This window comes from Saccopteryx leptura, chromosome 1 (assembly GCF_036850995.1).
Source record: "Saccopteryx leptura isolate mSacLep1 chromosome 1, mSacLep1_pri_phased_curated, whole genome shotgun sequence".
Taxonomy (NCBI): Eukaryota; Metazoa; Chordata; class Mammalia; order Chiroptera; family Emballonuridae; genus Saccopteryx; species Saccopteryx leptura.
This window is the reverse complement of record NC_089503.1, coordinates 386965863-387172281: the sequence shown is the minus strand read 5'-3', so window position 1 is coordinate 387172281 and position 206419 is coordinate 386965863. Positions and strand designations below refer to the sequence as shown.

General features: G+C 51.2%; 9 protein-coding genes, 2 long non-coding RNA genes, 2 other non-coding genes and 1 pseudogene across 21 annotated transcripts; 8 read left to right on the top strand and 6 right to left on the bottom strand.

Annotated features, from left to right (window-relative positions):
- Positions 1–8174: 8174 nt before the first annotated feature.
- TNF (tumor necrosis factor) lies at positions 8175–10377 on the bottom strand. Of its 2 annotated transcripts, none has more exons than XM_066361449.1 (4): positions 10050–10377; positions 9450–9486; positions 9197–9244; positions 8175–8862 (listed from the first exon to the last, which is right to left on the bottom strand). In XM_066361449.1, exons 1-4 carry the CDS (start codon positions 10233–10235, stop codon positions 8441–8443), a joined length of 693 nt encoding a protein of 230 aa, XP_066217546.1. In that variant the 5' UTR covers positions 10236–10377; the 3' UTR covers positions 8175–8440. The 2 variants fall into 2 exon arrangements, with proteins under 2 accessions (XP_066217546.1, XP_066217547.1); XM_066361450.1 differs by having other exon boundaries at positions 9450–9483.
- A 1708-nt stretch (positions 10378–12085) lies between these two features.
- LTA (lymphotoxin alpha) lies at positions 12086–14070 on the bottom strand. 2 transcript variants are annotated; one of them, XM_066361452.1, is made up of 4 exons: positions 14045–14070; positions 13135–13211; positions 12945–13044; positions 12086–12702 (listed from the first exon to the last, which is right to left on the bottom strand). In XM_066361452.1, the coding sequence occupies exons 2-4, from the start codon at positions 13201–13203 to the stop codon at positions 12290–12292; spliced, it is 582 nt and encodes a 193-aa protein (XP_066217549.1). In that variant the 5' UTR covers positions 13204–13211; positions 14045–14070; the 3' UTR covers positions 12086–12289. The 2 variants fall into 2 exon arrangements, with proteins under 2 accessions (XP_066217549.1, XP_066217548.1); XM_066361451.1 differs by lacking the exon at positions 14045–14070 and adding an exon at positions 13512–13637.
- On the top strand, positions 13319–19186 carry LOC136389614 (uncharacterized). Its single transcript, XR_010748327.1, has 3 exons — positions 13319–13355; positions 17267–17365; positions 19079–19186. It is a non-coding gene; the product is annotated as an uncharacterized lncRNA (long non-coding RNA).
- Positions 19187–24712: 5526 nt separating this feature from the next.
- NFKBIL1 (NFKB inhibitor like 1) lies at positions 24713–36789 on the bottom strand. 5 transcript variants are annotated; one of them, XM_066359704.1, is made up of 5 exons: positions 36676–36789; positions 35573–36103; positions 35186–35461; positions 25632–25853; positions 24713–25486 (listed from the first exon to the last, which is right to left on the bottom strand). In XM_066359704.1, exons 3-5 carry the CDS (start codon positions 35448–35450, stop codon positions 24921–24923), a joined length of 1053 nt encoding a protein of 350 aa, XP_066215801.1. In that variant the 5' UTR covers positions 35451–35461; positions 35573–36103; positions 36676–36789; the 3' UTR covers positions 24713–24920. The 5 variants fall into 5 exon arrangements, with proteins under 5 accessions (XP_066215801.1, XP_066215797.1, XP_066215799.1 ...); XM_066359700.1 differs by having other exon boundaries at positions 36014–36103; XM_066359702.1 differs by having other exon boundaries at positions 36582–36679.
- Positions 36790–36921: 132 nt separating this feature from the next.
- On the top strand, positions 36922–39006 carry ATP6V1G2 (ATPase H+ transporting V1 subunit G2). The gene is made up of 3 exons (XM_066359705.1): positions 36922–37054; positions 37323–37423; positions 37923–39006. Exons 1-3 carry the CDS (start codon positions 36973–36975, stop codon positions 38094–38096), a joined length of 357 nt encoding a protein of 118 aa, XP_066215802.1. The 5' UTR covers positions 36922–36972; the 3' UTR covers positions 38097–39006.
- A 255-nt stretch (positions 39007–39261) lies between these two features.
- On the bottom strand, positions 39262–41464 carry LOC136387733 (uncharacterized). The gene is made up of 4 exons (XR_010748151.1): positions 41352–41464; positions 41107–41226; positions 39830–39981; positions 39262–39331 (listed from the first exon to the last, which is right to left on the bottom strand). It is a non-coding gene; the product is annotated as an uncharacterized lncRNA (long non-coding RNA).
- A 228-nt stretch (positions 41465–41692) lies between these two features.
- On the top strand, positions 41693–55416 carry DDX39B (DExD-box helicase 39B). The gene is made up of 11 exons (XM_066359698.1): positions 41693–41826; positions 43085–43421; positions 44880–45007; positions 45299–45391; positions 48057–48240; positions 49731–49849; positions 51745–51876; positions 54263–54372; positions 54468–54612; positions 54747–54894; positions 55184–55416. Exons 2-11 carry the CDS (start codon positions 43211–43213, stop codon positions 55198–55200), a joined length of 1287 nt encoding a protein of 428 aa, XP_066215795.1. The 5' UTR covers positions 41693–41826; positions 43085–43210; the 3' UTR covers positions 55201–55416.
- LOC136389781 (small nucleolar RNA SNORD83) lies at positions 42544–42622 on the top strand. The gene has a single exon (XR_010748354.1). It is a non-coding gene; the product is annotated as a small nucleolar RNA SNORD83 (small nucleolar RNA).
- On the top strand, positions 48288–48363 carry LOC136389782 (small nucleolar RNA SNORD83). The gene has a single exon (XR_010748355.1). It is a non-coding gene; the product is annotated as a small nucleolar RNA SNORD83 (small nucleolar RNA).
- Positions 55417–55422: 6 nt separating the features above from the next.
- Positions 55423–56613, bottom strand: MCCD1 (mitochondrial coiled-coil domain 1). The gene is made up of 2 exons (XM_066359706.1): positions 56327–56613; positions 55423–55834 (listed from the first exon to the last, which is right to left on the bottom strand). The coding sequence occupies exons 1-2, from the start codon at positions 56486–56488 to the stop codon at positions 55655–55657; spliced, it is 342 nt and encodes a 113-aa protein (XP_066215803.1). The 5' UTR covers positions 56489–56613; the 3' UTR covers positions 55423–55654.
- A 21157-nt stretch (positions 56614–77770) lies between these two features.
- On the top strand, positions 77771–184306 carry LOC136387724 (saoe class I histocompatibility antigen, A alpha chain-like). Of its 2 annotated transcripts, XR_010748149.1 has the most exons (8): positions 77771–77893; positions 78123–78407; positions 78633–78908; positions 79502–79777; positions 79896–80012; positions 80816–80873; positions 155434–155525; positions 184201–184306. XR_010748149.1 is itself a non-coding variant. In XM_066359694.1 (7 exons), exons 1-7 carry the CDS (start codon positions 77830–77832, stop codon positions 80818–80820), a joined length of 1056 nt encoding a protein of 351 aa, XP_066215791.1. In that variant the 5' UTR covers positions 77771–77829; the 3' UTR covers positions 80821–81644. The 2 variants fall into 2 exon arrangements, 1 of the variants encoding a protein (XP_066215791.1); XM_066359694.1 differs by lacking the exons at positions 155434–155525; positions 184201–184306 and adding an exon at positions 80447–80479 and having other exon boundaries at positions 80816–81644.
- On the top strand, positions 103979–155381 carry LOC136387722 (saoe class I histocompatibility antigen, A alpha chain-like). 2 transcript variants are annotated; one of them, XM_066359691.1, is made up of 8 exons: positions 103979–104105; positions 104300–104584; positions 104785–105060; positions 105668–105943; positions 106063–106176; positions 106610–106642; positions 106780–106827; positions 106981–107340. In XM_066359691.1, the coding sequence occupies exons 1-8, from the start codon at positions 104042–104044 to the stop codon at positions 106983–106985; spliced, it is 1101 nt and encodes a 366-aa protein (XP_066215788.1). In that variant the 5' UTR covers positions 103979–104041; the 3' UTR covers positions 106986–107340. The 2 variants fall into 2 exon arrangements, with proteins under 2 accessions (XP_066215788.1, XP_066215789.1); XM_066359692.1 differs by lacking the exons at positions 103979–104105; positions 104300–104584; positions 104785–105060; ... (3 more) ...; positions 106780–106827; positions 106981–107340 and adding exons at positions 152329–152449; positions 152679–152963; positions 153214–153489; ... (1 more) ...; positions 154464–154580; positions 155371–155381.
- Positions 118472–132146, top strand: LOC136388982 (patr class I histocompatibility antigen, B-2 alpha chain-like). Its single transcript, XM_066360792.1, has 8 exons — positions 118472–118483; positions 119011–119120; positions 129552–129644; positions 129827–130128; positions 130402–130677; positions 131272–131547; positions 131667–131780; positions 132082–132146. Exons 1-8 carry the CDS (start codon positions 118472–118474, stop codon positions 132144–132146), a joined length of 1248 nt encoding a protein of 415 aa, XP_066216889.1.
- Positions 184307–196588: 12282 nt separating the features above from the next.
- LOC136388890 (Y-box-binding protein 1 pseudogene) lies at positions 196589–197888 on the bottom strand (annotated as a pseudogene).
- Positions 197889–206419: the final 8531 nt, after the last annotated feature.

Genomic DNA, 206419 nt, shown 5'->3' with positions numbered 1-206419 from the left:
TGGGCAAGCCTGGGGCTTCGACCCAGCGACCTCGGCATTCCAAGTCGATGCCTGAACCTCTGCGCCACCGCTACACGCCAGGCCTGTAAGCCCAACTAAGTCAGCATTATCCTTAAGAGTTTCCTGGAAACTATTCCAGAAACAGGAAGGCATTCAGTAAGCAAAATGCCATCATGGGTGTCTTCATGCTGCAGAAGAAGATGGCAGATTTGCTGGGTTAAGACATCTAATTAAAGCACAGTAATGCCTCGGTTTTTGTTGACTTCGGTTATCGTTGGTTTTGGTTTCTGTCGATTTTTTCCGCGAAAAAATTTGTCTCAGATTTTGTCGGGGCGCCCACGTGACCTCGCTGCTGATTTTGCGTAAACAAAGGGCGATCGACGTGCCTTCCCCTGCACAGTGTGGCATTGCTTCTCGTGTGAGCATCGCCCCGCGCATCTAGTCAGACGATTCCATTGCTCTGCGGTGTTTTTGTGCTTGCTTTATTGATTGCGAGTGCTAATGCTACAATTACATGTAAATGATTACTGCGGACAGTAATTGGATTTACATTGATTCATATGGAAATAATTGCCTCGGTTTTTGTCGGTTTGGATTTCCCCGATTGTTTTCGGAGGGATTATTGATGAAAACCAAGGTATCCTTGTAATATAGGTGTAAAAGGCAGGAGCCAGTTGCCTGACAGAAGTATTGAGTGCGATGAGGACTCAGTGAGGGTTCAACAGAATGAGGACCAGGAAGAAAGGAGCGCTCATAACTAGCTCTTCTGTTTGTTTGCATAGCGGATCTACAGCAGAGATGGCTATCATGCCCGGAGGAAGCCCTTTGGCTACTGAGGCTAATTGCTGACTATAATAGCCTGTAGGTCTATAATCTCGATATTCTTGAGTTAAGGACCTGGCTGGTTTGCTCAGTGGAAAGAGCATCAACCCGGAGTGTGGAAGTCCCAGGTTTGATCCCTGGTCAGGGTGCACATGAGAAAAATTATTTTCTTCTCTTCCCCTCCTCCTCCTCCTTCTCTCTCTCTTCCCCTCCTGCAGCCAGGGGCTCGATTGGTTGGAGCATCAGCCCTGGGCACTGAGAATAGCTGGGTTGGTCCGAGTGTTGGCCTTAGGTGTTGAGGATGGCTCAGTTGTTTCGAGCAGCTGATTCAAGCATGGGCCCCAGATGGGTTTTGCTGGGTGGATACCAGTTGGGGTGCATGCAGGAGTCTGTCTCGCTATCTCCGCTCCTCTCACTTAAAAAAAAAAAAAAAAAAAAAAAGGGAAAAAAACCCCTCTATTAAGTATTTCCTTTATTTTCATGTATAAAAAGTTAGAAGGCTTATAACTAATGTGTCCTAGAGTGAGAGCGTTAGATAATTCCTTAGAGATTGTATAGGTTGTTTCCTTTCTGGGTTCCTCTGAATTGGATCAGGTAAATTTGATTTTAATAAGACATCTAGAGGCTGGGTCATTAATAATAACTGTGGGACCTGGCCTTGGTCAGAGGGCTCGGGTGGTTAGAGCATCGTCCCGAAGCACAGAGGTTGCCGGTTCGATTCCTGGTCAGGGCACATGCAGGAGCAGTTCCTGTCTCTCTCTCTCTTTCTCTACTGCTCACTAAAATCAACAAAATCAAATCAAATCATCGGAACCTAGTTGTGACAATACCTAGTCAAACTCAGGAATCATCTAAGCTGCTTTGTTTTTGGAAGAAGAAAACATAAGATTCCTCTGAGTCTGTCAGGGTTCATTAGTAGCTCATTTTTATTTTATTTTATTTATTTTAAAATTTTTTATATATTGAATTTTAGAGAGAGGAGAGAAACAGAAGTGTGTGGGGGGGAGCAGGAAGCATCAACTCATAGTTGCTTCTCGTATGTGCCTTGACCGGGTAAGCCCAGGGTTTTGAACCAGCAACCTCAGCATTCCAGGTCGATGCTTCATCCACTGCGCCACCACAGATCGGGCATGTAGCTCATTTTAAAATGTGAGATAACCAAACTAAGTATTTTACTTGGGGTAAACAGAATCAGAGCCTGTCCTTTTGGGAGCCTACTAATGTCCTCTAGAGCAGCTGTTCTCAACCTGTGGGTCGCGACCCCAGCGGGGTCGCCTAAAGCCATCGGAAAATACATAATGCATACCAGGTATTTACATTCCGAATCATAACTGTAGCAAAATTACAGTTATGAAGTAGCCACCAAAGTTATTTTTTGGCTTGTGGTCACCGCAACATGAGGAACTGTATTGCGGGGTCACGGCATTAGAAAGGTTGAGAACCACTGCCCTAGAGCATCAAGTGTATTATCTACACTGGATCAGAGTGAAATGTCTGGGAAACTCAACACCATTCCAATCAGCTTTTAGAATCTAAGACAATAGGAGGGACTTTCCATTATATGCCCCGGGCATCACAATCCAGGTGAACTTGTGATCTTCCCCGGGGGAAAGCGGAGGTAGTTCTGTTTCTCTCTGACAGATAGGCTCAAACAAACACTTATTAGTAAATATATCACTAAGGAACGTTGGCAGTCCATAGGAATAGCTGGTAATAGAATGTGTGGATTTGGAACAGTAGCATGTTTGGTAAGAACGATTTTGCTTGCAGCTGTGAGATTCTGTATAAATAAATATCCTTTCCCACTGAGTTTCTTTCCTGGAAGGACAGGAGAACCGCAGGGGCTTGTGCACAAAATTATAAGTTCTCCTTTTAAATAATCTTGTATCACGGGCTTAATTCCAGCTAGTGTGTCAGGTCTTAAAGGATACTGGCAAAATATTAGGCAGAGGTCAGATTTTCCTGGGAATGGCGGACTTGGTTTTGCCAATCAATACCTGTATTGAAAAAGGCCCAAGGTTGTATTGGAATGCCCTGCAACACACCTTCAATCTCCAGACCTTTTTCCTCTTGTGGAAATTCCTCTAACATCATTGTTTTCCCAATCAGTTCAGTATCTGATTTACTTACTTCTACATACATTTTACCCTTCTGGTCAAAGGGCATGTGGGGGTCATAGGTTTCAAGAAAATCTTGCCCTCTCAAGTCTAACTGGGATGGATTTGATTAGCAAATTACCCCGCTCACAAAAATGAGCGGACCAGGGAACGTGCAGACACTCCAGCACCTTCAGCCTTTTGTCTGGTGCGTTCTCACCAGTGAGATAAAAGGTGGTTTTGCATCTCATTTGCATAATCGAACAACTGTCTTTGACTTGTTTGCTTTTCTGATGTTCTTGTTTAACAACAACAACAACAAAAAAATCAAATGCTTCTTTTTTTTTTTTATTCGCTTCGTATTCATTTAGAAATCTCCCCTGACTTTTGTGAGCAGTATATATACTGCCCCTAAACATTCCCTAGTTAGAAAGGGACACGTGGATTACATATGTATATCTGTACCATTTGCTCAGAAACTTTACTGCATATAGTTAAGAGCAATTAAAGAAGCCTCCAGTATCTATAAGGGCCTTGGTAATTTCCACCCTCGAACCTCAAACCTCCATGCTTGAGGACAATGCTCTAACCAGCCGAGCTATCTGGCCAGGGCTTAATGGTAAGGAAGGAAAAGTCAGGCCCCCTCCCCCTCCTTACTGAGGAGGAAGAAACCAGAAGAATGCAGAGGAGAGGGGGGCCTGCAATGCCTAGGGTCTCACGCTCCAGCCCGTGACCTCAGCCAGAGTTCAGGACTGAGGAGCAAGGGCAGACAGAAAAGTTTAAAAAGTAACAAACCACCACTGTGCACCTTGCTTGTTATCAGATCCTTGAAATGAACTCGCAGCTCCAGAGAGAAGAGTAAGTAATAAGTCAAGCACAGACCTCCGGCCCCCTCCCCTCCCGGAGACACGCAAGTCACGTAGGCCTGCAGACAGAGACGTCACAGAAACCAGGCACTTGTCACGTGAAAGCTGAAGCTGTAGAAGTATACACGATGGAAGAAATCTAGCTCCAGGGAGCACGGGTCTTTGGAGCTACTAGTTCCGCCTGCTCCGCGGGCTTTTAGTACATTTTCTCTTCCTCTAATAAAGTTATCTGAGTGTCTATCCTCCCTCGGGTCGCTTCCTGCTACAATAGTAATTTTAATTTCTCATAAGTGATTGGTAAAGAGGAGGGAAAATGACTTCACACAGTCCTTGGAGCAACCATATGTGTGTTTCTGTTTCTTTTCTCTTTCTAAATCCCATTTCAGTTTTCTATAATAATTCTTAAGATGACCTGGCTTTCTACAGTAAAAAGAGACTCCTCTAGCCTGGCCTGTGATGGTGCAGTGGATGAAGCGTTTATCTGGAACGCTGAGGTCACCGGTTCAAAACCCCGGGCTTGTCCGGTCAAGGCACATGAGACAAACAACCAGGGAACAGCTAGAGTGAAGCTATTGCTTCTTGTTCCCCTCTCCCCATCTGTGAAATCAATAAATAAAACCTAAAAAAATAATAAAGTGAAGCAATCATGAGTTGGTGCTTTTCACTCCCCCCTCCTCTCCCTATAAAATCAATAAGTAAAATCTTTTTAAAAATTAAAAAAAAAGAGACTCCTCTTCAAGAGTTTTTCAGCAAACACTGTATGGTAATATCGTTGCTTTTACTCCCAGAAACCAGTAAATATGTTAACAGGAATAGGTCAAAATGATCAGGATCTCATGTTCTAACAGTTCAATTCTTTTGCAAACCCATCAGGGTCCTGGATAAAATGAGGGAAATCTTGTAGGTAGATTTATTTATTTATTTTTTTAACAGAGACAGAGAGAGAATCAGAGAGAGGGATAGACAGACAGGAACGGAGAGATGAGAAGCATCAATCATTAGTTTTTCGTTGCGCATTGCGACACCTTAGTTGTTCATTGACTGCTTTCTCATATGTGCCTTGACTGTGGGCCTTCAGCAGACTAAGTAACCCCTTGCTCGAGCCAGCGACCTTGGGTCCAAGCTGGTGAGCTTTTGCTCAAACCAGATGAGCCCACGCTCAAGCTGGCAACCTCGGGATCTCGAACCTGGGTCCTTCCGCATCCCAGTCCGACGCTCTAACCACTGCACCACTGCCTGGTCAGGTGCAGGTAGATTTCTTAATGTTGTTCTTGTCCAAGGACCATATACAGTGTGTCCGTAAAGTCATGGTGCACTTTTGACCGGTCACAGGAAAGCAACAAAAGATGACAGAAATGTGAAATCTGCACCAAATAAAAGGAAAACCCTCCCAGTTTCTGTAGGATGATGTGGCAGCATGTGCGCATGCACAGATGATGACGTAACACCATGTATACAGCGGAGCAGCCCACGGCCATGCCAGTAGAGATGTGGACGGTACAGAGGAAAGTTCAGTGTATTCTGTGGCTCACTAAATTCAAATCTGTGACCAAAGTACAACGTGAATATCGGCACATTTATAACGAAGCGCCACCACATAGGATAACATTACTCGGTGGGATAAGCAGTTGAAGGAAACCGGCAGTTTGGTGGAGAAACCCTGTTCTGGTAGGCCATCAGTCAGTGACGAGTCTGTAGAGGCTATACGGGATAGCTACCTAAGGAGCCTAAAAAATCTGTGAGCCCACATCGAACTGCACTGAATAGGTGTGAAACTGGGAGACTTTTCCTTTTATTTGGTGCAGATTTCACATTTCTATCGTCTTTTGTTTTTCTGTGACCGGTCAAAAGTGCACCATGACTTTACGGACACACTGTATAGTCGCTGGTTTCCCTCTGGTAGAGAGAGAGACAGACAGGAAGAGAGAGAGATGAGAAGCGTCAACTCATAGTTGTAACACCTTCGTTGTTCATTGATCGGCTCTCATATATGTGCCTTGACGGGGGGCTCCCGCAGAGCCAGTGGCCCCTTGCTCAAGCCAGTGACTATGGGGTCATGTATATGATCCTACGCCCAGGTTGGCGACCCTGCACTCAAGCTGTTGACCTTGGGGTTTAGAACCGAGGTCCTCAGTGAAATGTCTTTAAAAGAATCTATCTGCCTGACCAGGTGGTGACCCAATGGGTAGAACATTGGCCTGCGACTGACTGGTGCTGAGGACCCAGCTCCACGGGGGCTCTGGCCCCTTTAAAACTCATATTCCCCTCACCCAACTTCCACCAGGGCTCAAAACAGAACATTCTTACCCCCCAGTGTGAGCTTGCAGTTAATTTGCTTGCTCTTCTCTCTCTTAATGGCTTCCTGGCCTTCATTTTGAAATGTAACAAAAGGTTTATCTCCCGCAGGCATGTCAGGGAAAGCTCACTTTGGGAAGGGACCTGATAATTAGGGGAGTTTAAACCACAATAGTTGTCTGTAAAAGCCGAGCCACAGGCCCAGAGGTGCCGTCTTCTGATAGATTAGATCCACCCTCATCTTACCGGCAGTGCAAACCCTTGGTAGGAGGGGGACTGGCCTGCTTGAAGCCCCTGCCTGGATCTTTGAACCAGCCCAGGCTTTCTTGTAGACAGTTGAGCCGGGAGAGAAACAATTTGGAGGAGCTGTGATGCTTCTCCAATCCACACACGAAAACACATCACCTTGTACCTACAGAGGCCACGACTCAGCTGCTTTTCCCCAAGACCCCCGACTCTGTCCCTACTCTCGGCCAACATGGCTTCGTCCGTCTCACCCGCCTGCACCCGGGCGTTTTAAAATTTTCCTTTTGGAACCCGTCGGCCTATTGTTTCTGGTTCTGCTCTTCCCGGTGGCCATGCGGAGACCTGGGAAGGGGTTTCTAGCCTGTCAGCTGTCTCTCACAGGATAAGGCAGTCGGTCTGCTGGAGTTCTCTCCCGGTCTGACCGAGTCGGGGTTTATGACTGACCTGCAGTTGCCAAGGGTGACCGACAATAGGCTCCTCCCTTCCCCAGTGGACCGGGACCCCGGCTTCGACCCTTCACCTACCATGCCAGGCGCCGCGCTAGGAGCCCTGAGGTAGCTAGCGTGTGTGTTCTGTTGTCTCGTGGCCCCATAGGTGGTGGGGTTCCTGTCTCCATCCGACCCATCAGGTTCAGTGCCTGGTTCAGATTACCCAGTTAGGCCAAGGCTGGCTAGAGGGCCCCCAGCGGGTGGGTGATTTGGAGTCCAGATCCCTGCATGTCTGGACGTCCCTGGGCTGTGATTCAGGTGCCAGAGAATGTGACTTCTCTGGGTTCTGCTGGCTCGAGGCCACAACAGCCGGAAATCTTCACCTGCACACCTGAGCTGCAGGACTTCCCCGCTGGGATCGGAATTCCCGGGTTTGGAAATTCCCGTGCCCTGAGGGAGAGGTAATGGGGGTCAGGCTTTCATCTCCCGGGGGAGGGGCACATCTGGCGGAGCTCTGCTTTACCTCGGGTCTCCGGAGCCCCCCCCCCCCATGGCAGCGCACGGTGTGAGGACAGGGTCCAGGCATCAGCGTGAGGACAGGGTCCAGGCATCATCAGCCCCCTGGAGCAGGGACTGCAGGGAGCCGCCTCCCACCCCCCCCCCATGGCAGCGCACGGTGTGAGGACAGGGTCCAGGCATCAGCGTGAGGACAGGGTCCAGGCATCAGCGTGAGGACAGGGTCCAGGCATCGTCAGCCCCCTGGAGCAGGGACTGTAGGGAGCCGCCCCCCACCCCCTGACCCCTGACGCAGAGTGAATTCCCAGAAAGAGACGATGTTTCTTTTCTAAGCACACTTTATTTCTCGCCAGTAGGGCGGTTACAGACACAGCTCCCCTGGGGAGCAGAGGTTCAGCGATGTAGCGACAGTCAAGTCACCAAATCAAATATGTAAGACAACTTGATCAAATAAATATTTTTTTAAAAAAACAAAAACATAAGCAAAAGGAGGCACAGAGGCCCGGAGGCCAGGTGGGAACAGCTTGGCCTTCAGCTCTGTTTTCACAGAAAACATGTCTGAGCCCCAAGGCAGCCCCAGGCCAGGGGTCTCCCAGGACATCCGACCTCCTGACTAATAAATACTTTCATCGGTAAATAAATAAATAATAAATAAATAATAAATAATCGCAAGTGCAAACATAAATAGCGAGGAGCTGGCCCCCTGGGGGGGGGGGGAGAAGCTGGGCTTCCATCTCAGGGAAGGGTCTGGAAACATCGGCAGAAAGAGAGAGAGGCCTGCGGTCCAGTCGTGCCAATGTGTCCAGTCATGCCAATGTGTAGGCATGTCCTGAAGTGTTCTGGCCGGAACTCAAGGTTCCCCAGCCCCCCTCCCCCACTCTCGAGGTGTCCCAGGCCGCATTGAGGGGCCCAAACCTTCGGCCCTCCCCCCACCCAGGGCATGCCGGAAGCCCTCGGTTTGGAATGTCGGTAGTGGCCAGCGCCCCCCCCTTCCGGCCACTCAGCGGGGCATCCTCGGTCTCTGTAAGTGTTGTTTGAAGTTCTGAGCTTGCGGCCCGGCCCCGACTGAGCCCCGCGCCCCCTGTCTGGTGAAGCAGAAGGGGACGGAGAGGTCCGGAGAAGCGGAGGGGAAGGGCGTCGAGGCGGACGGAGCTGGACGCCCTGCTGTCCCTCACAGGGCGATGATCCCGAAGTAGACCTGCCCGGACTCGGCGAAGTCGAGGTAGCTGGGCAGGTTGATCTCGGCGCTGAGGCGGTCGCCCTTCTCCAGCTGGAAGACCCCTCCCAGGTAGATGGGCTCGTACCAGGGCTTGGCCTCCGAGCCCTCCGGGGTCTCCCTCTGGCAGGGGCTCTTGATGGCCGAGAGCAGGTTGACCTTGTTCTGGTAGGAGACGGCAAAGCGGCTGATGGTGTGGGTCAGGAGCAGGTGGGTGGCAGGGCAGCCCTGGCCCTTGAAGAGGACCTGGGAGTAGATGAGGTACAGCCCGTCCACGGGCACCACCAGCTGGTTGTCCGACAGCTCCACGCCGTTGGCCAGGAGAGCGTTGGCAACCCGGTTCAGCCACTGCAGCTTCCCCACTGTGTGCTGGTTTGCTGGAGGGACACGGAGAGGGGGAGGGAGGGGGGGTGAGTCAGTGGGACCCCACCACTTCCACACGGCACATCCTGGCCCTCAAGTTCTGCCCACTCCACCCCCGCCCCCCACATCCTCTTCCTGTCCCCTCTGTCTGTCTTCCCCTGTCCCTTCTGGCCATGAGGTTCTAAGTGTACCCCACGGGGCCCATGGTGTTTCTCCTCCCAGCCCCTTGAGTTCAGGGAGTCCTTCTCACACTGTCTACCTTCCATCTGGGGGTCCAGCCCCCAAATTCTATCCCTCATCAGCCCGCCTGCCTCTTCCTCCCCCCAGACCCATCTCCGGAACGCTTACCCACAACATGGGCGACGGGTTTGTCACTTGGGGTTCGAGAAGATAACCCTGAGGAAAGAAAGAGGAGAGAAAAAAAAGTGAGACCCTTAAGCTTCCCCCCAAAATATCCTGCTCCTTTGACCTCCGCTCCTCATCCCCCCGACTTTCAAGTCTAAATAAATCCCCCCCCCCCCACGGCTACCATCCCAGGACTAAGCCCAGTTAACTCCACCCAAAGCCAGCGGTAGAAGAGGGGGGCTCTGTGGACACTTACGGAGGGTCTGGGGCAGCGGGAGGCTCAGGGAGAACTGCTGGGGAGAAGGAGGAGGATTAGCATCAAAGTGAGTCACCCCGAGGAGAAACAGCCGGCGGCTGGTCCGGCTCGTGTGCACCCTCTTCCCGTTGTGCCTCCTGCTCTCTCTCCATCCATCCATCCATCCATCCATCCATCCATCCAATAAGCTTCTGCCGGGTGCCTTCCCCGACAGCCCCTCTTTATCTTCCCATGTCTCTCCTCCCTCTTCCATAACTCCCATATCTCTTTATTCCACAATCTCTACTCATTCCCTCGCTTTCTCCCCACCTCTCCAGCCGCCCCTCACCCCTCTCTACACCTCTCTCTCTCTCTCTCTGTCTCTCTCTCTCTCTGTGCATCCGCCTGCTCATTCATTCGTGCATCCCCTCCTCCGTGAGCACCTTCCAGGGCACACGTCCTCTCTCTCTCCACCCTTCTCTCTTCCTTGACCTCTCTCCCCTTCTTCCTTCTGCTTCCCTGTCTTTCCCCACTTGTCCCCCCCCCCCCATTGCGCTCGCCCTCTTTCTCCCCCATTCCTCTCTGGGCGAGAGAAGGAGCCGAGGCTGGCCCAGCACTCACCTCTTCCTTCTGGGGGCCGATCACCCCAAAGTGCAGCAGGCAGAAGACGGCCGTGGCTCCCGCCACCAGGAGGAAGGAGAAGAGGCTGAGACACAGGCACCGTTGGGGGCCCTGAGGGCCCCCCGCCTGCTTGGGGAGCCCCTCCTCCGCCAGCTCCACGTCCCGGATCATGCTTTCAGTGCTCATGGTGTCTTTTCCAGAGGGGCTCGGGTCCAGCGGGGAGACGGTGCAGCCCTGGGCCAGGTGTGTCAGAGGGAGAGCGTTGGCTGGAGGCTCCTCTGGGGGCTGTGCCACCTGAGAGATTCTTTCCACAGGCGTCTGGAGTCGCTGCTCTCTCTCTCTCTCTCTCTCTCTCCTGGCCTGTCCCCTGGTGTCCTCGCTGAGAGAACTTCTGCTGGCTGGCTCGCAGACAGCTGCCTTTATACCCGGGGGAGAAGAGGGCGGGGAGAGGCTCTCGCTCAACCAGCACCCAGCGGAAAACTTCCTTGGTGGAGAAACCCATGAGCTCATCTGGAGGAAGCGGTCGTGGGCCTCCACCTTCTGTCTCGGTTTCTTCTCCATTGCGGGGGCGGGGGTTTGGAAAGTTGGGGACACCCAAGGAAGGCATCAGGGATACTTGCCACCAGCCCCTGCTTGGATTCTGAGGGTGGGCACGGGTTTGGGGGGGGACTTGCTGGGCCAGGTACTGTTGTGAGTGCAGGACCTTGAAGGCTGAACCACACAGTTCCCTTCTGCTCCCCCAATTTCCAGGATCTCCGTTCCTTTTGGAGACCAGGGCCATGGCCTGGTTCCCTCTGATGTCCAGAAAGGACTCACACGGGGGGTGGGGGGCAGAACTGGCCATGGGAGGGGTCTTCAGAAAGCTGAGACCTTGATGGAGAGAAAATGGGGCAGGGGGAAGTTGTGCCAGGTCCTGAGATATGTGTTTGAGTCCCTGGGGGGGGGGAGTTTGATGTTGGGGAGGGGGTGGGGGGGCGGGCAGCAGGGACAAGCCTGGGACAGCCCCAGAGAGAGGAAGGCAACCCTGGAAATTCACACACTCCACCAAGCCAGGCCTTCTCCTTTCATTCTGACCGGGGACAGAGTGCTGGTTTCACTCTTGGCTTCCAAAGGAGCCCCAACGCCCTGATTTCTGCATGAAGTCCTCACCCCTCAGGACCTCTGTGTGTGGCCGTGTATCCCCCCAAAGAATTCCTCCTGCTCCCCGCAGATTCCTGGAGACAGCCCCAGTCCTCTGAGCCCCTGGGCGTCACCATCTCCCCTCCAATGTCCCCCGTGTTTCCAAGCCCCCTCGCCTTGGGGGGGTTCCTTACTCCTCGAGGCCTTCAGGTGTAAGGGAGCCCCACGCTCCGTCCCCACAGTCCTGAAGACCCGTTAGTGTGGCCCCTTCTCTCCGGAGGCTTCCGGTTACTCCCGTCCCTCACAGCCTCTCTCTAGCTGGCCGGGTGTGCTGGGGCCCCCTGACCGCCACCCCTCCAGACCTTGAACCTGCGTGGTCCTGTCTCCTCGGCCTGTCCTTTGGTTCCCCTGCGGAGCCCCTCGGGCCCCTGGTTCTCTGTGTGCCCCCAGCTCCTATCCCATCTGGGGCCTCTGTCTTCCCTCCACTCCTTAGGGAGACCTGAGAAACTCTCCCTGTTCTCCAGACAGACAGACACGGGCGGACAGCATTCCAGAGAAAAAAAAAAGGTTTATTGGACTCCGGCGAGGGTACAGATAGCCCCTCGCGAGGTGTCCAGTCAAGTGGCGGCCCTCAGCCCACTGGTTCTCTCCCGGTCACCCTCCGGCCGTGCCTCTCAGCTTCCTCTCCTGGGCCCAGCCGTCTCTGTCTCTCCTGATGTCCCTCTATGATGCCCTCCTCTCCGTCCTCTATAAATAAATAACTTAATTTTTTCCTCTTCATAAATACCCCCCGTCCCTGCCTCCAGACAGCTCCCCCAGCTCCCGTCCACGTCCAGGCCCCCCAGGCCGGCAGCACAGGGCAGACAAACTCTCGGGGCCGCAGGAAAGCCTCAGGCGAGCGTCCGTCCGTCCGTCTGGGTGGTTCAGGGAGGTGCGGACCCTGGGGTGCGAGAGCTCCTTGTTTGGAGGCTGCAGGTGACGTGTGAGCAGACCCGAGATGGGGAGATGGCCGAACGGTCCACGGAGAGGCGTCCGTCCCGCCCCTTGAAACGGTCAGGGTGGAGGCAAGGCGGGGAGGAGGCCTCGAGACCAATTTTTTTTTTCTTTCTTTCTGGATTTTGCTACAGAGCGAAGGCTCCAAAGAAGACACTACTGGGGCTGAGGAGCAGGTGGTCGACGCCGTCCGTGTGCGTGGACAGCTGGTCTCCCCGGGTGAGCAGGAACACGGCTCCCTGGTACACGGAGCGCACCCACGCTCCCTGTGGCCCCGCGCACACGGACTTCTGCGCGCTGAGCAGGGACACGTGGACGCGGTACTGGGGGGAGAAGAGCTGGACCTCGTGGGCCAGGTAGAGAGGGGCGGGGGCCGCCCGGGGGAAACAGCCCTGCCCGGAGAACACCACCTGGGAGTAGACGAAGTAGAGGCCGCTGGTGGGGACCAGGAGCGAATTGTTGCTCAGCGAGAAGCCGTGGCGGAGGAAGGCGCGGTCCGCGTTCGCTCTCCAGCGCAGCGCCTTCTGGCTGCTGGGGTCTCCTGGGGAGAGCCGCAGGGGTGGGGGTGGCGGTCAAGGGCCTGGGGGGTCAGAGTTCTCAGCCCTAGAGGAAGCAGGTGCTGGACTGAGCTCCTGGGTGGGGGGCTGGGAGGACGGAAGGGAGTGGGAGCCTCTGTTTTTTGGGGGTGGGGTGGATGGGGAAAGTTGGGGAGAAGTGGGGCCCAGAGCTGCTTGGGGCCCTGAAGGGGGCGGGGCAGAGCCCGGGAGGCAGGAGGGTGTTTACCAACAAGGTGAGCGGCCGGTTTGAGGGTGCCTTGTGCCCAGTGCTTCTGGGGGTGCTGTGGGGCAGTCGGTGCAGCTGAGTGGCTGACATCCGGGAGCCCCTACGGGAGAACAGAGATGGGGAAGCTCAGGGCGCGAGGTGCTGCAGGGCCCCCACCCCTACGCCCCAGCCCCTCCTCCTGCGGCCTCACCTGGGCCCAAGGCAGCCGGGCCAGCAGCAGCCCTACAAGGAGGAGGCGCAGGTGTTCAGGGGGTGTCATGGGAGAACCTGCAGGGAGAGAGACAGTGATGGGGCGGGGCGGGGCGCCCGGCGGAAGATGGGTCTCCTCCGCGGGCGGGAGGGCGACAGCCACCACCAGAGGCGCGGTGACACACAGACAAGGGGCCGACGTGCAGGCAGGGAAACTCCAAGGTGAGCAGCGGGGACAGAAAGACAGACAGAAACGGGAAGGGAACGGCAGAAACAGAGAACCGTGACAGAGAACCGTGACAGAGAGAGAGAGAGACCACAGGTGGGGAGTCAGAGAGAGAGAGAGAGAGAGAGAGAACAAGCCAGAAGCTAACCCACCGAGGCCCGGAGCTGCAGGAGGGGCCTGGCCCGGGCAGCAGGTGCAGGAGGGGCCCGCCAGAGTCGGCCACGGGGCAGCCCAAGGAGCCGGGGTGGGAGAGTGTCACCTGCTGTGCGGGGGGCCCCTCGGTCCCTTTATAGAGGAAGCGGCAGTGGCAGGCGGGTTCTAGGCCAGGGCTGGGGCCGGGGAAGCCCCCAGGGCTTAGAAGATGCTGCCTTTTCAGCTGAAGGCAGGAAAGGCTGAGGCCTGTGAGGGAACCGCAGGCCCGGGGCTCAGAGACTGAGTTCTGGGAAAGGCGGTGGGGTCAGGGAGTAGTAGGGTCAGGCCTAGGAGTTCCAGGGAAGGACAGGAAATTCGGGGGAGCCAGAGGGCGAGCAGCTGGGGTGCGGGCTGGAGGCCGGGTTCCCCGAAAAGCTGTCACATCTAACACCTCGGCCTTCTTGGCTGATGGCAGGCTTCTCTCTGTGCCCATTTCCTGCTCCAGTACCCCCTTGTCCTCGTCCCAAATGGCCCAAGTCACACTTGTACCAACCAGTATGTGTACATCCTGGGTGGTCTGTCTGTCAGGGTTCACACGCAGAGCCACCGTGTGCCCCTTGCCTGGGACATCCTGGTTATACGCCCGTTGTCCCGGTGAAAATACTCGTGGAGCCCTCTGCACAGGCGCCTCGGGAGAGAGACAGCTGCACGGTCCCCCCACCCAGAGAAGATGGCGCAGTCACGTGACGGGCTGCGTCTCAGTCCTGAAGGGTGCCCTCCACCTCACCCCCCCCCAACACAGCAGGTGTGCACAGCCCCAGACAAACACCTTCCAGGAGCGGGGAGGGTGGCCGCTGGGCCACTGGCCTGAAGCTGCGTCTGTAGAGCCCGTTCAGTGTTTTGAAACTGTTAAGGATTCCCCCCCCCCATTTTCCTGACGTGACTGAGGTGTGGCGAGGAGCTCCCCTTCCCAGAGGACAGCCTGGTGGACTTCTCCCTCCGTCCTCCGTGTAGAGCCGTGAAGCCACCACCCAGTTCCACATATTTTCGGGTGCCCAGAAGTTTCTTTCACGCTCCCTCCCAGTGAATACCCCTCCAGAGATAACCGCTTTCTGACCTCGATCACCATAGATTCGCTCTTCCTGCTGTTGAACCTCAGATAAACGAAACCACACAGCACACGCTCCTCTGCGTTTGGCCTCTTCCCCGTGGGCGGGCGGGCGCTGTGCGTGCGGGCGCCGCCGGGAGGTAGCGGCTTTCTCGTCGCCCCGTGACCTCTGCGGGGCCACGGCGCTCTCCCTCATGCAGCCGGCCCTCCGTTGAGGGGGCCTTCGGCTTGCTTCTAGGTTTTGGCCAGTGTGACGCACATCGGGGTGAATCTTCTTGGACGGGAGCCAGTTGCGCCCCTGAGTTCTCAAGTTTCAGGGGTTTTAAAAAGAAAGCAGGGTTTGTTTGTTTTTCTATTGGTGTTTCACGAGACTGACGGAACAAGGATCACCCTGACTCCGGGGGTCCTGCTTTCATCTGGGAGAGTGTTGGAGGGGCTGATGCTGAGGGCGCGGTGACGGAGGCTGAATCCGTCCCCAACAGCGACAGCGCCCCCCTGTCCTAGGCACGAGGCCACTGAGGGGCTCCTGCTGTCCTGTGGCTCACGAGTCACATGCAGGCAGCATGCGGGCTGGTTGGCTTTCCTCCCCGGCCTGAAGCCCTGCGGCTTCGCCTGGTGCGTGTTACTAGACTTGCGGTGATTTCTTTTCGTTCCCATTCCATCTCCTTAAGCTCTCTCTCGGCTCCGCTAACGCTTATCGAGCGCCTTGGACCTGACCTTGAGAACACCGACAGGAAAGGCAGCCAGTCTCCTGACCTCTGGGACCTCAAAGACCGGTGTGGGCGACGGAAGTTATCAGAAAATTCCAATAAGGTCTGATAAGTTTCGTGCCCGTTGGGCTCACGGCAGCCCACAGACAAGCCGTCGAACTCGGGCAGAGGCGGTTCAGGCACCAGGTGTTGAGCCAAAGAGGATGGTGGGGAGTATGCCAGACAGAGGGAACAGCATGGAACAGCATGGGAGGGACCGGAACTACAGGGACGGAGCGCGCTGAGCCATACAGCCGGGTGCAGACAGACGGAAGGGGCGGCGGCCAGCTTGGGAGGCTGCCGTGAGAGCGCATCCTGACCGCTTGAAACCATGAAAAGAAGTTTACATTTCGTTCTAAAGGTGTTGGGGAGTCACCAAGAATTTTAAGTGAGAGAGGGCCCTACCAGACTGCTGTATGAGAAAGAGCAGTCTGGCCTGACTTGTGGTGGCGCAGTGGATAAAGCCTCAACCTGGAACACTGAGGTCACCGGTTCAAAACCCCCGGCTTGCCTGGTCAAGGCACAGGAGTTGATGCTTCCTGCTCCTTCTCTCTCTCTCTCTCTCTCTCTCTCTCTCTCTCTCTCTCTCAACATGAATAAATAGAAAGAAAGAAAGAGCCTGACCTGTGGTGGTGCAGTGGATAAAGCGTCCACTTGGAAATGCTGAGGTTGCCGGTTCGAAACACTGGGCTTGCCTGGTCAAGGCACATATGGGAGTTGATGCTTACAGCTCCACCCCTCATCTCTCTCTGTCTCTCTTCTCTCTCTCTCTGTCTCTCCCTCTCTTCTCTAAAATGAATAAATAAAAAATTAAAAAAAAAAAAAAAAAAAAAAGAAAGAAAGAAAGAAAAGAAAAGAAAGAGAAAGAGAAAGAAGAGTCTGGCAGCTATGTGGACAGTGGGTTGGGGTATGGGAGTTGGGGGAGGGGGCTGGGGGAGGGGTCACAGATGAATCCTTTAGAGTTAGACACCTTGGTCTGCATCTCGGCTTCTCATTGTTAACCTCACTGTTTCTTGTGTCTCTTCTGTGGGTCTCTCTCTTGGTCCCTGACCCTTTCCTTTCTCCATATCCCTCCCTCTCTGGGGGGGGGGGTTCTCTCCCTGTTGTGGGTTTCTGCCTATCAGTGGTAGGGCTGGTGCTCAGAACCCTCTCAGCTCTCTAACAACGTCGAAGGGCGTGGCAGGTGAACAGTGAGAACCAGAAAGGGAGGAACGAGGTCAGAGAGAAAGACGGAGGCTCCAACGGACAGAAAGGGGAAGGTGGGCAGCGGTGGGCAGACCTGAGAGACAGAGAGGAGGAAGGGCGAGAGCCCGGGCCGGCGCTGAGGGTCACGGAAGTTGGCGCTGTGCTGCAGGGCGCTCCTTGAGACGGGCCAATCTTGGTTTCAATCTCAGTTTCAGAGGTTGTGTGAAATTCGGTTTCTTTCTTGGGGTGGCCAGCAGTTGGTTTGGGGCTTTCCCTGAGTGGGAGCGCTAGTGGCTGGAGTCTTGTGCCCCAAAACTGAGGGAGATGCAGTCTCCACAGTGGTCTCTGTGGGGAGACCAGCGAAATCTCTGACGCTCTCAGTGTGGCTGGAGTGACACGAGCTCCACCCCACACGGAGCCTCAAGATCAAAACTGGGATCTCATACCGACCTTGACCCGAACCCCCAATTTAACCTCAACCCAAATCACAGCTCAAACTCAACCTTCCCGTCAAATCTAGACACGTCCCAATGAATGAGGTCCTAAACAAGCTTATCGTCTAAAACTAACCCAAACTTGTCTCTAGAGCTAATCTTGAAACCAACTGTTTGCTATGCCCTAACCCTACAGTGCACCCTGACTCTAAAGATAAGCCCAGACTGAGCCACAGACCAGACGCTGAGCTTTCCCCCATTCTTCATCCCTCCCTGCCCACACTGTCTTTCCTGGGCAGGCATTGTGTGCTGGGGTGCGGTGGCAAGCCAGTCCGCGGGGACCCCAGCCCTCCCGGAGGCAAGATGGAAGAGAAATCCACCAGAGAAGAGAGCCACCGGTGAGAGGCGCTGGGAGGAAGTAAGACGGGGTGTGGCAAGGGTGGCAGGGACTGCTCAGACCCCGAGGCCAGGAAAGGCCTCTCTGAATGAGTGGCGTTTACGCTGAGACCCAGAAGGCCAGAGTGACCGGCCGGAGATTTGCAGGGAAAGCAATCCAGGCACAGGGGGCTAGCTTCTGTGAAGGCCAGAGGGTGGGCACCAGCTCGGGGTGTGGAGGGGCAGAAAGGAGCCAGTATGGCATGGCAGAGGGTGGCAGAGGCGGTCAGAGGGGAGAGCAGGGCCCGGGTCACACAAGGCCAGGCGGGGGGGGCGGCAGGTTTTATTCAACCATGGGAAGCTCTGGAGGATGTCCGTGTGTGGGCATGTGTGTGTGTGAGAGAGAGATGGAGAGGCACAGAGGGATGGAGAGACAGAAAGAGAGATGGAGGGACAGAGAGAGAGAGAGAGAGAGAGAGAGAGAGAAGGAGGGGTGTGAGGCAGAGGTGACGGGGTGCACGGGTGTAAAGAGCACTGTGGTCCCCTGTTCAGACGGGCTTGTAGGAGGCCACCCTGAGAGCCCAGACAGTAGGGAGGAGACCATTGCCCTGATCTGGGAGAGAAGAAGGTGGCGGCCACGAAGACGGATGGTGACAACTAGATAATCTGGGATATCGTTCAGGGGTTAGAACTGACGGGACTGGAGGGTGGACCGGAGAGATGGCCGGGGTGGGGGCGAAGGTGCGGAGACCGGCCGAGAGGCAGGTTCCGATGGGGCGGGAGAACCAAAATGCTCAGCTTTGGACCTGGTAAGCCTCCACCTCTTGGGGGCTGTCAGCACGAAGTACGTAGGGGTTTAGGGCCACGGAACCGGAAGAGACACTCGATCTCGTGCGTCCCCCCCAGCCCCCCATGCCAAGACCCCTTCAAGGTATTTGTTTCCCCTCATCTTCCATTTTTAGCCAGAACCAGCAACCTCCCGACTCCAGAGGCAAAACCATCTAGACTTTGTCTTCTGAGCTCTCCCTGGGGTTGAACCTTCCCTGGTGAGACGGCCCACCCACTCCACAATCTTCTGTGGAGCTCTCTTTCTAGTTGAAGCCTCTATTTCAATTTTGAAAGTACACTTGGAAACCTGGATTCGTCCTGACGACGCTCCTTCTGTCTTTGATGGAGCCTGCTCTTCCTTCCACTTGCATCGCTAAGGGCAGGGGGCCGGGAGAGGCCCCTGCTCTCCCTCTCCCCCCGCACCGCTGCTGACATCCTCTTCCTCTCGAAGCCCAGCCCTTTTGCACTGGCCATGCTCTTCCTGTCGGTACACTAGTCTTCACCAACATATCTGTCACGCTTTTTTTTTTTTTTTTTCTGAGAGAGAAAGAGAGAGAGAGGAAGGGAGACAGATGAGAAGCATCAATTCATAGTTGCGTCACTTTAGTTGTTCATGGATTACTTCTCATATGTGCCTTGATGGGGGGAGGGGGGAGTGTGACTCATGCTGAGCCAGTGACCCCTAGTTCAAGCTGGCAACCTCGTGCTCAGGCCGGATGAGCCCGCACTCAAGCCGGATAAGCCCGCACTCAAGCCGGCAACCTCAGGGTTTTGAGCCTGGGCCCTCAGCATCCCAGGTCAGTGCTCTATCCACTGTGCCACCACCTGGTCAGGCTGTCATGCTCTTGACAACTAGCACATCTAGCTCCGTTTCTGTCCGTATCTCATCCCGACCACCATCTTTCCAGATTCCAAAACCGCAAAGATGAGTCTTACACGCCGGCCTCTCGGTGCTGCAGCTTTGCAATCACCTCCCCGATGTTCTACCAGGACGACCTTGGAGAACTTGATTCGGGTAAACCTAATGATCTCGTTCTTGAGTCTTTCTCCTCGGCTGCCAAACACTGCAGGGGTCAGCGCACTACCTGCGGTCTGTGACTGGTCCTGACCGCCTGGTGTCAGAGAGCCTCCCCCCCCCCCGCCCCCCCGTGTTTCTTAGCCTTCTTTGCAGACTCCACGCCTCTCACGCACCCCGCCCCGCCTCTTCACTCTCGGTTGGTGTCATCTATTTTCCTGAGCCGAGGGCCATCCAGGGTAGAGCTCCTGACCTCTTTCTTTTCCCTTTTATTTTGCTTGGTCTTTGCTTTCTTCTTGACTGAGAGAAGTTGCTTTCTCCTGTCCTAGGCTGATCCTTTGTACTCTGTCTCCCACCTCCTCTGTCTTTACTGTATTCTTTCTCCCCTTTCTTATGTTTTCAGCATCTTTCTCTCTTCATGCCCCTTCCCTTCATTTTACGTATTCAAGTATTTTTTTTTCTTGAAAATAAAAACCCAGCCTGGCCCTGGCCGGTTGCTCAGTGGATAGAGCATGGGCCTGGCATGTGGAAGTTGTGGGTTGGAGCCCCGGTAAGGGCACACAGAAGCGCCCGTCTGCTCCTCTCCCCCTCCCTCTCCCCCTTCTCTCCCTCTTCCTCTCCTGCAGCCAGTGGCTCAATTGCTTTGGGTGTCGACCCCAGGTGCTGAAGATAGCTCGGTAGATTTGAGCATCGGCCCCAGACGAGGGTGGCCGGGTGGATCCCGGTTGGGGTATATGCGGGAGTCTGTGTTTCTATCTCCCCTTCTCTCATTTAAAAAAAGAAAAAAAGAAAAGAACCCTTCCCTGACTCTCTTTCTCCCTCAAATGTCCGCTCTATCTCTCACCTTCCTTTTCTGTGTGATATGTCAAGAGGCTAATCACCCCCTCACCTAACAACTTTTTCGGGAACCAGTAACATTTTCCTCGGCTGTGTGATTCGTGGGTTGAACTGGAGATGCCTCTTCGTTTCCTCCTCACTCACCATTCTGTGACTTCGTACCCACCGCCTTCCTTTCCTCACCCCTCCCACTCACTCCTCAGCCTCTGACAAGAGGTGCTGGGCCCCTCTGCTAAGTGGAAATCATTTTCTTGAAATTCGTAATCATTCTAGTTCCTGAACCTCAAGGATCATTTCAACCCTCACCTCCTTGACCTCTCGGAAGCGCCAGAGGCGGCCTCTGCCTGGCACGCCCCGCCCCCGCCCTACTTCTCCGGCTCCCCCAGCCTCTTCCCTCCCTGGGTCCTCCTCGGGGCTCCTCTCCTCGCCTCTTTGGAAATCCTGTCCCTTCAGAACTTCAACCTCCACTGGGAGAGGAGGGGTGCCCAAATCCATCCATGCCCCCACCCCGGACTGCCCTCCAGAGCGCCCACCCGCTGGCAGGAAACCGCCACCCAGGTGGTCCGCCAGCACCTGCGACTTGGGGCCTGCTGCCAGCACCTGACTGCTCCCGGACCTCGCACCTCCCGGTGTTAGGTGTGCTTGTTATGTGTATCCTTGTCCAGTGTTTCTTTCATTAGACCGCAAATGCGGGGGGCAGTGACTTGATTTCACTTGTACCCACGGTCTAGCAGAGCACCTTGCTCTGATCAGCTGCCGAATAAACATTTATTGGTTGAATGTCTGAAATGAACATCTCGCCTTCCCCCACCGCCACTCAGCTCGTCGGTGTGGGGTGTCATCACCTTTCTAGTCCGCCTGGCTCAGAACTGGGGAGTCACCTAAGACCCCTGTCCCCTCTGGGAGTCACCTCAGACCCCTGTCCCCTCACGCCCACCATCCAATCAGTTGTCTGCTTCTTTATTTTATTTTATTTTTTAGATTTTATCGCTTTTAGAGAGAGGGGAGAAATAGAGAGAGAGATGGGGGAGAAGTGGGAAGCATCAACTCATAGTAGTTGCTTCTAGTATGTGCCTTGACCCGGCAAACACTGGGGTTTCGAACCGGCGACCTCAGCGTTCCAGGTGGACGCTTTATCCACTGCGCCACCACAGGTCAGGCCCAGCTGTCTTCTCTTGAGTTATCTATCCTCTTGCAGCTTCTATAATCTGTTCCCTCTTTAAACGCCCTTTGGAGTTTATGGGGACCGCGGTAGTAGGTACACGACTCTTAGAGGAAGAGGCGCGTAGTGATCCCGTTGCTGTTCGGCTGTGTGGCCTCCCGCACGTTCCGGGGTGTGTATCAGCCTCCGGTTCCTCCTCTGCGCCGTGGGGATCCGCGCCCACCTTCTGGAGCAGTTGCTGACGGGATCACTACTGTTAGGAAGGGGCCCGGCATAGGCACACGCAGCTGGTGTTCAAAACACCGCGTTCTTCTTCCCCTCCGTGCGGGCCCTGCAGCGCTGTCCCGCATGGGGGTCCCAGTGCGCCTGCGCCGCACCGCACGGAAGGGAGTCCAGATCCAGCAGGTGGGATGCGGGGCTCTCTCCTTCAGCACGTGCTCACTCACACCTGTGCTTGTCCATCTCGGGACACTTTTCCCCAACGTACTGTTTTCTGACTCGCAGCCTCTGCTCGGGCCATTCCATTTACCTGCGAAGCCCTTTCGTCCACCCGGCCCGCAGAGACCCTGCCCTCGGGTCAGCGCAAGCCCGCATGCCCCCTCCTTCCCCTGAGGCCCCTCTCCGTGTCCAGCGCCCCCCCCCCCCAGCGCGGGCCGGGGCACAGCCCGTGGGTGTGGGCCTGGCTCCCCTAAGGGCTGCGCACCTGAAGCAGAGGGTATCTTTGGGACACCTGCTGCTTGGTCCATCTGAACTAAATGGAGTTCCCCTGCGGGTCCCTTTCCTGACTTAACCCAGACCTGCCCCGACCCCAGGCCCCAAAGGGACCCTCTTCAGTGTCACCAGGCTCATTCCCAATCCTGTTTCTCCCGCTGACACCCAAAGCCCCCTCCACCGAGAACCCACTCCTCGTTACCACGCACGAAGGAGGCCCTCCCCCGCGTTTCACGGCGGGCCCTGAGTCACCCCTTGGGGATGCCTGGGCCCGCTCCCCGCCCCCACCTCGGGGGACAGGATGCCTGCTGCCTGGCCCCAGGGGGTCAGAGGAAGCCAGGGCCTCTAGGGCTCAGTATTTTTATCAGCCTAGGAAAAAGAGGCACAGAAACGGAAACGGTGTGGTCAGAGAAAGTGAAGAGCCCTGATCTCAGGGGAACCCCCCAGGGCTGGGGGCCAGACACCGTGGAGGGACACTGAGAAGAGGGAGTGGGGGGCGGCCTGCAGGCCTTATTTTGCTGCGGTTTTATCTAACTCTTACAGAGGGTAAGCGATGTGCTTAAACTCCAGAGATAGATCTGGACGGATGGAGGAGCAAATCCGGGCAGATTTGTTGACAGGTTATCTGCCGCTTACCTGTCAACCCCCAGCTTGGCGTCCGGACCCCCCTCCCCCTGAACCCGAGCTCTTTGCATGCCACTTCCGAAACCTCGGGCCTGCCAGCGGAACCGGAAGCCTGGGTTGCTCACAGCTCAGTCTCTTCTCTGAATCACAGCGGCTTCCTCTCCGGGCTCTTCTCACCAGCCCTTCCTCCTCCTGCCCCAGCACCTGCCCAGGCCCGAGGCCTGGTTCTTCGACTTCTCCCAGGGTCTCATGCTCACCCCGCATTTCCATCCCTCATTCCCGGGGGGGCTGCCCCTCCCAGTCCTCCAACACCCTCCCCTTTGACCCCTGGGCTTCTCCTGTGCAGACCGGGCTCCCAATATGAAAAACAAGTCTCTGATTCATAAGCTCCTCTGATGCAGACAAGTGCAGACTGCACATGCCAGCTCAAGCCTGTACTAATGTACTTCCATTCCTGCCCTTTCTTTAAAAAAAATTGGGGGGGGGAGGGGTACAGACAGCAACGGAGAGAGATGAGAGGCATCACCTCATAGTTGCAGCACTGTAGTTAGTTGTTCATGGATTGCTTTCTCATCTGTGCCTTGACTGGGCGGTTCCAGCTAAACCAGCGACCCCTTGCTCAAGCCAGCCACCATGGGGTCATGTTGATGGTCCTGCACTCAACCTGATGAGCCCGCGCTCAAGCTGGCAACCTTGGGGTTTCGAACCTGGGTCCTCAGTGTCCCAGGCCGACGCTCTATCTGCTGCACCACCTGCCCTTTCTTTCCACCAAGTCCCCGGCTGTGCTCTGGGGTGATGGCTGTGGGCGCTGGTACTGTCCACAACCTCCCACCCCAGTCTGGGGCCCTGGAGTGAGAACTGAGCATGAGCAGTGGGAGGGATGGCACCCTCAGCCCCACTTGGGAACCCCAGGCCTGCTCCCTGTAGCCCTCAGGACCTCTCCCTCCACTGCAGGAGGAGATGTTTACCGGCTGCCCAGAGATGAAATCCAGATTTGGGATGGGGACAGAAATCGGATGGGAGAGCTGAGAATTGAGGCTGTCTGTCAAACAAACTCAAAAAGTGTTTGGAGGTTTTGGATAGAAATAAATGATAAAAGATTTATTCAAGGGTTTACAAACTGAAAACACAGCCAGGCAAATCCCCAGAAGTGTTTCCAAAGAAGAAAGTGTTATTATTAGAGTGAAAAGGGCCTTCTCGAGAATGGATCAGTCCTGCCTTCTTCCACCCAGGACTGGCCCAGGGTGGTTATTCATCAGATGTCAGGCGGTTTGCAGGTGCCAGGTCTGGTCACACCCGGTGGCCTGGATAAGAGGTGTCACGTTAATGTACCCGTGAGCCCTTCGGGGGTCATTGGAGGGTTGTCTGGAGGTCTGATATGTACCTAGACATTGACACAGGATTGGGACACTTCTAGGTTCTCAAACTACTTAAAAAGAGAGCAGAATTGTTCCCTCAGGGCTCTAGTAATTTCGCAGCCTGACCACAGTATGGCCATTTCCCTTCTTCACACGTTCTGGTCCTTGGGGCCCTGGAGGGCAAGGCTGAGAAGCCCAGGAATGAGATGGCCTCGGGTGTGGCTCCCGCGTTGCCCAAGAACAGACAACCCAGCTTATTACATAATTTGGCTCTTCCCACCTACTTCCCCTGCTCCTAATTTTAGCAACTGAAATACTCTCCCCTACAGGGCTCTTCCTCCATCCACTCTGCTCCTACCCCTGACCTCCCACAACCTCCTTATGTCCCCCCAGCTCCTGGCTGCCCCCAACTTGGACCGTTCAGTGACTCAGCAAAGGGAAAGCCCTGTCTGTGCTGGGGGTGGGGGTGGGGGGATAGTGGGGAGGAGGATGTGGTTCTGGCTGGGAAGCTGGGGAGGGGAGAGAAACTGGTTTTGTTCCCCTTTCTGTGTGCCTCTCTGATCACGTTCATGGCTCTAACTGCAGATGGCAGAGGGGAGCCTGGCACAGGGGCAGGGGGAGACCAGGGTAGGCTGGGCCTTCTCGGGACCGCCTCGCGGGTGGGCAGGTCGGGGGCTTCTCGCCCCTGGCTGAGGGCACTCCAGGGTGTGTGTGCCCGTCGCAGGTACGTGGGAGCTGTGGGTTCCGGCAGGCAGGCAGGCAGGCGGGGCGGGAAAGGAGATGTCATGGGTGATGAAACCACCGCGATGGAAAAAGGCAGAGGAGACCCAGGGAGTGAGACGTGGAACCAGGTCTTATTAGGAAATGGCAGAGCGGGAGCAGCCGCGCGGCCCCTCTGCCGCCCCCGCGCATTCCGGTGTCGCTCGCAACCCCACGTCCTCCGCTGCGCAGCCAGGTCCGGTCCCTCCGCGCTCCATCTCCGTCTCCATCCCGACCTGCGTTCCTAGAGCTGCATCTCCTGCAGTTCCTCCCTTTGCCTCAGGTCATTTGAGGGCCTCCGCGTGGCGATTCAGGGCCTGGGAAAGGGCGGTCACAGCTCCCATCACACGGCCCAGCTCGCAGGTCTCAATCTGGTTCCGGAACCGCTGCAGGAAGCGGTCAGGGTGCCAGTGCACCTGCTGGGCCCTCAAGTACCTCCTCCGAGCACCCTGCTGCTCCAAGGGGGGGGCCCTGGCCACCAGGGCGGCAGCCATGGCCTCTGGGTCCCCTCCGCCAGGGCAGGGCCAGGGCACGTCGCAGAAGCGCCAGAGGCCGCCCTTGGCCGCTCCACTGGGGCGCGGGACCCTGGGCCCCGGGTTGCCAGGCACCGGATGCGCCCGCCCAGCGCGGCTCTCACGCAGCTCCTCTTCCTTGGCCCTGGCCCGCTCTCGGAAGAGCCGCTGCTCCTCCTCCTGCCGCCGCCAGCTGAGGCTGGGGGCCTCCGCCCGGCGGGGTCCGCGGGCTCTCACCGGCTCCCGCTGCCGCTGGTGCTTCTGGGCGTGCTCCCGGGCCAGGCGGTCTGCCCAGGCCGAGAAGGACTCGGGTTCCTGGGCCCCGTAGGAAGCGTCGTCTGTGTGGGAGGGCGGGATGGGTCAGGGAGAAGCTTATAGGGTCACAGGGCACCCGGGAACACAGGGGACGGGGTGCAGGAAGAGCGGCCTGCGGGAAGGGCAGCTGGGGACAGACAGACAGACGGACGGGGCTGGGCTCCTCACCTTCCAGCGGCCCCAGGACCTCCTGCCACTCGGCCTCCAGCTCTCCCTGCAGCTTCTGCCTCCATTCCTGTTCTTCCCGCGCCTCTTCCTCCTCTTCCTCTTCCACAGAATCCCAGGGGGGTCCCCAGCCCAGGATCTGCCTGGGGGTCTCGCCATCCTCGTTCTTTATGCCCATGGCCGACGGACAGCGGCTCAGCAGCGGCAGGAAGAAGTCTCTGTAGGCTGTTGGGCGCAGAGCAGTGAGGGGTCAGTGAGGCTCGCCCCCCATCCCCGCAAGGCACCACCGGGGAGCCTGCTGGTTGCTGAGCCCCGTGCAACCACACTGACCTGACTTCACCACATGTGTGATAGGTGTGGCACTTTAAAACAGTCTGACCTCTGTTCACACAAACTATTTCATTGTCCTGAGAGTTCTCAGTCAAGTGACACTTGCCGGACATGACCAGGTAGTGGTGCAATGAACAGAGTGTTGACCTGGGATGCTGAGGACCCAGGTTCAAAACCCTGAGATCGCGGGCTTGAGCATGGGCTCACTAGCTTGAGCGCAGGGTCACCGGCTTGAGCGTGGGACCATAGACTCGACCCCATGGTCACTGGCTTGAGCCCAAGGTCACTGGCTTGAACCCAAAGTCGCTGGCTAGAGCAAGGGGTCACCAGCTGGGCTGAAGCCCCCCCCCCACTCAAGGCACTATGAGAAAACAATCGGTGAACTAAAGTGCTGCAACTGTGAGTTGATGCTTCTTATCTCTTGCCCTTCCTGTCTGTCGCTCTTGTTCTCTCATTAAAAAAAAAAAGAAAAAAAAAAAAAAAAAGACATTTGCAAGACTGCCTCCAGCCACCCAATCAATGTCAGACTATGTATTCCATTCCTGGATAGAAAATACTGTGACTTTATACTGCTTATTGTATTTCTCACCCACACTATACTTCAGACCGGTAAAACATCTGAACAGTCTACTCCGTACCATTATAAATATACCAATATAAAACAGTTATCTTTTTATATGACTTTTCAACAAAGTGTCCCCCAGGGCATGCTGGGAGGGGTGCAGAGGTCGAGGGTCCAGGCCACAGTGATCTGGAGCCACAGAAGCGTCCCCAGCAGCCAAGCAAGCCCGTCCCCGGTGGCTGCTGGCCAGAGAGGGAAGGGCTGGCTGGCAAGAGGCTGGGGGGACACAGAAGGGGGGCTGCCCTTCCTGAGCCGCCCGCCCTGTGCCCCGCCCTCGCCGCAAGGGCTCCAGCGCGGGCTTTGCTGCTAGCTCAGGCCCCCGACTCCTGGCCAGGCGCACCTGCTACACCCACCAAGGCCGCCAGGCACCTGTCTCACCCTCGGACCTACCTACTGAGGAAGGTGCCTGAGGCAGCCTCTCTTCCTGTAGACCTACTTTCTCCCCCTAGGGCAGGCGGAAACGGGCCGGCAGCCCTTATGAGGCCGTACGGGGAGGCACCGGCCACCTGGGAAAAGGATGCCACTGCCGAGGAAGGCAGGAAGACAGAGGGGGCCCAGCCATGGCTGGTTCAAGGCCTGCTGTTCCCCCGATCTCCTGGCACACCTGAGTGCCACCAACCCAAACCACATCAGGACGAGATGGGGGGCATTTCTCTTTAGCCCTCAGGTGACCCGGCCACAAACCCTCCCAACTTGTCTCTCCCGGCAGGTGGCTGGTGCTGCCTCACAACTGCCCTCCCTAGCAGGGCTCACGGCAGGGGTGAGCGTGGGTGGCTGGTGCTGCCTCCCAACCACCCCTCCCTAGCAGGGCTCACGGCAGGGGTGAGCATGGGTGGGTGGGCGCCACTCACACCTGCCGTGAGAGGTTTTTAAATTTTTTTTGTGACAGAGACAGAGAGAGGGAAAGAGAAGGACAGACAGGAAAGGAGATGAGAAGCGTCAATTGTTTGTTGTGGCACCTTAGTTGTTTATTGATTGCTTTCTCATATGTGCCTTGACCAGGGGGCTGCAGCAGACTGAGTGACCCCCTGCTCAAGCCAGATGAGCCTGTGCTCAAGCCGGCAACCTTGGGGTTTCAAACCTGGGTCCTCTGCGTCCTAGTCTGACGCTCTACCCACTAAGCCACTGCTTGGTCAGGTTAAGTTCTTCGGTTTTAAGGAGTAAAGCTTCTGACTGGAAAACGGAAGTAAAGTATGATACAGGATATTAAATAGGCACAAAAAAGGATGTCTGTGGAAAAAGCTACAAGACTGTACACAGGGTCTGGCTGCAGCCATGTAAGATAAGAGACCAGATGCTATGGCTGAACCGGCTGCAGGAGACATGCAGGTTCTAGCTTCCAGCCGCCAGGACGGGGCGGCTTTCCCCACTCGTACTCATCAGCTGATGGATAAGGTCTACCGGAAAGTTCTGTCCGTTTTTGGAATAAAACAAAATACAAGTTTTTCTTACTGTCAATAAACTTTATTAAATAATATCATTGCCATTATTAATGATTTTTTTCCAGCATGAGGGCAATTTGTATATCCCATTTTTGAAAAATGTTTTATCTTTTGATGCAAAAAATGGAACCAGTGCTTATTTGATATCTTCTTCATTTTTGAATTTTTGCCCTTCAAAAAATTTTGTAAGGGCAAAAACAAGTGATCGTCGGAGGGTGCTAAGTCCGGGGAATATGGTGGATGCGACAGACATGCTTCTGTAGCATTTCTTCCTTGTTGAAATTCGTAAAAATTACAGTGGCGTAAATGAACTTTATCAGTAGCCATGGGTACACTATCGCTTCACACATAAGACTAACGTGAATCAACTTTGTTCTAGTTAATTTGCTACGTCAGTATGTATACATTAAGTGATAAAAATAGAGAGGCACACATGCGCCAAATAAACATGTGCTTACGTGTCGAAACTTGTTGTGATAGAAACAAACAGAACTTTCCGGTAGACCATTATATATATATATATATATATATATATATATATATATATATAAATATACACACACACACACATATACATATGTAATTTCACATTATTCATTTTACAGACGGAGGTGATAGTAAGGAGTATCAACTCCTAGTTGCTTCACTTCAGTTGTTCACTAATTGCTTGTCACATGTGCCTTGACCAGGCACGCCCAGGGTTTCGAACCGGCGACCTCAGCGTTCCAGGTCGATGATCTATCCACTGCACCACCACAGGTCGGGCACTTAATTGATATTTTCACACAAACAGCAACTAACCAGTGTGAAAATTTTCTTTCTTTTTAAAGCATGGAAAATAAATGTATCACTGTTAACACTGTGGACCCTCCCCATCCTGTCTCGGTGCGCATCAACGCAAACGCATGCCTCTTTCAGAGACGCGTGACTGCACCTTCTCACTGGGCAGCCTGCCCTTCTCCCCGACATCCCACTTACGTTTTTCCACAGGAGTAAACACATCCTGCCTCTTTCTTTTTTATGACTGGGTAGCGTTCCGTTGTGCACCCTCCACCCTCCACCCTCCACCCCCACCCCCCTCAGCAGACTCTCGTTTCCAGCACCGCGGGGCCTCGAGCGCGTCTGTGCACTCCTCACGGTGTTTCTGTGCGGCAGAGTCTCACAGCTGGAATTTCTGAGTCAAAGGACGTGTGAGTTTGCCACACTGCTCTCATTTGTGCCAACGCGCAGCCCGGGCGAGGGAACGCGGGCGCCCGCGCCTCCCAGCACCCCTCTGACTGTCCGCAACCTTCTCCTCTGGGCCACCCGGCAGATTAAGAACATGATTTTAATTAGGACATTTTCTTCTGTTTCATAGGCTTTTTGGCTCTTTGTGTTTCTTTTGTGAATGACTTGTTCATATTCATCTACTTTTCCCTCGAAAATTATGTATGTAGATGAGTGCTCTTTATAGGACATAGATATCAACCCTGAGTATCCGCTACACACATATATGTAACTTTTTTTTTTTTAGTGAGAGAGACAGACAGGAAGGGAGAGAGATGGGAAACATCAACTCATAGTTGCAGCATCTTAGTTTTTCATTGATTGCTTCTTATGTGTTCTTTGATTGGGGGTGGGGGCTCTAGCTGAGCCAGCGACCCTGGGGTCATGTCTATGGTCCTACGCTCAAGCTGGTGACCTCGGGGTTTCGAACCTGGGTCCCCAGCATCACAGACCAAAGCTCTATCCACCTCCTGGTCAGGCAGTGTTACATATTGTAAACATTTTCTCCCATTAAAAAAAACAAACAACCTTAAGTAGTTAAATCTGTATTGATAGCTTTTATAGCTTTTGACTTTATTTATTTATTTATTTTTTTACAGAGACAGAGTCAGAGAATGGGATAGATAGGGACAGACAGAGAGACAGACAGGAACAGAGAAGATGAGAAGCATCAATCATCAGTTTTTCGTTGCGACACCTTAGTTGTTCATTGATTGCTTTCTCATATATGCCTTGACCGGGGGGCTTCAGCAGACTGAGTAACCCCTTGCTCAAGCCAGCGACCTTGGGTCCAAGCTGTTGAGCTTTGCTCAAACCAGATGAGCCTGCGCTCAAGCTGGTGACCTTGGGGTCTCGAATCTGGGTCCTCTGCATCCTAGTCCGACGCTCTATCCACTGCGCTACCACCTGGTCAGGCGCTTTTGACTTTATTTCATTCTTAGGAAGGTTTTCTCACCCCAAGATTATAAAACTATTCTGTGTGGTTTTTTTCCTACTATATTTACTTTTACTTCTGGAAATCCAAAATAATTCAAAAAAGTACATAGTACAGTAATAAGCACCTCTCTTCCTACCACAGAGTATGTTAACCTAGTGTCATTTTTGCAACACTATTCAATATTTTAAAGACTGAAAACCTTCACAGGTAAACCTCAAGTTTTCTTTGATGCTGCCTTCTGGGTTTTATTCCCCAGGGGCCCCTCCCATGGATTGGGTCTGTGCCCTTCCTGCCATCCTTAGGCATTGACTCTGCTGCCATCTGCTTTCACGCCGGGTGTGAGGAAGGGCTCCGTTTCTCCCTGGGCAAACCGCGCGTTCCGCTCCCGTGTAGTAAACAGCTCGCCTCCCCCCAGGGGTCTGAGATGCCCACTTAGCATCAACGCAGCAGCGCAGATCAGTGTTCCCCAGGGCACTTCCGTACGGGGAAAAATAAACAGGAAAAGCCTTGTGGGGTAAAAACGGACTTGGTCTTCCGTGAAAGCCCTGATCTTCCCCTCCCCAGAACGAGGTGATGTCTACTTTAAAGTGAAGTTCACACTAACTGCTACAACTCACTCCAGAAACACCAGTATCAGACGCTTCTATCGAGGACAAACTGACTGAGGCAGAGCAGAGGAAGAAAAGGTAACAGAGGGCAGAGCGGTCAGAGAGGGCTTCCAGGAGGAGGTGTGGCTTATGTTGGGCTGGGAAGGGCGACTAACTTAGCGAAGTGGAAACTGGGCAGACGGGAAGGCTACAGGCAAGCAACATACAGGCCAGTGGAAAACGTTTTGGGGTCACTGAGACAGAGCCTCGTAGCTGGAGCTGTGGGTGTGTGGTGAGCTGTGGGAGGTGAGGCTGGAAAGGCAAGTGGAACACAGGCCGGGTGGCTCGGCCACCTGTAAAGCCGGGCCGCGCCTACTTCTCTGCAGATCAAAGTGGGTTACGGACGGTGACCGGCAGCTACTGCGCTGGCACAGGGCAGAAGTGCCGTGAACGTCACACAAAAATAATACCAGGTTGGCTGGCTTTGGGTTTTATTCTTCTTCTTTTTTTTTTTTTTACAGAGACAGAGAGTCAGAGAGAGGGACAGAGACAGACAGTAATAGCTGAGAAGCATCAATTATTAGTTTCTCGTTGCACATTGCGACACCTTAGTTGTTCATTGATTGCTTTCTCATATGTGCCTTGACCGCAGGCCTTCAGCAGACCGAGTGACCCCTTGCTTAAGCCAGTGACCTTGGGTCCAAACTGGTGAGCTTTGCTCAAACCAAATGAGTCCGCGCTCAAGCTGGCGACCTCAGGGTCTCGAACCTGGGTCCTCGGCATCCCAGTCCGACGCTCTATCCTCTGCGCCACCGCCTGATCAGGCTGGCTTTGGGTTTTATTCTTGTTTGCAAAGACTGTGAGAAAATGACCCTGTTTCTCAGCATTTGCCAATTCTTGCTGTAGGCAGAGAATGGTTACTATCTGTCTGAGGTGTGTTTATACAGGGTCTCTGATCGCTGAGACAACTGCCTCATGAGGTGATGGGCCCAAAGAGAAGTTACCGCAAGCCCAAAGGCAGGGGCCATTCACCGGCATCTCACTGGTGTGACAGCCCAGCCCAACCAACCCAGCAAGAAGAGGCAACCCCCTCGGGCCCAGCCCAGGGGGCTGAGAGGAACCCCTTCTCCTCAGGGGACCCTAGCTCACTGCAACCGTTCAAAGAAAATACTTGGGTCTTAAGGCACACAGGTTTCTAACGCAGCCCAGAAGAACCAAAGGAGATGGACCTTTCTGCCTGGGAGTTAGAAGGCCACCTGGTGGCAGGGCTGGCAAGGGACCAGGAGGTGGTAACGCCTACCGGGACCACAGAGCTGGGGAGTGATCTGAGTGCAGACCCCAATGTGGAAGAAGTCCCTGGACCTTGGAGACCCCGCTCTCCGCCCCCATTCAAGCCCCCGTTCAAGCCCCGGACAAAAATATCACCCTTGCCTGACCTGTGCTGGCGCAGTGGATAAAGCGTCGACCTGGAAATGCTGGGGTCTCCGGTTCGAAACCCTGGGCTTGCCTGGTCAAGGCACATATGGGAGTTGATGCTTCCAGCTCCTCTCCCCTTCTCTCTCTCCTCTCTCTCTCCCTCCCTCTCTTCTCTCTAAAATGAATAAATAAAATAAATAAAAAATAAATTTAAAAAAAAATATCACCCTTGCAGGCTTCTGAGGGTTCTTTCCATACTATGAGGGATGTTTTTGTTATTCAAGTAGCTTTAGTTGAATAGTATCAGGATAAAAACAACAGTACCGGCCCTGGCCGGTTGGCTCAGTGGTAGAGCGTCGGCCTGGCGTGCAGAAGTCCCGGGTTTGATTCCCGGCCAGGGCACACAGGAGAAGCGCCCATCTGCTTCTCCACCCCTCCCCCTCTCCTTCCTCTCTGTCTCTCTCTTCCCCTCCCACAGCCGAGGCTCCATTGGAGCTAAGATGGCCCGGGCGCTGGGGATGGCTCCTCGGCCTCTGCCCCAGGCGCTGGAGTGGCTCTGGTCGCAACAGAGCGACGCCCCGGAGGGGCAGAGCGTCGCCCCTGGTGGGCGTGCCAGGTGGATCCCGGTGGGGCGCATGCGGGAGTCTGACTGTCTCTCCCTGTTTCCGGCTTCAGAAAAATACAGAAAAAAAAACAAAACAAAACAACAGTACCTATCAGCTAGTGGGGGCCAAACTGCACCAAGGGCCTGCCGCTTTTTCTTTCACAACCAGCATTTTAAAAGGCAAGTTCGGTTTACAGAAAGTAAGCAGCTTGCCCAGCACACAGGCTGGAGCGGTCGAGGGGAGCGTGGGCGTGGTCTGAGGCGAGGGGGGCGTGGACGGGGTCTGAGGCCGCCTCCGGGACCTGGGACCTGGGCTCCTGCCGCTCGCACTGTCGGTTGTTGGGTTAGGTGGCTGCACTTGGTAAACCTCCTTTCTTTGTTTTTAAGTTAAAAAAAATCCCAGTGTGCCAACTTATCTCATTTATGTTAAGGAGATCTGAAGGAGAGTTTTTCTGTTTTAACGAGAGCGAGAGAGAGAGAGAGAGAGAGAGAGATGGATAGAGAGGGACAGACAGACAGGAAGGGAGAGAGATGAGGAACATCAATTCTTTATTGCGGCACCTTAGTTGTTCATTGATTTCTTTCTCATATGTGCCTTGACTGGGGGGCTACAGCAGACCGAGTGACCTCTTGCTCAAGCCAACGACCTTTGGGTTCCAGCCAGCGACCCTGAGGTCATGTCTACGATCCCATGCTCAAGCTGGTGAGCCTGCACTCAAGCCCGTGACCTTGGGTTTTGAGCCAGGGTCCTCAGTGTCCCGGATGGATGCTCTATCCACTACGCCACTGCCTGGTCCGGGGAGTTTTTTTTACTCTAAGGGGAAAGTTTGGGGTTGGGGGTGGGTTCCTACTCTCCTTGGGGAGCTGCGGGATGGTAGCAGCAACAATCAAATTGAAGGGTGTTCATCTCAACCTGGAGGTGCTCCTCAAATGCTCTTAGTCTGGAAAGAAAACCCCCTGAAGGGGAAAGAGGGTTCCACCTTTCACTTCTCTACAGAGCTGCCTCTGCTGCCACTACAGGGTCAACAGGTCCCTGTGGGACGCTGCAGCGGCAAAGGCTCCTCAGACCCGTCACGTTGTGAGACTGGACAGAGCCAGTGTGAAAATGCACACACTGTGTACTAGGGAGCCCAGGAGGGCCTGGGCAGCCCCAGGAACAACAGACACACGGATGTTTCTGCAGTGAGAGGTCTGAATGCTGATGTCAGTACAATAAAAGCAAATCACAGATAGCCTCACTTTGGTTCAAGTTAAGCTTAGACTAATAAAAAATATTTGGCTCTCAGGGTGTTTTGGAGTTTTATAAGTGTGGTAAGGGAGTATGGATCTGTTGATAACAGCAAGAACAATAATGGCCATGGGTCGATGATCAAGTACCAAGCTATTTATAGTGCCTGAGGCTGACACGCTCAGACCAACAGAGCTGGAGCACCTGGGGCCACCACTCAAACCAACTGAGCCATTGGCTGTGGGAGGGAGAGGAAGAGAGCGAGAAGGGGGTGAGAGAGGAGGAGAGAAGCAGATGGTTTCTTCTCCTGTGTGCCTTGACCAGAAATTGAACCCAGGACGTCCACACACCGGGCTGTCACTATCTATCCACTAGCCAATGGCCAGGGTCCTCAGTTGATTCTTAAAACACTTAATACCAGCATGGAGGCTTTGAGCACAGGCACCATCACAGCATAATTCACAGGATCACAGCGTAATTCACAGGATCACGCTCCAGGTGGACTGCCTGGGTTACAATCCTTGTTCTACCACTTTGGAAAATTACTTAACTTCTCAGTCCTGTATCCTCACCTGGGAAATGGGGGATAATATATATTATTACTATTTATAATTTCATAGGGTTGTTGTGAGAACTAAATGAGCTACTTTGATGGAATGAGTTATTTTGTGAGAAGAGCCAGGCACACAGCAAAGGCTGTTATTATTTAATCATGCACGTGGGCAAACTAAGCCTCAGGGAAGGTTGGTAACTTGCCCAAGAATTCCCAGCTCTGAAGTGTGTGCAGCTGTGATTTGAACCCAGGCACTCGAACTCCAGAGCCTACCTTCTATGGTGCTTTTTTTTTTTTTTTTGCTATAGGCAAAACCACTGAAAAGACAAAGTTACCAATCTAGAAAGATGTGACATTGGAAGCCCAGTGGCTGTTTGGGGAATGCTGGGCCCTTCAGACAATGGCAGCTCAGGCTTGTAATGAATGACATATGCGACAGCCACAGCCGACCTGGTCAAGTCCCTCCCTAAGTCTTAACCACCAAATCAAGAGCTTCCTTTTCAACTGCTTGCCCCGGTCAAGGTGGTCCTGACCTGGCTTCCCACCGGCCGGCGGGCGGACGGGCGACTCACCCTCAGCGCCCTGGCGGGCGGCGGCGTGCAGCGCCGTGTCCCCGCGGCGGTCCCGCTGGGCAGGGTCGGCCCCGAGCCGGAGCAGCAGCCCCAGGGCAGCGGCGTCGCGGCGGGCACAGGCCCGGTGCAGGGCGGGGGGCTGCCCGGCGTCTACATCGAGGCCTGGGTGTCGCCGGAGGAGGGCCCGGGCCCGGGCCAGCCGACCCGCGGACAGGTACCGACGGAAGCGGCGCTCGCGGCGCCGGCGGCGGGAGGCGGAGGCCATGGCGCGCCCGGCTGGAGAAGGAAGGAAGCGGGTGTCAGCTCAGCGGGGGACGCGCTCGGCCCTGGCCGGCCCCCTCCCCCGACATCCCCGCGCCCCTCCCCCCGTACCCCCAGTTCTCGCACCTGCAGCACCTCGAGGCCTGTCCTCTACTCCCTCACCAGGTTCTAGGTTCCCACAAGACTTAAGGGGGGGGGGCTGGGGTCATAGATTTCATGTTGTTCATGTAAAATTGAGACAAGGACACCCTAATACTTTGCGGCTCAGCCCAGGTCAACTTTAAATAAAGGACTTTGCAAAAGACGAATAGAGACTGATGGGGGCAGTTTTTATCAACAGATCATTTCAAATTACGGTCTAGGAACTTAATCTAACGTAAGCAGCCGACTGGTGTGCAGGAGTCTCCCTCAGGGGCCTGGGCAAGGGTTGCTTATCACACCCGCCCCCCAAGTGCCCCCAGAGTCACAGGCTGGAGGACTGTTGAAGACGCTCGGAGGAAGGCGGGGACACTCTAGGCTGGCGGAAATGGAGCCGCTGAGACGCAGTCGAGGATAGAAATGACCTACGCCGCATCACCGGATATCGTCCCTCCCGGAAGAGGCGAAGTGGAGAGAGCGGGGAAGTGTGTGTTCAGCGGTCCGGCCTCCGGGGGGAAACTAAGGGAGATGAAGAGAAAAGGGTCCGCCTGAAACCGGGAAGCCTGAGAATAGGCCAGGAAACCGGGCGGAAACAAGGGCGAGGGAAGGACAGCTCTTTGGAGGTTTACTCCCGCCTCCCCTAACTGGGAAGAGAGAGTGGTTTAGTGGTAGACGGAAAGACGGGAAGAGAAAGAAGAGAGAGGGGAGATAAGGACCGAATAAACACCAACCGTGAACATGAGAAACAAAAACCACCCTGAGGCCAGAAACAGGGTCAGATCTAAAAAAAGAGAAAAACGTCGGCCTGCAAATACATAAGGAAGCGATCGTAGGACAAGGCCAGAGAGACGGATGCAGAAATGTGGACTTGGAAAGATGTAGAAGAGGTGGAAACGGGAGGGAGGGAGAATAAAGAGAGGAGGAGACGCTGGAAAATAAACTCAGAGCGGCCCAGCGTCCTCTTTTCCCAACGCACCAGGCATGGTGACTTCCTTACCCCGTCCTCAGCCCCTCCATGCCTCCTTCTCTCTCGCATACTGCCCTCTCCGCCCCGGCCCCCATTCCACCCTCCCACGGGGCAAGGCTCGCACCTGCTGTGAGGTTCGCGGTCAGCTTTGGGCCTGGTCTCTGCTGCCCCCGAGCGGCCCATCTGGGTACTGCCGGCGTGAGAGGCGGGAGAGCTGGACCAGCGGCCAGGGGAGGCTCAGTTTGGGGGAGACACTCGGTGCAGGAGGAGAGTGAGAGAGAAAAGGGGAGCACTAAGACCCAGGGGTGAGTGGAGGGGACAGCAGCAACGAGCCAGAAGAGAAGTCGGCGGCGGGGCCTGGGGTGAGAGTCATTGGGGACCTCGGCAGCATCAGCGAACAGAACCTGCCGTCACGCCGAAGATGGCCAGCCAGTCCCAGGGCATCCAGCAGCTCCTGCAAGCCGAGAAGCGAGCCGCCGAGAAGGTGGCGGAGGCCAGAAAGAGTGAGTCTCGTCCTTCCTCCCGTACGCGTCTGGAAAGAAGAGCGGGGGCGGGCGGACAGCCAGCACTGGGCCCTTAGGAAAAGCCAGGGTTCCTGCGGAGAGAGCTGGGGGCTGGGGGGGCTGAGTAGGAGGGATGGAACGGGTGTTAGGACCTCTAGCACCTGGATGGCTGAGAGGAGGCCGAATGACTTTCTGGGAAGGACTGACCCCCACTGTCACATTCTGTGCGGGGCTCACCCTCACCCCCGGTCCTTTCTTTTGCTTCCAGGGAAGGCTCGGCGCCTGAAGCAGGCAAAGGAGGAGGCGCAGATGGAAGTGGAGCAGTACCGCCGAGAGCGAGAGCAGGAATTCCAGAGCAAGCAGCAGGCCGTGAGTCGGGGCGGGGGGTTGGGACGGCAGCCCCCTCCACCACCAGGGTGCAAATTGGTGGGTGTGTCTGATGAGGGGTGATTCTACAAGGAAGTGCGGTGGTACGGGACAGAAGGGTACCCCGGTGGGGACCGTGACATTGGTCAAGCTTTGTGATATGTCAGGGTCTGGGTGTTTTGAGGGGCTTGTACCGCTTGTGGGGGAGCTGCCACAGTCCTCCTGGAGTGCGATGACATGTCGGGTGGAGGGAGGGCAGAGTTCGCGGTCATCGGTGGTGAGGGTGGGGGCTGCTCAGTCTATTTTAGGGTGAGCTTGCATGCCAGGTCTTGGAGGAGAGGGGACTGTATTTCTCTGTTTGGCATCTGGAGGTTTTTGTGGGCTGGGGTGCCTTGGAGAGGGCCTTTCTTCCTGGCCTTGCTCCGGGACCTTTGCCTCCACAGGCCTGGACGCTCTTTCCTGTTCCTGTTTCCTTTCTCTCCTCTGCCCCTCTCCCCCCCAGGCCATGGGCTCCCAGGGGAACCTGTCCGCAGAAGTGGAGCAGGCTACAAGGCGCCAGGTGCAGGGCATGCAGAGCTGCCAGCAGAAGAACCGCGAGCGCGTGCTGGCCCAGCTCCTCGGCATGGTCTGCGACGTCAGGCCCCAGGTCCACCCCAACTACCACATCGCTGCCTAGGGCGGACCCTAGGGCCTGACTCCGCCTGCCAGTTCCCTCCCTCCGAGGAATCCCCACATCAGAATCACCTCCCACCATAAGCCCACTCTCCTTTCCGCTCCCTAGAAATTCTAGGAGGCAGGACCCAATAATTCTCCTGTGGAAATACGTCCCCTGCTCGGCCCTGAATCTCTGATTGCTCCTTAATCTTCACTGAGACCTTGTAAACTCCCAAGTCACCCTCACTCCATCCCTCTGTGACCATGCAACATGGAGAAGTGGGATGTAGAAAACATCCCGACTCCAGGGCCTGGCAGGCTTGGATCCCCCTGCTCCCCCTGCTCCCTGTTGGCTGTGCACCCAGGACAAGCTCCTTAACCTGTAGCCTCCTTGTTCTCCTCTACGAGACTGGCACTATCATGCCTACCTTTCAGGACTGCTGCAACGATTAGGAGTCCTTCTGTAAAGAGCGTGGTTTCTGGCACGTAGTAGGCGTAGGCGTGATTCAATTAATGGCAATCCTGTGATATTACCAGCCCCCGCCCACCTGCCGAAACCTAAACACAGCCGTCTCCTGGCTTCTGTCTGTGGTGCTGATTCTGCTCATTCTGTGACCCTAGTGATTCTCTGAGCTGCTTCTTCCCGCCTCTCTTTTCCCAGAGACCTTATGATCCCTAAAAAGATGAAATGGCGATTTTATTTAGCCCTTCCACTGTAGTTCCAGAAAGGTGAGGCATTTCTTAGCCTCTATTTTGTCTCTGTTAAGTTGGTCTTTCTATTAGATTTCTCCTTTTTCTTATTCCCCCAAAGACCCGTCAGAGGGTGGCTGCTTCCTGAGATCTGAAGTGATGCTGTGTCCCCATGTCTGCATGGACTTCCTTTGTAACAATAAAAACTCAATAAAGTGACTGGGCAATTCCTTTCTGCTTCATCATGACTCATTTTCAGTCACTGTCTTGTGTCTTGTCTCTGTATTCCCCAAACACCCAAAGGACTGTCCGTTGAAACTTGTTGGAGAAACATAGCAAAAACTGTTATTATTTCTCTGAAGTGAGAAACTTGTGATTCCTGGTTTGGGAGCTTGAGGACTGTAGATGGCAACTGTGGCGAGAGGCTGGGGTATAGGAACAAGCACTCTACCCCTTTGTTAACCAAAACGGCTCAGGCTGTAATAAAAGCAAAAGGCATTTATTTGAGCAAGAGGGCTGCACATCCAGTCCCATAATGCAGGTTCAGGTAACTGCTCAAACTGCTCTCTGAGAAAACAAAGAAAGGCAGGGTTTATAAAGGCAAAACCACAGGCCTGACCTGTGTGGCGTGGTGGATAAAGTGTCAATCTGGAACGCTGAAGTCCGGGTTCGAAACCCCAGGCTTGCCTGGTCAAGGCACATTTGGGAGTTGATGCTGCCTGCTCCTCCCCCTCCTCCTCTCTCTCACATCTCTAAAATGAATAAATAATTTTTAAAACATCCACAAAGTGCAATTCTTTCATGCAAATAAAGGGTTGCTAGCTGGGAACCAATGAGTCCTGATATGCAAATGACAGAGGCGAAAATTACAAGGAGCAGGTCAAGTCCCTGTGTCCACGCAGCAGTTGTTCCCAGACGTTTGTTTACGACTCAGACTTGAATTTAGCAACAGGTTAGCAGATTAATAGTAGCTCTGAGAACTGAGGCACAAGATGGGCACAGGCCCCACCTTCTCAATGGCCTCTGACTCTACTTTAAATGGCTCTCCTCGCAATGCTTACTTACTCCGTTATTTTCTCCATTATCACATGGCTTTGACTTTCTTCGTAGCACTTACTACTTCTTGCCATATTTACGTTTGTATGTTGTCTCCCCTGTTAGGTGAACTCTGATGTCAAGGCTGTTCACTGTTGTGTACCCTGGTCCTAGAATAGCACCTGGGCCAGGGCAGGCAGAATAAATACTGTTGAATAAATTGATACTTAGGGTTGGGAAAACCCACCTTCTGAGACAGCGTCTTCGGATCACTTAATGTATTTCTCTTGGCCACAGAAAATAAGGCTGCTTCCCGAAGGAACCAATAAGGTAACCCGTAGGGCACTTATTAACCAAACCAAGGTGCATTTATTAACCAAACTCTTTTTTTTTTTTTGGTATTTTTTCTGAAGCTGGAAACGGGGAGGCAGTCAGACAGACTCCCGCATGCACCCGACCGGGATCCACCTGGCATGCCCACCAGGGGGCGATGCTCTGCCCATCCAGGGCGTCGCTCTGTTGTGACCAGAGTCATTCCAGCACCTGGGGCAGAGGCCATGGAGCCATCACCAGCGCCCGGGCCATCTCTTGCTCCAATGGAGCCTCAGCTGCGGGAGGGGAAGAGAGAGACAGAGAGGAGGGAGAGGGGGAGGGGTGGAGAAGCAGATGGGCGCCTCTCCTGTATGCCCTGGCCAGGAATCGAACCCGGGACCTCCGCACACCAGGCCGACGCTCTACCACTGAGCCAACCGGCCAGGGCCTATTAACCAAACTCTTGAAGCAGGGAGGCAGGCGACAATAGAGAATAAGAAATGTTCACATCCTGGTTCTGTCACCTTACTGTGTTCCTTTCCATTTGTCGCTTTATTCTCTTAAGCCTGGGCTTGTCAATAAAATGGGAATGATGGTCCCCACTCAGTGTTAAATGGTTGTGCGGTAACAATCCAAGGGTCAGACGTTTGTTGTCATTCTCAGCAACAAGCAGCAGACTTGAAACCTAATTTATGTAGCATACCAGACAGGGTACGAAATGCTGAATTTGGCCTGACCTGTGGTGGCGCAGTGGATAAAGCGTCGACCTGGAAATGCTGAGGTCGCCGGTTCGAAAACCCTGGGCTTGCCTGGTCAAGGCACATATGGGAGTTGATGCTTCCTGCTCCTCCCCCCTTCTCTCTCTCTCTCTCTCCTTTCTAAAATGAATAAAAAATAAAAAAGAAATGCTGAATTTCAGGGGGAAAAAAATCCAGGCGGAACCCTGGGGCTGCTGGGGGCGGGGCTCAGGACATTATGGTCATATGAAGACTTACAAGATGTCGTGAAACTCTCAAACCCTGTCCTTGACCTGTCACACTTGGGGCCGAATCTAGACGCCTTCTCCCATTCTGGGTTCGGAGCTCCTGCCTGCCAGACGAGGTCCTCTGGAGCACCTGCAACGGCGGCCCACACTACTAGTTTTGGGCAAATGCCAGTCCACGGTCCCCACGGCCGCGAAACGGGTAAAGGGCAGGACTCCCCCCCCCCCCCGCCCCCCAAGCATCGATCGCTCCCTCACTTAGCTCCAGCGCGGACGCCCCCGGGTCACCTTGACGACCGGACCGAGGACCCCGCCGTGGGAACCCACCGCCCCGCCAACCTTGTCCCTCGCCGGAGGGCTGCCCAGAGAGAAGTCCTGCGTGGCAAGAACCTAAACGAAGAGCCATGGGGCGCGGAGAAGAGGAGCATAAGAGAAAAAAGATGTCCGTGGGAGGGGAAGGTTAATTTCCTTTATATCGTTCGTTACTGGCAGAGGAGGATGAGTTAGAAGCGGCTTTTTAAAATAAAAAAAATTCCAGACAGGCAGTTTCTAAAGGCAACCCCAGAGCGCGCGGAACCACAGAACAGCGGCGGGTCCTCCCCGTTCCATGCGCCGGAACGCCGACACCCGAGAAGGCGGGGAGGCCGGGGTGAGCGACAGCGGGAACCGGAAGTGAAGGCAGATCGTCTCCTGCGTCGCTGTTGCTGCCGCCATACGCGTTCGCCTTGCTCAGGTGAGGTTTGGCCTTCGCCACCATCTATTTCCATCGGCGTTTCTCTGCGGCCATCCTGTGGCGTGGGCTGTTGATACCCCTTCCAGAGGCCATGGCCTGCTCACCGGGGCCTCGTTGGGCCGTTCTTTTCTCATCCTCTGCGTTCTTTTTGGGAGAGGAAAGAGCTTCGGGGTGGGGTGGGGAAGGTAGGGAAGCTAGAAAGGCTCAATCCAAGATGGTGGCCCGGGCGCCATTGTGCGCCTTGAGCCGTCGGCTCTTAGCTCCGGAGGGGCCCCCATCGGTGCCTGGAGGCCCCGGGCGACCTGGAGAGGCGGCGCTTCGGCGTCTTCTGGGCCCGGGCGTTGGGCGGAGGGCGGGGCTCTCGGCCGCTGTCACTCCGGGGCCCTCGCGCGGCCCGCGGCGGGAGCGGGAGCGGGAGGAGGAGCCGCCGCCGGGCCTCCGCGGACTTTTCCTTCTCCTCCCTCGACCTGGCCCCACGCTCCACGTGTTCTCCCGAGACGTCCCTGAGTGGTTCTCGGGAGCGAGCCGGGCCCGCAGGAGAACGCGGCGGGGCTGCGCCGTCGTCTCCCGTTACCTCCTTTTACTGTTACTATCATTAATATTACTATTATTATGTGATGATGATGTGAATATGCGCCCCCCCCCCCCGTGGAGCCATTTCTCCGCCGCGCCCCCCGCCACGAGCTAATTGTACAGGGATGTCCTCACCCCCGGGCGGCCACATGATGTCCTCCGTTTAGAGAAGTGAGCGGTCCGCGCGGTGATGACCTGAATCTATCACCCTTGACTGATGGCCGCCGCTTCGGGGGTGGGCGGCGGGAGAGCGCAGGGTCAGCGCAGGGCCGCCTTGGAGGGTGTCCCCAGCCCCCGCCCCCCTGGGACTTGCCTGCGACATCGTCCCTGCACCCTCCTCTCCCGCCGTCGCGGGGCTGATGCTCCTTACCTGGTACGGACAGGTGTGCAGTTCCATCAGCCCGTCTTCCCCTTCCAGCCTCCCGGGGTCTCAGAACTACCCTGACCCCCGAACTTGCTGGCTGGCCACCTGTGACCTGACCCGCCTACCTCCCCTGGGGGACCTGCTTTTCCCGTGACTTTTTTGCTTTTATGTTTCGTGTTGCCTTTTTTTTTTTTTGTCTCCAGCTGAGGGTTTCCTAGTGGAGGGAAAGCGGGAAGGGGGTGGGGACGGAAAAGGAGGCGGGGAAGGTTCTGCTCAGGACTGATAAGTCTTTTTTCTGTGTGTGTGTTTCTTTTCCCCTAGCTCTTCTCTCAGAAGCTAGTGTCGCTTTCCCCGTTCCCTAAGCCCCTGCCCTCCTCCCTTGTTGTTACTTAATTCCGCGTGAGCCCACCCAGAGATCCCTCCCCGCCACCCCCAGCCAGCCCAGCTATGGCAGAGAACGATGTGGACAACGAGCTCTTGGACTATGAAGATGATGAGGTGGAGACAGCAGCCGGGGGAGACGGGGCCGAGGCCCCCACCAAGAAGGACGTGAAGGGCTCCTACGTCTCCATCCACAGCTCTGGCTTCCGGGACTTCCTACTCAAGCCTGAGCTGCTCCGGGCCATTGTTGACTGTGGCTTTGAGCATCCCTCAGAAGGTAAACGTCCTGCTGGGTGCAGAGGATGCCTTAGGAGCTTTAAAGGTCCCGGGAACAGATATGGTCCTGGTTCGCCGGGAATCCAGCCTGGAAATAAGGTCGGATGGGAAGTACCAGAGATCACTCTAGCAGAAGAGGTTTCTGAGGGTTGGCCGTGCCAGTGATCCAGAAGCAACTGAGAGGCCTGCCCTTGGGTCTTGTGACTGGCTTTTCTCCCTGTCTGCTGGTTTTTAGTGTTGTCACTTTCACTGGTAATTTTAAATTTCCAGAGAGGAGCTGATTGCACTTAATTTTTTGTATTTTTCCGATGTGAGAAGCGGGGAGGCAGAGAGACAGACTCCTGCATGCTACCGACCAGGATCCACCCAGCATGCCCACCAGGGGGTGATCCTCTGCCCATCTGGGACGTTGCTGTGTTGCAACTGGAGCCATTATAGCACCTGAGGCAGAGGCCATGGAGCCATCCTCAGTGCCTGGGCCAACTTTGTTCCAGTGGAGCCTTGGCTGCGGGAGGGGAACAGAGAGACGGAGAGAAAGGAGAGGGAGAGGGGTGGAGAAGCAGGTGGGCGCTTCTCCTGTGTGCCCTGGCCGGAAATCAAACCCGGGACTTCCACACGCCGAGCTGACACTCTTCTGCAGGGCTGATACTACTGCTGGGCCAACCGGCCAGGGTCAGTTCTCTTCTTTTGGGCCCTGCTGACTCTGGTCTTTGGAAACCTTTGTGGCTGGTCTCTAGGTGGTGCCTTCTAGGTCAGGTACCAAGTCCTCTATTTAGTCCAAGGTTGTAGGGTACATGACCCAAAGCATGACAGCCTAAGTAGGAGAAAGGGCCTGTGGCAGGCACTCAGATACCATGGGTTGTTTAAGGTTAAGGAGAGTTAGGACAGCGCATCAGAGGCGAGCTGTTTGTGGGTTGATAGGACAGGGGGAGGGGCTGGAGCTGCAGGAGCTGAAGGGAGAAGGAACCAGGAGGGTCTGACTTGGAACTGAATCTGATTGGTTAAGGGAACTGAGGGAGAAAGGTCTGAAGACCGACAAGAACATGGGAGGGCCTGACCAGGCGGTGGCACAGTGGATAGAGCTTAGGACTGGGATGCTGAAGAGGCAGGTTCGAGACCCCGAGGTCGCCAGCTTGAGCGCGGGCTCATCTGGTTTGAGCAAAGCTCACCAGCTTGGACCCAAGGTCGCTGGCTTGAGCAAGGGGTTACTCAGTCTGCTGAAAGCCCATGGTCAAGGCGCATATGAGAAAGCAATCAATGAACAACTAAGGTGTTGCAACGAAAAACTAATAATTGATGCTTCTCATCTCTCCCTTCCTGTCTGTCTGTCCCTCTCTCTGACTCTCTTGCTGTCTGGAAAAAAAAAAATGAACACGGGAGGGCTGAGTGGGGGAAGGGTGTGGCGTGCTGGGCAAAGACACTGCACACTGGAGCCCAGTTTCCTTTTTTCTCCTGTTAGTTCAGCATGAGTGCATCCCTCAGGCCATCCTGGGGATGGACGTCCTGTGCCAGGCCAAGTCAGGCATGGGGAAGACGGCGGTGTTCGTGCTGGCCACGCTGCAGCAGCTGGAGCCCGTCACGGGGCAGGTGCGCTGGGGAGAGCCCGGGAGGGCTGTCAGCTTAGGGGTGGTTGGGCGGGTGCTTCTGTCTCAGTGACACCGTGCGTTCAGAACCGGGAGCTCTTATTGCTCTGATGACCTTTGTCACCCTTGAGGCCCTGGGGAATATTTTGAAATAATCATGATAATCATGGGGTTAATAATTTAGATCTCAGTATTCAAATTATTGATGATTTGCCAGGTGTGCTTTTGTGACAGTGCCTTCCCCAGAGGGACAGGGGAGGGGTGTGCTCATCTCTCACTCTGCTCCCCCCCCCAGGTATCTGTGTTGGTGATGTGTCACACTCGGGAGCTGGCTTTTCAGATCAGCAAGGAGTATGAGCGCTTCTCTAAGTACATGCCCAATGTCAAGGTGAGCCCGGGAGAGACCTGGGGGAGGGCGGGTGGGGCCCAGGCCCTGGAGACTCACAGGCCAGCCGTCCTGGTCCTGCAGATGTTAATACCTCCTGTGAACCAGGTCCTCACGGTCAGTGAGTTACGCAGACTTCGGTTATGAGGGGTTTGCGTTCCAGGGCTCGTTTAGATTTGTGTTGTAAGGTCAGGGTCTTTGCTGTGTTCTCGTTTTGGAGAGGCTTTAGTTTCCCTTGGTGTCCGGCACGGTGTGAGGACGCGTCCCCGGCACCACCCTTCTGCCTACTGCCCCTCTGCATTGACACGTTGAATCATTTTGATGTGCTTTGGTTGACAGCCTGAGGATTTGGGGCTGTTATAGTAAGGGAAGTCCAACAGCTCCAGAATGGCCTTAGTGTGATGTGAACTTTGAGAATTCTTTAAAGTGGCAGAAAATCGAAAGGCGTCTGGGCCACACCAGAGCTAGCCTGAGTTCTCTGTTATATAACCTGGTGTACATAACTTCTTCCTTCCTGGCTAGGATGGTGTGGAGAACGCTACTTTTTGTTCAGATTGTTTCAGTTTTTAAAGTTCTAATTAATGGTTGTGTGAAACCGAGTGTTAGGCACTGTTTCCTCAGTTTATCAACCTGTAGATCTGTCTAGCTCATTTGCATTGTTCTTTCTGAAACTTCGCTGGAACCGTGGATTGGTGCGCAGCTCTGCGGAAAGCAGCCGCTGCGCTTCCTCCACCGTCGGCCCAGCTCGCCTCTGTGCACGTTCTTGGTGTCAAGACCCAATGCAAGTTGTCAGGCCATTCTTGCTCAGAATTGTGTTACAGGGACTTGAAGAGGCTGGGCCAGTTCTGCAGAATGGCATATCTCTGGATTCACCTGCTCACTCCTCTATGGTGGTGTTTAGCCTGTATTTTCCACCCAGTATTTTCTGTAAACTGAAATTCATATTTGAAAGCTAAACCAATTCAAGTTAAACATTTTTGGCCAGAATTCTTCATAGGTGATGCTGTGTGTACCTCCTCTGTTTTGTTGTAAGCCTGGGTGTCCCACAGTTAGTAATTGTGGATTGACTAGAGAATGAGGGTCATGATGTCTGACCCCTTGATTGCCCTCCTGCCCGTAAAACTAGAAAGCAGTGTTTGGTGTTACATTGTGCTAAGACCCAGCTCCTCCACAGCCGTTCCTCTAATGGTTTTAACACGGACTAAAGCGTTTAGCCTGAATCGGTGATTTCATAGGATCTGTGCAGAGGGGTTTAAAGTGTTGAGTTGAGTTAGGAAAACGTGATGGTCCATGACTGTGTGGTGGTATTTGGCACTTGGGTGATTTCTTGCTGTTTTCATTCTTACAATGAAGCCTAGTCTTAGTGTCATGGGAAGGAAGATTGTTAGATTGAGTCTGTGCCTGACCAGTGGTGGTGCAGTGGATAGAGCATCGACCTGGGATGCTGAAGTCCCAGGTTCAAAACCCTGAGGTTGCTGGCTTGAGCATGGGATCATCGACATGATCCTTTGCTCACTGGCTTGGCTGGAACCCCTGGTCAAGGCATGTATGAGAAGCAATCAGTGAACAACTAAAGTTGTTGCTTCTCATCTCTTCCCCTTCCTGTCTGTCTGTCTGTCTCTCACCAAAGAAAAAAACTGAGTGCTGGTCCTGACTGCTCAGCTTAGCCATGCAACCTTGGGCAGGTGACTGCGTCAGTGTTTGGGGAGATAGTAATTTTGGTTTAGATCAAACCGAAAGGATGGGGCCCTAGCTGGGTATCTCAGCTGGTTAGAGTTGCTGTCCCTATATGCCAGAGATTGCAAGTTCGATCCCTGGTCAGGGCACATATAAGGTCTACTGGAAAGTTCTGTCCGTTTCTGTCACAACAAGTTTCGACTCGTAAGCACGTTTATTTGGCGCATGTGTGCCTCCCTATTTTTATCACTTAATGTATACATACTGACGTAGCAAATTAACTAGAACAAAGTTGATTCATGTTAGTCTTATGTGTGAAGCGATAGTGTACCCATGGCTACTGATAAAGTTCATTTACGCCACTGTAATTTTTACGAATTTCAACAAGGAAGAAATGCTACAGAAGCATATCTGTCACATCCATCATATTCCCTGGACTTAGCACCTTAACAACCTTATCACTTGTTTTTGTCCTTACAAAATTTTTTGAAGGGCAAAAATGAAGAAGACATCAAACAAGTACTGGTTCAATTTTTCGCATCAAAAGATAAAACATTTTTCAGAAATGGGATATACAAATTGCCCTTACACTGGCAAGAAATCATTAATAATAATGGCAATTATATTATTTAATAAAGTTTATTAATGGTGAGAAAAATTTGTATTTTGTTTTCCAAAAGCGGACAGAACTTTCCGGTAGACCTTATACAAGAGTTAACCAATGAACGCATAAATAAGCGCAACAACAAATTGATGTTTCTTTCTCTATCTCTATCTCCCCATTCTCCCCATCCCCTCTCCCACTTTGTCCCTCTCCTTCCTCCTTCCTTGCTCTCTCACTCTCCTCCTTTCTCCTTCCCCTTCCCCTTCCCCTTCCTCTTTCTCTTTCTCTTCCTCTCAAAAACAAACAAATCCAAAATAACTGAAAGGGGAACTACGGAATAGGGAATCATTGCTTCATTGTGAGATGCTCTTTCCTCCCGGGTGACAGGTCGCAGTGTTTTTTGGTGGTCTATCCATCAAGAAGGATGAAGAGGTGCTGAAGAAGAACTGCCCGCATATCGTCGTGGGGACCCCTGGCCGCATCCTGGCCCTGGCTCGAAATAAGAGCCTCAACCTGAAGCACATTAAACACTTTATCTTGGACGAGTGTGACAAGATGCTTGAACAGCTCGGTGAGTGGCAGGGCGGGGCCCGCGGTGATCGGGAGCGGCCCTGTGGAGCCACATGATGTGCATTGACACAGGAGCACTGCGGTGCCAGGACGACTCCTCACCTATCACCCATGACTGATGGCTCGGGCTCCCTTGGTCTCTGTTGGGCTTTTTCAGCAGCCCTGGTGCCCAGGGAGAAGGGTGTGTGTTCCTCCATTCTGTGGGAGACCTTTGTCTTTTGAGAGGAGGGACTTTGCTGATCATAGACGTCAGTTAAACCATCCTCCTCTGCCTGACCAGTGATGGTGCAGTGGATAGAACGACAGCCTGGGACCCTGAGGACCCAGCTTTGAAACCCTGGGGTCGTCAGGACCATAGACCCCATAGTTGCTGGCTGGAGCCCCCTCCCTGGCCAAGGCACAGATGAGAAGCAGTCAACATCTAAAGTGACACAACTACAAGTTAAAGTTTCTCGTCTCCCTTCTTTCCTGTCTCTGTCTTTGCCTGTCTGTCTCTTTCTCTCCCTCTTGCTAAAAGAAAAAGCCAAAACGCCACTGTCCTTTCCCTTTATAGATGGCTGATTGCTGTGCTGAGTGTCACAGGAGGTTCTGAACTGAGGGAGGAGGCGGTCTGACCTGACGTGGGCAGCACAGCACGTGTCAGAGTCTCTAGCTGACCTCGTCTGTACACTTAAGTTGTAGGGTTGATGTGGAGAGACTCGTGGAGAGTCTGTGTGGCTGCGTCTATTCCTAGTGTGCTTAAAGGAAATATTTTTTAAAAACTTGTACTGATGAATTAATTTTAGAGAGAGGAGGGGAAGACAGAGACAGACAGAGACATCAATCTGCTCCTGTATGTGCCCTGACCCAGGATTCTAACCTGCATCCTTTGTGCTCGGGCCAACACGCTCATCAACTGAGCAGAAGATTTTCTGTAAGAACTCAAATTTGGTGAATGAGAGAGTGCAGATAAACATAGCCCCAGGGACAAGTCATTCCAAATGATCTCTGGCTGTTCTAGATGGTTCTAGAAGGTGGGCTCCAGGTAGAGACGTCTATTGCCTGACGGGATAGGAAAGTGGTCCAAGGAGGCAGGGAGTGGACTGACCTCTGGGATATGTCCTGTGTGCGGTACCTGCAGGCAGTCAGGGTTTGGGGGGAGAGCAGTGGGGAGAGGGGACTTGTGAAGGGTTTATCCAGGGTCTCATCCTTGGCACCTCTGTGGTGGCTCCTTCTCTGTGTCATAGTTGTGGACTTGGGTTCATCATGTTTCGCACCTGGTTAAAACAGAGCTGGAATCTGATCTCAAATCTTAGTTCCAAACTGGTTGCTCTTTCTATTGTTGCTGCTGTGGGGGTGATCATGTGAGGGTTGGAGAAAATGGTAGAGAGAGGCCTGGGGCAAGTCTTTCCCTGAATGGACTCCTTAATCGTGTCCAGCAGTCTGTATGGGGGGGGGACGTTTATGACACGGTTGGCTGCTGTTCTCTATAATTTTTTCTTTTTCTTGTAGACATGCGTCGGGATGTCCAGGAAATTTTTCGCATGACCCCCCACGAGAAGCAGGTCATGATGTTCAGTGCTACCTTGAGCAAAGAGATCCGGCCCGTCTGCCGCAAGTTCATGCAAGACGTAAATACCTTCTACCTTCTCTTCCTCCACTCCCCGCCCGCTGCCTCCTCCCCTCCAAGCCCCCTCCTCCACACCCCCTGGTCCTTCAGCACCAAGAAGGGGGCACGAGCCCGTCTGGGAGCCGTGACTCCTCGAAGAGACACACAGAGCAGAGACAGCTAGCGTTAGGGTCCGCGGCGCTAGGGAAACTCCGGAAGACTTGGTCGGGCTAACGTGAGAGCGGGTAGTGTTCGACTTTTTGTTGTCGTTTTTTAACGTCACAGCATTTTTGAACCTCTTCTCCCTTTTTCGGGGGAGGGCAGAGTCTTCTGCCTTACCACCCACCTGTGCCTCCTACATACCCCCTACAGCCACGCACCCTCAAGGTGGCATCGGGCATACAGCTGGAGCCTCTGCCCCCAAAACTCGTACCTCCCGGTGGCAGGAGAGCAGGAAAGGGACAGACAGATGGCAGGGCATGTCCAAAAGAAGAGCCAACAGCACAAACGAACCCGGCCCCCCACTTCCAGGGGCGGGGGCCTCTGGCACCTCGGTCCCCGACCCCTGCTCCTTCCCACCCGCACCTCCTCGCACCCACGCGGAACCTCGGTTGATGTGAGTCGGCAGCGGCAAGAAGCACCGTGCACAGCGGGGACTCGACGACGTCCGGCGCGGATGGCGGCAGCGGAGGCCGCGGGAAGCCCGACCAGGACGCTGAGGACCCAGCAGCCTCTTTACCCGTTCCCGGTTTTTGTCCTGAACCCAAGGCGTGCCGTGCTCCTCGATTCCCTGCATACGTGTTGGGCGGGGCGGGTGTCCTGAACGGGTGGGGCTTTTTCTTAATTGACTGCTCCGAGGAGAGGGGGGTCTAGGAGAGGTCACGTGAGGCGGCTCTCGATAGGCCTGGGAGGGGGAGACGGGCTGGGCCGCCCTGTGTACGCAGCGGAGCGTGTCCTTGACCTCCCTGCGCTGCGCCCGTCCGTCAGGTGGTGGCTCCTCCTCAGTAGCTGCACCGGGGCCACCGTGAGATTGAGGGAGGCCATGGGACTTCTTTTTGGAAAGCCTGCCTTCTGCGAGTGGCTTCTGCTTGTGTCCCGTGACGCACAGGCCCTTGTCCGCATCACGGTCCCTGGGTCCCGAGGTCGAGGAGCGCTGGGAGGCCTGTGCTCTGCAGCGGCCTGGGTCCGCTTCCGGCTGCCACAGCTGCCTCCTCCCTTCAAGGGTGGTGTGCTCTCTTACTGGTTAAGACGAGTGCGGGTCTGCAGCCCCACATCTTTAGCACCGTGTGCCGCTGCCCCCCGCGGAGCGCTGTAGGCGGCTCAAGGCTTAGTTCAGAGGCCAGCCTCATCTGAGCCTGCTCCCTGTGGTCGAGGGCAAGTTGTTACTCCTCGGCTTAAGTCATTTCTGCTTCTCCTTCGTAGCATTTTGAGTGCCTCCACTGTAGCGTCCCCTGTTCCTAACGTGGGTAAGGACTAGTGGAGAGAATCCTGAAACGGAACATCCTTGTTTCTGCTCCCATGTTCCGCTGGCCCTGCCGGAGTTCTGACCTCGAGGCAGCAGGTCCCTCATTGCCCAGGTGTTTGGATCCTGGCTCCCTTTGAGACTTCTACAGTGTCCCTTTGCCACCTCCCTTCGAGGTGGGGGCGCCCTGCTGTCGGGGGGCCCCTGCGCTCCCCTCCCTGCGGAGTTGCTCTCCCTGAGTTCCCAGTGGGGCAGTTGTAGAACTCCCCGGAGAGGAAGGAGCTTAGAAGAGATCCTGTTCCTGGGGTGTTTTTGGGGGTGGGGTGAGGTTTTCAGTCTTCTCTCTTCTCCCCATCCCCACCATGGGGTGTATTGGAGATCAGCTTCCTCCACCCCCCCAGGTTTAACCCCCCCGCTCTGCCCTCCTCCCGCCCCCCCTCCTCCCTCCCCCTCAGCCAATGGAGATCTTCGTGGATGATGAGACGAAGCTGACGCTGCACGGGTTGCAGCAGTACTACGTGAAACTGAAGGACAACGAGAAGAACCGGAAGCTCTTTGACCTTCTGGATGTCCTTGAGTTCAACCAGGTCAGTTGTTGAAGGTCCAGCAGGAGGACAAGCGCCTCCTGAGCTGTGGCAGAGTCTGTGGTGCCCTGTGGCTGAGGACATCGCCACTCGGTGACATGCGTGGTGGGGCGCTGGGCCCTGTGGCTGAGGACACCGCCACTCGGTGACATGCGTGGTGGGGCGCTGGGCCCTGTGGCTGAGGACACCGCCACTCGGTGACATGCGTGGTGGGGCGCTGGGCCCTGTGGCTGAGGACACCGCCACTCGGTGACATGCGTGGTGGGGCGCTGGGCCCTGTGGCTGAGGACACCGCCACTCGGTGACATGCGTGGTGGGGCGCTGGGCCCTGTGGCTGAGGACACCGCCACTCGGTGACATGCGTGGTGGGGCGCTGGGCCCTGTGGCTGAGGACACCGCCACTTGGGTGACATGCATGGTGGAGCGCTGGCAGAGTTCTTTCACATGAGAGCTCAGTGTTGTGGAGCTGAGCGTGGGGGGCTCTTTTCTCTTCAGTAGCTGGCACAGACAGACACTTAAATACCGCATTTCCCCATGTGTAAGACACACCTTAACTCTGGGGCCTGAAGTTTGGAAAAAAAGTGTATTACATAAAACTATTGAACTCAAGTTTTATTCATCATAAAGTTCATTCAACTGCTCATCACTGTCAAAACTGCCATCCATTAGCTTGTCCTCATCGGTGTCTGATGAGGAAGCACTGTCTTCAGCAAAGTGCAAAAGATAAGCGTGAAAAAGTGGGAAATGCAAGTTAAAAAAATCTACAACCACTGTATAAGACGCACCCACTTTATAAACCCCAAGTTTTCAGAGAAAATTGCATCTTATACATGGGGAAATATGGTAACCTCAGAAAGTATAAGAAGCCTCCAAAAAAGCACAGTTCTTAAAGGGTTTTAATAAGGTTGTAGTAGTTGCAGAATACCTTTTTTTTTCTTTTTTCTTAGAGGAGGGGAGGCAGAAAGACAGACTCCTACATATGTCCCCACCGGATCCACCCGGCAAGGCCTCTACAGGGCAATGGTTTGCCCATCTGGGGCTGCTGTTCTGTTGCTCAGCAACCAAGCTGTTTCAGTGTCTGAGACGAGGCCATGGAGCTGTCCTCAGCGCCCAGGGCCAGCTTGCTCGAATGGAGCCTTGGCTGTGGGATGGGAAGAGAGAGGAGAGGGGGAAGGGTAGAGAAGCAAATGGGCACCTTTCCTGTGTGCCCTGGCCAGGAATCGAACCCAGGACTTCCACATGCCAGGCTAACAGTCTACCGCTGAGCCAACTGGCCAGGTCTTACAAAATATCTTGATCCTGTTGAATTTTGTGGGGTTTTTAATTTGTTTTCTTAGTGGGAGAGAGTGAGGGACAGACAGGAAGAGAGATGAGAAGCATCAATTCTTTATGATCGCACCTTAGTTGTTCATTGATTGCTTTCTCTGTTTTTAAGTGAGAGGCGGGGAGGCAGAGACAGGCTTCTGCCTGCACCCCCACAGGGATCCACGGGCAAGCCCCTGCCAGGTGATAACTGCCCGGCTGGGCTGAAGCTCCATTGTTTGGCATTTTAGCTCCTGAGGCCTAGGCCATAGGGCCATCCTCAGTGCCTGGGGCCAGCTTTGCTCGAACCATTCCCAGTCATGGCTGCTGGAGGGGAGAGAGAGATGGGGGAGGTGGAGAAGCAAATGGTCGCTTCTCCTGTGTGCCCTGACCAGGAATCGAAGCTGGGACTACTACATGCTGGTCTGATGCTCTACCACTGAGCCAACTGGCCAGGGTCCATTGATTACTTTCTCATATGTGCCTTAACCACGGGTCTTCAGCTGAGCCAGTGACCCCTTTCCCAAGCCAGCAACCTTTGAGCTCATGTCTGTGATCCCACGCTCAAGCTGGATGAGCTCATGGTCAAGCCAGCAGCCTCGGGGTTTCACACCTGGATTCTGGGCCTCCTAAGCCGATGCTCTATCCACTGCGCCTGTTAGGCTCTAAAATTGGTTTTTCTTGGTCCTGGCCGGGTAGTTTAGTTGGTTAGCGTGTCCTGAAACACCGTGTTGTGGGTTCCATCCCTGACCAGGGCACACATGGGAAGTGACCAGTGAACACGTAACTAACTGGGACAACGAATGCTTCTCTCCCTTCCTTCCTCTGTCTAAAATTACTGTTTACTGAGAAGTGATGTCGCTTTGCTGTTACGTGGTTTATTTGCAATAAAAACTATCTAGAATTAGGGTAAAATTATATTTTGAGCAGAAAGGGAATTATGATAAGGACTAAGAAAATCCTTTAGTCGAGTAATTATTAAAAACTCCTTTTCCATACAACCTCACACACGTGTGGCTCCCACCCTGCGTGCGCCCGTGTGCACGTGCGCGCGCACACACACACACACACACACACACACACACAGGTGGTGATCTTTGTGAAGTCCGTGCAGCGCTGCATCGCCCTGGCCCAGCTCCTGGTGGAGCAGAACTTCCCCGCCATCGCCATCCACCGGGGGATGCCCCAGGAGGAGAGGTGAGCGGGCACCCGCCGGGGTCGTGTGTCCTGGGAGGCAGAGAGACTACTGAGAGAAAGGACTCAACATTTTTCTAATTTCCTTTCTCACAAAGGCTTTCTCGGTATCAGCAGTTTAAAGATTTTCAGCGACGAATTCTTGTGGCTACCAACCTGTTTGGCCGAGGCATGGACATCGAGCGGGTGAACATTGCCTTTAACTACGACATGCCTGAGGACTCGGACACCTACCTGCACCGGGTAAGCCGTGCCCGCGAGGACACCAGTGGCCTCTGCCACCCCGGTTCCGGACCGTCACAGCGTGCATCTTCACCCCTCCCCTCGGGTGTTCCCTTCTGTGGGGTCTCCCAGTTCTGCCTTCTGTCCCCTTCCAGGTGGCCAGAGCAGGGCGGTTTGGCACCAAGGGTCTGGCTATCACGTTTGTGTCAGACGAGAACGACGCCAAGATCCTCAATGACGTGCAGGACCGCTTTGAGGTCAACATCAGCGAGCTGCCCGACGAGATTGACATCTCCTCCTACAGTGAGTCTGGTCACGGCGGCCGGTCCCAGCCCCTGTGATCTGTGCCTTCGTCCGTCTGTCCCTCTGCCCCGGTTCAGAGTGGGCACCTGACAGGCTCACGCCCCTGGTCTCGATGCTGTGTCGGGGTGTGTAGTTGAGGTCCCTGTGAGATCTCAGCAGACTTTCCCCTGCCCCCCATGTCTGCCCTTTGGACGCGAACACTGCAGGGACGTCTGCGTGGACGGGCCTGTCGTGTGTTTCCGCTGGTCTCCTTTTTCATGTCTTCCTCTAACGGCCATTTCCTCCTCAGTTGAACAGACACGATAGAGGATTCGCCCGTCTTTTCTGGAATGTGACCGTCTGTCCCTCTTCAGAAGATGACACCGGGTGTGGGGGTGAAGGAGACACTACTGCCACCGACCCCCGACGACCCCCAGCCCCTCCCCACCACGCCTTCCCTCTTTTGCATCATTACTTCTGAACCCCTTTCCTTGTTTGTCAGAACTTTTTTTTAACAAAACTAAAAAACACGCGAGTCTGTGATGTCTGTAAGCGCTCCTTCCTTTTATTGGATTTGGGTGAGGGGGTTTCAGGTGGTTTATGGGAGGCCGAGGTCACCAGTGGGAGTGGTCGGGGTGGGGGTGTGGCTAAAGAGACAGCAGGGATCATGGTTCTTTCCTGCTGGCCAGTTCCTGGCCAGGGAGAGGCTAGCACGGCCGGCCGCGGGCCTCACGAGGTGTGCGGTCCCTGCGCAGGAGGGTGAGGGGACCGCATGGGCAGCTCAGGTGTCCCCTCCCAGGCTCTCGCGGTGTCTCCTCATCTGTTCCTTCAGCTTCTGGATCTTGAGCACCAGGGCCTGTGCCTCCCAGGCCCCTTCCTGCCCCTCCAGCAGGGCCTGGTACAGCTCCAGCTGCTGCTCCAGCAGCTCCTCGGCCTGGGCCAGCTGCGCACGGGGGGCGCCCTGGGCGGGGCGGGGCGGGGAGCGGTGTCAGCCAGGATGGGGGTGCTGACGTTTGCCTGGAGCTGGGAATCCTGCCTCCCCAGTTCACCCTTTGGTTGAAGGGCAGCTTCCTGTCTCGGGCACAGGCCTCTCAGGAAAGGGGGGCAGCTGGAGATCGCTGGCCCAGGGGCCTTAACTGGACTCCTGTGCAAGGAGCAGGAGGGGCCGGCATGCCCCTCCCCCCGCAGAAATAATTAACTTAGACGAGGAGAGATTCCTGCTCCAGAACTTAGTGGACTGTGCCGGGAGGGGGAGGGGCGCTGGGAGACGGAGCCCGAGGTCGTGACGGTGGGGGGACGTGCCGGGACGCTGAGAGCTGGGACTGCAGCAGGCTCCCCGGACGGGCAGGCTGGTACCTGCTCAGTAGGTCTGTGCTACAAGGTGAGGTTGAGGGGAGCCCCCACCCCAGGGCACATCCCTCCTGCCTTCACTCCTGCTCTTAGCGCTACTCACCATGGTGGGAGACCTCTTCCCACTGCCCGTGGAGCTGGTCTGCTCTTCCGTGCTTGCTTTGGGGCTCTGGGAGCAGTGCCTGTGGGGGCCCCGCGGGGCCGGGGGCCTGGGAGGCAGGAGGAGGCGACCGCATCGGGAGAACCAGGGCAGAGGGAGGCCCATGGCGGGTGAAGTCCGGAGCTGTGAGCTGCCCAACAGCCACCAGGAACTGGCTTTTCCCAGGCCCGGGCCTCGCTTCAGTGCCCGGCCCTGCCCCTGTCCTCACCTCCCTCCCAACCTGGCCTCAGAGTCCTGTTCCGGGTGTGGAAATGTCCCTGCCAGCTTAGGCAGAACTGGCTCTAGAACACATGCCAGCCGACCAATGCCTGTTTTTTGTGGGAGTTTTCTGACAGAGAAAGGGACAGGGAGGGAGGGAGGTGAGAAGCATCAATTCTTCGTTGCGGCTCCTTAGTTCTTCATTGATTGCTTTCTCATATGTGCCTTGACCAGGGAGCTCCAGCAGAGTGAGTGACCCCTTGGTCAAGCCAGCGACCTTGGGCTTCAAGCCAGTGACCTTTGGGTTCAAGCCAGAGACCATGGGGCCGTGTCTATGATCCCATGCTCAAGCCGGCGATCTTGGGGCCTCAAACCTGGGTCCCAGTCTGACGCTCTATCCACTGCGCAACCGCCTGGTCAGGCTGGCCTGTTTTTCTTCGCATTGTCTTTTCTTACTCCTCTCCGTTTGGTAAAGTAGGGATGATACCACTAGTTTTGCAGGGAAGGGTTTCATTCAGCATTCACCCAGCAAGTACTTGTGGGTGTCTGCTCTGGGCCAGATGTGCTTAAGCCTCCACACCTGGGGGGTTCAAATCCACGACTACCTGACTTCAAACCTTCTACCCATTGACTTGGCTTTAGTATTGATTCCCCCTGAATTTTTTTCTCTTGCTGGCTCAGAATGACCTTTCTTGTCCTTGTTGTGCATTGCATGTTGTAGAGGTTTGCCTTCAATAGGTCCTGACACTTGTCACTTTTACCATTGGCTCCTGACAACATGACACTGGTTTGGTGAACCAGTGATACCTCCCTTCCAGTCTGCACTAGAGCCCTGGCTGGTTAGCTCAGTTGGTTAGGGCATCGTCCTGAAACACCAAGGTTGAGGGTTTGATCCCTGGTCAGGGCACAGAAGGAAAGCGACCAATGAAGGCACCGCTAAGTAGAAAAACAAATGGATGCTTCACCTTCTTTCTCTTTCTCTCCTCTCCCTGTCTCTCTAAACATATCAGTTAAAAATCTGCACTAGAACACAAGCCTTGTCCACACACTGTACTTGAGTGAGCCCAGGGTCTGCGTGTTAGACTTTCTGCAGTGCCGTCCTGATGGGCTGGGGGCAGAGTCACATTCCTCGGGATGGACATGGCTCAAAAGGGGATGGATCATCTGGGAAAGGGTAGAAAAACAAACTTCAGAAGGCAAGGTTGCTGTAAGGCAGACACCTGCAAACCAGCTTTAGGACAGCACACTTTAATTAATTAATTATTCTTAAGAGGGAAGCAAAGAGGCAGAGAAACAGACTCCCATGCGGCACCCTAACCAGCATCCACCTGGCAACCCCACTAGAGGGCGATGCTCTGCCCATCTGGGGCCATTGCCCATTGCTCTTGGCAACCAAGCTATTTCAGCATCTGAGGTGAGGTCATGGAGCCATCCTCAATGTCCAGGGCCAACTTACTCCAACTGAGCCATGGCTTTGGGAGTAGGTGTGAGAGAGAAAGAAAAGGGAGAGGGGGAGGGGTGGAGAAGCAAATGGTCACTTCTCCTGTGTACTCTGAGTGGGAATAGAACCCAGGACATCAACATGCCAGGCTGATGCTCTACCACTGAGCCAACCAGCCAGGGCAATAATAGTATTGTGTTTTAAATTTCCACTTCCATTTGTTCATTGCTGGTATACAGGAACATGGTTGATTCTTTGGATTTTCATTTTTTTTAGAATTAATTTTGAGAGAGAGGGAGAAGAGAGTGAGAAGCATCAACTTGTACTTACTTCACTTTAGTTGCTCATTTACTGCTTCTTGTATGTGCTTTGACAGAGGGGCTCAAGGTGAGCCAGAGACCCCTTGCTCAAGCCAGTGACCTTGGGCTCATGTTGATGATCCTGTGCTTAAGTGACCAGCTTGAGCATGGGGTCACTGGTTTCAGCATGGGATTATCGACATGATCCTATGGTTTCTGGCTTGAAACCCAAGGTCACTGGCTTGAGCCCAAAGTCATTGGCTTGAACAAGGGGTCACTGGCTCACCTTGAGCCCCTCTGTCAAGGCACATACAAGAAGCAATAAATGAACAACTAAAGTGATGTAACTACAAGTTGATGCTTTTCATCTGTCTCCCTTCTCTCTGTCTCTCACTTAAAAGAAAATTCAAGTTTCAGTTACAAAATTGACCAGAAGGGCCCTGGCTGAACAGCTTGGTTGGTTGGAGCATCGTCCCATGTGCAAAGGTTGCGGGTTTGATCCCTGGTCAGGACACATACAAGAACAAATTGATGTTTCTGTTTTTCTCTCCCTTCCTCTCTCTCAAATCAATAAATAAGTTTTAAAAAGAAAAAGAAAAAAATGATTAGAATAGGCAAGAGGGAGAGGGAGGAATCCCATTTTTCTTTAACAGGGCATCGTTCTCTGTTCCTGCTGCTCTTTCCGTGTCCCTGGGCCTGGGGGAAGGACGTTGCCCTGGACTGGGAGAGAAAAATGACGATGTGGAAACACCTTTCTCCATCACCCTCCCCCACCCGCCGCAGACCTGGAGCTTTTCCTCTGGCTGTGCCCACTCTCCCTGCCCCCGCCTGGCCCGGGAGCCTTTCCTTCTCCCAGCTCACCTGGAGCCCCGCCTCTCACCTGGAGCCCCGCCTCTCACCAAAGCCCCGCCTCTCACCTGGAGCCCCGCCTCTCACCAAAGCCCCGCCTCTCACCTGGAGCCCCGCCTCTCACCTGGAGCCCCGCCTCTCACCTGGAGCCCCGCCTCTCACCTGAAGCCCCGCCTCTCACCGAAGCCCCGCCTCTCACCTGGAGTCCCTGCTCAGTGGGTGTGGGATGTGAGCCCTTACTGCCACGAGAGGGCAGAGAGGAGAGGTCAGAGCCCCGGGCGGTGGAGAAGGTGCAGCAGGAATGAAGGAGGTTAGAGCAAGAGGCCTTCTGAATGAGGGGTGCTCTGAGTGACCGGAGTGACCAGGGACACTCCTGGCGGAGTCATTTAGGAGGGAGTGGAGGGTCCTCGGGCTCAGGGCAGAGCGCACGGGCAGAGTGTAGAGCAGTCCACCTCCTCTCCGCCCTGGTCCCCGACAGCACCTCGCCCCGGGCACTCTGCGGGGCCCTCAGCCCAGGTGCTCCGCAGGCGGATGTGTCTCAGCTTCTCTCTGCCGAGGACCCCACCGCTGTCCATCACTGACCTGTCTCATCCGCCCCAGGTTCCGTCCCCCTCAGTCCTGGGTCCACAGTCAGCAGCCTCCTGCCCGCAGCCAGGTCAGCCTGCTGTTGGCAGGTGGACAGAGCGATGCGCGGCCTCCCACAGTGTGACTGCCCACACTGCCCACTTCAGTCACCACAACCTGGAGGACTCTGGACTCAGGAGAGTGACAGCAGAGACAATGTGGACTTCCCACATCCATTTTCCATCTTTACTTCCTCCCTCCTCTCCTGGTCTTCCTCCACACAGCAGTGCCCCCACCCCCAGCTCCAGGGCTTCTAACACCCAGGGCAGGAAGGAGACACCATGGGCCCAGTGATCCTGCAGAAGTCTGCCCGTGTGTGCCCACCTCTGTGCCCACTGCAGTTTTATCACCTGCCCCGTGCAGAGTCCTGGGTACGTGCAGAGGGCGATCCAGGAATGTCCTTCCATCAAATTTCTGCATGGCTCAGTTTCTCAAGTCTGCTCAATTGTCACCTCAGTGGGACCCACTGTGACCACCTTCTTTAAAATTGCCACATTGGGGTTCTGGTCAAGATAGCAGAGTAAGTAGACAGTGTGCTGGCCTCCTCCCATGACCACATGAAAATCACAGCTGAATTACAGAACAATCAACCTTGAGAACCATGTGAAGTCCCCTGAGCAGGAGTGCTGTAACTGAGGGCATAAAGAAGGAGCCATGTTGAGACAGGATGGAGGGTGGAGACAGGAAATGGGCTGGCCCTGCACCCACATGTGGCGGTTGAGAATCAGGAGAGAGATCTCAGCTGCAGAGGTTCCCCCAGAAGAGTGAGGGGTCCCAGTCCCACACGAGGCTCCCCAGCCCGGAGCATCAGCGCTAGGAAGAGGAGCCCCCTCAACACCTGGCTGTGAACATCAGGGATTCCATCTGACTGGGTGAGACAGAGGCGGCTGCAGCCCCAGGCGTTCCTCTTAAAGGGCCAGTTCAGGCCCTGGCTGGTTGGCTCAGTGGTAGAGCATCGGCCTGGTGTGCAGAAGTCCTGGGTTCGATTCCTGGCCAGGGCACACAGGAGAAGCGCCCATTTGCTTCTCCACCCCTCCCCCTCTCCTTCCTCTCTGTCTCTCTCTTCCCCTCCTGCAGTGAGGCTCCATTGGAGCAAAGATGGCCTGGGTGCTGGGGATGGCTTCCTTGGCTTCTGCCCCAGGCGCTAGAGTGGCTCTGATAGCAACAGAGCTACGCCCTGGAGGGGCAGAGCATCGCCCCCTGGTGGGCAGAGCGTCGTCCCCTGGTGGGCGTGCTGGGTGGATCCCGGTCGGGCGCATGCGGGAGTCTGTCTGACTGTCTCTCCCGGTTTCCACCCTAGGCTCTAGAGGAGGGTTGGTGGCTCAGGGGGTGTGAGAGACATGCAGGGAGAGACTGAGTTATGTGGCTTCAGACCGAGGACTGGAGGAACAGCTGCCACTTTCCTGTGTTGAGCCTCCCACCCCCAGCCAAATATGATTCTGCATTAGCCTGGTGAACACCACTCATCCCAGCCTGAGACCCCACCTCATCCAACTCCTGTGCCACCTGAGGCTCCTTCAGGGACTGAGCCTTACAGGCAGCAGGCAGGTGGCAGTGAGTGTCAGGTGTCCTCTTCCTTTTGCTGGCCTGCCCCAGGCCTGGTACTGGGGGCAGCTGGCCTTCGTTCCCAGTGTGGCCCCTCCCATGTGCCTCCAGGCCCAGCACAGGAGCTACCAACCACTAACTGTAGCTCCTCCCAGGTAGTGTTGGGCCTTGGCCTGCACTGCAGCCCCTGCTAAGAGGCCCCAGAAGCAGCACACTCAGTGGCCGGCTTCTGACACAACACAGCACCACCCTATTAGCTCCACTAGCAGAACAAGCAAAGGGCAGTTTCAGAAGACACGGGGCTGCTGCAGTGAGTCCTGTTCCGTGAGGTCACCCCACACAGGAACCTGTGCGCTGTGGCTGTGGTCAGTTCTCACAGCCAGTCAGCCTGAGGGTCACTCCACCCACAGATATGCCGACAGTGAGGCTCAACAACAGGAGGACACCCACACCCACACAAGGGACACTCAGACCCCCCAGCTCAGGCGGCCAGGAGACTGCACCACTGGGCCCCCAGGACACCTCCTACATCAGACCACCCTGCCAGGACGGGGAGACACAGCAGATCCACCTGATACAGAGAAACAACCACAACAGAGAGGCAGCCAGAGTGAGGAGACGATGTTCCCACGGAGAGAATGCAGTGCAAGTCCAGAAACACACTAAACAGAACGAGGCAGGCACGCTGCCGACACCAAGTTCAAAACACTGGGCATGGCCCTGGCTGGTTGGCTCAGCAGTAGAGCGTCAACCTGATGTGTGGAAGTCCCGGGATTGATTCCCGGCCAGGGCACACAGGAGAAGCGCCCATGGCAAAAAGCCTTTGTAGATTTGAGGCTTAGCAAAAAGCTGAGTTCTCCCCCCTCCACCTCCATATTGGCTGTGATGCTGAGTATTTGCACCCACTTCACTTGCTTCCTTAAGTTGCTGGAAGCAATTTACATGCCCTTCCTCTTACTCTTTGTTTGTTCAGATGTTGGTTGATTTCACTTATGCATGGTGGGGGGACTCTTGTTTATGCCTTGGGAGAGTTCCTATTTTAGCCTAGATGTGTAACCTTGTATCAAGGACTTCCTTGATTTGCATATGGCTATATAATAAAGCAAACTGGGGCTATGGGGCACTTGGATACTGCCAGACATTTTGAAGAGTCTTCCCGGTCCCATCGTTTTTGTTTTGGTAAGTGTGTTTCCTTAATTCTGCACAGTTATTAGGAGCCGCGCTGTGGCTTCCGAACAGAGACTTGAGTATGAGTACAAGGAAACTAAAATTGAAGGAAGGTGACGGAACTCCCCAAAGTGAAGTGTGCACAGTGAGTAAAGAAAGTTTTTGGGGAAAGTGTAGTCGGGAGTTAAAGATTATGCAACACACAGGGTCAAAAGTAAGGGGCCTTTTTTAAAAAAAAAAAAAGTGACCTTTTGTAGAAATGTTTTTGTATGAAGACACATCGTTGTCTGAAGAGTATCAGGGTGAGCTGGAAACAGAAGGATGTGAATACGAGGAAAACTTAAGAGTCTGAGGATGACTCAGGGGGATGAAAAATCCGTGAAATCTTAGGAAAGACAAATGTAGTAATTAATGAAAATGGCTGCCTGAGCTGTGGGGCCTCCACTGCCCTTGGCTCCTTCCTATGTTCAACCCTCTGTTTCTCCGGTTCCTTATCAGACTAATTCTGGATTCTATAGCTCAAAACCTGGGAAATCCGCTCTCCAACAATCTATAGACCAGGCTTGAAATACAGGGGAAACAATAAATGATGGCTTTACCCATTTTCCTGTTGTAGAAAGACAGGATGATATGAGACCAGTGTGAGAACATGAACCTGTACCTTTTAGAACTCTGAAAGAGCTTAAACTTGCTTGTGTTCAGTATGGGCCTACTGCCCTTTTTTCACTTGGTTTATCAGATACTATTAGTGCAAAGGCTCTTCCCCAAATGACTGGAAGCCGATTGCTTGTGCTTGTCTCTCCGGGGGTGATTATTTGCTGTGAAAGTCAGACTTGCATGAAAAGGCCATTGAGGTAGGGGAGAAAACTCAGCATAGCCAACCTGAGCCACCGGTTACAGTGACTACAGAATTTGAGAATGGATAGGAGACTCAGGTATTAGAAAAGTTACAGCTTTTCCTGTCATGGTCTGATTTTCTTTAATGTTCTAATTACAGTCTTCTGAACTATCATTTTGTTTCTTTCTTATTCCTTGCCTGGAAATTGAGGTGGAGGACCAGTGTTGGATCTGACTATGGAAAATATCCCAGCAGCTGCCAAGAGCAAATTTTCTCAGGGAGATTTTGTTTAGTCCCATCCTTCAGTCCCTTTGTCAGAAAATGCCCTGACTATAATCAGGCACGCATCTGTCTAATCTGGTTGTGCTCCGAAATCCCGGGTTTCTCTCTGGTTTGTCTGGTTCATCTAATTCTTGTTTCTGTTTAGTCTTTGATTAATGTGATCTAAAATGTGTCTGTTTTTGCCCTGGCCGGTTGGCTCAGCGGTAGAGCGTTGGCCTGGCGTGCGGGGTACCCGGGTTTGATTCCTGGCCAGGGCACATAGGAGAAGTGCCCATTTACTTCTCCACCCCCCCCTTCCTCTCTGTCTCTCTCTTCCCCTCCCGCAGCCAAGGCTCCATTGGAGCAGAGATGGCCCGGGCGCTGGGGATGGCTCCTTGGCCTCTGTCCCAGGCGCTAGAGTGGCTCTGGTCGAGGCAGAGCTAAGCCCCGGAGGGGCAGAGCATCAACCCCTGGTGGGCAGAGCGTCGCCCCTGGTGGGCGTGCCGGGTGGATCCCGGCTGGGCGCATGTGGGAGTCTGTCTGTCTTTCCCGGTTTCCAGCTTCAGAAAAATACAAAAAAAAAAAAATAAATAAAATGTGTCTGTTTTTAAGGCCTGAATTAAGTTTTTTTTTTTTTTTTTTGAATGCAAAAATTGGAAGTGCTGGCTCTAATATTTAAAAAAAAAATGTTTTTAGAACTTGTAAGGAGCACTCATTTAAACTTAAATAGAATAGAATGTAGATCCTTAAGCCTTACTAATTTGGTTAGTGCATTGTGAGGTGTGTTCAGAGTTAGGGGCCAGATAGCAATTCAAGTATTAGGATTAATCAAAGTTATATGTTATACTTGTGTTTTTTGTGCATAAATTGTCTTGTTTATGTGTAAGGTTATACTCAGTTAGGCAAAACAAAGGAATTGAGCAAAATTAAGCTGCCCCTTTTATATTTTTTTAAAATTGACCTTAAATATTTGCTGGGTATGCTTTAATAATACCTTGACTTTAAAGATTGTAAGAAATATCTGTAATGTGAAAGGTTTACAAAATATAGTAAATGCCCCCCCCCTTTTTTACACATTGTGAGTATTGTGAGTTTTAACCAGTTTAGGAAGTCCAAAAATGCATATACAATGAGTTATAACATGCTTAGCAGCCTCTCCTGTTCTGGGAGAGGCTATTATAAATCCAGAATAAGTATCCACTGTAATGTGGACAAAGGACTGTTTGCCAAATGAAGGTATATGAGTAACATCCATTTGCCAAAGTTGTCTTGGTAGGAGTCTTCGAAGGTTAACTCCAAAACAAAGGGACAGATTGTAGTATAGCACACCTTGGACAGGATTTAACAATCTGCCGTGCTGCTTCCTGAGAAAGATGAAACTGTTTACACAGGGCTGCAGCGTTCTGGTGACGAATAGTATGAGACTGGATTGCTTGATTTGTCATGGTTGCCCCAATAATTTTCTTTTGGGTAGCTTGATCAACAAGGGCATTCCCTTGTGCTAAAGCTCCAGGGAGCATGGAGTAAGCTCGAATATGTCATATAAAACATGGAGCTCTATGTTGACATACAAGTCTTTGAAGAAGGAGAAATTGCTAAAATAGTTCCTCATCAGCAGTTGTCCCTAAGACAGCAGTCTCTATAGTGGAAGCAACCGTAAGTAAATATCTGCTGTCTGTATGCAGATTAAAGGAGGAACATGGCAAATGCTGAAAAGCCATAGCAATGGCATGTAATTCTACTCTTTGAGCTGATTTTAAGGTGACTGTTTCAGTATAAACTTGTCCATTGATTATTAAGCCTGCTATTCCAGGATAATAAAGACTGTAGGTGCTTCAGGAATGGGCTCATTAACAATTGTCTTAGGAAAGACAAATGTAGTAATTAATGAAAATTGAACTATTTTATCAGCTGGGTAGTGAGAATCAATTTGGCCTGTAAAATTTGTAAAAGCGATTTGCCATTTAGTAGAAGTTTCCCAGAGCCATTGTTGTTGACCCTTTGATAAAGGAACAACAATAATTTGAGGCTCAAAATTTATAAGCTGTAAGGGTCGCCTACATCCCTTGATAATCAAGGAGGCGACAAGATCAAAATATGGAGATAAAACTTTCTTAGGAGTAACAGCCAAATGAATCCATTCAGTAGGACCTGAAGCTTGTCACAATAGTCTCGTTGGAGTGTAACTCAAGGGACAAATTAGTAAGGCAATTGATTCTTCAGGATTTATGCGTTTTAGTTGTGCTTGTTGCAAGGCTTTTTCTACAAGCTTTAAAGCAGGGGTCCCCAAACTATGGCCCGCGGGCCACATGCGGCCCCCTGAGGCCATTTATCCGGCCCCCTCCGCATTTCCGGAAGGGGCACCTCTTTCATCGGTGGTCAGTGAGAGGAGCATAGTTCCCATTGAAATACTGGTCAGTTTGTTGATTTAAATTTACTTGTTCTTTATTTTAAATATTGTATTTGTTCCTGTTTTTTGTTTTTTTTACTTTAAAATAAGATATGTGCAGTGTGCATAGGGATTTGTTCATAGTTTTTTTTTTTATAGTCCGGCCCTCCAATGGTCTGAGGGACAGTGAACTGGCCCCCTGTGTAAAAAGTTTGGGGACCCCTGCTTTAAAGCTTGCTGTCCTGCAGCTGTAAGTAGCCGAGAAGAAGCTGGTTCAGCCAAGCTTCTATGAATATCAAAAATAGCTTCGGTTTCCCAGTAGTTAATTTCAAGGAAGGTCTAAGCCAATTAATGGCTCCTAATAATTTCTGGAAATTGTTTAAAGTTTGCAAAATGATCTGTCCTGATTTCTAATTTTTGTGGACGAATATGTTGTCCCTTAATAATTTGTCCTAAATAAGAAAAAGATAAAGATTGCTGTACCTTTTTAGGACTTATATAAAGTCCTGAGTTGGGTTTTTTTTTTGCATTTTTCTGAAGCTGGAAATGGGGAGGCAGTCAGACAGACTCTTGCATGCGCCCGACCGGGATCCACCCGGCATGCTCACCAGGGGGCGATGCTCTGCCCATCTGGGGCATCGCTTTGTTGCAACCAGAGCCATTCTAGTGCCTGAGGCAGAGGCCATGGAGCCGTCCCCAGCGCCCGGGCCAACTTTGCTCCAATGGAGCCTTGGCTGCGGAAGGGGAAGAGAGAGACAGAGAGGAAGGAGAGGGGGAGGGGTGGAGAAGCATATGGGCGCCTCTTCTGTGTGGCCTGGCCGGGAATCGAACCTGGGACTCCTGCAAGCCAGGCCGATGCTCTACCACTGAGCCAACCGACCAGGGCCTAAAGTCCTGAGTTTTTCAGAGAATATTCTAGTTGTTGCAAAATGGTCAACTTATTTTTGGCACAAGGTAGGACTGTTAGCCATACCTTGGGCAAAACTCTCCACTGGTATTGCTCCATTGGAACCTGGAAATTAAGTGAAGGAACACTGAATGCAAAACGTTTGCAATCATGAGGGCTTAAAGGAATAGTGAAAAAGCAATTCCTCAAGTTTATAATAATAAGGTAAAAATTCCATGGAATGGCAGTAGGAGAAGGGAGTCCTAGCTGGAGAGGACCCATAATTTCCATAGTCTTATTTATTGCTCTCAAAACTTGTAATAGCCTCCAGTTTCCTAATTTCTTTTTAATGACAAATATAGGCATATTCCATGGACTATTGGATGGTTCAATGTGCCCAAGCTGTAGCTGCTCTTGTACCAATTGAGCAGCTGCCTTAAGTTTCTCCTGAGAAAGGGGCCATTGGTCTACCCATACAGGATTATCTGATTTCCAAGTAATTGGGTCTGCACAATGCATTACTGGGGTAGCAGGAGCTACCAAGGCCCCTGTGCTAAATTTTGATATTCCAATCCACACCTTCTGGTGTTGGGTGCCACTTCTATGGGGGTGAGAATTCCCCACTGTTCTTTCCCTAGACCCTTAGTGGGCAAAAATCCCTGATCAAGCATCTGAGTACTGACTAAACTATTAGGACTGACAAGGTATGCCCTCATATTTTTCAAAACATCTCTACCCCACAAATTAACTGGCAATCCAGGGAGCACATAAGGCTTAAAAAAAAATCCAGAATGACCTTCTTTATCTTCCCATTGTAAAAAACTAGAGCTTTGTTGAGGGCATTTACTCTGCCCTATACCTTGTAATTCTGTGGCTGCTGCATGATTGGCAAGGAAGGAGGCCAGTGTAGCTTAGCAATAACAGATACATCAGCCCCAGTATCTAGAAGTCCTTTAAATTTACGCCCTTGTATTGTTAGTTTCATTTCAGGGCATTCCTGACCTCTTTTTTGAATCCAATGGGCAGTATCAGTGGAGCCAAATCCTTGATTGTCTCAGGGTTTCTTTTATAGGGTTTGGCCTTGTCTTAAAACTGGTAAAAGGATTGAGCAATTTTCATGTCAGGGGAGATAGTGACTATATTCCTCAGAGTGTGAGCCATTACTTTAATTTCCCCTGTATAATCCGAGTCTATTACTCCAGGAAGAACAAAGAATTCTCTCATAGTTAAACTACTTCTGCCTAATAAGAGTCCTACTGTGTTACTGGGAAGTGGCCCAAAAAGTCCAGTGGGTATAGCTCGAGGTCCCATCTCTGGAGTTAATACGAGTTGGGAGGTGGCACTGAGGTCCAGTCCTGCACTGCCTGCTGTTGCCCGGGACAGTTGGGCAATGTCTGGCCTGCTAGAATCCGAGTTTGCTGAGGAAACACCGACATCGCCCCTATTGTTTGATGGGGCTGGTGAGGCCCCATTGTCTGTTTCCCCGAATTACCTGCCCCTCTCCTACAGCGTGGGCAGAGGTCCGGAGCCTTAAGGGCTGGCCGTCCTTAAGGGAGAGGCCAAGACTGATATCCGGGGGGAGCAGGGCAGTTTCTAGCAAAATGCCCCGAACCTCTGCATTGGAAACAGTTTCCACGGGCAGAAGCACTTCCCTGACCTTCCTTGTTTCGTTTGTTCTGCTTTTTATCAAAGTATCGCCCTGGAAATCTTGCCTTAACGTCTGTGGCAAAAGCAAGACCTTGCATGTATGAAGGCCCAACATCAGTGCATATTCTGATATAGTCCTCTACAGTGTGTCCGTAAAGTCATGGTGCACTTTTGACCGGTCACAGAAAAGCAACGAAAGATGATAGAAATGTGAAATCTGCACCAAATAAAAGGAAAACTCTCCCAGTTTCATACCTATTCAGTGCAGTTCGATGTGGGCTCACGCACAGATTTTTTAGGGTTCCTTAGGTAGCTATCCCGTATAGCCTCTACAGACTCATCACTGACTGATGGCTACCAGAATGGGGTTTCTCCACCAAACTGCCAGTTTTCTTCAACTGCTTATCCCAACAAGTAATGTTATTCCTATGTGGTGGCGCTTCGTTATAAACGCGCCAATATTCACGTTGCACTTTGGTCACGGATTTGAATTTAGCTAGCCACAGAACACACTGAACTTTCCTCTGTATTGTCCACATCTCGACTGGCATGGCCGTGGGCTGCTCCGCTGTATACATGGTGTTAGTCATCATCTGTGCATGCGCACATGCTGCCACATCATCCTACAGAAACTGGGAGGGTTTTTCTTTTATTTGGTACAGATTTCACATTTCTATCATCTTTTGTTGCTTTCCTGTGACCAGTCAAAAGTGCACCATGACTTTACGGACACACTGTATATCTCCCTTGTTGCGGTGAGGCCCAAGTGCAGCCTGACAAGCAGAATTAGCATTTTTATCCTATTCTTCTAACTGCCTGAAGCAGCTTGAGACAAATTCTTGAGCTGACTTATTAGGGCCGGAGAGTCATATCCCGGAGCTCCTGCAAATCTACCTTATCTTAAAAAAATTTCTTTTGAATGCTGATGAACAGGAGACGCCAAATCTTTTTCTCCTGCAAACTTCTACCCTCTTTTATTTGATCCAGCTAAGAACACTGTTTTGTCTTTTTCCAAATAGCTCCAGATATACGGAAAAGGTTTATATAGGCGGATGGGGATCCTCAAACCCCTCACCGATATCTTCTGAGCATGGCTTTTAAGGTCTATTATGACCAACAGGCAGAAAAAGCTCAAAAGAGATCAGGTGAAATACCAGCTCTTGGCATACACCCTCAAAGGCTCCAATGCCCCAACAGGGCCTCATAGGACTCCATCTGGGCCCTGCTTCATTAGTGGAAAGGAAGGTCATTAAGTCAAAGCCTGCCAGGCTTACATGTCTTTGCTGTGAGGAAAAAGGGACACTGGAAGGTACGCTGCCCCCTCGCTCCTCTAAAGGGAAGGTTCAGTCTCTTCCAGCCCTGCTCCAGCCACCTATGACCTAACCTTGCCCAGAATGCTGGGGTTTGCCACTGAAGGCTGAAGGTGCCCAGGGCCATGGGCCCCATCTATGTCACTGTGGACGAGCCTAGGGTATTTCTTCCAAGTAGCAGGTAAACTGATCTCATTTACACAAGGGCCACTTATCCATGTCTTCCTGAATTTTCGGGTTTTTTATTCTTCCCTCGAAGATCTCTGTTGTGGGTGTTGATAGTCCTATTTTCTGCTGCTTTGTTTAATATATAGTGTTTCTTTTATTCCTCCTGCCTCAATGACCCATTCATATTTTAGGCTGAGACCTACTCCTAATTTAGAGCTCTTTCTCCTTTTTGCCAACTTACAAATTTACCTTTGCCACTCACTTAGTATATCCCAGGGTTCTCCTTACCATGTCACAGTTGCAGAGCTCCAGGGAAAAGCACCCTGGTCTCATCTCTCCATGCAGAGGAGAACAGAAGCTCCAACCTCACACATGCTGCAGATGGCTTTTCCAGTCTCCCTGAATCATTACCAGCTAGAAGCAGCGGTCATTAGGACTTGGACGCTAGCTGCAGAGTGTGGAAGTGTGACCTCAATTCCAGTGCCATGTGGACTTTTCCTGGATGTGTTTCCTGGACTCCTGCTCCTGTGACACCTCCTAATGGACTTAACTGGGGTTGGGTTGCATTTGCAGGGATTTGGAATGGTGTTGGTGCCAACTTGGACTTGGTGAACATGTTAAGTAAGGACATTACTCTTTTATAGATTCTTGTTATATTGGCTAAGAATTTGCTTAAAGGCTTTAATCTCTGTAATGTATTAGAATGTTTGTTTGGGTATCTGTTAGCATTGGCTATACTAATTTTGTGTTTGTTCTATATTTTTTCAGTCTGCCTTCAAATTAGAATCTGGGAAACTAGGAAATCAGATGAGTGCAAATCTCAGCACACAAATTAAAAATAAAAAAGAAAAGGGGGATCTGTTGTGGACCGTAAATGGCAAAAAGCCATTGTAGATTCGAGGGTTAGCAAAGGGCTGAGTTCTCCCCCCTCCACCTCCATATTGGCTGTGATGCTGAGTATTTGCACTCACTTCACTTGCTTCCTTAAGTTGCTGGAAGCAATTTACATGCCCTTCCTCTTACTCTCTCTTTGTTCAGATGTTGGTTGATTTCACTTATGCATGGTGGGAGGATTCCTGTTTATGCCTTGGGAGAGTTCTTATTTTAGCCTGGATGTGTAACTTTGTATCAAAGACTTCCTTGATTTGCATATGGCTATATAATAAAGCAAACTGGGGCTATGGGGCACTTGGATATTGCATTCAGCATTGAGGAGTCCTCCGGGTCCCATCCTTTTTTTTTACTCAGTATGTTTCCTTAATTCCGAACCGTTAGTAGGAACTGCGCTGGTCCACGGAACTCCTCCACCCTTTCTCCTCTCCTTCTTCTCTGTCTCTCTCTTCCTTTCCCACAGCCAAGGCTCCATTGGAGCTAAGTTGGCCCGGGCACTGAGGACGGCTCTATGGCCTCCACCTCAGGTGCTAGAATGGCTCCAGTTGCAACAGAGCAATGCCCCAGATGGGCAGAGCATCACCTTCTGGTGGGCATTCCAGGTGGATCCTGGTTGGGCGCATGTGGGAGTCTGTCTGTCTTCCTTCCATCCACTTCTCACTTCGGAAAAATACCAAAAACAAAACAAAACAAAAAACCCACTGGCCATGAGGATGCTCGCATAACTTAGAACTTCAACAAAAAGTTAAAATAAAAAAGGACATATACACCATAAAAAAAGCGAATCAGATATTAAGAGTACAATCACTGAAATGAAGAACACATTAGATAGAATTAAGAGCAGAATAGATGAAAAGAGAATTGAATCAGGAATTTGAAAGACAAGGTACCAGAAAACAGTGAATTAGAAAAACAGAGAGAGAGAGAGAGAGAGAGAGAGAGAGAATTTAAGGGACCTCTGAACAAATTCAAGGGTAAGAGCATTTATATCACAGGGGTGCCAGAAAGAGAGGAGAGAGAGCAAAGGACTAAAAACCTATACTGCCCACAAAAACTAGAGGATATTTCAAAATAAATATGAGGCAATAAAATATCCCCTAATTTTTGTGAGCAGTTTATTTTAAGAACCAATGAGCCTGACCAGGCGGTGGCACAGTGGATAGAGCGTCGGACTGGGATGCGGAGGACCCAGGTTCGAGACCCCGAGGTCTCCAGCTTGAGCACGGGCTCATCTGGTTTGAGCAAAAAGCTCACCAGCTTGGACCCAAGGTCGCTGGCAAGAGCAAGGGGTCACTCGGTCTGCTGAAGGCCTGTGGTCAAGGCACATATGAGAAAGCAATCAATGAACAACTAAGGTGACATAAGGACAAGTTGATGCTTTTCATCTCTCTCCTCCTCTCAAAAGAATAAAAATAAGGGAAAGAAGGCAGAGAGGGAGGGAGGGAGGGAGGAAGAAAGGAAGGAAGGAAGGAAGACAAAACGTCCCTAACCTGACAGAGGACATAGACACTGATGTCCAGGAAGCACAGAGAGTCCCAAACCAGATGAATCTACACGCCTGACCTGTGGTGGCGCAGTGGATAAAGCGTCGACCTGGAAATGCTGAGGTCGCCGGTTCGAAACCCTGGGCTTGCCTGGTCAAGGCACATATGGGAGTTGATGCTTCCAGCTCCTCCCCCCATTCTCTCTCTGTCTCTCCTCTCTAAAATGAGTAAATAATAAAATAAAATTAAATTTAAAAAAAAAGATGAATCTACACCAAGTGACATTATAATCAAGACGCCAAAGGTTAAAGACAAAGAGAGAATCTTAAAAGCAGCAAGAGAGAGACGGTGATCTACAAGGGAGCTCCTATGAGTCTGTCAGTTGATGTCTCAACAGAAACTATTTCTTTAAAGATTTTATTAATCTTTAGAGAGAGGAGAGAGAAAGAGAGAAAGCGGGGAGGAGCAGGAAGCATGAACTTCCACGTGTGCTTCTGTTTGCCTGAATGACCTTTTCAGGCATGATTCACACTGTAAACCCTTCTCATTTGTAAGACCCTCTCCAGTCCGGGCCCAGGGGACACAGCGGTGGCCTGCGCTCTGTCCCCGGGCTGAGGACCTGTCACCAGGCAGCACCTCCCTCCCTGACCGTCTCCCCAGGTCCTCCTGAGGGGCCTCCCTGCCCTGCCTGGGTCTCCTCAGCCTCCCTCTCCCCTCACTGCTGGGCTTTTGTTCACACCCAGGTCACTAGCACACTTTACACTGTATCTATTTGTTTACTGTCTGTCTCTTCCTGAGACCATAAGCTCTGTGAGGACAGGGACAGGGATGTGATGTCCACAGCTGCATTCCCACTGCCCTGAAATGTCCTGTTGTTGTGTGTTCAGTGAATGAATGAGTGAGTGCACTCAGACTGCCACACTCACGGCTGCACACCAACACAGCGAGTGTGCACCACACTAACACACACACACACTGCCACACGCACACTGCCACACTCATGGATGCACACCAACACACTGAGTGTGCAACCCTGGCACATTCGCACACAAACACACACACAGACATGCACACACACAGCAACACACTCAAACACATGGACATGCTCTCACACATACAAACATGCTCACACGTACACACTCACACACAGAGATACACACAGACACACACTGACATCCTCACGCAGATGCTTAAAGCCTAATTTTCGTCCAACAGCATGTTGTGAATGTTTCCCATGTTATTACGCATCATTATTTAAAAATTTTCTCAAGTTACTATGATATATTTCAAACATACCTAAAGTTTATAAAAACTTCATTGAATCACTTTAATATTTTGAAACTAGATTTAATCACCTTAACTTTTTTCTGTTTTCTTTACATAATATGTCGCTATAATTTTTGTTAAAATATTTCAAAGTAACCTGCTAACATCATGAACTTTACCCCTAAACATTTCAATATTCATCTCTTCAAAAATAATATTTTCCTTCAAATAATGTTATTGTTACACTGAAGAAAATAGCTGTAATTCCCTAACATAATGAAGTGTCAAAGTCACACAAGGTCCTCTGTGTCATCCCCCCAGAGCCTCTCACGTGGAGAAGAGGAGCGCTCAGGGACTGTGTCCTCTCTCAGTGTCCACCCCAACTGCCACCCCTCTCTCTGTCACCTTAAATGCAACACCACGTAAACTGAGAAGTAGAAACATTTCTTTCATTTCCTATTTCTCAGTCTTTTTAAACTTGGATTTTGAAATGAAATAATCTCTTATTAGGGAACAACATCTCAATGTCTACATAACCGTCTACAGTGTGGACATGCACATGGGGCTGCAGGCTAAAAGCACAGATCCGGGGGGCCTTCTGTCTTCTCATCAGGACAGAAGGGGCCCTTGTGACAGAAGTCACACATCCAATAGCACATGTCACACTGAGACCAGTGTGGGCACAGGCCCCTCCCTCAGGGTTAGGAGTGAACTCCTGCACATCCTCTAAGACCCTCCTCTCCTCCAACACTCCACCCAACAATCATGGGGTCATGAAAGGGTCCACATACTGGAACTAACACTGACCACCCCACACCTCCTCATCCCCATCGACAGAGCCCAAGTGAGAGCCCCAGACCCCTGCCCCTCCCACCTCCCTCTCCCACACTCACCACCATCTGCCCTGAATCCACCAGGATGAAACTCATTCTCTCCTTTCTCCTGTCTGTCTCAGTCACCCCTGGTCCCCCAAACATCCTGCATGCTCATCCTCACAGGCTCCGTGCACCCCTACTCTGTCTCCCCTCACACCCCCTCCCCAGCTCCTGAAACCTTCCCACTGTGTCCCCCGGAGGTCTCAGCCCAGGATCAGCCAAATCCACACAGTCCTCCCAGGGTGTTCCTGCACCTGCAGCTCTGACAGGGACCTGGGTCTCCCTGAGGACACGGCTCCCTCTGAAGTCCTGCCATGGGGTGTCTCCCCTCCCACAGACCTTGTGCCCTGGGCCTGGAGGTGGGTGGGGTCCTTCTCCTCAACTGCTTTGACTTTTCCCCTCTCTCCTCCCTAACATCCCCTAATCCATCATCAGATTGGAGCCCCACTCCCCTCATTGTAGGTAATCCCTGGGGACCCCCAGGCCATTTCCCGATTTCTTCAGCTCCTGGCTCACTGTCATTCTCCCCAGAGTGCCACCTCCTTGACCTCAGTGATTTCAACATGATCACTTGAGGAAGGATGAACAGTGGTCCCCAAAGATGTCCAGCCTGAATCCTTGCAGCCTGTGGACAGGCTTCCTTACATGGCAAAGGGACTTGGTGATGTAATGAAAGTTAGGACCTTAGGACAGGGAGACCATCCTGGATCACCTGGCTGGGCCCAATCAAGTCACATAAACCTAAAAGCAGAGAGGTTTCTCTGGCTGGAGTCAGAGATGCTGCAGGAGAGATGAGGGTGAGGGGAGGCAAAGAGGTCCCACTGGGGGAAGGATTGTGTGTGCTGTGAGGGCCACGTTCCAGGACTGAAGACATCCTCTGGGAGCTCAGGGTGGCTGCAGCTGACACCCAGCAAGGAAACAGGGACTCAGTCCCACATCTGCAGGAATCTGAGTTCAGACAACACAGTGAATGAGCTTGGCAGTGGATTCTTCCAGAGACCCAGTGAAGGGCAGGGACCTGCTGACCCCTTATTCCTAGCCCAGTGAGGACATTTAAAAGGTGTAACCTGCAAAACCATGATATAATAAAGGGCTATTGTTTAAAGCCACTCGATTTGTGGTCACTTTATAGCAGGGACAAAATGCACACAGCAGAGGATGCTCAGTCCCTGGCTCCTCACTTCCCTGAGCTCCTCTCCTCCATGACCTTCTGCTCTTCCTGGGCCCCCCTGCCTTGTCATCCCCTAGACTTGTCATTGCCAATAACCTACCCCTCCCACAGTCTCCATGCCATGCTTCCCACGCTCTGCCCTCCATCTCCCTACTCACCCCGCAGGGCGGCCTAAGCTCTGGAAACACTGGTGCGATTATTTGATCACATGTGTAATGTAATATCAGCAAACCATTCATCATAAATGTGCCTGTTTCCCAGGCCCGAGACCACCCTGTGCTACATCACCTCCCACAATTTTTTGTGCCCACTGGGATCCCAGGTTATCATCCTACCATCTAATCACCGTCCCTCACCCCTCGATGTCCTCTCCTCCCTCCTCACTCATCTTCAATTCCATGAGACATTTCAATCCCTCCCTTGGGTCTTCCTTGCCTTGTCACCCTTGCTTGGAAAACTTCACAGCCAGAAAATTCTACCTCTGCCCTCCCTGCACCTGCCCCGTGCAGCTACAGGAGACTAAAGAACAACACAGACACATAGATGCTGTCACGTTAACATCATGACCCAGACCACAAGGGGCCCCACACTGCTGCCCACAATCATCCTGTCCCTGCACGGCTCCCTCAGTCTCCCCCATCCTCTGCTCAAACACCCACCCTCCTTCCCCATCTCATTACTGCCAGTGACCTTGTTTCCTGCTTCACTGAGAAAACTGAACACATTAGAAGACGATTATAACAGAATTCCAACAGCGTCTACTTGGAGACGTCACCACAGGTGAGCTGTCCACACTCCCAGCCAGAGCCGTCCCTGTGCTGGTGCTCGAGGCCTCATCCCTTCTCCTGGACCTTTTCCTCTCTCGTCATTCTTTCCTCCACTAGGTCACGTGGCAGCGTGAGAATGCACACCCAGACCTCAGCCTGAGGGAGCATAACTGACTGATGGCCCCGCTGCTGTGCTCTCAAATCTGCTGCTCTGTTTGCTCTGGGACCTTGTTTCTCAGCGGCTTCATCCCATCAAAGATTGAGAACAGCAGGGAAACTGAGGCAGGACCATTGCCCCTCTGAAGGCTGACTTAGGCTCCAGGCTCCCTGACACCATCTGAACTTTCCTTACTCTGCCCTGTGTCTGGGACGCCTCCAGACAACCTTCCTTCTCTCTCTCCATCATTTGGATGACCTCATTGAGCACTTGTAACTTCGAGGACGTACATGCTCCTGTTGAAATGCACAGTGACACATGGCTTCCCTGGGTTCTGTGTATTGAGGACGTGAGGGACTCACAGACAAACTCAGGGTTACTGAAGGAAGATCATTCTACCATGTAACAATCCCGAGTCACAGACACACTGTGTGGGAAGTGGAATTCAGGAGCTCTGTGAGTCTGACTGCAGTGCTGGTTAGACACATTTCTGTACCAAGGGGCCAAAATCACTTCTTTACAGATCAGCTTCCTGCATTTCAGGGTTTCCAAGACTGTGCTCCCCACTGGGGTTCACAGACAACAGGGAGACTGGTCTCTGAGAATCTCCATCCCGTGTTTTCAGACACAGCTCCTCCAGGGTTAAGAGAAACCCCTGTCCCTCCACCTCCATTCCCAGGGCGAGCTCACTCTCTGACATCAGGTTCCCTGGGGTGAGTTTTCTTCTAGAAAAGTCCAGGGTGGGGGAGAGATAAGCGGTGGGAGGCAGGGAGTTCATTTCAGGGGAAGGGGTTCTGGGAAGAGAAGAGGAGGAAGGGGCGGGGCCCAGCCTGGGGGTCTCTCCCTGTTTCCCTCACACAGCCCCTGGGCCAGGACTCAGGGAGACAGGGTGACAAAGAGCTATCAGAGCAGGAGGAGGGGTCGGGGTACAGTCTCGGGCTCCAGGCCTGGCTCTCAGGGTCTCAGCCCGAGGGCGAAGTCTGGGCGGGGAAGGTCAGCGTTGGGGAGTCCCCATTTCCCCGGGTTTCACTTCTGCCTCTAACCGCCTTTATGGGATTCTCCTTCCTGGATACTGATGACGAGTCGCCAGCGGTCACTCCCATTGGGTGTACGGTTTCTAGAGAAGCCAATCAGCCTCTTCGGCGTCCCGGGTTATAAGGTCTCCGCCGACCCACTCGACTCAGACCGTCTCTATACCTTGAGGGTGCTGGTGATGGGGTCCCCAACCCTCTTCCTGTTGTTCTCCGGGGCTCTGGTCCTGACCCCGACTTGGGCAGGTGAATGCGGGTCGGTGGGGAACGGCCTCTGCGGGGAGGAGCAAGGGGCCCATAGGGGACGCCGGACCCCGGGCGGGCGAGTGTCCACTATCCCCGGCTCTGACCTTCCACATGCCCCTTTTAGCCACTTTTCCGTCTCCTGGGACCCCTCCCCTCCTGTCCCGCAGACCGCGGGCACCAGACCCTGGCCGGGAAGTGTCGCCGGGTCTCAGCCCCTCTCCGCCCCCAGGTCCTCACGCCCTGAGATATTTCAGCACCGCCGTGTCCCGGCCCGGCCGCGGGGAGCCCCGCTTCATCACCGTCGGCTACGTGGACGACACGGAGATTTCGGTGTTCGACAGCGACGCCGCGAGCCCGAGGCTGGAACCGCGAGCGCCGTGGATGGAGCAGATGTGGGTGGAGCAGGAGCGCCCGCAGTATTGGGACCGCGAGACGCGGCGCGCCAAGGGCTACGCACAGAATTTCCAAGTGTATCTGAACACCCTGCGCGGCTACTACAACCAGAGCGAGGACGGTGAGCCACGCGGGCGGGTCCCAGTCACGACCCCATCCCCACGGACGGGCCGGAATCTCCTGAGTGTCCGGGTCTGAACTCCACCCGTGACAGCAGGACCCCACATACCACCTGGGAAGAACCCACGGGACGTTGACCCGGTTTCGTTTTGGGTTTAGGTTTAATCCCCGCGGTCGGGGCGGGGGCGGGGCCTAGTGGGCGGGGCTGACCGCGGGGCGGGGTCAGGGTCTCACACCCTCCAGGGGATGTTCTGCTGCGAAATGGGGCCCGACGGGCGCCTCCTCCGCGGGTACACTCAGTACGCCTACGATGGTACCGACTACCTCGCCCTGAACGAGGACCTGCGCTCCTGGACCGCTGACGGCGCGGCCGCTCAGATCACCCGGCGCAATTGGGAGCAGTTCGATTATGCCAAGTACCACAGGAACTACCTGGAGGGGGAGTGCGTGGAGTGGCTCCGCATTCAACTGGAAAGGGGGAAGGAGACGCTGCAGCGCGCCGGTACCAGGGTCCTAGGGCTCAGTCCTCTCCCCTCGGGCTGCGGTTCCTACACGGAGACAGGAAATGGACCGGGGTCAGAACACCCTCCTTTGGATGGGGACATTGAGTCCCCTGGGTTTTCAGATCCGGGACCAGAGACCAACTCCCCCTTCTCTCAGGGACAATTAGGTGCAGTCTCTCCGGGATGGAGGGGAGACCAACCCTGAAATAACCCATCAGCGGTTCCCCTTGACCCTGGCAGTGGCCCTGGGACCCATGGGGACTTTCTCCCTCAGGCCTTGTTCTCTGTCCCCCACCCAGTGTTTCTGAGGTCTGACCAGGCTTTTCTGAGCCATTTGGCCTCCATCCAGGTCTGGACCGGAATTCTGTTTTCTCACCTCAGATACCTGCCTCCTACCTTGGGCTGTGTCCTTCTGATTCCAGAACTTTCTGAACACTAAGAGATCATCCCAAGTGCCTGTGTCCAGGCTGGTGTCTGAGTTTTGTGCTCCCTCCCCCACCCCAGCTGTCCTGTACACTCAGGATGGTCACAGGAGTGCTGCTGGAGTGACCCATGAGGGATGAAAAGGTCCTGAATTTTGCACCCTTCTCAGATCCCCCAAAGACACACGTGACCCACCACCCCATCTCTGACCGTGAGGTCACCCTGAGGTGCTGGGCCCTGGGCTTCTACCCTGCGGAGATCACCCTGACCTGGCAGCGTGACGGGCAGGACCTGACCCAGGACATGGAGCTTGTGGAGACCAGGCCTGCGGGGGACGGGAGCTTCCAGAAGTGGGCAGCCGTGGCGGTGCCCCCTGGAGAGGAGCAGAGCTACACGTGCCATGTGCAGCATGAGGGGCTGCCCGAGCCCCTGACCCTGAGATGGGGTGAGGAGGGGACGTGGGCACAGAGCCTCTTCTCAGGGAGCAGGGGCCTCTGGAGGACTTCAGCAGGGTCAGGGCTGTGGCCTCGGGGTCAGGGCCCTCACCTCCCCTTCCTTCCCAGAGCCACTTCCTCGGGCCACCAGTACCACTGTGGTCACCGTTGCTGTCCTGGCCCTCCTTGGAGCTGTGGTCACTGGAGCTGTGGTGGGAGCTGTGATGTGGAGGAGGAGGCGCTCAGGTAGGGAAGGGTGGGGTCTGTGTTTCTTGTCCCACAGGGGGTTTCAAACCCAGGAAGAAGTGTGTCCACTTTATTAATGGGAAGTACTGATCCCACACGTGTGCTTGCGCAGTCTGGGTCCATTTGCTAACACTTACTCTTTGGTGAGACACGTGTGAACATGAGGGACAAAGTTATCACCTTGATGAGTCTGGTGATGGGGACCTGGTCGCCCACAGTCACAGGTCAGAGGGGAGGGTCCTCCTGAGGTCAGACCTGTTAGAGGGAGGTTGGTCCAGTCTTCACACATGTACTTTCCTTGGGTTTCCTGATCCTGCCCTGGTTCTGTAGTCACAGTTCTAGAAACTTCTCTGGGGCCCAGAACTAGGGCTTCCTTTAGAACCTCATGGTGCTGCCTTCTCCCTGGTCTCTCACGGGATGTTTTCTTCCCGCAGGTGGGAAGGGTGGGAACTATGCTCAGGCTGCCAGTGAGTATGGAGGGGTGACCCCTGAGACCCTGTGACAGTGCAGAAGGGAGCCATGGGGCACACCCCTTCCCATGGTTCCTCCTTTAGTCTCCTGTCCTGGGGGCTCTGACCACGTCCTGTTGTGTTCTACCCCAGGCAGTGACAGTGCCCAGGGCTCTGATGTGTCTCTCACGGCTTCTAATAGTGAGACCGTGATGTGGGGAGGGGTTGAGGCAGAGGGGACAGGACTGGGTGATGGGGATTCCCTGGAACATTTTGAGCATGAGGGGAGCTATTGAGAATGTCACCTGTTACAACGACTGAGCTGAATTTGTTTGTGTTTATTTTTATCTACAGCGTGAGACAGCTGCCTTGTCAGGAACTGAGAGAGGGAAGATACATCACACACACACACACCAACCCCGTTTGTGACTTCAGGAACCTCTCACTTCTGTCTCTGCAGAGGGCATCTGAACGTGTCTGCATTCCTATCAGCATAGTGTGAGGAGGTGGGAGCCTGGCCCACTCCTGCCCCGTTTGCTGTTGTTACTCAGGGTCTCATGAAGAGGAGCCGCAAAGGAGTGAGTCAGCAACAATACTGCAAGTGGGGGACCCCAATCTCTCCAGGATTGAGGTGCCTTAGAGAGATCAGCTATCCATTTATTAAGCAGACACTGACATCATGCGTGAGAAACTAACAGAATAGAGTGTACAATTTCATTATTTAGTTTTGCAAAACTGTTTAGATTTACATTGCCCTTTCTGAGACATAACACAGCACCATCTGCTGTCTGATTCCTGACCTGCAGAAAGCTCCCCAGGGCCAAACATCGCATCCTTGAGCCTTCTCTGGGCGACCACCCTCAGTAATGTGTGCTTGGTCTGGACCTTCACTTTCTCAGATGGGGACAGAAAGTCACTCGGTGCTTTGGCTTTCCTCCAACATGCCCCCACGGTCCCCTCCCCACACTTCCCTGTCCAGCAGAGGGGGGCTGGGCCCTCCCCGTCCCTGTCTGTGTACTTCGTGGAGCACTGAGCTGCAGCTTCTTACCCCCTTATTGAAATAAGAACTCTAGCTGTGAACATGTATTTTCATTTCTTGCTGTGGGGGTTGGTTGGGTTAATTAAAAGAGAAGGCCCTAAAGTTTGAGAGGAAATAAATGGAAGCACTGAGAATTTTCCAGAACCTGTGTGTCTGCTGTGCTGAGTCTGTTGCAGGGACAGGAGAGGCTGTGAGGACCGAGCGTGGTCGGGGCCTGTGCCCAGTCGGTGCTCAGTGCATCGTGGGCTTCAAGCGGTCACTCCGCAGTGGGTCACCTCTCTGATCCTTTGTCCTTCTCTCTCCAGTAGAACTTTGTCCCCCAGGACCTGTGAGCACAGGGACTCACATGTCACCCAGGCCTTGTAAACTATCCTAATAAAGGACACTTCCAGGTCTGGGAGCAACAAGGGTTTTGTTGGGCCAGTCAGCCGAGGCCCAGGCCTGAGTCCACCCATCCACCCCCGTCTCCCGGGTCTTCATTTGTTGTTTCTTAGTTTCTATGGAGCAGTGTGACTGTTTTTGTCCTTGTTTGGGGTTCCAGTCTCATTCTCCTCTGGGTGTCCCTGCTTCCTCATGGGTTGATCTGGGGTGTCAGAGGAGTCAAGGTCATAGAAAATCTCAGAGGATGGAAGTAGACGGAGTTGCTGTCAGTGGAGATGGGGAGGCTCTGGAAGGAGCATATCTGAGGGGACATCACAGGCGTTCATTGTACGAGATGGTGGAGCTGAGACGTCTGTTAGAAATACAAGGGAGTCGTCCGATTGGCAGCTGGACAGATGAGTCTGGAAATGAGGAGAGATGTCGGCTGGAGAAACAGACTTGGGAGATGACACAGAGAGAGATTTAAAGCTTTGAGGACAGAGGAGGAGTCCCAGGCAGTGATGGCTGCAGAAGACAAAGGAGGAAGGACTGACCAGGACCCAGTGCTGAGCCATCTGCTCAGACACACACCAGAGCCGACGGCACAGTTCTGTCTCCGCGTCTAGAAGGCATGACGACCACGGAGTCCCAGACTTCCCTGTGCGCAGGGGTCACCTGCCATTTTGTTAAGACTCAGACCATCGGGAGCAGAGTGTGAGAGTCTGGATTATAACAAGGTCGGTGCTGATGCTGCTGGTCTCAGGTCACACGTTTAGTAGCAGGAACCCAGACCAGGGTCCCCACAGGGCTGTGTGTCAGCCTCACCTGCAGGGCTGGTTACACGGTGATTCCTGGTCTGGAGCCTAATTCTCAGGGACGGTGGGTCTGGGAGGGCCTGGGGGTGTTTAAGAAGATGTGATGTTGGGAGTTACATGTCATTCTCTCTGCCGTGGGGCAGAGTCAGGGGGAAGATTTAGGAAGTGGTCCCGGGTCAGGGTAATAAAATCTCTGGACACTTGCTCTCTGAAACTGTTCCCGTCATGGATTTCTTACTGAAAACAGTGGAATCCCAAGTGTTTCTACTTCAGATATAAAGCAGCATATACATGATATTGGGATCTAATAGTGTTTGGGGAAAAACCACAGACCAGGTTGAAGCCACACAGCCAGGAGCAGACCCACAGTCCAGCCTAGGTCGGGTCCCACACAGGAACCACTGCCCTGCTGCTGGGCACATGTCACTGCTCACACCCCTGACTCCCTGATGCTGGACCCTGGTCCTGCGGCCAGGACTGCTGTGTCTGCCACTCCCGCCACCCTTGCCCAGTGCACTCTGCACAGTCCCAGCCGCTCTGTGTCACCATGTCCTGAGGCAGAGTCTGGTATTTGGTCACCTGACTGGTGGAGCCTCATGCAGCGGCCAGTTGCACTAATGTTGGGGACATGAGTTTCTCTCTTTTATGGAGGGACGTGGTCTCTGTCTCCCACCAGACTCTTTATGTGTGGAATTCTCCTCATGTGGGAAGACAGTTCAGGTGCTGGGGTGAGGCAGGAAGAGAAATAAATTTTCAAATCTTGGAGCACAGATTTGAGAGTAGAACCTTCTGGGACTTTGTAGGCACTCCAGTTTGGCTGGAGAACAAGTGACCAGTAAGTGACATCCCAGGTAGAAGTGACTTGCTTGCTCTTACTCTGAATTTCTTTGTGGGATGGTGAGGGCTTTTTCCTCCCCTCACTCAGTTCTCTGATTCTCAGACACCAACTGTGTTTCCTACAATTCAACACAATTCCTGTGCAAACTACCTTGACTTAGCATCAGACCCCACACACTCGGGACTCCACCCCACTAGACAGTCCTCACTCTGACACAAGTCTTCGAGTTCAGGCCCTCGTGTTACTTGCATGTTTGTCTGACTGTGAATAGGTTTTGATCTGTCAGGTGGATCCTTGCAGGATGGATGTAAATGCCTTCTCTTTATTTTTTCTAACTCAGAACTCTCTCTGGGTAGAGAATGGACTAAGGTAAAGACCATCTGCAAAAACTATTCCACGTCAAGGAACCAGCAGCTGTGTCCAGGACAAAACACATCAGATGGGGCCAATAATGGACGTGGAGAATGGGAGATAGAGCGGGGGAGTGAGGAGCCCTGGGCTGGAAGGGCTGTGACGACTCTCACATCTTCTTAGGAATCTAGAGGGCCATGGGCATGCCCAGTGTGGGGCATGTGATCAGAAAAGACCTGAGAGAGCCATGTGATCAGACCTCTGGCTGATTTCAATCTCTACATAAGCAGGAATTACAGGTAAAGCAAGAGCTGTAAGTGGTACAGATGATTGTTGAAGGCATGTCCCAACTCACACACACGGAGCGCAGGTCCAAGAACTGAGAGGTGTTGTGTATTTTTCTTTGCTTCTCCAGATATTTAAATATATCTCTGTTAAATCTTTAGCTGTCATTACACTGACAGCACAGAGACTAGCATGACCACAAATTAAGAATACAATCCATATGAAAATAGTTTAGAAAAGTCACTAAATAACCAACTATAATTCACAATGAACAAGAAAACCAATGACCAGGGAAGGGGGACAAATCTGGTTTTTAGAGTTATTGTGTAATAACTTTTTTTATATCTAGTGTCTTTTTTTTAACAAAAGTCATGAAACATTCAATGAAATCAGAAAGTATAGCCCATTCATAGGCAAAAAAAATGAAACTGACAAACTATTCTTGAGGCAGCCCAAACATTTGGATTACTAGAGAAAGAATTTAAATCAAGTTTCATAAGTGTAATCAAAGAGTTAAAGGAGACCACGGACGTAAAAGTAAAGAAAGCCAGGAAAGGTATCCTTAACCACATAGAGAGTATTAATTGATAGAAATTTCAGAAAGAAATCAAGAAGTCATGGAGCTGAAAAGTACAATATCTAAAATGAGAATTTTACCAGAGGGTTTCAACAGCAGATTTAAATATGCAGAAAGAGAACCAGAATACTTCAAGGTAAGCTCATTGAAATTATGCTGTTTGAGGAGCAGAAACAAAGAAAGAATAAGTAAAAATGACAGAACCTTAGAAGCCAGTGAGCTATCAATGAACACACCAATGTACATATCATGGGAATTCCCAAAGCAGATGAGAGAGAGAAAGCACTATAAAAAGTATGCAGGCCCTGGGCAGCTGACTCAGCAGGAGAGTGTCGGCCTGGCATCTGGTTTTGATTCCTGGTCAGGGCACACAGGAGAAACAACCATCTGCTTCTCCACCTCTTCTCCCTCTCACCTCTCTCTATCTCTTCTCCTCCCACAGCCATGGCTCTACTGGTTCACGCAAAGTTGGCCCCAGGTGCAGAGGATGGCTCCATGGCCTCACCTCAGGCACTAAAATAGCTCAGTTGCAGAGCAGTGGAGCAGCGGCCCAGACAGGCAGAGCATCGCCTGGTAGCTTCCTGCCGGGTAGATCACAGTTGGAGCAAATGCGAGTGTCTGTCTTTGCCTCATTGCCTCTGACTTAATAATAAAAAAATATTTTTTTTTAAAGAAAAAGTATTTGAAGAAATAATGTCAGCTTTCTCCCAGACAGAAGTGCTGGCAGGAGTCATTGTTCCTTTGCTGAGGCCCAACCGTGCAGGGACATATGGGACCATAGCTGAGTGTCCATCAACCTGGCTAACACAGTAACCAAAATAAAGAATACATTAATGAAGTCAACAGTAGATTAGATAAAACAAAGAATTAAATCAACAATTTGGAATACAAGTTAGCAAAACGATACAATCAGAACAGCAAAAGAATTTTGAAAAATGAGGATAGTTTAAGGGACCTTTGGGACATCATCAAGCATAACAACATACACATCATTGATGTACTACAAGGAAGAGAGAGACAGACAGAGAAAGGAAGAGAGATAGCAAGGCATTAAAAAGCCTATATGAAGAAATAATGACTGAAAACTTTCTTAACTTAATGATGGAAATAGACATACAATCCAGGAAGCCCAAAAAATTCAAAGCAAGAGAAACCCAGAGAGGTCCACAGAAACACGTCATAATTAAAATGCCAAATGTGAAAAACAAAGAGAAAATCTTAAAAGCAATAAGAGAAAGACAGTTATCTACAAGAAGCTCCCATAAGATTATCAGCAGGTTTTGCAATAATAATATTGCAGGCCAGAAAGGCTTGGCAAGAAATAGACAAAGTCAGAAAGCAAGGACCAACAGCCAGGATTACTTGACCCAGCAAAGCTATCATTAGACTCAAATGACAGACAAAGAGCTTCCCCCAAAAGGAAACCCTTAAAGGAAAACCTAATGGAGTTTATCATCTCCAAACTGTTTTACAAGAAATATTAAAGGGACTTCTATAAGAAAATGCAGGAGAAAGGAATACATGTATGAATAATAAAGTGACAATAACTATGTACTTATCAATAATGGCTTCAAATGTAAAATTAAATGCTCCAATTGAAAGAAATATGGTAGCTGAATGGATAAGAAAAAAAAACCCTGTATATATGTTGTTCACCAGGAAGAATCACTTCAGATCAAAAGACACACAGAGATGGAAAGAAAAGGGATGGAGAACAGTATTTCATGAAAATGGAAATGAAAAGAAAAAAAGCTAGGGTAGCAATCCTTGTATCAGAGAAAATAGACTTTAAAACAAAGGCTACAAAGAAGGACCCAGCAATTCCACCTCTGGGTGTGTATCTGAGGAAACCCATATGTTCATTGAAGCATTATTTAGAATTGCCAAGGTATGGAAGTGACCTAGGCAGTGTCCACCAGTAGAGGAATGGATAAAGAAGAAGTGGTGTAAATACAGGATGGAATATGACCCAGACATAAAAGTGAATGTAATTTCTGCATCTGCAGCAACATGGATGGACCTAGAGCATATTGTGCTGAAAGAAATATGTCAGACAGAAAGATAATTGCCAGAGGATTTCACTCATATGTGAAATCTAAACAAACAAAGGAAAATACTAACCAAACAAAAGAAATAAACCCATAGATATAAAGGACATTTTGTTCTGGTGGCGGGTGGTAGGGGTCTGGTGAAAAGGTGAAGGGATTAATAAGTGCATATTGGTAGTTATGTAATAGTCATAGGGATTTAAAGTACAGCATAGAGAATACAGTCAATAATATTGTAATAACTTTGTATGGTGCCAGGTTGATATTAGATTTACCAGGGTGATCACTTTGGAAGTGATATAAATGTCCAATCTCTAGGCAGCACACCTGAAGTTATTATAATATTGTGTGTTAACTGTAACAGAAAAATTAAAAAGTAAATTTAAAAAAGAAGTAAAAATGTAATGAAGTCATTCCCAGGTGAACAAAAGCTGAGGAAGTTCATCTTACCTACCTGTAATGCTGGAAGGATCCCTGTAAGCTGAAACAAAAGGACACTAAAAAGTGATTTCAAACTAGATGAAGAAATAAAGAATAGTACATGGAGCTGCACAGCTAACCATAGAGGCCAGTACTGTTGCTTTTTTATTGGTAGCTACTTTCCCCACATGATTTACAAGACAATACAGTGCACAGGTGTCCATCAGCTGATAAATGGATAAAGAAATGGAGGTATAACCATTAAGTGCAATATGATTTGAACATTTAAACAATGAAGTACTCACCGATACTACAGCATGGATGAACCTTGAAGACACTGTGATAGTGAAAGAAGCCAGACACAAAAGCTCCGTGTGGTCTGATTCCATTTACATCAAATATCCAGAAGAGGCAAAGGGAGACAGAAAGCAGATCAGTGACTCCGTGGACGGGGCAGTGGGGATGGGGGTGACTGATTAGTGGGTAAGTGACTTCCTTCTTGGGGGACAAAATTGCTTTGAGACTAAATCGTGGTGATGGTTGCACAACACTGTCTGTGCACTAAGTGCCATTGAATTGTACACTTTACAATGGTAAAAAAAAGTGGTAAATTTTGTTATATCTATTTTATATTAATTTTCTAAAGGCTTGGGAATACATTGCAAACACTTCTGGGTGGTAAACTGAGGTGGCTTTAGCTCTGCCCGTCTGTCCTCTCCCATCAGGACTCATCTGCTCCTCAGAGCTGCCCTTGGTCTCCTGCCTGTGGGACCCCGTCCTTCAGGGCCCCCTCTGGGTCAGCAAGGTCTACACCCCAAACCACCTCCTGCCTGGAATCCAAACCCTCAGATGTAAGTCCGGGGATAATTTTCAGGGAAAGTTAGGAGATGGTCTTTTAAAAAAATTATCAGTATTATTTAAGACCTTTATGAACAAGTGCTTGTAGTTTGCAGACTTTCTAGAAAGAATCAATTTGTATAATTTTTATTACAAAATAAAAATGAGGTTCTTTAAAAATCTCTGCTTGGCCAGATATGAAACAATTTATAAACTTTTAAAGGTGCATTGAGAAAAATCAGGCTCTTTCTTTTTTCATTTTTTTTAAAAGCACGTTTGTCATGCCCAAAGAGAGACATCTTTAGGTAAAAACAACAAGAACGACAAAACCCCCCGTGCTGCATAGATGATGCAGATGGTTCTAGTTATCTGGCGGATGGACACAAAGCCAGCCCTCAGGTCTTCAGCTCCAATCCTCTGCTCCTTTCTTGTTGCTGGGACTCCGTGTCCATGTCTTCTTGCTGCTGACTGACCCGATGAGGCAGAGAAGGTCAGCCCGCACTCACTCAGCCCGCCCTGCTCGGCCCCAGAGCAGGGAGTTCTCAGCTGGTGGACGGGCTGCTTCTGTCTCCTTGCTGCCTTGTGGTTTAGGGTTTTCTGGGCGTCTGTGTTGGTCATTGAAGTCGCCCCAGCAGTGGCATGGAGGTGGCTGCTGACCCTGGGTCTCCTCTCCTTGATTGTCCTTGTCTTCAGCGTCGCTGGCCTCTCCAGGCTCTGTGGTGAGGGGGGCCCTGCGGAAACGTGGCCGTAGCCCCGATACCCACTCTGCTCACTGGTCCCCCTGCTCTCCTGCCCCATGGTTGTCAGCGCCCCGCATCCCTTCTCCCTGCAGGTGGACGAGTACTGAGGTCCACGCCCACCGGGTGCCCGCATGGGGTAGGTGGGAACCCTCACCTGCGGGAGGGTCGGTGCTGTTGGGCCTGGCCTTCAGCCCGTTCTCTGGTGTCTCATGCTTTTCCCCTGTCCACCATTCTGGTCATTCTGCAGGTGACGGAGCGGAGGACCCCTGCCACGTGGACAGCGTCTGTACTGGGTCCGGTCTGCGGCACGTTTCCTGCCTTGCGCTGGATGCCAGGGGGAGGGAGGGCTGTGACATGTGCGGCCTCCGCACCCTTTACTCCTTCACCAGCAGCGAGCTCCCCAGTCTGTCCATCTCCTACCCCATGGTGACGCTCCCTGGGGTCACTCTCCTCAGGGCAGTCTGCTGTGCAGATGCATCCTCCTTGGTGGCATTCCTGCTGATGAGACCACATCCGTTCTTTACACTGAACCATTTCACTTTTCCCAAAACCTCCCTGTGATGACCTTCCTGTCCCCTCCTCTCCGGCACGTGCACTCATGGGACATTACTGCTCCTTGCTGCTCCTGGTGGTGCCTGGCTTTGTACCCAAAGGGCTGTGGGTGGCTGCGGCCAGTGGTGTTGGGTCCAGGCCTTGCTGCCTGTGGTCGCAGTGACGGGAATGAACCGGCTGGGCGGCTGCGGCTTATTCCAGGGGGCGATGGCCACGAGGCCAGCGGTGCTTGGGGGACCACTCAGGGCTCCCTGGGGTCTGCCCTCCGCTCCAGTTATTGACCAACTCCATTGTCTTATTAACAAGAGTCCCTGCGGATGGCAGTGATTGGCCTTAATGTGAGCGTGTCCTGCTCACACTGAACGTGTCATTTGGTTTGTGCAGGTGGGCTCAGCGGGGGACCAGAGGCGGCTCTAGGAACACCGGGCACCTGCCCCTCGCTGCAGGCTGAGTGACCACCCAGCTGCCCCCACACTGAAGAAAGGCGGGCGCTCTCACCTCAGTACCCCTTCTGCTGTGTCCCACTGATGGCAACACCGCAATTGAGCCCCATCCTGGGGTCTCACTGCTGCACCCACTGTGGTGGAGCCTCGGTCCACGTGACTCAGGCCTGGGAGGGCTTCACAGGGGGCTGAGTGTCATTGACTTCTCAAGGACAACATTCTGTGTGCTCGCAGGACCAGCAGGCAGTAATCTGTGCATTGATGACATTCTCTAGCGGGCGGGGCCGGGCGCAGGCGCCAGGGGGCGACAGAGACCAAGACACTCGTGGGGGAGTTAGGCATGGGTGCTTGGAGGGGTTTTACCTGCAGCCTGTTTCCCTGCCTGGCGTCTAGACCCGCCTGAGAGAGCTTCCTGCGGAGAGAAGGAGTTAGCTCCAGCCCCCCAGGGTCTCAGGGATGCGGTGTTGTCCCGTCCCGTGGGAGATCCACGGGGAGAAGAAGTAGGGACGTGTTTGTGTGGAAGGGTTCCCACTCCTGGTCTGACGTACAAGGCAACCCCGAGTGTTTAGGTCGCTAAACCGGAACACACACCCGCGCACACGGGCGTCTGTTGTCCTCCTCCTGCCTCGCCACCAGACGTCCAGCACGGAGAGGGGCGTCCCGACCGGGACGAGACCCTGGAATAAATGTCCATCTGCCAGGACGGGCCGGAGCCAGGACGCGCTGTGTGAGGTCACAGCCTAAGTCCAGAACGCGGGGCCCTTTCTAAACGCACTCCCTGTCCGAGGCCTGTGCCCCTCACTGTCCCCGTGCTGGAGTTTTACATCAGGTGCAGAGTCACTGTCCCTGAGCGTCTGCAGCAGGCGGACGGGAGCCTGATCCTGGGTCTGTTCTGCGTGGAGCAAGGTGCCGGCCGCGTCTCAGGCTCTGAGCTGGGGCTCCGCTTCCTGCAGCGAGACCTTCCTGCGTCTGTGGAGCAAGGACAGTCAGGACGCCTGGGAGGGGGGCGAGGTGTGTCCATCTCCTGACCACTCCCCTGTCTCACCTAAGGGACAGACACGAGACAGCAATGCCCCAGACAGCCGGAGGCCCCTGAAATCAGACGGAGGGGAGACAAGACGGCCTTAGGGAGGGGGAGTCCCCAGGGGAACCCTCATCCCAGCCAGTCACACGAGGTCTCCAGGGACTCAGACTCATGCAGGGTCACTCAGTGCTGGACTAGTCTTCACACCGCTCCCGACTGAAGTCCCAGTGACAGGACCCCAGGATGGAGAAGTTCATGTCACTGTCTGAGGTGCTTTTAGTGGCTGAATACATCCTCTTTCCTCCTGTCCTTTCCGTTTTGTGAGGATTTTGAGAAACAGGGACGACTCCAGCCTTGTTCTTCCTGAGTGGGGGTGGCAGAGGGATGAAGCCCCTTCCTTGTGCTGTGACTCCGGGGCACCTGCTGGGAAGAGCCTGAGGCCTGAGCTGGCTCTCACCCTCTGCCCTGGGGGTGGGGGTGGGGGAGGGGACAGCAGACGCTGTGCCCTGTGAAGGAGGCCTGGGGACCCCGTTCTCATCAGGTGGACGCAGTCTCTCACCGCGATTTTTCTTTCCGTGGACTTGGAGGAACACAGGTCTGCAACTAGACTGTTTTTTGTTCCTCCACAGGCTCCTGGTCTGACCCGAAAACCTTGTGTGTCTTGGGACAAGGGTTTCTCTGCATTTCCTCAGTCCCAGAGGGTGGTTCTGAGACAGACCCAGCTTCCCTGGAGGATCTTGGCGCCATAATTCACCCGGAACTAGTTTCGTCGTCCTTCTCTCTGTTCCTGCCCACAGTTCTCTCAGGGGTCCTCCCTCCCAGCTCCCTTCTGTTTAACTCCAAGGACAAGGAAACTCAGTGTCCTCGTCTGCTTCTCCTAAGAATGTGCACCCAGTCGTCTCCGTGTCGCCTTTTGTTTCTGAGGATTTTGGTAAACTCTGGGACTCAATGAAGAAGCTCACTGTGGTTTATTCATAGATAAGAAGGAAACGGGGGTCTCCCAGCTACTGGGGAGGGGGCACCTTGGACAGGGCCTCCCGGAACCTGCTGTGTGTTGCTGGGCTGCCCCGTGGGCATGTTTGCTGCCTTCACCCAGGGAGCTCGGGGACGGTTGTTCTCGGTTATTCGAGGACGAGCAGACCGTGATTCTGGGCTGTCCAACCCGTATTCACACAGCACTGAGTCAACATGAAACTTGTTAGGAGCATGCTGTTTTCACTACCATTTAGATATCACATTCAGGTCAGAATTCTCAAGTTTAGAAATGGCATATAATAAATGTAAATTCTTTTATTTTCATACAAGAATAAAGAGACCTGGACCAAAATTAAAAAGCTAAGCCTCTTTCTTTCTTTCTTTCTTTCTTTCTTTTTTTTTCTGAAGTGAGAAGCGGGGAGGCAGAGAGACAGATTCCCTCATGCTCCTGACAGGGATCCATCAGGCATGCCCACCAAGGGGCAATGCTCTACCCATCTGGGGCATTGCTCCATTGCAACCAATCTAGCACCTGAGTTTGAGGCCATGGAGCCATCCTCAGCGCCCGGGCTAACTTTGCTCCCATGGAGTCTTGGTTGCAGGAAGGGGAAGAGAGAGTAGAGAGAAAGGAGAGGGAAGGGTGGAGAAGCAGGTGGGCACTCCTCCTGTGTGCCCTGGTTGGGAAATCAACCTGGGACTTCCACACGCCAGGCCGACACTCGACCACTGAGCCAACAGGCCAGGGTCTAAAAAGCTAACCCTTTTTAATGCATCAACACATAGAAGAGACAGACTTGTCCTCTAGGTCTGCATCCATCTGGCCGCCCAGCCCCCCCGTCCTAGGGACACAGGGTGGGACAGGCGTGCCTCTGGTTAGAAAGGCTCACAGCCACACACACAGCTCTCCTTCTCACAGCAGTCCTATTTCCACTATCCACACAGACTGCGGGTGTTATGTTTTGTGGTAAACTATTGTGAAGGTGAAGAGAGGGGACATTTTGGTCTAACTCTTCCTTTGGCATAAAGTAAAGAGCAGCTATTTTCAATCGGTGTGACTCAGGAATCTTTAAAAGATCGGGTTGCTGACTATTTTGTCAGGGGCACAGACCTTTTTTCTCCTAAATTGTCAAATAAAAACAATGACAACAGCCAACACAACAATAGTAATCCATCCAGTGTGAATGAATCAAAATCATACGTATTTTTTGGTCAGATTGGCAAAAAATATACTTTTTGGTGTATGGCAAAATTTAAGTAATTAGTTTATGTGTGCTAAGAGATGAAAATGATTGAAAATTGCTGCGGTAATACTTTCTCAAATGTTGAACTAGCCTTGCACACCTGGGATAGATCCCACGTGGCTGTGATGAACAGTTCTCCTTATACACTGTGGGCTTGATTTGCTGATATTTTGTTGAGGATGTTTATGCCTGTGTTGATGACAGATGTCAGTCTGCAGTTTTCCTGTAATGTGTGTCTGGTGTTGGTATTAGGACAATGCTGACCTCACAGAATGAGTGGGAGGTATTCCCCTTCCATGTTCTGAAGGAGACTGTGGAGAATTGGTATAATTTCTCCCCCGACATTTGGTGGAATTCACCAGTGACCCCACTGGGGCTTGGTGCGTTCTGTTTTGGAATTCTACTCATCAGTGATTCAATTTCTTTCCTTCTTTCTTTTCTTTCTTTCTTTTTATTTTTTTGACAGAGACAGAGAGTCGGAGAGAGGGACAGACAGGGACAGGCAGACAGGAAGGGAGAGAGACGAGAAGGATCAATTCTTTGTTGCAGCACATTAGTTGTTCAATGACTGAGTTCTCATATGTGCTGTGACCAGAGGGCTATAGCAGAGTGAGTGATGCTTCCTCGATGCAGTGACCTTGGGTTTCAAGGTCACTTGGGTTCAAGCCAGCGACAATGGCGTCATGTCTATCATCCAATGCTCAATCGGCGACATTGGGGTTTTGAACCTTGATTCTCTGTTCACAGAGCCACCGCCTGGTCAGAAAGTGATTCAATTTCTTACATAAATATAGTTCTTTTGGACTTGTCCATTTCATTTCACTTTTGCAAAGTATTTTTGAGTAGTGTTCAATATACACAGCAGTTGTAAAGGTAGAAAATAGAACTCCCGTGAGCCCATCACTCAGCTTCCCTTAATGTTAACATGTAACAGAGTCATGCTGAGACTAAGAAACTCAGCGATTTAACATTGGACACACTGTCAGCTGAGCTACAGACATTCTTTGAATGTCACCACTTCTTCCACTAAAGTTCTTTCTCTGTTCAGGTATCAAATCTGGGAACCTGAATGCACTAAGTTGTTGTGTCTCCTTAGTCTCCTCTGATCTGCTGAACAGTTTTCCCCGTTCTCATGACCTTGAGAGATTTGAAGGATCCCGAGCAGATAATTAGCAGAATGTCTCTCACTGTAGGTTTGTTTGATGTTTTGTCATGATTAGGTTGGGATGTGGGTTTAGGGAGGAATTCCATAAGGACAAGTGTCTCCTTATCACATCATGTGAGAAAATGCTGATATTAACATCACTTTTCCACATAATTACGGTGATTTCTATGGACTTTCTTTATGTAAATACAGTTGATATTTGAACAACATGGGTGGTAGGGTCACCATTCACTCTGCTCGGTAGAAAATCTGTGTATAACTTCTGACTTGCCGAAAACTTAACTACTAGTAGACCAGACGCCTTACATATAACATAGTTTATATGTTATATAGCATTATGTACTATAATCTTACAATAAAATAGCTAGAGTAAAGGAAATGTTGGTAATAAAATCATAAGGAAGAGAAAATACATTTACAACACTGTATATATTTATTAAAATAATGCCGTGTGTAAGTGGACCGGCACAGCTCAAACCTGTGTTGTTCAACAGCCGTTTGTTGTGAGTTACAGTTAGTCACTTCTCACTTTCCATCATCTATATTTTGGAAGCAGGTCACCAAGTCCAGCCCACATTCAAGGGGAGGAATTAAGCTCCACCTGCTGGAAGGGGATTCTCTTCATGTGGAACTTGGAAATCTAAGGAAGACTTCCCCCTGCTCCCTCACTGAAGTCTCAGTCACTCACAGGAGCATGCACTCATGGTCCCTGCTTTGTATGTGGGCTACACTCCCTCACCCGTGTCACGTGTGCTCACACTGTCCCCGCTGTGCTCACAGCAGCTCTTTCAGGTTGGCCCTGACGTCCCTTGACATGCTGCACATGTGGGGTACACCCCTCCCGGGCATTGCAAGATGTTCCAGGCTTATCTTGTATTTTTTCTTAGCCTTTAAAGCAAACATTTCTCTAAAATCCCCGATTCCTTTTATTGTGGAATGGCATCTAGAGAACAAGCTCTGTCCATCACTGATGTGTCTCTGCCCCAGGTTCCGTCCCCCTCAGTCCTGAGTCCACAGTCAGGAACTTCCCTTCCCGCAGCCAGGTCAGCCTGCTGTTGGCAGGTGGTGAGACTAATGCTCAGCCTCCCAGTGTGACTGCCCACACCGTCCACTTCAGTCACCACAATCAGGGGAACCCTGGACTCAGGAGAGTGACAGCAGAGACAGTGTGGACTTCCCACATCCACTTCCCCATCTTTACTTCCTCCCTCCTCTCCTGGTCTTCCTCCACACAGCAGTGCCCCCACCCCCAGCTCCAGGACTTCTAACACTCAGGGCAGGAAGGAGAGACCATGGCCCCAGTGATCCCTGCAGAAGTCTGCCCGTGTGTGCCCACCTCTGTGCCCACTGCGGTTTTATCACCTGCCCAGTGCAAAGTCCTGGGTACATGCAGAGGGTGATCCAGGAATGTCCTTCCATCAAATTTCTGCATGGTCAGTTTCTCAAGTCTGCTCAATTGTCACCTCAGTGGGACCCACTCTGACCACCTTATTTAAAAGTGCCATGTCGGGGTTCTGGTCAAGATGGCAGAGTAAGTAGACAGTGTGCTGGCCTTCTCCCATTACCACATCAAAATCAGAGCTGAATTACAGAACAATCAACCTGGAGAACCATGTGAAGTCCGCCTGAGCAGGAGTCCTATAACTGAGGGCATAAAGAAGGAGCCATGTTGAGACAGGATGGAGGGTGGAGACAGGAAATGGGCTGGCCCCGCACCCACATGTGGCGGTTGAGAATCAGGAGAGAGAGCTCAGCCACAGAGGTTCCCCCAGAAGAGTGAGGGGTCCCAGTCCCACATTAGGCTCCCCAGCCCGGAGCATCAGCACTAGGAAAAGGAGCCCCCTCAACACCTGGCTGTGAAAATCAGGGATTCCATCTGATTGGGTGAGACAGAGGCAGCTGGAGCCCCAGGTGTTCCTCTTAAAGGGCCAGCACAGACTCCCTTGGGCACTCACCCTAGGCTCCAGAGGAGGGACGGTGGCTCAGGGGGTGCCAGAGACATGCAGGGAGGGACTGAGTTGTGTGGCTCTAGACTGAGGGCTGAGGGACAGCTGCCACATTCCTGTGTTGAGTCATCCACCCCCCAGCCAAACATGACTCTGCATCACCCTGGTGAACGCCACTCGACACAGCCTGAGACCCCACCTCATCCAACTGCTGTGCCACCTGAGGCTCTTTCAGGTAGTTGACAGGCGGCAACTGTACCTATCCCAAACTTAGTACCTGGAGCATCTACCCATGGTTCCCAGAGCAGCCTCTCCCACACCAGGCCCAGCACAGGGAGCTACCAACCACGGATCACTGTAGCTCCTACCAGGTATGTTGGGCCTTGGCCTGCACTGCAGCCCCTCCTAAGAGGCCCCTGAACCAACACACTCAGTGGCCGGCTTCAGACACAACACAGCACCACCCTATTAGCTCCTCAAGCAGAACAAGCAAAGGGCATTTCAGCAGACACCAGGCTGCTGTGCTGAGTCTCACTTTATAAGGTCAGCCCTCAAAGAGCAGCTCTTATGCTGAGGCTGTGGCCAGTACTCACAGCCAGTCAGCCTGAGGGTCAACCCCACCCACAGATGTGCCAACACCAATCAAGGCTCAAGAACAGGGCACACGGAACCCCTAAAAGGGTCATTCGTGGACCCCCCAATTCAGGGGACCAGGCGATTGCACCACTGGGCCCACAGGACACCTCCTACATCAGGCCACCCTGCCAAGACTGGGAATCAGAGCAGATTCATCTAATACATAAAAGCAAAGACAGACAGGCAGCTGAGATGAGGAGACAAAGAAACAGGAGCCAAATGAAGGCGCAAAACCAAAGTGCAGAAACAGAACTGAACAGAATGGAGACCAGCGTCCACTAGAGGAGAGTCCACAGCACTGGTGTGAGGGGCTCACGGAGCTCAGTGAGGACTTCAACCAGAGAGGAGAAGGAGAGAAGGGACACAGGAACCACTCAGAGAATCCAGTCAAAGTGAAAAACACGGTAGATGGAATCAACAGCAGAACTGATGAAGTTGATAATTGAATCAGCCATTTGGGAGACAAGGTACCAAAAAACACACACTCAGAACACCAATATATATATCTATATGTCTCCAATGGATGAGGAGAGTTTAAGGGACCTCTGGGACAACATCAAGTGTAACAACATCCGCATCACAGGGGAACCGGAAAAAGAGAGAAATCAAGGCATTGAAAACCTGTATTAGGAAATAATGACTGAAAACGTCCCTAACTTGGGGAAGGAAACAGACACAGACGTCCAAGAATGACAGAGATTCCCAAACAGGATGAGCCCAAGGAAGCTGACACCAAGACATGTCACATATAAAGTGACAAAGGTGAAACACAAAGACTCTTTTTTAAAGTTTTTACTTAGAAAATCAAATTTAACTGGGTCACATTCATCAATAAGAGTACACAGGTTTCAGGTAAAATTTCTCTATGGTGTCTGAACTGTTGATTATGTTGTGTACCCATCACCCAGAGTCAGATCATTTTCCATTACTGAGTATTTGTTCCTCTTTAGTCTCCTCCCTCCACCCACTTCCCCACCTCCTTCTTCCCCTGGAAACCACTTCACTTTTCTCTATCTCCATGAGGCTCCGTCTTATATCCCATCTGTGTGTGAAATCACCCAGTTCTGAGCTTTTTCTGACTTACTTATTTCACTCAGTGTAATATGCTCAGGGTCCATCCATGTTGTCCTAAATGGCAATGTGTCATCATTTCTCATGGCTGAGTGGTGTTCCAGTGTATATATGGACCACATCTCCTTTATCCAGTCCTCTCTCAAGGGACACTTTGGTTGTTTCCATGTCTTGGCCACTGTGAATAATGCTGTGATGAACATGGCAGTGTGTGTCTTCGTGTACCCTTGTTTTGTGTTTTTCTGGGTAGATACCCAGTAGAGGAATTGCTGGGTCATATGGTCAACTCTTCATTTCCTGAGGAACCACCATCCTTTCTTCCATACTGTCTGTACCAGTCTACATTCCCACCAGCAGGGAGTGAGGGTTCCTTCTTCTCCACAGCCTCGCCCACACTTGTTACCTGTCTTGTTGACAACAGCCAATCTAACAGGTGTGAGGTGGTATCTCATTGTAGTTTTGATTTGCATTTCTCTCAGAGCTAGTGAAGATGAACACCTTTTCATATATCTGTTGGCCGACAGAAAATGGGTCCCCTCCGTGTTCAAGGCCCTGTTCTGTGCTGGGAGCTGAGGGAGACACCGGGAGCCCCTGCTGAGCAGCAGAAAGGGGAGCGGGTCTTCTCTCCTCAGCGCTGTGACCACACGGGGGCGCCCCATGCAGCTCCCTGACGCTGACTGCGCGCTGGGAGGGTCTGGCCGAAGTGGGTCAGGGGCAGCTGACCTGAGGCTGGGCCTCCCTGGGGGTGAAGAGGCTTCCGGGCGTCCTGGGCTCCGCAGGTGTCAGGGTCAGGGACGGGCAGGGACTAAGGGGGAGCAGCGCTCCGGGGCCCTGCGCCGTCTCCGAGGTGCCCCCTGCCCACTGCGACCCCGCTCTCCAGCCCCGTGATGACGACACGACTCCCGGGAAACTGGAAAGAAGCGTTTCTTCTGCTCTGTGTTTACAGCGCTCCTTCTCCATGTGCAACAGTAACAGCACTTGTGTGAGATTCTCTCAGGAAGGACACACGGAAAACGGTCACGTGCTCATCCCTGGTGGACACCTGGGAGCCCGGGGCTGCGCAGGGAGGGACACGTCCCGTTTCAACTCCTGAAACTCTGCAGTGACCTTTGCAAAATGTGTTACATTTGCAAGACCCTTTCCAGTCCAGGCCCAGGTGACACAGCGGTGGCCGTGTTAGCATCCCGGACCCGGGTTCCCGGTGATCCTTCCGCACAGGATTTTAGGTTGCTTACACCTCGGAGCCTGTGCTGTCCCTGGGCTGAGGACCTGTCACCAAGCAGCACCAACCTCCCTGACCGTCTCCCCAGGTCCTCCTGAGGGGCCTCCCTGCTCTGCCCGGGACACCTCATCCTCCCTCTCCCGGCGCTGCTGTGATTTTGTTCACAGCCAGGTCACTAGCACTCTTTTCACTGTATCTATTTGTTTACTTGTCTGTCCCTTCCTGAGACCATCAGCTCTGTGAGGACAGGGACAGGGATGTGATGTCCACAGCTGCATTTCCACTGCCCTGAAATGCCCCGTTGTTGTTGTGTTGAGTGAGTGAATGAGTGAGTGCACTCAGACTGCCACACTCACAGCTGCACACCAACACACCGAGTGTGCACCACACTGAGACAGTCACACACAGAGATATGCACACTGACACACACATACTGACACTCAGAGACATGGACACACTCACACACAGAGATACACACACTGACACATACTGACACACACACAGAGATACACACACTGACACATATATACTGACACTCAGAGACATGGACACACACACAGAGATACACACACTGACATACATACTGACACACTCACACACAGAGATACACACACTGACACACACATACTGACACTCAGAGACATGGACACACTCACACACAGAGACACTCACACACACACACAAACGCACTCACACACAGACATGCTCACACAGACACACACACACTGGCTTTTCTCACACACATACTTCAAGTCCATTTTTCATCCAACAGCATATTGTGAATGTTTCCCCTTTTATTATGCATCATTATTTAAATTTTTTTCAAGTCACTGATAAATTTCAAACATATATAAAGTTAGAAAGAACTTTACTTGATTACGTAAATATTTTGAAACAACTAGATTGAATCACTTTAACATTTCACTATGTTTTCTCTATGTAATACGTTTTTATAATTTTTGCCAAAATATTTGAAAATCACCTGCCAACATCAGGACATTTACTCCTAAATATTTCAGTATTCATCCCTTAAAAGATATCCCTTTCCTTCAAATACTATTATTATTACACTGAAGAAAATACCTGTAATTCCCTAGCAGTATAAAGTGTGAAAGTCACACAGGTCCTCTGTGTCATCCCCCCAGAGCCTCTCACGTGGAGAAGAGGAGCGCTCAGGGCCTTGTGCCGTCTCTGAGTGTCCACCCCTCCCGGCCACCCCTCTCTCTGTCCCCTTGATGGTAACACCAGGGAAAACTGAGAAATAGAAACATTTCTTTCACTTCCTATTTCTCAGTTTTTTTAAACTCGGATTTTGAAATGAAATCATCTCTTATTTGGGAACAACATCTCAATGTCTACATAACCGTCCACAGTGTGGACATGCACATGGGGGCTGCAGGCTAAAAGCACAGCCCCCTGGGCCTTCCCTCTTGCCACTAGGACAGAAGGGACCCTTGTATCAGGTCACACCTGGTGCCCCAGAAGTCACATCTCCAACAGCAGGTGTCACTGAGACCTGGTGAGGGCACAGGCCCCTCCCTCAGGGTTAGGAGTGAACTCTTTACTATCCCCTAAGACCCTCCTCTCCTCCAACACTCCACCCAGTAATCAGGGGGACATGAAAGGGTCCACACACTGAAAATAAGCCTTTCCACCCCACACCTCCTCATCCCCATCGACAGAGCCCAAGTGAGAGCCCCAGACCCCTGCCCCTCCCACCTCCCTCTCTCACACTCACCACCATCTGCCCTGAATCCACCAGGATGAACCTCACTCTCTCCCTTTCCCTGTTTGTCTCAGTCACCCCTAGACCCCCAAACATCCTGCACGCTCATCTCCACAGGCTCCATGCACCCCTACTCTGTCTCCCCTCCCCTCGCACCCCCTCCCCAGCTCCTGAAACCTTCCCACTGTGTCCCCCGGAGGTCTCAGCCCAGGATCAGCCAAATCTTCATAGTCCTCCCAGGGTGTTCCTGCACCTGCAGCTCTGACAGGGACCTGGGTCTCCCTGAGGACACGGCTCCCTCTGAAGTCCTGCCCTGGGGGTGTCTCCCCTCCCACAGACCTTGTGCCCTGGGCCTGGGGGTGGGTGGGGTCCTTCTCCTCAACTGCTTTGACTTTTCCCCTCTCTCCTCCCTAACATCCCCTAATCCATCATCAGATCAGAGCCCCCATGCCCCTCATTGTAGGTATCCCTGGGGACCCCCAGGCCATTTCCCATTACTTTTAGCTCCTGGCTCACTGTCACCCTCCCCAGAGTGCCACCTCCTTGACCTTGGTGATTTCAGCATAATCAGATGTGCAAGGATGAACAGTGGTCCCCAAAGATGTCCAGCCCGAATTAGTGGAGACTGTGAAAACGTTTTCTTACATGGCAAAGGAACTTGGTGACACAATGAAGGTTAAGGAGCTTAGGACATCCTGGATCACCTGGCTGGGCCCAATCACGACACATAAACCTAAAAGCAGAGAGGTTTCTCTGGCTGGAGTCAGAGATGCTGCAGGAGAGATGAGGGTGAGGGGAGGCAGAGAGGTCCCACGTGGGGGAAGGATTGTGTGTGCTGTGGGGGCCACGTTCCAGGACTGAAGACATCCTCTGGGAGCTCAGGGTGACTCCAGTTGACACCCAGCAAGGACACAGTGACTCAGTCCCACATCTGCAAGAATCTGAGGTCAGACAACCAAGTGAGTGAGCTTGGCAGTGGATGCTTCCAGAGCCCCAGAAACGACATGTCAGATGTGTAACCTGCACAACCATGAGATAATAAAGGGCTGTTGTTTAAAGCCGCTGGGTTTGTGGTCACTTTACAGCAGGGACAGAACACACACAGCAGAGGATGCTCAGTCCCTGGCTCCTCACTTCCCTGAGCTCCTCTCCTCCATGACCTTCTGCTCTGCTCTTCCTGGGCCCCCTCCCTTGTCATCCCCTAGACTTGTCATTGCCAATAACCCAGCCCTCCCACAGTCTCCACGCCATGCTTCCCACGCTCTGCCCTCCATCTCCCTACTCACCCCGCAGGGCGGCCTCAGCTCTGGAAACACTGGTGTGATTATTTGATCACATGTGTAATGTAATGTCAGCAAACCATTCATCACAAATGTGCCTGTTTCCAGGCCTGAGTCCACCCTGTGCGACATCACCTCCCACAATCCTTTGTGCCCACTGGGATCCCAGGTTATTATCCTACCATCTAGTCACGTCCCTCACCCCTCAATGTCCTCTCCTCCCTCCTCACTCATCTTCAATTCCATGAGTCAGCATTTCAATCCCTCACTTGATCTCCTTTGCCTTGTCACCCTTGCTTGGAAAAACTACACAGCCAGAAAATTCTACCTCTGCCCTCCCTGCACCTGCCCCGTGCAGCTACAGGAGGCTGGAGACAACACAGACGCGTGGATGCTGTCACATTAACATCATGACCCGGACCACAAGGGGGTCCACACTGCTGCCCACAATCATCCTGTCCCTGCACGGCTCCCTCAGTCTCCCCCATCCTCTGCTCAGACACCCACCCTCCTTCCCCATCTCATTACTGCCAGTGACAATGTTTCCTGCTTCACTGAGGAAACTGAACACATTAGAAGACGATTATTACAGATTTCCAACACCATCTACTTGGAGATGTCACCACAGGTGAGCTGTCCACACTCCCAGCCAGAGCCATCCCTCTGCTGGTGCTTGAGGCCTCATCCCTTCTCGTCTACGTAAAGGTGCTGGTCCAGCAGTTCTTCCCTTTTCCTCTCTTGTCATTTTTTCTTTTACTAGGTCATGTGGCAAGGTAAGAATGCACACCCAGACCTCAGCCTGAGGGACCATAATTGACCCATGACCCCGCTGCTGTGCTCTCAAATCTGCTGCCCCATGTGCTCTGGGACCTCACTTCTCACAGGCTCGTTCCTGTCAAAGACTGAGAACAGCAGGGAAACTGAGGCAGGACCATTGCTCCTCAGAAGGCTGACTTAGGCTCCAAGCTCCCTGACACCCTCTGTGAACTCTCCTTACTCTGTCCTGGGTCTGGGACGCCTCCAGCCAACCTTCCTTCTCTCTCTCCATCATTTGGATGACCGCATTGAGCACTTGTAACTTCCAGGATGTACATGCCCCTGTTGAAATGCACAGTGACAGTCGACTTCCCTGGGCTTCTCTGTATTGAGGACGTGGGGGACTCACAGACAAACAAAGGGTTACTGAATGAAGATCATTTCACAATGTAACAATCCCGAGTCACAGACACACTGTGTGGGAAGTAGAATTCAGGAGCTCTGTGAGTCTGACCGCAGTGCTGGTTAGACACATTTCTGTACCAAGGGGCCAAAATCCTTCTTTACAGATCAGCTTCCTGATGTTCAGGGTTTCCAAGACTGTGCTCCCCACTGGGTTTCACAGACAACAGGGAGACTGGTCTCTGAGAATCTCCATCCCGTGTTTTCAGACACAGCTCCTCCAGGGTTAAGAGAAACCCCTGTCCCTCCACCTCCATTCCCAGGGAGAGCTCAGTCTCTGACATCCGGTTCCCTGGAGTGAGTTTTCTTCTAGAAGAGTCCAGGGGGAGAGATAAGGGGTGGGAGGCAGGGAGTCCATTTCAGGGGGAGTTATTCAGGGAAGAGAAAAGAAGGAAGGTGTGGGGTCTCTCCCTGTTGTCCTCACACAGCCTCTGGGCCAGGACTCAGGGAGACAGGGTGACAAAGAGCTCTCCGCGCAGGAAGAGGAGTCAGGGCACAGTCCTGGGTCCCCAGCCCTGGCTCTCAGGGTCTCAGCCGGAGGGCGGAATCTGGGCAGGAAAGTCAGCGTTGGGGCGTCCCCATATCTCCGGTGTCACATTTTTCTTTCACAACCTGTGTTGGGTCCTGCTTTCTGGACACTCATGATGAGTACCTAGATGTCACTCCCATTGGGTGTCCGGTTTTTAGAGAAGCCAATCAGCCTTCCTGCCGTCCCTGTTTATAATGTCTCAGCGGACCTGCTGGACTCAGATTGTCCCCAGACCCTGAGGAATGAAGTTCCCAAGCTTGTTCCTGCTGCTCTTGGGGACTGCGGTCCTGGCCCCGACCTGGGCCGGTGAGTGCGGGCAGAGAGGAAACAGCCTCTGCGGGGAGGAACGAGGGGACCCAGCGGGAGCGCAGGACCCCTGGGAGGGGTTGTGTTCACCCTCCCGTCCTTACCCCTGCTCTGTCCTGCACCTATTTTTGTCTACCGGCCCCGGAACCGCACAGGAAGGAGGGTCACGGGTCTCAGCCCCTTCTCGTCTCCAGGTCCCCACTCTATGAGATATTTCAGCACCGCCGTGTCCCGGCCCGGCCGCGGGGAGCCGTGGTACATCGAAGTCGGCTACGTGGACGACACGGAGTTCGTGCGGTTCGACAGCGACGCCGTGAGCCCGAGGATGGAGCCGCGGGCGCCGTGGATGGAGCAGCCGTGGGTGGAGCAGGAGCACCCGCAGTATTGGGACCAGGAGACGCAGCGCGCCAAGGGCGTTGCACAGACTTTCCGAGTGAGCCTGAACACCCTGCGCGGCTACTACAACCAGAGCGAGGACGGTGAGCCACGCGGGCGGGTCCCGGTCACGACCCCATCCCCACGGACGGGCCGGGGTCTCCCGAGTGTCCGGGTCCGAGCTCCACCCGAGATAGCGGGACTCCCAACCTCACCGGGGAGGAGCCCACGGGACTCTGACCCGATTTCTATTCGGTTTCTGTTTAATCCCCGCGGTCGGGGCGGGACCGCGGGGCGGGGTCAGGGTCTCACACCATCCAGAACCTGTACGGCTGCGAAATGGACCGGGACGGGCGCCTCCTCCGCGGGTACAGTCAGTTCGCCTACGACGGGACCGACTACCTCGCCCTGAACGAGGACCTGCGCTCCTGGACCGCGGCCTACGCGGGGGCTGAGAACACCCGGCGCAAGTGGGAGGAGGGCGGTGAGGCGGAGCACTGGAGGATCTACCTGGAGGGGGAGTGCCTGGAGTGGCTCCGCCTTTACCTGGAAAACGGGAAGGAGACGCTGCAGCGCGCAGGTACCAGGGCCGCGGGGCTCCCTCCTCTCCCCTCGGGCTGCGGTTCCTACACGGAGACAGGAAATGGACCGGGGTCAGAACACCCTCCTTTGGGTCGGAACATTGAGTCCCCTGGGTTTTAAGATTCAGGACCAGAGAGCGACTCCCCATTCTCTCAGGGACAATTAGGTGCAGTCTCTCTGGGATGGAGGGGAGACCAACCCTGAACTAACCCATCAGAGGTTCCTCTTGACCCTGGCAGTGGCCCTGGGACCCATGGGGACTTTCTCAGGCCTTGTTCTCTGTCCCCCACCCAGTGTGTCTGAGTCCCTACCTGAGGTCTGACCAGGCTTTTCTGAATCATTTGGCCTCCACCCAGGTGGGGAGCAGAATTCCTTTTTCTCCCTCAGAGACCTGCTTCCTACCCTGGGCTGTGTCACTCTGACTCTAGAACTTTCCAGATACTAAAAGATCATCCTGGGTGCCTCTGTCCAGGCTGCTGTCTGGGATTTGTGGTCCCTCCCCCACCCCAGCTGTCCTGTCCACTCTCAGGATGGTCACATGAGTGCTGCTGGAGTGACCCATGAGGGATGAAAAGTTCCTGAATTTTCCTCACCCTTCTCCTCAGACCCCCCAAAAGCACACGTGACCCACCACCCCATCTCTGACCATGAGGTCACCCTGAGGTGCTGGGCCCTGGGCTTCTACCCTGCGGAGATCACCCTGACCTGGCAGCGTGACGGGCAGGACCTGACCCAGGACATGGAGCTTGTGGAGACCAGGCCTGCAGGGGACGGGAGCTTCCAGAAGTGGGCGGCCGTGGTGGTGCCCCCTGGAGAGGAGCAGAGCTACACGTGCCATGTGCAGCACGAGGGGCTGCCCGAGCCCCTGACCCTGAGATGGGGTGAGGAGGGGACGTGGGCACAGAGCCTCTTCTCAGGGAGCAGGGGCCTCTGGAGGATTTCAGCAGGGTCAGGGCTGCGGCCTGTGGGTCAAGGCCCTCACCTTCCCTTCCCTTCCCAGAGCCTCCTCAGGCCACCATCCCCACTGTGGTCACCATTGCTGTCCTGGTCCTCCTTGGAGCTGTGGTCACCGGAGCTGTGGTGGGGGCTGTGATGTGGAGGAGGAGGCGCTCAGGTAGGGAAGGGTGGGGTCTGAGTTTCTTGTCCCACAGGGGGTTTCAAGCCCAGGAAGAACTGTGTCTACTTCGTTAATGGGAAGTACTGTCCCCACGCGTGTGCTTGCCCAGTCTGGGGCTGTTTGCTAACACTGACTCTTTAGTGAGGCACGTGTGAACATGAGGGACAGATTTATCACCTTGATGAGCCAGGTGATGGGACCTGGTCCCCCACAGTCACTGGTCAGAGGAGAGGGTCCTGCTGAGGACAGACCTTCAGAAGAATAGTTGGTCCTGTCTCCACACATGTACTTTCCTCTGGTTTCCTGATCCTGTTCTGGGTCTGCAGTCACAGTTCTGGAAACTTCTCTGGGGCCCAGGACTAGGGGTTCCTTTAGGACCTCAGGGCCCTGCCTCCTCCCTGGTCTCTCACGGGATGTTTTCTTCCTACAGGTGGGAGGGGAGGGAGCTACGCTCAGGCTGCCAGTCAGTACAGAGGGGGTGACCCCTGAGACCCTGTGACAGTGCAGACGGGAGCCATGGGGGGACCTCACTCCCCATAGTTCCTCCTTTAGTCTCCAGTCCTGGGGGCACTGACCGTGTCCTGTTGTGTTCTGTCTCAGGCAGTGACAGTTCCCAGGGCTCTGATGTGTCTCTCACGGCTTCTAAAGGTGAGACCCTGTTGTGGGGAGGGGTTGGGGCAGAGGGGACAGGACTGGGTGATAGGGCTCTTCTGGGACATTTAGAGTATGAGGTAGGCTATTGAGAATGTCACCAGTTACAGCCAGTGACCTGAATTTGTTCGTGATTATTTTCTTCTACAGCGTGAGACAGCTGCCTTGTCAGGGACTGAGTGACAGAAGATGCTTCACACACACCCACCAACCGTGTTTGTGACTTCAGGAATATCTCACTTCTCTCTCTGCAAAGGGCATCTGAACGTGTCTGCATTCCTATCAGCATAGTGTGAGGAGGTGGGAGGCTGGCCCACCCCTGTCCCCACGTCCCCTCCCCACACTTCCCTGTGCAGCAGAGGGGGGCTGGGCCCTCCCCATCCCTGTCTGTACTTCGTGGAGCACTGAGCTGCAGCTTCTTACTCCTTATTGAAATAAGTCTCTGGGTGTGAATTTGTGTTTTCAGTTCTTGCCATGAGGGGTTGTTGTGGAAGTTTGAGAGGAAATAAATGGAAGCACCGAGTCTTTTCCAGAACCGGTGTGTCTGCTGTGCTGAGTCTGTTGCAGGGACAGGAGAGGCTGTGAGGACCAAGCATGGTTGGGGTCGTGCCCAGTCGGTGCTCAGGGCTGAGACCAGCTCGGCCATGGGTGTGCACAGAGAACAGTCGCTGCAGGACTTAAGAAAACACAGAAGACACAGCATAGAGAAAAGATGGGCACAGGGGACTCCCAGCCTCTAGGACTGAGAGCCCAGATCTCTGCAGCCTCATTGTATTTATTGGTCTCTTTGCTTATCAAGCTAATTAACGAGCCTCATTGTATTTATTGGTCTCTTTGCTCATCAAGCTAATTAACGAAACCCAGGTTAAGTTAGCAGAGCATGGATTCGGGTGCAGAGAAGGAGGATTAACTAATACCTTTCAGGTGTGCAGGAAAAGGCCATAGGGATCAGCTGCTTCCATGAAACAACCCTATCAGTGCTGCCGGGCAGTGTTCTGCCCCCACAGGACTTGGTTTTCGAAAGTCCACACCAAAGACCTGTCTCAGGGCAGCATCCTAATCTCTGGCCATTTCCCCACACCCCTTCCCTCCATCACATGGATGTGGTCACACTTCAGAAGCTCTGTGAACACCAGTGTCAACGGGGTTTTTGGGGGGAAGTTTCCCTATATGGACCTGATCGATTAAATCACTGGCCATTGCGGATTGAACTCCCAGCGGTTCGGGCAGTGAGGCTGAAAGTCCCGACCCTCTGAGCAAGCCTGTCTCTCCGGTGACCAGCCCTGTCCTGAAACTACCCAGGACCCTCAGTCACAAGCCATCTCATGAGCATCCCAGGAGATTCTGAGGGTTTTATGAGCTCTGTGCCAGGAACCAGGGCAAAGACCAAATAGTTTCCATTATGCCACAGGTGTTTGACCACAGACTCATTGATAGAAACAGTATCACAGCAGTTAACAGATGCCGGCACACCCACTGCTTAGGTTTGATTGAGGCCAACACTCAAAGTGAAGAACTATTACTGCCCTAGAGAGTCTACCAGGCGAGGAAGGGGTAGTAACCCAGATTCCCAAAGCAATCATGCGTTTTATCCCACACAGAGATAAACTATTGCTCTAAAGCAGGGGTCCAGAAACTTTTTGGCTGAGAGAGCCATGAATACCACATATTTTAAAATGTAATTCCGTGAGAGCCATACAATACGTTTAACACTAAATACAAGTAAATGCGTGCATTTTATGTAAGACCAACACTTTTAAAGTACAATAAGTCTCTGAATTCTTTTAAATAATGTTATCCTGTTGCTAACCAATGATGAATAAAGTACTTCTTACCATTAATGTGACTTCTGGTGCTGCATGGTTTTGCTGATGGCTTTGTAGTCTGGATGATACGTGGTGAGGTTAAGCTTCATGCAGGCATTGAGACTTCCATCTGTTAAACGTGATCATAGGTTGGTCTTAACGTTCTTTAGATGTGAGAAAGACTGCTCACGTGCATACATAGAACCAAACATTGTCAGTACAGCAATACTCACACGCTACAGTGTGTGGTATGTGACGGGAAGGGCGTTTCAAGTTTTGACAATCAGCTGGTCCACAGGTTGAAGTTTTTTCATTTCTCCCCACTTGTGTTTGCTCGCCAACTCTGCTTTCTGTTGTGCAAGTCTTTCCAAATCTTCATTCAGTGACTTGAACTTATTCACCCACATGTCTGAGGCCTTCAGGTCAGCAGCTAGTAGCTCAAAATCTCTAACAGAGACACCAGGATGTAACTCAGGTCGGCGCTGTCCACTGCACACTCGTGTGGATGGGTGATGAACTTAAAAAGATGAGTGTGCTCACAGAATTCTCCAAAGCACACTTTGAATGACTGCAGGAGGTTAGATGTGAAGCCCACTAGCTGCTGGAGATGAAGATGTTGAGCAGGGTCACTTGCTGTGCATGCATCTTTAAACACTCCCAGTTTTTCAAAGTGTAGTAAATGACCTGTTTCAATGTCATCGATGAAGAGTTCCAGCTTGTTTTCAAATGCAAACACTGCTTGTTGAAGGGATAAGACTGTATTTCCAACGCCTTGCATTTTCACATTGAGCTGGTTCAGATGTTCAGTCATGTCCACGAGATAGTAGAACTTCAGGAGCCACTCAGTTAGCTAACTCAGGATACTTGACATTTTTCATTTCAAGAAAAGTCCGGATTTCGCTCAGACAAGCCGCGAAACGGCTGAGCACCTTCCCTCTTGACAACCAACACACACTGCTGTACAGAAGCAGACCAGGATAATTATTCCCAACTTCATCCAGCAGTGTTTTAAACTGGCGATCATTTTAAGCTCGGGCAACAATAAAGTTGACCACCCGAATGACCAGCGACATCACCTCACCAAGCTGCTCGCCACACATCTGAGCACAAAGCGCCTCCTGATGTAGGATGCAGTGAAAACTTAGGATAGGTCTCTTTTCATGTTCACAAAGAAGGTTTATGAATCCTCTGTTTTTCCCCACCATGCACGGAGCACCATCAGTACACATGGAAATAAGTTTATCCATCGGTAGATTTTTTCTTTAGCGAACTCAGTGAAAGACTTGAATAAATCCTCCCTTCTTGTTGTCTCTTTCATAGGCGAAACAGCAAGACTTTCCTCACGTAGTGTATCACCGACAGCATACCTTGCAATCACGCTGAACTGGGATAAATGGCTTACGTCTGTTGACTCATCCAAAGCGAGAGAAAAGAATGGTGCTGCATTTATGTCCTTCACTTGTGTTGCCTCAATTTGATTTGCCATCATGATGGTATAATTGTGAACAGTTCTTGCTGACAGAGGCATGTCTTTTATTCGTTTGATTATCTTGTCTTTATCCGAAAAGTCATCAAAAACTTCATTGGCAACATCAAGCATGAATGTTTTGGCATACTCCCCATCTGTGAATGGCTTTCCATTTCTCACAATTGCTAAAGCACCAGCAAAGCCAGCCGAATTCCAGTCACCTTGTTGGGTCCAAAAACGAAGTTGCTGCTGACTAGCTTGCACTCTGCACAGTAGCTCTTGACATGCTTTCTTTCTGCTGTTCCCCGCTGGATATTTTGATGCAAATGTATTATGGCGTGTGTTGAAGTGCCACTTTATATTTGAGTGTTTCATCGATGCAATTTTATCATTGCATATTAGACACACTGCAGAACCTGCTCTCTCCACAAAGGTGAATTCCTCTGTCCATTCCTGCTGAAAAGTACGATACTCCTCATCTTTTTTTCTTTTAGCCATCTTCTTTGTCAAAAGAGTTTCTGCAATTAGCTAGCTGACTACTTGATTAAAAGGAGGGAAGTTTATTTCCTGACCTCACAATGACCTGTGTAAGTTACACATTATACAATAAAAATTTGGTGTTGTCCCAGAGGACAGCTGTGATTGGCTCCAGCTACCTGCAACCATGAACATGAGCGGTAGGAAATGAATGGATTGTAATACATGAGAATGTTTTATATTTTTAACGTTATTTTTTAATTAAAGATTTGTCTGCGAGCCAGATGCAGCCATCAAAAGAGCCACATCTGGCTTGCGAGCCATAGGTTCCCGACCGCTGGCATAGACCATGCAGATGTTTCCAGTTATCTGGCCAACAGGCAAAAAGCCAGCCCTCAGGTCTTCAGCTCCAATCCTCTGCTCCTTTCTTGTTGCTGGGACTCCGTGTCCATGTCTTCTTGCTGCTGACTGACCCGATGAGGCAGAGGTCAGCCCGCACTCACTCAGCCCGCCCTGCTCGGCCCCAGAGCAGGGAGCTCTCAGCTGGTGGACGGGCTGCTTCTGTCTCCCTGCTGCCTTGTGGTTTAGGGTTTTCTGGGCGTCTGTTTTGGTCATTGAAGTCGCCCCGGCACCGACCTGGAGGTGGCCGCTGACCTTGGGTCTCCTCTCCTTGATTTTCCTTGTCTTCGGCGTCCCCGGCCTCTCCAGGCTCTGTGGTGAGGGGGGCCCTGCGGAAACGTGGCCGTAGCCCCGATACCCACTCTGCTCACTGGTCCCCCTGCTCTCCTGCCCCATGGTTGTCAGCGCCCCGCATCCCCTCTCCCTGCACGGGGACAGAGTACTGGGGTCCACGCCCACCGGGTGCCCACATGGGGTAGGTGGGAACCCTCGCCTGCGGGAGGGTCGGTGCTGTTGGGCCTGGCCTTCAGCCCATTCTCTGGTGTCTCATGCTTTTCCCCTGCCCACCATTCTGGTCATTCTGCAGGTGACGGAGCAGAGGACCCCGGCCACGTGAACAGCGTCTGTACTGGGTCTGGTCTGCGGCACGTTTCCTGCCTTGTGCTGGACGCCAGGGGGAGGGGGTGGGGGTCTGTGACATGTGCGGCCTCCACACCCTTTGTTCCTTCCTCAGCATCGAGACCCCCAGCTGTCCATCTCCTACTCCGCGGGGACGATCCTGGGGGTCCCTTCTACCCCATCGGGTGCTCCCCAGGGTCACTGTCCTTCAGGGCAGTCTGGTGTGCAAACGAATCTTCCTTGGTGGCATTCCTGCTGATGAGACCATATCCGTTCTTTACACTGAACCATTTCACTTTCCCTAGAACCTTCCTTGTGATGACCTTCCTGTCCCCTCCCCTCCGGCAGGTGCTCCCCTCTGCCCCGGTGGTGCCTGGTGCGGTACGTGCAGGGCTGTGGGTGGCTGCAGTGAGTGGTTCATGGTCCCGGCCTCGCTGCCCGTGGTTGCGGTGAGGTGACCGGGACAGGGCCGGGTGCTCAGCAGCAGATCCTCCCAGGGTGTGACGGTCACGAGGCCAGCAGCGCTTGGGGGGCCGCTCAGGGTTCCCTGGGGTCTGTCCACTGCTCCAGGTACTGACCAACTCGACTGTCTTATTAACAAGAGTCCCTGCGGATGGCAGTGATTGCCCTTAATGTGAGCGGTGTCCTGCTCACACTGAACGTGTCATTTGGTTTGTGCAGGTGGGCTCAGCGGGGACCAGAGGTGGCTCTAGGAACACCGGGCACCTTCCCCTCGCTGGTGGCCGAGTGACCCCCCAGCTGCCCCCACAATGAAGAAAGGTGGACGCTCTCACCTCAGCCCCACTTGTGGGGACACCGTGAGTGAGACTCATTTTGGGGTCTCACTGCTCTGCTCAATGTTGTGGAGCCTCCGTCCATGTGGCTCAGGCCCGGGCGGGGTCCACAGGTGGCTGAGTGTCATTGACTTCTCAAGGACAACATTCCCTGTGCCCCCAGGACCAGCAGGCAGTAATCTGTGCATTGATGACATTCTCTAGCGTGCGGGGCATAGTGCGGGCGCCAGGAGGCAGCCTCTTGCAGGGGTTTCACCAGCAACCTGTTTCCTTTCCCGGCATCTAGACCCACGTGGGAGAGCTTCCTGCGGAGAGAAGGCTTTAGCTCCAGCCCTCCAGAGTCTCAGGGATACGGTGTTGTCCCGTGCTGTGGGAGATCCATGGGGCGAAGACGTAGGAACACACGTGTGGAGGGGGGGGGGGTGAGGGGGGGAGTGACTACTCCGGGGTGGGGTTGCCAGGCAACCCCGGTGTTTAAGACGCGAAACTGGAACACAAACCATGCACACGGGCGTCTATTGTCCCACTCCTGCCCCGCAGCCAGGCGTTCAGCACGGAGAGGGCCGTCCCGACCAGGCCGAAACCCTGGAATAAATGTCCACCTGCCAGGACGGGCCGGAGCCAGGACGCTGTGTGAGGTCACAGCCTAAGTCCAGAACGCGGGGCCCTTTCTAAACGCAGTCCTGTCCGAGGCCTGTGCCTCTCACTGTCCCCGTGCTGGAGTTTTACATCAGGTGCAGAGTCACTGTCCCTGAGCGTCTGCAGCAGGCGGACAGGAGCCTGACCCTGGGTCTGTTCTGCGTGGAGCAAGGTGCCGGCCGCGTCTCAGGCTCTGAGCTGGGGCTCCGCTTTCTGCAGCGAGACCTTCCTGCGTCTGCGGAGCAAGGACAGTCAGGACGCCTGGGAGGGGGGCGAGGTGTGTCCATCTCCTGACCACTCCCCTGTCTCACATAAGGGACAGACACGGGACAGCAATGCCCCAGACAGCCAGAGGCCACTGAAATCAGACAGAGGGGAGACAAGACGGCCTTAGGGAGGGAAGTGTCCCCAGGGGGACCCTTATCCCAGCCAGTCACACGAGGTCTCCGGGGACTCGGGCTCGTGCAGGGTCACTCAGTGCTGGACTAGTCTTCACACCGCTCCCGACTGAAGTCCCAGTGACAGGATCCCAGGGTGGAGAAGTTATGTTACTGTCTGAGGTGCTTTTAGTGGCTGAATACATCCTCTTTCCTCCTTTCTTTTCCGTTCCCTGAGGATTTTGAAAAACAGGGACTACTCCAGCCTTGTTCTTCCTGAGTGGGGGTTGGCAGAGGGATGAAGCCCCTTGCTTGTGCTGTGACTCCGGGGCACCTGCTGGGAAGAGCCTCAGGCCTGAGCTGGCTCTCACCCTCTGCCCCTGGGGGTGGGGGAGGGGACAGCAGACGCTGTGCCCTGTGAGGGAGGCCTGGGGACCCCGTTCTCATCAGGGGGACGCAGTCTCTCACCACGATTTTTCTTTCCGTGGACTTGGAGGAACACGGGTCCACAACTAGACTAAGTGTTTCTTGTTCCTCCACAGGCTCCTGGTCTGACCTGAAAACCGTGTGTGTGTTGGAACAAGGGTTTCTCTGTGTTTCTTCAGCCCCACAGGGTGGTTCTGAGACAGACCCAGCTTCCCCAGAGGATCCTGGTGCCAGGATCCACCAGGTACTTGTTCGGTTGTCCTTCTCTCTGTTCCCGCCCACAGCTCTCTCCTGGGTCCTCCACCCCAGCTCCCTTCCCTTTAACTCCAAGGACAAGAAAACTCAGTGTCCTCGTCTGCTTCTCCTAAAAATGTGCACCCAGTCATCTCCATGTCACCTTTTGTTTCTGAGGATTTTGGTAAATGCTGGGACTCAATGAAGAAGTTCACTATGGTTTATTCATAGACAAGAAGGAAACAGGGGGTCTTCCAGCTACTGGGGAGGGGGCACCTTGGACAGGGCCTCCCGGAACCTGCTGTGTGTGGCTGGGCTGCCCCGTGGGCATGTTTTCTGCCTTCACCCAGGGAGCTCAGGGACGGTTGTTCTCAGTCATTCCAGGACGAGCAGACCGTGAGTCTGGGCTGTCCAACCCGTATCCACACAGCACTTGTTCAACCTGTAACTTATTAGGAGCAAGCTGTTTTCATTATCATTTAGAAATCACATTCAGGTCAGAATTTTAAGAATTAGAAATGTCATATAATAAATGTAAATTCTTTTCTTTTCATACAATAATAAAGAGTCCTGGATCAAAACTAAAAAGCTAAGCCTTTTTAATGCATCAACATGTGGAAGAGACAGACTTGTCCTCTAGGTCTGCATCCATCTGGCCGCCCAGCCCCCCCCGTCCTAGGGACACAGGTGGGACAGGCGTGCCTCTGGTTAGAAAGGCTCACAGCCACACACACAGCTCTCCTTCTCACAGGCGGCCCTGCTCCTACCGTCCACACTGACGGCAGGTGTTGTGTTCTGAGGCAAACTATTGTGAAGGCCAGGAGAGGGGACATTTTTGTCTAACTGTTCGTTTGGCATAAAGTATAGAGCAGTTTTTTCAATGGATGTGACACAAGAAATTTAAAAGATGCAATTACTGACTATTTTGTCAGGGGCACTGTCCTCTTTTCCCCTAAAATGTCAAGTTAAAAAATGACAACAGTCAACACAACAATAGAAACCCATCCAGTGTCACTGAATCAAAATTATATGTATTTTTGGTCAAATTGGCAAAAAATGTACTTTTCGTTGTACTCTGAAATTTTAGGAATTCATTTATGTGTGCTATGAGATGGAAATGATTGAAAATGGCTGCATTAATTGTTCAAACGTTGAACTAGCCTTGCACACCTGGGATGGATCCCACGTGGTTGTGATGGACAGTTCTCCGTATATACTGAGGGCTTGATTTGCTGATATTTTGTTGAGGATGTTTATGCCTGTGTTGATGACAGATGTCAGTCTGTAGTTTTCCTGTAATGTGTCTCTGGTGTTGGTATTAGGACAATGCTGCCCTCACAGAATGAAGTGGGAGGTACTCCTCTCCCATCTTCTGAAGGAGACTGTGGAGAATTCGTATAATTTCTCCCCCGACCGTTTGGTGGAATTCACCAGCGACCCCACTGGGGCTTGGACTTTCTGTTTTGAAATGTTACTCATTAGTGATTCAATTTCTTTCTTTCTATTTTTTTTTTTTTTTGGAAGAGACAGAGAGAGTCAGAGAGAGGGATAGATAGGGACAGAGAGGAAAGGAGAGAGACGAGAAGCATCAATTTTTCATTGTAGCACGTTACTTGTTCAGTGATTATTTCTCATATGTGCCCTGACCAGAGGGCTACAGCAGAGTGAGTGACCCCTTGCTCAACCCAGCACCCTTGGGCTTCAATCCAGTGACCTTTGGGTTCAAGCCAGAGACCGTGACATCATGTCTATGATATATGATCAACCAGCGACATTGGGGTTTTGAACCTGGGTCGTCCGTGCCCCAGTCCAAAGTTCTATCCTCTGTGCCACCGCCTGGTCAGGGAGTGATTCAATTTCATATATAAATATGGTTCTATTTTGGTTGTCTATTTCATTTCACTTTTGCAAATTATTTTTTTAAATATTTTATTTATTGATTTTTTAGAGAGAGAGGAGTGAGAGAGAGAGACAGAGAGAGAGAAGGGGGAGGAGCAGGAAGCATCAACTCCCATATGTGCCTTGACCAGGCAAGCCCAAGGTTTCGAACTGGCGACCTCAGTGTACCAGGTCGACACTTTATCCCACTGCGCCACCACAGGTCAGACCTGCAAATTATTTTTGAGTAACGTTTGATTTACACAGCAGTTGTAAAGGTAGAAAACAGAGCTCCCATGTGCCCGTCACTCAGCTTCCCTTAATGTTAACATGTAACAGAGTCATGCTGAGACTAAGAAACTCAGCGATTTAATATTGAACACACTGTCAGCTGAGCTACAGACTTTGTTTGAATGTCACCACTTTTTCCAGTAACGTTCTGTTTCTGTTCCGGGATCAAATCTGAGAACCTTAATGCACTAAACTGTTGTGTCTCCTTAGTCTCCTCTGATCAATTATTTTCCCCGTTTTCATGACCTTGAAATACTTGAAGGATCCTGAGCAGATAATTAGCAAAATGTCTCTCACTGTAGGTGTGTTTGATATTTTCTCATGATTAGGTTGGGATGTGGGTTTGGGGAGGAATTCCATAAAGACAAGTGTCTCCTCATTGCGTCTTGTCAGGGGATGCGTGATATTACCATCACTTTTCCACAGGATTATGGTGATTTCTACCAAGTTCCTCCCTGTAAATACAGTTGATCTTTGAACAACATGGGTGGTAGGGTCACCATGCACTCAGCTCAGTAGAAAATCTGTGTATAACTTTAGACTTGCTGAAAACTTAACTACTAGTAGACCAGATGCCTTACCAACAATGTAGTTTATATGTTAAATAGTATTACATACTATAATCATACAATAAAATAGCTAAGAGTAAAGGAAATGATAACAAAATCGTAAGGAAGAGAAAATACACTTACAACACTGTGTGTATTTATTAAAATAACTCCGTGTATAAGTGGACCAGCACAGCTCAAACTTGTGTTCTTCAATGGTCAGTTGTTGTGAGTTACAGTTAGTCATTTTTCACTTTCCATGGTCTATATTTTGGAAGCAGGTCACCAAGTCCAGCCCACATTCAAGGGGAGGAATTAAGCTCCACCTGCTGGAAGGGGATTCTCTTCATGTGGAACTTGGAAATCTAAGAGACTTCCCCCTGCTCCCTCACTGAAGTCTCAGTCACTCACAGGAGCATGCACTCATGGGTCCCTGCTTTGTATGTGGGCTACACTCCCTCACCCGTGTCAGGTGTGTTCACACTGTCCCTGCTGTAGTCACAGCAGCTCTTTCAGGTTGACCCCGACGTCCCTTGACATGCTGCACATGTGGGGTACACTTCTGTACCGCGGACCAGCATGGCTCCTAATAATGGTGCAGAATTAAGGAAACACACTTATCAAAACAAAAATGATGGGACACAAAGGACTCTTCAACATGACTGGCAGTATCCGAGTGCCCCATAGCCCCAGTTCCCTTTATTATATAGCCATATGCAAATCAAGGACCCTGATACAAAGTTGCACATCTAAGGCTAAGACAGGAACTCTCCCAAGGCAAAAACAGGATACATTACTGAAATATACCAACATCTGAATCAAACAAAGAGTCAGAGGAAGGGCATGTATATTGCTTCTAGCAACCCAAGGAAGCAAGTAGAGTGGGTACAAATACTCAGCATCAAAGCCAAATATGGAGATGGAGGGGGGAGAACTTAGCCTTTTGCTAAGCCTCGAATCTACAATGGCTTCTTGCCATTTACAGTGCACAACACTTCTCCCTGGCATTTCAAGATGTTCCAGGCTCATCTTGTATTTTTTCTGTCTTAGCCCTAAAATCAGCCATTTTCTAAGGATCCCTGGTTCCCTTTATTGTAGAATGGCATCTAGAGAACAAGATCTGTCCATCACTGATGTGTCTCTGCCCCCAGGTTCCGTCCCCCTCAGTCCTGAGTCCACAGTCAGCAACTTTCCTGCCCACAACCAGGACAGCCTGCTGTTGGCAGTTCCCAGACTAATGCTCAGCCTCCCACAGTGTGACTGCCCACACCGTTCACTGCAGTGACCACAATCTGGGGAACCCTGGACTCAGAAAAGATACAGCAGAGACAATGTGGACTTCCCACATCCACTCCCCATCTTTACTTCCTCCCTCCTCTCCTGGTCTTCCTCCACACAGCAGTGCCCCCACCCCCAGCTCCAGGACTTCTAACACCCAGGGCAGGAAGGAGAGACCATGGGCACCAGTGATCCTGCAGAAGTCTGCCCGTGTGTGCCCACCTCTGTGCCCACTGCGGTTTTATCACCTGCCCCATGTAGTGTCCTAGGTACGTGTAGAGGGTGATCCAGGAATGTCCTTCCATCAGATTTCTGCATGGTCAGTTTCTCAAGTCTACTCAATGGGCAACTCAGTGGGGCCAACTTTGACTACCTTATTTAAAAGTTCCACGTCAGGGTTCTGGTCAAGATGGCGGAGCAAGTAGACAGGTGCTGGCCTCCTCCCATGACCACATCAAAATCACAGCTGAATTACAGAACAGTCAACCTGGAGAACCCTGTGAAGTCCCCTGAGCAGGAGTCCTATAACTGAGGGCATAAAGAAGGAGCCATGTTGAGACAGGATGGAGGGTGGAGACAGGAAATGGGCTGGCCCCGCACCCACATGTGGCAGTTGAGAATCAGGAGAGAGAGCTCAGCTGCAGAGGTTCCCCCAGAAGAGTGAGGGGTCCCAGTCCCACACGAGGCTCCCCAGCCCGGAGCATCAGCACTAGGAAGAGGAGCCCCCTCAGCACCTGGCTGTGAACATCAGGGATTCCATCTGACTGGGTGAGACAGAGGTGGCTGGAGTCCCAGGCGTTCCTCTTAAAGGGCCAGCACAGACTCCCTTGGGCACTCACCCTAGGCTCTGGGTGCCAGATACACGCAGGAGAGACTGAGTTGTGTTTAGAATGAAGGCTGAGGGACAGCTGCCACTTTCCTGTGTTGAGCCCCCTCCCCCCCCCCCAGCCAAACATGACTCTGCATTACCCTGGTGAACACGACTCGTCCCAGCCTGAGACCCCACCTCATCCAACTCTTCTGTCACCTGAGGCTCTTTCAGGGGCTGAGTCTGACAGGTAGGTGACAGGCAGCAGCTGTTCCTATCCCAATCCTGGTACCTGGGGCAGCTGGCCTTGGTTCCCAGCATGGCCTCTCCCATGTGCCTCCAGGCCCAGCACAGGGAGCTACCAACCACAGATCACTGTAGCTCCTCCCAGGTAGTGTTGGGCCTTGGCCTGCACTGCAGCCCCTCCTAAGAGGGCCCAGATCCAACACATTTAGTGGCCGGCTTCAGACACAACACAGCACCACCCTATTAGCTCCACAAGCAGAACAAGCAAAGGGCAGTTTCAGAAGACACCGGGCTGCTCTGCTGAGTCTTATTTTATTAGGTCAGTCCCCAAAGGGCAGCTTTTATGCTGAGGCTGTGGCCAGTACTCAGAGCCAGTCAGCCTGAGGGTCAACCCCACCCACAGAGAAGCCAATACCAAAAGAGGCTCAACAACAGGAGGGCACACTCATCCCCACACAAGGGTCATTCGTGGAACACCCAGCTCAGGGGGCCAGCAGACGGCACCACTGGGCCCACAGGACACCTCCTACATCAGACCACCCTGCCAAGACTGAGAAACAGAGCAGATTTATATAACACAGCGGTTCTCAACCTGTGGGTCGTGACCCCGGCGGGAGTCGAACGACCAAAACACAGGGGTCGCCTAAAGCACTGAGAATACATTCCGAATCATAACTGTAGCAAAATTACAGTTATGAAGTAGCCACCAAAATAATTTTTTGGTTTGGGGTCACCACAACATGAGGAACTGTATTGCGGGGTCACAGCATTAGAAATGTTGAGAACCACTGCTCTAATACATAAAGCACAGGCAGAGAGGCAGCTGAGATGAGGAGACAGAGAAACAGGAGCCAAATGAAGGAGCAAAACCAAAGTGCAGAAACAGAACTGAACAGAATGGAGACCAGCGTCCACTAGAGGCGAGTCCACAGCACTGGTGTGAGGGGCTCACGGAGCTCAGTGAGGACTTCAACCAGAGAGGAGAAGGAGAGAAGGGACACAGGAACCACCTAGAGAATCCAGTCAAAGTGAAGAACACGTTAGATGGAATCAATAGCAGAACAGATGAAGCAGAAAACTGAATCAGTGCTTTGGAAGACAAAGAACTAGGAAACACCCTCTTGGAACACAAAACACAAATATACATATATACATATCTCCAAAGAATGAGGAGAATTTACGGGACCCCTGGGACAACATTGAGTGTAACAACATCCGCATCATAGGGGAACCGGAAGAAGAGAGAAAGCAAGGCATTGAAAGCCTGTATTAGGAAACAATGACTGAAAACTTCTCTAACCTGGGGAAGGAAACAGACACAGACATCCAAGAACGACAGAGATTTCCAAACAGGATGAGCCCAAAGAAGCTGACACCAAGACATGTCACAATTAAAATGGCAAAGGTGAAACACAAAGAATCTCTTTTAAAATTTTTACTTAGAAAATCAAATTTAACGGGCTCACATTGATCAATAAGTGAACATGAGTTTCAGGAAAAAATTTTCTATGGCGTTTGAACTGTTGACTATGTTGTGTACCCATCACCCAGAGTCAGATCATTTTCCATTACTGAGTATTTGTTCCTCCTTAGTCTCCTCCCCCCACCCACTCCCCACCTCCTTCTTCCCCTGGAAACCACTTCACTTTTCTCTATCTCCATGAGGCTCCGTTTTATATCCCCTCTGTGTGTGAAATCACCCAGTTCTGAGCTTTTTCTGACTTACTTATTTCACTCAGTGTAATATGCTCAGGGTCCAGCCATGTTGTCCTAAATGGCAATGTGTCATCATTTCTTATGGCTGAGTGGTGTTCCAGTGTCTATATGGACCACATCTTCTTTATCCAGTCCTCTGTCGATGGGCAATTTGGTTGTTTCCATGTCTGCGTCACTGTGAATAATGCTGTGATGAACATGGCGGAGTGTGTGTCTTTGCGTTCCAATTTTTTTAGTTTTTCTGGGTAGATACCCAGTAGAGGGATTGCTGGGTCATATGGTAGTTCAACTCTTAATTTCCTGAGGAACCACCATCCTTTCTTCCATAGTGGCTGTACCAGTCTACATTCCCACCAGCAGGGAGTGAGGGTTCCTTCTTCTCCACAGCCTCTCCCACACCTGTTACCTGTCATGTTGACAACAGCCAATCTAACAGGTGTGAGGTGGTATCTCATAGTAGTTTTGATTTGTATTTCTTTCAGAGCTAGTGAAGGTGACCATCTTTTCTTATATCTGTTGGTCTGACACAGTACGGGGTCTCCTCCGTGTTCAAGGCCCTGTTCTGTGTTGGGAGCAGAGGGAGCCCCCACTGAGCAGCAGAAAGGGGAGCGGGTCTTCCTTCCTTAGCGCTGTGATCACCCAGGGTCGCCCCGTGCGGCCCCTCGACGATGACTGTGCGCTGGGAGGGTCTGGGCCACAGCTGGTCAGCAGTACTGACCTGATGCTAGGCCTCCCTGGGGGTGAAGAGGCTGCCTGGCGTCCTGGGCTCCGCAGGTGTCAGGGTCAGGGACGGGCAGGGACTGAGGGGGAGCAGCGCTCAGGGGCCCTGCGCCGTCTACAAGGAGCCCCCTGCCCACTGCGACCCCGCTCTCCAGCCCCGTGATGACGACACGACTCCCGGGAAACTGGAAAGAAATGTTTCTTCTGCTCTATGTTTACAGCGCTCCTTCTCCATGTGCAACAGTAACAGCACTTGTGTGAGATTCTCTCAGGAAGGACACACAGAATACGGTCACGTGCTCATCCCTGGCGGACCCCTGGGTGCCCGGGGCTGCGCAGGGAGGGACACGTCCCGTTTCAACTCCTGGAAAGTCTGCAATGACCTTTGTGAAATGTGTTACATTTGTAAGACCCTCTTCAGTCTGGGCCCAGGGGACACAGCGGTGGCCGTGTGAGGGGCCCGGACCCCGGTCCCCGGTGTTCCTCCCGCACAGGCGCCCAGGATGCTCACACCTCGGAGCCTGTGCTCTGTCCCCGGGCTGAGGACCTGTCACCAGGCAGCACCTCCCTCCCTGACCGTCTCCCCAGGTCCTCCTGAGGGGCCTCCCTGCCCTGCCCTGGGCACCCAGCCTCCCTCTCCCCTCGCTGCTGGGCTTTTGTTCACACCCAGGTCACTAGCTCACTTTACACTGTATCTATTTGTTTACTGTCTGTCCTTTCCTGAGACCATAAGCTCTGTGAGGACAGGGACAGGGATGTGATGTCCACAGCTGCATTCCCACTGCCCTGAAATGTCCCGTTGTTGTTGTGTTTAGTGAATGAATGAGTGAGTGCACTCAGACTGCCACACTCACAGCTGCACACCGACACACCGAGTGTGCACGACCCTGCCACGCTCACACACACACACACAGACATCCGCACACACTGACATGGTTAAAAAAAGACACACTCACACACACACTGACACATACACAGATGCACTCAAACACAGAGATATACAGACTCAATCACACACACTGACACGCTCATACACACTGACATGCTCAAAACAGACACATACACTCAAACTCACAGACACAAACAAACACACAGACATCCTCACACAAATGCTAAAAGCCTAATTTTCGATCCACAGCATGTTAGGAATGTTTCCCATGTCATTGTGCATTATTTAAAATTCTTTATCCAATGTACTCTGATATATCTCAAACATACCTAAAGTTTGAAAGAACTTTAATCACTTGAATATTTTGAAACAACTAGATTTAATCACTTTAACCTTTTGCTATATTTTTAATATAATGTATTTCTATAATTTTTCTTAAAAATTTTGAAAATAACCTGCGAATATCATGAACTTCACCCCTAAATATCCCAATATTCATCTCTGAAAATGTAACATTTTCCTTCAAATTCTATTATTACACTGAAGAAAACAACTGTAATTCCCTAAAGTATAAAGTGTCAAAGTCACACAAGATCCTCTGTGTCATCCCCTAAGAGCAGGGGTCGGGAACCTATGGCTCGTGAGCCAGATGTGGCTCTTTTGATGGCTGCATCTGGCTCGAAGACAAATCTTTAGCAAAAAAAAAAAAATAAATAACATTAAAAATATAAAATATTCTCATGTATTACAATCCATTCATTTCCTACTGCTCATGTTCATGGTTGCGGGTGGCTGGAGCAAATCACAGCTGTCCTCCGGGACAACACCAAATTTCTTTTGGATAATGCGTAATGTACATTGGTCATTGTGAGGTCAGGAAGTAAACTTCCCTCCTTTTAATCATGTAGTCAGCTAGCTAATTGCAGAAACTCTTTTGATGAAGAAGATGACTAAAAGAAAAAAGATGAGGAGTATCGTACTTTTCAGCAGGAATGGACAGAGGAATTCGCCTTTGTGGAGAAAGCAGGTTCTGCAGTGTGTCTAATATGCAATGATAAAATTGCAACGATGAAACGGTCAAATATAAAGCGGCACTTCAACACACGCCATACTACATTTGCATTGAAGTATCCAGCGGGGGACAGCAGGAAGAAAGCATGTCAAGAGCTACTGTGCAGAGTGCAAGCTAGTCAGCAGCAACTTCGTTTTTGGACCCAACAAGGTGACTGGAATTCAGCTAGCTTTGCTGGTGCTTTAGCAATTGTGAGAAACGGAAAGCCATTCACAGATGGGGAGTATGCCAAAACATTCATGCTTGATGTTGCCAATGACTTTCAGATAAAGACAAGATAATCAAATGAATAAAAGACATGCCTCTGTCGGCAAGAACTGTTCACGATCGTGCCATCATGATGGCAAATCAAATCGAGGCAACACAAGTGAAGGACATAAATGCAGCACCATTCTTTTCTCTTGCTTTGGATGAGTCAACAGACATAAGCCATTTATCCCAGTTCAGCATGATTGCAAGGTATGCTGTCGGTGACACACTATGTGAGGAAAGTCTTGCTGTTTTGCCTATGAAAGAGACAGCAAGAGAGGATTTATTCAAATCTTTCACTGAGTTCGCTAAAGAAAAAAATCTACCAATGGATAAACTTGTTTTGCTGTGTACTGATGGTGCTCCATGCATGGTGGGGAAAACCAGAGGATTCGTAGCATTTCTTCGTAAACATGAAGAAACCCATCCTAAGTTTTCAAAGCATCCTACATCAGGAAGCGCTTTGTGCTCAGATGTGTGGTGAGCAGCTTGGTGAGGTGATGTCACTGGTCATTCGGGTGGTCAACTTTATTGTTGCCCGAGCTTTAAATGATCGCCAGTTTAAAACACTGCAGAGTGAAGTTGGGAATAATTATCCTGGTCTGCTTCTGCACAGCAATGTGCATTGGTTGTCAAGAAGGAAGGTGCTCAGCCATTTTGAGGCTTGTTTGAGCAAAATCCAGACTTTTCTTGAAAGAAAAACATCGAGCATCCTGAGTTAGCGAACACTGAGTGGCTCCTGAAGTTCTACTATCTCGTGGACATGACTGAACATCTGAACCAGCTCAATGTGAAAATGCAAGGCATTGGAAATACAGTCTTATCCCTTCAACAAGCAGTGTTTGCATTTGAAAACAAGCTGGAACTCTTCATCGACGACATTGAAACAGGTCGTTTACTACACTTTGAAACACTGGGAGAGTTTAAAGATGCATGCACAGCAAGTGACCCTGCTCAACATCTTGATCTCCAGCAGCTAGCAGGCTTCACATCTAATCTCCTGCGGTCATTCAAAGCGCACTTTGGAGAATTTCATGAGCGCACTCGTCTTTTTAAGTTCATCACCCATCCACACGAGTGTGCAGTGGACAGCGACAACCTGAGTTACATCCCTGGTGTCTTTGTCAGAGATTTTGAGCTACAAGCTGCTGACCTGAAGGCCTCAGACATGTGAGTGAATAAGTTCAAGTCACTGAATGAAGATTTGGAAAGATTTGCACGACAGCAAGCAGAGTTGGCGGCAAACAGAAGTGGGGAGAAATGAAAAAACTTCAACCCATGGACCAGCTGATTGTCAAAACTTGGAACGCGCTTCCTGTCACATACCACACACTGAAGAGTGTGAGTATTGCTGTACTGACAATGTTTGGCTCTATGTATGCATGTGAGCAGTCTTTCTCACATCTAAGGAACGTTAAGACCAACCGATGATTACGTTTAACAGAAGTCTCAACACCTGCATAAAGCTTAACCTCACCACGTATCAACCAGACTGCAAAGCCATCAGCAAAACCATGCAGCACCAGAAGTCGCATTAACGGTAAGAAGTACTTTATTCATCATTGGTTAGCAACAGCATAACAACATTATTAAAAAGAATTCAGAGACTTATTGTACTTTAAAAGTGTTGGTCTTACATAAAATGCACACATTTACTTCTATTTAGTGTTAAACATATTGTATGGCTCTCATGGAATTATATTTTAAAATATGTGGCGTTCATGGCTCTCTCAGCCTAAAAGGTTCCCGACCCCTGCTCCAGAGCCTCTCACGTGGAGAAGAGGAGCGCTCAGGGCCTTGTGCCGTCTCTGAGTGTCCACCCCTCCCTGCCACCCCTCTCCCTGTCCCCTTGATGCTAACACCAGGGAAAACTGAGAAGTAGAAACATTTCTTTCACTTGCTATTTCTTTTTTTTTTTTTATACTTGGATTTTGAAAAGAAATTATCTCTTATTTTGGAACAACTTCTCAATGCCTACATAACCGTCCACAGTGTGGACATGCACATGGGGGCACAGGCTAAAAGCACAGCCCCCTGGGCCTTCCATCTTCACATGAGGACAGAAGGGGCCCTTGTGACAGGGTCACACCTGGTGCCCCAGAAGTCACACTCCAACAGCATGTGTCACACTGAGACCTATGTGGGCACAGTCCCCTCCCTCAGGGTTGAGAGTGAACTCCTGCACATCCTCTAAGACCCTCCTCTCCTCCAACACTCCACCCCACAATCAGGGGTCAAGAAGGGTCCACACACTGGAACTAAGACTGACCACCCCACACCTCCTCATCCCCATCGACAGAGCCCAAGTGAGAGCCCCAGACCCCTGCCCCTCCCACCTCCCTCTCTCACACTCACCACCATCTGCCCTGAATCCACCAGGACTGAACCTCACTCTCTCCTTTTCCCTGTCTGTCTCAGTCACCCCTGGTCCCCCAAACATCGTGCATGCTCATCTCCACAGGCTCCGTGCACCCCTACTCTGTCTCCCCTCACACCCCCTCCCCAGCTCCTGAAACCTTCCCACTGTGTCCCCCGGAGGTCTCAGCCCAGGATCAGCCAAATGCACACAGTCCTCCGAGGGTGTTCCTGCACCTGCAGCTCTGACAGGGACCTGGGTCTCCCTGAGGACACGGCTCCCTCTGAAGTCCTGCCATGGGGGTGTCTCCCCTCCCACAGACCGCGTGTCCTGGGCCTGGAGGTGGGTGGGGTCCTTCTCCTCAACTGCTTTGACTTTTCTTGCTCTCCTCCTAACATCCCCTAAGCAGGCGTCCTCAAACTATGGCCCGCGGGCCTCATGCGGCCCCCTGAGCCCATTTATCTGGCCCCCGCCGCACTTCCGGAAGGGGCACTTCTTTCATTGGTGGTCAGTGAGAGGAGCACTGTATGTGGCGGCCGTCCAAAGGTCTTGAGGGACAGTGAGCTGGCCCCCTGTGTAAAAAGTTTGGGGACGCCTGCATCAGATCAAAGCCCCCACTCCCCTCATTATAGGTAATCCTTGGGGACCCCTAGGCCATTGACTCATTTCTTTTAGCTCCTCACTCACTGTCACCCTCCCCAGAGTGCTACCTCCTTGTCCTCGGTGATTTCAACAAAATCAGATGTGGAAGGATGAACAGTGGTCCCCAAAGATGTTCAGCCTGAACCCTTGGAGACCATGGACAGGCTTCCTTGCATTGCAAAGGGACTTGGTGATGTAATGAAGGTTAAGGACCTCAGGACAGGAAGATCACCCTGTCACCTAGATAGGCCCAATCATGTCACATAAACCTAAAAGCAGAGAGGTTTCTCTGGCTGGAGTCAGAGATGCTGCAGGAGAGATGAGGGTGAGGGGAGGCAGAGAGGTCCCACGTGGGGGAAGGATTGTGTGTGCTGTGGGGGCCACGTTCCAGGACTGAAGACATCTTCTGGGAGCTCAGGGTGGCTCCAGCTGACAGCCAGCAAGGAAACAGGGACTCAGTCCCACATCTGCAAGAACCTGAGTTCAGAGAACAAAGTGAATAAACTTGGCAGTGGATTCTTCCAGAGCCCCAGTGAGGACATGTCGATGTGTAACCTGCACAACCATGAGATAATAAAGGGCTGCTGTTTAAAGCCACTCGGTTTGTGGTCACTTTCAGCAGGGACAGAACACACACAGCAGAGGATGCTCAGTCCCTGGCTCCTCACTTCCCTGAGCTCCTCTCCTCCATGACCTTCTGCTCTGCTCTTCCTGGGCCCCCTCCCTTGTCATCCCCTAGACTTGTCATTGCCAATAACCCAGCCCTCCCACAGTTTCCACGCCATGCTTCCCACGCTCTGCCCTCCATCTCCCCACTCACCCCGCAGGGCGGCCTAAGCTCTGGAAACACTGGTGCGATTATTTGATCACATGTGTAATGTAATATCAGCAAACCATTCATCACAAATGTGCTTGTTTCCCAGGCCTGAGACCACCCTGTGCTACATCACCTCCCACAATCCTTTGTGCCCACAGGGATCCCAGGTTATTATCCTACCATCTAGTCACCATCCCTCACCCCTCAGTGTCCTCTCCTCCCTCCTCACTCATCTTCAATTCCATGAGTCAGCATTTCAATCCCTCCCTTGATCTCCCTTGCCTTGTCACCCTTGCTTGGAAAACTACACAGCCAGGAAATTCTACCTCTGCCCTCCCTGCATCTGCCCCGTGCAGCTACAGGAGGCTGGAGACAACACAGTCACATGGATGCTGTCCCTTTAACATCATGACCCAGACCACAAGGGAGTCCACAGTGCTGCCCACAATCATCCTGTCCCTGCACGGCTTCCTCAGTCTCCCCCATCCTCTGCTCAAACACCCATCCTCCTTCCCCATCTCATTACTGCCAGTGACCTTGTTTCCTGCTGCACTGAGAAAACTGAACACATTAGAAGACGATTGTTACAGATTTTTAACACCATCGACTTGCAGATGTCACCACAGGTGAGCTGTCCACACTCCCAGCCAGAGCCGTCCCTCTGCTGGTGCTCGAGGCCTCATCCCTTCTCGTCTACATAAAGGTGCTGGTCCAGCAGTTCTTCCCTTTTCCTCTCTTGTCATTCTTTCCTCCACTAGGTCACGTGGCAGCGTGAGAATGCACACCCAGACCTCAGCCTGAGGGAGCATAACTGACCAATGACCCCGCTGCTGTGCTCTCAGATCTGCTGCCCCGTTTGCTCTGGGACCTCACTTCTCACAGGCTCCTTCTCATCAAAGGTTGATAACAGCAGGGAAACTGAGGCAGGACCATTGCCCCTCTGAAGGCTGATTTAGGCTCCAGGCTCCCTGACACCCTCTCTGAACTTTCCTTACTCTGTCCTGGGTCTGAGTCTCCTCCAACCAGCCTTCCTTCTCTCTCTCCATCATTTGGATGACCACATTGAGCACTTGTAACTTCCAGGATGTACATGCCCCTGTTGAAATGCACAGTGACACACGGCTTCCCTGGGCTTCTCTGTAATGAGGACGTGGGGACTCACAGACAAACTCAGGGCTACTGAATGAAGATCATTTCACAATATAACAATCCCGAGTCACAGACACACTGTGTGGGAAGTAGAATTCAGGAGCTCTGTGAGTCTGACTGCAGTGCTGGTTAGACACATTTCTGTACCAAGGGGCCAAAATCACTTCTTTACAGATCAGCTTCCTGATGTTCCGGGTTCCCAAGACTGTGCTCCCCACTGAGGATCACAGACAACAGGGAGACTGGTCTCTGAGGATCTCCATCCCGTGTTTTCAGACACAGCTCCTCCAGGGTTAAGAGAAACCCTGTCCCTCCACCTCCATTCCCAGGACGAGCTCACTCTCTGACATCAGGTTCCTTGGGGTGAGTTTTCTTCTAGAAGAGTCCAGGGAGAGAGATAAACGGTGGGAGGCAGGGAGTTCATTTCAGGGAGAGGGATTCCGGGAAAGGAAGAGGAGGAGGGGCGGGGCCCAGCCTGGGGGTCTCCCTGGTGTCCTCACACAGCCGCTGGGCCTGGACTCAGGGAGACCGGGTGACCAAAAGCTCTCTTCGTAAGAGGCGGGGTCAGGGCACAGTCCCGGGTCACGAGACCTGGCTCTCAGGGTCGCAGCCCGAGGGCGGAGGCTGGGCCGGGAAGACAGTGTTGAGGAGTCGGCATCTCCTCGGGGTCACTTATCCCTGGCACACCCTGTGCCGGGTTCTCCCTCCTGGATACTTATGATGAGTCCCCAGCTGTCACTCGCATTGGGTGTCCAGGTTCTACAGCAGCCAATCAGCGTCACAGAGGTCCCAGATTATAAAGTCTCCCGAACCCGCCCCACACAGATTGTCCTCAGATTATAAGGACGCAGATCATGAGGTCCTCAACCCTCCTCCTTCTGCTCTCGGGGACCCTGGTCCTGACCCTGACCTGGGCGAGTGAGTGCGGGTCCTAATGGAACGGCCTCTGCGGGGAGGAGCGAGGGGACCCGGCGGTGGCGCAGGACACCGGGGAGGGGGCGCGTGTCCACCGCCCGGGTCCTGACCCGTGATCTGTTTCCGCCCTTTTTCCGTCTCCCGTGCTCGGAACCCGCACAGGGCTGAGGGTCGCCGTGTCTCAGCCCCTCCCCGTCCCCAGGTCCCCACTCGCTGAGATATTTCTACACCGCCGTGTCCCGGCCCGGCCGCGGGGAGCCCCGGTACATCACCGTGGGCTACGTGGACGACACGGAGTTCGTGCGGTTCGACAGCGTCGCCGCGAGCCCGAGGGCGGAGCCGCGGGCACCGTGGATGGAGCAGCCGTGGCTGGAGCAGGAGGACCCGCAGTATTGGGACCGCGAGACGCGGATCTACAAGAACAACGCACAGATGTACGGAGAGTTCCTGAACACCCTGCGCGGCTACTACAACCAGAGCGGGGACGGTGAGCCGCGCGGGCGGGTTCCCGTCACGACCCCATCCCCACGGACGGGCCGGGGTCGCCCGAGTGTTTGGATCCGAGCTGCACCCGAGACCGCGGGACCCCCCACCCCACTGGGAGGAGCCCGCGGGGACTATGACCCAGTTTCCTTTCTTGTTTTGGTTTAACCCCGGGGTCGGGTCGGGGGGTCGGTGCTGCCGAGGGGCGGGGCTTAGTGGGCGGGGCTGACCGCGGGGCGGGGCTTAGTGGGCGGGGCTGACCGCGGGGCGGGGTCAGGGTCTCACACTCTCCAGAGGATCCTGGGCTGCGAGATGCGACTGGACGGGCGCCTCCTCCGCGGGTACAGTCAGTTCGCCTACGACGGTACCGACTACATCGCCCTGAACGAGGACCTGCGCTCCTGGACCGCGGCCGACGCGGCGGCTCAGATCACCCGGCGCAAGTGGGAGCAGGATGGTGTGGCTGAGCACCTGAGGATCTACCTGGAGGGGGAGTGCATTCAGAACCTCCGCCTTTACCTGGAAAAGGGGAAGGAGACGCTGCAGCGCGCAGGTACCAGGGCCGCGGGGCTCCCTCCTCTCCCCTCGGGCTGCGGCTCCTACACAGGAGATGGACTGTGGTCAGAACACCCTCCTTTGGGTCGGGACATTGAGTCCCCTGGGTTTTCAGAGCCGAGACCAGAGAGCGACTCTCCCTTCTCCCAGGAACAATTAGGTGCAGCCTCTCTGGGATGGAGGGGAGACCAACCGTGAAATCACCCATCAGCGGTTCCCCTTGACCCTGTCAGTGGCCCTGGGACCCATGGGGACTTTTTCCCTCAGGCCCTGTTCTCTGTCTCCCCACCCAGTGTGTCTGAGGTTTGACCATGTTTTTTCTGCGTCATTTGGCCTCCACCCAGGTCAGGACCAGAATCCCCTTTTCTCACTTCAAAGACCTACCTCTGAACCTGGGCTGTGTCCCTCTGATTCTAGAACTTTCCAAAGAGTAGGAGATCATCCCAGGTGCCTTTGTCCAGGCCGGTATCTGGGTTTTGTGCTCCCTCCCCCACCCCAGCTGTCCTGCCCACGCTCAGGATGGTCACGTGAATGCTGTTGGACTGACCCATGAATGATGAAAAGTTATAGAATTTCTCTCCCTTCTCCTCAGACCCCCCAAAGGCACACGTGACCCACCACCCCATCTCTGACCATGAGGTCACCCTGAGGTGCTGGGCCCTGGGCTTCTACCCTGCGGAGATCACCCTGACCTGGCAGCGTGAAGGGCAAGACCAGACCCAGGACACTGAGCTTGTGGAGACCAGGCCTGCGGGGGACGGGACCTTCCAGAAGTGGGCGGCCGTGGTGGTGCCCCCTGGAGAGGAGCAGAGCTACACATGCCATGTGCAGCACGAGGGGCTGCCCGAGCCCCTGACCCTGAGATGGGGTGAGGACAAGACGTGGGCACAGAGCCTCTTCTCAGGGAGCAGGGGCCTCTGGAGGACTTCAGCAGGGTCGGGGCTGCGGCCTGGGGGTCAGGGCCCTCACCTTCCCTTCCCTTCCCAGAGCCTCCTCAGGCCACCATTCCCACTGTGGTCACCATTGCTGTCCTGGTCCTCCTTGGAGCTGTGGTCACTGGAGCTGTGGTGGGGGCTGTGATGTGGATGAGGAGGTGCTCAGGTAGGGAAGGGTGGGGTCTGAGTTTCTTGTCCCACAGGGAGTTTCAAGCCCAGGAACAAGTGTGTTTGCTTCATTAATGGGAAGTACTGTCCCCACACATGAGCTTACCATGACTAGAGTGTTTGCTAACACTGACTCTTTAGTGAGGCACGTGTGAACATGAGGGACACATTTATCACCTTAATGAGTCAGGTGATGGGGACCTGATCTCCAACAGTCACAGGTCAGTGGGGAGGGTCCTGCTGAGGTCAGACCTTCAGGAGGGTGGTTGGTCCAGTCCCCACACATGTACTTTCCTCAGGTTTCCTGATTTTGCCCTGGGTCTGTAGTCACAGTTCTGGAAACTTCTCTGGGATCCAGGACTAGGGGTTCCTTTAGATCCTCACAGCTTTTCCTCCTCTCTGGTCTCTCATGGGATGTTTTCTTCCCACAGGTAGGAAAGGAGGGAGCTACTCTCAGGCTGCATATCTGTAAAGAGGGGGTGACCCCTGAGACCGTGCCAGTGGGAGCATGGGGGTCCCCACCCCACCCCCATAGTTCCACCTGTAGTCTCCTGTCCTGAGGGCTTTGACCATGTCCTGTTCTGTTCTACCCCAGGCAGTGACAGTGCCCAAGGGCTGTGATTTTTCTTTCACGGTTTGTAAAGGTGAGACCCAGATGTGGGGAGGGGTTGGGGCTGAGGTGACAGGTCTGGGTGATGGGGATTCGCTGGGACATTTTGAGCATGAGGTGAAGTATTGAGAATGTCACCAGTTTCCACGACTGAACTGAATTTGTGATTATTTTCTACAGTATGAGACAGCTGCCTTGTCAGAAACTGAGTGACGGAAGATGCTTCACACATACACCCCCCCACACACACGAACCGTGTTTGTAACTTCAGGAGCCTCTCACTTCTCTCTCTACAAGGGACATCTGAACATGTCTGCATTCCTGTCAGCATAGTATGAGGAGGAGGGAGGCTGGCCCACCCCTCCCCAGGTCCCCTCCCCACACTTCCCTGTCCAGCAGAGGGGGGCTGGCCCTCCCCATCCCTGTCTGTACTTGGTGGAGCCCTGAGCTGCAGCATCTGTCTCCCTTACTGAAATAAGACTCTGGGTGGGAATTAGGTTTTTCAGTTCCCGCCACGGATGGTTGGTTGGTTAATTAGAGGAGACACTAAAGTTGGAGAGGAAATAAATGGAAGCACTGAGAACTTTCCAGAACCCGTGTGTCTGCTGTGCTGACTCTGTTGCTGTGAGGACCGAGCGTGGTCGGGGCCTGTGCCCAGTGGTGCTCAGTGCTGAGACCAGCTCGGCAGTCTGTGTGCACGAGAGGAAGGTGCTGCTGATTTAAGAAAACACACACACACAAGATACAACATAGAGAAAAGATGGGTCCAGGAGACTCCCAGACTGTAGGGCCCAGAGCCCAGGTCTCTGCAGCCTCATCTAACCCATTCTTGTCTTTGTTCATCAAGTAAATTATCAGAGCCTGGGTCAGATTAGCCTAGAATGGATCCAGGTGCAGAACTAATCCTTTCAGGTGTGCAGGAAGTGGCTACAGGGATCAGCTGCTTCCTATAAACAGTCATAGTGGTGCTGGTCAGAGCAGCGTTCTGCCCCCACAGGACTTGATGCTCCAAAGTCCACACCAGAGATGGTCTCAGGGCAGCATCCTAATCTCTGGCCATTTTCTTACATGTCCCCTTTTTGTTTTTGTGTCTCTGTGTTAGCAGTTTTGCAGCCTCTCTCTGTATTAATTGTCTGAGGGTTTGTTGTGAGCATCTGAGGACTAAAGAAAATGTATTAAAATAATACATATCCTAATGAGACCTCCCAATAATCCAGTACCCATTGTTTTATCTGATAAATAGAATTAAGGGCTTGCAGACCATCAGCAATGCCACGCACAGTGTTAATTAGACACACTCTATCATTAAGTCTCCCGGGAATTGCAAGTCTCATTCTCCTTGCTACAGTCTCGAACTGCATACCCCCTAGGGGCCCAGTCAATCACAGTTCCATAGGAACCAGTAAGTAGCAAAACACTGTCAGGTCCGCGACAATCTTCCCAGTGCATTTTCTCAGTGGATGGAGTCCAAAGTGCAGGCATGGTCAGCTGTAGCACTGCCTGCAGCTAAGGGTCCTGGAAGATTAGTAAGTGAACGAATATGAGTGATACAGAAAAGGAAGTGGCATTGTCAGACAGTTTGGTATAATTGAAAATAAAAATTAGTAAGAGGTTGTGTAAAGGAAGGTTTTAACAAAGGTGTTTCAATCATCTTTGTGACTTGTACTACATAAGCAAATAACAATGTTAACTGGATTGGGAAAATCCTGCAAAGCAGAAATAACAACATATAATTCAGCTTGTTGAGCAGAAAAACCCGGGGTGGACATGTTTCTGTATTGCCTGGGAATAGCCAGCATGTCCGTTACTGGAGCCCTCAGGAAAGATGGTGGGGGCATTAGATAAAGGATCCAGCCAGGTAATATGAGTAGAATCCACTGAGCATGCCTCGGGAACTGGAAAAGAGGGTGTTTTGGAAAATGATTATCAATAATCCCTAGGGAATAGGCAAAAGCTATCTGCCAGCATAAATGAATCTGAAAACAAGAAGAAACGTCAGCTCTTGTTAAGGGAAGGATGATCGTAGATGGATCACATCCCACAAGTTGTCGAATCTGTTCTCTCCCTTTGAGAATAAGTGAGGACATGAGATCAAGACAGGGAGAGAGATTTGATGGTAGAATTAGGTAAGAATAGACATTCAACTAATTCATCATGCTGAACAATAACACCTGTAGCAGAGACCAGGACAGTCTGTTGAATATTTTCAGGTGCTATTTTCAACCCAGCAATTTGCACCTGTTTCTCTAAAGCAGCATAGACTTTAGTTAATTCTTCTTGGTTTCCAGCTGCTACAAGAATAGTGTCCATATAATGGGTGTTGTAGCACTGAGGGAAATGTGACAGATCAGGTTCCAGGGCTTTAGCTACAAAGTTTTCACAGATAGTAGGGCTGGTACGCTGCCTACTGGCCACACCTTCCACTGAAATCTTTTCACTGGCTCTTTAGCATTCAGGGCAGGTACAGAAAAGGCAAATTTTTCTCAATCTTGCCTTCCTGTGTCAAAGGTATCGTGAAAAAACAATCTTTTAAGTCAGTCACTATTACTGGCCATTTCTTAGGTGGTAAAGTTGGGTGTGGTCACTGTGGTTGTAAAGCTCCCATAGGTTGAATTACTGTGCTCACTGCATGTAAATCTGTCAAAAACCCACTTTCCTGGTTTTTTCTTAATCACAAACACTGGAGAATTCCACAGGCTAAATGATCTCTCTATATGTCCTTTTTCTAATGGCTCTAATACTAATTCTTGAAGAGCCTCCAATCTTTCCTTAGCTAACGGCCACTGTTTAATTCAAACAGGCTTATCTGTTATTTATTTTAAAGGCACTGCTTGGGGTTTAGAGAGGAGGCTTTTGTGAACAGCAGCCGCTAGAGAAAAATGCGACGGGTTCTCTGTTCCTTGTTCATGGCTTCTGGTTTCAGGCTGTAAGGACACTGTAATGCCTTGATGTTTACCGATGCCACTCTCTCTGTAACTGTCACTGGAAAAGCCATCTGTTATGCATCCTAATGGGAGAGCTCCCAGAAGGAGCTCTTTCTGGGCCTGTAATATTCCTTTCTGAAGAGCTGGTAATAAGGCGTTGACTCTCTAGATACAAAACAGGCGGAGGAGGGGGCGGCAAAGGTTCTGCAAAATCAATGAAAGGAGCAGATGGCGAGAAGGTTTGTCACCCTTCAGAGCACTTTCAGGCTCAGCGTATTTAATCTCCCCAAGTTCTTCATCTCCCTCATCATCATCATCATATTGCCAAGGTTCTAAAACAGATTTAACTGAGGTCCAAGTTTGCTGGATAGTAACTGGCTACAGATCACCTTGAGTATATAATTATTTCGACTCTTTTCCTCCCTTTCCCCGTCGTGTAAATCTAGACTTCCTGAAGCAGGAACCAAGTGCCGTGCTTCTCAGTCACTTGAGATCATTCTGAAAGTTTCCTTCGCTGCTTTAGCCCCGCCAGCCGTCAACAGCTGTTTTCAGAGACAGACATAGGGACGGCATTTCATAACACTGTCCCTGCTGTCCCCGTTCCCCCTGGTCACCCTGTATTTTCCGAGGACGTCCTTACTGCTTTCCTGTGACGGAGGGAACCGGGGCCTCTGTTTCCCCTCGGGGCCCAGCAGTTATTTCCTTACTTTATTTATCACCCTGGTGATTCTTCTTCCAATTGTGCTACTGTTTCAATCAGTCCCTGTTTGGGCACCAGTTGCTGAGACCCACTTGGCCATGGGGGTGCACGAGTGGAAGGCACTGCAGGACTTAAGAAATCATTAGTATCGAATGATTTTGGATGCAGCAAAGGATGATTAACTAATACCTCTCAGCTACCGAGGAAAAGACCATAGGGATCAGCTGCCCCCACAGGACTTGATGTTCCAAAGTCCACACCAAGGACCTGTCTCAGGGCAGCATCCTAATCTCTGGCCATTTCCCCACACCCCTTCCTCCATCACATGGATGTGGTCACACTTCAGAAGCTCTGTGGATACCATTGATAAGGGGTTGGGGATTTTTTGGAAGTTTCCCTATATGGACATGATGGATTAAATTACTGGACATTGGGGATTGAACTCCCAGCAGTTTGGGCAGTGAGGCTGAAAACCCCGACCCTCTGAGCAAGCCTGGTGTTTTCAGTGACCAGCTTCATCCTGACCCTCAGCCACAAGCCATTTCATGAGCATTTCAAAGATTCTGAGGATTTTATGAGCCTGTGCCAGGAATCAGGGTGAAGACCAAATATTTTCCATTATACCACAGGTGTTTGACCACAGACTCAATGATAGAAAAAGTAGCAGTTAATAGACGCTAGCACACCCACCACTTAGGTTTGATTGAGGCCAACACTCAAAGTTAAAAACTATTCCTGCCCCAGGGAGTCTACAGGTGAGGAAGGGTAACCCAGATTCCCAAAGCATCACACGTTTTATTCCCTCAGAGATAAAACTATTGTTCTAAAGCAGTGGTTCTCAACCTTTCTAATGCCATGACCCGCAATACAGTTCCTCATGTTGCGGTGACCCCAAACCAAAAAATAATTTTGGTGGCTACTTCATAACTGTAATTTTGCTACAGTTATGATTTGGAATGTAAATACCTGATATGCATTATGTATTTTCCGATGGCTTTAGGCGACCCCACCAGGGTCGCGGCCCACAGGTTGAGAACCGCTGCTCTAAAGGCGGGCATATTACTGGAGTCCAGTCCATCTAGTTAAAGATATTTACATGGCCAAAAATATTATAACAATTCCTCACAGCTTTTGGTCAGATGGGAAATTAAAATTAAGTCATATGTGCTATCGCTGCAGCCCTTAAGGATGGCAACAATGAAAACCTTAATCCGGTGTTTCCCAACGTGGGGCCCACGCCCCACATGGGGGCAATTCGATAGTTAAGGGGGGCAATTTGAAAATGGACTCGACACGACTTTAACTCTTTCGCCCCAGGCCATTTAAATGCAATGCTAGATATCGGTGCCAAATTTAACAAAAAATGCAATTCTTAAATAATTGCGGTAAATAATTATTAAGTATAATTTCGTTTGACGAGACCAAAATATCAACTGGGTGATTGGCGTCGTCAAGTAAACTTCGTCCTGGGTTCACTGCGGAGCGTGCCGTCTGCCACGGGGAAACCCTGGACGTTTTAAAAACTCGCTAAACAACGCAGTTATTCTCACCTAATTGGCCCATCGCAACTTCTGTAGTGTTTCACATCATTCAGTTGGTGTTAATTTGAAATAAGTGTCAGTCAAAACTGTTGTAAAAGCTTGTTGATTTAATAAATATACATATATATTGTATAGATATAATTGGTAAGTATTTGATTTTATTTTTATCAATATTAAACTCTTTATTAAGTACTTCTTGCATCGGGGCTAGAAAGCAATAATATTTTATAAATATTATTGGGGCTATAATAGTACATGCACGACAATTTTAATTTTAGAAGCATAACTTTCCAGAAAATTTTGTCAAGTGGAAAAAATATAGATACCTTTTGATTTGCGGTGGTAGTGTAGTAAATGTGTTATATACATTTAAATAAATATGAATTTTTAGTATACGTTTATCTATGTCACATTGAATATATTTTAACACATATTTTTTTTTTTCATTTTTCTGAAGCTGGAAACAGGGAGAGACAGTCAGACAGACTCCCGCATGCGACCGACCGGGATCCACCCGGCATGCCCACCATGGGGCGACGCTCTGCCCACCAGGGGGCGATGCTCTGCCCATCCTGGGCGTTGCCATGTTGCGACCAGAGCCACTCTAGCGCCTGAGGCAGAGGCCACAGAGCCATCCCCAGCGACCGGGCCATCTTTGCTCCAATGGAGCCTTGGCTGCGGGAGGGGAAGAGAGAGACAGAGAGGAAAGCACGGCGGAGGGGTGGAGAAGCAAATGGGCGCTTCTCCTGTGTGCCCTGGCCGGGAATCGAACCCGGGTCCTCCGCACGCTAGGCCGATGCTCTACCGCTGAGCCAACTGGCCAGGGCAACACATATTTTAATATTAGTTTTTAATTGATCTTATTTTTATTTCTTATAGCCCATAGTAAAATGAGTGGTGCAAGCAAGAAAAAAACTCATCAATATTCGGAGGAATATTTAAAATTTGGGTTCATACCCACTGTTCATGATGAGCGGATTCCTTTTTGTCTTTTATGCCAGCAATGCTTGACCAAAGAAACAATGAAACGAGGTCGTCTTGAGGCGCATTTGAAGGCGAAACATAGTGCTCATATTAATTCAGATTTGAGTTACTTTAAAACTTTAAAGAAAAATTTTGAAAAAAGAACAACATTAAAGTCTCTATTTGCTCATACTTCAACTAATAATCGTGTTCTTGAGGCTAGTTATCAAATTTCTTTATTTATCGCTAAAACTGGAGAAAATCACACTATAGGAGAGAATTTAATAAAACCGTCAATATCAGCATTTCTTAAAACGGTTCTTGAAAAAGATGACAAAGATGTAAAAGCTATGCCACTCAGTGACAATACTGTTAGCAGAAGAATAGACGAAATGAGTGAGGATATTGAAAAACAACTTATTGAAAAGCTGAAAACAAAAAAATTCTCCTTTCAAATGGATGAATCAACTTTGAGAGACAGTGAGGCAGTATTGATAACTTACGTAAGATATATTGATAAAGGACATTTTGCTGAAGAAATGTTGTTCTGTAAAAGATTAGAAAGCACCACTACCTCCAAAGATATATATAATAAGCTAAAAAACTACTTAGATGTCAATGATATACCAATGAAAAATATAACATCTTGTGCTGCAGATGGTGCTCCCAATATGATGGGCAAGAAAAATGGCTGCTTAAAATTGATGAAAGATGCAAATCCAGAAATGATTCTTGTGCATTGTGTTATTCATAGGGAAAACTTGGTAGCTAAAAACATCTCGCCTGTTCTGAATGAAGTATTACATACAGTAATAAAGTGTGTTAATGCTATTAAAGCTAGTGCCAAATGTGAGCGTCTTTTCAAGCTATTTTGTGAAGAACAAAATGAAGACCATGTGAGACTTTTACTTCATACTGAAGTAAGATGGCTATCTAAAGGAAACTGTTTGAAAAGATTTATGGAACTGTTTGATACTCTTAGTGATTTTTTAAACGACAAACCCGAAATGAAGTATCTGTTAACAATAGATGGTAAAGCATTTGTGAGTTATTTAGCCGATATCTTTGAAAAACTAAATATATTAAATAAGCAACTTCAAGGAACAAATAAAACTCTTGTCGATGCAAAAGCAAAGATATTTGGTTTCATTACCAATATTGAGTTATGTCAGAAACATATTAACAACAAAAACTTTAAACAGTTTCATTGGCTCCAAAAATGTGAAGTAACTGATACCGCTTTACTTGTTATTGTCAATCATTTGAATATTCTATCGGCTGATTTAAAAGAAAGATTTTCTGATTTAAAACAAATTGATTTCCCCACATGGAAGATGCAGCCAATGTTAGTGGATTTGTCTGATATATCAAATATGCAGTATCAAGAAGAACTCGCAGAATTGCAAAATGATGAGTCAGTTAAAGCTTTATTTAATATCAAAGGAGCGATGGCATGGCTTTGTGAGGAAACAGAAATCAAATACCCAAATTCAACCAAATATGCAAGAAAACTATTGCTACCGTTTCCATCTTCATTTTTAGCTGAATGTGGATTTAGTGCTGTAAATGATTTACTGGTAAAGAAAAGAAATCGGCTGGGTATAACACAACATGGAGACTTGAGACTAAAGCTAACCAAATTGGAACCTAATATAAAATCTCTGTGCAGCAAGCATCAAGCACAAGGATCACACTAAATTAAAATAATAAATTAATATAGAAAAATCTGTATTAAAATTATTTGGAATTTAAATTTCTGATTTTCATTATATGTTTTGAAATTTTACTTACTGTGTTTTGTTAACAATTTCATAGTGATTTCTTCCTAGAACCTATCATTTATGTTTATTAAGTGAACAAATCAATTTTTTAATGTTAAAAATTATGTATGTTACATAGGGGGGACATAAAATTTTAGAAAGGTTAAGGTGGGGCATGGCACAAAAAAGGTTGGGAAACACTGATTTAGATGATCCTTCAATTACAGACTGGTGATAAATATTGGGAAAGAAAGAATACCGTTTGCAGAGGAGCTGGAAGGCAGAGGAGACCCAGGGGCCGGGGTCCCTGACCTCCAGCAGGAAGCCGTTTCCACCTCTAGGCTGGAAGTGGGCGGGAAGGAAGCGCGTTTCAGCTCGCAGGGAAGTCAGGCTCTGGGGAGGCCCAGCCTCCTGACCTGTGGCTGTGGGTAGAAGAGCGCAGTGGTTAGGAAACCACAGTCCTGCCCAGAGCGGGCGGTGATGTGGGAACTCTGAGTGGTTTCTCTTCCCACACTGTATCCCCTGCAGGTGGGTGTTACTGTCACACCCACTCAGGAGCCAGAAGGCAGAGGACGGCAGGCCACGCTGTCTGTAGGGGTCAGCCTTCCACTGTAGGAGTTAGTTTTCTTTTCTTTTTCTTTTTTTTTTTAGAGAGAGGAAGGGGCAGACAGGCAGGAAGGGAGGGAGATGAGAAGCATAAATTCTTTGTTCTGCCACCTTAGTTGTTCATTGATTGGTTATTCATACATGCCTTGTCTCCGGGGGCTCCAGCAGAGTCAGTAGCCCCTTGCTCAAGCCAGTGACCATGGGGTCATGTCTATGACCCCACGCTCAAGCCGGGGACTCCTCACTCAAGCTGATGAGCCCCATCTGAAGCCACAACGTCAGAGTTTCCAACTTGGGTCCTCAGCATCCCAAGCCAATGCTCTGTCCACTGCTCCACCACCTTGTCAGGTGAGTTAGTTTTTCTGAATTAGTTTATTAGATCTAACAATTGTGTATGTGTGTGTGTGCGTGTGTGTGATTCTCAGGGGTCATTTACGAGATAATGTCATCTGCAACGATATAATTTCACTTCCTTGTTTTCAATTTGGTTTATTTTTCTTTTTTCTTTCCTGGTTGCTCCGGCTAGAACTTCCAATGCTGTGCAGAGAAGACGTGGGGAGGTGGGCACCCCTGTCTTGCTCCTGATCTCAGGGGAAGCGCTTTCAGCTTTGCACTATTATACTGATATTAGCTCTGGGTTTTCCACACAAGGCTTTTAATACAAAAAAACCCTTTCATTCTGTTTATAGTTTATTAAATATTTTGATCATGAAGGGTGTTCAATTTTGTCACATGCTTTTTCTCTCTGCATTGATTAAGATGATCACTCATTCCCCCTTCATTCTGTTGATGTGCTGTGTTTTTTTTGTGTTGTTTTTTTTTTTTTGGTTTTTTTTTTGCACTTTTCTGAAGCTGGAAACAGGGAGAGACAGTCAGACAGACTCCCGCATGCGCCAGACCGGGATCCACCCGGCATGCCCACCATGGGGCTATGCTCTGCCCACCAGGGGGTGGTGCTCTGCCCATCCTGGGCGTCGTCATGTTGCGACCAGAGCCACTCTAGCGCCTGAGGCAGAGGCCACAGAGCCATCCCCAGCGCCCGGGCCATCTTTGCTCCAATGGAGCCTTGGCTGCGGGAGGGGAAGAGAGAGACAGAGAGGAAGGCGCGGGGGAGGGGTGGAGAAGCAAATGGGCGCTTCTCCTGTGTGCCCTGGCCGGGAATCGAACCCGGGTCCTCCGCACGCTAGGCCGACGCTCTACCGCTGAGCCAACCGGCCAGGGCCGATGTGCTGTGTTTTATGGACTGATTTTTGTATGTTGAATTTTGCTTACCATCCTTGCTATCTGGAAGAAATCAGAATAGGCCATGGTATATAATCCTCTTAATACACGGCTGTATTTACTTTGCTATTGGAGGTTTTTTCATCAATATTTGACCAGGATATGCATCTGTTTTCTTTTATTATAGTAAACTTGTGCACTCTCCCAGAACTTACCTACTAAGAGCCTACTGTTGACCAAAGCCTTATTGATCACATAAACAATTCATTACCACACAGTTTATATGTCATATGTGATATAATGCTATATTTTTAAAATCAGGTTAGCTTACGAAAAGAAAATGTTCTTGAGAAAATAATAAAGAGAAAATACATTTACAGGATTGCACTTCTTGATCCTGCTAGTTTGTGTCGTCTGTTGACAAGATGACAAAACCCCACATGTAAGCAGCCTGTGCAGTTCAGACCTATGTTGTTTGAGGGCCAACTGTCTGTCTCTTCAACTGTTTAACTTCTTCATGATTTACTTGCAGAGAGTTGTATGTTTCTAGGAATTCGTCCATTTAATTTAGGTTATCTGATTTGTTGGCTTAGAGCTGTTTACAGTACTCACAATTATTATTATTATTATTATTATTTTTTTTTTTCTCAAGATGGAAACAGGGAGAGACAGTCAGACAGACACCCGCATGCGCCCGACCAGGATCCACCCGGCACGCCCACCAGGAGGCAACGCTCTGCCCACCAGGGGGCGATGCTCTGCCCACCAGGGGCGATGCTCTGCCCCTCCGGGGCGTCGCTCTGCCTCGACCAGAGCCACTCTAGCGCCTGGGGCAGAGGCCAAGGAGCCATCCCCAGTGCCCAGGCCATCTTTGCTCCAATGGAGCCTTGGCTGTGGGAGGGGAAGAGAGAGACAGAGAGGAAGGAGAGGGGGAGGGGTGGATGAAGCAAAATGGGCGCCTCTCCTGTGTGCCCTGGCCGGGAATCGAACCCAGGACATCTGCACGCCAGGCCAACGCTCTACCACTGAGCCAACCGGCCAGGGCCCTCACAATTATTTTTATTTTATAAAATTAGTCGTCATGTCCTCATTTTCATTTCCAATTTTCGTAAACTGAGTGTTTTCTTTTTTTCTAAGCTGACCTAAGTAAAGGCTTTTTGTTTTCTTTGTCATTTTAAACGACCAACTTTAGGTCTGGTTGATTTTCTCTATTTTATTTATCTCTGTTCTGATATTTATTACTTCATTGCTTCTGCTAACTTTCCAATATGTTTGCTCTTTTTCTAGTTTCTTAAAGTGTAAAGTTAGAAAGTTTTAAAAAGTCAGCCAGCGGCATTCTGGCCGCCGTTTTGCGCCTGCGCACTGTGGCCCTGTGGCGCAGGTGCGCAGGGAGGTTCTTCCTCCAATATCTGCCCGCTCAGTCTCCACCTCCTCAGGCCTGCAAGCCGTCACCACAATCTAATAGTGGCATTTCTTCCTTTATTTTGCCTTAATTAGTTCAAAATTTTAAAATTAAAATGTTCTCTATGTCTTCCATCACTCTCTAACACACTATAAAGTCATTTCCCCCCATGATGGCCTCCACAACATTGCCCACCCCACCTGCTTTTTGTCATGTGACCTCGCCATCCCTGTCTAGAGGTGGGGTAATTCTGTCCCCTTGGGTCAATGACGAGCTCCGCGGACGAGAACACGAGGAAGGTGACATTGCTTGAGTTCTGAGGTTCTGACATAAGAGGCCCTGTGGTTTCTGACTTGTGCACTTGGAACCCGCCCTTCCGGAACCAGGTGCCAGGCTGGGAGCAGCCACGCCCAGCAGAGAACCAGGAGGAGGTGCCCGAGGCCACAGGGTGAACAGCCCCAGGGAGCCCCCAGCTGACAGCGACACCAGTGCAGCCCCGACAGGGAGTCTCTGGAATGTTCTGGACCAGTCGGGCCTCCAGTGACTGCAGCCCAGCCCGTGTCACACGGAGCAGAAGAGGTGCCCCCTGAGCCCAGTCAGCCCACAGCACAGGAGAGAACACAGAGGTTGTTTACTGTGGGATTGTTTGTTACCCAGGACAGATAACAGGAACACAGAGCATATAATTCAGCACTATTAGTGTGTTCTCATTACTGTGTGTCCCCCTGTCAGCCTGTGAGCATCAGGAGAGCGGGGTTTTGTCTGTTTTCACTAAGTGATCCCCAGCCTGACGTGAAGCCTGGCACAGAGGCGCTCACTAAGTGTTGGTGGAATGAATGAATGAATGAATGTTGTGACCAGATTTCCTTAACACTGGGCCTGGGTCTGGGAAGAGGAGACCTGCTGGTGTGTGGTGCGTGTCCTGTATGATGTGTGTGCACACGTGTGCATGTGTCCGCATGTGTCCTGTGTGAGTCTAGTGTCTCCCTACTGCTCTTGGTCCCCTGAGCTAGTAGCCAGGACTCTGCACAGTGCCTGCTGCCCTCACACCGGAGCCATGTGGGCACCGCAGACAGGCTGGGCCTGACCACCAGCTGCCTGTGACGTGTCCTGGGCCGGGAAGGGGCTCTGGCTATCTTGCAGGTCATGTCCTTCAGCTGCAGGGCTGGAGGGTGTAGGCAGCTGTCCCCAGACTGGAAAGCATCAAATCTCTGGGTTAGACATCGGGGTAGAGATGAGACATGGAGCTGGGGTGGCACACAGGGGACTGACGTGGTCTAGACTGAGGATCCTGGCACTTAGGCCACCTGAGAGAAAGAGACAGGATACCTGGGACCTGTGTTAAGACAGCTGCAGGGGGGCTGGGACACCCCAGATCCTGGAACAAGGATTGTCAGTTGTCTGTGTCCTGGCTTACTGTCAGTGTCCTCCTAGCCATGACCGTGTCCAGCTCACGGGGACAGTGTCAGCCCCGCGGGAGTGGACAGAAGTAGATGAGGAAGGGACAGGCACATGTCTGAGCTCATCTGGCCTGGCTTCAGACCACACATGAGGTTTCCCAGAGTGGGACCTTGGGAACCCCAGCAATCAGGACCAGGCTGGTCCCTGAGGTGGGGCACAGGCACCTGTCCTTGGTTCTGTGGCCAGTACCCAGAGATCACTGTCCAAACACAGCCCCACACGTGTCCCCGTGGCCTGCCCTCCCCATCACAGTCTTCTCTGGTGTCTCCTGCTGTCCTCTCCGCCTTCACCTCCCGATGCCACTCTCCTCTGTCTCCATTTTCCTGGGAGCCTCCTGTCCTTTCTGGACCTGATGCCCCAGGACTCCTCCCTCAGATCCCAGGGTTAGAGACTCACTGGGCTGATTCCCAGGCGCAGGGATCTCTGGCACCAGCAGCTAAAGCAGACATAAGGGACAGGCACGTGGGTCCCCATCCAGAGAAGTGACAGCCGGGTGCACTGCAGAACCCAGGGTGTTTCTGAAGCTCTTTGTGGACCTGGGAACTGGCTGTTACCGCCTAGAGGCCCCCTCTTGTCTGAGGCCAGTCCCAGCTTCTCGATGGGAGGAAACACTAAGAAGTTGAACGTGGTCCCGGGGGTGGCGCCCCCCTCCCGCGTGTGTATTGCTCCGTGCGCGGGCTGGGAGACCCGGGGAACCGGGGAGACCCCGCTGAGCAGGAGAAAGGGGAGCGGGTCTTTGTCCTCAGCGCTGTGGCCACGCGAGGGCGCTGCCAACCAGCTCCGGGATGCCGACCGCGCTGGGAGCAGACCCGTGCCCTGGCTCGCGCGCCGCGGATTGGAGGGAGGGGCGCTCAGAGCCTCGCGTGGGCCGCGAGTTCCACCTCTCCTGCTCTGTCCTGTCCGCGAAGGCCACCCCGAGCATACTCGAGAAGTAGAGGCTCTTCCCACCGCTGCCTGTTTCTTCCGGGTGCTCTTTCTCCACGTTTGCACAAACTATTTACTTAACTTATTGTCAGGAAGGACACGGGGAAGCTGGTGACAAGCTCATCCTGGCAGAGTCCTGGGTCCCTCGGGCCCGCGCAGGGGAGGAGACTTTCTATATAAAACCTTTGAAATGTGCTTCTGTGGCCGGAATGACCTTTTCTAGTATGATTTACTCTAAAAGTCTTTCTCATTTGCAAGACCCTCTCCAGTAGTCCCGGGCCAGGGGACACAGAGGTGGTCGTGCGAGGGGCCCAGACCCTGGTCCCCGGTGCTCCTCCTGCATAGGCGCCCGGGGTGCTGTCCCGGGCTGAGGACCTGTCACCAGGCAGCACCTCCCTCCCTGACCATCTCCCCAGTGACCTTGCTCACCAGCCCGCCCTCCACTGTCCCACCCGGGGACATCCCCAGGCTCTCTCTCCCCCAGCTCACGGACACACATTTTTAAACATTTATTTCGTTGTTTACTGTGTGTCCCTTTTTGAGACTACACGTGGTCCTCAGGGTATGACACAGTTCTGTTCCTACGACAGTAACACAACATGAATTTTGGTGTGAGTGGAAACACACCCTAGACCAGTGGGCCCCAACCCCCGGGCCGCAGACCGGTACCGGTCAGTGGGCCATTTGGTACTGGTCTGCAGAGAAAGAATAATAACTTACGTTATTTCTGTTTTATTTATATTTAACTCTGAATGATGTTTTATTTTAAAAAAAATGACCAGATTCCCTCTGTTACATCTGTCTAAGACTCACTCTTGACGCTTGTCTCGTAAATTCGACAATTATATTTAAAAATACCACAGTTTTTATGCCGGTCGCATAATTTTATTTTGTGCACTTATCCATCCCACCCTAAAGGCCGGTCCGTGAAAATATTTTCTGACATTAAACCGGTCCATGGCCCAAAAAAGGTTGGGGACCACTGCCTTAGACGAAGTCACTTACCTATCTTAACATAGTTGTGAAATCATAATCTGGAACATAAAACACAACTCAGCCACAGAAAAGGAAAAGGACATGAGTATACTGCACTGCGGTGTATTGTAGTAACAGGAAAAATGAGTGTAAAAACCACCTTTCCCTTATTGCTGTGGTTGGCTTGCACACTGGAAGGGGCACTGCAAGGTGGGAGAGAGGGACCTCTGGGGAGGAGGAAGCTGGAGAGGCAGGAGAACCTGCAGCAGGTGCTGGAGACACGGGGTCAGGTGACTCAGGATTGTCTAAGGAACAGTCAGGAGACGCTGGAGATGATTCTACCTGCACTACAGGTGTTTCATCTCGAGAAGCAGCTGATGTAGAGGGTACAGGATCTGTTACAGCCCTCTCTCTCTTCTTACAGAATTGTTCCAGGCTAGTCTGGAGGGTTGATGACTTCTTCTCTTCCAAAACCTGCCTACAGCGTCGCAAGGCATCCGTCACAGCTCTGTAGACCTTACTGCATCTGCTACTGATGGGGTCCTCAGCCTGAAATTTTGTCTACTGCTTGTCTCCCATAGAAAAGCCTTATGCCAAACCCTCGGTAGTCAATCTCGTGGGTCCTGGGGTTTCTACTTCCTCCTCTTCAATCAGCTGCTTCTCCAGCTGAATGAGGTCCTCAGCAGACAGCTCCTCTCCATGTGAGGCCAGTAGCTCTGTGACATCCTAAGCCTCCACTTCCAAAGAAGCTGTTTCCCCATGGCAGCAACCTTCTCTGTGACAGCCTCCACTGGCTCCTCAAAGCCATGGACGTCGTTGTCCTCGACAATTGTTGCTGCAGTAGAGCGGCTGAGGACTAGCATGTGCCCGCTGTTCGTCGCTGATGCTTCTTTCTCTGATCTCTTTGCAGCGTCTAATTCCACTTCCGTTGTGACGGCTTTCCTCCTCTTCGCAGCCCGACCACCTGAAAGCTGACTTTCATTTAGGAGCCATGATGAGGGCCAAAAAGTCACCAAAGCAACACAAATGGAACCCTTGCGCTCTGAACAGTCCAGAATGGTGCAGATGAGTGTCCTAGGAACCGCCAACCCCTCACTCACAGCGCGTTACTGTGTATTCCTCCGCTGCACGCAACCAAACCAGTTCACCCCCGCGGCCAGTAAGTATAAGTACGACGCTAATAGCAGGGTGTAAGCTAAAGCACTCACGTCTCAATTTTGTAAAGTTTTTACGGGAGAGAGTATAGTAAACTCAAAAAGCCCTATGTCGGAAGTGTTGTAACCCGAGGATTCTGTGTATAAGCTTTATGAGGACAAGGACAGGGATGTGATGTTTTCATTGCCCTAAAAGTATCTGGTTGATTTTACACATCTGTTGAAGGAATGAATGAGGGAATAAAGGCACATTCATAATGACTTACACAGATTCACAGTGACACACTCATACACTCACACTCACATTCAGTCACGTAAACATTTTTGAATCTGACTTTTATTTGGACATCATGTTCTGAACACTTCCTGTGTCATTATATTCTTTTCTGTAATGTTTTCTATATTATTGGTGACATTTTCATATAAACAAGAAGTTTAAAAGCATAGTATGGCCCTGGCCAGTTGGCTCAATAATAGAGTGTCAGCCTGGCATGTGGAAGTCCCGGGTTCGATCCCTGGTCAGGGCACACAGGAGAAGCAACCACCTGTTTCTCCACCCCTCCCTCTTCCCTTTCTCTCTCTCCCCTTCCCACAGACATGGCTCGAATGATTGGAGCAAGTTGGCTCCAGGTGCTCAGGATGGCACCATGGCCTAACAGCAGGCACTGAAATGGTTTGGTTACCAAGCAACAGAGCAGCAAAACCCCAGATGGGCAGAGCATTCCTGCCTCCTGTGTGGTCCAGGCTTGCTGGGTGGATCCACGTCGGTTGCACACAGGAGTCTGTTTCTATCTCCCTGACTCTCACTGTAAAAGTAGTGTAATAGTTACCTCAAATTCAATAGTTTTAACATTTTTCCAAATTTGGCTCATGCATAGGACACATTGCATTTGTATCATTTTTCCTGAAGCACAAAAATCACTTGCAACCATCATGACACCAAATACTCAAATTCCTCTCTTAAAAAGAACACCCTCCCCAAACAATAGTATTACTACAATATTATTATTTTTATTGTTCTGAGAAATACATTTGTAATTTGCACACATTTCCAAAATTTAAGGTCTCATAAAATCACATTAATTATCCTCTAAAGATAAAATTTTACAACAGTTTTTTAAAAAATCTCTTATTCAGTAATGCTTTTTAATGTCTACTTAATCTTGCACAGTGTGCACATACACCTTGGGATCATTGGTACAAAGACCAGAGCTGCCTTAAGCCTTCTGTCCCCTCAGCAGGACAGAAGAGGCCCCTGTGTCAGGGTCACACCTGGTGCCCCAGGAGTGTCTCTTTCAAAGCAGGTGACGGGCAGACCTGAGAGCTCGTGTGAGTGCACCCCCATCCCACAAGTGTCAACAGTGAATCCACAGACTCCGTGTAACACCCCTCCTCCACCAGTGTTTGCACCCCACAATCAGAGGGTCAAGAAAAGTCTACACACTGGAACTAAGACTGACTAACCTCCTTCTCTCCTTTCCCCTGTTTGTCGCAGTCACCCCAGGTCCCCCAAACGTCCTGCACACTCTTCTCCACAGGCTCTGCACACTGCTACCCTCCCCAGAGTGCTGCCTCCTTGACCTCGGTTATTTCAACATAATCACCTGTGGAAGGCTGAACGGTGGACCCTAAAGATGTCCAGCCCGAATCCTTGGAGCCTGTGGACAGGCTTCCTTACAAAGGGACTTGGTGATGTAATGAAGGTTCAGGACCTTAGGACAAGGAGACCATCCTGGATCACCTGTCTGGGCCCAATCACGTCACATAAACCTAAAAGCAGAGAGGTTTCTCTGGCTGGAGTCAGAGATGCTGCAGGAGAGATGAGGGTGAGGGGAGGCAGAGAGGTCCCACGTGGGGGAAGGATTGTGTGTGCTGTGGGGGACCACGTTCCAGGACTGAAGACATCCTCTGGGAGCTCAGGGTGGCTCCAGCTGACACCCAGCGAGGAAACAGGGACTCAGTCCCACATCTGCAAGAATCTGAGTTCAGACAACACAGTGAGTGAGCTTGGCAGTGGATTCTTCCAGAGCCCCAGTGAGGGGCAGAGACCTGCTGACCCCTTGTTCCTAGTCCAGTGAGGACATTACAAAGGTGTAACCTGCACAACCGTGAGATAATAAAGGGCTGTTGTTTAAAGCCACTTGGTTTGTGGTCACTTTACAGCAGGGACAGAACACACAGCAGAGGATGCTCAGTCCCTGGCTCCTCACTTCCCTGAGCTCCTCTCCTCCATGACCTTCTGCTCTGCTCTTCCTGGGCCCCCTCCCTTATCATCCCCTAGACTTGTCATTGCCAATAACCCAGCCCTCCCACAGTCTCCACGCCATGCTTCCCACGCTCTGCCCTCCATCTCCCTACTCACCCCGCAGGGCGGCCTAAGCTCTGGAAACATTGGTGCGATTATTTGATCACATGTGTAATGTAATATCAGCAAACCTTTCATCACAAATGTGCCTGTTTCCCAGGCCCGAGACCACCCTGTGCTACATCACCTCCCACAATCCTTTGTGCCCACTGGGATCCCAGGTTATTATCCTACCATCTAGTCACCATCCCTCACCCCTCAATGTCCTCTCCTCCCTTCTTACTCATCTTCAATTCCATGAGACAACATTTCAATCCCTCCCTTGATCTCCCTTGTCTTGTCACCCTTGCTTGAAAAACTACACATTCAGGCAATTCTACTCTGCCCTCCCTGTACCTGCCCCGTGCAGCTACAGGAGGCTGGAGACAACACAGACACGAGGATACTGTCATGTTAACATCATGACTCAGACCACAAGGGGGTCCACACTGCTGCCCACAATCATCCTGTCCCTGCACGGCTCCCTCAGTCTCCCCCATCCTCTGCTCAAACATCCACCCTCCTTTCCCATCTCATTACTGAAAGTGACCTTGTTTCCTGCTTCACTGAGAAAACTGAACACATTAGAAGACGATTATTACAGATTCCCAACACCATCTACTTGGAGACGTCACCACAGGTGAGCTGTCCACGCTCTCAGCCAGAGCCGTCTCTCTGCTGGTGCTCGAGGCCTCATCCCTTCTCGTCTACGTAAAGGTGCTGGTCCAGCAGTTCTTCCCTTTTCCTCTCTCGTCATTCTTTCCTCCACTAGGTCACGTGGCAGCGTGAGAATGCACACCCAGACCTCAGCCTGAGGGAGCATAACTGACCGATGGCCCCGCTGCTGTGCTCTCAAATCTGCTGCTCTGTTTGCTCTGGGACCTTGTGTCTCACTGGCTTAATCCCATCAAAGATTGAGAACAGCAGGGAAACTGAGGCAGGACCATTGTCCCTCTGAAGGCTGACTTAGGCTCCAGGCTCCCTGACACCCTCTCTGAACTTTCCTTACTCTGCCCTGGGTCTGGGACCCCTCCAACCAACCTTCCTTCTCTCTCTCCATCACTGGGATGACCACATTGAGCATTTGTAACTTCAAGGATGTACATGCCCCTGCTGAAATGCACAGTGACACACGGCTTCCCTGGGCTTCTGTGTATTGACGACATGAGGGACTCACAGACAAACTCAGGGTTACTGAATGAAGATCATTTCACAATGTAACAATCCCGAGTCACAGACACACTGTGTGGGAAGTAGAATTCAGGAGCTTTGTGAGTCTGACTGCAGTGCTTGTTAGACACATTTCTGTACCAAGGGGCCAAAATCACTTATCTACAGATCAGCTTCCTGCAGTTCAGGGTTCCCAAGACTGTGCTCCCCACTGGGGTTCACAGACAACAGGGAGACTGGTCTCTGAGGATCTCCATCCCGTGTTTTCAGGCACAGCTCCTCCAGGGTTAAGAGAAACCCTGTCCCTCCACCGCCATTCCCAGGGCGAGCTCACTCTCTGACATCAAGTTCCCTGGGGTGAGTTTTCTACTAGAAGAGACAAGGGGGACAGATAAGCGGTGGGAGGCAGAGAGTCCATTTCAGGGGAAGGGGTTCTGGGTAGAGAAGAGGAGGAAGGGCCAGGCCCAGCCTTGGTGTCTCTTTTTGGTTTCCTCACAGCCCCTGGGCCAGGACTCAGGGAGACAGTGTGACAAAGAGCTCTCTGCGCAGGAGAAGGGTTCGGGGAACCGTCCGGGCCCCAGGCCTGACTCTCAGGGTCTCAGCCCAAGGGCGAAGTCTGGGCGGGGAAGGTCAGTGTTGGGGAGTCCCCATCTCCCAGGGTTTCACTTCTGCCTCTTACAGCCTTTGTGGGGTCCTTTTTCCTGGATACTCATGACGAGTCCCCAGCGGTCACTCCCATTGGGTGTACGGTTTCTAGAGAAGCCAATCAGCCTCTCCGCGTCCCGGGTTATAAGGTCTCCGCCGACCCACTCGACTCAGATTGTCTCTGTACCTTGAGGGTGCTGGTGATGGGGTCCCCAACCCTCTTCCTGTTGTTCTCCGGGGCTCTGGTCCTGACCCCGACTTGGGCAGGTGAATGCGGGTCGGTGGGGAACGGCCTCTGCGGAGAGGAGCAAGGGGCCCCCAGGGGACGCCGGAGCCCGGGCGGGCGAGTGTCCACTATCCCCGGCTCTGACCTTCCACATGCCCCTTTTAGCCACTTTTCCGTCTCCTGGGACCCCTCTCCTCTTGTCCCGCAGACCGCGGGCACGAGACCCGCGCCGGGAAGTGTCGCCGGGTCTCAGCCCCTCTCTGCCCCCAGGTCCTCACGCCCTGAGATATTTCAGCACCGCCGTGTCCCGGCCCGGCCGCGGGGAGCCCCGCTTCATCACCGTCGGCTACGTGGACGACACGGAGATTTCGCTATTCGACAGCGACGCCGCGAGCCGGAGGGCGGAGCCACGGGCGCCGTGGATGGAGCAGCCGTGGGTGGAGCAGGAGCGCCCGCAGTTTTGGGACCGCGAGACGCGGCGCGCCAAGGGCTACGCACAGAATTTCCGAGTGTATCTGAACACCCTGCGCGGCTACTACAACCAGAGCGAGGACGGTGAGCCACGCGGGCGGGTCCCGGTCACGACCTCATCCCCACGGACGGACCGAGATCGCCCGAGTGTCCGGGTCCGAAATCCACCCGTGACAGCAGGACCCCACATACCACCTGGGAGGAACCCACGGACTTTGACCCGGTTTCGTTTTGGGTTTAGGTTTAACCCCTGAGGGGGGTGGGATGGGGGGTGGGGGCGTGGCAGACCAGGGGCGGGGCTAGGTGGGCGGGGCTGACCGCGGGGCGGGGTCAGGGTCTCACACCCTCCAGGGGATGCTTGGCTGCGAAATGGACCCAGACGGGCGCCTCCTCCGCGGGTACACTCAGTACGCCTATGACGGGACCGATTCTCTGGCCCTGAACGAGGACCTGCGCTCCTGGACCGCGAACGGCGCGGCGGCTCAGATCACCCGACGCAACTGGGAGCAGTTCGATTATGCCAAGCACTACAGGAACTACCTGGAGGGGGAGTGCGTGGAGTGGCTCCGCATTCAACTGGAAAGGGGGAAGGAGACGCTGCAGCGCGCAGGTACCAGGGCCGCGGGGCTCCCTCCTCTCCCCTCGGGCTGCGGCTCCTACACGGACACAGGAAATGGACCGGGTCAGAACACCCTCCTTTGGGTCGGGACATTGAGTCCCCTGGGCTTTCAAATCCGGGACCAGAGACCGACTCCCCCTTCTCTCAGGACACTTAGGTGCAGTCTCTCTGGGATGGAGGGGAGACCAACCCTGAAATAACCCATCAGCGGTTCCCATTGACCCTGGCAGTGGCCCTGGGACCCATGGGGACTTTCTCCCTCAGGCCTTGTTCTCTGTTCCCACCCAGTGTGTCTGAGGTCTGACCCCGGCTTTTCTGAGTCATTTGGCCTCCACCCAGGTCGGGACCGGAATTTTGTTTTCTCCTACCTTGAGCTGTGTCTCTCTGATTCTAGAACTTTTTGAACACTAAGAGATCATCCCAAATGCCTGTATCCAGGCTGGTGTCTGGGTTTTGTGCTCCCTCCCCCACCCCAGCTGTCCTGTACTCTCAGGATGGTCACAGGAGTGCTGCTGGAGTGGCCCATGAGGGATGAAAAGGTCCTGAATTTCTCACTCTTCTCCTCAGACCCCCCAAAGACACACATGACCCACCACCCCATCTCTGACCATGAGGTCACCCTGAGGTGCTGGGCCCTGAGTTTCTACCCTGCGGAGATCACCCTGACCTGGCAGCGTGACGGGCAGGACCTGACCCAGGAAACTGATCATGTGGAGACCAGGCCTGCGGGGGACGGGACCTTTCAGAAGTGGGCGGCCGTGGCGGTGCCCCCTGGAGAGGAGCAGAGCTACACGTGCCATGTGCAGCACGAGGGGCTGCCCGAGCCTCTGACCCTGAGATGGGGTGAGGAGGGGACGTGGGCACAGAGCCTCTTCTCAGGGAGCAGGGGCCTCTGGAGGACTTCAGCAGGATCAGGGCTGTGTCCAGGGGTCAGGGCCGTCACTTCCCCTTCCTTCCCTTCCCAGAGCCACTTCCTCAGGACACCAATACCACTGTGGCCATCATTGCTGTCCTGGTCCTCCTTGGAGCTGTGGTCACTGGAGCTGTGGTGGGAGCTGTGATGTGGAGGAGGAGGCGATCAGGTAGGGAAGGGTGGGGTCTGAGTTTCTTGTCCCACAGGAGTTTCAAGCCCAGGAAGAAGTGTGTCAGCTTCATTAATGGTAAGTACTGTCCCCACAAATGTGCTCTCCCAGTCTGGGGCCATTTGCTAACACTTACTCTTTAGTGAGACATGTGTGAACATGAGGGACAAAGTTATCATCTTGATGAATATGGTAATGGGGACCTGGTCCCCAACAGTGACAGGTCTGAGACAAGGGTCCTGCTGAGGACAGACCTGCTGGAGGGAGGTTGGTCAAGTCCCCACACATGTACTTTCCTAGGGTTTCCTGATCCTGCCCTGAGTCTGTACTCACAGTTCTGGAAACTTCTCTGGGGTCCAGGTCTAGGGTTTCCATTGAGACCTCATGGCCCTGCCTCCTCCCTGGTCTCTCACGGGATGTTTTCTTCCCACAAGTGGGAAAGGAGAAAGTTATGCTCAGGCTGCCAGTGAATATGGAGGGGGTGACCCCTGAGACCCTGTGACAGTGCAGACAGGAGTCATGGGGGACCTCACCCCCCATAGTTCCTCCTTTATTCTCCTGTCCTGGGGGCTCTGACCACATCCTGTTGTGTTCTACCCCAGGCAGTGACAATGCCCAGGGCGCTATGTCTCTCACGGCTTCTAATAGTGAGACCCTGATGTGGGGGGGGGGGGGGGGGTTGGGACTGGGTGATGAGAATTCTCTGGGACATTTTGAGCATGAAGTGGACTATTGAGAATGTCACCAGTTACAGCCACTGACTTGAATTTGTGATTATTTTTATCTACAGCATGAGACAGCTGCCTTGAACTGAGAGACGGAAGATGCATCACACACACACACACACACCCACCAACCCCATTTGTGACTTCAGGAACCTCTCACTTCTGTCTCTGCAAAGGGCATCTGAATGTGTCTGCATTCCTATCAGCATAGTGTGAGGAGGTGGGAGCCTGGCCTACTCCTGCCCCGTTTGCTGTTGTTACTCAGGGTCTCATGAAGAGGAGCCGCAAAGGAGTGAGTCAGCAACAATACTGCCAGTGGGGGACCCCAATCTCTCCAGGATTGAGGTGCCTTAGAGAGATCAGCTATCCATTTATTAAGCAGAAACATGACATCATGCGTGAGAAACTAACAAGCAGAATACAGTGTACAATTTCATTATTTATTTTTGCAAAACTGATTAGATTTACATTGCCCTTTCTGAGACGTAACACAGCACCATCTGCTGTCTGATTCCTGACCTGCAGAGAGCTCCAGCAGAGCCAAGCATCGCATCCTTGAGCCTTCTCTGGGCGTGACCGCCCTCAGTCGTGTGTGCTTGGTCTGGACCTTCACTTTCTGAGGATGGAACAGAAAGTCACTCGGTGCTTTGGCTTTCCTCCAACATGCTCCCACGTCCCCTCCCCACACTTCCCTGTGCAGCAGAGGGGGGCTGGGCCTTCCCCGTCCCTGTCTGTACTTCATGGAGCACTGAGCTGCAGCTTCTTACCCCCTTATGGAAATAAGAACTCTAGCTGTGAACATGTATTTTCATTTCTTGCCCTGAGGGTTGGTTGGGTTAATTAAAAGAGAAGGCCATAAAGTTTGAGAGGAAATAAATGGAAGCACTGAGAATATTCCAGAACAGAGAGGCTGTGAGGACCGAGCGTGGTCAGGTCTGTGCCCAGTTGGTGCTCAGTGCATCGTGGGCTTCAAGTGGTCAGTCTGCAGTGGGTCACCTCTCTGCTCCTTTGTCCTTCTCTCTCCAGTAGAACTTTGTCCCCCAGGACCTGTGAGCACAGGGACTCACATGTCACCCAGGCCTTGTAAACTATCCTAATAAAGGACACGTCCAGGTCTGTGAGCAACGAGGGTTTTGTTGGGCCAGTCAGCCGAGGCCCAGGCCTGAGTCCGCCCGTCCACCCCCGTCTCCTGGGTCTTCATTTGTTGTTTCTTAGTTTCTATGGAGCAACCTGACTGTTTTTGTTCTTGTTTGGGGTTCCAGTCTCATTCTCCTCTGGGTGTCCCTGCTTCCTGATGGGTTGATCTGGGGTGTCAGAGGAGTCAAGGTCACGAAAAATCTCAGAGGATGGAAGTAGATGGAGTTGCTGTCAGTGGAGATGGGGAGGCTCTGGAAGGAGCATATCTGAGGAGACATCACAGGCGTTCATTGTAAGAGATGGTGGAGCTGAGACGTCTGTTAGAAATACAAGGGAGTCGTCCGATTGGCAGCTGGCCTGATGAATCTGGAGATGAGGAGAGATGTCAGCTGGAGAAACATACTTGGGAGACGACACAGAGAGAGATTTAAAGCTTTCAGAACAGAGGAGGAGACCCAGGCAGTGATGGCTGCAGGAGACAAAGGAGGAAGGACTGACCAGGACCCAGTGCTGAGCGATCTGCTCAGACACACACCAGAGCCGACGGCACAGTTCTGTCTCCGCGTCTAGAAGGCATGACGACCACGGAGTCCCAGACTTCCCTGTGCGCAGGGGTCACCTGCCATTTTGTTAAGACTCAGACCATCGGGAGCAGAGTGTGAGAGTCTGGATTATAACAAGGTTGGTGCTGATGCTGCTGGTCTCAGGTCACACGTTTAGTAGCAGGAACCCAGACCAGGGTCCCCACAGGGCTGTGTGTCAGCCTCACCTGCAGGGCTGGTTACACGGTGACTCCTGGTCTGGTGCCTAATTCTCAGGGACAGTGGGTCTGGGAGGGGCCAGGGGTGTGTAAGAAGATGTGATGTTGGGAGTTACATGTTGTTCTCTCTGCCGTGGGGTAGAGTCAGGTGGGAGATTTAGGAAGTGGCCTCAGGTCAGTGTAATAAAATCTCTGAACACTTGCTCTCTGAAACTGTTCCCCTGATTGATTTCTTACTGAAAACAGTGGAATGCCAACTGTTTCTACTTCAGATATAAAGCAGTATTTACATGATATTGGGGTCTAATAGTATTTGGGGGAAAGCCACAGATTATATTGAGGCCACACAGCCAGGAGCAGACCCACAGTCCAGCCGAGGTCGGGTCCCACACAGGAACCACTGCCCTGCTGCTGGGCACATGTCACTGCTCACACCCCTGACTCCCTGATGCTGGACCCTGGTCCTGCGGCCAGAACTGCTGTGTCTGCCACTCCGTCCACCCTTGCCCAGTGCACTCTGCACAGTCCCAGACTCTCTGTGTCACCATGTCCTGAGGCAGAGTCTGGTATTTGGTCACCTGACTGGTGGAGCCTCATGCTGTGTCCAGATGCACTAATGTTGGGGACATGGGTTTCCCTCTTTTATGGAAGGACATGGTCATGTCTCCCACCAGACTCTTTATGTGTGGAATTCTCCTCATGTGGGAAGACAGTTCGGGTGCTGGGGTGAGGGAGGAAGAGAAATAAATTTTCAAATCTTGGAGCAAAGATTTGAGAGTAGAACCTTCTGGTATTTTGTAGGGACTCCAGTTTGGCTAGGAGAACAAGTGACCAATAAGTGACATCCCAGGTAGAAGTGACTTGCTGGCTTTTACTCTGAATTTCTTTGTGGGATGGTGAGGGGTTTTTCCTCCCCTCACTCAGTTCTCTGATTCTCAGACACCAACTGTGTTTCCTACAATTCAGCACAATTCCCGTGCAAACTACCTTGACTTAGCATCAGACCCCACAAACTCGGGACTCCACCCCACTAGACAGCCCTCACTCTGACAGAAAACTTTGAGTTCAGGCCCCCGTGTGACTTGCATTTTTGTCTGACTGTGAATAGGTTTTGATCTGTCAAGTGGATCCTTGTAGGATGGATGTAAATGCCTTCTCTTTATTTTTCTAACTCAGAACTGTCTCTGGGTAGAGAATGAACTAAGGCAAAGACCATGTGCATAAACTATTTCATGTCAAGGAACCAGCAGCTGTGTCCAGGACAAACATCAGATGGGCCAGTAATGGACGTGGAGAAGAGCCTGGGAGACAGAGCGGGGAGTGAGGAGCCCTGGGCTGGAAGGGCTGTGACGACTCTCACATCTTCTTGGGAATCTAGAGGCCATGGGCATGCCCAGTGTGGGGCATGTGATCAGAAAAGACCTGAGAAAGCCATGTGATCAGACCTCTGGCTGATTTCAATCTCTCCATAAGCAGGAATTACAGGTAAAGCAAGAGTTGTAAATGCTACAGATGAGTGTTGAAGGCATGTCCCAACTCACACACACACGGAGCACAGGTCCAAGAACTGAGAGGTGTTGTCTATTTTTCTTTGCTTCTCCAGATATTTAAATATTTCTCTGTTAATTCGCTAGCTGACATGACACTGACAGAACAGAGACTTTTTGACCAAAAATGAAGAATACAATCCATACGAAAATAGTTTAGAAAAGTCACTAAACAACCAACTATAATTCACAATGAACAAGAAAACCAATGACCAGGGAAGGGGGACAAATCTGGTTTTTAGAGTTATTGCGTAATAACGTTTTTTATATCTAGTTCCTTTCTTAAGAAAAGTCATGAAGAATTCAATGAAATCAGAAAGTACAGCACATTCATAGGCAAAAAAAATGAAACTGACCAACTATTTATTCTTGAGGCAGCCCAAACATTTGGATTACTAGAGAAAGAATTTAAAGCAAGTTTCATAAATGTATTCAAAGAGCTAAAGGAGACCACGAACGTAAAAGTAAAGAAAGCCAAGAAACCTATCTTTAACCACCTAGAGAGTATCAATAAAGAGATAAAAATTTCATCCTGGCCGGTTGGCTCAGTGGTAGAGTGTCAGCCTGGCGTGCAGAAGTCCTGGGTTTGATTCCCGGCCAGGGCACACAGAAGAAGCACCCATCTGCTACTCCACCCCTCCCCCTCTCCTTCCTCTCTGTCTCTCTCTTCCCCTCCCGCAGCTGAGGCTCCATTGGAGTGAAGATGGCCCGGGCGCTGGGGATGGCTCCTTGGCCTCTGCCCCGGGCGCTGGAGTGGCTCTGGTCGTGGCGGCGCCCCGGAGGGGCAGAGCATCGCCCCTTGGTGGGCAGAGCGTGGCCCCTGGTGGGCGTGCCAGGTGGATCCCAGTTGGGCGCATGCGGGAGTCTGTCTGACTATCTCCCCCATTTCCAGCTTCAGAAAAATACCAAAAAAAAAAAAAAAAAAAAAAGAAGATAAAAATTTCAAAAAGGAATCAAGAAGTCATCGAGTAGAAGTACAATATCTAAAATGAGAACTTTACCAGAGCGTTTCAACAACAGATTTGAATATGCAGAGAGACAACCAGCACACTTCAAGGTAAGCTCATTGAAATTATGCTGTTCAAGGAGCAGAAACAAAGAAAGAATAAGTAAAAATGACAGAACCTTAGAAACTGGTGAGCTATCACCAAACATACCAATGTACATATCATGGGAATCCCCAAAGGAGGTGAGAGAGAGAAAGCACTAGGAAAAGTATGCAGGCCCTGGCTGGTTGAAAAGCAGTAGATTGTTGGCCTGAAATCTGGTTGTGATTCCTGGTCAGAGCACACAGGGGAAGCAACCATCTGCTTCTCCACCTCTGCCCCCTCCTATCTTTCTCTATCTCTTCTCTTCCCACAGCCATGGCTCTACTGGTTCTCGCAAAGTTGGCCCTGGGTGCAGAGAATGGCTCCATGGCCTCACCTCAGGCACTAAGATTGCTCAGTTACAGAGCTATGGAGCAGCGGCCCAGACAAGCAGACATTGCCTGGTAGGGGCTTGCCGGGTGGATCACAGCTGGAACAAATGTGGGTGTCTGTCTTTGCCTCACTGCCTCTTGCTTAATAATTTAAAAAAATTTTCTTTAATGAAAAAGTATTTGAAGAAATAATGGCATCTTTCTCCCAGAGAGAAGTGCTGGCTGGAGTCATTGTTCCTTTGTTGAGCCCTGACTTTGAAGGCACATATGGGGACCATAGCTGAGTGTCCATCAACCTACCTAACTCAATAACTAAAATAAAGAACACATTAAATGGAGTCAACAGCAGATTAGATGAAGCAGAGAATTAAATCAACAATTTCTAATACAGGTTAGCAAAAATGATGCAATCAGAACAGCAAAAAGAAATTTGAAAAATGAAGTTAGTTTAAGAGACCTATGGGACATCATCAAGCATAACAATATTCACATCATTGATGTACTACAAGGAAGAGAGAGACAGAGAGAAAGGGAGAGAGACAGCAAGGCATTGAAAAGTCTATTTGAAGAAATAATGACCGAAAACTTTCTTAACTTAGTGATGGAAATAGACATACAATCCAGGAAGCCCAGAGAGTCCCAAACAAGAGAAACCCAGAGAGGTCCACACACACACGTCATAATTAAAATGTCAAATGTTAAAGACAGAGAAGCTTAAAAGCAGTAAGAGAAAGATACTTATCTACAAGGAAACTCTCATAAGATTATCAGCTGGTTTTGCAATGATAACTTTGCAGGCCAGAAAGTCTTGGCATGAAATAGTCAAAGTCATGAAAGCAAGGACCAACAGCCAAGACAACCTGACCCAGCAAAGCTATCATTAGACTCGAGTGACAGATAAAGAGATTCCTCCCAAAAGAAAAACCTTAAAGAAAAACCTAATGGAGTTTATTATCACCAAACTGTTTTACAAGAAATATTAAAGGGATTTCTATAAGAAAATGCAAAAAAAAAAGGGATATACATATGAATAATAAGGTGACAATAATGGTTTCAAATGTAAAATTAAATGCTCTAATTGAAGGAAATATGGTAGCTGAATGGATAAGAAAAAAAAGGACATATATATATATATGTATGCTGTCAACCAGAGAGAGTCACTTCAGATCAAAAGACACGCAAGAGACTGAAAGAAACGGGATGGAAATAGATATTTCATGAAAATGGAAATGAAAAGAAAAAAGCTAGGGTAGCAGTCCTTGTATCAGAGAAAATAGACATTAAAACAAAGGCTACGAACAGGAGACAGAGAAGGACCCAGCAATTCCACCTCTGGGTGTGTATCTGAGGAAACCCAAAACACCGATTCAAAAAGACATATCCATCCACGTGTTCATTGCAGCATTATTTAGAATTGCCAAGATATGGAAGTGACCTAGGCAGTGTCCCTCAGTAGAGGAATGGATAAAGAAGAAGTGGTGTATATACGATGGAATATGACCCAGACATAAATATGAATGTAACTTTGCATCTGCAGCAACCTGGATGGACCTAGAGCGTATTGTGCTGAGAGAAATATGTCAGACAGGAAGATATGCCAGAGGATTTCAGTTGTATGTGAAATCTAAACAAACAAACAAAAATACTAACCAAACAAAAGAAATGAACCCATAGATACAGAGAACATTTTGTTCTGGTGGCGGGTGGTACGGGTCTGGTGAAAAGGTGAAGGGATTGATAAGTGCATATTGGTAGTTACATAATAGTTATAGGGATTTAAAGTACAGCATAGAGAATACAGTCAATAATATTGTAATAACTTTATATGGTGCCAAGTTGATATTAGATTTATCAGGGTGATCACTTTGGAAGTGATATAAATGTCCAATCTCTAGGCAGCACACCTGAAGTTATTATATTATTGTGTGTTAACTGTAACAGAAAAAAAAGTAAATTTAAAAAAAAAATAAAGGAGTAAGGAAGACATTCCCAGGTGAACAAAAACTGATTAAGTTCATCGTACCTACCTGACATGCTAGAAGGATCCCTTTACGCTGAAACAAAAAAGCACTAAAAAGTGATTTCAAATTAGATAAAGAAATAAAGAATAGTACATGGAACTGCATAGCTAAACACAAAAGCCAGTACTGTTGCTTTTTTATTGGTAGCTATTTTCCCCACATGATTTAAAAGACAATATGATGCATAGATGCCCATCAGCTGATGAATAGATAAAGAAATGGTGGTGTAACCATAAAATGGAATATGAGGTGAACATTTAAACAATGAAGCACTCATCGATACTACAGTATGAATGAACCTTGAAGACACTGTGATAGTGAAAGAAGCCAGACACAAAAGCTCCGTGTGGTCTGACTCCATTGACATCAAATATCCAGAAGAGGCAAAGGGAGACAGAAAGCAGATCAGTGACTCCGTGGACGGGGGTAGTGGGATGGGGGTGACTGATTACTGGGTAAGTGACTTCCTTCTTGGGTGACAAAATTGCTTTGAGACTAAATCATGGTGATGGTTGCATAACACTGTCTGTGCACCAAGTGCCATTGAATTGTACACTTTACAATGGTTAAAAAAAGTGGTAAATTTTATGTTATGTCTATTTTATATTAATTTTCTAAAGGCTTCGAAATTCATTCCAAACACTTCTGTCTGGTAATCTGAGGTGGCTTTAGCTCTGCCCGTCTGTCCTCAACCATCAGGACTCATCTGCTCCTCAGAGCTGCCCTTGGTCTCCTGCCTGTGGGACCCCGTCCTTCAGAGCCCCCTCTGGGTCAGCAAGGTCTACACCCCAAACCACCTCCTGCCTGGAATCCAAACCCTCAGGTGCAAGTCCGGGGATAATTTCCAGGGGGCGTTAGGAGATGGTCTTTAAAAATTATCAGTATTATTTAAGACCTTTATGAACAGGTGCTTCCAGTTTGTTGACTTTCTAGAAAGAATCAAGTTGTATATTTTTACTACAAAATAAAAATGAGGTTCTTAAAAGTCTCAGCTTGACCAGATATGAAACAATTTATAAACTTTTAAAGGTGTATTGAGAACAACCAGGCTTTTTCTTTTTTCATTTTTTTTTTAAAGCGCGTTTGTCATGACCAAAAAGAGACGTCTTTAGGTAAAAACAACAACGAAGAAAGTCCCGTGCTTCATAGACGATGCAGATGGTTCTAGTTATTTGTTCAACAGACAAAAAGCCAGCCCTCAGGTCTTCAGCTCCAATCCTCTGCTCCCTTCTTGTTGCTGGGACTCCGTGTCCATGTCTTCTTGCTGCTGACTGACCCGATGAGGCAGAGAAGGTCAGCCCGCACTCACTCAGCCCGCCCTGCTCGGCCCCAGAGCAGGGAGTTCTCAGCTGGTGGACGGGCTGCTTCTGTCTCCTTGCCGCCTTGTGGTTTAGGGTTTTCTGGGCGTCTGTGTCAGTAATTGAAGTCGCCCCGGCACCGACGTGGAGGTTGCTGCTGACCTTGGGTCTCCTCTCCTTGATTTTCCTTGTCTTCCGAGTCCCCGGCCTCTCCAGGCTCTGTGGTGAGGGGGCCCCTGCGGAAACGTGGCCGTAGCCCCGATACCCACTCTGCTCACTGGTCCCCCTGCTCTCCTGCCCCGTGGTTGTCAGTGCCCTGCATCCCCTCTCCCTGCAGGGGGACAAGTACTGGGGTCCACGCCCACCGGGTGCCCACATGGGGTAGGTGGGAACCCTCGCCTGCGGGAGGGTCGGTGCTGTTGGGCCTGGCCTTCAGCCCGTTCTCTGGTGTCTCATACTTTTCCCCTGCCCACCATTCTGGACATTCTGTTGATGGAGTGGACAGCGTCTGTACTGGGTCCAGTCTGTGGCAGGTTTCCTGCCTTGTGCTGGACGCCGGGGGGGGGGGTGTCTGTGACATGTGCGGTCTCCGCACCCTTTACTCCTTCACCAGCATCGAGCTCCCCAGTCTGTCCATCTCCTACCCTGTAGGGGTGCTCCCCGGGGTCACTCTCATGGCAGTATCATGTGCAAACATATCTTTCTTGGTGGCATTCTTGCTGATGAGACCATATCTGTTCTTTACACTGAACCATTTCACTTTCCCCAGAACCTTCCTTGTGATGACCTTCCTGTCCCCTCCCTTCCAGCAGGTGCATTCATGTGACATCACCGCTCCCTGCTGCTCCCTGTGGTGCCTGGCCTGGTACCTGCAGGGCTGTGCGTGGGGGTGTCCAGTGGTTGCGGTGAGGTGACGGGGACAGGGCCGGCTGGGCAGCGGCAGCTCCTCCAGGGGTATGATGGCCATGAGGCCCACGGAGGTCGGGGGGCTGCTCAGGGCTCCCTGGGGTCTGCCCTCTGCTCCAGCTACTGGCCAACTGGACTGTCTTATTAACAAGAGTCCCTGTGGCAGTGATTGGCCTTAATGTGAGCGTGTTCTGCTCACAACTGAACGCGTCATTTGGTTTGTGCAGGTGGGTTCAGCGGGGGACCAGAGGTGGCTCTAGGAACACTGGGCCCCTGTCCCTCGCTGTTGGCTGAGTGACCACCCAGCTGCCCCCACATTAAAGGAAGGCGGGCGCTCTTACCTTAGCCCCACATTCAGCTGTGTCCCATTGGGGCGGACACCTCCAGTGAGACCCATCCTGGGGTCTCACTGCTCCGCCCACTGTTGTGGAGCCTCCGTCCACGTGGCTCAGGCCCGGGCGGCTCCACAGGGGGCTGAGTGTCCTTGACTTCTCAAGGACAACATTGTCTGTGCCCCCAGGACCAGCAGGCAGTAATCTGTGCATTGAGGACTTCTCTAGCGGGCGGGGCACGAGCGGGCGCCAGGGGGCGACAGAGACCGAGACACAGGGGTCGAAGGCACTGTTTGTGGAGGGGTTTCACAGGGATGTGTTTGCGGGAGAGCTTCCTGCGCAGAGAAGGAGTTAGCTCCAGCCCTGTAGGGTCTCAGGGATGCGGTGTTGTCCCGTGCTGTGGGAGATCCACAGGGGGAAGAAGTAGGAGCATGTTTGTGTGTGTGTGTGTGTGGGGGGGTGCCTACTCCGGGTCGGGGTGCAAGGCAACCCCTGGTGTTTCGGATGCGAAACTGGAACACACACCCGTGCACACGGGCGTCTATTGTCCCCAGACTGCTCCCGCCGCCAGGCGTCCAGCACGGAGAGGGGCGTCCCGACGGGGATGAGACCCTAAAATAAATGTCCATCTGCCAGGACGGGCCGGAGCCAGGACGGGCTGTGTGAGGTCACAGCCTAAGTCCAGAACGCGGGGCCCTTTCTAAACGCACTCCTGTCCGAGGCCTGTGCCTCTCACTGTCCCCGTGCTGGAGTTTTACATCAGGTGCAGAGTCACTGTCCCTGAGCGTCTGCAGCAGGCGGACAGGACCCTGACCCTGGGTCTGTTCTGCGTGGAGCAAGGTGCCGGCCGCATCTCAGGCTCTGAGCTGGGGCTCCGCTTCCTGCAGCGAGACCCTCCTGCGTCTGCGGAGCAAGGACAGTCAGGGCGCCTGGGAGGGGGGCGAGGTGTGTCCATCTCCTGACCACTCCCCTGTCCACATAAGGGACAGACACGGGACAGCAATGCCCCAGACAGATGGAGGCCCCGGAAATCAGACGGAGGGGAGAGAAGACGGCCTTAGGGAGGGGGAGTCCCCAGGGGGACCCTTATCCCAGCTGGACACAGGAGGTCTCCAGGGACTCGGCTCGTGCAGGGGTCACTCAGTGCTGGTCTAGTCTTCACACCGCTCCCGACTGAAGTCCCAGTGACAGGACCCCAGGATGGAGAAGTTTATGTCACTGTCTGAGGTGCTTTTAGTGGCTGAATACATCCTCTTTCCTCCTTTCCTTTCCGTTCCCTGGGGATTTTGAGAAACAGGGACTACTCCAGCCTGGTTCTTCCTGAGAGGGTGGGTGGCAGAGGGATGAAGCCCCTTCCTTGTGCTGTGACTCCGGGGCACCTGCTAGGAAGAGCCTCAGGCCTGAGCTGGCTCTCACCCTCTGCCCCGGGGGGGGGGGACAGCAGACGCTGTGTCCTGTGAAGGTGGCCTGGGGACCCCGTTCTCATCAGGTGGATTCAGTCTCTCACCGCGATTTTTCTTTCCGTGGACTTGCAGGAACACGGGTCCACAGCTAGACTAAGTGTTTCTTGTTCCTCCACAGGCCCCTGGTCTGACCCAAAAACCGTGTGTGTATTGGAACAAGGGTTTCTCGGACTTTCTTCAGTCCCAGAGGGTGGTTCTGAGACAGACCCAGCTTCCCTGGAGGATCCTGGTGCCAGGATCAGCCCAGAACTAGTTCTGTTGTCCTTCTCTCTGTTCCCACCTGCAGTTCTCTCATGGGTCCTCCACCCCAGCTCCTTTCTGTTTAACTTGAAAGACAAGGAAACTCAGTGTCCTCGTCTGCTTCTCCTAAGACTGTGCACCCAGTCGTCTCCGTGTCGCCTTTTGTTTCTGAGGATTTTGGTAAACGCTGGGACTCAATGAAGAAGCTCACTGTGGTTTATTCATAGACAAGAAGGAAACGGGGGTCTTCCAGCTACTGGGGAGGGGGCACCTTGGACAGGGCCTCCCGGAACCTGCTGTGAGTCGCTGGGCTGCCCCCTGGGCATGTTCACTGCCTTCACCCAGGGAGCTTGGGACCGCTGTTCTCGGTTATTCGAGGACTAGCAGACTGTGATTCTGGGCTATCTAACCCGTATTCACACAGCACTGATTCAGCGTGTAACTTATTAAAAACATGCTGTTTTCATTACCATTTAGAAATCACATTCAGGTCAGAATTCTAAAAATTAGAAATGTCATATAATAAATGTAAATCCTTTTCTTTTCATACAATAAGAAAGCATCCGCCCCGGCCAGTTGGATCAGTGGTAGAGCGTCGACCTGGCATGCAGGAGTCCCAGGTTTGATCCCCGGCCAGGGCACACAGGAGAAGCGCCCATCTGCTTCTCCACCCCTCCTCCTCTCCTTCCTCTCTGTCTCTCTCTTCCCCTCCCACAGCCAAGGCTCCATTGAGGCAAAGTTGGCCTGGATGCTGAGGATGGCTCTATGGCCTCTGCCCCAGGTGCTAGAATGGCTCTGGTTGCAACAGAGCAACGCCCCAGATGGGCAGATCATCGCCCCGTGGTGGGCATGCCGGGTGGATCCCGGTTGGGCGCATGCAGGAGTCTGTCTGACTGCCTCCGCATTTCCAACTTTAGAAAAATACCAAAAAAAAAAAAAAAAAAAGAAAAAAAAAGAAAGCATCCAGCCTGACCAGGCGGTGGCGCAGTGGATAGAGCATTGGACTGGGATGCGGAGGAACCAGGTTCGAGACCCCAAGGTTGCCAGCTAGAGCAAGGGCTCAACTGGTTTGAGCAAAACTCACCAGCTCGGACCCAAGGTCTCTGGCTTGAGCAAGGGGTTACTCAGTCTGCTGAAGGCCCACAGTCAAGGCACATATGAAAAAGCAATCAATGAACAACTAAGATGTTGCAACAATAAACTGATGATTGATGCTTCTCATCTCTCTCCGTTCTTGTCTGTCTGTCCTTATCTATCTCTGTCTCTGACTCTCACTGTTTCTATTTTAAAAAAGAAGAAGAAGAGTCCTGGACCAAAAATAAAAAGCTAAGTTTTGTTGGGGTTTTTTTTTTTTTTGTATATTTTGGTTTTTTTTAAAGGGAGAATTGGGGAGACAGTCAGACAGACTCCATGCTGGAGTCTGACTGTGATCCATCCGGCATGCCCACCCAGGGGGCAATGCTCTGCCCATCTGGAATGTGGCTCCTTTGCACCCAGAGCCATTCTAGCACCTGAAGTAGAGGCCATAGAGTCATCCTCAACCCCCTGAGCCAGCTTTGCTCCAATGGAGCCTTGGCTGTGGGAGGGGAGGGGAAGGATAGAGGGAAAGGAGAGGAGGAAGAGTGAAGAAGCAGATGGGTGCTTCTCCTGTGTGCCCAGGCCAGGAATCAAACCCAGGACTTCCACATGCCAGGCTGACACTCTACTGCTGAGCCAAGCAAGCAGGGCCTAAAAAGCTAAGCCTTTTAAATACAGCAACATGTGGAAGAGACAGACGTATCCTCTAGGTCTGCATCCATCTGGCCGCCAAGCCCCGCGTCCTAGGGACACAGGTGGGACAGGCATGCCTGTTGTTAGAAAGACTCACAGCCACACACACAGCTCTCCTACTCACACGGGGCCCTTCTCCTACAGTCTGTACTGATGCTGGGTGTTCTGTTTTGTGTCAAATTATTGTGAAGGCGAAGAGGGGACATTTTAGTCTGTTTCTTTTGCATGAAGTATAGAGCAGCATTCAATCAGTGTGGCACAAGAATTTTTAAAAGATGTAATTGCTGACTATTTTGTCAGGGGCACTGACCTCTTTTCCCCTCAATTGTCAAATAAAAAGATAAACAGCCAACACAACAATAGCAATCGATTCAGTTTGAATGAATCAGAATTATATGTATTTTGGGGGGTCAGACTGGCAAAAAACATACTTTTTGGTGTACTGCAAAATTTTAGTAATTAGTTTATATGTTCTATGAGATGAAAATGATTGAAAATTGCTGCATTAATTCTTTTTCAAATGTTAAAGTAATCTTGCCCACCTGGGATAGATCCCACGTGGCTGTGATGGACAGTTCTCCTTATACATTGTGAGCTTGGTTTGCTGATATTTTGTTGAGGATGTTTATGCCTGTGTTGAAGAGAGATATCAGTCTGTAGTTTTCTTGTAATGTGTGTCTGGTGTTGGTATTAGGACAATGCTGACCTCACAGAATGAAGTGAGAGGTATTCCCCTCCCATTTTCTGAAGGAGACTGTATAATTTCTCCCCCGAACATTTAGTGAAATTCACTAGTGACCCCACTGGGTCTCGGTGCTTTCTGTTTTGGAATGTTACTCACTAGTGATTCATTCTCTTTCTTTTCTTTTTTCTTTCTATTTTTCCTTCTTTCTTTCTTTCTTTTTTTGACATAGAAAGAGAGTCAGAGAGAGGGACAGCTAGGGAAAGACAGACAGGAAGAGAGAGAGACAAGAAGCATCAATTCTTCAATGTGGCTCCTTAGATGTTCAATGATTTCTTTCTCATATGTGCCTTGACCGGGGGCCTACAGCAGAGTGAGTGACCCCTTGCTTAAGCCAGTGACCATGGGGTCATGTCTATGATCCCATGCTCAAGCCGGTGACCTCGGGGTTTTGCACCTTGGTCCTTCATGTCCCGATCCAATGTTCTATCCACGGTGCCACTACCTGGTCAGGGAGTGATTAAATTTCTTTTATAAATATGGTTCTATTTGGATTGTCTGTTTCATTTCACTTATGCAAATTATTTTTGAGTAATATTTGATTTACACAGCAGTTGTAAAGGTAGAAAACAGAGCTTCCATGTGACCATCACTCAGTTTCCTTTAATGTTAACATGTAACAGAGTCATGTTGAGACTAAGAAACTCAGCGATTTAACGTTGGACACTACTGTCAGCTGAGCTACAGACTTTATTTGAACGTCATCATTTTTCCACTAATGTTCTTTTTCAGTTCCAGGATCAAATCTGGGAACCTGAATGCACTAAGTTGTTGTGTCTCCTTAGTCTCCTCTGATTTGCTGAATTATTTTCCCCGTTATCATGACCTTGAAAGATTTGAAGGATACTGAGCAGATAATTAGCAGAATGTCTCTCATTGTAGGTTTGTTTGATGTTTGTCATGATTAGGTTGGGTATGTGGGTTCGGGGAGGAATTCCATAGGACAAGTGTCACATCATGTCAAAGGATGCGTGATATTAACATCACCTTTTCCACATGACTATGGTGATTTCTACTGAGTTTCTCCCTGTAAATACAGTTGATCTTTGAACAACATGGGTGGTAGGGTCACATGCACTCTGCTTAGTAGAAAATCTGTGTATAACTTTGACTTGCCGAAAACTTAACTACTAGTAGACCAGATGCCTTACATGTAATAGATAAAACATGCTTTATCTGTTACATAGCATTATATACTATAATCTTACAATAAAATAGCTAGAGTAAAGAAGATGTTGTTAAGAAAATCATAAGGAAGAGAAAATACACTTACAACACTGTTGGTATTTATTAAAATAATGCCATATGTAAGTGGACTGGCACAGCTCAAACCCGTGTTGTTTAAAGCTAGGTTGTTGAGTTACAGTTAGTCATTTTTCACTTCTTATGCTCTATATTTTGGAAGCAGGTCACCAAGTCCAGCCCACATTCAAGGGGAGGAATTAAGCTCCACCTGCTGGGAGGGGATTCTCTTCATGTGGAACTTGGAAATCTAAGAGACTTCCCCCTGCTCCCTCACTGAAGTCTCAGTCACTCACAGGAGCGTGCACTCATGGGTCCCTGCTTTGTATGTGGGCTACACACTCTCACCCGTGTCACGTGTGCTCACACTGTCCCCACTGTGCTCACAGCAGCTCTTTCAGGTTGACCCCGACATCCCTTGACATGCTGCACATGTGGGGTACACCCTCCCGGGCATTGCAAGATGTTCCAGGCTCATCTTGTTTTTTTTTTTTTTTTCTGTCTTAGCCCTAATATTAGCCATTTTTCTAAGGAGCCCTGGTTCCTTTTACTGTGGATTGGCATCTAGAGAACAAGCTCTGTCCATCACGGATGTGTCTCTGCTCCAGGTTCTGTTCCCCTCAGTCCTGAGTCCACAGTCAGGAACTCCCTGCCCACAGCCAGGTCAGCCTGCTCTATGCAGGTGGCAAGACTAATGCTCAGCTTCCCACAGTGTGACTGCCCACACCGTCCACTTCAGTCAACGCAATCTGGGGAATTCTGAGTTCAGGAGAGTAATGGCAGAGACAATGGGGACTTCCCACATCCACTCCCCATCTTTACTTCCTCCCTCCTCTCCTGGTCTTCCTCCACACAGCAGTGCCCCCACCCCCAGCTCCAGGGCTTCTAACACCCAGGGCAGGAAGGAGAGACCACGGGCCCCAGTGATCCTGCAGGAGTCTGCCCGTGTGTGCCCACCTCTGTGCCCACTGCGGTTTTATCACCTGCCCCGTGCAGAGTCCTGGGTACGTGCAGAGGGCGATCCAGGAATGTCCTTCCATCAAATTTCTGCATGGTCAGTTTCTCAAGTCTGCTCAATTGTCACCTCAGTGGGACCCACTCTGACTACTTTACTTAAAAGTGCCACGTCGGGGTTCTGGTCAAGATGGCAGAGCAAGTAGATAGTGTGCTGGCCTCCTCCATGACCACATCAAAATCACAGCTGAATTACAGAACAATCAACCTGGAGAACCCTGTGAAGTCCGCCTGAGCAGGGGTCCTATAACTGAGGGCATAAAGAAGGAGCCATGTTGAGACAGGATGGAGGGTGGAGACAGGAAAGGGGCTGGCCCCGCACCCACATGTGGCGGTTGACAATCAAGAGAGAGATCTCAGCTGCAGAGGTTCCCCCAGAAGGGTGAGGGGTCGCAGTCCCACACGAGGTGCCCCAGCCTGGAGCATCAGTGCCAAGAAGAAGAGCCCCCTCAACACCTGGCTGTGAACATCAGGGATTCCATCTGACTGGGTGAGACAGAGGCGGCTGGAGCCCCAGGAGTTCCTCTTAAAGGGCCAGTACAGACTCACTGGAGCACTCACCCTAGGCTCCAAGGAAGGGACGGTGGCTCAGGGAGTGCCAGAGACATGCAGGGAGGGACTGAGTTGTGTGGCTCTAGAATGAGGGCTGAGGGACAGCTGCCACTTTCCTGTGTTTAGCCCAGTGGCACAGTGGGTACCCCCAACCAAACATGAATCTGCATTACCCTGGTGAATACCACTCGACCCAGCCTGAGACCCTGCCTCATCCAACTCCTGTGCCACCTGAGGCTCTTTCAGGAACTGAGCCTTACAGGTAGGTGACAGGCAGCAGCTGTTCCTATCCCAATCCTGGTACTGGGACAGCTGGCCTTGGTTCCCAGCATGGCCTCTCCCACACGCCTCCAGGCCCAGCACAGGGAGCTGCCAACCACGATCACTGTAGCTCCTACCAGGTAGTGTTGGGCCTTGGCCTGCACTGCAGCCCCCCCTAAGAGGCCCTGGAAGCAACAAACCCAGTGGCCGACTTCAGACACAACACAGTATCACTCTATTAGCTCCGCAAGCAGAACAAGCAAAGGGCAGTTTCAGCAAACACCAGGCTGCTGTGCTGAGTCTCACTTTATAAGGTCAGCCCACAGAAAGCAGCTCTTATGCTGAGGCTGTGGCCAGTACTCACAGAAAGTCAGCCTGAGGGTCAAGCCCACCCACAGATGTGTCAACACCAATCAAGGCTCAACAACAGCACACACGGAACCCCTACAAGGGTCATGTGTGGAACACCCAGCTCAGGAAACCAGGCGACTGCACCACTGGGCCCCCAGGACACCTCCTACATCAGGCCACCCTGCCAAGACTGGGAGTCAGAGCAGATTTATCTAATACATAAAAGCACAGGCAGAGAGGCAGCTGAGATGAGGAGACAAAGAAACAGGAGCCAAATGAAGGAGCAAAACCAAAGTGCAGAAACAGAACTGAACAGAATGGAGACCAGCATCCACTAGAGGCGAGTCCACAGCACTGGTGTGAGGGGCTCACGGAGCTCAGTGAGGACTTCAACCAGAGAGGAGAAGGAGAGAAGAGACACAGGAACCACTTAGAAAATCCAGTCAAAGTGAAGAACACGGTAGATGGAATCAACAGCAGAACTGATGAAGCAGAAAACTGAATCAGCAATTTGGAAGACAAGCTACCAAAAGACTCCCACTCAGAACACCAAAAAAAAAAAAAAAAAAAAAAAAAAATATATATATATATATAAACAAACACACACACACACACACACACACACACACACACACACACACATCTCCAATGAATGAGGAGAGTTGAAGGGACCTCTGGGACATCGAGTGTAACAACATCCGCATCATAGGGGAACCAGGAGAAGAGAGAAAGCAAGGCATTGAAAACCTGTATTAGGAAATAATGACTGAAAAGTTCCTTAACTTGGGGAAGGAAACAGTCACAGACGTCCAAGAACAACAGAGATTCCCAAACAGGATGAGCCCAAGGAAACTGACATCAAGACATGTCACAATTAAAATGGCAAAGGTGAAACACAAAGAACTATTTTCAAAATTTTTATTTAGAAAATGAAATGTGCCTGACCCAGTGGTGGCGCAGTGGATAGAGCGTCAAAGTGGGATGCGGAGGACCCAGGTTCGAGACCTCGAGGTCATCAGCTTGAGCATCGGTCATCAGGTTTGAGTAAAAAAAAGCTCACTAGCTTGGATCCAAGGTCCTTGGCTTGAGCAAGGGGTTACTCGGTCTGCTGTAGCCCCACAGTCAAGGCACATATGAGAGAGCAATCAATGAACAACTAAAAGTGCCACAACAAAAAACTCATGATTGATGCTTCTCATCTCTCCCCGTTCCTGTCTGTCTGTTCCTATCTATCCCGCTTTCTGACTCTCTCTCTGTCTCTGTAAAAAAAAAAAAAAGAAATCAAATGTAACGGGTTCACATTGATCAATGAGAGAACGTAGGTTATAGGTTTCAGGTAAATTTTTCTACGGTGTTTGAACTGTTGACTATGTTGTGTACCCATCACCCAGAGTCAGATCATTTTCCATTTCTGAGTATTTGTTCCTCTTTAGTCTCCTCCCTCCACCCACTCCCCACCTCCTTCTTCCCCTGGAAACCACTTCACTTTTCTCTATCTCCATGAGGCTCCGTTTCCTATCACACCTGTGTGTGACATCACCCAGTTCTTAGCTTTTTCTGACTTACTTATTTCACTCAGTGTAATATGCTCAGGGTCCAGCCATGTTGTCCTAAATGGTAATGTGTCATCCTGTCTCATGGCTGAGTGGTGTTCCAGTGTCTATATGCACCACATCTTCTTTATCCAGTCCTCTGTCAATGGACATTTTGGTTGTTTCCATGTCTGCGTCACTGTGTATAATGCTGTGATGAACATGACGGTGCGTGTGCCTTCGTGTACCAATTTTTTTAGTTTTTCTGGGTGGACACCCTGTAGAGGGATTGCTGGGTCATATGGTCAACTCTTAATTTCCTGAGGAACCACCATCCTTTCCTCCATACTGTCTGTACCAGTCTACATTCCCACCAGCAGGGAGTGAGGGTTCCTTCTTCTCCACAGCCTCGCCCACACTTGTTACCTGTCTTGTTGACAACAGCCAATCTAACAGGTGTGAGGAGGTATCTCATTGTAGTTTTGATTTGCATTCCTCTCAGAGCCATTGAAGATGAGCATCTTTTCATATATCCGTTGGCCGACAGAAAATGGGTCCCCTCCGTGTTCAAGGCCCTGTTCTGTGCTGGGAGCTGAGGGAGACACCGGGCAGCTCCGCTGAGCAGCAGAAAGGGGAGCAGGTCTTCCGTCCTCAGCGCTGTGACCACACGGGGGCGCCCCACGCAGCTCCCTGACGCTGACTGGGCGCTGGGAGGGTCTGGGCCGCAGTGGGTCAGGGGCAGCTGACCTGAGGCTGGGCCTCCCTGGGGGTGAAGAGGCGTCCGGGCGTCCTGGGCTCCGCAGGTGTCAGGGTCAGGGACGGGCAGGGACTGAGGGGGAGCAGCGCTCCGGGCCCTGCGCCGTCTCCGAGGAACCCCCTGCCCACTGCGACCCCGCTCTCCAGCCCCGTGATGAGGACACGACTCCCGGGAAACTGGAAAGAGACGTTTCTTCTGCTCTATGTTTACAGCGCTCCTTCTCCATGTGCAACAGTAACAGCACTTGTGTGAGATTCTCTCAGGAAGGACACAGGAAAACGGTCACGCGCTCATCCCTGGCGGGACACCTGGGAGCCCGGGGCTGCGCAGGGAGGGACACGTCCCGTTTCAACTCCTGGAAAGTCTGCAGTGACCTTTGCAAAATGTGTTACATTTGCAAGACCCTTTCCAGTCTGGCCCAGGGGACACAGCGGTGGCCGTGTGAGGGGCCCGGACCCAGGACCCCAGTGTTCCTCCCGCACAGGCGCCCAGGGTGCTCAGACCTCGGAGCCCGCGCTCTGTCCCCGGGCTGAGGACCTGTCACCAGGCAGCACCTCCCTGCCTGACCGTCTCCCCAGGTCCTCCTGAGGGGCCTCCCTGCCCTGCCCGGGTACCTCATCCTCCCTCTCCCCTTGCTGCTGGGCTTTTGTTCACACCCAGGTCACTAGCACTCTTTACACTGTATCTATTTGTTTACTGTCTGTCCCTTCCTGAGACCGTAAGCCGTGTGAGGACAGGGACAGGGATGTGATGTCCACAGCTGCATTTCCACTGCCCTGAAATGTCCCGTTGTTATGTGTTCAGTGAGTGAATGAGAGAGTGCACTCAGACTGCCACACTCACAGCTGCACATGGACACACCAAGTGTGTATCACACTGACATGCTCACACACAGAGACACACACACAAATGCACTCACATAGAGAGACATACAGACATCCTCACACACATACTAACAGGCTTATACACATTGACATGCTCAAAACACAGACACATACAGACACACACACAGACATGCTCACACACACAGACACGCTGACATCCTCACAGAGATGCTTAAAGCCTAATTTTTATTCAACACGATGTTGTGAATGTTTCCCATGTTATTATACATCATTACTTAAAATTCTCCAAGTTACTGTGATATATTTCAAACATACCTAAAGTTTAAAAGCACTTAATTTAATCACAATAATATTGTGAAAGAACTAGATTTAATTACTTAACATTTTGCTTTTTTTATATATGTAATGTATTTCTCTAATTTTTGTTAAAATTTTTGAAAATAACCTGCTAACATCATAACCTTCACCCCTAAACATTCCAGTATTCATCTCTTAAAAAATAACATTATCCTTCAAATACTATCATTAGTACGAAGAAAACAATTCTAATTCCCTAACAGTATAAAGTGTCAAAGTCACACAAGGTCCTCTGTGTCATCCCCCCAGAGCCTCTCACGTGGAGAAGAGGAGCGCTCAGGGCCTTGTGCCGTCTCTGAGTGTCCACCCCTCCTGGCCACAACTTTCTCTGTCCCCTTGATGCTAACACCACGTAAACTGAGAAGTAGAAACATTTCTTTCACTTCCTATTTCTCAGTTTTTTTAAACTCAGATATTTTAATGAAATTATCTCTTATTGGAAACAACATCTTAATGTCTACATAACCGTCCACAGTGTGGACATGGGGCTGCAGGCTAAAAGCACAGCCCCAGCCCTGGGCAGTTGGCTCAGTGGTAGAGCGTTGGCCTGGCGTGCAGAAGTCCCAGGTTCGATTCCCGGCCAGGGCACACAGGAGAAGCGCCCATCTGCTTCTCCACCCCTCCCCCTCTCCTTCCTCTCTGTCTCTCTCTTCCCCTCCCGCAGCCAAGGCTCCATTGGAGCAAAGATGGCCAGGGCGCTTGGGATGGCTCCTTGGCCTCTGCCCCAGGCGCTAGAGTGGCTCTGGTCGCAACAGAGCATTGCCCCCTGGTGGGCAGAGCATCGCCCCCTGGTGGCGTGCTGGGTGGATCCCAGTCGGGCGCATGTGGGAGTCTGTCTGACTGTCTCTCCCCGTTTCCAGCTTCAGAAAAATACAAAAAAAAAAAAAGCACAGCCCCCTGAGCCTTCTGTCTTCTCATCAGAACAGAAGTGATCCTTCTGTCAGGGTCGCACCTGGTTCCCCAGAAGTCACACCTTCAACAGAACATGTCACACTGAGACCTGCTGTGGGCACAGTCCCCTCCCTCAGGGTTAGGAATGAACTCCTGTACATTCTCTAAGACCTTTCTGTCCTCCAACACTCCACCCTACAATCAGGGGGTTAAGAGCTGTCCACACACTGGAACTCACAATGACCACCCCAAACCTCCTCATCCCCACCGACAGAGCCCAAGTGAGAGCCCCAGACCCCTGCCCCTCCCCCTCCCTCTCTCACACTCACCACCATCTGCCCTGAATCCACCAGGACTAACCTCATTCTCTCCTTTTCCCTGTCTGTCTCAGTCACCCCTGGTCCCCAAACATCCTGCACGCTCATCTCCACAGGCTCTGTGTACCCCTACTCTGTCTCCCCTCACACCCCCTCCCCAGCTCCTGAAACCTTTCCACTGTGTCCCCCGGAGGTCTCAGCCCAGGATCAGCCAAATCCACACAGTCCTCCCAGGGTGTTCCTGCACCTGCAGCTCTGACAGGGACCTGGGTCTCCCTGAGGACACGGCTCCCTCTGAAGTCCTGTCATGGGGGTGTCTCCCCTCCCACAGACCTTGTGTCCTGGGCCTGGAGGTGGGTGGGGCCCTTCTCCTCAACTGCTTTGACTTTTCCCTCCCTCCTCCCTAACATCCCCTAATCCATCATCAGATCAAAGCCCCCACTCCCCTCACTCTAGGTAATTCCTGGGGACCCACAGGCCATCACCTCATTTCTTTTAGCTCCTGGCTCACTGTCACCCTCCCCAGAGTGCTATGTCCTTGACCTGAGTAATTTCAACATAATCAGATGTGGAAGGATGAACAGTGGTCCCCAAACATGTCCAGCCCAAATCCCTGCAGCCTGTGGATAGGCTTCCTTACATGGCAAAGGGACTTGGTGATGTAATGAAGGTTAAGGACCTTAGGACAGGGAGACCATCCTGGATCACCTGGCTGGGCCCAATCATGTCACATGAACCTAATAGCAGAGAGGTTTCTCCGGCTGGAGTCAGAGATGCTGCAGGAGAGATGAGGGTGAGGGGAGGCAGAGAGGTTCCACGTGGGGGAAGGATTGTGTGTGCTGTGGGGGCCACGTCCCAGGACTGAAGACATCCTCTGGGAGCTCAGGGTGGCTCCAGCTGACACCCAGCAAGGAAACAGGGACTCAGTCCCACATCTGCAAGAATCTAAGTTCAGACAACACAGTGAGTGAGGTTGGCAGTGGATTCTTCCAGAGCCCCGGTGAGGACATGTCGGATGTGTAACCTGCACAACCATGAAATAATAAAGAGTTGCTGTTTAAAGCCACTCAGTTTGTGGTCACTTTACAGCAGGGACAGAACACACACAGCAGAGGTGCTCAGTCCCTGGCTCCTCACTTCCCTGAGCTCCTCTCCTCCATGACCTTCTGCTCTGCTCTTCCTGGGCCCCCTCCCTTGTCATCCCCTAGGCTTGTCATTGCCAATAACCCAGCCCTCCCTCAGTCTCCACGCCATGCTTCCCACGCTCTGCCCTCCATCTCCCTACTCACCCCGCAGGGCGGCCTCAGCTCTGGAAACACTGGTGCGATTATTTGATCACAGGTTGTAATGAAATATCAGCAAACCATTCATCATACATGTGCCTGTTTCCCAGGCCTGAGACCACCCTATACTACATCACCTCCCACAGTCCTTTGAGCCCACTGGGATCCCAGGTTATTATCCTACCATCTAGTCACCATCCCTCACCCCTCAATGTCCTCTCCTCCCTCCTCACTCATCTTCAATTCCATGAGACAGCATTTCAATCCCTCCCTTTGATCTCCCTTCCCTTGTCACCCTTGCTTGGAAAAACTACACAGCAAAGAAACTCTACCTCTGCCCTCCCTGCACCTGCCCCGTGCAGCTACAGGAGGCTGGAGACAACACAGACACATCAATGCCGTCATGTTGACATCATGACCCAGACCACAAGGGGTCCACACTGCAGCCCACAATCATCCTGTCCCTGCACGGCTCCCTCAGTCTCCCCCATCCTCTGCTCAAACACCCACCCTCCTTCCCCATCTCATTACTGCCAGTGACCTTGTTTCCTGCTTCACTGAGGAAACTGGACACATTAGAACAGGGGTCTCAAACTCAACTCAGCATGTGGGCCGCAGAGCAAGATCACAGCCGTTCGGCGGGCCGCACTAGGTCTACAAAAGGCAACTGTTACGCAACACTTTTCTCACTGCAGTTGAAAACAAAAAAAATCAGTACAACAAGCACAATTGTACACGCAGTTTATTCAGTGTCACAAAACGACCAGAAACTGTAGTTCGCATCACAACTGCTGTTAACTAAGCTAATATCTAGCTAGGATGCTAGAGAAATGAAAAATACAAGTAGGCCCCTAGGCTTACTTAATTTTATCCAAAATATTTTGAACTTCGTGGATTAGTCTGCGGGCCGCACAAAATTGTTCGGCGGGCCGCGAGTTTGAGACCCCTGCATTAGAAGATGATTGTGCCTGATCAGCGATGGTGCAGTTGACAGTTCATCGAACTGGGATGTGGAGAACCCTGGTTCGAGACCCTAAAGTAATCAGCTTGAGCACAGATTCATCTGTCTTAAGCAAAACTCACCAGCTTGGACTCAAGGTTGCTGGATTGAGCAAGGAGTTACTCGGTCTGCTGTAGCCCCGGTCAAAGCACATATGAGAAAGCAATCAATGAACAACTAATGTGCCGCAGCAAAAACTTTATGCTTCTTTCTCCCTTCCTGTCTGTCTCTCTGTCTCTCTGTCTCTCTCTCCCTCTCTCTCTCTCTTTGTCAAAAAAAAAAAGAGAAAGACTATTGTTACGGATTTCCAACACTGTCTACTTGGAGACTTCACCACAGGTGAGCTGTCCACACTCCCAGCCAGAGCCGTCCCTCTGCTGGTGCTCGAGGCTTCACCCTTTCTCGTCTATGTTAAGGTGCTGGTCCAGGAGTTGTTCACTATTTTCTCCTCATTCTTTCCTCCACTAGGTCACGTGGCAGCGTGAGAATGCACACCCAGACCTCAGCCTGAGGGAGCATAACTGACCGATGGCCCCGCTGTTGTGCTCTCTAATCTGCTGCCACATTTGCTCTGGGATCTCGCTTCTCACAGGCCCCTTCCCATCAACGATTGAGAACAGCAGGGAAACTGAGGCAGGACCATTGCTCCTCTGAGAGTTAACTTATGATCCAGGCTCCCTGACACCCTCTGTGAACTTTCCTTGCTCTGCCCTGGGTCTGGGACGCCTCCAGCCAACCTTCCTGCTCTCTCTCCATCATTTGGATGACCACTTTGAGCCCTTGTAACTTCGAGGATGTACATGCTCCTGTTGAAATGCACAGTGACACACGGCTTCCCTGGGCTTCTCTGTATTGAGGTGGGGGGGGGGAGTCACAGACAAACTCAGGGCTACGGAATGAAGATCATTTCACAATGTAACAATCCCGAGTCACAGACACACTGTGTAGGAAGTAGAATTCAGGAGCTCTGTGAGTCTGACCGCAGTGCTGGTTAGACACATTTCTGGACCAAGGGGCCAAAATTACTTTTTTACAGATCAGGTTTCTGATGTTCAGGGTTTCCAAGACTGTGCTCCCCACTGGGGTTCGCAGACAACAGGGAGACTGGTCTCTGAGGATCTCCATCCTGTGTTGTCAGACACAGCTCCTCCAGGGTTAAGAGAAACCCTGTCACTCCACCTCCATTCCCAGGGCAAGGTTACTCTCTGACATCAAAGTTCCTGGGGTGAGTTTTCTTCTAGAAGAGTCCAGAGGGAGAGATAAGGGGTGGGAGGCAGTGAGTCCATTTTAAGGGTATGGACTCTGGAAAGAGAAGAAGAGTAAAGGACGAGCCCAGCCTGGGGGTCTCTCCTTGGTGTCTTCACACAGCCCCTGGGCCAGGACTCAGAAAGACAGGTGACAGAAAGCTTCCTGCACAGGAGGTGGGGTCAGGGCACAGTTTCGGGTCCCCAGGCCTGGCTCTTGGTTTCTTTGCCCGAAGGCAGAGTCTGGAGGAGACAGTGAGTGTCTGGGAGTCGACATCTGCCAGAGGTCACTTCTCCCTCTCACAACCCGTTCGGATCCCTCTTTCCGGATACTCATGATGAGTCCCCAGATATCACTCCCATTGGGTGTCCAGTTTTTAGAGAAGCCAATCACCGTACCTGAGGTCCCCGGTTATAATGTCTCCGCTAACCAGGTGGATTCAGATTGTCCCCAAACTCTGAGTATTCTGGTCATGGGACCCCCATTTCTCCTGCTGCTGCTCCCGGGGGCCCTGGTCCTGACCCGGACCTGGGCGGGTGAGTGCGGGCCGGGTGGGAGCGGCCTCTTCTTGGAGGAGCGAGGGGACTCGAGAAGTGCTCAGGACCCGGGGAGGGCGCGTGTCCTCCGCCCGTGTCTTGACCCCTGCTCTGTTCTGGCCCCTTTTCCGGCTCGGGGCTCGGGACCCGCACAAGGCGGTGATCACAGTTCTCAGCCCCTCTCTGTCCCCAGGTCCCCACGCCCTGAGATATTTCCGCACCGCCGTGTCCCGGCCCGGCCGCGGGGAGACCTGGTACATCGAAGTCGGTTACGTGGACGACACGCAGTTCTTGCGGTTCAACAGCGACGCCGCGAGCCCGAGGGCGGAGCCGCGGGCCCCGTGGATGGAGCAGCCGTGGCTGGAGCAGGAGCACCCGCAGTATTGGGACCGCAAGACGCAAATCTTCAAGGACCACGCACAGCATTACCGAGGGAGCCTGAACGCCCTGCGCGGCTACTACAACCAGAGCGAGGACGGTGAGCCTCGCGCGTGCGTCCCGGTCACGACCTCATCCCCACGGACGGGCACTGGTCGCCCGAGTGTCCGGGTCTGAGCTCCACCCGAGACCGCAAGACCTCCCACCCCACCCGGGAGGAGCCCGCGAGACTTTGACCCGGTTTCATTTACGGTTTAGCTTTAAATCCCCGCGGTCAGGGCGGGGGCGGGGCCGAGTGGGCGGGGCCGAGTGGGCGGGGCCGAGTGGGCGGGGCCGAGTGGGCGGGGCTGACCGCGGGGCGGGGTCAGGGTCTCACACCCTCCAGGCCAAGCTTGGCTGTGAAATGACCCCGAACGGGCGCTTCCTCCGCGGGTACAGTCTCGTCGCCTACGACGGAACCGACTACCTCGCCCTGAACGAGGACCTGCGCTCCTGGACCGCGGCCGACGCGGCGGCTCAGATCACCCGGCGGGAGTTGGAGGAGATCGGTCAGGCGGAGCGCGTGAGGATCTACCTGCAGGGGGAGTGCGTGCAGTGGCTCCGCCTTTTCCTGGAAAAGGGGAAGGAGACGCTGCAGCGCGCAGGTACCAGGGCCGCGGGGCTCCCTCCTCTCCCCTCGGGCTGCGGCTCCGACACGGAGACAGGAAATGGACCGGGGTCAGAACACCCTCCTTTAGGTCGGACTTGGAGTTCCCTGGGTTTTCAGATCTGGGACCAGAGATCGACTCCCCCTTCTCTCGGGGACAATTAGGTGCAGTCTCTCCGGGATGGAGGGGAGACCAACCCTGAACTAACCCATCAGGGGCTCCCCTTGAACCTGGCTGTGGCCCTGGGACCCATGGGGACTTTCTCCCTCAGACCTTGTTCTCTGTCCCCCACGCAGTATGTCTGAGGGCCGACCGGCTTTTCTGAGTAATTTAGTCTCCAGGCAGGTTGGAACCAGAAACGTATTTTCTCCCCTTAGGTCCTGTCTTCTACCCTGGAGTGTGTCCCTCCAACTCTAGAACTTTCCAAAGACTAAGAGATCATCCCAGTGGCCTCTGTTCAGGCTGGTGTCTGGGTTTTGTGCTCCCTCCCCCACCCCAGCTGTCCTGTCCACTCTCAGGATGGTCACAGGAGTGATGCTGGAGTGGCCCATGAGGGATAAAAAGTTCCTGCATTTCTCACCCTTCTCCTCAGACCCCCCAAAGACACGCGTGACCCACCACCCCATCTCTGACCATGAGGTCACCCTGAGGTGCTGGGCCCTGGGCTTCTACCCTGCGGAGATCACCCTGACCTGGCAGTGTGACGGGCAGGACCTGACCCAGGAAACTGATCATGTGGAGACCAGGCCTGCGGGGGACGGGACCTTCCAGAAGTGGGCGGCCGTGGTGGTGCCCCCTGGAGAGGAGCAGAGCTACACGTGCCATGTGCAGCACGAGGGGCTGCCCGAGCCCCTGACCCTGAGATGGGGTGAGGAGGGGACGTGGGCACAGAGCCTCTTAGGGAGCAGGGGCCTCTGGAGGACTTCAACAGGGTCGGGGCTGTGACCTGTGGGTCAGGGCCCTCACCTTCCCTCCCCTTCCCAGAGCCTCCTCAGGCCACCATTCCCACTGTGGTCACCATTGCTGTCCTGGTCCTCCTTGGAGCTGTGGTCACTGGAGCTGTGGTGGGGGCTGTGATGTGGAGGAGGAGGCGCTCAGGTAGGGAAGGGTGGGGTCTGAGTTTCTTGTCCCACAGGGGGTTTCAAGCTCAGGAAGAAGTGTGTCCACTTCATTAATGGGAAGTACTGTCCCCACGCCTGTGCTTCCCCAGTCTGGGGCTATTTGCTAACATTGACTCTTTAGTGAGGCATGTGTGAACATGAGGGACAGATTTATCACCTTGATGAGTCTGGTGACGGGGACCTGGTCCCCAACAGTCACAGGTCAGAGGAGAAGATCCTGCTGAGGACAGACCTCCTGGAGGGAGATTGGTCCAGTCCCCACACATATACTTTCCTCAGGTTTCCTGATCCTGCCCTGGGTCTGCAGTCACAGTTCTGGAAACTTCTCTGGGGCCCAGAACTAGGGGTTCCTTTAGGACCTCATAGCTCTGCCTCCTCCCTGGTCTGTCACAGGCTGTTTTCTTCCTGCAGGTGGGAGAGGAGGGAGCTACACTCAGGCTGCCAGTCAGTACAGAGAAGGTGACCCTGTGACCCTCTGTCAATGGAAATGGAAGCCATCGGGGACCTCACCCCTCATAGTTCCTCCTTTAGTCTCCTGTCCTGGGGGCTCTGACCAAGTTCTGTTGTGTTCTACCCCAGGCAGTGACAGTGCCCAGGGCTCTGATGTGTCTCTCAGGGTTTGTAAAAGTGAGATCCTGATGTGGGGAGGGGTTGGGACAGAGGTGACAGGTCTGGGTAATAGGGCTTCTCTGGGACATTTTGAGCATGAGGGGAGGTATTGAGAATGTCACCAGTTACAATGACTGACCCGAATTTGTTTGTGATTATGTTCTTCAGCGTGAGACAGCTGCCTTGTCGGGGACTGAGTGACGGAAGATGCTTCACACACACTCACCTTCCAACCCTGTTTGTGACTTCAGGAACCTCTCACTTCTCTTTCTGCAAAGGGCAGCTGAACATGTCTGCATTCCTATCAGCATAATTGAGGAGGTGGGAGGCTGGCCCACCCCTGCCCCCAGGTCCCCTCCCCACACTTCCCTGTCCAGCAGAGGGGGGCTGGGCCTCCCCATCCCTGTCTGTACTTTGTGGAGCACTGAGCTACAGCCTCTTACTCCCTTATTGAAATAAGACTCTGGGTTGAAATTAGTTTTTTCAGTTCTTGCTGTGGGGGTTGTTGGGTTAATTTGAGAAGAAGAACCTAAAGTTTGAGAGGAAATAAATGGAAGCACTGAGAACTTTCCAGAACCTGTGTGTTTGTTGTGCTGAGTCTGTTGCAGGGACAGGAGAGGCTGTGAGGACCAAGCGTGGTCGGGGCCTGTGCCCAGTGCTCAGTGCTGAGAGCAGCTCAGGAGTCAGTATACAGGAAAGGAAGGTGCTGCAGCTCTTAAGAAAAAACACACAAGCCCTGGCCGGCTAGCTCAGCAGTAGAGCGTCGGCCTGGCGTGTGGAAGTCTTGGGTTTGATTCCCGGCCAGGGCACACAGGAAAAGCTTCCATTTGCTTCTCCACCCCTCCCCCTCTCCTTCCTCTCTGTCTCTCTCTTCCCCTCCTGAAACCAAGGCTCCACTGGAGCTAAGTTGGCCCCAGGCACTGAGGATGGCTCCAGGGCCTCTGTCTCAGGTGCTAGACTGGTTCCAGTTGCAACAGAGCAACACCCAAGATGGGCCGAGTATTGCCCCCTGATGGGCGTGCCAGGTGAATCCTGGTTGGGCACATGAGGGCATCTCTCTACCTCCCTGCTTCACATTTCAGAAAAAAAAAAAAGAAAAAGAAAAAACACACAAGATACAACATACAGAAAAGTTGGGTACAGGCAATTCCAAGCCCCTAGGACCCAGAGCCCAGATCTCTGCAACCTCATCAAATTTATTCGTGTCTTTGCTCATCAAGTAAATTAGCAGAGCCTGGGTCAGATTAGCCTAGAATGGATCCAGGTGCAGAACTAATCCTTTCAGGTGTGCAGGAAATGGCTACAGGGATCAGCTGCTTCCTATAAACAGTCATAGTAGTGCTGGTCAGAGCAGCGTTCTGCCCCCACAGGACTTGTCGTTCCAAAGTCCACACCAAAGATGGTCTCAGGGCAGCATCCTAATCTCTGGCCATTTTCTTACATGTCCCCTTTTTGTTTTTGTGTTTCTGTGTTAGCAGGTTTTGCAGCCTCTCTCTGTGTTGATTGTCTGAGGTATTGTTGTGAGCATCTGAGGCCTAAAGAAAACATATTAAAATAATACATATCCTAATGAGACCTCCCAATAATCCAGTACCCCATTGTTTTATCCGAGGAATAGAATTAAGGGCTTGCAGACCATCAGCAATGCCACGCACAGTGTTAATTAGACACACCCCATCATTAAGTCTCCCGGGAATTGCAAGTCTCATTCTCCTTGCTACAGTCTCGAACTGCATACCCCCTAGGGGCCCAGTTGACCACAGTTCCATAGGAACCAGTAAGTAGCAAACACTATCAGGTCCACGACAATCTTCCCAGTGCATTTTCTCAGTGGATGGAGTCCAAAGTGCAGGCATGGTCAGCTGTAGCACTGCCTGCAGCTAAGGGTCCTGGAAGATTAGTAAGTGAACGAATATGAGTGATATAGAAAAGGAAGTAGTGTTGTCAGACAGTTTGGTGTAACTGAAAATAAAGATTAGTAAGAGGTTGTGGTGAAGAAGGTTTTAACAAAGGTGTTTCAATCATCCTTCTGACTTGTACTACATAAGCAAATCACTAACAACGTTAACTGGATTGGGAAAATCCTGCAAAGCAGAAATAACAGCATATAATTCAGCTTGTTGAGCAGAAAAACCCAAGGTGGAAATACATTTCTGTATCACCCTGAGATTGGGTGAGGAGGGGACGTGGGCACAGAGCCTCTTCTCAGGGAGCAGGGGCCTCTGGAGGACATCAGAAGAGACAGTGAGTGATAAGGATTCTCTGGGACATTTTGAACATGAGGTGGGCTATTGAGAATGTCACCAGTTACAACGACAGACCTGAATTTGTTTGTGATTATTTCCTTCTACAGCATGAGACAGCTGCCTTGTCGGGGACTGAGTGGCGGAAGGTGCTTCACACACATACCTGCCAACCATGTTTGTGACTTCAGGAACCTCTCACTTCTCTCTCTGCAAAGGGCATCTGAATGTGTCTGCATTCCTATCAGCATAGTGTGAGGAGTTGGGAGGCTGGCCCACCCCTGTCCCCAGGTCCCCTCCCCACACTTCCCTGTCCAGCAGAGGGGGGCTGGGCCCTCCCCATCCCTGTCTGTACTTCGTGGAGCACTGAGCTACAGCTTCTTACTCCTATTGAAATTAGACTCTGGTGTTGAATTTGTATTTTCAGTTCTTGCCATGAGGAGTTGTTGGGTTAATTAAAAGAGAAGATGCTAAAGTTTGAGAGGAAATAAATGGTAGCACTGAGAACTTTCCAGAACCCGTGTGTCTGCTGTGCTGAGTCTGTTGCAGGGACAGGAGAGGCTGTGAGGACCGAGCGTGGTCAGGCCTGTGCCCAGTCGGTGCTCAGTGCATCGTGGGCTTTGACGTGGTCACTCCTCAGCTGGGTCACCTCTCTGCTTCTTTGTCCTTATCTCTTCAGTAGAATTTTGTCCCACCAGGACCTGTGATCACAGGACTCAAATGTCACTCAGGCCTTGTAACTTGTCCTAATAAAGGACCCCTCCAGGTCTGTGAGCTCTGATGGCATCATACAGTCAGTCAGCTGAGGCTCAGGCCTGGGTCCACCTATCAGCCCCGTCTCCTGGGTCTTTATTTGTTGTTTCTTTGTTTCTGTGGAGCAATGTGACTGTTTCTGTTCTTGTTGGGAGTTCCAGTCTCATTCTCCTCTGGGTGTCCCTGTCTGACAGCAGCAGGTGATGACTTGTCTGTCATTGTCCCACAGAGCTAAGGGGGTCCCTGCATACAGGGTCTGTGGTGTCGAGAGAATTTTCAGATGCATCCTGCTCTTTCCTCCTTTTGCGGCTTGATGCTTTTTTCCATCTTTTCCAAAGCTTCTCAAAACAAATTAAAAAAACAGGTTCTCGGATCAGGAGAGTGGAGGAATTTCTCACCTTAGAGAAGTCCCTGCTGGAATTCTCTGCCCGCCCGCCCTCCCCTGCCCTGCGCTCCAGGGCTGGCTCAGTGCAGACTCCAGGACGTGCAGAGCGGGGTGCACTGCAGATTTAGGTGGTGCAGCCGGGAAAGTGCAGGTGCATTGGGGTCAGTGTGAGGGCACCTTGTGCTGCAGCCGCCACAGGACAGCTGTGGTCTGAGGCCCCATCAATAGAGACGCGTCTCTAGCGCAGGGAGCTGCCCCACACGGACCACTCGCGAACCACGACTGGTTGTGTGGAGACGTGTGGCACTGTTGTTCACGTGGGACATCACTGAAGTCAGATCAGGAACACTGCTGGCCTTGGGAGCACATGTCGTGTGGGGAGAGACAGGTGTGCGTATGAGCACAGTAAACAGGGAGGTGTCTGTGTCAGAAGGGGGAGGTGTCCTGGGAAAGTGCAGTGGGGAAGGCGATCCGTGTGTGGCTGTGGGGACAGGAAGATGGCTGTGTGATTTGGGGGGTCAGTGTGAGTCTCCCTGGGAAGGTGGCCTTGAGGAAAGATGTGAAGGACATGAGGAAACCCATGAGGATGTGTGGAGGAGTTCTCTGCAGGCAGGAACCTCCAGTGCAAATATCCTGGGGCAGGAGAGTGTGGTGTCTGGATAAAGCAAGGAGGCCTGTGTGGGAATCGGGCAGACAGTGATGGAGATGAGACAGAGGCTCGGACAGACCTCATGGCCTGAGGACGTTAGAAGGGCAGGGACTGTGGTCTGAGTGAGGTGGGAGTCCCAGTTGAGAGCAGGAGAGGGTCGTGGTCTGACGTCCCCTTTGAAGGGTCCTGTGGCTGCTGTGCTGAGAACAGACGTGGAGGCGAGGGGGGCAGTGGGAGCAGGAGGGTCTGGCAGGCTCCAGGCTGGAGGTGCTTCTATGGGGTGCGCAGTGGACTCACAGCATTCCTGATGGTTAGTCTGGGCCGAGAGAGGAGTCAAATCCCTAAACATCTCAGAGGATGCAAGAGACAGACACTGTCAGGAAAGATGGGGAGGAGGCATATCTGAGGGGCATCACAAGGATTCGTTGTAGGAGATGGTGGAGCTGAGACATCTGTTAGAAATACAAGAGAGCCTGACCAGGAGGCGGGGCAGTGGGTGGACTGTTGGACTGGGATGTGGAGGATCCAGGTTCAAAACGCTGAGGTTGGCCCTGGCCGGTTGGCTCAGCGGTAGAGCGTCGGCCTAGCGTGCGGAGGACCCGGGTTCGATTCCCGGCCAGGGCACACAGGAGAAGCGCCCATTTGCTACTCCACCCCTCCACCGCGCTTTCCTCTCTGTCTCTCTCTTCCCCTCCCGCAGCCAAGGCTCCATGGGAGCAAAGATGGCCCGGGCGCTGGGGATGGCTCCTCGGCCTCTGCCCCAGGCGCTAGAGTGGCTCTGGTCGCAATATGGCGACGCCCAGGATGGGCAGAGCATCGCCCCCTGGTGGGCAGAGCGTCGCCCCATGGTGGGCGTGCCGGGTGGATCCCGGTCGGGCGCATGCGGGAGTCTGTCTGACTGTCTCTCCCTGTTTCCAGCTTCAGAAAAATGAAAAAAAAAACAAAAAACAAAAAAAAAAAAAAAAAAACGCTGAGGTTGCCAATTGAGCAGCGGGTTACTCATTCTGCTGCAGCCCCCTGGTCTGGGCACATGTGGGAGGACAATCAGTGAACAACTAAGGAGACTAAGGAGCTGCAACGGAGAATAGATGCTTCTCATCTCACTCCCCTCCTGTCTGTCCCTATCTGTCCCTCTCTCTGTCTCTGTCACAGAAAATAAAAAAAAGAAAGAAATACAAGTGAGTTGTCTAATTGGCAGCTGGACAGATAAAGCCAGAGATGAGGAGAGATGCCTGCCAGCTGGAGAAATTGATGTCAACGGAAGAGACTGTAAAGAAGGAAGTTACAACAGTTGTTAACGTTCATCTTCCCTCCAGCCACACCCAGTCTTCTACCGGTGAGTCCACTGAACCCTCCCGGAAGACTCCTGCTCTTCTGCACAGAATTCAGGAGAATGAGGGTATACAGGGAAAGCCAAACAACTCATTTACTAGGCATGAATAACATCGATCCTAACGCCAGCTAAGAAAGAAATGAAGAAAAAATAGGAAAGTCATATTAAAGAAAGTAGATGTGAAAATTCTGAGAAAATTCAGCAGACTATTTCTCTCAATATACTATGAAGCAAATATCTTGACCAAGTTAGGTATTCCAGGAATACAAGAGTATTTAAACTTGAAATGTCTTAATGAAATCTACCACTTCATTAAGACTAAAGAAGACAGGGTTGATGGTATCTTACTGTGTAGAAATCACTACAGATGAAATCAGTGCTCCATCTGACCCACACTTCTTAGTCATGTTCACATTTAGGGACCCAGGAGATTTGTTTAGCCCCTCCCTGCTATCAGGGCAATCTCTTATTCCAAGGTCATGCCCTTAATATCACCCTCAAAGTCCCTCTTGCTGAGCATGGTGACAGTCACAGGCTCCAGGGATTAGGCTTGGACGTATTCCTGTGGCCGTTATTCTGTGACCACAGCTGCATGGTGACTGAATGAGGAGGTTCAACCTGAGTCTGGTTCAAGTCCAGAGGGGAGAAGAGAGCACATGGAGGGGGCACGGTGTGGGGAGACTACGGCTCAGGACTAAGGAGACATTGCAGAGATCCACACAGACTCATGTTTCACTGGAGCATCAGACACAGAGACAAATGCTGACCTTAAAGTAGCCACAGAAGAAAACAGGTCACCTGGAAGGAACTGCAGGTAGAAGGTGGCTCAGTCCTCCTGTCAGGAGTGGTGGTCAGAGGACAGGGCAATGTGCTCATCATAGACTGAGGGAAAACCACTATCAAAGTAGGAATTTGGGATGGGAAATTGGCCTTCAAAGTACAGGAATAAAAAGATATATTTTCAAATAAGTATAAGTGTACATATTAGCAAAATGCCTGCTCTCCATATATTGACAATGAATATATAGAAATATTTAAGAGCCCTGGCCGGTTGGCTCAGTGGTGGAGTGTCGGCCTGGCATGCAGAGGTCCCGGGTTCGATTCCCTGCCAGGGCACATAGGAGAAGCGCCCATCTGCTTCTCCACCCCTCCCCCTCTCCTTCCTCTCTGTCTCTCTCTTCCCCTCCTGCAGCGAGGCTCCATTGGAGCAAAAGATGGCCCGGGCGCTGGGGATGGCTCCTTGGCCTCTGCCCCAGGCGCTGGAGTGGCTCTGGTCGCAACGGGGCGACCCCCCGGAGGGGCAGAGCATCGCCCCCTGGTGGGCAGAGAGTTGCCCCCTGGTGGGCTTGCCGGGTGGATCCCGGTTGGGCGCATGTGGGAGTCTGTCTGACTGTCTCTCCCCGTTTCCAGCTTCAGCAAAAAAAAGAAAAAAAGAAAAAAAAAGAAAGAAATATTTAAGAAGGAAGGAAAGCAGAAAAACCAATTGGTAATGATAGATCCATATAAATTAACACAGTCTTTATACCATATTAATAATGTCAGGTTCAAAACACATAAAAAAAATAAAATACCATGTTGTGCTATAATTTCTTTCCATGTATCTCACCACACCCAGGGGATGTCATCCTCGACAGCTGAGAGAACTTGATAGTTTTATTCAGATGCCACTTCTTATACACAGTACCCAGAATAAAGTAGGTACTTAGTCAATGTTACTAAATGAATGCATTTCCTGGACGTCCTTAGGAGACCAAGAATTATAAGGCACAAGTACAACTTTAAATAGGCTGAAGGGAGTGACCTCTGAGACAATGGTGGCCTAGAAACTTCAAAGGTCCATCTTTACTCAGAACAAAGGAAAATCTAGCAAAAACTCTCAGAATCAACTTTATCAAAAGTATGGAAAATTTAGAATGTTTATAGCTACCAAAGAAATGTTAAAAAACAGGAGAAGGAAACAGGAATTGAAAAGGAGAGCTCTGTGTTGTCTTGGTTAACTTTGACCCCCCTCCCCAGCTGAGCTGTGACCTTGAAGGCAGTGCCACCAGTGTGAGTGGGTTCTTGGTTACAGAGGAATCAGGGTGGGCATTGTCAAAGAATCGTGATTTTCTGTTTGACCTGTCAGGTGGCTCCTTGCAGGATGGATGTAAGTGCCTTATCTTTATTTTTTCTAACTCAGAACTCTCTCAGAGTAGAGAATGAACTAAGGCAAAGACCATGTGCAAGAACTATTTCATGTCAAGAAACCAGCAGCTGTCTCTGGGCAAAAACATCAGCTGGGGCCAATAATGGATGTGGAGAAGAGCCTGGGAGAAAAAGCAGGGGAGGGAGGAGCCACAGGCAGTAAGTGTTGTGAGGACTCTCACATCCTCCTGGGAGTCCTGAGGGCCATGAGCACGTCCAGCTCAGGGCATGTGGTCAGAATAGACCCAAGACGGCCATGAGGTCACCGCAGGCTGACCTCCATCTCTATATGAGCAGGAAGTAATGGGAAAGACAAGAGTTGTAAACGGCACAGATGAGTGTTGAAGGCTTGTCCCAATTCACACACACACAGATCCCAGCTCCAAAATCTGGGAGATGTCCATTTTTCTTTTGTCTCCAGACATTTCAGTATATCTTTGTCAAATCATTACCCAACCCCTACACTGACAGAATAGAGACTTCACTGAGCACAAAGACTACAGTGTATACAAAAATAGTTTAGAAAAGTCACTATACAATTAATCATAATGCACAATGAACAAGAAAATTTATGGCCAGGAAAGAGAAACAAATCTGGTTTTTAGAATTATCACATAATAATGTTTTAAATATCTAGTTTTCAACAAAAAACTTGAGTCATTCAATGAATCCAGAAAGTAGGGCTCATTCACTGGCGAAAAAAAAAAAGAAAGAAAGAAAGAAAGACTGATAAACTATTCCTGAGGAGGCCAAGACTTTGGGCTTATAGAGCAAATATTTAAATCAAGTTTCTTAAATGTATTCAAAGAGATAAAGGAAACCAGAAACATAAAAGTAAAGGAACTGGGAGACATATGTTTAACCCCATAAAGAGTCTCAATAAAGAAATAGAAATTTCAAAAAGGAAACAGAAGTCATGGAGCTGAAAGGTACAATAACCAAAATGAGAAGTTTACCAAAGGGTTTCAACAGCAGATTTGAATATGCAGAAAGAGGATCAGCACAATTGAAGGTAAGCTCATTGAAAAATTATGCAGTTTGAGGAGCAGAAGGAAAAAAGAATAAATAAAAATGACAGAGCCTTAGAAACCTGTGAGCTATCACCAAACATATCAACAAACATATCATGGGAATCCACAAAGGAGGAGAGAGAGAGAAATCATTAGAAAAAGTGTATAAAAAATAATGGCTAATACCCTCCAAATCTAATGAAAATAACAAATCTACATATCCAATTAGCTTAAGAAACTCCAAGGAGAATTATGTAAAAAGATCCACACTGAGACATATTCTAGGTACACTGTCAACGTCCAAACACAAACAATCTTGCAAGCAGCAAGAGAGAAGTAAGTAGTCACATATAAGGGAAACTCAATAAGATTAACAGCCAATTTCCCAGAAGAAATTATAGATTCTAAAAGGCAGTGGATGAAAAGTTCAGGCTGATAAAACTCAACCAAAAATGTCTATCTCTGGCAAAAGTATCCTTTAGAAATAAAGGAGAGATTTCCAGTCAAGAAGGCACAGTAGGGAAATGCTGTATGTACCTCCTCCCACAACCACATCAAAATGACCACAAAACCACAGAAAGACCATCGAGAAACACCTGAAATCCATCTGAACAGATATTCTATAACTGAGAATATGAAAAAGAAATAATACAAGACTGGTTGGAAGAGACACAAACAGGATGCCCCCACACCATGTGAGAATTTTGAGACTTGAAATGGGTAAGTCAGTTGGGAAGGTCCCCACTAGTGAGTGAGGGATCCCAGTCCAATATCAGCCTTCTCAGCCCAGAGTTCCAGAAGGGAAGTCCCAATAACATCTGGCTCTGAAACCAGTGAGGATTATGCTTCAGTGAGACAGGGCTTCTGGGGTCCCAGTGTTCCCCTGCTTTGTTAATAGACTCACGATGAGCTTCAGCTCTGGGGCAGCAGCTCAAAAATGCCCAGGCCACACAGGGAGGAACTTAATAGTTTGTCTTCAGAGCAAGGGTTAGAGGGGCAGCTTTCTCCCAGACAGAAGTGCTGGCAGGAGTCATTGTTCCTTTGCTGAGCCCCAACCTTGCAGGCACATGTGGGGACCATAGCTGACTGTCCATCAACCCGGCTAACGCAGAAGCTAAAGTAAAGAATATATTAAATGGAATCAACAGCAGACTAGAGGAAACAGAATTAAATCAACAATTTAGAATATAAGTTAGCAAAAACATCCAATCATAACAACAAAAAGAATTTTTAAAAATGAGGATCGTTTAAGGGACCTTTGGGACATCATCAAGTATAACAATATTCACATCACTGGTGTACTACAAGGAAGAGAGAGACAGAGAGACAGAAGAGAAAAAAGGAGAGAGATAGCAAGGCATTGAAAAACCTATTTGAAGAAATAATGACTGAAAACTTTGTTAATTTAGTGAAGGAAATAGACATACACTCCTGGAAGCCCAGAGAGTTCCAAACAAGAGAAACACAGAGAGGTCCACACACACACGTCATAATTAAAATGCCAAAAGTGAAAGACAAAGAGAGAAGCTTAAAAGCAGCAAAAGAAACACAGTTATCTAAAAGGAAACTCCCATAAGATTACCAGCTGGTTTTGCAACAATAACTTTGCAGGCCAGAAAGGCTTGGCATGAAATAGTCACAGTCATGAAAGCAAGGACCAACAGCCATGACTACTTGACCCAGCAAAGCTATCATTAGACTCAAATGACAGACAAAGAGCTTCCCCCAAAATGAAAAACCCTAAGAAAAAACACCTTATGGAGTTTATCATCGCCAAACTGTTTTACAAGAAATATTAAAGGGACTTCTTTTAAAAAATGCAAGAAAAAGACATATATATATGAATAATAAAGTGACAATAACTATGTACTTATCAATAACTGCTTCAAATGTAAAATGAAATGCTCCAATTGAAAGAAATATGGTAGCTGAATGGATAAGAAAGAAAAAGACCCATATATATGCTGTCTACCAGAGAGAGTCACTTCAGATCAGAAGACACACAGAGACTGAAAGAAAAGGGAGGGAAATAGATATTTCATGAAAATGGAAATGAAAAGAGAAAAGCTAGGGTAGCAGTCCTTGTATCAGAGAAAATAGACATTAAAACAAAGGCTACGAACAGGAGACAGAGAAGGACCCAGCAATTCCAGCTCTGGGTGTGTATCTGAGGAAACCCAAAACACTGATTCAAAAAGACATATCCATCCATGTGTTCACTGCAGCATTATTTAGAATTGCCAGGATATGGAAGTGACCTAGACAGTGTCCATCAGTAGGTGAATGGATAAAGAAGAAGTGGGGTATATATATGATGTAATATGACCCAGACATAAATATGAATGTAATTTATCATCTGCAGCAACATGGATGAACCTAGAGCGTATTGTGCTGAGAGAAATATGTCAGACAGAAAGATAATTGCCAGAGGGTTTCACTTATATGTGAAATCTAAACAAACAAAGAAAAACCAACCAAACAAAAGAAATAACCCCATAGATACAGAGGACATTTTGTTCCGGAGGCAGGTGGTAGGGTCTGGTGAAAAGGTGAAGGGATTAGTAAGTGCATATTGGTAGTTACGTAATAGTCATAGGGATTTAAAGTGCAGCGTAGAGAATACAGTCAATAATATTGTAATAACTTTGTACATTGCCAGATTGATATTAGATTTATCAGGTTCATCACTTTGGAAGTGATATAAATGTCTAATGTCTAGGCAGCACACCTGAAGCTATTATAATATTACGTGTTAACTCTAACAGAAAAATAAAAAAGTAAATTTAAAAAAGAAATAAAGGAGTAATGAAGACATTCCCAGGTGAACAAAAGTTGAGGAAGTTCATCTTACCTACCTGTAATGCTGGAAGGATCCCTTTAATCTGAAATAAAAGGACACTAAGAAGTGATTTCAAACTAGATGAAGAAATAAAGAACAGTACATGGAACTGCACAGCTAAACATAGAGGCCAGTATTTTCGCTTTTTATTGGTAGCTATTTCCCTTACATGATTTAAAAGACGATACAATTCACAAATGTCCATCAGCTGATGAATGGATAAAAAAATGGTGGTATAACCATAAGATGGAATATGATGTGAACATTTAAACAATGAAGCACTCATCGATACTACAGTATGGATGGACCCTGAAGACACTGTGATAGTGAAAGAAGCCAGACACAAAAGCTCCGTGTGGTCTGACTCCATTTACATCAAATATCCAGAAGAGGCAAAGGGAGACAGAAAGCAGATCAGTGACTCCGTGGACGGGGGCAGTGGGGATGGGGGTGACTGATTACTGGGTAAGTGACTTCCTTCTTGGGTGACAAAATTGCTTTGAGACTAAATCATGGTGATGGTTGCACAACACTGTGCACTAAGTGCCATTGAACTGTACACTTTACAATTGGTTAAAAAAAAAGTGGTAAATTTTATGTTATGTCTGTTTTATATTAATTTTCTAAAGGCTTCGAAATTCATTGCAAACACTTCTGTGTGGTAAACTGAGGTGGCTTTAGCTCTGCCCGTCTGTCCTCTCCCATCAGGACTCATCTGCTCCTCAGAGCTGCCCTTGGTCTTCCGCCTGTGGGACCCCGTCCTTCAGAGCCCCCTCTGGGTCAGCAAGGTCTAAACCTCAAACCACCTCCTGCCTGGAATCCAATCCCTCAGGTGCAAGTCCGGGGATAATTTCCAGGGGGCGTTAGGAGATGGTCTTTGAAAATTATCAGTATTATTTAAGACCTTTACGAACAGGTGCTTCCAGTTTGTTGACTTCCTAGAAAGAATCAAGTTGTATATTTTTACTACAAAATAAAAATGAGGTTCTTAAAAGTCTCAGCTTGACCAGATATGAAACAATTTATAAACTTTTAAAGGTGTATTGAGAACAACCAGGCTTTTTCTTTTTTCATTTTTTTTAAAAGTGCGTTTGTCATGACCAAAAAGAGACGTCTTTAGGTAAAAACAACAACGAAGAAAGTCCCGTGCTTCATAGACGATGCAGATGGTTCTAGTTATTTGGCCAACAGACACAAAGCCAGCCCTCAGGTCTTCAGCTCCAATCCTCTGCTCCTTTCTTGTTGCTGGGACTCCGTGTCCATGTCTCCTTGCTGCTGACTGACCCGATGAGACAGAGAAGGTCAGCCCACACTCACTCAGCCCGCCCTGCTCGGCCCCAGAGCAGGGAGCTCTCAGCTGGTGGACGGGCTGCTTTTGTCTCCTTGCCGCCTTGTGGTTTAGGGTTTTCTGGGCGTCTGTGTCGGTCATTGAAGTCGCCCCGGCACCGACCTGGAGGTGGCTGCTGACCTTGGGTCTCCTCTCCTTGATTTTCCTTGTCTTCTGAGTCCCCGGCCTCTCCAGGCTGTGGTGAGGGGGCCCCTGCGGAAACGTGGCTGTAGCCCCGATACCCACTCTGCTCACTGGTCCCCCTGCTCTCCTGCCCCGTGGTTGTCAGTGCCCCGCATCCCCTCTCCCTGCAGGGGGACGAGTACTGAGGTCCACGCCCACCGGGTGCCCACATGGGGTAGGTGGGAACCCTCGCCTGCGGGAGGGTCGGTGCTGTTGGGCCTGGCCTTCAGCCCGTTCTCTGGTGTCTCATACTTTTCCCCTGCCCACCATTCTGGTCATTCTGTTGATGGAGTGGACAGCGTCTGTACTGGGTCCAGTCTGTGGCAGGTTTCCTGCCTTGTGCTGGACGCCGGGGGTGGGTGGGGGTCTGTGACATGTGCGGTCTCCGCACCCTTTACTCCTTCACCAGCATCGAGCTTCCCAGTCTGTCCATCTCCTACCCTGTAGGGGTGCTCCCCGGGGTCACTCTCATGGCAGTATCATGTGCAAACATATCTTTCTTGGTGGCATTCTTGCTGATGAGACCATATCTGTTCTTTACACTGAACCATCTCACTTTCCCCAGAACCTTCCTTGTGATGACCTTCCTGTCCCCTCCCTTCCAGCAGGTGCATTCATGTGACATCACTGCTCCCTGCTGCTCCCTGTGGTGCCTGGCCTGGTACCTGCAGGGCTGTGCGTGGGGGTGTCCAGTGGTTGGGGTGAGGTGATGGGGACAGGGCCGGCTGGGCAGCAGCGGCTCCTCCAGGGGTATGATGGCCACGAGGCCCACGGAGGTCGGGGGGCTGCTCAGGGCTCCCCGGGGTCTGCCCTCCGCTGCAGCTACTGGCCAACTGGACTGTCTTATTAACAAGAGTCCCTGCGGATGGCAGTGATTGGCCTTAATGTGAGCGTGTTCTGCTCACAACTGAACGCGTCATTTGGTTTGTGCAGGTGGGTTCAGCGGGGGACCAGAGGTGGCTCTAGGAACACTGGGCCCCTGTCCCTCGCTGTTGGCTGAGTGACCACCCAGCTGCCCCCACATTAAAGAAAGGCGGGCGCTCTTACCTTAGCCCCACATTCAGCTGTGTCCCATTGGGGCGGACACCTCCAGTGAGACCCATCCTGGGGTCTCACTGCTCCGCCCAGTGTTGTGGAGCCTCCGTCCACGTGGCTCAGGCCGGGGCGGCTCCACAGGGGGCTGAGTGTCCTTGACTTCTCAAGGACAACATTGTCTGTGCCCCCAGGACCAGCAGGCAGTAATCTGTGCATTGATGACTTCTCTAGCGGGCGGGGCACGAGCGGGCGCCAGGGGGCGACAGAGACCGAGACACACGGGTCCGAAGGCACTGTTTGTGGAGGGGTTTCACAGGGATGTGTTTGCGGGAGAGCTTCCTGCGGAGAGAAGGAGTTAGCTCCAGCCCTGTAGGGTCTCAGGGATGCGGTGTTGTCCGCGCTGTGGGAGATCCACAGGGGGGAGAAGTAGGAGCATGTTTGTGTGTGTGTGTGGGGGGGTGCGTCCTCCGGGTCGGGGTGCAAGGCAACCCCGGGTGTTTCGGGTGCGAAACTGGAACACACACCCGTGCACACGGGCCTCTATTGTCCCCAGACTGCTCCCGCCGCCAGGCGACCAGCACGGAGAGGGGCGTCCCGACGGGGATGAGACCCTAAAATAAATGTCCATCTGCCAGGACAGGCCGGAGCCAGGACGCGCTGTGTGAGGTCACAGCCTAAGTCCAGAACGCGGGGCCCTTTCTAAACGCACTCCCTGTCCGAGGCCTGTGCCCCTCACTGTCCCCGTGCTGGAGTTTTACATCAGGTGCAGAGTCACTGTCCCTGAGCGTCTGCAGCAGGCGGACAGGAGCCTGACCCTGGGTCTGTTCTGCGTGGAGCAAGGTGCCGGCCGCGTCTCAGGCTCTGAGCTGGGGCTCCGCTTCCTGCAGCGAGACCTTCCTGCGTCTGCGGAGCAAGGACCGTCAGGACACCTGGGAGGGGGGCGAGGTGTGTCCATCTGCTGACCACTCCCCTGTCTCACCTAAGGGACAGACACGGGACAGCAATGCCCCAGACAGCCGGAGGCCCCTGAAATCAGACGGAGGGGAGACAAGACGGCCTTAGGGAGGGGGAGTCCCCAGGGGGACCCTTATCCCAGCCAGTCACACGAGGTCTCCAGGGACTCGTGCTCGTGCAAGGTCACTCAGTGCTGGACTAGTCTTCACACCACTCCCGACTGAAGTCCCAGTGACAGGATCCCAGGGTGGAGAAGTTTATGTCACTGTCTGAGGTGCTTTTAGTGGCTGAATACATCCTCTTTCCTCCTTTCCTTTCCATTCCGTGAGGATTTTGAGAAACAGGGACTACTCCAGCCTGGTTCTTCCTGAGTGGGGGTGGCAGAGGGATGAAGCCCCTTCCTTGTGCTGTGACTCCGAGGCTCCTGCTGGGAAGAGCCTCAGGCCTGAGCTGGCTCTCACCCTCTGCCCCTGGGGGGTGGGGGAGGGGACAGCAGACGCTGTGCCCTGTGAGGGAGGCCTGGGGACCCCCGTTCTCATCAGGTGGATGCAGTCTCTCACCGCGATTTTTCTTTCCGTGGACTTGGAGGAACATGGATCCGCAGCTAGACTGTTTCTTTTTCCTCCACGGGCCCCGGTTCTGACCCAAAAACCGTGTGTGTCTTGGGACAAGCGTTTATGTGCATTTCTTCAGTCCCAGAGGGTGGTTCTGCGACAGACCCAGCTTCCCTGGAGGTTTTTGGTGCTAAGATCTGCCCAGAACTAGTTCCTGCCCACAGTCCTCTCACAGGTCCTCCATCCCCCACTCTCTTCCCTTTAACTCCAAATACAAGGAAACTCAGTGTCCTCGTCTGCTTCTCCTAAGACTGCACACCTAGTCATCTCTGTGTCGCCTTTTGTTTCTGAGGATTTTGGTAATCGCTGGAACTCAATGAAGAAGCTCACTGTGGTTTATTCATAGACAAGAAGGAAACAGGGGGTCTCCCAGCTACTGGGGAGGGAGCACCTTGGACAGGGCCTCCCGGAACCTGCTGTGTGTCTCTTGCCTGCCCTGTGGGCTTGTTTGTTGCCTTCACCCAGGGAGCTCAGGGACACCTTTTCTCAGTTATTTCAGGATGAGCAGACCGTGAATTCTGGGCTATCCAACCCATATTCACACAGCATTGACTCAACATGAATCTTATTAGGAGCATGCAGTTTTCATTACCATTTAGAAATCACATTCAGGTCAGAATTTTAAAAATTAGAAATGTCATGTAATAAATGTAAATCCTGTTCTTTTCATACCATAATAAACAGTCCTGGGCTGAAACTAAAAAGCTAAGCCTCCTTTTTTTTTTTTTTTTTTTTTTTGTATTTTTCAGAAATGAGAAGTAGGGAGGCAGTGAGACTCCAGCATGCGCCCGACCAGGATCCACCCGGCATGCCCACTAGGGGACGATGCTCTGCCCATCAGGGATGTTGCTCCTTTGCATCCGGAGCCATTCTAGTACCTGGAGCGGAGGCCATGGAGCCGTCCTCAGCGCCCGGACCAACTTTGCTCCATTGGAGCCTTGGCTGCAGGAGGGGAAGAGAGAGAAAAAAAAGAGGAGGAAGGGGGGAGAAGCAGATGGGCACTTCTCTTGTGTGCCTTAGCCAGGAATTGAACCCAGGACATCCACATACCAGGCCAACACTCTACTGCTCAGCCAACAGGCAAGGGCCTAAAAAGCAAACCTTTTTAATGCATCAACATATAGAAGAGTCAGGCTTATCCTCTAGGTCTGCATCCATCTGGCCGCCCAGCCCCCTGTCCTAGGGACACAGGGTGGGACAGGCATGCCTCTGGTTAGAAAGGCTCACAGCCACACACACAGCTCTCCTTCTCACAGGCGGCCCTGCTCCTACCGTCCACACTGACGACAGGTGTGTTTCAGGGCAAATAACACTGAGGAACGAAATTTTTGTTGCATCCACAAAAAAACTTGTTATTACCAAATATGAGTGTGCTGATCTCAAATCTGACATTTGGTTTTCTCTGTAAGCTACAGTTTTTTTACAATTCAAAATTTTAGGTTTTCATCTTATTGTAAAATTTTCAACATTTAGTTTAACATAATGAAGTAGAATGTCTTCTTAGGCATCACCTTTGTGAAAATATAATAATTTATATAATGCAGTAAATACACTAATACACTAAAAGATATGATTGCATCAGAATTTGTCTACAATTTCCAAGTAGAACATATTAAAACACTTATTTTAATTATAAAATTTGCACAAAACTTATTTAAATTCTATTCAGACAAAAATTTGCGTTTGTGGCTCTTGCGTTTGTGTACTTGTTGAGGACAATCTTGTTTGATGCTCCTGCAGTAGTCTGCTCATCACTAACAGTTCCAAGATTTTTGGGAAACTTATCAAGGTGACTGTTCAGAAAGTGAATCTTAAAGCTCATGTTACATCCAATGTCACAGAAAGCCAACAGCATCCTTTGAATCAGAAGTTCGTAGTTTTCTGCCTTTTTGTTGCCAAGGAAGTTCTTTGCAACGTCCACAAAAGACTGCCATGATGCTTTCTCCTCCTTATTCATCTTCCTGGCAAATTCTTCATCACGTATAAGGGTTCGAATTTGAGGTCCATTGAATACACCTGCTTTTATCTTCTCAAAAGATAAGGCAGGAAAAGCAGAAATAATATGTTGAAAGCATTCACTTTCTCTATTCAAAGCCTGAACAAACTGCCTTATTAAGCCAAGTTTGATGTGAAGTGGGGAAAAAATGATCCTGTGTTGATTAACTACAGGTTCATTCACAATGTTTTGCATCCCTACTTCCAGAGCTTCACATTTCGGCCACTCCTTCTGTGTCCAGTGTTTCTCTTGAGCTCAGCTGTCCCACAGACACAGAAAGCAAGGATACTTCATGAAACCTCTCTGTTGTCCTAGCAGGAAATTTACCATTTAAAGATCCACGCAAATGATCCAGTAATGCTCCTAATATTTCAGAAAGTCGAGGACAATTTTTATGTCATTATAATCTTCTCACAGATGAGTTGAATAACCAATTGGAACCGCTGCATAAACATTACCGTTGTGTAGGAGAACACATTTCAGACTCCATTTAGAGTTGTCAAGAAATAGCTGCCATTCTGTTGGACTGTAAGTGGTAACACCTAGCTGGCTGAGAAGACTGCTGATATCATGACAGTAAACAAAGTGTTTGTCTTCGGGAAAAAAGTCTACAAAAATTTGTTCACGCTTCCTGAAATGGGATACGTTAGCTGACCAGTGAAGTACATTCTTTTCTTGAAACCTGCGGGCTAATAACTCAGCTGCTTTCTTTGATAGGCCCAAATCTCTAACTAAGTCATTCAATTCGGGTTGGCTAAACTGCTGAGGGGTTAATGACTGCTTGGCATCAGAAGAAGACCCTTCAGATTCTACAATCATTTCCTCATGCATCTTATCAAAATACACTTAATCACCATGTTCACTTTCTTCATCCTTAGAAGAAATAAAACCATTGAAAACTGGAACCGGGAGTGTCTCAGAGTGTGGGATAGGTCGTATTGCTGAAGGAATATTAGGATATGCGACCATATGCCATTTTATCTTGCCGATGTCCTTTGTATGGATCAGAAAGAAATAGCAGTCACTTCTGTGGTCCTTAGGTTCACGCCAAACCTTGGGAATACCAAAAGGCATTCCTTTGAGTTTTCCTTTTGTCCAGTCACGAAGCATTTCCTTATAATTATGACACACAATATGAAGATTCCAATTCTTATCTTGATCGGCAAGGGGAACTTGAAAATAGGCAATATATGCATGTGTCACAAATGATGAAATATTGCGCCTTTGATGTTAAAGTGTGTAACAGCCACATATATAACAGAAGGTGTCAGGACTATTCTTACATTTATGCCTACTCAAAGAAGCCATAATCCAATCTTAAAACAAAATAAGAGGGTGTTTTTATCAGATAAAATTTTTTACATTTAAAAACAACTACAATTATAAAAAATAAAAAATTGTAAAAGTGATGTTTGTAAAACATTAATTGCCTTGTGGTTATGTTCAATCAAAGAGTCATTGCCCTTTAACTCCAATTTAAAAACCAATGCATGCCATTAACTGTAACAAAAAGAAATTAAAATTGCATAAAAACTAGAGCATGCACCGAAAAACAGATTTCAGATTTGGAATCAGCAATGCATAGATATATCGAAACAGTTCTAAAACCTTATGCAACGGAAAATGAAAAAAAAATTGTTCCCCAGTGTTATTGTGAAGGTGAAGAGAGGAGACATTTTGGTCTAATTGTTCATTTGTCATAAAGTATAGAGCAGCTATTTTCAATCGGTGTGACACAGGAAAGTTTTAAAGATGCAATTGCTGACTATTTTGTCAGGGGCACTGACCTCTTTTCCCCTAAATTGTCAAATAAAAAAATGACAACAGCCAACACAACAATAGCAATTCATCCAGTGTGAATGAATCAATATTATACATTTTTTTGGTTAAATTGGCAAAAAATATTGTTTTTGATATACTGAAAAATTTTAGTAATTAGTTTATGATGAAAAGGATTCTAAATTGCTGCATTAATTCTTGTTCAAATGTTGAACTAACCTTGCACACCTGAGATAGATCCCACGTGGCTGTGATGGACAGTTCTCATATACACTGTGGGCTTGATGTGCTGATATTTGTTGAGGATGTTTCTGCCTGTGTTGATGACAGATATCAGTCTGTGGTTTTCCTGTAATGTGTGTCTGGTGTTGGTATCAGGACAATGCTGCCCTCACAGAATGAAGTGGGAGGTATTCCCCTCCCATCTTCTGAAGGAGACTGTGGAGAATTGGTATAATTTCTCCCCCGAACGTTTGGTGGAATTCACCAGTGACCCCACTGGGGCCTGGTGCATTCTGTTTCGGAATATTACTCATTAGTGGTTCAATTTCTTTCCTTCTTTCTTTTCTTTCTTTTTTTTTTTTTTTTTTACAGAGACAGAGAGTCAGAGAGAGGGACACTTAGGGACAGACAGACTGGAAGGGAGAGAGACGAGAAGGATCAATTCTTTGTTGCAGCACATTAGTTTTCTTTTTTTTTTTTTTTCTTTTTTTCCCTTTTTCATTTTTCTGAAGCTGGAAACAGGGAGAGACAGTCAGACAGACTCCCGCATGCGCCCGACCGGGATCCACCCGGCACGCCCACCAGGGGCGGTGCTCTGCCCACCAGGGGGCGATGCTCTGCCCATCCTGGGCGTCGCCATATTGCGACCAGAGCCACTCTAGCGCCTGAGGCAGAGGCCACAGAGCCATCCCCAGCGCCCGGGCCATCTTTGCTCCAATGGAGCCTCGGCTGCGGGAGGGGAAGAGAGAGACAGAGAGGAAAGCGCGGCGGAGGGGTGGAGAAGCAAATGGGCGCTTCTCTTATGTGCCCTGGCCGGGAATCGAACCCGGGTCCTCCGCACGCTAGGCCGACGCTCTACCGCTGAGCCAACCGGCCAGGGCTGCAGCACATTAGTTTTCAATGACTCATTTCTCATATGTGCCATGACCAGAGGGATACAGCAGAGTGAGTGACCCTTGCTCGACTCAGTGACCTTGGACTTCAAGCCAGTGACCTTTGGGTTCAAGCCAGCGACAATATGTCATGTCTATCATCCTATGCTCAATTGGCGACATCGGGGTTTTGAACCTTGGTTCTCTGTTCACAGAGCCACTGCCTGGTCAAAAAGTGATTCAATTTCTTATATAAATATAGTTCTATTGGGCTTGTCCATTTCATTTCACTTTTGCAAAGTATTTTTGAGTAATGTTCAAAATACACAGCAGTTTTAAAGGTAGAAAACAGAACTCCCGTGTGCCCGTCACTCGGCTTCCCTTAATGTTAACATGTAACAGAGTCATGCTGAGACTAAGAAACTCAGTGGTTTAACTTTGGACACGACTGTCAGCTGAGCTACAGACTTTGTTTGAATGTCATCATTTTCCCAGTAATGTTCTTTTGCTGTTCTGGGATCAAATCTGAGAACCTGAATGCATTAAGTTGTTGTGACTCCTTAGTCTCCTCTGATCTGCTGAATTACTTTCCCTGTTTTCATGACCTTGAAGGATTTGAAGGATCCTGAGCAGATAATTAGCAGAATGTCTCTCACTGTAGGTTTGTTTGATGTTTGTCATGATTAGGTTGGGATGTGGGTTTAGGGAGGAATTCCATAAGGACAAGTGTCTCCTCATCACATCTTGTCAGGGGATGCGTGATATTAACATCACTTTTCCACATCATTACAGTGATTTCTATGGACTTTCTTTATGTAAATACAGTTGATCTTTGAGCAACATGAGTGCTAGGGTAACCATTCACTCAGTTCGGTAGAAAATCTGTGTATAACTTTTGACTTGCCGAAAACTTAACTACAGGTAGACCAGATGCCTTACATATAACATAGTTTATATGTTATATAGCATTATATACTATAATCTTACAATAAAATAGCTAGAGTAAAGGAAATGTGGGTAATAAAATCATAAGAAAGAGAAAATACATTTACAGCACTGTATGTATTTATTAAAATAATGCCGTGTGTAAGTGGACCGGCACAGATCAAATCCGTGTTGTTCAACGGGCGGTTGTTGTGAGTTACAGTTAGTCATTTTTCACTTTCCATCGTCTATACTTTGGAAGCAGGTCACCAAGTCCAGCCCACATTCAAGGGGAGGAATGAAGCTCCACCTGCTGGAAGGGGATTCTCTTCATGTGGAACTTGGAAATCTAAGGGAGACTTCCCCCTGCTCCCTCCCTGAAGTCTCAGTCACTCACAGGAGCATGCACTCATGGTCCCTGCTTTGTATGTGGGCTACACTCCCTCACCCGTGTCACGTGTGCTCACACTGTCCCCGCTGTGCTCACAGCAGCTCTTTCAGGTTGACCCCGACGTCCCTTGACATGCTGCACATGTGGGGTACACCCTCCCTGGCATTGCAAGATGTTCCAGGCTCATCTTGTATTTTTTTCTGTTTTAGCCCTAAAATCAGCCATTTCTCTAAGGATCCCTGGTTCCTTTTACTGTGGAATGGCATCTAGAGAACAAGATCTGTCCATCACTGATGTGTCTCTGCCCCCAGGTTCCGTCCCCCTCAGTCCTGAGTCCACAGTCAGCAAGTTCCCTGCCCGCAGCCAAGACAGCCTGCTATTGGCATGTGGCGAGACTAATGCTCAGCCTCCCACAGTGTGACTGCCCACACCGACCAGTTCAGTCACCACAATCTGGGGAACCTGGACTCAGGAGAGTGAGAGCAGAGACAATGTGGACTTCCCACATCCACTTCCCCATCTTTACTTCCTCCCTCCTCTCCTGGTCTTCCTCCACACAGCGGTGCCCCTGCCCACAGCTCCAAGACTTCTAACACCCAGGGCAGGAAGGAGAGACCATGGGCCCAGTGATCCTGCAGAAGTCTGCCCTTGTGTGCCCACCTCTGTTCCCACTGCGGTTTTATCACCTGCCCTGTGCAGAGTCCTGGGTACATGCAGAGGGCGATCCAGGAATGTCCTTTTCATCAAATTTCTGCATGGCTCAGTTTCTCAAGTCTACTCAATTGTCACCGCAGTGGGACCCACTCTGACCACTTTATTTAAAAGTACCACGTCGGGGTTCTGGTCC

Bases quoted from the DNA above. Each gene is read 5' to 3' on its own strand.
- MCCD1 (XM_066359706.1), bottom strand. From the start codon at position 56,488: ATGGGCCTCCCTCTGCCCTGGTTCTCCCGATGCGGTCGCCTCCTCCTG. The intron at 55,835-56,326 runs GTGAGTAGCGCT...CGCCCCGCCCAG, and splicing joins GGAAGAGGTCTCCCACCATG to GGCGCCCCCCGTGCGCAGCT.
- LTA (XM_066361452.1), bottom strand. From the start codon at position 13,203: ATGACACCCCCTGAACACCTGCGCCTCCTCCTTGTAGGGCTGCTGCTG. The intron at 13,045-13,134 runs GTGAGGCCGCAG...GTTCTCCCGTAG, and splicing joins CCCGGCTGCCTTGGGCCCAG to GGGCTCCCGGATGTCAGCCA. The intron at 12,703-12,944 runs GTAAACACCCTC...GGCTCTCCCCAG, and splicing joins ACCGGCCGCTCACCTTGTTG to GAGACCCCAGCAGCCAGAAG.
- NFKBIL1 (XM_066359700.1), bottom strand. The intron at 25,854-35,185 runs GTGAGTCGCCCG...TGCGCCCAACAG, and splicing joins CGCCCGCCAGGGCGCTGAGG to CCTACAGAGACTTCTTCCTG. The intron at 25,487-25,631 runs GTGAGGAGCCCA...CCTCCCACACAG, and splicing joins GGTCCTGGGGCCGCTGGAAG to ACGACGCTTCCTACGGGGCC.
- TNF (XM_066361449.1), bottom strand. From the start codon at position 10,235: ATGAGCACTGAAAGCATGATCCGGGACGTGGAGCTGGCGGAGGAGGGG. The intron at 9,245-9,449 runs GTAAGTGTCCAC...TTCTTTCCTCAG, and splicing joins CCCGCTGCCCCAGACCCTCC to GGTTATCTTCTCGAACCCCA. The intron at 8,863-9,196 runs GTAAGCGTTCCG...GTGTCCCTCCAG, and splicing joins ACCCGTCGCCCATGTTGTGG to CAAACCAGCACACAGTGGGG.
- DDX39B (XM_066359698.1), top strand. From the start codon at position 43,211: ATGGCAGAGAACGATGTGGACAACGAGCTCTTGGACTATGAAGATGAT. The intron at 51,877-54,262 runs GTCAGTTGTTGA...ACACACACACAG, and splicing joins ATGTCCTTGAGTTCAACCAG to GTGGTGATCTTTGTGAAGTC. The intron at 54,373-54,467 runs GTGAGCGGGCAC...TTTCTCACAAAG, and splicing joins GGGATGCCCCAGGAGGAGAG to GCTTTCTCGGTATCAGCAGT.
- ATP6V1G2 (XM_066359705.1), top strand. From the start codon at position 36,973: ATGGCCAGCCAGTCCCAGGGCATCCAGCAGCTCCTGCAAGCCGAGAAG. The intron at 37,055-37,322 runs GTGAGTCTCGTC...TTTTGCTTCCAG, and splicing joins GGTGGCGGAGGCCAGAAAGA to GGAAGGCTCGGCGCCTGAAG. The intron at 37,424-37,922 runs GTGAGTCGGGGC...TCTCCCCCCCAG, and splicing joins TCCAGAGCAAGCAGCAGGCC to GCCATGGGCTCCCAGGGGAA.
- LOC136388982 (XM_066360792.1), top strand. The intron at 129,645-129,826 runs GTGAGTGCGGGT...GCCGTGTCTCAG, and splicing joins CCTGACCCTGACCTGGGCGA to CCCCTCCCCGTCCCCAGGTC. The intron at 131,781-132,081 runs GTAGGGAAGGGT...TACTTTCCTCAG, and splicing joins GTGGATGAGGAGGTGCTCAG to GTTTCCTGATTTTGCCCTGG.
- LOC136387724 (XM_066359694.1), top strand. From the start codon at position 77,830: ATGGGGTCCCCAACCCTCTTCCTGTTGTTCTCCGGGGCTCTGGTCCTG. The intron at 78,408-78,632 runs GTGAGCCACGCG...GGGCGGGGTCAG, and splicing joins CTACAACCAGAGCGAGGACG to GGTCTCACACCCTCCAGGGG. The intron at 80,013-80,446 runs GTAGGGAAGGGT...TTCTTCCCGCAG, and splicing joins GTGGAGGAGGAGGCGCTCAG to GTGGGAAGGGTGGGAACTAT.
- LOC136387722 (XM_066359691.1), top strand. From the start codon at position 104,042: ATGAAGTTCCCAAGCTTGTTCCTGCTGCTCTTGGGGACTGCGGTCCTG. The intron at 104,106-104,299 runs GTGAGTGCGGGC...TCTCGTCTCCAG, and splicing joins CCTGGCCCCGACCTGGGCCG to GTCCCCACTCTATGAGATAT. The intron at 106,643-106,779 runs GTCAGTACAGAG...GTTCTGTCTCAG, and splicing joins GAGCTACGCTCAGGCTGCCA to GCAGTGACAGTTCCCAGGGC.